The 288,358-nt window shown below is 38.9% G+C and overlaps 4 protein-coding genes across 11 annotated transcripts in view; 3 read left to right on the forward strand and 1 right to left on the reverse strand.

The window, feature by feature from the left end:
- The first annotated feature begins 3,105 nt into the window (after positions 1-3,105).
- RERG (RAS like estrogen regulated growth inhibitor) lies at positions 3,106-121,855 on the forward strand. The gene is made up of 5 exons (XM_047743021.1): positions 3,106-3,331; positions 6,744-6,907; positions 107,938-107,994; positions 117,496-117,569; positions 120,103-121,855. Exons 2-5 carry the CDS (start codon positions 6,847-6,849, stop codon positions 120,508-120,510), a joined length of 600 nt encoding a protein of 199 aa, XP_047598977.1. The 5' UTR covers positions 3,106-3,331; positions 6,744-6,846; the 3' UTR covers positions 120,511-121,855.
- Positions 121,856-225,262: 103,407 nt separating this feature from the next.
- Positions 225,263-285,818, reverse strand: PDE6H (phosphodiesterase 6H). 8 transcript variants are annotated; one of them, XM_047741878.1, is made up of 5 exons: positions 285,654-285,818; positions 284,463-284,585; positions 230,211-230,384; positions 228,893-228,933; positions 225,263-226,235 (listed from the first exon to the last, which is right to left on the reverse strand). In XM_047741878.1, exons 3-5 carry the CDS (start codon positions 230,342-230,344, stop codon positions 226,159-226,161), a joined length of 252 nt encoding a protein of 83 aa, XP_047597834.1. In that variant the 5' UTR covers positions 230,345-230,384; positions 284,463-284,585; positions 285,654-285,818; the 3' UTR covers positions 225,263-226,158. The 8 variants fall into 8 exon arrangements, with proteins under 8 accessions (XP_047597834.1, XP_047597836.1, XP_047597833.1 ...); XM_047741880.1 differs by having other exon boundaries at positions 284,463-285,021; positions 285,654-285,685; XM_047741877.1 differs by lacking the exons at positions 284,463-284,585; positions 285,654-285,818 and adding exons at positions 237,664-237,726; positions 242,465-242,726.
- Positions 248,043-268,432, forward strand: ARHGDIB (Rho GDP dissociation inhibitor beta). The gene is made up of 6 exons (XM_047741875.1): positions 248,043-248,189; positions 257,314-257,497; positions 258,146-258,229; positions 260,971-261,047; positions 265,157-265,220; positions 267,730-268,432. The coding sequence occupies exons 2-6, from the start codon at positions 257,320-257,322 to the stop codon at positions 267,927-267,929; spliced, it is 603 nt and encodes a 200-aa protein (XP_047597831.1). The 5' UTR covers positions 248,043-248,189; positions 257,314-257,319; the 3' UTR covers positions 267,930-268,432.
- The window catches only part of ERP27 (endoplasmic reticulum protein 27), a 22,910-nt gene continuing 3,069 nt past the window's right edge, over positions 268,518-288,358 (forward strand). Inside the window, exons 1-4 of the mRNA XM_047741874.1 lie at positions 268,518-269,527; positions 269,892-269,992; positions 271,695-271,832; positions 284,732-284,848. Coding sequence (XP_047597830.1) covers positions 269,434-269,527; positions 269,892-269,992; positions 271,695-271,832; positions 284,732-284,848 — 450 coding nt within the window. The 5' untranslated portion in view covers positions 268,518-269,433. The remainder of the gene's footprint in view (positions 269,528-269,891; positions 269,993-271,694; positions 271,833-284,731; positions 284,849-288,358) is intronic.

The following is a 288,358-nucleotide window of genomic DNA, read 5'->3' on the forward strand; positions in this document are numbered from 1 at the left end:
ACCCCGAGATCATGACCTGAGCCGAAGGCAGAGGCTTTAACCCACTGAGCCACCCAGGTGCCCCTGATGTTTAGATTTTAAAAATAAACAATATAAGAACTACAAAATATGTTACACAGGAAGAAAAAGAGGAAAAGATCATGTAAACCAAAGTAGGGTAATTACAAAATAAATTGAAAACGGGGAAAGGAAGGGATGGGTATTTTCAATTATATGATATAGCATCTATAAGACCTTCTTGAAAACCTTGCTTAATGAAGAAATGAAAGGACTAATCAAAATAAAAAGTAAGTAATAGAAAAATTATGGCAAAACAATTAAATAAATGTATCCCATTTAAATATAGAACTAAATTGAGATCACTCTGGGAATTAGAAATATAGAACAAAGGCAAATATTATATATCCTGACAATAAAAAAGTACAGAAATAAAAATATAGAAAGAAGGAAGTGGAAGTGAGAGACATAAGAGGACAGACAGCTAATTTCCTCCTTTATTTATTTATTTATTTATTTATTTTTAAGATTTTATTTATTTATTTGTCAGAGAGAGAGAGAGCGAGAGTGAGCACAAGCAGATAGAGTGGCAGGCAGAGGCAGAGGGAGAAGCAGGCTCCCTGTTGAGCAAGGAGTCCAATGTGGGACTCGATCCCAGGACGCTGGGATCATGACCTGAGCCGAAGGCAGCGGCTTAACCCACTGAGCCACCCAGGCGTCCCTATTTATTTATTTTTAATTTCCTTCTTCTTAAATGATAATGATATTGACTAAAACAAATAAATGGTTAAATATAAACCATATAAATATATAAATATGAAAAAAATAAAAATGAATATATGGTTAAGCATAATTAATTCAGATCTCATTCTGTGTAGTTTTAACCTCAGAACAATCTCAAACATAAAATAACTTGTGAGATAAGAAAGCATCTGAAGCCACCATTTAAGGGTGGCTTTAATTTCTTTATCTTCTGCTTTATTAAGTGTATTTTTAAATTAAAAATAGCACTTATTTATTTGTTAAAAAAGAACAGTAGCACTTAGCATAGCTGTAATGCTATTTGATCCATCTCTGTTCTCTTATGGTAACAATGAGGGTCCTCTCATAGAAAAGGCGGTTATTTCTGGATAGTGTGATTTTGGGGGTGATTTCCTATTTCTTTGTATTTTTTCTACTACTTATTTAATCTACAATAAGCATGATTACCATCTGCACACACACACACACACACACACACACACAATTCCAGTTTTTATTGTGTTTTGGGTTTATACTGACAATTCATTTACTAGTTAGATGTTAAATGTTTTAGCTTAAGCCAGGAGCCAGGCTAACGGACTTAAGTATGAGAAGACCTCTCCTTAGCAAGGAATATGGAGGATTTGTAAGTGCAAACTGTCCTCTGTCTTTCTTACTGATTCATGGAGCAAGAATCATAATGGGGAGTGGCTCCGTTTTTCTGCTTTTGAGACAAAGGAAACACTCCCATTGAATACAGGCATCACACCGAAGATACAACACAATGGGTTCAGGGTCCAGTTAGTTATTCATCTCTCTTGGTATAGTACATCAAGAACTGGAAACACGGAGGCAAGAGCTCCCCTAGTTGACAGAGGAGCGCTGACCTATATTGACTAAGTGGGAAAATGGTGAGAAACACTTTGCATAGACAAGATCCCAAAGAAATGCTTCAAAAAAGGCGTAGTTCGGGGACTTTTCAATTACTCCATTCAAGAAGGGTGGCAAAGTAGACATTTCAACTTAAGTCTGCAGAAATGCACACACACACACACACACACGCACACACAAATACACATATATACATACATGTTCAGGCATATAGAACTTGGGGCATATAGGGGAAGAATGTAACATGTTAGCCCTGAACAGAAATGCCACGAAATTCCATGTAATTGGGTTTCTATAAAATTCTATATAAGCTAGAGAGACAAGTCTTTCCACATCCCAGACATCATAAAAACTTCCTGTATGCCAAGATGATGAAATCTCTTTCTCAGCCTTCTTTACGAAACTTCAGGCCCATTATACATTCAATTTTTATCACTATTCTATTGCAAACTATGTAAGAGAAATCAAACATATCTGGTCACAACTTGTTCTTTCTTTTCATTCACTCAACACCTTGTCTCTTGAATATTCACGAGGCTCCAGGCACGCTGGTAGAGGCTGGAAATCCAGGGATACATACAATAGATCTCAACATTCAGGAAGTTCAGGTTTAAAGGAGAAGATGAAAGAAAAATGAGTACGATGCAACGTGATGACAGATAACAGGCTATAAGACCCCAAATTGGCTCATCTTATCCAGGTGTGGGTTGTGGGGTCAGCACTGGCCTTGGAAACTGCCTCCATGGTTACATCTCTCCCACCAAGTACTCCTGCAGTGGGTACTTTCTCATCTGTGAAAGGCTAATAATTATACTAGTGCTTACCCCAAGGGAGGGTGTAAATATCAAACGCGAGGAGAGATGAAAGCAGGTCGAGCACGGCATCAATATCAATCATTTTCGTTAGGTCTGGAGGACTGTGGAGTGTGACTTCTATTCGAACACTACAAAGACTGAGCATGTAAGGAGAAGACGAAGGCTTTGGAACTTTGTCAAATAGAGAGCTATACATTTCAGTCGAATTCAGTATTTATATCGCTCCTAGCATCTCTCAGCTTCCAATCCGGCCTGGATTTCATTCCAACCATTTACTAGCCTTGGACAAGTTATTTATCTCCTCTTTCAATTTCCTGTTGGGTAACATGGGGAGAATCAAAGGTACCTCAAGGGGATGTTGTGAGCATCATCAGAAGGAAGGAATGGGAAACCCCACGGAGCGATGCTTTCACACGCAAAGTTTTAACAGAGAGAGTCCTTCAGCGAGAACCTAGGGGCCAGGGACCAGCAGGGGAAAGGGAAGGCAGCCCTGGGGCAGCACGCGCGCGCGGAACGGATGCGTCTCCTCTCTCCCGGCGGGGAGGCGGTGTCGCGGGAGGAACCGGCCTCTGGCCCCAGTAGGGGGCGCCGACGCGCCGCACTGCAGCATCCTGGCGGCGGAGCGGCGGCCCCGGCCGGGCTGAGCTCCCGTCCTGCCGCAGTCCCTCCGCCGCTGGTCCTGGAGAGCGAGAGCGCGGAGACCCCGTTACCGGTCGGTCGGTCTTCGCAGCTGCTGCGGCGGCTCCCACGCGCGATCGCGGACCCGCGCCTCGGAAACGCAAGCCGCAGACTGGGCGGCGCGGCGTGGGAGGGCTTCGCGGTCCCGGGGGACCGATCCTGAACTTGCAGGGGACCGCGGCTCTCCGGGGCCTGGAGAGTGTGAACAGGTGAGTGTCACGCACGTGCCCAGGTGGCTCTTTCGGGACGACTTTCTGCAGACCCTTGAGAGCCCCTGAACGCTTGGCCTCTGGGTCGGTTCTCCTGGTCCCCGCGTCTTCCCACGGCGGCTGCGGGGTTCGCTGGGAGGGGATGTGAGCGCGGAGCGCAGGGCTTGACAGCGCCCTCGGAGCTGAGACTGAGAATGCCCTTTTTGACTTAGGCTGCGTTTCTCTCCAGGTTGAGAGCAAGTGACCTGCAGTCCACGATGGGCCTGTTGATCATTCTAGGATACCTGTTGCTTTTGGAGCTAAGCTATCACCAGGGTTCTTGCACGATTAACCTTGTCGCTGTGGGTGCTGCGTTGCAAGATGAGGGAGCGTTCCCGGTAGCCAGAAGAGGAGAACTTGATTTCGGAGCTAGGCAAGAGGCTCTCATTCCCATGGCCAGACTAGATGCTTTGCTTGCCTGAATGGCTGTGCTTTATTTTGATGATAAATACAGAAGTTAGAAAAACTGTTACCTTATAAAGATGCTTGCTTTTTTTTAACTCCCCAAAGAGGAAGTGGAAAGCAGGAATTTTGAAGTATAGTATTGGGAATTATGAATGAAATCTTTCTTTCAATAAATGTAAAAAAAAATCAGGTTATTGGTGTCTTAAATGTCACAGGTCTAACAGATCATAAGCTCCTGGAAGGTAGCCACTTTTGTCTGTGCTTAGCACAATTGTGGAATGATCAATGAATATATTAGTAATAACATAGTATGGAGGCCAGCTCCTTTTTTTCTTCTTTCTAAGCTTACTTTTAGTTCCTTTATGTTTAGGGGGGAAAAATCACTATGCCTTAAATCTCTTAAATATCTATGTGTGATTTTAGCTTTAGGGGTGATACAAGCTCAGAACTTTTTGTCTTAGTAAAGCACTGTCCACATAATAAGTAAATGGCAACTTCTAGACCCAGCCAGAATATTTCCATACAATAATATTAAAACAAATGTTTTTAGGTCCATGTTATGGAAGGTCTTGGATTATAAATTATTTTGAACATCAGAAATTGGCAAAAGGTCACTTATTACAATTTACACATTTATCTTTGTTTTATATCTTTGTCAAATGTAACATCACATTTTATATGTGAAAAACAAACTGTTGAAAGACGCATGTCAGTTTGTGTCTTCCTTTAAGTGATTTTTCTAAGCATAAGGTTGACAATAAGCATCTGTACCTTCATAAGTGAAAAAATTGCCCTACACAATTTCTCTTTCTTATGTGAAATTCCTATACCTCTAAGGCCATTTGGGAGTTAATGAAATATTTGACTTAACAAATGTTTTTTAAAAATCACATCTGATGACTACTTTCAGGAACTATAAATAAGATAGATAATTACTTAGGTTTTATGTGCATGGGAATGAACAATTTTGCATGAAGTAACAAACTGTTGTTTATACAAGCTCCAGACCCTTGCATGGTCTATGTTTCAAAGAAATGCTTGTCATTCTTATTTAGAATTTATGTAGTTATATATCTCCATATATTATGCTTTTGTGATGTTCTGAAATGAAGCACGGAACTTTAAACAAGGGCCTTTCCATAGTGAATACATGTAAAATGACAAATAAGGAAATTCTTTTATCTTGAGCCAAAAGTATGGGCCTGGACAAATTGCAGATGTTAAAGCTTCTGGTTTTCCAACTATAAATGATTACAGAGAAATTTTGTTGTTGTTGTTGTTGTTATTGGGGGTGAGGTAAACAATAGCGAATGTCAATGTTGACCTTTTTATCCTTCAGAGGAAGTTCTCACCCTTTGGAAATCAGCAAGTACAAAATTCGTTAGGTACAAGTTGATGGCTAAGATGCCTAATGAAGAAAACAATTACATGTTCACGTCTTTGTAGAAATCCTTTTTCAGCAGGATTTTTACTTTTTTCTTTCTGTTGAGACGCTCCTTTGAAAAGTTGTAGATGACAAAACATTGGCAGGAGCCGTTTACACATTTAGATAACAGATTCGTGTTGTAAAAATATCTTTGCAGACTGAAAAAAAAAAAGATGAAATGAATGAATCACTGATGTGATTAAGTTTAACAAGGATGAGAGTCAAGTCTTATATATAGGTTTCAAACACTAACTACAGAAGTTCAGAACGAGGGAGTCTGCAGTTCCTGTGAGAGTTGTGAGTCTTGCTGTGAGTACTTGTACAGCCACAATGCCAGCTAAACAAAGAATGGGGAGAATCTCAGTGAACCTTGGTGGGTGAGTTTGTCAGGCCCTATCTCAAGGAGTGAATGCAGTGGATGCCATGTTTTTAGTGATTAAGAGGCGAGTGCCAGCAAAGAGGGCTCCATGTGGTGAAGAGAGAAGGCGAGAGTCAAGAACAAACCAAGACAAAACAAAACCGTACAGCTCATGAGGAACAAGGGAAGATGCCAGGTCTCATTTTCTTAGGAAGTAGTAGCCTAGGATGGGGCCAAGGGTCCTAATAACTGTTAGGCTACTTGAAGGCTTCTGGCTGAACATAAATAAAAAGTTGAAGTAATGTCACCAGCTCTGACCTCAGGTATCTGAAAGTGGCCAATCAGACACAAGGTGTTGTCTGATCTCAAGGAAGGATTCTGGCCATGGCTGGAGGATTCCTTTGGTTAACCCAAGGCTGTTCCCAGCTTTACATATTCATGGTACTAAGAACCTAGGTGTCATTCCTAAAGCACTGCCCCTATATCACATATGCTTACATCGTATGCAATGTCATTTTCTAAGTGTTAGAGCAGTGTTGAGTGTTCAGGTTGTCATAGAAAAGGAATCCGAGGTTGAGTCATGGCATTTATCTTTTGTATACCAGGGGTGTTGTGCCCAGAAAAATATAAGGAGATAAAGTAGATATTGTATATCAATTCCTGGAACATGGATGTCTGTCAGATGTCTCAATCATGGGACCTAGTGTGAACTGAGCTAAAATTTAACCTTGAAGTGCAAATCCAATCATTACAGTAGGATGGATGAAGATGAATGTATATTATTCAGCCCTCAGGAAAAGAAAGACTTCTAAATGTGACTTTCCCCATCCCGTTTGTTGCGTATTGGGTATGTATAGACACATGGTAAATACACATATTCACACACTTCAACTATTTGTTATCCATTAGTGATCCAAAGACAATGCCTTCATAAAAAACACCTTAGGCAATGCTGTTGGGTATGAAAATGCATATGTTTTAGAACCAAAGAGATCTATGTTCAGGTCATGGATCTACCACTTATCAGTTGACTAGTTTGCAATAAATGACTATAACCCTTTCACGGGATTGCCGTGGAGGAAGATGATGATAAAGTGAGTTGTGGCTGGTAGGGAGAAGGTGCTTCACAAATATGAATTCCTTTCTCCAGTCACTTAGGAATTCCCAAATCTCTTTGGTTTCAGGACTGCAGATTTACAATGATATGGTGAATCCAAAGGCTGGAGCCAAAACGATTTTCTCAGCTCCTCAGTGTGCACGACAGTGAATTATCTACCAACACTCAGCATGGCTAAAAGTGCAGAGGTCAAGCTGGCAATATTTGGGAGAGCAGGTGTGGGCAAATCAGGTAAGTTTTTTTGTTGTAGTTGTAGGGGATGTGTGTGTGTGTTTCTTTGATACTGCCTCCTAGAATTAGACAGAAGGGTGGTTGGCATTTCTCGTAGTGTCATGTGTTGCTCTTTTAGATGAAGTCTCTCTCTTTATCTAGAACTTTCCTTTTGCATGACCAGTTTTATTTACGTTTCTGCTTATTGATGATGACAGGTCTGCTGATGATACACAAGGCAATGGATATATCATAGGTTTTGGTATTCTGAGGAAGGGTATAAAACAAACCTCCAAAGAAATCAGATTGTGGAAACGAAAAAAGTATTTACATTTTCTCTTGTTCCTCTTTACAAGATGCCAAGGGGCCAATTTTATATCTCATTCATCTTGACGTTTGCAGCACCCAGACCAATGTCACGCATGTTTGGTGCTTTAAAAAAAATGCCTGTTGAATGAATATATCCTTTCAAGAAACAGAATTGCATTATTACCCAACACTTCTAAAATTGGGGGGAGGGGTTGGGGAAAAGGTAAAATGCATGAGCTCCAGCAAGACAGCTCTTGCCAGCACCTCTGGAGTGAATTTAAATGATCTATTGTGGTATATACTAATTCAGAGACAATCTTTTTCATTCCTCACCTAAGAAAAGTCTTACATACCTTTAAGATTAAGGGGGAAAGGATGGATATGAAAATGTATCTAATCCAGTTTTGAAAAATGTATCTCAGACTTTATAACTAAAGAATAATGCTGAAGCCGATGTTGTTAAAATCTAAGGGCAACATGGCTTTTCAGACCACGTTGTCTCACTGTCTTCCTGGAGGAAAGAACCATAATTGACTTTGCACACAGGGTTCATGGTTCTCAGGAAAGGACTCACACAGATATCTAGTAGGAGCACCTTTGTAGAGGGAAACCCATTTGGGTCATCCAATGTAATAGGTAATCCACATAATCTTAAATAAACACACATGAGTAGCTTTTAATTCTGTGACCAACCACTCTTTCCTAACTAGCTCTCTGGTTTAAGTTCAGCAGTAAATCTTCCCTATTCTAAGCCTCTCTCTCTCTCTCTCTCTCTTTTTCTTTTCATTTTCTAAGAGTGCTCTTTTCTGCCATCACTCTTCCTTCTTATTGCTCATTCTTGCCTGTGGCAAAAACCAAGCAAAGAAAATAGATAGTTGGCAAGGCTTTAAACGTGCCAGGCTTCACAAGATTGAAGATAGTTGAACTCCTCCCCATCAATCTCCTCAGTGTTTCCCAATGGCATGAGAACCTAATTTCCATAGCTGGTGGAAGGATCTGGAGAATGAGAAAACTTGTTCCAGTGAGTGGAGGATGAAGGGAAGGGCATGTGTGGGAGACTGTGCTGCCAACAATAGCTTGTCTGAGTCCTTCGTGAGTGGAGGGTCTAGGCCTGGGGCTCCCTGTTGATTACTCATTCATTCAAACCTTAACATAGGCAGTCAAAGAAGAGAATTTTTAGAACTTTGATCATTCACCAAAATAAACTCCACATGGCTGGAAAAGTTAAGCATAAAAATTAAAATTTGGTTGAAGAACTACCTAGTTGTATTATAGCCATCCCTTTCCCATCTCTACTGTCTCTGTAAGCTCTGTACACCCTCTTTTCAAGGTTCATCTCTCAGTCTGACCTCTACCCAATTCTTTCATCTTCCCTTATGTTGGTTTGATGACTGCTTCAATTATTCCTCTCATGCTCTACCAACTGTTTTCCCATAAGGATTTCTTTGACCACTGTACCATCTTTTTCTTTTCTCCAGGCTTGTGGAATGTGGGCTGACTTACTATCTTACTATCTTAAGTTCTATCATACTATTTTACCTCTCATTCTCTTCCACTATAATCATGAGCCTGAAACTGCTTTTGCTCAGGTCACCACTGATCAATAACGAACAAATCTAATGCATATTTCCTAGTTCTGATCTTCTTAGGACTCCTTTTACCATTGAACACAACCACTCAGTCTTTCCTAAAATTCCTTCCCTCCCATGCTCTCATGACCTCATGAGCTTCTTGGCTTTCTTGCTACCTCTCCATTGCCCCACACCAGCTGCCTTCATGGGGGCTCTTCATCGACCTGCCTCTCAAAACCCAGGGCTCTCAGGGTCCTACATACCCATTTCATGTCTTCTCACTCCGTACATTCTCTCTAGGGGTGATGCCCAGAGCTGAAGATATACTTACACACACAATCCAAATTCCGCTAACCCTGGTTTATTTTATGTAAAATGCAGAAGTTGGACTTGTTCACTAAGGTCCTTTCTAAATGTAATGTCCTGTGATTCTTAATGCATGTTCTTTGGGCTGGCTTCTTTATCCACTTCACACACATGCTACCATTTGTATTTATTTTCATGTAGGTGAAAATGACAAGGATAGACAGCATGCCTTAAACAATTGCCTGTTTGTCTGTCATCGATACAGTGTTTTCCTATTTCAACATTAGACTGTCTCCCTGAGAACTGGTAACCACACCTCACGTTAAAGGTAGTACCTGTTTGACTGTTGCATGGGAGACAATTCTGAGACCTTTTCTCATAGTTCTGTGAAAACAACCACAGAGTCCTTCATATCCATCAACTTTGAAACCTGGCTATGGTTTCATATAGCAATGTTGAACTCATGTTTATTCTAATTCTTTATTAATATGGAAATATGATATCTCTGCCTAGTTATTACACCACATGCTTACTTTTCTGTCCTGTAGTCTGTATTAATCTTTTAAGTAATTTGGTTTTTTGTTTGTTTATTTGTTTTTAAGTCTGTAAAAAGTTATACCTGCTAGAATGTCACAGCAGCTCCTCATTTTCTCAAATGCCTCTTGACAGAAGGTCATTCCTGGGGAAGGCAGCTTGAGATCTGGGGAAGTTAGAAACAGAGGGTCTCTGATTGCACTGTTTCAGAGGCCTCTAGGCTTACCTGTATGATCTACTTTTCCCCACACTCACCACAAAAGTGGAACTGGGGATAAGCAAAACCCTGTTGTCCCCTTGCTAACAGAGAGCAGCGTAGTCTGGAGTTGAGAACAGGAGATCTGGGAGTGTCACTGTTAGGTTTGACATCCAGTTCTACAGTTTACTAGCTGCAGGAACATGGCAATTTTGGCAAGTTACCAAACTTCTCAAGTCCCTCAACTATAAAAAAGAATATAGGGGCACCTGTGTGGTTCAGTCAGTTAAGCCTCCAACTCTCAATTTCAGCTGAGGTCATGATCTCAGGATTGTGGGATTGAGCCCCCAATGGGCTCCATGGTCAGCACAGAATCTGCTTTTCCCTCTCCCTCTGCTTCACCCCCTACTTGCATGCTCATGCTCTCTCTCTCTCTCAAATAAATAAATAAATAAATAAATAAAGTCTTAAAAAAAAAAGGGTATAATAGTGCCTATCTCTAAGAGATGTTGTTAGGATCGAATGAGCTATTAGATGGAAATCCTTTAGAACAGCACCTGGCACAAAGTAAGTGCTCCAGTATTAGCTTATAATAATATAGATTTCTGAGGTATGCTCATTTTAATTAGTAAGTTTTCTAGTGAAAACATACAATAAAAGATACATTTACATTCAAGTGGACATTTGGGTTTTCATTACAACCAGAAAGTTTATAAGATAAAAATTCTATATTGCAACTCTGCATACCCTAAATGTATATACGTGTGCGTGCACACACACACACATGCACACACACACACACATACACCCTCTTTCCTTTTCTTTTGAAACCAAAGTCTGGGTAATGTCAATTACAGTTTGACTACTGGTGATCACAACAATACTTCTTGTGGCTCAAATCTTGGGAAAACAGCCAGAAATATGTTGGTGTGATCAATAAATTATCACCCTTAAATTTGAAAGTTCTTCTGGTATGTGGTGGACAGCTTCTTAAGCCCAGGTAATAGACAAGCCCTCTATATTTAAAACAGAATTTAACATTAACCAGAACTCTTTGGTTGACAGGTTGACCATAGAAGTGTCAGCACAGGCAGAATTTAATAATGTGTTATTTATAAAGGAACCCCAAAAGAACATGTGGTGTGTGTGTGTGTGTGTGTGTGTGTGTGTGCATGTATATGTGTATCAGTATTTACATGGTCTTTTGTGTTGGGAGGATTCTTTCCCTTTCTGCCTAATGTTACCTTGAAGTTCTGTCTTCAAGGGACCTTGGTTGCTGGCTCAGCGTGGTGAGCACTTTGGGGGATGCTGCAGACCACAGAGCCTGTATCCCATCCCATCCCATCTTCTCTTGCCCAACAGGGTAAACATTTCCCTTCCTGGCTGAGGGTAGAGCACTAATAACATGGCATACGGGACATAGATTTCCTTCCTTGTGTGTGTCAGCCTATAATTTGACAGACTCCGAGTGATTAAAGCACCACCACCTGCAATAAAACCTAGAATGCACACCCAATTTATTTAAATGCTTCCTGGCTTCATATTATTCAAATCTGTAGTAAGTGTGGGAGGAGTTGAGAAAGAAACCACTGAAATTTTAAATTTAGTTTCTCAGTTGACATTCTCGTTTTGGAATTGAAATATTGTGTGTCATAGCTAAATATATTTCTTGAAAGGGCTAGTCTCAAAGTTAATTGAGTTAATGCTATCCTCTAAATCAGAAGCTGGTTCATGCACTCATCCATGAAGTCTTAAGCTCATAGATTCAGATTTCTGGGCTACAAATTGGGGGCTAAACACAAACAAACTTGTGATATATTTTTCCTAGGCACAAAGAGAAGTAATTCAATTTCCCCTTCTTTTCCTTGCTTCCTTGTTCTTGTTTGCTTTTCTCCCTCTCTCTCTCTCAACTATAAAAAAGTTTGAAAAGCTTTTTTCATTTTATTTTTTAGTAGGACAGGGACAATTCTGATTTTAGATATGACTTTTCCAGTAAGTACCCAATACTGCTTTAACATATATGCGTGCTTTATGGCTGGGGTATGTTCATGAGATTTCACATACGTGGAATGAAAACAGCAATAACAACAGTTCCTTGGGTAGGTCAGTTTCCTTATGCTGCAGAACCAAACTTTGTATTTTATTGTATTTTAAAGATTTATTTATTTGAGAGAGAAAGAAAGAGCACCCACACACGAGGGAGGGAAAAAAGGAGAGGGAGAGAATCTCAAGCAGAATCCCCATTGACTGTGGAGCCCAATGTGGAGCTCGATCTCATGACCTTGAGACCATGACCCGAGCTGAAACCAAGAGTTGGTCATTCAACCAACTGAGCCATGCAGGTACCCCTCAGCCTTCATATCTTAGAACTTTTTCTCTATATGTAGCTATATGCCAGTTCATTCCCTTCATAGAGACTTAATGGTATAGTATGATGCTTTCTTGAACATTGTTTTCAAAGGACTTCTCTTTTTTTTTAAGATTTTATTTATTTATTTGACAGAGATCACAAGTGGGCAGAGGCAGGCGGGGGGTCGGGGGGAAGCAGGCTCCTCACTGACCAGAGAGCCCGATGTGGGGCTGAATCCCAGAACCCTGGGATCATGACCTGAGCCAAAGGCAGAGGATTTAACCCACTGAGCCACCCAGGTGCCCCTCAAAGGACTTCTAAAAGAAGATGACAGAGATCTAGGTGATTTGGAGTGTGTAAACATCTCATTATGATCATGTAATTATTTTGCATGCTTATCAACTTCACAAAATACATGCAAAATTTAATATTGCTCTGTCATATATCTATGTCTGATTATAAAAATGATACCCCCAGCCAGCTAGTAACTAAAATGGACTCATTGGAAGATGTAGCAAATTGATCTGTGACTTCAATAACCCGTAGGCTCCAGGTCCAGTTTGAAAACCACAAGTATAGGAAATGGCCTCAGCTGGGCATGTGACCACACACTGACAACAGTCCTGTACCACAGTTTTTACCTACTTACATTCTCAATCAGCTCTTCAAGTTCTTGGTCATTCTTGTTTTAAAATTATGTAACCTGAATGGTAAATTTTCTTTCACAATTTGTCTGTGTAAGAAGAGGAACAGTTGGTGTTTCAGGTGGTTCAGAACTTTCACACCTCCTGAGTTTAAGTGTGTGCATGTGTGTGTGTGTGTGTGCATTTCCTAGGTGGTTGTTGAATTTGAAGGATTACCAGAAATGAGGCCCATTGGTTCTTTGTATGCTTGGTGGTTAGAGGAATAACTGCTTTTTTTTTAAAAGACTGGGCAAATGGGAGGAAGTTGGCATTGAGACAAGTTTGGATGCGGCTAGAAAACTAGCTCTTTTCCTGTCATAAAATGCAATGATATGGTTACCTGTGGCTTTCAAGCATATATACTTTCTTTTACCTGTAAAGATAGAAAAGCCAAAAGAGACAAACAGCCTAACTGAGTCAATTTTCATTTATTTCTTCCATGAGGAACAAAAGGGTATTTTCAAATTGGTGGTGTATGCTTATGGATATGTGGAAAAGCCGTACCTCGGTGCAAGCTATAAGTCACACTGACGTTTATTGTATGCCCAGGAAGAAAAGCAAAGATGGAGAATGGTGAGGACTCAGAAAAAGGAAAGAAAAAGAAAAAAAGGAAAAGGAAAGGAAAAATTAAAATCAAAGTCAGTTCATTGGTGGGTAGTTAAACATTCTGTAGGTTGGCAATGACCAATTCTTAGACTTTTCTTAAGGAAAATATAGTTAGGGAGGAAACAATACTAGAAAACACAACAAAACAAAACCAAAACTTGTTTTTCAAAGCCAAAACAAATCTCTGTCCCTGCTTCTTTCTACTGAAATATATTATTAAAATTGGAGTGTCCCTTATTTTTAATTTATGGCCAATTTATTCATTGAAATAGTTTCCTGTAGTTAATTGTCAGTCATCACTTGGTTCCATTTTGATCTCAACTTGTTTTCTTGGCAACTGACAAGGCCTAACTTTAAGGAAAGGGAGTGAAGAAAATTGTAAATCATCCATGTAATTCCCCTTTTTATTCCTGGTATTTCTCCAACTTATGGGTTTGGGGAAATCAGCCAATTTTTCAAAGTGGTACTGTCCTTGAAGCCAAAATTCCAGTGCAAACGCATCTCTGTTGCTACAGCTGCCTTTGAAAATTGATGTGGTTTCAGAAAAACAGCCATAATTTCTTCCATCCCATTAAAAATGAAAGCAGTTATGTTATAAAGGCAAAGCAGTCTGAAAAGGTAATTTCAGCATTGAGTAAGCAAATATGTAAAGTTCCTCTACGTACCTACGAGAGAGAGAGAGGTCATTACAGACATCACCCAGCTTCTCGGTGCACAGCCAAGTCTAGGATCCTAGTTTATGACTCATGCAAGTTTGCTACTACATGTTTTCATTTTGTATCACCACATTCTTTTCCACATTATTTTGATCACCTTTTCTTAGGAAATGAGGTGCTCATTAGGATTTTAGGATATGAACCCTGTAAAACATGATGAGTTTTGTTTTTATGAGAAATTTCCAGTAATCAATAAACAACGAATACATAATCAAGCCCCCTGGGACTCCTGGACTCCTGGGTGTGTTGCCAATCAATATGGCTACGTATGAAATTCTCAGCAACCTGTGTATGTAAGTTCCCCTGTAATGTCGTATTTCAGTTCTTTTTTTTTAAGATTTTATTTATTTATTTGACAGACAGAGATCACAAGTAGGCAGAAAGGCAGGCAGAGAGAGAGGGGGAAGCAGGCTCCCCGCCGAGCAGGAAGCCCAGTGTGGGGCTCGATCCCAAGACCCTGAGATCATGACTTGAGCTGAAGGCAGAGGCTTTAACCCACTGAGCCACCCAGGCGCCCCTATTGTATTTCATTTCTTAACAGCATTGGATCAAGTGTAAGAAAACCAATGAATCATCTCCTCTGTAGAATAAATTTCTCATTGTTTTGTTTGTTTTTTTAAAGATTTATTTATTTATTTGAGAGAAAGAGAGGGAGGGAGAGAACACAGGAGTGGGAGAGGGAGAGGGAGAGGGAGAGAATCTCCACAGACTCTTCACTGAGTGCAGAGCTGGACATGGGGCTTGGTCTCAGACCTTGAGATCATGATCTCACAACCCTAAGATCATGACCTAAGCCGAAACCAAGAGTTAGACGCTTAACCCACTGCACCATCCAGGCACCCCAAATTTCTCCTTGCTATCAAAAGAACATTTTACACTCTATCCTATCAATATGATCTAATTATTATAATTTTTTTTAAAGCACTCAACTCTACTAACTGGAAGGATTGGGGTTAAAACTTTAGTTTCATCCCATTCATTTCTATTTTTATTCATCTGTCAAATGACACACATTTGCTGGCTGGCTAGCTTGCTTCTTATTTATTTATTTATTTATATAGCAATACAGGTAGGATGGGCTTTGAAGGTACTTTGAACAATTACAAGTGTGATATGAATTTAGTCTTTCTACTATGATGCTCTTGTTATCAAAGTCCATGTAGTTCTTCCTCTATGTTCCTTAACATTTCTGTTTGGACAAGCAATATGGTGAATTTGCTAGCTATCCATTGTGAAAGACCAGACGAACAGGCTCAGTCCAACAGTTGGCTGTTAGTCTTCCTCCACTCGGAACATAGCATTACAGACTATTCAGAGATGGCAGGTTTCTAAGCCTTGGGAGTTATCCCTTTCAAATAGGTGAAATGAATAAATATTGAGTTGGTTTTTTTCTTTAAGATTAGTGTGTAAGCTGTCTGGACAGGAGGAGAGTTTAGGAAAATAATTCACTCTTATGCATTATTGGAGAAGGAAGCATGACATGAAGAATTTTTTTTTGATGATCGAGTCTTACCCTTATTAAAAAATTCAAGTGTAAGACATGAAAATATTTTTGATAGAAAGGTTTCTCAAACATTATTTAATATATGTATCTATGTATTTCCCTATGATCTTAAAATATGTTTTCATTCAATTATTATTTCAACAAGTATCTGTTGACCATCATGTTTGTGTTCTAGAGTAGTTGCCTATGTTACAGGACTCAAGTACGTTCCAATAAGGGAGAAGAGCAGATATTTCTACTCATCATTATGTCCCCAGACCCTCACACAGTATTTCACACAGCCAGGATCCTCAATAAAACTATTACATTGAGTTAGACTCAGTGTGTTCTATACATGCTTTTTAATTTTATTAAAAGGCATATATTCTAATGGTCTCCTCATTATAACCAACATAGTTTCCTTGCCTACACTTGCATATCTCTAGTGATAGGAACTTAGCATGACTGGACGTAGACCATTCTGTCCTTGGACTGTCAGTCATTGTTCCAGAGAAGCAGAACCAACAGGATGAGGACACACACACACACACACACACACACAGTTTGTTTATTTATCTGTTTGTTTATTTATACTAGAAAGACTAAAATCTGTAGAGCAAGCTGGTAGGCCTGAAACTCGGGCAGAATTTTAATGTTGCAATCTTATGGCAGAATTTCTTTCACTCTGGAAACCTCAGTTTTTGCACCAAAGGTCTTCCAGTAATTGGTTGAGGCCCACCCACATTATTAAAGCTAATCTCCTTCACTTAAAGTCAACTGACTGCACATGTTATCCGCATCTACAGATTACCTGCACAGTTATTCCTACGGTAATGTTTGATTAAATAACTGGGCAATGCATTAGCCAGCCAAATTGGCACACAAAACTATCACAACAGCTCTTCCTGTGTGTTACTCTACCTTTGGAACCAGAGGTGGTTCATTAGCTTCTGCTCGTTGCTTTTAAGTTTACCCTCAGAGTTACACAGGACATTTTAAATGTCTCTTCCTATGGTAGTCCTTAACACATTTAAGATAGGGAGCATGCATGGACCCATGCTGAATTTTCTCTTCCACCGTCTAGTTACTCATAGTTACTTCATTTTCCCTGCAGAGAGTGTGATTTCTTGTCATGGCACCATCTTGGCTGTCTTATATGATCTGTGCGTTCTATGCACTGGGGGGCCTGGAAGTGAAAGCAGACATTTCAGAGCAGATCAGAGCACAGCTGTAAATCTATGAATATACCCTGCTTTTGCTAAGACATCCTGAGATCATTGTTGCTTTCCAGGGGACAATGGACGCAATGTTGGCTCATGGAGAGATTGCAAGTAAAGGTTTTTTTCATTGTTTTGTTTTGTTTTTTAATATATGCTGTTGTTATGTCAAATCTCCCCAAACCTATAGTTTGTAAATGCTTAATCCAGGTGTAGAAGTTTATTTTCATCCTCTTAAATACTGTTCTGTTAGATTCATCTATTCTTCTGGTCTATCCTGAGACGTTTGGATTTACTATATGTATCATCCTTCTCTATTTTCTGTCATCTAGAAGTCTGTTGGTTTTGGAACATTATGGGCCCTTGACACTCTTACTCAATCATAGAATTTTCCACTTTGGTATTATAAAGCTCATTGGAATGATTAAGAATCCCAGTGAGTTTTTTGGGTAATTTATAGCCAGTAAAGAAAAACAAAGGTCTTTGGCTCTAAGTGTGGGGACATTAATAGCATATCACATTACTTCTATGTTCATTAAATCAACTCTATTTAGATTTGCCTTAGAAAGAGTGAGCTGGGAGGACATTTTACAGTTATAATCCCTTGTTTAATATTTTATTTAACATTTCTTGTTTCTGTCTCACATTCTTACCTTAGGATTCAAGGTACATTGCTATATAAAGTACAGAACCGTAATCAGCTTTTATTGGTCCAAGTATCTATTCCGAAAAAGTTGTTTTTCAGGGGCACCTGGGTGACTCAGTCATTTAAGCATTCAACTCTTTTATTTATCTATTTATTTATTTATTTATTTATTTATTTTTTTTAAGCATCCAACTCTTGATTTCAGCTCAGATCATGAACTCAGGGGTCTTGAGATCAAACCCCACAAGGGCTCCATGCTTAGTGGGGAGTCTGCTTGAGATTCTCTCCATCACCCTTTCCCTTTGCCAAACTTGAGGGTGAGCACACACTTTCCCTCTTTCAAATAAATAAATAAAATAAATCTTTAAAAAAAGAAGGTTGCTTTTCAGACACTCTTCCAGGATTTGTATGTACAATTCTGTACTAAAATGGCTGAATTTATGTAATTTGAAACTGTTGCTTCAAATCCCAGCTGAGTTTGGTAAGATATTTTTCTTCCTTGGGTTATACCAGTAGCTAGCACACTTTAGCCTACCTCAGGATCACCTGGAGGGTTTGTTCAAATACAGGTTTCAGGACACCATCCCCAGAGGCTCCGGTTTAGGAGGTCTGTAGTAGAGTCAGAGAACTTGTATTTTTCACAAGGTCCCAGATGATGCTGATGCTGCTATTGTGGGGACCACATTTGGGGAACCACTGTGTTAAGTTTGCTAAGTACTCAATTTCCATTTGAAATAGGTGTTTTCAGCTTTGAGTCCACACACAACTCTCCAGCTACCTGTCAGAAACTGTGAGTGCCAACCACTGCCCTGAGTACTGGTGATACAGTGGTAAATAAAACAGATGGGATTTCTGCCCTCATGAGGCTAACATCCAAGTGGGAATGGATCAGTTGAGCCAGAAATACTCTATGGGGAAAAGCAAATGTGAGGTTTTTCTGAAGTTCCTTACAATTAGAATTTTTTACTCCCATAGCATGGTAAGTTTTGTTAAAAAAAAAAAAAAAGCATATGCCTCAACTGTGATATGTTGAGCTTTGTTTTTGAGATGAGATGTTGGGCAATAGTAAGGGTTGGTTTAGTTACACTGTAGTATTAAGTGTCTGGGAATTAAACATATAGCCTAAAACCATGGTTCTGAACTTTCTACCGAGAGAAAGTAAACAGACCACATAGGAGTTGAACCCATAACCGTGAACTTTTCATTGACACCAAGCTCTACTCCCTGTCAAGTTAAGGCAAATACAGAACCATATTAAAGTAAGGTAGTTTTCCTTTTGGAACAATGATTTGGAAAAATGATTTCAAATTGCTCTTTGACAGTGCCATTTATAAAACTTATGCAATGGTATGTAGAACTGTAGTATTGACAAAAGTTCATAAGTTTCCACTGTTTGGGGTAGAAAGATAACATCTTTTTCTCAGTGATGCATTTCCTGGTTTTTAAAAGTATTTCTAAAAGTTCTTTTTTGTTTTATGCCATTGGGCAGTAATTTAAGAGGTGAAGCCAAAATAAAAAAAAAAAAAGATTGAAAAATTGTGAATATTTATTTATTTAAAACAGTTTGACTTTTTTGTGTATTATGAACCCCATAAATTACAACTGAATCTAACAACTGAGCCAGCTCCCTAGTCATTTGGCAACATACGTTGAATTAGAGGTTTTAAAGGAAGACTCAACCACGCATGATAGTATGAGTAATGGTTATCTGTTCCAATGTCTGGGACATTTTTCCATTCAGATGTTTTTTTATCTTGAATTAATTTCTCTACCATGTTCCAAAAGAGGTGAAAACAAAAGCATAGCAACCATGCGTTTGAATCCTTGAGTCTCAAAAATTAACATGTGCTTTCTTATGTCTCCCACTTATCAATTTACAAATGTTTATGAAATTCCTCCTATGTTCCCAACTCTTCCACTCTCACCATCCTCCCATCAGTAATGTCAATATTTGTGGGGGAAGTCCAGAGAACCACATCATTGCCTTCATATTCAGGGACCTTGGTGTTTTGTTGGATATGTATGACTTACAATTAGAAATCAGTAAGAAATAGTCTGTGTTCCAGCAGGACGATTGACTTTTACAGTTTTTTTTTTTTTAATCTTGAAATATTAAAAAAAAAAATTGTCAGAGTTGCAAAATGGTACAGAGAGTTCTTATGTACCCATCACCTAGCTCTTCCCTGTGATAACATTTCACAAAACCACAATGACTTATCAAAACCGGGAAATTAACATGGACACAATGCCAATTGCAGGGCATGGATACATCTAAGCCACAGATCTTAGAATGATTTTTTTTTTTTTTTGGAAAGACAATTGGGGAGGGATGTAGAAGGAGATCCTCTGAGAAAGGATGGAGCTCTTCATGTGTTCTCAACTGGTGAATCTGATAAAGTACTTATTATCAAAAATTTATACATTAAGCTGTATGCAATTTAGCAATTTAAATCACACATAAGATGTTCTAACAGTTTAGTTCAGGCCATACATGCTAGAGGAATTGAGGAGAGGAAGAGAAATCAGTGAAAAATACTTCCGCGAGACCTTGAAAGAGGCAGCAACACTAGAATCCTGTAAGTTTGATGAGATTTTTATGGTGAGGAACAAAATGACTTCCCTCTCAGTTCTTATCTTTCAAAATTATGTTTTCCTCATACCAATCCACATATGTCATTGATGTTGGGAATTAGAAGGGGGGAAAGGACAAAAAAGTAAAAAAAGAAAGAGGAACTAAATAACAGGAAGGGAGAAGAGCTTTTGGAATTTTGCTGATCCAGTCCCAGGAAAGGTCCTTTTAAAGGTGCCCAGAGATAGCTCAGCAGTCATCATTCCCTTCAGTGTAAGAGCACAGGCTTGGAGCCCAAGAGATCAGGAGATCATTTACTCATTGTGTGTGTGTGGGGTCATCTTTCTTACTTTTGGGAAGCCCCAGTTTCCTCTTCAGTAAAATGCAACATTTGATAATCATCATCTTATAGGGGGGCTGTTGTGCATCCAAACCAAAGGAGCTCTAATAATAATCAGCAGTCGTAATACCTACCTAATGCTTATAGCATAGATGATAAGCCAACCACTGTTACAGGACACGACACACATGAACCCAAATAATCATCACAGTTACTCATAAATTTAGCCCTATTACTGTCCCTCTTTTGCAGACAGGGAGCTTGAGGTCCCAAAGAGTAAGTAATTTGCTCAGGGCCAACAGGTAGTGACTAGATGCTGGCAGAGCTTAATTCAAACCTAGGCAGTTTGCCTTCACTGGCTGTCCTTTTATCCACCAAACTGAAAGTTTTTAACAAAATGCCAAGCACAATACTAGAAATACCCAATGAGTGTTTTCTTCCCCTCTAGCCCTTTGTCTTTTCCTTGTGACTTGGGAACACTCATTTGGATCAATCAGTATCTGTGAAAAGTACTTTACTTCACTTGATCCATTACTAGAGGAAAAGGAGCAACTGAAACAGAGAAGACGGTGATTCCGTTACTAAGAGATCTTAAGGCCTTATAGTACATTTTTATTCTGCTCCATTTTTAAAATAATATTTCTATTCCAAATTCTGTCTATGATTTCATGCTGAAGCCCCTTATTTGGCTTTTGAGGCCTAGTAGTATGTGAAGGAGGTGCTCGGGGAGGAAGAAGGAAATTATAAAGAAAGACAGAAGAGCCTAACATTGAATATGTGAAAAATGTGAAGTGCGTTAAATATTCTCAGTGGAAAGGGAGGATACATTAATAAATTGACCTGGAGGAGCCCCAAAAGTAAACTCAGAAGTTTTTTAAAGACGTGAAAGTCCTAGCATGTCAACATTAAGGAAAATATATAGTCAAGTCAAAATTTTTAAATGATGTTTTGTGTTAAAAATATTGGATTGCAGAGATTTCCTCCATTATTTATCACAATAGGAGAGGGTTGTTTTTCTTCACTGAAATACAAGATGTTCTTACGAACCAAATAGCTGAAAGAATCAGGCTCCTACACAGGGCAAAATGCCAAAAGGCTTCAAACATTTTGTGAGGGCAGATTGGGTAGGATTGGATCCCATCAGATAACTCAAGATCCTTTATCTGCTATGAATAATTCATGATTAATTATTGCTGGAGACTTCTAGGTCAATAAATATTGTTGAAGTTTATGATGCTTCTTGTGAATGCAGAGGACCACTATCGTTTATTGTTGCCAATTATTTTTGATCCCATAACTGATTATTCAGAATTACATTGTGGTGGTGCTATTTTGGATGAATAATTGGCATGAACAGCTGTGATGTCAGAGTGGAAACTTTACATATAGTTTTTTTCAGGTCATTGTTTCAGATTCAGTAAAAAGGAGGTTTTGTTCAGTACGAACTAAGAAATCCCCAAACCAACCACCATGAGAAAACAGCTTTGGTAAATGTATTTTATTTAAGGTATCATGAAATAAGACTTCTAAAAACTATCTCTTATTTATGCAATGTTGCATTGTCATAGTTAATAAGTAAACACGTCTGTCTTATTTGACTCCCTTTAGAATATTCACCAGAGTCTCCCAAATTCCTTTGTTTGGCTGCTCAGTCAAGTTTATAGTATACACTGTTGATGGGTTCATTTCTGACACATTGTGGTTTGAATGACCCAAAATTTACTGTAATTTTATGATCGTGAAAGGGATTTGTTTTATTGAAGAGCAAATGCAAAAATAAAGAAAGCAGTTTTCAGGAAATATTAGGTTTATTTTAATCTTGGAGTATTTTTCTATAGAGATATATCAATAAAGGTGGAAACAAAACTGAATTCTAAAGATACGGGGCTAGCCATTCAGTTAAATTAGATAATTTTCAAATCTTCACTCTTACTTGATGCATGTGCTATGTATGTGTATGCGTGTGTGTGTGTGTGTCTTGACTAAGAGTTTTACTCCAAAAACTCCAAACCAAAACCCACTATGAAGAGTAGTATTTCCTAGGTTTGAAACATCAGGAAAATTCTGAGATATGAATGGGCTTAATATCTAGTCTCTGTTTAGTCTCATGTATAGCTTTTCCCTCTAGTCAAGAATATGGGAGTATAAGAAAAAAATGTGACTGCCTCTACTCTGGGATAGAGGGCTGCAGACAGAATGGAGAGGCTGAAGTGGAATGCTGTAGATATATGAGGATATACATACACAGAAACAAAACAAAATGAAAAACCCACTCATGGTCTTTTTGAATGCCATCACCAAATGGAAACATTTGACAAAATGTGTTAACTCTAGAAAGACTATCAGTAGTGTTATTTTAAAACATTCGCAGTGGGAAAAGACTACCATGTATTGCCACCCAGAGCCTCCTCCCCCAAAGCTGGTTTATATGAGGTAGTTAATGAGATTTGAGACTTTGGTGCTGGTGAGATTAATGGGAGCTTTGGGACCATGAATAAATATAATGGTCCATATAACCTAATCTCAAGAACCTGTCAGTATATTATCTTAATGGGCAAACAGGATTTTGCAAATAAGATTGAGGTTATGAACCTTGACATCAGGAGGTTATTCTAGATTGTCCAGGTGAACCTATCTTAATCCCATGAGTCCTAAAAATTGAAGAACCTTCCCAGGCTGAGGTCAAAGGCTGAGGCTGGAGGGAGATGTGACTAAGAAGGAATGGTCACAGACATGTGATTGTGTTGGCTTTAAGGACAGAGAAAGGGGACCATGGGCTAAAAAAAAAAAAAATCCGGGTGAACTCTGGGAGCTAGAGGAGTCAGGGAAATGGATTCTCTCTCCCACAGCCTCCAGAGAGGCCCCAATGACAGTCAGACCTCTCACCTATAAAAGTATAAGGTGGTAAATTTATGTTGTTGAGCAGTAAATGCCTAATAATTTGGATTCTTACGCATGCAAACTGAGGCTCCTAGAAGCTTTGGCTACGTACAGTGAGAGACTGCTGAGAATTAGTATATTCTACCCAGCATAAGTTCTCTGAGTCTGTGTCTAGATTTGCCCCCTTACCCTGAAGTTCAAAATAGCCCGTGAAACCTCAGGAATGGAGTCCAAGTAAGACTTGGTGGAGATGACGAAAATCCTGAAGAATCACAACTAGTCCATTTCCAAGTTCAGGGCATCACAGAGTGTGATCATTTGAATGAAGCATGGCCTGGGTGGACTAGAGTCCTACATCCCTCTTGGGAAAGAAGGGGCTGCCTTTGAGAACAGTACATGTAGGAGAGGAGGCTCTACCTACAGTAGTTCAAACCACATGCATATCTCAAGGGACACATCCTCACCAAGGGAGAAGACAGTGGAAGAAAGAAAAGGGAGAGCAGAGAAAATAGAGCCAGAGGTTGTGGGCTGAAGAGAATGAAAGCATTGGCTATGGGGTCCCAGGCCAAATAAAATCCTCGTGGACAAAGCAGCTTACGATTTTCAGGCATCTCGGTTATCTATGGGCCCTAGATAACCTGGGCTTTCTGAGGGCAGGCACCGAAGCAAAGCTCGCGGCAGATGATAGAAATCGGTTGCCCTGCTAACGGTTGCTCAGCCTCTGGGTCAGGCTAAATGGGGCCGAGTGTGAAGCAGCCTCTCCTTTCTCTCTGCACTGCCCTCCCTGCTGCTCACACCTGCTAAGGACAGTGTGCCTGGGTCCGGATGGTCAGGCATTTACACGGGGCGGGCTCACATTTCTAAGATGACTTAAATGAGCTTCAGGAGAACATTCTGTTGTCTAGCTCTGAGGTCGCATAAACAGTAAGTAATGAAAATAGCTTACTTCTAGAACACCAGGCGTTTGACAGAATACTTATAGCATCTCATTTAATGGCTCACCATTATACAGCAATTTCAGTCTTGTTATCATCTTTACCTTACTGATGAGTAAGACTCATGAGTAGACTCATCAGAGACTCTGAGAGGTTTAACAACCTGCCCAAAAGCAGAGATGGAGGGAATGGCAGAGCTGGGACTGGGTTCCCGGGAGCACTGACTGCAAGTGTTACCCCTCTTCAGGTTTAGGCCCTGCTCGGACTGTTCTAGAATAGGTCAATGTCAGCAATCCAGCCGTACCAGTCAGAGAACGCAACTATCTCCTGATGGTTTTACATTTAACTCTTGGTGATTTATGAGATTCTCATTGGCCTCCAAAAGAGGCTACGTTTTATGATACCTTGCTAATAACTATACTAATTCTACAGCTTGTAGCCAGACTTCTTGGACCCAAATCCTGGCTGCACCACTTCCTGGCTGCGGAAAGCAGGCATTTTTGTGTGTCACAAGCCGGGCAGTGGCCCCAGCGGCCAGACTAGTGTTTGCCACACCGTAGTGCTCCATACATACTTGCAGAACAAAAAATGCCTTGATCGTCACTGTAAGTATTGTGTAGACCAATCGATGAGCACGCTTAGAATGGTGCCTGGAGACTTGGTAATGCTCGGCAATGTTAGCAGTTCTTGTTCTGTGTGAGATTGAAGCCCTGGATCTTGTTTTAAGATTAGAACTTTTTCCCTTGCTCCTGGCCTTGCTTTCGCTTCTCTTCTTGTTCTCACCTTGGACTAGTCTGTTTCAGCGGCAGCAATTAAGAAAGATGATGCAGTATTTATAAAATATAAAGCATACAATGAAAGCTGAAGATGACACTTTCCTCTCCAGTACAGTGATGTAGAAAGTCCCTTTCTTTGAATGAAGTACTGACAGCAGCTGGGGAATCATCTCTTCTGCAGGGCTTTAAAAATGATGTCTCAGCCTGGAGAGGTGGCACGGGTTGTGTTTTCAGTGTAAACAAAATAGTCACCAATCACCAAAAGCAGCTTCTTCACTCATGTGTTTCCTCGAGTTAGGTCAGCATGTTTTGGGTGCAGGGTCCATAGTCTCGTAAGAAGAGGAGATCTGATTGACCTTTACACCAGGTTTAAAATCCAAGTGCAGTCTCTCCTATGAAGCCTGTGCTTCAGTTTGCGTCTGCTTGAGAAATACTTCCTCAGGGGAAAAGAACGATTAAGACAAGGTGTCATTTTCTAGCATGTCTCTGCCAGCCTTTGTAGCAAGCTGATCGTGTCAATTTTCTTCATCCAAGAAACCAGGGTCCCCTCTTGAGGCAGAAGAGCTGTGCCTGGGTAGAACAAAACATTTTTCTTTTTTCCATTAATAAAGAAAAACTTGGCATCCACACCCTGTCCCGGGATGGCTGTTGTGCCCATCCATCTCTATGCCTGTGCTGCTCTCTAACTTGACTAAAATGGATCCTGTCCCACAACTGTTGACTGCAGAGGGCTCACTGATGTAAATTGTGGAGGAATAGGCAGCTTCCCAGATTTTAAATGCCTTGAAGGGAGGAGAGAAGTCCTTGGCTCATATCCCTCAGGTAGTTAAAGGTCACACTTGGAGGGTGTTGCTTTGGGTGAAGCTTGCAGGCAACCCACTGAGCATGCTGGGTAGACAGCTCTGTCCCTTCCACATGCTTGTCCCTCCAGCTTATTTGAAGTATCTCAAGATACATAAAACACCAAACCATCTGACTGAGTGGCTCTCCACTGTAAGTTGTTCATACGTCCAACTGAAGTATGATTTGGTGACAGGAACCCAAGATGGTAAGCGAAGCTGCAAGCCTTCTTGGGAGGAGAATGGCGTGTTAATAGCGTATTTATCATCTGTGATGCAACTTCTAGGTATCTGCTTGCCTCTGTTTGGTGCCATATGGCAGCCAACGCTGATTTCCTCCCACCTTCCTGAACTGATTTTCTTTTGACCCCTGTTCAATTTGAGACAAATAAATGCTGATAGATTTAACTAAACCAACAGGTTAAAAAAAAAAAAAAAACAGCCAAACTTGTTGTGCGTTAAGAAAGTAAGTAGAGATTTTCCATGAGTGGTTTCAGAACCAGGAGACACAATCATCCCCAGAGCCGAGCAAAGGTCACCTACTTAGCAGGAAGAAAATGAGTGGGCAGAAAAGACTGAGAGATTAATAATGACCTGTGTCTCATGATCCAACTCTTCCTTTCTTAATTAGGGACCCTTGGCGTGTGGGGTAGTACCCCTTGTGTGTAGGGTGGAAAGGAGAGGTGAAGTGTTCTCATAGAATTTGTACCTCGATCCATCTCTACTGCGTTAGGCTAATCCTCAGCCATACTGGCCCTTACCCAGAGCCAGTCCTCTTGAAGGCAGTGTGGGAATCCCTGCCATCCTGCCACCATCTCTGGGTGGTCAATTAGAATCTATCTATCTGCAGTTACTGGTTCATTAGCCACAACTATAATGATGTTCAGGAGGGCTTTACCCAAGTCACTTTGCAAACATTAATTTAATATTCTCTGACTTTCTGGGGAGTACATTCAATCTTTGAATATTACAAGACAAAAATGAAAATGCTTAAGAAATAAAACAAAATCACTCTCAATTTCTGACGCATGTTGAAGGGCTGTACCTTTGACGTAAGTTACCCCATGCCATCTGACAACCTGGACATTGGTCTTGCCGAAATGGGAGATATTGAGATGGATGTGGAAATTGTACCTGGAGAACCTGACACTACCAGTAAGATTTTATTTATGAATTTCATCAAGTTCTCAGTGGTCAGACCATCAACCCAGTACTGTGCAGCAACCAGAGGGTGAAGCATGGACACAGCGAGAGGTCCTGCTGTGGTCAACCAGATTGCTTTTAACCAATAAAGCAAAATAGAACTCCTTTATTGGCAGCTGTAAACTGGACATCATGTTAAGCATTCCTGGAAGAGATGAGCTCCAGGCTTTTAAACAACACCAAGACTGTATATATAGTGCGTGAATCTGAGATAATGGAATGCTAGTAAAAGAGCGAAGCATTCCTAGTACAGATTTTACCGAATACCATCCTTTTTCAAAAACTCAGGCTTCTTCTTTTTTTTTTTTTTCTTAATTAAAAACATTCAGCCTAATAAAAGCTGTTTTCAAAAGCATAGGTTCTAAGGGGAGAACATATGTATTTTGAGACCTGAGGAGCAGCCCATACACGAGAGAGTAGAGAAAGAGTGCTTCCAAAGATAAGTTTCCAGTGACTTCTAAATGATCCTTTACGATCGTACTTTTAGATGGCTCTAGCCTTCGCTCCCTTAATAGCAGGCCTGGAATGTGCTGTTGAAGGAAGTCACTGTTTGTTGTTCAGAGTCCGGCCTGGGTCCTGTGAATGTGTGTCATGCGAGCAGAGATGTTCCACAGCTGCATTCTCTTTTTCACCCTAAAGCATATTATTTAGCATAATCCCCCCCGCAAAGTGCTCAAAACAGGGAAATGATCTTAAATCCTTGCACAGAGTTTGTGAGTCATTGTTTTGATTATTCTTGTAAAGGTAATTAATTTTTTTTTTTTTTTTCCTGCTGGCCAAGTGAAATCTCAAATTCAAATCCTTTTGGGGGGAGGGGTGGGAAAGTAGAGACTAAAAAGAAGCCGGGCGCTTTTCACTGATTCACTCCTTTTTGTAGTATAATAATAACCTGAATCCTTTGCCTCCCATTGAAATTTAGGAACCTGAGAATGCATGTGGGGAAAATAATAGCCAAGGGTTCTAAGGCAGCTTTCTCTCATTTGCAGTGATATTTATAATTTCTCTTGCTTACAATATCTTTTCTGTCCAAACCAGACTCAGAGTTAACAAGCCAGATTATCAGAAATGTCTTCCAGCTCTAAATTCGGCACACTTTCTACTCTATTGTATTGCCCTATGTCCATTATTATGTCATGGGCCCTTACAGGTTTCTAAAAGGATCATAGTAAGGGGAAACAGAAGAGAGAACTCCAGTGCAGGGAGTGTGGGAATGGATGTAGCGTTCAGACAGGCAGGTATAATTCTCTAATCAAAGGAACCAGGATTCCTTAGAGAAGTAGTCAGTTCTAGGTCTTGGAAAGGCAAAGGAAAGATGGGCCTGGGATATCTTGTGGTGTCAGAAAGTAAGGAAGTACTGACAAATAGAAGAGCTTGGAGGCATGTCTACCAACCTGAAAGGGCTCCCAGTGATGAGAGATGAAACCATTTGAGCAAAATAAATATGAACATAAATCCAATAATAGTATTGATTATAATCCAAGGCGAAAACATGGATATCCTTGAGTTTATATTGACAGAAGCAAACAAGTGCCTAAATAAATAAAAGAGGAAGAAATGATAAGCCTTCCTAATAAAGCAATCCCAATTAGTGAAGAATGAACAAGGAAATAGAACCCTTGAACACCATGGTAGGAATTGTTACAGTCAACCATGGATAGGTGTAGTGGGTAAAAGTTCAAGCAGAAACAAGGTATTTACATAATCTGAGTGTTTCACCCCTAAAATAAACATTTATTAATTATAAAGAGAACAGTGGCACCTAGGTGGCTCAGTTGGTTGAACATCCGGCTCTTGGTTTTGGCTCAGGTCATGATATAGGGGTCGTGGGATCGAGCCCCACAGCGGGATCTGCACTCAGCATGGAGTCAATTGAGTTTCTCTCCCTCTGCTCTTCCCCCTGCTCATATTTGCACCACATTCTCTCCCTCTCTCTCTCTCTCTCTCAGATAAATAAATATTTTAAAAATTTGTAAAGGAAACAATAGTAACTATACAGTGAAGAAACCTTACAGATACCACCTTCGCCAAGTCCTAAAGGTTAGCATCACTGGGAAGAAGGCATAATGCCATTGTGATCTGATGCCCTCAGAAGGGCACTTCATCTCAGGGACATTCTTTCTAGTAGCTCTAGTAACCTCATATCTGATCGTGGATCCACATCAGACAAGCCCACATTGAAGGACATTCTACAAAAGAGCTGGTCAGTAATCTTTAAAAGTGTCAAGGTCAAGGAAGACAAAGAAAGACTGAGGAACAGTCACAGATTCAAAGAGACTAAGGAGACATGACAATCCCATCCATAGCAGAGGATCTTGAATTATATCCTAGAAGGGGACAATAATGGGACATTATTGAAAAAAACTAGTACAACCCAAATAAAACCTGTAGTTTAGTTAATGGTATCATACCAATGTTTATTTCTTAGTTTTCATCATTGTGCTACGGTTACATAAGATATTAACATTACATGAATGTGGGTGAAGGGAACAGGGAACTCTCTGTACTATTCTTACAACTCTTCTAAGTCTAAAATTATCTCAGTGTTAAAAAGTCCTTGTGTACGTGATGTCTAGTTATCTCTCTATACTTTTCAATGCTAGAAAATAAATGTAAGGCATTCGAGACACTGGCAAGATAACTGCTCATCATAAAATGCGTCATTTGTTCATTCAACAACTCTCAGCAGGAACTAGGTCGAATCACTGTTCGTCTTAGGGATTTAGCAGGTAAGAAACCAGGTATATTCTGAAATAGCAACAAGTGCTGTGAAAGGGAAAGGGAAGTACATGGTTCTCTGGGGAAACAGAAGTAGCACTTAACATAGGCTTGGGGGATCCAAGATCATAGAACTAAAGATGAATACCAATTAGCAAGTCTGGATTGTTGGGGAGAGAGGAGGCAGGAGGGGCATCGGGATATGTTTCAGGCAGAGCAAGAATGGAGGCAAGAAAAAAGAGGACACTTTTGAAAAAGCAACAAACTTAGGTAACTTCAATGGATCATGGAGTTCCAGGGGGGCTAAAAAGATTAAGGAGAAACCAGAGTATGTTAAGAAGTTTTTTTTTTTTTTTAAAGATTTTATTTACTTATCTAACAGACAACTAGGCAGAGAGGCAGGCAGAGACAGAGAGAGGAGGAAGCAGGCTCCCCGCGGAGCAGAGAGCCCGCCGCAGGGCTCGATCCCAGGACCCAGGGATCATGACCTGAGCTGAAGGCAGAGGTTTTAACCCACTGAGCCACCCAGGTGCCCCTGTTAAGAAGTTTTTAACAAAAATGTGAGGGCCAGCCAATAAAGGGCTTTAGTTGGGGAGTGATGTTATCATATTTATATTTTAGAAAAATCACTCTGGCTTCGTGTGAAGAATAGATTATAGAGGGATGGGGCAGAGGCAAAGGTGGAGGAAGACCAACTGGGAAGCCTTTCTATCAGTCCCAGCAAGGCATGGCAATGACCTTGACACATGGTGAGCTTTATGGAAAAGTGGACAGATTTGAGAGATTTCAGGGAGGTCTGATGAACAGAAGTGAATGTTTCTTTGTGTGATGGTGGTGAGGGAGAGGGAGCACCTACGGTTTAAAGTGTTCAGTTCCCCATCTAGAATCTGTCAGTCATGTCTTAGTCTACACATAGATCCACGCTATCGTATATGGTAATGGCAACCTGCGATTCAAACATAATCATCTGGAGATTTATGATGATGCTTGTGTGGGTGTGGCAGACACACCTGGAGAGCACCTCTAATGAGTCATGTCCCTTTTCCGGGAGTTTGGGCAGAAACCATAACTTGTTGCTAACCAATAGAAAATGGCAAAAGTGGGATATCACTTCTGTGATGAAGTTACATTACGTACGACTCCGTCTCAGCCTACTGAAGTGAGAGACCCCTGGGTTGGCTCTGAAGGAGTAAGACACCATGTTGTGAGAGGGCTGCATGACAAAGAATGATGGGTAAACTCTAGGAGCTGATGGTGGCCCCTGGCTGATAGCCAACAACAACAACAAAAAAGAGCATCCATCCTACAAGTACCATGAACTGAATTCTGCCAGCAACCTGAAGAGGTGTGGAAGTGGACCTTGTTCAAGTCAAGCCTCTGATGAGACCACAATCCCAACAGATGCTGTAGTCTTTGTGAGACTTGTGACCCAAGAAACTATGAGATAATTAAGGGTGTTATGAGCCTCTAAATTTGTAGCAATTTGTTATGCAGTCACAGAAATGGAATCTATTTGCTCTGATGCCTTTGTCCTATTTTGTATTTTCTATCTTTAAATCTGTCCATTATTAGCATCTTAAATCAAAGGTCACTCTTCTTGTTTTTATTCTGTCCTTAGGTTTTCAGGTATTTAAGCCAAACTTTCTTTGGTTCTAGTATTGTAAGTGGGTTAATTTACAAACTAAGCAACACCTTACCACCTTTGGATCTCTCTAGAATGATGATGTGTACATACCCCATTATCAATGGCATTGGTTTTCAGGTATTTGAATATCCCAAAGGTGTTCTCTCTGTTTAAACCCTGAGGACCCACCATAGACCCCCGCTGGTTCCCTGTTCTCCTATGTCCCTTACTAAAGGCACTATGGACCAAAGGGGTATTTGGGGTTTTTTTTGTTGTTTTTTTTTTTTTTGTTTGTTTTGGTTTTTTTCTTATTTGACAGAGAGATCACAAGCAGGCAGAGAGGCAGGCAGAGAGAGAGGAGGAAGCGGGCTCCCCGAGAGAGCAGAGAGCCCGATGCGGGGCTCGATCCCAGGACTCGGAGACCATGACCTGAGCCGAAGGCAGCGGCTTAACCCACTGAGCCACCCAGGCGCCCCGTATTTGGGTTTTATTAAAGATATTATCATTAGCTTTAACTCTTATAGTTCTTTGAACCCCCTAATCTCATCCCTAACCTGGACTCTATGGAGTGTATCCTCAACTCCTCCCTGTCTTACTGTTGCTAAGAACATTAACATTTTAAGTTAATACCAAGAAATGGACAAATTCTTATGAAAATAATATATTTGAGGATGCACACTGCCTAAGAAATTATAAAAATTTCTTGATGTCGAGCTTCCTGGTTCGTATCCTTACTGAAATTCGTGATAACTAGAAGGTTTAGCTTTCTGCTTTTCCCATGAACTTCTGACAGAGGAATTCACCAAGCTCTCCACTTCTTAGTTCTCATTTTTGGTGCAGGTCTTGCAAATTCCCCCAGAAGCTCCTTCTTCCTGAAATTTTAGCTTTAGAATCATTTATTTAACCAATGTTTATTTACCACCTACTCGATACCAGCCACAGTCCAAGCTCTGGAAATACAGCAAGGAGCAATATAGTTAAAAACAATGGAATTTGCATTCTAAAGAGGAAGAGATTAATAAGAAAACAAATATTTACAATGGAAATTATGTCAAATGATGATGGCTGTAGTGGAAAAAAATAAAGATGGGACTAGAAATAGAGTTTTGAGCATTAGAATCTTAAAGAGTGATCAGAGAAGATTTCAATGAGATGTCATTTAAGCAAATATCTGTAGAAAGTAAGGGAGTGAGCCTTGTGGTTGATTATCTGAATAAAGAGCATTCCAGACAAAAGGAACAAAAAGTGCAAAGGACTATGTATGCAAGGACACTGAGGAGGGAGGTCAATTTAGTTGGAGAGGAAAGGAAAGAGGTCAGAGAGATTCTTGAAGGTAGTGAAACCATATAGGTTCTTATAGGCCGATGTAACGACTTTGACTCTTACTGCAATGAGATGGAAAGCCATTAGAATATTTTAAGCAGAGCAGTGATATGATGTGGTTTATATTTTAAGAGTACTACTCTAATTTTTATGTTAAGAATACAATAGGGTGTGTGTGCATTTAGGGCAGAGAGATTCGAAACAAGGGTGAGACGGAAAGAGTTAGGTGGCTATTTCAATAATTTGGGTTGGACAGTGCAAACAGAGAACATTTCCATCATCACAAAAAGTTCTATTTGACTTACCAGGAAGAGGGACAATGTAAGAAACTAATGTCAAGGAAACAAAGGCTCTCTCTCTCTCTTTACACTGAGAAGACATGGTGGTCTGGGGTGTTCTCTTAACTCCTGCCAGTGGTAAGTAGAAAACTGTGGAAGGGGTAATATGTCCTTCCTTCTCTATAACATTTATTCCTCTCTAATGATTATCATTTTGGCTGGAAAAGCTCTGTTAAGGAAGAACAAGTAAAATCTTGCTATTGATTATACATGCTAAATACAATATTACATGCTAAATACAATTTTAATACAATACTGGTAAAAACACACATTATGTGTATCCTTTATGTGTTACATACAATTATCTCATTTTTAAAAGATTTTATTTATTTATTTGACAGAGAGAGAGAGAGAGAGAACACAAGCAGAGGGAGCAGCAGGCAGAGGGAGAGGGAGAAAGCAGGCTCCCTGCTGAGCAGTAAGCCCTACTCAATCCCAGGATCCTGGGATCATGACCTGAGCCGAAGGCAGCGCTTAACCAACTGAGCCACCTACGGGGCCCTACAATTATCTAATTTTTATCTTCACACTAACATGTAAAATATATCTCCAGTACTTGGTAAAGCCAAAGTTTAGAGAAGATAAATTAGTGTAGGAATTAGTGTTGTGGTAGGAACGGGTCCCAAAGAACATTCCATTTTCATCAATACACTGTCTAATTTCTGGGCATTTCTTCATGCATGATGATCAAAGAACAACAATAATAGATTAGAAATCTTTGTACATGTGTTTGTGTAACTTCCTTATTATATCTGTAGAAACACTGTGACCTTTTCTAACTGACAGTGCTTACCCAAGCTTGGATCTTTGAGCAGAGTGTGCTTTCTCGTCCTTTGACGAAAACCTATTCTATTAGAGAAAGAAAGATAAACATCTCCTCACCAAGGAGACATTAAAGCTGACCATGTGAGAAAAAGAAAATACTGGTTGGTGGAAGTACATGAATTTTGGATTGGGTGGGGGTGGGAGGCACAAGTTATGGTCTTGACTTTGCCACTGATTAGCCTTGTGACCTTGGACAAGCAAGTAATCCATCTTTCTGGATATCTAGTCCACATCCTTAAAATAAGACTACTGCTTGCCTAAGAACCCATTCTAGCTCTGGAACTCTATGACCCAGCTTGTCATCCTCTAATTTACGCTGGTGGGAAGAAATTTTCTAGGTCCTGGTGTCTTCCGGATCTGTTTATTTCCTGAAAATGCAAAACAAAACATGATGTAATCCTATAAAAGAATAATAAAGGCTTACTTCATTGTAGTCCTAAGACAATTAAAAGGTCTCAGAGTATTTAGTTTTGCTATTTAAAATAGCCAAATGACCAAGAAGAAGCAGTAAATTTATTTGGCTTTAATTTGCATTTGTACCTGACATTGTCACACTTAAGAGCTAAAGGTGATAATAGTTGTCACTGATGTCTTAGCCAACTAGCAATGGTGCTAAGACCCCAGACCTAAGGAACTTTCTGGCTGCCAGTCAAATCAAGTTTAAATTTTGTATTACCATGTTAATATTTAGCATTTGGTTGTTCTGAATATTGTTTTTACTCTCCATACACTGTAAGCCTTGTTCTCCAAAAAGAAATCTGTGTTTTTCTTGGGGTTCATCGTGGCCTTAATACTACTTGACCTGAATGCCTGTTCTACCACCTTTTAAAAGCTCAATGTTTGTAACATCTATTCTTCTGCCCTTCTCACCTTTTCAAAAATTATCTTGATCCTAACTCGTGGTTTAGCCTGGGGTAATGGAGAAGTTTTTATCCATGGTTAAGAGACTTGAATAGTGAGAGAGAAACTAGATAGTCTAATTATCTCTGTAGGAATCTTAATTGAAACCAAACTATCCCCTGTGTTAATTTTTCTTTAATAGGAAAAAAAAAGGAGAAAACAAACTGAGCACCAAGGTCCTCCTCCATTTTCTGCTTAATAGCAGAGTTAACAAGAGGCTTTTCCTGGGTATTATTCATTCACTGGGATCATTTCGGCTGTCCCCAGGGCCATCGACTCTTCCCAGCTGCTCCATTAATCTCTGGGAAATCCCCAGTGCTGCAACTGTCACTGTATAATTAAATGCTTTGTTATTTTCTGCATGGTCCTGGACTTTGGCAGCTTATTTTCATTAATAGGAGGGCCTGTTCTTTGTCACTTGTCTCATATGTCTGTGAAGAAGTAGTCTCAAAGTGGTTTTTTTTTTAATTTCTTCTCTCTCTTTTTTTTTCAAATTTTATCTTAGAAAAAGAGTGAGTATGTGAGGGTGGGAGAGGACGGGCAGAGGAAGAGGGAGAGAGAGAATCTCATGTCTGCTCCACGCTCAGTACAGAGCCCGATGGGGGCGGATCGGGGGTGGGTGGGCTCGATCTCATGACCCTGAGATCATGACCTGAGTGGAAACCAAAGGTCGGACCCTCAACGAGTTGAGCCACCCACATGTTCCTTTCCTCCTTTTTCTGAATCAAGCAGCTCCCTCCTCTTTCTCCTTCTTTTTTTCCTTCTCTTCTTTTCTCCTCCTCTCTCCTCTTTCATCTCTCTGACTCAAAGCCAGATTCTCCCATATATCAGATGGCTATCGACTATTTTTTTAAATTTTCCTTCTGATGTCTTCTAATTCAGAAGAAGATATTAAATTTTAGAATTCAATATGCATTGCTTTTCATTTTTTTAGAAGATTTTATTTATTCATTTGACAGAGAGAGCACAAGCAGGGGGAGCAACAGAGGGGGAAGGAGGAACAGAATGCCTACGGAATGGAGAGCCCGATGTGGGGCTTGATCCCGGGACTCTGGGATCATGACCTGAGCCAAAGTCAGATGCTTAACTGACTAAGGCCCCAAGTGCTCCAACATGCAGTGCTTTTAAAGGTTTTTTTCCCACACAGGTTAAATCCTTGGCTTGAGCACACGGTCCAGCAAATACCCAGATGATATGGATTGCTATAAAAGCTGAATAGGGAAAAAAATAAAGAATTTAACTGTTTGGCATTGCCATCGTGGTAGTAATTTCTTAATTGTGATCATAAGGACCACACCTTGACAATACAGGAAGGTATTGAAAAATCATTAGATTTCTCCAGAGATCCCAACTTCAGAATTTTCCCTTGATGCCCTCCCTATTAATACTGAAAACAGATGCCATTGCTTTCACATAGATTGAGAGGTTCTTGGCCCTAAACGAGATGTCTTACCCTTGCAGAAAGTAGTGTCATCTAAGATCTCAAGCAGAATTAGGGGTTCTAAGAGCAGGTGGTCACAGAACTGAATTGCAGGCTCCCTAAGGAGCTTCCTTACCCATGCTTTGCATCTCTTGTCCATTCATTCTCAGCCTTCAATGCACATTAGAATTATGTGGGCAGGGGCACCTGGGTAGTGCAGTCAGTTGAGCATCTGACTCTTGGTTTTGACTCAGGTTATGATTGCTGGGTCATGGGATGAAGCCTTGCGTCAGGCTCTGTGCTCAACACAGACTCTGCTTAAGACTCCCTCTCCCTCTGCCTCTGCCCCACCCCCCCAAAACAAATAAAAATGAATTTTTAAAAAAAATTATGTGGGGGAGCTTTTAAAAATCTTGATGTATAGGTCACACCCAAGCCCAACATGAGAGGGAATTATTATGGGGGGAGATAATTAATTTAATAATCTAAAGAAGAAATAGATGATGAAATATAGCAAAAAGTTCTCATTTGAGGCCGTTATTACAGTTATGTATTTGGCATCTGCTTAGCTGTCTCACTTTTTCCTCAAAAGGGACAGTAGAGGGACACCTGGGTGGCTCAGTGGGTTAATCCTCTGCCTTCGGCTCAGGTCATGATCTCTGGGTCCAGGGATAGAGCCTTGCTCAACAAGGAGTCTGCTCCTCCTTCTCCCTCTGCCCCTACCCCACTCGTGCTCTCTTTCTCTCTTTTCTCTCAAATAAATAAAATCTTCTTCTTCTTTTTTTTTTTTTAAAGGGATAATGGTCCAGGAGCAGATGATGCTTAGCTTCTGGAGTCTGACTAAGTAAGAACTGACCACTGCTATTAAAACCTGAAACAACACTCTTGGCCTCTCTAGGCCTCAACTGTCTTGTTTACACATGAGAATAATTGTGTCTCATGCATACGTGTGCCATGAAGTTTAAATAAGAAAATACTTATAAGGCATGTAGACAATGCACGACTCTTGTTAAGAACCCAATCAACCATTCAGGTGTTGTGTAGCGTGATGACCCTTTTCCACACCTCACTTTTGTTTTTCTGCTTCCTCTACTCCCACAAACTCACCATGTCTGGGGCAGTAGTCACAATTATCTTCCACACACCCCTATTTTTATACAGGCTTTTCATTCTCACCACAAGAAGCTACCCGCCTGTGTTCGCTCAGCAAAGTAATATTTGTCCTTCAAGGATTAGCTCAGTTTCTACCTGTGAAGCATTCTTTACTTTACCTGATCAGACTGTCCTCCTGCACTTTGTACCCACCTTGACAAGGGGAAAGGTATGTTAATGGTTTGAAGCCCCATCTCTCTTCCCATTCAATCCTCTGTTTTTAAGCACACGAGTGAAATCTTTGGTTTCGTATCCCAGTGTCTAGAATAATACATGGAACAGAGTGGGTGTTTATAAATACTGTTTGAATGAATAAACAAATGTATCCTTTTAAAGTCTTTTTCACACACACACACAGAAGGTTGGAATTGCCCAAAACCCTGTCAGGAGTCAGAAAGGAGAGGAAGAGAGTGAGGAGAATTAGTCTTGCAAAGAAGGAGGTGACCTGGTAGGCAGAGCAAAGAAGCATGAAAGATGAAAAGGGGATCTTCGAATACCATTAACTTCTCAAGGAAAAGTGTTTTGATTGTATATTGAGAGTTCAAAATTAAATTCATTAAACTGAATTGAACTGTAGGCTTCCTGGGAAGCTTTCCTGCATGTAGCTTCCCTTATATGGCTCTCCACCTGTAGGTGCATATTGGAATTATCTGGAGCTTTTAAAATCTTAGAAAGAAACCTTGGGCCACATCCTAGCCCCAGGCACTAGCATTTTGTAGTTTCCCTAGAGTTTTCACTGAAAAGCCAAAGTTGAGAGCCATTGCCCATCCCATAAAACTTAGGTCAGCTCTTTGTTCACAATGACATCTCAGAATCTGTTCTCTGGTTGTTATAACTGAGTTGTCACTCATGAGCCAACTCCCTCATCATAGCTGAGAAGGAAAGTGAATTTCAGTGTTTTCCAAACACTGAATTCATCAGCCCTTCAAGTCTCCAAAACAGACAGAAGCGACTAATTTGTAGCTTCAGGAAATGAGTCATTGTTATTACTATTTTGTTGTTGTTGTTGTTGTATGTTCATCTTTACTGTCAAACTAATATATTACATTCTTGGAGCAGTAAGACAACTCCAAAGCTATTGTGACAGACGGAGAAAAATAGAGTAATAGCACCTCTGTTTCTGCCAGCTGACCATTCCGGTGTCCTCTCACCCTTCCCAAAGCGAACAGGAAATTCTCCACGTAGACAGTGGCTGTTCAGCATATAACAGCAGCTAGAACGTTCCCCCAAGCTGTTGCTCTGAACTTCATTGTTGGTTTAAAGTGTAGAATCGCACAGCATCCTATGGTAAAGGGAAGAATTCGTGAAGATCAAGATTTCTTTCACCCCTAAAAGCCCCCCCAAAAAAGTGTTTATTACACATTTGAAGGGGAAGGGTGAGAGGAGAGGAGGAGGAGGACTGTTTTTTTTTTTTTTTTAAGATTTTATTTATTTATTTGACAGAGAGAGATCACAAGTAGACAGAGAGGCAGGCAGAGAGAGAGAGAGAGAGAGGGAAGCAGGCTCCCTGCTGAGCAGAGAGCCCGATGCGGGACTCGATCCCAGGACCCTGAGATCATGACCTGAGCCGAAGGCAGCGGCTTAACCCACTGAGCCACCCAGGCGCCCAGGAGGACTGTTTTAAACTCTGACTTGCCTTACCATCTTGGAAGTCAAGAAATACTGACTTCCCACCAAACTTCAGAGCCTCTGGTTTCGTGTTGAAACGTGTAATGCCAATATGTTGCCGGTTGCTTTTGGAACACTTGCATGCCATGGAGAGAAACTGTTAAAAGCTCATCTTTCATCAGCATTCCTTGAGGGGGTGGAAAGGCTGTTCCTTATAGATTGGCACAGATGAATATCATTAAGCAGATTGCCTTCGCTGTGTTCAGAAGTGCATTACCATAGAAAAGGGAGTTTTGCTCTTTAATCTGCACAGATGTTTAATGTAGTAGCTTGTACCTTGTGTGCTTAAAACCCATGTATTGTAGGGGCGCCTGTGTGGCACAGTCCGTCTAGAATCCCACTGTTGGTTTCAGTTCAGGTCATGATTTCAGGGTCATGGGATTGAGCCCCGCATCGGGCTCCATGCTGGGCATGGAGGCTGTTTGGGATTCTCTCTCCTTTCTCTTCTGCCTCTCCCTCTTGAGCTCTATCTCTCTAAAAATAAATATTTTTTAAAAAACGCATATATTGTAAAGATAGATGCATCTTTATTAGTTTTCTATTGCTGCATAACAAATTACTAAAAATTTAATGACTTATCCCAGCTCTCAACTATTATCTCACAGTTTTCATGGGCCCGGAGGCAGACTGATTATAGGTGGATTCTCTGCTAACGGTCTCAGTTATGGTATCAGCCAGGTGCATCCTCATCTGAAGGCTTGACCAAGGAAAAAATCTGCTTCCAAACTTATTTAAGATTTAACAGAATTCATTTTCTTGCTGACAGACAGTGACCTCCCTCGGTTCTACAAGTGACCACAGTTCCTTGTCACATAACCTCCTCACAACATGACCACTTACTTCTTCAAAACTAGCAAGTAAATCTCTCTCATTCCAGTCTGGGTAACAGGATAGAATCATGGGAGTGACCTCCCATCACCTTCGCCTTCTTCTATTGGTTAGAAATGAGTCACGGTTTCCACACTCAGGAAGAGGTGTGAAGGGAGGGGTTTACAGAAAATTGTGACTCATTGCTATGACCCCACTGGATGTGTTCACCACCATATTCTAAGCAGGCATTTTACTGAAGTTGTTAATGTACTAGAATCAACTTGGTAAAGATGGCGTAGTGTAGAGTAAAAGAAAGAACCCTGGGATTATGTGCTCTGCACTTGTGTAGCTACATGGCTTTAGACTACTTGCTTCAATTTTGAGACTCAGTTGTATTTTCTGTAAAATGGGAACAACTAACATCTCCCCTGTGAGTTGTAAATATAAAGTTACATATGTGTCTGAAAGTTCAGGTAAGCTGTTCAGTAAATCTTAATTTCCGTTGAAAGCAATGATCAACAGAAATCATTTTAGTATGTCTATATCCTTTAAACCCAGGATCAGGTCATTGAGATTCAAGATCTCTTAGTTTAACTCAACTTCTTGAATTTTAGCAACGAATCTGGAAACAGTACTTTATAACTTATTTTCTCTAGCCGGTATGAACTGCTCTGGCAAGATCAGGCTCCAGCTGAAACCTCCAGGACTAGATTATATAGAAGGAAAAATGATCAGACAAATAAGAATATCCTAATAATAACTTTAGACATTTCCCCCTTCCTATGAAAGAGATGAAAGAGCCACATTTTTTTTTTTTTTGGAGAGATAATGAAGTTTCTAGAATCTCATTCCAGCCCATTCTATTCCTTTTTAGGGAATGTGTTTGAGGTTTGGGTTATCAAAGGACAGTTTTGGGAATATAGACCCGTATCTCAGAAACAAAGAAACTATAATGTGTTCTATATTCTAGTTGTTGAAACATCACAGAATTTAAGTTCAATTTATGTGTATTCTGGCAATTGTGGCAATCAACATAAGATCTAAATATTTTGGGAGGAATTAATATGTAAACAACCGTCAGGAAAAAACAAAAAATTGTAGGCCTAATGCTTCCCTAAGAGATTGTCTTCTTACGAATGTAGTAAATGCTGGAGAATCACATGGAGGTTATCTGTGTAGTGTTTAATCTGTGTTTGACAAATTACCAGAGCTTCTTTGCTGTCACGTTCCATCAGCATGTTATATAAGGTGAAGAACAAAATTACATGGAAAACAGAATGTCCTTCCTTATGCTTACCCCCACTCCTTCTCGTGGTCTTTCAAGTCATGGCATCTAAGAGAGACTTTCTAAGCGCCTCAGTTCATATTCCAAAAGAATTCCTAAGGGTTGGCCCTTTAAGAAGTAAGAATTACAGGAAAATCATACAGTCGCCCCGACACAGTCTCGGTGATACGCATTTTCCACAATTCTTCTCAGACTGCTTTTATGACACACTGTCTGTCATTATGATTTGCTGTCATTGGATGCTCTTAAATTCATCAGTTCAAACACACTCTGTTCCCACGTTTACAGCTTGTAATAATGATCTGGGTCTCTGTGAATTCCTGATAAATTAGGCCTGAATGATCACATAACTGGTATGGAGAAGGTTTTCTAGATTAAAAAAATTTCAAGCATTCTGGTTTACTATATCTCCACTAAACTTAAAAAATAAGTTTATATTCCTTTTTAGAAAAGATTTTACTTATTTATTTATTTGAGAGAGAGAGAGAGAGAGCATGAGCGGTGGGGAGGGGCAGTGGGAGGAGCAGACTCCCCACTGAGCAGGGAGCTGAAAGCTGGGCTCCATCCCAGGACCCTGAGATCATGACCTGAGTTGAGCCAAAGGCAGAAGCTCAACAGACTGAGATATCCAGGCGTCCTTATGTTCCTTTTTTAAAAAGAATCAAGCCACTAGTTTAGGAAGAGCAAATGACACATATTTGAGAATAAATAAGACCTGCTTCGTACAAAACTCCTCTTATATACAAAGGAATGTCTTTCCCTTTTTTTCTGACTAGGCCCATTTGGATTAACTCTGTATCACTACCATGCTCAGGTATTATTCACATGATATAAACCATAAAATGTAGACATTTTTAAAAGCTGAGATTAAAATGAATAGAGGGGCACCTGGGTGGCTCAGTGGGTTAAGCCTCTGCCTTTGGCTCAGGTCATGATCTCAGGGTCCTGGGATTGAGCCCCGCATCGGGCTTTCTGCTCAGCGGGGAGCCTGCTTCCCCCCTCTCTCTCTCTGCCTGCCTCTCTGCCTACTTGTGATCTCTCCCTGTGTTGAATAAATAAATAAAATCTTTAAGAAAAATAAATAAAATAAAATGAATAAAAACAGAGGTTGGAATATGTGCATCTTGCCTCCCTTTGGAGAGTACTGGTATGGATGAAAGATGAACTAAAAGGTGTTAACCTTCATGTTCTGACTCCTGAGTGTCATCGGATTTGACATGTGTGTCTTGCTTGCAGGATCTGGAGGGTGATATCAGGATAAAGTGGGTTTCCATAAATTCACATCACACATGTTACTTTTAGAAAAATTACTTGGCTTCCTGCAAAGACTTGATAGGAAGACAGAGATATTAAGTGTTAGCTTACAGGCTCCCCATTATACTCTTAGAGAAGCTGGAGAAATACATAGTTCTGATGAAACTGGGCATTATTCCCAGCTGGGTTTGTGGCGGGCTGAAATGTGTGAGTTGAGGGTTAATCCGGATGAGCTTTTGCTCTCTACACTATTCAAGGGCTTGTGTAAGAGCCATGCTTTTTATGGATTCAGGATAAACTATAATAAAATGATTTCTCTAAAATAATACATAAAAACCAGTTATTTGAAGAGAAGAATATATCTTAATAGCTTTCTAATTTTTGGACATCCCAGAATGACAGATTATAAAATAAATATGCTGTGCATAAAAGTTTACATAACACCAAGGAAAGTATTCTTTCTGGGTCAGAAACTGCACATCTGAACTAGAAGTTTGGATCAAATATGATATTTTATGCCTTCATTGGCTTTCTTTCACTAAAAATTAAGATAGATGCCTGTATTTTTTGGCTGCCAGAAAGAAAGACTTTTATTTATTGGTATATATTTCAGGAATGTGATGCAAATTTTTGAGTTGCAAAAATGGCGTGGAATGAATATACCATTACACATTTAAATTTGTAAACAAAATTATTTTTATTTGGCATTTACTTTTTCAAATTCTCAACTGAGTTGATTAAGTCTACTTCATCACAGATTATTATGCTCTCCTGCAAGTCTGAAGGTTATATGTTAAAACTTAACTGATATCCTGACGAAAAAGCAGTTTCTAAACCTTTAAAGATGATATGATAATGTTATTAGTCCATTGTGTATGATTACATAATATTATATATTCAGATTATTATCATTACATTCATTGAACTTCAGGTCCTCCATCCCATACCTCCCATCACTTTTTCATGATGCTTGGGCAAGCATCTCCCATTAATACCTTCTTAATGAGATAATGTCTATAAAATATTTTGAGATCATCAGGAAGTGAAAGATCATTATTATTAAATCAGAATATAGAGATGAACCGTCTATATCACTTGATGTTGGTGTCATCCTGGAATCAACACGTAGGAAAAAAGCACATGTTTTACAGTGTAGCAATTGGCTCATCCTTCCTAGAACTTATGTATCTTTAATGGCTATAGATGAAAAGAAGTAAGACATGTATTTTATGTGCTCTTATATCTTTGAGTCAATATTTGATTACTTTTAACCTCCAAAACTCTTACTAGCCATTGTGGTCCCATTCTGTTTAAGACGGGAGAGGAATTACTTGGTGTCCCTGGATAGTTCTTTTTGCAAGAGGCCAGAAAACCCTCCTCAAGTATAGTCTGCCAGTTATTTTATTCTTCTGAGATAAAATTGTCTCATCAACCATAATTTAATTCTTCAAAGTAAAAAAGAGAAAATGACTCCTGCCAATCATCATAATGACATTCTTCCAGAACTTACTCCGAATAGCAAAGCCATTCATCCACACTTTTTGCAATGACCTTACAGGGTGTTTTCCACCTAGCTGTGGGTGTGCCCGGGCTTCTCATTTTCTTCTCTGTTCTCCACTCTCTTCTCATTGATAGAACCTTAGAGGACTGCCCTAGTCGACTTCATAGTCATTTCCTTTCTTCCCCTGTGGGATGGAGAGCGGGTTCACCGGCCATAATAATAGAATCTAACACTTATCAAGCTCTCCTGATGTTTCAGGAATTGTTCTGGACATTTTACATATATTAATTAATTTCTTTTTGTATTACTTTCTTAACAACCCTATGAAAGAGGTAACTTTACCTCTGCTTGCAGATGGGGAAATTGGGGAGAAGAGGCTAAGTCAGTGGCACAGCCAGGATTCGAAACCTAGTGGGCCTGGCTACCAACAGCCTACACTGTGTTCTGACAAAAGCTGAAATTGCTTACTCTTTAAGTCTGCAAAGCCCAGCTATTAGCTGTCTTGACGAATGGGGTATCTGTGAACACAAACCAGGAAACAAACCCCATCCAGCTTTTGAATTGGGATATGGAATTTCATAAAAGTATTCTAGCTTAATACTTCACATATTGTTCGGATTATTAATATTTTTCAGGACGAAGAAGACTAGCTTCCTGGCTGTTGGGACTCGCTCAGGGCCTCCACTGTTCTGGGAGGGGCGAGGGCTTTATTTAGAATGCTCTGGACATGCTGGTTCTAAGTGAAACCAGTCTCAGATGCAGAAGGTGAACCAAAACCAGATTTCTAAAGCTATTGATGTCTCTGTTCGGTTTCTTCCCGGCTTAGAGATGTTTGCCAAGAAAACAAAATATAAGTGGAAAAACTGAATGGTCTGGATGCAATCGAATTGTGGTTATTAATCATTTGTATATGTATTAGAAGAATCGAGACTGAGAACATTTAAAGTATCTCCATAACTCATGGTCTGCTTAACAATGGGAAGCAACCTGGCTGTGTGGTCTTCTTTTCCTGTTGAGATAAAGAATACTAGAAAATTCTGCTTTCCACTCACAAAGTTGGGAGCCCCTGCTTCCATTCCTTAACATGTCAGAAGGGGAAACTTCATCCTCATGGAGTCAGGAGTGAGGCCTCTATCCTCTAAGTGAGGCTGATAGATCCCCTCAGAGAGTTCTTTATCAGTAGGGCAAGGAGTGGATGGTGGTTTCCAAGTACCTCGTTTGTAGCAGAGAGGTGAGCTCCCCTTCATTCCTACTGACTTCAGCCCGTGTGACTCCAGTCTCAAAGCTCAAGCCTCGAGTTAGAGGGTGCTATGGATGATTTATTGGATTTGCCTCAAGGGTGTGGGATTTTATGTTAGAACATTCTTGGCCACGGTTTTCAGAGCTACTGCTTGCAGGAAGCTTGGCTGTTGGGGCTGTGCAAAGGCCAGGCTCCTCCTCATGCCAGAGCCATAGCCAGTAGCTTAGGCCTTTCCACCCAGGGCCCCAGTTCTCCTACCTCTGAGGCTAGGAAAAGAAGGAGTGGTTTGAAGAAGGGTCCTGGTGGATGAATGGCCCCAGGGCACGGGCCCCCAGGACCTGGGAATGGGCCTTATGAGTTCATTTCACACTGGAAATAGGGCTACATCTTTATTTTTGATTTTATAATTTAAAAATTTGGGGATGCATGGGTGGCTCAGTCAGTTAAGTGTCCGTCTTCAGCTCAGGTCATGATCCCAGAGCCCTGGAATCGAGTCCCGCATCAGGCTCCCTGCTCAGCAGGAAGCCTGCTTTTCCCTCTCCCTCTGCCTGCCACTCCCTTTGCTTATGCTTTCTCTCTCTGTCAACTAAATAAATACATAAAATCTTTAAAAAGAACTTTATTAATTTCCTATGTCAGGCCTTTGCAGTAAAATTTCAAAGTCTCTATTGCTTATATAATAATAACCTTCTCTGTTTGAAAGGACTGTATTACATTCTATTTCTTGACTTACCAGCCAGAAAAAGTTCAACTCCTAGGTAAGGAATACTGTTATCCTAGCTTTCTTTCATTTTCTTCCACTGGAAACCTCCTGAGGTAGCATCCTGTATGTATGCATGTCATGACTCTTCCTCCTTCTCAAAACTGCTAAACTCAGCCCACCTGCTTTTCATCACTGCTTTGGCCTGGCCACGGACCCTGATCTCTGTGTCCAAGCTTGTGAAGTGCCATGCCACATGCTTCATGCGAAGTCCAGACACCATCACTTGAAGCTCCCGCTGTGCGACCGGGAAGCCGCCATAAAGCATGACTATAATGGGAGCTGCCCACACTATCCCTCAGGGTCTCATTTTGCTTTCTCTTAATTGGTAGTTTTCTCCATGAGAAGTAGTGAATCACCATGTTGTGGCTTTCGGGAACAGCAATTGGAATAAGAAACTATACACATTTTCTCACGCGTCTCTTAATGCCTTGATATTTTTGGATGTTACATGGCAGCGAGCAAATGTTTCCTAACAATTTTTTCTTTTTCTTTCTTTCTTTTTTTTTTTTTTTTTTGGACAAAGATGCAATCCAAGTATGGATGATAATGCATTTGGGGGAATAAACCAGATACTTCAGGAAATTTTGGTGGAAATTCAGAAAATCTATATTTTTCATTGCAGCAGTACAGGGCGGGAGGTTGCTTTTAAGCAGGAACAGAACTCTCATCCTCGTCTTGAATAGTGATTGATGGCAAAGACCTTAATGCAGTTCTATAGTTCCATTTAGATAGATAAAAGCAGTTTGAAGTCCTAGCTTTTAGCCTTTCTCCAAACTGCACTGGTTTTTGAGACCCTTTTATCTAAACTGCCTTTGAGATTGCAAAAGTTATGGCCGATCACGTAAGGAGAAAATCGCTTCTGTCTTTAGAAGCTTTTGTATTAATTAAAGGACAACAGAGGGTTTAACTCTGTTCCAGGATTGTTAAGAAGTGTCTCCCCTCACCCAACCTCCCGACACACATTCCTACTACCCACTCTTCCTCACCCACCACCCCACATAAGGACACATTCTCTGTTGCTCTTCCCCTTCCCTTCCCTTCTTTCTTTTACTTCTACATTTCTGATGTCTAAAATTTTCATTTAACTGGGATATGGGGAAACAGTTGTGATTTAGGCAACATATCATCTAGAGAAAGTAATAAATTATAATTTCAACACAAACTCTTGGTAATTAATTTGGAAACTTTTACTGTAGGTACTCACTTCTTGAAACTGAGATAAGAGTTATAGCTGAGCTTTAACACAGCTGTAACTCCAGAAAACAGTTATATCCTGATAGGGGAGATCTCTTCAAGGAAGCATTTTTTTTTTCTCACATGTCTAATGGATGGTCCTTTTATGGACTCTCCATGTAAATTGAGAAACTTGTCCTGGATGAATGTCTTTGAGGTTTATAGGAGTCCGACTTTACTTTCAATCCAGTCATTTAATTTATGTTTATGATTTGGTTTGATTCTCACAACAGGTTTTATTACCTGTCTTTTACAGATGAGGAAATTGGGGCTCAAATATAATAAATAACTTGCATAAGGCCACACAGTTAGTAAGAGATGGATCTGGAACTCAAACGTAGGCCTCCATGAATCCAAAGTATATTCTCTCCCCAGATAAAAGAGTGTTCTATAAAATTAATGGAAAAAAAGCCTGATGGATATTGTCTGTTTGTCTTCCTTGATAGTATATTGATTACTCTTGCTACTTTAATTTTGCAGAATTTCAATGAAGTCCATTCATTAGAGCCAATATCCCAGAATTTGTATTTTTGCTAGGGACCCAGAGAAACATATAATAGTAAATATTGCAGAAATCCCAATGATGTCATTTCAAGTGGGGTGAGGGTAGCATGCTTCAGCCAGAAGAATGACTGAAATGAATAATAAGAAAATAGACGTTTCTAGACAGCTTCGAGATACGCTTGAAGTTATTTCATTATAGAGTCATGTTCTTCTTAACACATAGCCAAAATGAGACTAGCAGAATATTACTCCATTATAGCACTTCTCTTTCCCCTTTCCTGCTCCACTTCAGCAATAAAAATATGAAATCTGTTCCTTCATTTATTCAGGGAAGGATTCAACCTATTTGGGAAAAAGGCTAGAGGGAGGTTTGGGGACTATAACATTGAGATGTCTAAGTTTATGCTTCCAACTCCATTGGTTTCATGTGCTCTGTGCTTCTGGTTAATGGCACAAGTAGTAAAGTGTAATTTCATGGTTATAAGCAACACAAATAATTTAATAGATGATACATGTTGAAATGAAAGAGATGAAATCAGAGAGATCCCAATTTTAGTCTCTCATTAGTCTCTCAATTTAGTCTCTTGCTTCTTCATTCCTCATGTCCTTCATAGGCTCCATCTTTCAAAAGCTTTTTTTTTTTTTTTTTTTTTTTTTGTCTTTGCCCTAGACTTTTAGGTAAAATCTAGATCTTTATAAGATAGAAAGTTGAGGACAAATGTTCCTATAAGCTGACTGCTTAGGTGTCTTCAATTCTAAAACATAGTGTGTTTGTGTGTATATGTGTGTGTGTTTTGCTGCTTTTTATGTTCAGACTTGAGGCCATTAAACTTATTAGAAAGAAATATACTTTGAAGTGTCCCATTAAGCAATGGTATGAATTTCAGGAGAAACTCATAAATAAGTCTGCTAAATTATAGAGGGAGAACTTTTCTGGGTGAGTTTTAAAGTTTTTAAGAAATTAGAAGTTATTATACCAAAAATATATTCTTAAACTTATTTGGAAATAAACAAAGGATTATGCATAACTGTGTATAATTTAGATATAGAAAAATTCAGGAAGGACATTTTCAATAAAATCAATGATATTCATACATATGATAACATTTTAATAAGATGTCATAAAGGTCTAATGGCCAAATAAATTTGTTTACCCTTTATGTATTCTTGTTTTTTAAGTGCGTGTGTGGTTAGCTAGTGGTAACGAGTTCTTTTATTGAAAGGTCAACATTAGAAAGGTATTATAAAGTAATGTATTTCCCAGTAGAAGATACCCTACACTATTCTAGTATTAAAATATATGTATATATACACATATATTATATATATATATTTATGTGTATATATATTTGTGTGTATATATATATATCTCCACAAAATAAAATACCAAGTAAAAATTTCTGTGCTCTGGTGTTTTTAAATTCATGATTATCCTTGTAGTTATTAAAGATGGATGGAACTTTTTCTCTCCATTGATTCTTAAAGAATTTATAGGCATCATGGCAGGCAGTTGGAAAACTGTGTTTCAGCAGACTAGCCTTCTAGCCATTTTCAAATTCCAATGTACCCGAGTTTCTGAATTCCAATACAGAAAAACTAACCTATCTGCATCTATCTCACAATTTTCATTACCCAATCTTACTTATATGAATCTGTGTAGATTCATGTACTCAAGCAGGTGTATACACTGATAAGCAACAGCAATATAAACATAATATCTATAACTGGGGAAATGAAAAAGTCCTATGTTCTGCAAAGGTCTGATTGGTGAAGGAATATGGTGTTTTGTTCTGGGTACTAATGGTAAGAAAAGCATAACTAAAATAGCAGGAATAGATAGGAGGGTCACTTAGGAGATTGAATATTTGATATAATGTGAGGAAATATGTATATGAAGAAGGAGCTGAAAAGAAATAGAAAAATTTATGTTTCTGCCACATGTCATAAATTCATGAATTTTGAGCTAAATATGTAGCCACCTAAATAAAATTGATGAAAATGGAGCTGAAGAATCATGTATAATGTATGAAAAATTCTAATCAATTTTCCTTTCCCTTTAAGAATAAATAATGGGGGGCACCTGGGTGGCTCAGTGGGTTAAGCCTCTGCCTTCAGCTCAGGTCCGGATCTCAGGGTCCTGGGATAGAGCCCCACTTTGGGCTCTCTGTTCAGCAGGGAGCCTGCTTCCCTTCCTCTCTCTCTGCCTGCCTTTCTGCCTGCTTGTGATCTCTGTCTGTCAAATAAATAATAATAAAAATCTTTAAAAAAAAGAATAAATAATGGTAGGAGACTTCTGGAATGGTACAATGAGGACCTCTGTAAATTTCCCTTTCCATAAAAACAATGAAAGTGACAGAATCACCAAAATCAACTTTTTAGATCATTGACAATTAACCAGTCCTGTAACAATCTAAAAAGAACTTATTCAGGGAAAACTGCTATACCTCACTGAGGACTATAGTGTTTGTGGCATTTTAACTTGATTTACTATTATCACTCTTTCCCCTCTGTAGTAGGGGAAACCAGCAGCCTCACAACCTGATAGCTGTGAAAAATGGCAGCCTTGCAGTCACTGGAGGGGCCGGCGGATCAGATTTGCAGCTCCACAAAAAGTTCCATCTGCAGAACATTGTCACTATTTGACTTATCTCACAGCCTCTGCAAAAGCCCATTCAAGGTGATGGTGTTATTTGATCTGACTCAGAACACCTGCTGGAGGAAAAGCCTATCTTTAGGGCATGTGTCAAAAAACATCAGTGGTGATTATTTAACATCACAGATAAATAAGAGCCTGGCCAGAAACTTAAAAGGAAGTTAAGGGAAATATGATGTCCATAGGGGGTTTTGAAAAGCTCTAGCATATTCCTGGGGACCCAGAAGGCTGCACTCATGCACAAAGCTGTATGCATGCTCAGGAAAGACCTGAGAAGTTTCCAGTCTCTCACCTCTGGCTGACCTTGAATCTTTGTGGAAGCAGAAAATAAAATCTAAGACAGAGTTATAAACTGACTACCAGAGCATTGAAATCATGCCCTAAAACATATACACAGCCTGACTGCAAAGATTTAGTTTTTCAAGACATTTAACGAAATCTCTGACCAAGCATTGGCTGATTAATAAGGTAACCAAACAGAGACTTTAGAAGTTACACACTACAAAGAAAATAAACTTTATAGGATTGGTCTAGAAAGTTACAAAACACACAGTACCACAACAACAATAAGAAGAGAATAATAATAAAAACAATAAAAACTTGGTTGGGAGGGGATGGTCTAATTGCCAAAGTTTCCACATTCTATTACTTAGAATGTCCAATTTTTAAGAAAAAAATTTTGAGACACACAAAAGAATAATAGAGTATCATTCATACACTGGAAAAGAAGCAGCTAATAGAAACTATCCCTGAGGGATCCGACTTACTAGACCAAGACTTTAAGTTAGATTTTAAAAATATGTTCAAAGAACTAAAGGAAAATAGCCCAAAAGAATTAAAGGAAAATATGACAATGAAAGTCACCAAATAGAGAATGTTGATAAAGAGATACAAATTATAAGTAAAGAACAAAATTAAAATTCTGGTTTTGAAGTTACAAGAACTAAAATTAAAAAGTCACTAGAAGGGCCCAATTGCAGATTTTATCTGGCCCCCCAAAAATAATAATAATAATTATTGGTGAACTTGAATATAGGGCAATTAATATTATACAGTATGAAGAACAGAAAGGAAAAAGAAAGAAGAAAAAGAAACGGCTTCATAGACCTCTGAGAACAATTAAGAATATCAATGTATGTATCATGGGAATCTCAGAATAGAAGAAAAAGGAAAATTATTTGAAGAGAATGACCAAAAATTACCAAAATTTGATTAAAAAAAAAAAAAACCATTAATCCACATATCCTCCCAAACTCAAAAACTCTGGTAGGATAAACACAAGAAGATCCATACCTACACATTAGCATAGTCAAACTTTCAAAAGACAAAGAGAGAATCTATAAAGATGCAGGAGAAGCATCCATCATATATAATGAATCCTCAGTAAGAGTGACAACTGACTTCTCTTCAAAAACAACAGAGACAAGAAGGCAGTAGGAAGATATGTCCAAAGTGCTTGAAAGACTCAACTGAGAGTTCAATATCCAGCAAAACTATGCTTCAAAAATGGGGAAATAAAAACAGAAACTTCTCAAAAAATGAAAAAATTTGTCTCTAACGTATCTGTCTTACAAAACACAGTAAAGGAAATCTTACAGGCAGAACTGAAAAGATGCAAGGGAGTACTTGACTCTGCATGACGGAATTAAAGAACATCAGTAAAGATAATCACATAGGTAAATATGAAAGGCAGTAGAAAAGTATTTTTTTTTAAAGATTTTATTTATTTATTTGACAGAGAGAAATCACAAGTAAGCAGAGAGGCAGGCAGAGAGAGAGGAGGAAGCAGGCTCCCTGCTGAGCAGAAAGCCCGATGTGGGGCTCGAACCCAGGACCTGGGATCATGACCTGAGCCGAAGGCAGCGGCTTAACCCACTGAGCCACCCAGGCGCCCCAGTATTTTTTTTTTAAATAAAAGGCATCTAGATCAGAAAAGAAGAAATAAAACAATCTTCATTGGCAGATGGCCTGATTATGTATATAGAAAATCCTAAATAATTCACAAAAATACCCATTAGAAATAAGAAGTTCATCAAGATTGGGGCTCCTGGGTGGCTCAGTCATTGGGCTTCTGCCTTTGGCTCAGGTCATGATCCCAGGGTCCTGGGATTGAGCCTAACATCAGACTCCCTGCTCAGTGGGAAGCCTGCTTCTTCCTTTCACACTCCCCTTGCTTGTGTTCCCTCTCTCTCTGTCAAATGAATAAATAAAATCTTTTAAAAAATGAGTTCATCAAGGCTTCAAGATAAAAAGTCAGTTTACAAAAATCTACTATGTTTTTATACATTAACAATTCTAAAATTAAACAAAGAAAACAATTACATTTACAATAACATAAAAAGAATAAAACTCTTAGGTATAAATTTCACAAAACAAGTGCCATACTTATGCATTGAAAACTGCAAAATGTTGCTGATAGAAATTAAAGATCATGGGGCACCTGGGTGGCTCAGTGGGTTAAGCCTCTGCCTTTGGCTCAGGTCATGATCCCCAGTTCCTGGGATGGAGCCCTGCATCCGGCTCTCTGCTCAGCAGGGAGCCTGCTTCCCCCTCTCTCTCTGCCTGCCTCTCTGCCTACTTGTGATCTCTGTCAAATAAGCAAATAAATAAATAAAATCTTTTAAAAAAAAGAAATTAAAGAACACTGAAGTTAGTGAAAAGACAGCTCATGTTCATGTATTGGAAGAATTTCTATTGCTTAGATGGCAAGATGGCTATACTCCACAAATTGTGCTATAGATTTGGTGCAATCCCCATTAAAATTTCATCTGGCCTTTTTGCCAACATTTATAAGCTGACCCTAAACTTATATGGAAATGTAGTCCAGAATAGCCAAAGAATCTTAAAGAAGACCAGAGTTGGAGACCATAGTAGGAAGATAAATTTCAAAACTTACTACAAAGCTACAATAATCAAAACAGTGTGCTACTGGCATAGTGTAATAGAATAATCAATATAATAGTATTCCGGAAGAATTAAATATTCTTTTAGTGTATAGTATATAGTATAGTCAATAGAATAGAATTAACAGCCCAACAATAAATCTATATGTATAGCTAAATGATTTTTACAGGAGTACCGAGACAATTCAGTGAAGAATGGATAAACAGCTTTTCTAACAAATGGTTCTGGGTCAACTGAATATCCACATGTAAAAGGATGAAGTGGAGCTTGTACTTCACACCATATGTAAAATCTAACTCAAATACATTATAGATCTAAATATAAAAGGCAAAACTCTAAACTCTTAGGAGAAGAACTAGGAGAAGATATTTGTGAATCTGGATTAGGCAATAGTTTCTTAGATATGAATGAAAACTTGTGACAAAAGAAAAAAATAGATAAATTGGACTTCATCGAAATTAAAAAGGACATTATCAAGAAAGTGAAAAATAACTCATAGAATGGGAGAAAGTCCATTCAAATCAAATATCTGATAAGGGACTTGTATCCAGAATTTATAAAGAAACTTTATGTTAAATGACAAGTATATGAATAATCCAATTTAAAAAGTAGAGAAAAGGAAACCCTTGTGAACTGTTGGTAGCAACATAAATTGGTGTAGCCATATAGAAAACAAAATGGAAATTCCTTGAAAAATTAAAAATAGAACTATGAGCAATTCTACTTTTGGATATTTATCTAAAGAAAATGAAAACACTAACTCAAAAAGATATACACACCCCTGTGTTCATTGCAGTATTACTTACAGTAGCCAAGATATGGAAGCAGCCTAAGTGTCCATGGATTGATGAATGGATACAGATGATGTGAGGTATAGATATATACCACATATGTATACATATGATGGAATATTACTCAGCCATAAAAAATAATGAAGTCTTGTCACTTGTAACAACATGGATGGACCTGGAGAGTATTATGCTAAGTGAAGTCAGTCAGACAGAGGAAGACAAATATCATCTGATTTCATTTATATGTGAAATCTAAAATACTGAACAAACAAACACAACAAAACAGAAACAGACTCACAGATGGAACAAACTGATGGTTGCCAGAAGCAAGGAACATGACGGGATAGGTAAAATAGGTGAAGCAGGTTCATAGTTAGAAATTTGCAGTTATGAAATAACTAAGTCACAGGGATGTAATGCACAGCATAGGGAATACAGTCAATAATATTGTAATAACTTTGTGTAGTGACAGATGGTAACTAGGCCTACAAGGTGATCATTTCATAACATAAAAATATCTAATCGCAATCTTGTACACATGAAAATAATATAATATTGTATGTCAATTACAAATCCATTTTGTTTGTTTGTTTATTTATTTATTTATTTATTTGACAGAGAAAGAGAGAGATCACAAGTAGGCAGGGAGGCAGGCAGAGAGAGAGGGGGAAGTAGGCTCCCTGTTGAGCAGAAAGCCCGATACAGGGCTCGATCTCAGAACCCTGGGATCATGACCTGAGCTGAAGGCAGAGGCTTAACCCACTGAGCCACCCAGGTGCCCCTGCAAATCCATTTTTAAAGTGGACAAAAGATTTGAATAGACATATCTCCACAGAAGATATATAATGAACAATAAACACAGAGAGAGATGATCAATATCATTAACCATTAGGAAAATGCTAATGAAAATCACGAGATAGTATTTTTCACCTACTTGGGATGGCTATAATAAAAAACACAAACTGTGATGAGTGTTGGCAAGGACGTGAGCAAATTAGGACCTTCAAACAAGTTGGTAGGAATGTAAATTGATGTAGCCCTTTTGGAAAAAAGTTGGCAGCTCCTCAAAATGTTAAATAAAAAGTTACTCTGTGACCAAGCAATTCCCCTTGTAGATATATACCCAATATAAAGAAAAGATAGGTCTACACTAAATCTGGTACCTGAATGTTTATAACAGCATTACTTACAATAGCCCCCAAAATGAAAACAACCCAAATGTTCATAAACCAATGAATGGGTAAACAAAATGGTATATTTATATGATGGAATATTTTCAGTAATAAAAAGGAATGAGTAGTCACACATGCTATAAAATAGATAAATTTTGAAAACATCATTTTAATTGAAAAAAGCCAATCACAAGAGATCACATATTATATGATACCATTTATGTGAAATTTCCACAATAGGTGAATATACAGATACAGAAAGATTAATGAATGGTTGCAGAGGGCTGGGATAGAAAGCAACTGCCAGTGGGTCTGGGGTTTCTTCTGGGTGATGAAAATGCTCTGAAATTAGATTATGTTGATGGTTGTAAACTCTGAACACACTAAAAACATCAATTTGTATGTGTTAAATTGATGAATGTTATTTTTTATCAGTTATATCTTTTTAATAGACCCATTTTTAAAAAGCTATAACATAGCTTAAAAAGAATAAACAAAAAGTAATAGGTCTAATACATCTTAAAATACCTTATTTCATGAAAACTAGAGGACTGCATATCATAATTCTATTAATTGTTAGATAATTTTTATTACTAGGATGTGTAACTGATAACCTCTATTGTTTTAGATAGGTTGCACTCTTAGAGTGTTTAATTTTTTCTTCCATGGAAATACATCACTTACAAAATACTCTTTTGTGTGACCTCAGAGAAACTGAATAATTTAATTTTATTGAAATTTCAAGGCCTTTTCTGGTTAACCTAAAACACATTTCAAAATAACTGGGTAGTGATATAAAATAAAAAGAAAGAATAATTGCCTTGTAGGTATTCCGTTATTTACTTTGACTCAGCACTGCTGATCACATTCTTACTAAAGTGAACTTGATTGTATTCCTGCCCCACTCAGAAACCTTCAGTGTCTTTTCTCTTCCAAGCTTCTCTGCCAACCACTCAGGATCTCCCACAGTTTAATTGCAATCCACAGGCCAGCCTTATGGGCTGCTCCTACATAAATGCTATAAATCAATCAAATTACTTGGTGCCTGAACTCACCTGGCAAGCATTCATTCATTCATTCATTTCACCAATCTTTAAAATATTTGTCCAATGACTACTGTGTATCATAAGTACTGTAAATTTAAGGTCTTTGTGTGTAGAGAGAAATCAGAAGGCCACAAGTTACAGTAGAAATTAGTCAGTTAGTCAACTCAAACATACGTGGCTAGGTCAAACACCAGCTCCAGTCACCAGCTCTGATGATAGCTCCCTAACTAGGTGGGTACACATGTCTCAAAGCAAGCCAGGGACATCACATCGTAGAGCTTTATATGCACAGAAAGTAAAAGAGAAAAGTAATATCTACTTCCCCTGGTTGTTATGGAAGTGATTTAGATTTTTAAAAAGTGGTTATTTAGGGTCATTTTCTCGTTAAGGAGCTAAAGTTGTCAGGAGGCCCAGTGGATGGGAAAAACAGGTGGCTTCAGAGAGAGCTGGGAATGTCATTTAGATCCAGAGTGTCTTAACACTGGAGAATTCCACAGGTTTCCTTATAATGTGGCTGTCCGTTGTATGTTCTGCAAAATATGTTCATTCAGAGCAGAGGTCTATGACCGAAAGTTCAACTAGAATCTAGCCTCCCGACCAGGATATTGTACTCAGGTTAGAAGCTACTGGCCCCTGCATGTTTGTAAGAAGCGCTTATTAGCAAGGATTCTGAAGACTACAACCCCAGAAAGTGTGTCTTTAAAAAAATTATGAATGTTTCTTTTTTAAAGTACACCTTCTTTTTTAGAGTAGTTTTAAGTTGACAATTAAGTTAACAATTAAGTTGAGTCGAACGCAGAGTTCCAATACAAATTCATCCCTATCAATATCCCACACCAGAGTGGTACCTTTGTTACTATGAATAAACCCACAGTAACGAATCATTGTCATCCAAGTCCATCATTTGCGTTGGCACTCCCTCTTACAATATTTATTTTAAAATAATTTAGAGCACTGATTTTATTTAAGTAAAATTGTATCTTTTGGTGAAAGTGGTCCTAAGTCTTACTATTATTAAAAGAGTTGAATTCAGTTGTGAATGCTAATTCTGTGAATGCCTATCCCACTTACTTTAAATTTGGTGAGTTTTATAATAATTAACAATACAAATACTTTGCCAGCTGGGTCTTCATATCTGTTTCCCCCAGAATTCCCTCACTGTAGATCCCTGATACACACAACATACACAAACACACACGTACGCACACACGCACACACACACATTTCTAAGTGGATGATGTGTTGATGGGTTCTCTCCTTGAATCGTTCGTGTTGTGTCTGGCCTCTCTTAAAGTTCCCACATCCTGCTCTCCATAAGAAGTGTTGGTAAATTATTAAAAGGGGAAGTTTACTATACTCCAGGAATTGGTGTCCCATGAATGCCTGGCTGGAACACATAGAAATAAGATTCTGTACACAATGGGGAGGGAGCCCTTTCTATCTAGAAGGAATGCTACAGATGTCCTTATGGGTTATCTCTCAGAGAGCCCATTGTGAGCTGAAACCATTTAAACCACACCATTTTAAATCTTACAGGTTTGGGGCCCCTGGGTGGCTCAGTCAGTTAAGTGTCTGCCTTTAGCTCAGGTCATGGGTCCTGGGATCAAGCCCCGCATCAGACTCCCTGTTCAGCAGGGGGCCTGCTTCTTCCTCTCCCTCTGCCTGCTGTCTGCCTACCTGTGCTCTCTCTCTCTCTCTCTGTCTCTCTCTCTGTGTCAAATAAATAAAGCTTAAAAAAAAAAAATAAACCTTACGGTTTAAGTTTGGGTTTATGGCTCATTTCACTGGCAAGCCGAAAGAACTCCTCATCTCTTAACTTATTTTCCTTCCTTGGGACCCCTTTGTTGTAAATTAAATCAACTGCCCCCAAGTCATGAAAACAATGTTATCATACAAAGAAGAAAGCTTTAGAGTATCAAAAAGCACACTCTTTATTTGGCTGTCCACCCTTCGTCCATCTAAGTATTCTCTATCTGCTACATATTACCTACATACCTATCTTTTTATTTATTTAAGTTTTGCTTGCCAGAAGAGAACCATCTTAGAGATGGGAAGACCTTGGACTTTCTGAGAGGGCTAGATTCTTCCTCTGTCCTTTGGAAAATGGATAATCTGCATCTTTGCTTCCAGTCTGTAAATTGGGAAATTAATGGTAACTGTACAGGGTTTTAAAAGTTAAGAGAGATCATGTATTTAGAAGTGACTTTATTATTTATTCCACAGTGAAGAAATGTTAGCATTATGGTGACGGTGAGTGGCGTGCAACCCCTCCCCCGTCTCGTCCATCCACAAGTAGGATCCAGCAGCAGAAGCTGGGGCTCAGGCTGGGAATGTGCACCAGGGCAAACTCACTGTCTATCACTGAGAATACACTGTGCCTCTTACTTGACACCAAGAAGAAGGAAACTTTGCTGATTTTCCAAAGCGCTCTCACTCATGTTATCTATTTTTTTTTTTTACTTGATCCTCAAAACAACCCTTTGAAGTAATCCTGGGGCATACGGGGCCCATTTTACAATTAAAAATGTGTGGGGAGTCAAGGGCTTCCTCCAGGTTCTGGAAGCAGTGAGCATTAAAGCTGGATGGGGGCTCTGAGTTTTCAGACTCAGACCCAGATGTGCTCCCACCATTCATGTGGAACCTGAGAATGGCACGTACATCTCAGGAAGTGTAACAACAAAGGTTAATTGATTAATTAGATGAGAAGCAAGCATAAGCCAAACTTGTAGGTGTCACGAAGGAAAAAACTGAGGTCTGAAATTGACCTTACCTTCTCTCAAGCCATAATTTCTACTTATTATTCAACTTTCAAAGGATGAATTTTAAATCCATGTTGCCAATCCGAAAGCCTTTTACCTTGATTTGGGCAGAGAACCCATTAAAACTTAATTCACTTTTCTAGTTAGGGGGAAGGGTTAAAGAAACTGACAAAAGAAACAAAAAAAGATGATTTTGTGTCTCTATAAAAACGTTAAAAAGAGAAGTCTACATGAAAAAGAATATCTATTTAGATGTAATTGATCCAACAAGATTACCTATTTTTAAAATTCATACTCATTTTTAAAAGCGCCTTATTCTATTACAGCTTCTATCCGAAACAACGCACAAGATGGCCAGTTTTGGAGGCACATTGAAAGGGTTGTTTTAGATACCAGGGCCGTGTATTGGCTCCTCCAGAATAGTGATTGCTCAGTGTGTGGTCCTCAGACCACGACCATCAGCATTACCTTGGGAATGCAAATTCTCAGGCTCCATCCCAGACCTACCACACTGGAAACTCTGCACGTGGGGTCCAGGAATCTATGTTACAAGACCTCCAAGTGATTCTGATGATTTTAAATTTTGAAAATGTCTGTTCCAGAAGAATCAGGGGTTGACTTGGCGGTGGGGTTCTCTCAATGCAAAGCCTTAATCCCTCCTGATTTCACTGTGGAACACATAGGAAATCCAGGCTAGGTCTATTCTCAGAGAAATCTTGGTGTGCTTCGTCCTCCTAGCAGCCCCAGTTGGGAAAGCCAACTCAGGCTGACCCACAGAAATCTTTACACATCCTAAACTAGGTAAGAAAATTTATCTTCTGCATCTGGTAGCAGGGTTAGGCAAGTCTTGCTTATACATTATTTCCTTAGTAAGATCTGCCTTACTTGCAAGACAGTATATTTTCATTGGTGTTTTGAACTTAGATAGTAAGGGATAATAGATATCTTAGGGATTTGGGTTAATAGAATCTTGGGGTCAGGAGGGTTCCTAAACGTCAGGGTCCAGCCCTTTGTCAGGCAGTATCGTGATTATTTACAACATCCTAAATAATAATGATGATGATGATAACAGCAAAGTCCTATATCTTTTATAATTTCATACATGGAAACTTACTGTAATTTCCAAATCAAATAACCTGTATATTTGGGAATGTGAGTATCACCACCATCATCATCAGGAAACTGAAGCTCAAAGAACCTGAGTCCCATAATTACATGGGAGAATTCAGACTGAAAAAAAATCACATTTTCCCATCCCTTTTACATCATACTTCCCTAGGATCAAGGAATTAGATTAAATTGGATGAATTGTACAAACATGATGTTTTATTTGTAAAAATTCTCTTTGCAAGACCACGACAGTGGATATTCCTTTTCAATATTTTTTGGACTGTAAGAAACCCTGGGATCACTAGCTCCGCCTCCTTGCTCCTCTGCCCTTGGAAGCCGCTTCCCTTCATTGCCTCTACTACACACCATTGCCCAGGCAGGCAGCTGGGCAATTCCTCAGGCTTTTGAGGGGTCAATAACAATAGAAATCATCTTTGGGATTCTTGCTCAAGTCTGAAATGATGGTGCTCATGAAGCTAAGTCCTTTAGCCTAAGCATACAGAAATGGACATCTTAAATTCTCTCTAGTAGTGGTAATGATTATACACCACCGACATATCCTGCCTATCCCAGCTCTCCTGGACCTCATGACTTACACTGAGGAGATGATCAGGGGAGGTCATTATAGTCCTGGAGCAGACTGTGATCCAAGCACCTCCTTGCTTTCGTCCTCCTATCTCTAAAAGAATGGGAGGGAGGGAGGGAGAGGCTAAAGCTCTAAGATCAGCAAATTCTGGCTTATGTCTGGGGGGTTGGAGGGGGGTTAGGTGAGGCTTGAAAGCAGAGCTGACTTTCAGAGAATCTAACAGCGTACTATGCGGAGAGTGATACCATTGTCGTTTTTATTTTTTAAACTTCTCAGATCTCCCTTGAACCAACTCCCGCGCACCACCGTCTCAGTTTAAGAAAAACACCCCACTCCCGAAAGCCTTCCCAGCACATCTGGGTAGGACTGTCATTGAAAGCCTCTCCAGTCACTTCCTGTTGCAAATGGAGGCAACTGGGGCACGGTAACTCTTACCACCCTCCACAACAACAAAATCATTGGCCCAAGAGTGGGCGGTGCATGAAATAAGGGACCCCAGGACCCCACGGCATGCATTCTACAAGATCCTTTAGGGAAGCCCAGAGTGTGTTTTCTAGAAGTACAGTTTATTATGTTGTTTGAATATGTTACTCTGAGCAACAGATGTTATTTTTGGAGTCTGAGCAACTTTATTTTAGTGAAAAAAAAATCTTTGGCAGAAGTTAAAAGATTGTTGGCTAGAAGAAGCGGTTGGTATACGGGGTTCCAATCGAGCCTCCTCAGTTGTACCGTAACGGTTTACACGCAGAGCCAGAAGTCAGTGATTTGCCGTCTTTGAGTGGCTGCCGCCCTGTTATGACTAATGTCACCAGGACTCTGCAGGGAAGCAAGGAGACATCCTTTCACCTTCAGCTTTAAAGTGCAGCAGGGAGAGGGGAAAATGGTCAAACAGCTGATGGAGTCCTCAGAATCCACTAGGGTTTCAGTACACTTCATTCCCCTGTTCATTTAGCTCGGAGGTGGTTCTAGAGAAGCAGCTGAAGCCTTCAAGAACAAGCACAGTCCTTTGCGCCTAGAGGATTATCTACAATTTGCTCTTAGATTTAAGTTTTTTGAGCAGTGAAGAGACCACTTCACTGGAAAACTTCACTAACGCTCTTTTAGATTTTCTCTGGGGGGGCAAAGGTCAAGTTTCTAAAGCAAATTTTGTTTTATTTCTATCGTATTCTCACACACCTTTGACTATTTTGTGCTAATTAACATCTTAGATGGGTGGCAAATTACTGAAGGAAAGTTAAAGAAGGAAAGCTCAATTTCACTGTTTGACAGTCCTGTGGCCCCCAAGGCTGGCAGCCTTCCGATGACGGCAGGTGCTGTTGACCCGATCAAGGAGGTCCAGTCCGGTGGGTGGGGACACGGAGTCTGCAGACACTCACTGGTGCCGTCGAAGGACGTCCCGCTGAGGGCTGCACTCAGTCCATTTTGGATCAGTATCCTGGTCCAGATTTGAGAGTTCAAGTTTGCGTGAATCCCTTGGAAGAGGGAATAAATAAGAGCTGCTTAGGGTCAGGGTCTCAGGAAGACACAGCAGGTTCGGAACAGACTCCTGTGGAGAGCTGGAGTCTAACTTCCTGATGGTCCGAACACTTTAAAGCTTGCCAACTAGACGGCGAGTTTGGAGTACTTCAGAAGCACCAGAGAGGAGGATGGACACATCCAGACCCCGCAGTCACTGAGGTCCTAAAGGCAAACTGGCCTCAGTCAGGATTGGCTCAGAGATCAGTGTAACAGCAAACTGCTGGGGTCACACTACATTAAATGTGCTGGATTCTGATCAACTACCTGGGTCATTTTGGATTTTTTTTCTGCTCTTTTCTGGCTCTTCTCTGTTTCAGAGGGAATTACATTTTCTAGGCTCCATTGCCCTTTGCTTTACCAGTATATTTGGCCAATGCAAGGCAGTGGCAGAAGATTGAAGGGTAGGAAGGAGGAAAACCACAATATTTGTCCCTCTTTCTCTCTCTGCTTCTTTTTGTGTCTCCTGTGGTAGCTTCTTTTCCTCTAGAGTTCTAATTACCTCAAGAAAAAAAAAATGCCCCTCCCTCCATGATCCCATCTCTTGCAAGCAGTCTCCACTGAATCCATCTCCCTCTGGAAGGTGCCAGACAACTAGGCCCTGATTAGCCGCCCCCTCCCATTGTCCTTTCAGCTCTAGTTAGCGTTATAACTTTCTGCTGTTGCGTCCTCATCTCCTAACTGGACTTCCAGTTCTTCCATCCTCTTGAATAACAGTTTCCCTCTATTTAACGCCCTCTGTGTGAAAGACCTAGAGTGGTATTACATTTTCCTGGCTAGACCCTATGACACACTCCCACTGTACAGATCTGAAATGGCATTAGAAACCATCTGACTATTAAATTACTTCCTTTCCCCATTCGAGATGCATGTCCTAGTCCCTGTTGAAAACAGTTCTTCTTTCTAGCTTGGTTCTTCACATCCATGTTGAATTTTAGTTCTTTTTTTTTTTTTTTTTAGGATTTTATTTATGTATTTGACAGAGAGATCACAAGTTGGCAGAGAGGCAGGCGGGGGTGGGTGGTTAGCAGGCTTCTGCCAAGCAGAGAACCTGATGCGGGGCTCTATCCCAGGACCCTGAGACCATGACCGGAGCCGAAGGCAGAGGCTTAACCCACTGAACCACCAGGCACCCCTGAATTTTAGTTCTTTTGGGTAACCTGTCCTCTTAACAAATCAGTGTAGTCATTAAAAAAATTAACTGGTGTCCTTTGAACACCAGTTCAAAGGCTATAATCTAGGAAAAAACGACCCTATGAGTCACAGAATGAAATTATAAACATCAGCCCTCATCCCATCTTCTTCCCTCCAGTCTGAGTCATCAACTTTTCCTATTATGCTATTCCTTTCTCATTTGTGAGTATCAGGCCACCTGGCAGGGGTAGTCTCTGCTCAGGTTTGTGTAGTGCTTCCGGCATTGCTGGCTCTCAGCAAAAGGAAAGTGTTGGTGATCTCCACCCACATCTGTCGTATTTCAACAGAGGGCAGAAAGGCCACGTCACCATGAAGCTGAAGGATCCTCATTAACACAACTAAAGGTCCCAGAACACATAATGCTTGTGTTGCTTCAGCGAAGTTTGTCGAAATTCTTAGCAAAAATTTAGGTTTACCTGAATATCTCTCTATATAGCTACTGATAATGGTAAGAATCTAAATTGTTCACAATACAAATATATATTACAGGATTTCAAGGTCTGGAACTACATTGTAAGGAGACCTGTGCCAGTCAGTAGTTATGTGGCCAGATGCAAGACTTTTCCTGATGGGTCCATTTTCACATTTGCAAAGTAAGGGAGTTTGACTAGATGATCTCTAAGAGCCTAGAAATATAAATGTATAACTGTAGGGTAAATTTACTTGTGCTATTTTCTATTCTTCATACTTTATTTTCCCTCCTTAAGAACATAAGAGATCTTCTTGAGCAAAGAGAGCAAAATCTTGCTTTTCTTTTCCCCACTCTGATACCCCTATCCATATTACCCCCCAGCACTTTGATCAGTGAAGCATGCCGAATTATCCCTTTGCCTAAAAAGCAGTGCTTTAGCAGATGGCTCTAAGAGTGGGAGAAAAGACTTTGGAGTCTGTGTTTTCAGTTTGTGTAGTTAACATTTGTATGCCCAAGCTACCCCCCTCCCCGCCCCGCTTTTGCTGGAGAATTAATTTGGTTTGTTGGAAGACTAGATCTCATGATTTTTTTCCCTTATTCTGATTGGTCCACTCCATGCTTTCTCCTGGTGGCAGTGCCCTTTCTGGGCTGTGTGCATGCCTGGGTCCACTTGGTGCCTAACAAGAGTAGGCAATCATTTCCACAATGAGATTTGAGTTCTGACCTCACACATTTCTCTTCCCGTTGCCCTACCATTGTCCTGTGTAAGGACTTTGAAAGCTTCATCAGACACTCATTTTGATGAAACAGTATCTCATCTTTCAAGTCTTAGTTTAGACAACACTTCATTAGGAAAGTTTTTCATCTCTACCCCTAGGATGGGTTAGCATATGTTTCTACAATCCTCTCTACTTTCTTTACCAAGAGTACAGAGACTGAAGCCAAAACTGGGTTTAACTTCTGCCTCTGCCAGGTAGTTACAATGTAAAAGTTTCTCACACTTCCCAAGACTTATTTTTGAAATGGGAATAACAACAGTATATACATCCATGTTTTGGGGCAGGATTTTTCATTGAAACACTTTGAACAGTACCCATAATTAGTAAGTACTCAACCATATGGTTTCTTGTTATTATTAGATTGTTATTGACATTACTGATTAATTATGTCCATTTCCAAAACTTAAGGTGATCTCTAATGTTCTCTTCAGTCTTATATGAGCAGTGACATATTACAATTTTCCTCCCTTGTGTAGGGCCAAGATCCAAAATGTCTTTCTTTCTTCAGACTCAAGAAGACTTGGCTAGAATTCTTTGTTGTTTCTTTTGTTTTGAGTCTGACCTACCCTTTTATCAAAAAATATAAGGAAATAGCTGAAATCTATTTGGCTAACTAAAATAAAGAAAACCAAAAATCCTGAAAAGCTAAATATAAATTTAAAAGGAATATATATATATGTATGTATGTGTATATATATATATATATATATATATATATATATATATATATATTTAAACCAATCATTAATCATTATTCTCCTTCCTGTAAAAGTAAAATGAATCATCTTTATGTAAGAACTAAAGATATTTTTGTACTAGCAGGGCAGCAAATTATGCAAAGGAGTGAAATACTGTCATGATTATGCTCAACAGATGATGGGACCTGTCAAAAGGGCACAGGACAGGAACTAGCTCAAGAGGACTCTCAGGGGCCAATACTGAGACAAAATCAATACTGACAGTAATGGATTACAACCCCTTGAATAAAATGAGAACACAGGAGTCCATGACAATATAAACAAAAACTTACAACAGAATATCAACTAGGAAGAGCAGAAGGAACAGCAGATTAAGAGAACTACCATCTGGGCAGTGTTACAGTCCTAATTGATTCAGGCACGTCGTTGGTGGTTGTGAAACTGATGGGTGACAGTTTGATGAGGATCATGGTATTTACATAGTCTCAGAGTATCTTGCCCAAATTATTTATTAATTGCAAATGGAAAAATAATGAATTTATAGTGGAGAAACCTGAAAATTGCCACCTTCATCTGGGGAATAAAGTTAGCATCACCAGTGATGAGACAAACCAACAGCCTGTGTCTCCTGGTATGATTTACTGGGAAGGACACAACGTCACTTCTCTGGCATTTCTGCCCCGAATGCACAAGCTAAATCTAATCATGAGGAAATATTGGACAAACCCAACTGAGGGACATTTTAGTCTGTCCCTCTTCCAAAACTGTATACTCTTCAGGATGCTTTGTGCTCTTCAAAAATGTCAAAGGAAGGTGCCTGGGTGGCTCAGTGGGTTAAAGCCTCTGCCTCCGGCTCGGGTCATGATCCCGGGGTCCTGGGATCGAGCCCCACATCAGGCTCTCAGGGAGCCTGCTTCCCCTCCTTCTCTCTCTGCCTGCCTCTCTGCCTGCTTGTGATCTCTGTCAAATAAATAGATAAAAATCTTTAAAAAAAAATGTCAAAGGCTTGGGATGCCTGGGTGGCTTAGTCAGTTAAGCCGCTGCCGTTGGCTCAGGTCATAATCCCAGGGTCTTGGGATTGAGCCCTGCATTGGGCTCCCTGCTTGGCAGGGAGCCTCCTTCTTTCTCTGCCTCTGCCGGCCACTCTGCCTGCTTGTGTACTCGCTCTCTCTCTCTCTGTCACATAAATAAATAAAATCTTTTTAAAAATTGTCAGAGGCTTGAAATATTTTTTTTTTTAAAAGAAGACTGAGGAAATATTACAGTTTAAGAGAGGAAAGATAGGGGCAACTAGATGGCACAATCAGTTGAGCATAGACTTTTTTTATTTTTAAAGATTTTATTTATTTTTTGACAGAGAGAGAGAGACAGTGAGAGAGGGAACACAAACAGGGGGAGTGGGAGAGGGAGAAGTAGGTTCCCCGCTGAACAGGGAGCTCTAAGCTCTGCCTGACAAGGGGGTTCAACGGGAGCTGGGGGCACTCAATCCCCTGAGCATACACTCTTGATTTCAGCTCAAGTCGTGATCTCAGGGTTGTGAGATCAAGCCCCGAGTTGGGCTCTGTAGTGGGCAGGAAGTCTTCTTGAGGATTTTCCAGCTACCTATGCCCCTCCCCCTGCTCATGCTCTCTCTCTCTCTCTCAAATAAATAAATAAATCTTAAAAGAAAAAGAAGACTGAGGAAAAATTACAGTTTAAAAGATAGTAAAGATATATGACAACTAAATGGAATGTTTGCTCCTGGATCAGATTCTGAACCACGGGGGAAAAAAAAAAGAATTGTAACATTATTGGGACAATTGAGGAAATTTGAGTATGAACTATGGGTTAGATAATACTGTATCAATGCTAAATTTTCTGATATTGGTAATTGTATTGACATATTATAAAATATCTTTATTATTAAGTATACATACTAAAATATTTCGAGGTAAGAATGCATAGAATCCCCAATTTATTCTCTAATGGCACAGAAAAATGTGAATATATATAGATTCCCTCTATGTGTAGCTATATAGTGAGATTTGTATATGTATCTATTTCTCTATCTATCATCCATTTGGTATTGAGAGAAGTGAGTGAAGGATAAAATAAATGGGGCAAAGTGTAAAAAATGAGTGGATCTCAATAAAGAGTATATGAGAGTTACTTATTCTATTTTCATAGATTTTTTCTAGGTTTGAATGTATATTCTCAAAAAAAATGACCAAAAAAATATGGGAAACCAAAATTCCCCTATCAGCAGACACAATTATCTGCATCTCACCAGGATAAGAAAGAAAATCCTAGCTTCCTGAAATAGGCAGTCAAAACTCTCATTTCCTAATCATCAGTTATCTTTGTGTCTGTGTGTTTTGGAGTGAGAGTTCTGTTTTGCTTTGTTTTTAATCTTTGCGTCTTTCATTATAAGGTGGGAACCAAAGGGGGTTAAAATGGGACACTCCTGGTAAGTTCAGCCCTATAATTTTAGGGACAGGATAGAGCTGATCAGCTTTAGTACCATATCGTCATGAAACAGGAATACAGTTGTTTCCCAAGAATGGCGATAAATTACATTCTTCAAGTCAGCCCCAACTGATGGGAATTTGTATGAAAAATTACTTGCTAGTTCTCAAGCTCCTTGCACGTCCCTCATGACATTTTGGCAAAGCAAAACTAGGGGTGGCTGGATTGTAAAATATTTCCCAAAAATCACAAAATATTTTAGAGCTGATACCAGACCTAAACTCTTATCTGCTGACTACACATAATTTTAAGCTATTCTGGGATGCCCTGAGTGTCTGTCTTATGCAATCTAAGGGGCCGCTTCCATTTCTTCCTGCCATTTTAAACCGAGGAGACTTCAGAGTCCAGAATGAAAACCAGAGCACACCCACCGAAGGGGAGAATATAGAGCAGGTCCAAGAAAAGAAGCTAAAAGAGAAGACAGGCTGAGATGTTTGACAGATCTGTGGCCAGGCCTCCTCTTCTCATTTCAAAACAGGCGAGGGATACTCTATGATTTTATCTCATTTAACCCCTTAATATTTTTGAGGTAGGCACTACTTTTATTTCCATTTAGCAGCTCAGATAACTAAAATTTAGAGAAGTAAAATGACTTGTCTAATGTGAGTGGCAGGGTTGAGGCTGGAAAGAACTTCAGCATAACTTCGGAATCTCACTAAGCTTGAACTATTCTGTTTTATGAACTGTAGCGATCAACACACTCTACTTTTTCTCCTGCAGACTCATAGCACAATGATAACCTCATCCACTCTTGCGTAATTTTTGCCTATTGTGATTTAGAGAGAAAGCACCATCAACTGTGATAGATTTTCTGACCCCAACAATTTCATTCACAAGCATTCCTCCCATCTCAAGGCCAGCAGCATTTGGGACCCACAGTGCTACTTGGGCTTGCTGTAAGATTTTGGAATGCTTTCTGAATCATCAGAGAGCTAGAGATTAAACAAACACTTGTTCAGAGTGGATAATCATAATACAACTGCTTGAAAACTGATGTGGTGGTGTCATTATTCATGTAAACTTCCTCATCAGGGTGAGTAGACCTCGACAGCGGTTTTTAACCTGAGGTCCAGACTCACCGAGCAGCCAGCAGATAGATTTCAGAGGGCCTGTGAACTTGGATGGGAGTACATTTCCTCTTAATTTCCACTCACTTTTAAATTTTATTTAAGTGGGGGTGCCTGGGTGGCTCAGTAGGTTAAAGCCTCTGCCTTCGGCTCAGGTGATGATCCTGGGGTCCTGGGATCGAGCCCCGCATTGCTTTCCCCTCTCTCTCTCTCTGCCTGCCTCTCTGCCTACTTGTGATATCTGTTAAATAAATAAATAAAATCTTTAAAAAGAATTTTATTTAAGTGAAATTTAGCACTGCCTTCCACTGTGAATGTCGCTATAAATCACAGTATTGTTAACAATTCCCGTGACTTTGTGATCAATAGAAATCACAGATATTTTCAATCCTATCACTTGTTGCTGATATTTCAAAATGTCATTTATATTCATAATTAATTTGGGATTATGGAGGCACCTGGCTGGCTCAGTCAGTAAAGTATGACACTGTTGATCTAGGGGTTGTGAGTTTGAGCCCCATATTGGTATAGAGATGACTTAAAAATAAAATCTTAAAAAAAAACCTTGACAAGACAGTATGGTACTGGCACAAAAACAGACACATAGATCAATGGAACAGAATAGAGAGCCCAGAAATAGACCCTCAACTCTATGGTCAACTAATCTTCAACAAAGCAGGAAAGAATATCCAATGGAAAAAGACAGCCTCTTCTACAAATGGTGTTGGGAAAATTGGACAGCCACATGCAGAAAAATGAAATTGGAGCATTTCCTCACATCACACATGAAAATAGACTCAAAATGGATGAAGGACCTCAATGTGAGAAAGGAATCCATCAAAATCCTTGAGGAGAACACAGGCAGCAACCTCTTCGACCTCAGCCACAGCAACATCTTCCTAGGAACATCATCAAAGGCAAGGGAAGCAAGGGCAAAATGAACTATTGGGATTTCATCAAGATCAAAAGCTTTTGCACAGCAAAGGAAACAGTTAACAAAACCAAAAGACAACTGACAGAATGGGAGAAGATATTTGCAAATGACATATCAGATAAAGGGCTTGTGTCCAAAATCTATAAAGAACTTAGCAAACTCAACACCCAAAGAACAAATAATCCAATCAAGAAATGGGCAGAAGACATGAACAGACATTTCTGCAAAGAAGACATCCAGATGGCCAACAGACACATGAAAATATGCTCCATATCACTCGGCATCAGGGAAATACAAATAAAAACCACAATGAGATACCACCTCACACCAGTCAGAATGGCTAAAATTAACAAGTCAGGAAATGACAGATGCTGGCGAGGATGCGGAGAAAGGGGAACCCTCCTACACTGTTGGTGGGAATGCAAGCTGGTGCAACCACTCTGGAAAACAGCATGGAGGTTCCTCAAAATGTTGAAAATAGAGCTACCCTATGACCCAGCAATTGCACTACTGGGTATTTATCCTAAAGATACAAACGTAGTGATCTGAAGGGGCACGTGCACCCGAATGTTTATAGCAGCAATGTCTACAATAGCCTAACTATGGAAAGAACCTAGATGTCCATCAACAGATGAATGGATAAAGAAGAGGTGGTTTATATACACAATGGAATACTATGCAGCCATCAAAAGAAATGAAATCTTGCCATTTGCAACGATGTGGATGGAACTAGAGGGTATTATGCTTAGCGAAATAAGTCAATCGGAGAAAGACAACTATCATATGATCTCCCTGATATGAGGAAGTGGAGATGCAACATGGGGGTTTTGGGGGTAGGAAAAGAATAAATGAAACAGGATGGGATCGGGAAGGAGACAAACCATAAGTGACTCTTAATCTCACAAAACAAACTGAGGGTTGCTGGGGGAAGGGGGGTCGAGAGAGAGGGGTGGGGTTATGGACATTGGGGAGGGTATGTGCTATGGTGAGTGCTGTGAAGTGTGTAAACCTGGCAATTCACAGACCTGTACCCCTGGGGATAAAAATACATTATATGTTTATAAAAAAATAAAATAATTTAATAAATTTTAAAAAAGAGAGAGAATGAAAAAAAAACAAACCTTGAGAGTGTGATAATTTTTAGGCAATTATTAAACTCATTACTAGTTCTTATTTAAAATGTTAACAAGAAAACATGTAATTGCTAGATCACAAATTTGTTTAAAAAACATTTGTATAATGGTATGTCAATATTTTTGAATATTTTAATAGTGGTATCACAACCTAGTTCATTTTATTTGTAATTATATGTCTTTTATTTTTTTTTAAAGATTTTACTTATTTATTTATTTATTTATTTATCAGAGACAGAGAGAGAGAGCACACCAGCAGGGGGAGCGGCAGGCAGAGGCAGAGGAGGAAGCGGCTCCCCACTGAGCAGGGAGCCCTATTTGCTTGCAGTGGGGGTGGGGCGGGGGTGGAGAATGGATCCCAGGACTCTGGGATCATGCCTGAGCAGATCATGACTGCTTAACTCACTGAGCCACACAGGCATCCCAATGTTACTTCCTGTATATTATTATTTGAGAATTGGCTTATAGCCAATGCCAGAATGGTACCTGGTACAAGAATGGTTAACAATTCTGCTCTGGAGCAGAAACCCTTTCATTCCTTTAGTGGGACTAACAACTGGCTGCTTTCAGAGTCCCCTGGGGCATTGCAGTGACCCACGCAGGAATAGAGAAAGGCTCTAAATGCTGGACAAGAGGGGCGCCTGGGTGGCTCAGTGGGTTAAAGCCTCTGCCTTCAGCTCGGGTCATGGTCCCAGGGTCCTGGGATCGAGCCCCGCGTCGGGCTCTCTGCTCAGCAGGGAGCCTGCTTCCTCCTCTCTCTCTCTGCCTGCCTCTCTGCCTACTTGTGATCTCTGTCTGTAAAATGAATAAATAAAATCTTTAAAAAAAAAAAATGCTGGACAAGATAATTGTTAGGTACTATTACGGATGTCTCAACCAGTACTTCCCGGTAAAAGGAAGCAGCAGCCCCCTCTCCCCTCCCTTGCCCCAAGCCCGTCCAGGACCAGAAGCCTGGGCAGTTCCTCTGCGCAGCCCCCTTGCTTGTTCTCCTTCCTGCTCTACTTTAATGAAAGCAGATCTTCTGACAGCAGCTCCATGGACCCCAGTGCTCTGGGGAGTTGGGCCTGTGTTAGCAGGCCACCGAGGTGGATTGGAGCCAAGGCTTTTGTGATTCTCTCCACCCTCATTTGCCTGTGAAAACACAGCCCAGAAGGACTATGCTGGAGGGTGGATGATTTTAGCTATATTTTTGCACTGCTGGAAAATGAAGTTGTCCTTTTATGTGTCATTTTCTCGAATTTCATTTTTTAAAAATCCTTTATTTTCCAACAGGCAGATCCTGGTCACACCTCCCCAGGTGGCACCAGGTGCATGCATATTTTTCTGATAGTTACAATGCATCATAGACCCTTACCGGAAAATGAAAGATGAAAAAACTTAATGGTGTTAGATTACTTTAGATATTCTATTATTATGCCTGCTTTCCTTTTTTTTTTTTTCCCTCTTTAGGTTTCCTTGTTTGGTCTTCCTCCCCCACCTGAACATCTCTTAGCTGAGTTTCTTATCACAACTTATCATTTTAGACATCTACTATTCCGTGTCTCTCCCCAGTCTCTCTGTGGAGCAAAGATCAAGAGAGTGTGGCACTAGCATGTATAACTTACATTTCAAAAAATGAAAATGTAATGATCCTATAATCTCATTTAAATTAGCTCCTCTAAAGCTTTTTCATCAAGTATCAGGACAGAGGCATTCTTGAAGCTTAATATATTTTAAAGCTTGTAATCGTAAAAATTCTGTTTGCCTAATGGTTCTTACGACATCATCTTCCCTAACACACAGAGGTGACATTTATAAGCATGATCGCTGAGCATGACTGGGGCAAATTTTCACCTACAGTGATTACCTCATTGGGTAGGAGTCCAAATGGAAGCCTTGCTGTATGCTCTTTGGTCATTGGTGGATATCATGGTGGCTTCTGGCTAATCCCAGTGTTTTGTTTTTGTGTTTAAATTCTGCTACATTCTTATTAATCAGACTACTCCAGCTATTTGGCCAAATTTTCCTGGAAGAAAACGAAATACAATCAAACTTTGATTCTCCTCTGATTGTTGAGGCCACTGCTTCCTTTATGGGGACTGATAATTAACATAGAATTCATTTAGTGTCCCCAGGCAGTAGGTGACTTTTCACAACAGATTTGCCCTTCTAATTGTGTCGGTCTGGCACATTTTAAAAGGAGCTGGCTTTATCTGGGTGGCAGTGTGATGTGGTTAGGACCGGATCAGGTGGCTGAATCTAAGGGCAGTCTGGACACAACGTCTGTGCTCTTTTTGATTGCCAAGAAGGCTGGGCAGCTCAGTGGGAGGCCCAGAGACAGAGATCAAGGATCCATGTCTATGTTTGTTTTCTGGAGCTGTCATGACAAAGAACCACGAACTGGATGGCTCAGATAGCAGAAGTATATGATCTGACCATCCTGGAGCATGGTAGTCTAAAAGCAGGCGTCCGAAGTAAACAGAGCTCTCTCTGAAGCTGTGAGGCAGCCTCTGTTCCAGGCCTGTCTCCTGCTGCTGCTGCTCTCAGGCACTCCCTGGCTTGTAGATGGTGTTTTCTGGTGTCTTCACCTCATCCTCCCTTTGCACATATCTCTGCATTCAAATCTCCTCTTTTAACAAGGATGTGGTCATGTTGGATAAGGGCCCACCCTAATGACCTCATCTTAATTTGATCATCCGAGGAGACCCTATCTCCAAATATGGTCACATTCAACGGCCCTGGGGGTTGGGACTTCAATATCAGTATTAATTCAATATCAATTCAACCCATTACAGTATCTATCTTTAAAAATCACGAGAGAAGATCATTACATATTCATAAAATGTGAATCACATAATTTGCCTTCAGCAACTTTATTTATTCCAGATGTCTCATTTAAATGATAGAATGCCAAAAGTAACGTACCATGAATGTTCTTTTTCTATAAATTATAAATGCTATCCAGTTACTCCTACATTTTCCATGGAGTGTGATTCTTCATTATTTCCTTCTAGGTCTTATTGGCTTCTTCCTGAATTTCATGGCTTTCCCTTCATTTATAAACACTAGATTCTGCCTCTTTTTTTATCGGTAGCATGCCTGGTGCCCTGTTATTTGGGAAATTTAATTCACTTTCATTTGTTTCAAATAGTAAAAGCCTATGCCCCTGGCTTACATTTTCCTCTGTTCAGAAGAGTAACCTTCACAGTGGTTGGCTGTGTTCTTTTCAAGTGGCAGACAATTATAATCAAGTCTACAATTAAGCATCCATCATAACTTCCCCTGTTCTTCCTTTCAAGAGAAACTGAAGAAGCCTTGGGTGACACTTGGGTCTCCAGAACGGATGGAAAAATACTGACCCAGAAAATTAATGTATAACAATCTTTTCCATTACTGAATTGTGGTGTTATTTTTTTTTTCTTAATCTCTGGACTAAGTGTAAATATGTGACTCACTCGAACTACCTCATTCTTAGGCCATAAATATGAGGAGTGATGACTTATAAGGAGGTCATGTTGATGTGTAGTGAGTAAATGCTTGTCTGCACATACTAATTTAACAAGAAAGTAGCATTTTCCTAAGTAGCATGACATGAGAAACAGCAGAGAATTCAATATAAGTAAAAAGTGATGATCATTTTGAAGAAAAGTTATTATGACAAAAGAATCTTTTTTTTCAATTAACAATAATGTAACTAAGTCGGGTTTTGCTTTTTTAAAGACTTTGTTTCTAAGTTTGTCAGAGAGAGAGAGAAAGCACAAGCAGGAGGAGTAGCAGGCAAAGGGAAAAAAGCAGGCTCCCTGCTGAGCAAAGAGCCCCACACAGGACTCGATCCCATGACCCTGGGATCATGACCTGAGCCAAAGGCAGACACTTAACCAACTGAGCCATCTAGGTGTCCCTGTATTAGGCTTTAATACCTAAAGACATGTATACTAGGTCTTGTTCCAATAAAAAAAATTTCAATTAAATTTCAAATGCTATGTGAAAATTAACTTTTAAAACATATTGTTCGTAGCAATTTTCAATTCCTAGTACATGGGATACCACATGGAGGTGTTTCAGCTGGATTGGTTCCCTCAACTCAAGGAGTCAGTGTCAAACTTTGCTCCTAGGGCACTGCCACATGACCTGAATTTTCAGGGGTACAAGCGGGACAGTGCCCTGTGTTCCCTCTTTTTAGAGCAAAACCCTACTCCAACCAGGATCAAGCAGGACAAAGTGAGGGTCTGAGTTTCCAAGAGGTGGCTTGCCTCAGAGTCTACTCTGTTATGGAAACAAAACACAATCCGCGATGGATAACAGTTTCAGAAAATATGAAAAGCCCACCTACTATGGTAGGGGGCTCAGAAATATCACCCAGTCTCTAAAGCAGGTGAACTGGTACATTTAAAAGTTTTCCGCGGCGCCTAAGTGGCTCAGTCTGTTAAGTGCTGACTCTTGATTTCAGCTCAGGCCATGATCCCGGGGGTGGGGGTGTGATCCCTGTGGCTCCTCTAGGCTCCACCCTCAGCGGAAGTCCACTTGAGGATTCTCTCCCTCTGCCCCTCCTCCCACTCGCCACCCCCCCCCCCCCTAAATAAATAAATAAATCTTAAAAAGGTTTTCCAAATCCATGTTCAGACAGCCAGTGATATTAAATAGAGGCATTCGTTTTTCATAATAATGAAATTTCTACTTCTGTGACTTTCCTGGTGCTGGTTTCTGTTTTCCTCTCTGCTTAGTCTAGTTGCACGTCTTTCTATACCCTTCCTCTGATTGCTTTCCAAAATGACTATGGCCAATATGTTCATCACTGAGCAATCGCGTTTAGCAGTGTAATGCCAAATACCGTAGATCTTCTCTATGCGATGGTTCATGGCTTGTCTCAGGTGCCCCCATAGTTTTCCAGATGCCCTTTATTTATCTCTGACCTGCAGGCAAGGAGGCAGTCTGGTACCTGATTGGTACCATCATGGTGACAAGCTCAGCATTTAGCTCCTGAGAGATACTCAACATTTATTGTAAAATTGCATTTTTACAATCAAATGGTTTCAGCCATGTAAGAGAGTCATAATGGTAAGGTTAACCCAGAGTCCATCGATCCCTTCATGAGGAAGAAAAACCTTACCTGATTTATGCAGGAAAAGCAAGCAGAATAGAAGTGGAATTCTGTTGACCTAATCATATTGGTTTTCTCTGGTCAGAACTGGGGAGGGGAGTGGGCTGTTCAACTTTTCCGGAGAAAGTTTTGTACGTACATACCGGTACTGCCCTCTAGTGGACGGTAGCTGTTCTCGCACCATTCAGTTCCTGGACATTCCGTTTGACCAGAAGGATTTATACATTTTGCTACCACTTCTTACTTTGTCCCCGCCATCTTGCATCAGTAGGGTTTTCTTTCATAGTGACTTGGGATGCCACCATCTACCACAGATGTCACTGGTGTGTGGTTTGTGAGAAATATTTAAGGTGAATTCAACTGAAGCGACTATCAATTTTTACCACCACCCTTCAGTCATCCAGTTGCCAATGTGGGTGCAATTTAACTGTTGCGTGCAAACCCTTGGCTTGGGTGTGTTTGTGTAAATGGTTCAAAGCCGTGGACTGTGTGTCTGGCAAGCTGCTTCCAAGAAACAAAGGAGAAATAGGCATGTTTTCCATTTAAAAGACATGTGGTTCTTATTGCCTTACAGAAATTGGTTTTTGTTTTCACTTCATTTTATTTTTAAAGTGAGTTTTCCACTGTGAAAGAAAGTGTGTTCATTATAGAGGGAAAGAAATCACCCACAGTCCCCACCAAAGCCAACACTGATTTTGGGTAGAGCCTACCAAGGTAGACTGCTTCCCTGGAGTGTCTCCTAAGGGAGCAGGTTCTAAGGCACCGAGGGCCAGCATGCCATTAACTTTCCGTGCAGCTGTTTTATGAAGTGCAGTGTTAACATTGCATTTATGTACTTTCATTTTCTGCCTCCAATTAGGTATGGCAATTGCATAATAATAATAATAGCAGCCATTTATTTAGTACAGATTTTCCAAACCCCACCCTCCAGTTGCCATTTGTCTCCTGGAAAACAACAATTTAGCTCACACTCAATTCTTCCCTATAACCTCCCACATCTCTGCCAGGATTTGTTCTCGTAATACTAATAACTGCCATTTAGTAGGTCCTTATTACACAAGATAATATACTGGGTAAGTATGTAGCCTGATTGCATTTTAATTCTGGCTTTTCCCCCTAATAGCTGTGTGTGATCTTGGATGAGTGATTTAAAGTCTGGGGCTTTGTCAAATAAAAGCCCTGCCCCACAGGATTTTTAGGAGAAAATTAAGTCCCTGTAACAGAACTGGGTACATGGGAAGTACCCTATAAATGTTAGCTGTTATTATTAATATTTTAATGACATATTAGACTTTATACCATGTCCTTTCTATTTTTCATGCCATCTGGCCCTCGCAACAGTCCTATGAGTTAGATAGTCTCATTCTTGTCTCATAGAAGGAAAATGAATCTGTGAACCTCAGAGACCCGTCCAAGTCACATGGCGAGTTACCCTGAAGGGCCAAAAGCTGGCCAAATCTGATGGTCCATAACGCCTGAGCTCTCCATCTATTTTTGGATGCGATGGGTTAATTATTAGTTAACTTCTTTGATTTTTTATTGATGGATAAGATACATCAAGAAAAATGCATGCAGAAAAGAAAAAGGTGCAAATCATAATTTTAAAGCTGCACACATTTTCACAAGTGGAAAACACCTGAAAAATCAGCGGGGCCACTTTCCCAGACCCTCAGAAGTCCCCCTTGTCCCCACCTGCAGTCACAACACCTCCAGCTGTCACCAGTGAGCCCATTTCTAACACATAGATGGTTTGCCTGTCTTTGAACCCTAGATACACAGAAGCAGACAGTATGACCCTTTTTGTGTCTGACTTCTTTCACTTAGCTTTATATTTGCAAGATTTATCCAGATTCATTCATTTTAATTTCCATACAGTGTTCCATTAGTGTTCTATTGAGTGTCGCATCACAACATATCTGTTTTACTCTGGGAAAATTGGGAGATTTCAAATGTGGGACTATTATGAATATTGTTGCAGTGATAATGCTTGTACATGACCTTTGGTGGACATACATATGCCTTTCCACTGGGTGAACACCAAGGAACCCAACTGCTGGGTCGGGGCATAAGCATATTGTTAGGTTTAATATGTTACTGCCATATAGTTTTCCAAAATAGCTGTACCAATTTACACTCCATAGAATTGCGTTTTAGCCAATATGAGGGAATTAGAGGCCATTTTTTAATTTTTAAAACACATTAGACCAAAAGACATAGTTTGATCTAAATCACTTTTGGATTTTAAAAATGAAATGTGGGGACACTTGGGTGGCTCAGTCAGTTAAGCATCGGCCTTCAGCTCAGGTCATGATTCCAGGGTCCTGGAATGGAGTTCCGCATTGGGTTCCCTGCTCCGCAAGGAGCCTGATTCTCCCTCTCCCTCTGCCTGTCACTCACCCTGCTTGTGCTTGCTCTCACTCTCACTCTCTCCCTCTGACAAATAAAGAAATAAAATCTTTTTAAAAAATGAAATCCAGGATGCCTGGGTGGATCAGTTGGTTAAGTGTCTGCCTTCGTCTCAGGTCACGATCCCAGGGTCCTGGGATTGAGCCCCACGTCAGGTTCCCTGCTGGGCAGGAAACCTGCTTCTCCCCCTGCCTCTGCCTGCTGCTCCCCCTACTTATGCTCTTTCTCTCTCTCTCCGTGTCAAATGAATAAATAAAATCTTTTAAAAAATGATATCCATTAATAATTATTAGCTCCCAAGAAGCACTTGAGTTTAAATTTACTTACACAATAGAAATGACTCATCTGTAACATAGTTAAATTCTCTATAACATGAATGAGTTATTAAGAAATCTAAATTTAAAAGGATAAAATTAAGAGTAAGCAAGGATGTGGTTATTTCTGGCAAAGTAATTCACGAACAGAATAGTCTGTTTGCTTGAGCTCTTGTAAGTTTTTTTCTGAGTCATTGTTCTGTAGTCATCAGAAACTGTGTGACCAACAAGTTGTTCAATATCAAGGATCTTGTCCTTATCTATTAGGGAGATTATGAGTCTTAAGGGTTTTCAAATCTTCATCAACAAATCCATTGCTCCAAAGAAATCTGAAGAGCAAAATGTCTGGCAGAGGAGCTGCTGTGAGAAACCTCCGATCTCCACATTCTCTGCCTTCTGCTCACTGCTCCTAGCAGCCCCCAAGAGCGTTCCTGGACCCAGGGAGCATGGCACGAGCATGAGAGCCTACATCCTGGATAATAAAATGTACTCCTCTCTGCCACTTCAGTAGCTGGTGGCAACTCCCAAAAATAGTATGTCAAGAAGGAAGGATTCTAAGAATATGGTGAAAACACAGACTACACCATGATCACTTAGAAATGTCTGTCACAGGCACTGGGAGGGTCTACAGGCCAGTCCCAGATACAATCTATATATATCCTTTCTTTGACATAGGTCATTTTCTGTGAACTCCAAATCTAGTATAAAGGTGATTGTCATGTTGGCACATCAAGCATCTGGCTAATTGTTTAGTACACATAGGCAAAACCCTGCCCTAGGAATTATCTTGGTACATATATCTGCTTGCATTTGGCCAATATATCTTTTGAGATAAATTACTACAAGTGGAATTCCCACCACTGGAGTTCAATCTCCATATTCTTTTATAGAATAGCACTCTGCCCCTCCAGTGTGTGGCATGTTGTTATTACTTAACAACTGTTTCCCATCAGAACTGCAGAGTCCTGGAGTTTCAGTTCTGTCTTGTGCTCCTGGGATTCATTCCAACCCTGATGATCTGATGATGATGACTGACAGTGCCTGACGCTATGTTGCTTTTTTCCACAGTAGGTGTGGATACAAACTTTTTACTTTAAATATAAGGGTGTGTGTATGTATGTATATAAATACATACATATATATGTGTGTATATATATATATATATATACACATATGTGTATATATACTCATATACATATGTATATGTAAATATAAGGATATATACATATATATACATATATATACATATGTATCCATATATATTCATATACATATGGATATGTGTGTATATATATAATATACTGAGCCACCCAGGCACCCTATATTTTTAATATTTTAATACATTAAATTTTCTCATTTTTTTTTAAAGCTAAGAATTAAGTACCAGAACTCAGCTTATATAAGGGAAGCCTGAGATGAAGTAATAAAAAATAAGAGAAAATTCTCTTGAATTTAAGAAAGACCGATACACACAGCTGTTTTTCTCAGTCACTATTAGGGACAACATTAACAGTTAGAGGACTGCTTATGAATTTAATGGAACTATTACCCAAATCATTAATGTTAGAGCACAGACCAAAATTTAGCACTAAATGGGCACACTAATAATGGAGCTGGAATATTGGAGTATTAGAAAAATCTCTAAATGCCTATGGAACAGGTAGTTTTAATTCAAAAGTGACCCTCTCTAATTCACTTCATGTTTCTTCACTGCCTTTGCCCTGGGCATCAACAGCTGGTTTATCCATTCATCTCACGTAAAACTTATTCATTAGTAATTAATACTCTTGGGGGTGTCTGAGTGGCTCAGTTGGTTGAGCGGCTGACTTCTTGATTTTGTCTCAGGTCATGATCTCAAGGTTGCGGGATTGAGCCCTGCGTCAAACTCTGCACTCAGCATGGAGTCTGCTTGAGATTCTCTCTCTCCCTCGGCCCCTCCCCCCACTCACGCATGTGAGTGTGCTCTCTCTCGCTCTCTCAAAATACATAAAATCTTAAAAAAATAATTAATACACTTAGATTATTTCTTACAAAGTGTCTTGTGCTGACATGGATAGAAATATTTTTCCAGGGTCCTTAAGTTTGATTCTTACAGTACTCAGCCCACATTCTTCCAGAAAACAGGAGTTTCACTAAAGCAGACTATTACTGGCATTCTTCATTATTTGCTGTTTGTTGTTGGTTTGTTTTTTATTTTTTTAAATTTCTGCATTCTTTATTCACCCTTTCTTGTTTTATTCCAGTTGGCATTTCCAGTGATCTTTTGGGAATCCTAACAGTCCCCACAATGGTCAGCCTGTTTAACCTTCTGCATGTTCTTTGACTTTATTACCTACAACTCACTTATAATTTATTTTGAATTTATTCTCCATATGTTTTTTTTCCCCCCATCTCAGTTCACATTATCTCAGAATGTATTACAATCACTCCCTAGGCTGTAAGTCTGCCTTCGACTTTTGCAGTGTTTTCTTGGATTTACGTAACCACACTCTCTGTGAGTGGAGATTCCAGATCCAAACACTCCTCCCTGTCATTCTGAGGAAATGTGATATACTTCACGTATGGGTTTGACATTTCATGTGCACAGATTACTGTTATCCATCAAGATTCACAGCAGTACTATCTGGTCCCTGAGATGGCATTTTTTATTCTATAGAAATGGTAGAAGGATTAACCCCAATTTTATAAACCTGCATTTTCCCAAGTAGAAAACAATTCACCAGTCTCTCTTTTCTTGCTCATCATCTTAATAAATGAATTTCTCATGATCTGCTTTCTACTGCATTCAGATTTTATCTGAGTCTGGGCTAATATTTTGTTTGGTGTTTAATGTTCCTAAGTAGTTCATCACATGTTGATAGATGTATCTGAGTCAGTGGACACAATTACAGGCTGTGTATGTATGTGCACTTTTTAAAAAGTTTGAGTTTGCCCCATCTTTTATCAATATAAGATGTTCATTTATGCCCTCGTGATTTTGAAAAATAAATATATCTGCATGATTGCAGTTAAAAAAATGATTCCCTTTTCCTCTATTTTTTTTAAAGATTTTATTTATTTATTTGACAGAGATCACAAGTAGGCAGAGAGGAAGGCAGAGAGAGAGGAGGAAGCAGGTTCCCCGCTGAGCAGAGAGCCCGATGTGGGACTCGATCCCAGGACCCTGGGATCATGACCTGAGCTGAAGGCAGAGGCTTTAACCCGCTGAGCCACCCAGGCGCCCCAACTTTTCCTCCATTTTTAAACTGGATTATTTCAGCCTAATTAACTAAAGATCATTCCCCTAAATATCCATTGTATTTACAAAGACAGTTTTAGTTAAAGAATGTTACAAAATGCTTTTTCTGCTTAAAGCAAATTTTACACTAGAAGTAACCTTCACTTTCAGATCCAGATTTTAATCTTTTTGATTTATAATATTAACTTAAGTTCACATAATTCTGTAAACTAAACCCAGAGAGTCTTTCTGGTCACAAACATAATTATAACTTTCATCCAGTGTTTACCAGGGAATAGTGAATTCATTTTGTTAAAATGAGATCTGGTATGAACCTTATCCAGGCTTAACTGAAGCAAACATAGCTTTTTCTTTCCTTCTTTCTTTCTTGTCTTTTCTGTTCCTTTCTTTTTCTTTTTTGTTAGGTTTCACTAAATTAGATTTACAAACTGGACACAATTAAAAGCTTTAGAACATCAAGGAAAAGGCAGCTTTGAGAGAGATGTAGATTTTTCTTTTAAGAATATTTGACTAAAACCCAAATAAAAAGAAAAGAAAACTGAAAAGGGGATGTTAGTATAGTATTTCTAAATTGATTTGCTTAAAGCTCATCTGCATGCTTTTGTACTGTTTGCCAATCCAATGCAAAGGCCAAATCGCTAAAGGTAAACAGGAGTTGGGAAGCTGCCTGCTCAGGGATTCAAGGATTAGCCTTTATTCCGCCCTGGACCTGCGGCTGTCAATCCAAATGGGGTCCCACCCTCTGTGCCTCCTAGAAACTGCTTCAATTAACACACACGTGGCTCTAATGCAAATCAAGAGTAGTATCGCCAGTCAGAGAAAGACAAATACCATATGATTTCACTCATATGTGGAATTAAGAAACAAAACAAATGAACAAACAAAAAAGCGAACTTAAACAGAGTGAATAAACTGGTGGTGTCTGGAAGGGAGGTGGGTGGGGGGAGGGGTGAAATCGGTGAAGGGGATTAAGGGTCCACTTACCTTATTTTTTTAAAGATTTTATTTATTTATTTTTGCGAGAGAGGAGAGAGAGAGAGAGAAAGCAGGAGCAGGGGGCCGGGGCAGAGGGAGAAGTAGACTCCCCACTGAGCCCGGAGCCCCAAGTGAGACTTGATCCAAGGAACCTGGGATCAAGAACTGAGCCAAAGGCAGTTGCTTAACTGACTGAGCCACCCAGGTGCCCCCAAGGGTACACATATCTTGATGGGCACTGAGTAATGTGTGGAACTGTTGAATCATTATTTTTAGACCTGAAACTAATAGATTACTGTATGCTAATTATGCTTCAGATTTTAAAAAGGGAATAAAAGAGTAATATTGTACCTTACCTGATGGTACAGGAGATAAAACAGCCTGACTCTTCAAGTTGGTGGTAAAGCAACTTTATATATATAAAGTATATATATATTATGACATACTGTATATTAAATATAAAAATATAATATAAAATATGCATAACATTCACTGTAATACAAGGAGCCTGGTACATTACAGCACCTGGTATGGGTCTCTCTTTACCCTTTATTTTGGAACATATAAAGTTTATTGAACACTTTTACATATAGTGTAGCATTTTATTTATTTTTTCTTAAAATTTTTTTTAAATTTGTTTATTTGACAGACAAAGATCACAAGTAGGCAGAAAGGCAGGCTGTGAGGGGGACTGCTCCCCACTGAGAAGAGAGCCCAATGTGGGACTCGATCCCAGGACTCTGGGATCATGACCTGAGCTGAAGGCAGAGGCTTAACCCACTGAGCCACCCAGGCGCCCCTAGCATGGCATTTTATAATCACAACAGTTTTGTAAGGTATATTTACTTGTCCTCGTTTTATAAATAAGGGCACCAGAGCCAGAAAGCATCATTACCTTGCTTGAAATTCTGGGGAAAGAACAGAGCTGGGATTCACGCCCAGTTCTTAACCAGTCCAAGTGCGGAGTGTTGTACTTGCCTCTATCACAGCTTCTCCCAAAGAGCTTGTAAACACGTTTCCTGTGTGACTGTGGGCTCATGTCGCTGGTATACATTTCTCTAAAATGACCTAATTTCAATCTTAAATCTTATTCTGTGTTCCGACATGAACCTAAAATAGCCAGTTTTATGTGAGTTTCATCTGAAAGTTGAGGCTTTCCTTAGTGGATTTTTGGTCCCCGGTAGGGTTTTGCTGCCCCCTCTTCACTCCCGGGGTTTCCATAGGAGATACGAAGGCTTATGCGAAGCCTGGAAGAAGCTCTTTCCCACCTGGGCCGGCAGATGTCTACTGGCCGGTGTACAGGCATCGGTATCCAGGAGTGGCCAGTCCTCTGTGTAGCTGCACCACTGATGAACTTGAGCACAGTTGCTGTTGAAATTGCTTTGTCAGGGGCACCTGGGTGGCTCAGTGGGTTAAAGCCTCTGCCTTTGGCTCAGGTCATGATCCCAGGGTCCCTCATTGGGCTCTCTGCTCAGCAGGGAGCCTGCTTCCCCCCCCTTCTCTCTCTCTGCCTGCCTCTCTGCCTACTTGTGATATGTGTCTGTCAAATAAATAAATAAAATCTTTAAAAAGAAAGAAAGAAAGAAAGAAATTGCTTTGTGTGACTGTTGCATGTGTCAGGCCCACTGGCTCTTGATGGCACACCCTGGGCACTTTCTGAGCCACGGAGCGAACTTTTGGAATGCCCTGGGTCCTGTTAGGACAGTGGTTCTGAGATTCTGTTTGAAATCCATCTGCTTGGTCAGCCCATGAGGTGCCCCTGCTTCCTGAGCCACGGGGCTCTGTGGGCCAGGGCGGGCTGTGGAGGAGAGGTTCCCCTTGTTCTAAATCCACTAAAGCTAACTGGAAATTCCTCTGCCCTTTTCTCCAACCCCAATCTCTGCCTCACCCTGAGAGGGAGGGGATATAAGTCTATATCAAAATTTTCATTTGCTTTTCTCTCTGCTTTTTTTCTCTTCATGTTGTGGAAACAGTGTTTATCTCAGGCATTGAGGATGGGGTGTTTGGGAGTTGTGGGTAGACCAGGTTCTGGCTGCAATCTAATTACTAATGCCAAGATCTTAGCTTCTGGGTGCTCAAGTCCAGGAATAAGTATCTGGGAAGAAAGAATGGGGGGAAAATTTTTCTACTAAAAAAAAATCCCCCCCACATACACTTACGTAAATACTTCCTCTCTTATCTTATAACTTTCTGTCATTTTGTTCTAGTCTTGTTGCTATAGCATTACACATTTAAACTATATTTGGTATACTGCTAAATAGTAGCTGAATATATCATTAAATTTGTGTGATTCACAATGTTATTTTCAAACAAAACGGTGGCTGATAAATGTTTAAAATGGGCACGTCACTGTGAATGGTTACGTGATTCAGAGCCATTCCATAAGAGCTTAACAGCCTAGATTTACTTCTCCATTTCCTCCCCTCTGCATGCTCTTGAGCCCACTCCAATCAAGCTGTCATTCATACCATTCCATCACCAACGATTTCCCACAGCGAAATCCAATTCATCCTCCTCTCACTTATTTTCAATTTTTGAAACGGTTGATCAATCCTTTTCTTCACAAAACACTTTCTTTGCATAGCTTCCAGGATTCTGAACTCTCCTGTTTTCCTCCTACTTACCTTTCTAGTCATCTTCATTGGTTTTTACCTCAGCAACCCACCTGCTAAAAAGGTTAGAGATGCCCCATCATTCAGGGAGCTCCTGTATCCATATTGTCTTCAGGTGACTTCATCCAGTCTTGTCTTTAAATACCTTTGTTGTTCTGACATAGATTCACATCTCTAGCTTGAATCTCTGCCCTCAGCTCCAGATTTTTACATCCCATTGGCTCCTAATGTTCCCCCATTGCATGTCTAAAAGCTATCACACTTCATGTGTTTGGAATTGACTCCTGATCTTTCCTCTACAATCTTTGCTACCTGTAGTCTTTCCTTTTCTGAGCAAATGGCAGTCCATGCCTCCAGTTTCTTAGACCACAAACCTTGGAGTCATCCTTCACTGCCTCTTTCTCTCTCACACTGCATCGCCAGTTCCAAAGCAAATCTGATTTTTCTTACCACGTCCTCTGCTCTTCCCTGGTCCAAATGCCATGATTTCGATGACCACCACCACCTCCTAGTTGCTTTCCCTCTCTTTCCCTTGCCCTAGCCCTCATAGTGATCAAATCACATCACTTCTTTCCTCATAATGGTCTGATGTTGCCCTGCCTCCAATCGACCTCTGTAAACTCACTTCCATGACTCTGCATGACCCCAACACCCTTTACTTAACTTACCCCCTCTCCTTCCACTCTCCCTTTTGTTCTCTCTGCCCAGTCACGGTGGCTGCCTCCTGTTACTTAACAAGTGCCTTTCTTCCTCAGGGCCTTTACAGGTGCTCTTCCTTCTGTCTGAAACATTCTTTCCCCAGATAGGTAGTTGGCTCACTCCATTACCCACTTTGGGTCTCTGCCAGGATGATATCTCACCAGTAAAGCCTTCCTTGATCACTCTTTTTTTTTTTTTTTAAAGATTTTATTTATTTATTTGTCAGAGAGAGCGAGGGAGAGAGAGCGAGCACAGGCAGACAGAATGGCAGGCAGAGGCAGAGGGAGAAGCAGGTTCCCCAACGAGCAAGGAGCCCGATGCGGGACTTGATCCCAGGACGCTGGGATCATGACCTGAGCCGAAGGCAGCTGCTTAACCAACTGAGCCACCCAGGCGTCCCCCTTGATCACTCTTTTTAAAATAGTACGCCAGTCCAGGCCCTCCACTCCCCCCTGCTTTACTTTTCTCCATTGTACTTATCTCCATATAACACACTATTTATTTACTTGTATTTTATTTAATATCTCCCTTTCTGTACTGGAATCTAAGGACCACAAAGCTTGTGGGATGAGACTTTGCTCTGTTTGTTTAAGTCTCTAGACCCTAAAGGAATGTGGCACATTGTGGTTGCTCCCTAAATATTGAATGAATTAATGAACAAGCAAACTCAGGCCAGTACTGTTACTCAGCAGCGAGCTCGATGACGTACACATAATAGTTATCAGTAAAAATATGTCCCATGGATGAATGAAATGGGTTAAACCTATGAGAATTTGCCTTGAACTTAGATCCTTAATTTATCTTTTCTATAGTTTTTGTCTTCTGAGATTTTCTGTGGAAGGAACATTAATTACTACTGAACTATCCTTTACTGGGTTTATGTACAAACCTGGTGCATATACAGGGTAAGTGCCTTTGGTAATAGCTACCAGCATGACTTTAATACACCATCTCGAGTGCCAGCACCAACAGAGCTTTAGAAAGCATGTGCTAAAGAAGATCATTGAACCAGATCCCTTGGATTTGAAATTAGGGTTCTGTGAGGTCACTTTGTTCTGCATCCAAATGTATTCCCTGCTATGGTGCAGATTGCTTTTTTATCCCACAAAGAAAAATGGGCTTGGAATAGCTAGAAGAGAGTTGGTTAAGTTGTGTGCTTCTGCCAATATATGCATTGAATTTGTGCCAATTATTTCAAAATGAACGGTAACAGATGACAATATAGTTTTAGAAAGTGTGTAAAACATATGCCAGTGAATTTTTAAGTGGTTTAACTTATCTAATTACAAGAACTAGTATTGCATTTTTCATTTTTTCCCCTCCCACTTGTCTTCTCTTCTCCTAGAACCCAAAATATTATTATTATTCAGAAAAATGTTAGAACAGTAAGAATGAAAAAGACTAATTGATAAATCACCACCTAGTAATCCCCAATTGAGACTCAAATCACACCACATGAGCCTTATCAACCATATATTCATCTTAGGATAATGTATATAATAAATAAATGAACATGACAATGATTTGGTGAGCTTTTATATTAATTTATTTCAGAACAAAGGAACAAAACAGATAAAGTGAAATCTTTTAGAAAATACTCCAGTGACGGACATGGAAACTTTACTCTATGTCTATAAATTTTTAGCTGTCAGATTTTAGTTTTGTCTGACAATTTACTCTTAGAGAAATTGCTAACAAGAGACTATGCTTGTGTCATTTGTGTTGAAAAGAAAATAATATCAGCAAACCGAGTCTGAAATGTAACTTTTCAATTTGAATACATCAATGGCTCTGGGACTATTAAGGCTAAGACATAACACATGTAAAGTTATGAGTCTATGAAAAAATTTGAACACACTCTTATTTATTAATGGAGAATAACCAAGAGTTTGTGATTATATATATAAAAATATCTGTCAACTAAATGCTCTTGTATAATATGTAAAGTTGGGTAAATATGAATAATTTGAAAAAGTTAGTAATTAACTAAATAATACTAATGATGGAATATTAAATACTTGTCAATTGAGTTATGTTTCCAGGCCTGTGGTGTTGATGTACATCGCTGAAATCTGTCTTTACATTGCACATTTAAAAATATGTGAATAATGCATTATTTTAAAATGCTAGAATAAAGATAATGCATGGCTGAGTTGGAAGAGTGAGAGAATAGTAAAGAGGCAGAAATAACAACAGGGTGAGGGAGTTCTGGACCTGCTTATGTAAAAAAGCTGGACAAACTTCTAATGTCAGCCCTGAAATGTAAAGAGGTTCTAAATCATCACTCCTATACTTAAAACAAGAAAAGAGCTAAACAAACGAAATCAATTACTTTTTTGGACCAGAAAAATGAAGCTTCTGGGCAATCCACCATATCCTAAAATCTGGAGAGAAGCAAATATTGAAAATCAAAGCCAAGTTTAGCTTACCTGGATAAAAACTAATGGAACCATGACTTGTTCTCTGTGAACTGTAGACAACACACAAGAATAGATTTAAAAATGTAAACAGAGATGGAAACCTTATGAAAGAATCAGAAGAATATGCTGGAAATGGGAAACTATGTAAAAGAAATGAATGCCTTTGATAGATTCATCAGTAGACTGGGCATAGCTGAGGAAAGAATCAGTAAACTTTAACATACATCAACGAAAATTTCCCAAATTGAAATGGGAAGAGAAAAACACAGAATATCTAAGAACTGTAGGATAATCCTAAAAGATATAAAATACATAAAGTTGGAATACCATAAGGAGTAGAAAGAGAATGGAGCAGAAGAAATATTTGAGATAAAGACTAAGAGTATTCCAAAACTAGGAGCAGACACCAAAACTATAGTTCCAAAAATCCCAGAGAACACCAAGCAGGGTGAATACCAAAAACGGTATATATAGGCATTTCATACTCAATCTTTAAAAAAAAAAAAAAAAGACAAAGAGAATATCTGGAAAGAAACTGGAATGGGGTGGGGGTCATCTTACCTGTAGAGGAGTAAGTGTAAGAAGTATACAATTGACTTCTCATCAGAAACCAAGCAAGAAGAGATTGTAATGAAATATTTAAAATATTGAAAGAAAAAAATCCCCACCAAATTGGAATTTTATATTACAAAGGATATAGAAATAGAAATTATCCTTCACAAGTGAAGAGGTGAAGATTTTCTCAAACAGAAACTGACAGAATTCATTACTAGCAAAGCTTCCCTACCTGAGAAATATTCAAAGAAGTTCTTTCTGAAGAAGAAAAATTATATAGATCAGAAACTCAGATTTACATAAAAAAGAAAAGCATTGCAGGAAGAATAAATGAAGGCAAAATAAAAATTTTTATATTTCTTATTCTTAATTGACCTAATAGATAACTATTGTTCAAAGTAATAATGGTAACAATGTATTGGTAATTCTTTTTTTTAAAATTTTTTATAAACATATAATATATTTTTATCCCCAGGGGCACAGGTCTGTGAATCACCAGGTTTACACACTTCACAGCACTCATGTATTGGTAATTCTAACATATGGATAAGGGAAATGAGTGACGTGATGCTATAAGAGATAAAAGAGAGATATTGGGAACATCCTGATACAAAGTAACTTACATTACCCGTGAAACAGTATAGTATCATTGTAAAGAGGACTCGGTCATAAATTTATATTGCAAACAGTAAAACAACCACTAAAAAGAAATTATTGATAAGCTAACAGAGGAGCAAAAATGGAATTGCATGAAGTGCTCAGTGAAACCCAGAGAAGCCAGAGAAAGAGGGGAGAAGAAAAAAGAAGCAATAATTACAACAGAGAATGATTAGAAACATGGTAGATATTAATCCAACTATTTAAATAGTCACTCTAAATGTGAATGATCTCCATACAGTGATTGAAAGAGATTGTCAGAGTGGATAAGAAAACCAAAACAAGGAGGTGTTGTCTACAAAAAAATGTATATACCACAACCAAGTGGAGTTTAGCCCAAGGATGCAAGGCTAGTTCAATATTCAAAAATCAATTCATGTATTCATCGTATCACATGAACAGGCAAGAGAAGAAAAGTGACATGACCATAATAATGGATGCCAAAAAAAGGCACTTGACAAAAATCTAACAGCGATTTATGATGAAGACTCTTAGAAACTAGGAATAGAGAGGAACTTTCTCAATTTGATAAAGAACAGCTGAAAAACCTATAGCTAAGGTTATAATTCATAGTGAGAAACTAGAAATTTCTCCACTAAGATCAGGAACAAGGATCAGATGACCCCTGATCCGCCACTCGTTTTCAACCTGCAGGTATAGAAAAACTGATCCTGAAGTTTACATAGAGAGGCGAAAGCCCTGGAAAAGCCAACGTAATATTGAAAGAGAGGAACAAAGTTGCAAGACCAAGAGTACCTGACTTCCCAAAATGTTCTATAAGCCGCAGTAATCAAGACCATGTGGTATTGGCAAAGGAAGAGACAAATAGATCTATGTAACAGAATAGAGATGCCAGAAATAGACCCACATAAATAATATCAAGTATCTTTGACAGAGGAGAAAAGGCAATGCAAGAGGCAAAGATAGTCTTTTCAACAAATGGCGCTCGAACAACCAGACATCCACATGCAAAAAATGAATCTTGACACAGACCTTATACTCTTCACAAAAATTAAGTCAAAATGGATCATAGACCTAAATACAAAATACAAAACTGTAAAAGTCATAGAAGATGATGCAAGAGAAAAATTAGGTGACGTGGGATAACGCAGTGACTTTTTTGATATACCACCAAAGGCATGATCCATAAAAGATATAACTGATAAACCGAACTTCTTCAAAATTAAAAACTTCTGCTCTAAGCAACACACTGTCAAGAGAATGAAAAGACAAGCCACAGACTGGGAGAAAATATTTGCAAAGGACAATCTGATGAAGAACAATTATCCAGAATATACAAAGAACTTTTAAAACTCAAAAATAAAAAATATAACTCAGTTTAAAAAAATGGATGAAAGATCTGAATAGATACCTTGCCAAAGAAGAGATACAAATGCCAAGTGAGTATATAAAAAGATGTTGCACATCATATATCATTACAGAATTGAAAATACAAACAACGAGTTACCATTACACATCTATTAAAATGGACAAAATCAAAACACTGACAACACCAAATGCTGATATGGATGTGGAGCAATAAGAGCTCTCATTTGCTTTTGATGGGAATGCAAAATTGCACAGCCACTCTAGAAGATGGCTTGATGGTTTCTTTCAAAATTAAACATACTCTTCCGATATAATCCAGGAGTCACACTCCTTAATATTTCCCCAGATGAATTAAAAACTTATGTCCATACAAAAAGCCACACATGAATGTTTATAGCCACTTTACTCACAACTGCAAAAATTTGGAACAATTATCAATTACCAATCTGTCCTTAAATAACTGAATGGATAAATAAACCACGCTACATTCAGACAATGGAATAGTATTGAGTACGAAAAAGAAGTGCTGTATGAAGCCATGAAAAGACACGATGAAACCATAAATGCATGTTACTAAGTGAAAAACACCATCTGAGAAGGCTGCGTATTATATGATTTCAACTACATACCATTCTGGAAAAAGGCAAAAGTACAGAGACAGGAAAAAAATTAGCGATCGCCAGGATTTTTGAGGGAGGAAGGGATAAATAAGCAAAACATCTAAAACTGATCTAAAAAATAATCTATTTCTTTAAAAAATGGACGAAATATCTGAACAGACACCTTACTAAAGAAGATATACAGATGGCAAAAAAAATCAAATAAAAAGATTATCAATATCATGTATCATTAGAGAATTGCAACAAACATACAAACCAACAACGAGAAAATAATGCACGCCTGTTTGAAAGACAAAAATTTTTTAAAAATCAAAACAAAATGGACAATATTAAATGCTTTCAAAAATAGGGAGCAACAGCAACTCTCATTCATTATTAGTGGAAATGCAGAATGATACAGCCACTTTGGAAAACATTTCGTAGTTTCTTATAAAGTTAAATATAATCTTATCATAATCCAGCAATTGTGTTCCTACTTATTTACCCAACTACCTGATACAAATGCCCTTGTATGGGGACACCTGGGTGGCTCAGTGGGTTAAAGCCTCTGCCTTCGGCTCAGGTCATGATCTCAGGGTCCTGGGATCGAGCCCCACATCGGGCTCTCTGCTCAGCAGGGAGCCTGCTTCCTCCTCTCTCTCTGCCTGCCTCTCTGCCTCCTTGTGATCTCTGTCTGTCAAATAAATAAATAAATATTAAAAAAAAAAAACAACAAATGCCCTCTTATGAATGGTTATAGCCAAAATGTAATTAAGATAATTGCCAAATATGGAAGCATCTAAGATGTTCTTTGATTGCTGACCTGATAAACCAACTGTGGTTTACAATGGATTACTCAGCAGTAAACAGAAATAAGTTCTTGGGCCAGGACACAAACATAGAAAAACCTTAAATATATATTGCTAAGTGAAAGAAGTCAGACTAAAAAAGGCCACATACTGTGTAACCCCAATTATGACTCAATACATTGACTAGTGGATAGGGGTGAAGGAGAAGCCGTGTGGTTTCACTTTTTCTTCTCTCTTAGTACTGGAATTTCTCCCCTCTTGGTCTTCCTGTCTCCAGCCTTGCCTGCATCCCCCTTGTTCATCTTGGCACTGAAACAGCAGTGCCCTTGATAAAACAAAAAGATGATCAGGGCATCTTTGTGTTTATAATCACTTAATGGCTTTCTATCATCATAAGCATAATTTGAAATTTCTTAGTTTGGCTTATCAGCTTTTCAGAACATGGGTACTTTTCTAGCCCAATCTCTCACAATAACTCTCTAGTTCTCCATACACGCTGTGACTTTTTAAGTTTCTATTTTTCTTGTTTTGTTTAATGAGGCTGTAAAGAGAGGATTGGTGTAAGGGCTGCAAATGGAGATGGCCTATTGCTAGAGGTAACCCCTTTGCGCTAGAGTAATAGGCACAGCCTATTAAACCTGTATGTGCCCACATAGGCAGGAAGAAAACTGAGTCTGGGGCAGAGGGCATGTAGGAGCAGAGTAAATGGTAAACTCCCCAGTTCTTAAAAAAGAAGGAGATTAAATGAGATATTCCTCTGCTTCTCTGGGATCCTTAGTGACTCTGAATCACTTTTATGCCCCAACAAAGTCTGAATGTTTTCAGTTGTCCATTTCTCACACGCTCTAACAAAATGAGCATACAAAAAATTCAGACATTAACACCATATATATTTCCTTTTTCAGAAAAAAAGTTAAAAAAATACAAATTTTATATCTAAATACCTTGAAAATTTAGAAAAATACACAATACAGTACAGGTAATTCTGTTTAAATATGATGCCTTGGTAAAAATATTATTTGTTTATTTATTTATTTTAAGATTTTATTTATTTGCAAAAGAGAGCACAAAGAGAGAGTGAGAGGGAGAAACAGACTCCCCACTGCAGATGTGGGTCTTGATCCTAGGACCCTGAGATCATGACCTGAGCTGAAGGCAGATGCTTAACCGACTGAGCCACTCAGGCACCCCTAAAATATTATTTTTAATAAAAAACATAATAAATTACAAATTATTAAGTTAAAAACTCTGGTTTGGAAAATTTAGTAATTTTCTTTCCTCCTTACTTTCTTTCTTTCTTAGAGAGAAGACACGTGAGTAGGGTTGGGGAGAGGTGGGGAGGGGCAAAGAGAGACAGAGAGAGAGAGAATCTTAAACAGGCTCCACCCCACTGCATAACCCAATGGGGCTCAATTCCCTGACCCTGAGATCATGACCTGAGCTGAAATCAAGAGTTGGATGCTTAATCCACCAAGCCATCTAGGCGCCCCTAGTAATTTAATTCTTAAGCATTACTTGTAATTAAAATGAATAATAATTTTCAACTTACATAAAACTGGCTTGAATTCTTGGGCACAGAATCCATAGCTCTAGGTTTATTAACCTTTATTCAAACAGAAAGATAAAGCCAAATCAGTTGGCTACCATATCCCAAGTTTAATTCCTCTTGTTTCTACTTTCAGTTTAAATTCAGGAAGAATTTATTGTTATTTAGTCATACAACTTATTTTTTAAATTTAAAATAAAACTTTTTAATTTTACATTCTTCATAAATATCCCCTAACCTCTGCTCCCTATCAAACATGTTAGGAATTATAAGTCATGGTTCTGCTATTTTTCCCATTCTCATTTGTCATCCTAAAACCCAGTTATCATATCAAATTAACCCTTACCTTACTAAGACTTGGAATGCACTGAAGCTAGACTTCCAGGCTAGGTTTTCAGAGACAAATGTTTGCCTCATAATTCTTGGAGAGTATACCATTTATCTTTAAGAAATTCCTTGTGAAGAGAACTGACATTTATTCCGTAACTCTCTCTCAGAGTGATATTTTTGTCAGAAAGCAGGACAAGTCAAAATTTTCAAGCTTAAACCTAATAACTTAAGAGCAACCCCTAGACACCCATCTGGAACTAATTTACATCTCATTTTAACTTGTGGTATTATAAAAGCACTCATTTTTATATTGCACTAATTTTAAATTTCCATTAAATTATTCCATTTCTATGTTTTCATTTGGCCTAAGGGTTTTTTGGTGTCAAATTATTTTGACCTTCATAGGGAGTAGAGCAAGGCAGGGAGGGGAGGTGAGAGTGGGAGATGGACTGCTTCAGAAACTACATTTATATGAACAAATTTCTGTCCCTTGCCTTGATCTGTCAACTTTTGTAGTTTAGCTAGAAATTTTGAAGAGCTGAGGTAGGAGAAATCATAGGAAACAAAAAAAGATGATCACGAGATGAGGCTGAACATAGGGTTTTGTGCTAAATCCTCTTTTCTTGCTTTAAACTACCTATGTGGGGCATCTTATCCATGCCCATTGCATTTAGAAATCACTACAGTGTCACTGTGGCAGAGATCATTTCCTCCAGCTTCAGAAGTATGACGTCACCCTCGTGATAGTGTCAAACAGTGTCTGGGACATGATAGATATTTAACGAATATTCAACGAATATATGTTGAATGTGATAGATGAGTAGATGAATGGAAGAATAGAGGATAGACGCATGGATGGATGGATGGATGGACAGATGGATGGACAGGTGGAACTTCTCTATCTGGATGTTCTCATTAATGTCTCATATTCAACATGTTCAAGCCTAACCTCACTTACTCTTTTTTTTTTTTCCTTACTTGTTCTTATATCATTTCCCCATTAAATTCTACCTCAAAGATTTCTCTGCCTTACTCTCTACAGCTGATCAATGAACAGTTTCTATAGATAACCAGTTCATATCGAGCCATCCCCCTACTCAGATGACTGTCTACTCATAGACTTCAGAGTAAAATCCAAGCTCTTCAAAGTGACATATGAGCACCTTCCTAGTCTGGTGTCCAAAGAACCTCACAAGCTACCCTCCCCATAGCTCCATCCTCACATCCCTCAACCTACCCTGAATCACATGTATTTCCAGACTAAACCAGGCTCTTCTATGTCTAGGCTTTTGAACATTCCTCTTGGAATGCTCCTCCTAAATTCGTGAACTTCAACTCACCCAAGATTTAGCTCTAATATGAAGTCATTTCTAATATCTTGCTTAGGGAATCCGCACAGTCTTGCTTTCTTTGGTGCCTAACACAGTGCTCAATAAATATTTATTGAGTAAATGGATGTGTGTAGAACTTACAGGGAAGTAGGGAGAAGCAAAAGAAGAGTCAAATGGATATGCATTTGAAAATTATTAAGTCTAGATATCCATATTTCTGAAATCTGAATTCTGTGTACCTGTCTTTACTCTGAGCCCCTCTCCTTAAGATCTGACATTTTAAATACAGTTTTTTGATATTTCTTTCTAGTCCATCTCCACAGTTCAGAAAGGGCTTTTACCCTTTACCACTATGGGTCCTGAGATTCCAAACTGCACAGTCTTGGTCTCAGCTGTCACTGACAGTTGTTAAGCCAAAACTTCAAAGAGTTGTCCTGGCCCCCACATAACATGACCCTACTAGACAAGGCTCAGGGCTGAGATCTCCATAGTTGACTTTGATTTTAGGCACAATGGCCCATGTTCCTTAGAAGAGGCTAGAGTAATCAGGAAAAGAGGGGGCTGCTAAAAAGAAGACTATGAACTTGAGGGTTGGTGGTTGAGGAAAGACCCAGGAACAAGGTATGAAGGACCAGAAGTATCGGACCCAGGAGGTGGGAGAATAGGGAGATTCAATTCATTTTTTCTTTTCTTTTCTTTTTTTTTTTTTTTGAGTCCTGATTTAACAGGAGGATGATAGAGGTCTAGGTGATAAAGGAAAGAAGGTGAAACTGACTTCCTCTTATATTTTAGGTAAATCTCTGGTTTGTTGTCTGTAAGATGGGACAGAAGCAGTTATAGGCTTGATGCTTTAAACATACTATGAGGATTTTTTCTGTTACATTTTTCTTCCAGAAAACACAAGGTTTTTTTTTTTTTCTTTTTTCCTTTTCTCTGAGGCACTAAAGTCAGGTGGACTCATCTGTGTCTGGTTTTCCTTCTTTTACCAACACATCATAAAAGGATTTAAATTAGAAAATTATTCTACCTGTGAATCTTTTTATTTTTCCTGAAACATGCAAAGCCACAGACTCTCATCTCCTCAAGAATAGAAACTTACTTTCTTTGCTGTTTCCTTCATTGCCTAAAATGGTTCCTGACATTCTGTTTTTTGTTGTTGTTGTTGTTGTTGAATGAACTTGCTAGTGTCTGAGGAAACCAGTAAGGAAATAGTTACTTATCACATTCTACTTTATGTCTATATCATTATATACTTCTTTTCTTCTTTGTTGCATCCTTAAGATCTGCTCAAGAGAAAAACAAAAATTTTATTTATATAAGAGGTTCTCTTTTGAAATTCATATTCTCTTTCTGTGTTGCCATGGTTTCTGGTCATGGATATTCCTCCACTAAGGATGAAGAAATTTAGTGATGAACAAAAAAAAATGTGCTTTTTCAAAGCATGCCTCTCCATAGAAGTATGCTTATCTGGAAAACAATGTCAACCATTCAGAATTATATTATGTCCATAGAAATAATAAAATATAGTGGTGTGTATTCAATATTGGACAGGTTTTTTTTTTTTCCAATATTCAAGGTTTAAAGTAAACAAAACTGGGTTTAATCTCAGTTCTGTCACTTCTCTGCTTTGTAAAATATACAAGTTTATTTACTTTTCAGTTCAGGTTTCTTACACGTAAAATAGAAGCATTAATTCTTACCTTTAAGAGTGTTTTGAGAAATGAATAAGCTTGTAGTCAGGATTCAATACAAACTCCCCTTCTGATATTAGCATTCCAAAATTCCCATTCATGTTTTTAGTTAATACATGACCTAATGTAACCTCCCTAATGAGCTTTTTGAAGAGTACACTTTTAATCCAGTGCTAATATCATTAATAAATGGAGTCTCCACAAATGTATTTTATTCTTCAATAAACTATCTCTACAAATATAAAGTATGATTCCCTCTATTTTTGTAAGTATGATTATTTTTACTTTTGTGAAGCTTTTTACCACTGCAGGGGTGGAGTTAAACCTAATTCTGCTATTAATATAAGATCAGGGATCGTGGTTCTTCTCTGGCGGAGAAGAGGAACGGGTGTCCCGCCCTTTTCAGTCGGTCCTGTTTGCAATGGACATGCGAACGAGGCATTGGACCTGAGAAGGGGTGTTATATATTCAATGGAAGTTACTTTAAAGAACACATATTTCTTAAATAATAAAGACACCCTAGAGTGCAGACCTGAGTACATTGGTAATATGGAAGCCAAATTATTTATCCAGTTTTTCATTGTTTTCATCTCTCAAATATTTACTGAGCACATGCACATGTATTGGGCAATGTGCCAGCCCCTGGAGATGAAGAGGACATGGCTTAATCTATAACTCCAGAATCTGTAAGACATACAGGAATGTAAATTAATATTTACAAGGCAATTGTCCCTGTTCTATAATAGAGAAGAAACAAATGACAATGTCATGGCCGAGAGGGAGTGATTCATGGCTTGGGAAGGCCAGGGAAGACTTTAAAAGGGAGGGGATGCTTCCCTACTTAACCACAGATAGAAATGCTCTGTGGTGAATAGTAACGCCATCTATGAGTCTGTTCCATTCTAAATATATCTTTCTTTTCCTCTTTCTTTGATTTAGTTCTATATTATTACTTAACACGCTGACTAGTTTTTAGCTTATTTGAACTTGCAAGGATGCAAAGTTTTAAAAAAAAAATGAGCCCAAAAGTATTTATGGAGCCCCCCAAAGAAGTTACAATCTCTGCACTCTATTTAAAATAATAGTAATAATAAACTGTAAAAGACACCTTAAAGAAACAGTGAACAACATTAATATGAGGAAGCAAAATTGTATCATGAGGAGGTCTACAGTGTCTTGTGTTTATGTCTTTATACACCCTGGATTACAGAATGAGAAGAATAGTGTTAGTGCTCCACATGGAGAAAAGAAAAGAAACTCATGAATGTTCAGAAGCTTATGTCTGCAGAGTCACTTTTTTCCTAGAGACATTACAGGGTATTAATTCTTTTCTTTTGTATTGAAAGCAGTGTTGTGACTACACAGTGTATATTCTTCAAAATGCACCCTATATATAAAATACATACAATTTTCACCCCCAGATTTTTCCAATGAAGAGTTTAGTAGCCTCAGGGGAGCATATCGGCATGACTCGTCAGCTGTCTGATGACAAATTCCTCTTCTGTAGAAAGAGGGGATTCTGCTGATTGAGTCAGGGTTGATGGGCACTGAAAGGGGGTCATGCATTTCAGGAAGAAATGTAAATAGTCTGAGCTTCAATGTCTTCACCGGCGTGCACAGATACATGTGCATAAGCATATGGATACACATTTATATCAACTCTGTGCTGTAGGGCAGTGAAGGGTAAAGACATGCAGTTGGCCCTTATCGATGTGGGGGTGAAGGACACCAACTTCCCACGCAGTTGAAAATCCACATATAACTTTTGACTCCCCCAAAACGTAAGCAATAGCTTAATGTTGACCAGAAGCCTTACCAATACCCTTAACAGTCCATTAATACACATTCTGTATGTTATGTAGTAGATACTATATTCTTACAATAAAGTAAGCTAGAGAAAATAGAAAAATCGTGAGGAAAAGAAAATACATTTATGGTACTGTACTGTATTTATTGAAAAAAATGTGCATATATTGGTGTGCCTGGGTGGCTCAATCAGTTAAGTGTCTGCCTTCAGTTCAGGTCATGATCTTGGGGTCCTGGGATCAAACCCCACATCGGGCTCAAACCCCACAGTGGGGAGCCTGCTTCTCCCTCTGCCTGCTGCTCCTCTTGTTTGTGCTCTTTCTCTCCCTGTCAAATAAATAAAATCTTTAAAAAAAGAAAGAAAGGAAAAGAACAGGAAAAGTGTGCATATAAATGGACCCACACAGTTCAAACCTATGTTGTTCAAGAATCAACTAACACCTGACCTAACCGTGCACACTCACTGAAGGAAGGTGGGTAGCAATACTAACAATACTGCATATATTTTTAAATGCTTTCCCACTCTAATTTTCATGATATTGCTTAAATTGATGTGTTTCATTACCTGAGAAAACAATTCTCAAGTGGTATGAAACTCTCTCATCCTTTTTTTTTTAATTATTTTTCAAATACTTTACTGGGACCTTTACCTATAGTTCATAAAATTCAAACTGAAAGCAATTTAGTGTTGATTTGGCCACCCATGTAGACTTGGGATGACATACCACTGCCTCCTGTTCTCAGCTGGCCAAGTAATCCCATTATAAGTCTAATGGGAAGGGGGAGAAGAAGAGGGGAAGGAGCTACTCGATCTCCTGGCTGTGGCCTGATTTTGAGAACTTTCACAGTTAAGGCACTGTGTACATTTATTATAATATCTTCACGTAATTTTCAAGCATTAAGAATTCTATTTAAACACTGAAAAATGCTGTAAAAGAAGAGAACAATGATTTGGATAACAAGCTGTAAGTATACTCATAACCCATAGTGGACTACGGTTGTGGCCGTTTTAGCCACGTTTGCCTTCTTTTTCTATAACACAAAAAGTTGTTTGTTTTTCACAGAATAATTCAAACTCTGGGACGTAATTGTTCTGAACTTAGCAGACTCTCAGTGGAAGGTCATTAAAGACATTAAATATCTCAAAGCTATCTAGTCTTACAACTTAAAAGTAACCATTTTTTTGAAGGTCCTGCTGGTTACAGAATAAAAACCATACACATCACTTAATACATATTTATAATAACTTTTCATTATGATACGAATGTGGGAGATAAAAAGCACCATCTTTGAGCATATATAAAACCAAGGGTGTGTTAAACAAGATATAGGCAGAATTCAAGAAGAAGTCAGGTGAAGAACAATGTTCTTTGGAGTGCCTGGTGGCTCAGTCCATTAAGTGTCTGCCCTCAGCTCACGTCATGATCCTGGGGTCCTGGGATCCAGTTCCACATTGGGCTCCCTGCTCAGTGGGGAGTCTACTTCTCTCTCCCCCTCTTTTCTTCCCCCCTGCTTGTGGCTCTCTGTCTCTCTCTCTCAAATAAATAAATAAAATCTTAAAAAAAAAAAAAACAGTGTTTTTTGAAGTACCCTTAATTGACACAGAAATTCTTTTCCTGTCCTAAAAAAATCTGAACTGGCCATTTGAAACACGGTTAGCTGGCTTTTTCCAGAACAATCAGTTGACCACAGTTCCATAAGCACATTATAATTTTCCCATGATAAATGCTCACTGTTACATGCTGCTGAGTTTGGGGATATATTTAATCAACAGCAATAGCTAATTGATACAGAAAGAAAGGAAGGGTTTCACAAAGGACATTATATTTGAACTAGATTTTGAAGGGTGATTAGGATTTTATTAGTTGGATAAGGACTTTCAAGGCGGCAGGGACAACACGATTAGATGCATGAAGAGATGAACATGCATGATATTAAGTAGTACAAGCAAACTGGAGGGCCGTTGTAAGCATCAGGAAGTGATTGAAATTCAGGTTGCAAAGGTATATGAGGATCAGGGGAAGCAAGGGAATCACTTTATATTATATAGCCATATATTATATATAATTATATATAATGTATATTATTATATTATATATAGTACTATATTATAACTATATATAGTACTATATTATAACTATATATAGTACTATATATATAGTCTGCTAATTATTATATATATTATGTTATATATGTACTATATATAATATATATTATAACTATATATGTACTATATATAGTCTAATATACTAATATATATTATATATAATATACTATATAATTACTATATATTAAAGATGAGAAAGCCTAAGTTTGAAGTGAACAGGTGATTGGAAACTGCTTTAAGTGATAGAGCATTCAATACACCTCAGTCAGGAAAGTTCCCTTCAGACAAAGGACTAGATTTTTATATTAAGGATACTTCTTTAACAGACCTGTAGAGAAGAACAATAATCACAAATATTTAGGAGGTCATACATGCTTAATGATCTACAAAACAATTGTATTGTAAACATTATTAATCAGGTTATTTCATAAACCATATAGGTGAAAAATAATGGCATCACAAGAACTGTTTTAAGACTATAAGCCTAAATAGTTTAACATTTGAAACTTCTGTCAGAACTTTCAAAAAGTTCTGAAAGTTCTGTCAGAACTATACTCTCCTGAGTATATTTAAAAAATTTTTAAGGCTAGCATGTGTGTTAGTTTTCATTTACCTTGAAAAATTCATTTCTTTCTAAAAGTTGATTTGCTATACAGATCATGTCCAATCAATTTTCATAAAATATTATTCTGATCATTAAAGTTGGTACTTTTGATGTTTTCCTCATCTTGATAAGGACATCAGAACTTATTTTGAATAACTAGCCCCAGACTTGTTAATTTTTTAAAATGGCATAACTATTTTAACATAGAAATGTTGCCTTTTAGCATTTGCTTATAAATGAAATATTATCCTATTGAATTATTACGTTGATGTCACTTTAAATAATATTTCCTTGGCTCAAACTCTACTTAGTGAATTTTCCATTTTGTTAGAAACCAGCTTTCATAGATAATCATGAAATTCAGTTCCAGTAATATAAAAAATAAACCACATATAATGAAGAGTTATTCAAGTAGGTAATGTATTGAGCAAAATGTTCTTCTCTAGATTAACTTTTAGACATGTTTGGCTTATTTAGTTTCAAGGTACTGGGAAGAAAATAAGATATTTCAGAAAGCAGAACTTGCTTGCAACCAATCAAATATGTCAGGCCTCAAAACTTCAGGGAAAACAAGATCATACATCAGAGTGCTAGCAAAAGTAAAGGTTACCAATACCACCAATTTACCTCAAAAGAAAAACCTTTGCTCAGGATAGTTAGGATGGAGAGGACAGGTGTTCAAGAGAAAATTAAATCAATGTTGCATTAACTAATTAAATAAATTACAGAAGTATAATTTGTAGAAGGCTTTTGAAATACCCATTAGATGGCATTTCAGAGTGTATATTTATATAACCTTTCAAGAAAAAGCTATGGAAACGTGGCATGGTTTTGTTATGAATTCTCTTGCCTTGTTTGTGTTGCTTCTTCTTTCAATGCCTGGTTATTATTATTTCACTGCCAAGAGAGTGAACTGGGACATGGATTGATGGATCTTTTCCATCCATTCAACAAGTATTTTGCAGTCTACTATGTGTCAGACACTGTTCTAGAAACTGGAAGACAGTGATAAATTAAACAAATGTAATGTCCTCACAGACATACATTCTAAAAAAAGAATCAAGTAAAATCATCATCATCATCATAATAAATAGAATTTCAGTTGTTATTATTATTAGTGGTGGTGGTGGTGTTGATTAACAGTAGTAGAAGTAGTGGACTGTGTGGCTAGGGGAGTGGCAGGAAATGACCTCATCCTCAGCTACACTCATTATTGTTCATTTTGCCTTAGGCACCCTGGCCTGCTTTTTGTTCCCTGACCATATCAAGCACACAGTCCTGCTTTAACGTGTTTGCTTGCATTGGCTATCCCCTCTCCTTCAAACACTGTCCCCCCAGGGATCTTCTCATCTGTTTCTTTTTTTTTTTTTTAAGATTTTATTTATTTATTTGACAGACAGAGATCACAAGTAGGCAGAGAGGCAGGCAGAGAGAGGAGGAAGCAGGCTCCAGGCCAAGCAGAGAACCCGATGCGGGGCTCGATCCCAGGACCCTGGGATCATGATCTGAGCCAAAGGCAGAGGCCTTAACCCACTGAGCTACCCAGGCGCCCCTTCTCATCTGTTTCTTATACCACCTTTCCAATGAGGATTATCCTGTCTTAAATAATAACTCTTACACCGTCATCCCCAATGCCAAATCCCCTTACCTTGTTCTTTTATCCTATAGCACTTACCGCCTCTAATGTATTATAGTTCTTATTTCTTATTTTTATTTTTTATCTGTCTCCTCCTAGGAGAATATAAGCTCTGTAAGGTCAGAGATCTTTGAATTGTTTACTGGATTATTGCAAACCCCTAAAACGGAACCTGATACCGAGTAGGCACTCAATAAATAGTTATTCAATGAGATGAGGTCAGGGAGAATTTGAGGAAAAGATGTGGCAGGAGATGGTTTAAGTTTTAGCAGAGACATTATCTGTGTGAAGAGTAGTTTGGGGGAGTTTTGAGGGTGCAGCTGAAGGAGGGACCCCACTGAGGAAGCAACTGTATTATCATTGACAGGTGAAATCATGTGATGTGAGTGGTAGTGGGGGAGGAGGGGAGACATGGCAAGATATATCCCCTATGAAACTTATAGCTCCTAATAAAATTATAATCAAATTTGTGGGTAAGTAATACTAAGGTTTTATGGTTCCATCAGTAAATGGTGAATGTCAGCAAGCACCTCAGACCCAGTGGAAATAATAGAGATTTAACAGATAACACTTCCACAGATGTAAGGTTATTTTCATTCTTTAGAATAATAATTTTAAGTTAAAATATTTTTGAAAATAAAAATATAGACAATGCATTTGTCTTTTCCATGAATAATCTGTGTGTGAGGAGATAAAAACGTGTCTTTTAAGAATAAACATAAGGGGGGCACCTGGGTGGCTCAGTGGGTTAAGCCTCTGCCTTTGGCTTAGGTCATGATCTCAGGGTTCTGGGATCGAGCCCCACATCGGGCTCTCTGCTCAGCGGGGAGCCTGCTTCCCCCTCTCTCTCTCTGCCTGCCTCTCTGCCTACTTGTGATCTCTGTCAAATAAATAAATAAAATCTTAAAAAAATATAAACATAAGGCATGTCAATTTTTCAATGTGGTTTTGATGTTTTTTTATTGCATTTGAAATAGACTGAATTTCAGGCGCCTGGGTGGCTCAGTCAGTTAAGTATCTGACTCTTGACTTCAGCTCAGGTCATGATCTCAGGGTCCTGGGATTGAGCCTCACATCAGACTCCCCACTCAGTGGGGAGACTTCTTGTCTCCTTCTCCCTCTGCTTGTGCTCTCTGTCTCAAATAAATAAATAAATCTTTAAAAAATAGATTGAATTAAAAAAATATGATCCTATTGTTAAAATAACCATCATAAAATAATGTGCAACTCTTAAAAAATATTAGAAATGTTTAGATTGATTTCATTGATAAAGCCTAGCAACATTGCCCCATTGGAAGGTAGCTCCCTGAACCTGAGCCAATAACCCATCAGTGAGCAGGAGCAACTTCTCAACAACAAACATGACATCTCAAAAGTCACCAGAATCCTGTTTATATTCATAGAACAGCTTCCTTAGAATCCAACCCCAGAGCTACTTTAATATGAGAAAAAATTCTAACAAGCTTATTAATATGGCTTATTGGTCTTTAGAAAAACAAAAGTAACAAAGGAGATTCCAGTGGGTTGGTTATTGGAGGTGGTCTTGGGTCCCAGTGACTGTGGCGAAAAGAGAAAGCTGAGGGTTCCTGGGTGGCTCAGTCAATTAAGCGTCTGTCTTCGGCTCAACTCATGGTCCTGGGGTCCTGGGATTGAGCCCCGGGTCACACTCCCTACTAACGAGGAGTCTGCTTCTCCCTCTCCTTCTGCCCCATCCCCCTTCTCATGCATGCACTCTCTCTCTCTCTCAAATAAATAAATTTTTAAAAAAAATCTGTAAAAAACAAAGAAGAGAAAACCATGGTATTTGAGGGAGGAAAAAAAGTATGTGTGTGTATGAATGTGTGTATTCAAAAGCTGAACTATTTAAAGCCCTAGCATTCCAGAATTGTGTTGCCTCGACCATTCTTACCGTGTAACTGCACAGGACGCTAATCCAGGTTGTTCACTAAGATTGGGACATTTTTAAATGATTCAGTGTTATTCCATACTCAGTTTGGAAGGGCAATCGAGTGTCAAATACATTTTAGAAAGATTTCTTTGAGAAATAATTGAACTTTAAATGGTCTTAGAGGGGCGCCTGGGTGGCTCAGTGGGTTAAGCCGCTGCCTTCGGCTCAAGTCATGATCTCAGGGTCCTGGGATCGAGTCCCGCATCGGGCTCTCTGCTCAGCAGGGAGCCTGCTTCCCTCTCTCTCTCTGCCTGCCTCTCTGTCTACTTGTGATCTCTCTCTGTCAAATAAATAAATAAAATCTTTAAAAAAAAAAAACTTTCTCTCCCTCCCTCTCTCAAATTAAAATCATTAGTTTAAAAAAAAATAAATGGTCTTAGAATTGGGTAAGTTCAAACTTCAGTTACGTGAAATTTTATGAATTTTACTACCTCATTGCTTAAGGATGTCTGGTAAGTGTATTTTTCAGGGTGAAACTTTTAGAGTTAAAACTACATTCTCTAACAATAGGTGAACTCTGAAAAAGGTCAGCAATTATGTTTACTAACATGCTAATTTAAAAACAGGAAAATATCTGTCTACTGCTTACTGCTTCTTACACGCAAAAAAAAAAAAATGCATTCTTGAGAGGGTGAGCAGTGACAGACTCTGAAAATTGCAGATAAAACCACAAGTACACTCACTGTGGGAAGTATTATAGGGTCAGTGGCCTTGCTACTTTAGGCACTGCAAATATTTTGGCTTCAATTCAGACTCACACTCTGTAATTAGAAAGAACATTGCTACTTCAGTCTCCAGCCAAGCCACATATGTTTGTGGTCTGTTTTATGAGGTTATCATTGCAATTTGCCTGTGATCTCTCCCATAAGACACTATGGTAGGGGTGATATACTTCTCTGTTGATCCTACAGTGGCAACAAAGGACAGACTAATAGCAACTTCCAACTAACTAGTTCTATTTCGTCAAGGAAGAAATAGCCTACTACATACAGGACATTTTGGTAAAAATAAAAATATTCTAATAATAGATATTTTAAAACTACAAAATACAATAGACATTGATTTTCTAGTTAGGGTCAGTGGGATCCCAGGAAGACCACAGGTCTTCAGAGTCCTCATTAGCGTGTTGAAACTATCTGCCAAAATATATGTATATACATTTTACCAGGGAAAAGAGTCCAAGCTTTTGTTCTATTTTCAAAGTGTCTGTGACATCCCTTTTCAAAAAAAATTTTTAAGGAGCTTAAGAACCACTGTTTTCAATACCTCTATAGGAAAATGTCAAGCATGTATCCCACTGGTTTTTAAGGACAATGGAGCCCATGCATTAGGCCAGTTCTCCTCCTGTCACCAGCTTCCAGTCAAGTATTATCTGGAGGGCCTGGCCTTAAATTAAGTTGAGAACAGTGGATAAATCACAGGCCTTGGAAACAGACTGCTTGAGCTCAAATCCTAACTTGGTCACAAACTAGGTAAGTGACTCAGTGAAATTTTTTGAGCAGTCAGAGCCTCAGTTTCCTTATCTGAAAAATGGGAACAATCATAGTATCTGCCTCATAGGGATGAAATAAGGGTTGAGAGGATCATGCAAGTAAAGTGTTTCCATGGTTCCAGACCCTACCTCTGACTGTACTATTTCATCAGTGTCACCTCTAATGAGCCTTAATGAGTCACTAATGAAATCTGTAAGTTTAAATATCTGGTGCTTTTTTAAAGATTTTATTCCTTTATTTAGAGAGAGACAGAGAGCGTGTGTGCATACACATGAGTAGGGGAGGGACAGAGGGAGAGAATCTCAAGCAGACTCTTCACTGAACGTGGAGCCCCATACGGGTCTTGATCTCACAACCCTGAGATCATGACCTGAGTGGAAATCAAGAGTCAGACACTTAACTGACTGAGCCACCCAGGCGCCCCTTAAACATCTGTTTCTCTGATAATACAAATTACCAGCTAGTGATCTTTCCATTGCAGATAAAAATCATTGTGTTTTCAATTCACTGTTGTTAGTCATCAGTATTCAATCTCTAGACACCTGTATTGTGATACTTTATATCTAAATTCATTGTTTTGCTAAAAATGTTATGAGTGAGCATTTTCACATTATGATGTCTTTCTTTGCTTGCTTGTTTTAACCCTGTAACTAAAGGAACAAATCAAACCCGTTCATTAATGCATCATTAAGACTTTGCGCCAATTTTTAGAACACCATATGAAATTGAAAAAAACTCTTGAACAAACATGAATAAATGCATTGGGTGTTTATATGCCAAGAAATGTAAGGCACTCTAGTTGTCTGGGCTACTTCTCTTTCTGTGCAAAGATAAGAACCACAAGAAATTAACAAATTTGTTTGAAATGTTGCTCTTTTTTTTTTTTTTCCACAGCTCTTGTAGTGAGATTCCTGACCAAACGATTCATCTGGGAATATGATCCCACTCTCGGTAGGTCAAATTTTATTTCCTCCTTTCCAGTGAGAGTTTATGAGCCAAAAGAGGCAATGACTTTTTCTGTTGCAACATTTTGAAGCACCTACCAGCTGTTTGGGAAGTATCTCATCAAATCAGGTAAAGAAGCCCTTCAAGAAGCTGGACATGTATCTCAGACTGTCTGTGCTTGGAACTGCACAGGATTTTCATACATAGAGGAAGACCAGAGCCAGGAAGGAAGTGGGTACAACACGATGCCCTCACGTCAGAAAAGGCAGCATCATTCTAGTGGGAGAAGGAGGACACAGTGGCCAAGGCTAACCTGGCGTGGAAAAAACTGGCACGCTGAGGGGAGTATCACAAGAAAATAAACCTTCCGAACACTGATTCAGGGAAAATATAAAAATAAACTCTATTTCTGTCCAAAGAATTTGATTAAAGTCTATTTAAAAAAGAAAAAAAGAGGGGTGCCTGGGTGGCTCAGTGGGTTAAGCCTCTGCGTTCGGCTCGGGTCATGATCCCAGGGTCCTGGGATTGAGCCCTGCATTGGGCTCTCTGCTCAGCAGGGAGCCTACTTCCTCCTCTCTCTCTGCCTGCCTCTCTGCCTGCTTGTGATCTCTGCCTGTCATATAAATAAATAAAATCTTATTTAAAAAAAGAAAAAAAGAGGCAACAAAAATTGGTGTCTGTAGAGCTTGAAAGCAGCATAATATTGTATGAAGCAATCGTCAGGTTTTTTAAGTAGTCAAAACGAGTGCTTATTAGATAGCTGCTTAGTCCTCATCCTCAAAACAGTGTCGACAATCCAAGGGTTCTAATTTAAGCTTCAGATTTTATTCCAAATTAATCCTTTGAGTTTTTGTTCTTTATGCTTCAGGGACCCCAGCTGGGTCTGTAAAGGGCAACAACTTTGAATCCAGAGGAGGCTGGAGAAACATACGTCCTTCGTTTCATTACTAGGCCCAGAGTCCAGGCTGAGCTGGCCTTACTCAGAAGAATGAAAAAGGCAAAGATTATTCCTTTTTTTTTTTTTTTTAATTTCATTCTGTTTGGTTTAGTTATGACTCCAAGCTTACATACTTCACGTTAAAAGGGAGATTTCTTCCCCTTTTTGCCTCCTTTCATTGCTTTTATTCATTCAGTCAACAAATACTCTTAAATGCCTCCTATGTGTCAGATCATTGCAGGTGCTGAGGATAAACCAACAGACAGAAAAAGTCTCTGGCTCTTTTGAGCTAACAGTTTAGTGAAGACAGGAGAAGAGTCAATAAACAAAGAGAGGTCAGATAATGATAAGTACTACAACAGTGGTGAATGCAGAGCGACCTTAGAGTTTATTTAATTTATAAATTTGTAATCTGGGACTTGTTTTTGTGAAAGTGCACACGGCAGATTCAACAGTGTTTCCAAATAGTTGCCAGACCGTCCTGCTATTATTTACGAAATAGTCCCCACTCTGCCCAGGCTACTGCCAAAGCTGTTTTTTGTTTGCTTGTTTGTTTGTTTTTAATACATTGAATCATTTACCCTCGGATATGGCTCTAGATTTGCCTTTTATATCCACCCCCAGTTCCACATTCTTCTGATAATGAGCTCTGTGGAAATTTTGACACAGAGTAGAGAAAGTCCTTTTTCTCTAACTTTCTGCACAGTTATCTTGGCTAGGATTTCTAGTTTATCCTTCCAGTCCAATTTTTAAGACTCTATCACAACATGACATGATTTTGATTGGAATTGCATTAAAACTACAAATTACTTTGAGAAGACTCACATCTTTACACTATTCAGTTTTTTTTTCAAATCTAATAACATGCCTCTACATTTATTAATCTTTACTTATTTGTTTTTGCTTTTATTTTTTTAAGGACTTTATTTATTTATTTGACAGAAAGAAAGAGAGAGATTACAAACAGGGGGAGGGCAGAGGGAGAGGGAGAAGCAGGCTCCCTGCTGAGCAGGGAGCTCTGTGTGAGGCTTGATCCCAGGACTCTAGGATCATGATCTAACTGAAGGCAGACACTCAACCAACTGAGCCACCTAGGCACCCCTGTTTTTGCTTTTAAATAGTTTTCAACATTAACAATTTTTTAACATTTTTAACATAGCCACAATCTAATCTTAAAATGATATATTTGGATCAAAAATACACCTGGTTTTAAAAAATCATTTGCTATCTATTATTTGCTTCACATAAATACTCTCCTCTTATATTTTTCATTACTTATCTAAGCTTTACAAAGTTCCTGAGAATCTTAATGCTTTATGGGAGTTCAGTAGAAAAATCCTGATTTTTACTTAGCAATCCCAGTATATCTCAACAAAATAAGAAGCTTATATAAAATGATCTATTTTTTTTTAACCTTTCTGAATGTGTTCAAGTAACCAGTGTTACTATTTTAAATCAGTTTTAGGTGAACCATTGTCATCGTCCCTTTTGTTTTATTCCTTCTGAAAAACAACTGCTGTTAATAGAAATCTGCCCGCATCAGTTATCTATAATACAGGCTTCCTTCACTAAGAACAATGAAAGTTTATTGAGTGACCTTGTACCGTACTGCTTAAAAAGGATTACTGCTGCTAAGCAACAAGAGCGCTGATCAGGTGTATGACTCACTTGCAGGTGAGGGTTTCATTAACTCACCCTGGAAACTGGTGTGTGTGTGTGTGTGTGTGTGTGTGTGCGCGCGTGTGTGTGCGCGCGTGCGCGCGCTGAAAGTCACCAATATTCTAGCCTACAGGAGTTCCCCATCTATTTGACTTAAGATGAATCAAGATTTCTGGGGCTTGACTTCATACTATCACAAAGTTTCAAAACCACCACTGAAAGGGAAAGCTCCCATTAAAAAGCTAAGTGGCATATTTGCAAAAGCCAGTCTTGAGTTCTGAATTCAGAGCCTTCCTCAAAAACATACTATAAAACTGTACGTTAATTATACTTCGATAAAAGATAGGAAGGGAAAAAATTTTCTTAATAGTTCAGTGCTGTCAACTTGTGACAGAGTTATTGCTCCTTGAGAAGCTGAAGACTATGAACACCATTTAATGTTTCAAAATTGGAGTATCTATATCTACCACTCTGAGGTAAATCTGTGAAGGAAGTTTGCTACCATGATAGTAAATGATTCTCAGACTCTTTGTTTGGTGGGTTTTGCTCTTTTTTTTTTTTTTTCATGGAGAAGAACTACCATTAGGGATGCAAGCACAGGCGAGAGAGAGGGTGAGAGGGAACAAAACCCACGGTCTGTTTGCACTTGTGTTTCATAGAAGAAGCAAATATTTTGCACATCCAAATGGTTTGAAGGAATTAGCTAAGAAAAAAACATTTAATTCTTTACACTGGGCAATTTTAGTTTTCCTTACATTTTTCTCATTTCACTATGGACCAGTGAAATGTTAGTCAGAGACCAGAGGTGGTGTCTGAGTAGCATTTGAAAACCAGAAGTGAAGCCTGTGAGGTTTAGGGCTCACACCATCTGAACAAGAAGCCCCCGATGGTGGTGAGGGTAACATTCTCATTGTAGAACAACAGGGTCCATGTTCTGATTAGATCCCCAAGAACTGAATCCCTGCTTCTGAGAGTCCTATTCCCCTTAGAGAGTGTTGATCATGGCAGAGAATAGGGACAAAGGCTTAGATGGTGCTAGTTGTGCGTCCGTGTGGAGGGGGGGGCATGCGCGTGCGCATGTGTGTGTGTGAGAGAGAGAAAGAGATGGATGTTTGGGGAAGAAGAGAGCGACCACATGTCAGCACTTACCACTACTACCACTATATTGGAAGCACCATACTCTGTGCTTGAATGGATAATGGAGTCTCTGCTTCATGAATAAAGATTCAGACAGGAACAAGGATAGGAACTGGGAGACAGATCCACTGGCACTTGGGGTTTTTGATTTGCTCTTCCTTCCTGCATAACAGTACCCTCTGTTTGGAAAGAAAGTCTTATACAAGAGAGAGACACACCCAGAATAAATTCTCTGAACTCGAAACTAAAGCAGAAGTGCTTAGCCAACTCATGGAACCAATCAATATCGGCACAGCAAGGAACATTGAGATCGTCCTTTGATGAATAAGGAAATAAGTCCAGCAAAGTAAATTTATTCACAATTATGTGGCTGGTTTGTGTTTAGACCAGTAATAGAACTCAAAGTCAGTACAATTTTCACGGTAGCATAAATCAGCATTACTAACTGCTGTTGTTACTGTACCGGCTAAATGTCCATATTAATATGTTGAAATTTGCAAAAAAGCTAAATCAATAAAAGGATTAACCATCTACAATATCCCTTTGAGCATCAACTTCTCTTAGCATATACAAAATCTACTACTACTTATAAAAGTATTACTGAATACAAGTTTTAAATCACGCATTCTCATACACAGTAAAATTCGGCATATTTTTATTTTTTTAAAGATTTTATTGATTTATTTGACAGAGTGAGAGTGAGAGCAGGAACACAAGCAGGGAGAGTGGGAGAAGGAGAGAAGCAGGCCTCCTGCGGAGCAGGGAGCTTGATGCGGGGCTCCATTCCAGGACCCTGGTATCGTGACCTGAGCCGAAGGGAGACACTTTAATGACTAAGCCACGTAGGCCTCCCAGTTCGAATTTTAAAATGTACCAAATTCCATCTTGAAATTAATATTGGTCTTATAGTGTATATTATTTTGTTTCATTTAGATATATGCCTTAAACAATCACCCCTCTTCCCTTTAAAAAGAAAAAAGAAAAAAAAAAAAAGACTCCGAATCTTCATTTCAGGTTAGTAAGAACAAACTAAAATATGTGTCCACTCTCCACACACATACACATTTTCTCTTATGTTTTGGAATGAATAGTAGAGTTTAATTCCAAAAAGTGCTTAGTACATTTTTTCAAATTAGCTTCGTTAAAGTTAGCACACGGAGGCACAACATTTTGCCTGTGTGGGCTATATATTTCCACTGTTGACGTGAAGATATGGGTTTCTAATGAGAGAGAAGAGGCTTAAAGAGAAAAAGCTCAAAATGGCATGAAAACAGTACTTGGCTTCGATGAAATCACTGCTGCTCCCCGCTGCTATGTCTGTGGCAGACATTCCCTCATTTCCTGCATTCCTTCATTTTTGTTTCAGTTAACAAACAACCAGAGAATCACACAACTTCATACAATTTTCATTATATTTTATTTCCCCCCTACTGTGGCCTTCTGTGGTTGAAATACATATCCTATTTATCATGGAAGCAACAGAGAAAAATGTCCTTGTCTGTGAGACAACTTTTGGTGTAAAGAGATGGAAGAGAGCCCAGAACTCTGTTTTCCAGGCCCCAGGGCTGATGCCAGCCCCTTTAAAAAGGAAGGTAGTGCAAAGGCCACCACAGAACGGGAATGGAAGAAACAGAAACGGCATAGATCCTAGCTGGCCTGCTGCTTCTGGGCCTCTCTCCTCCTCAGGCTGGAGGACTGAAGATGCAAAAAGAAATAATTGAGAGAACATTTAGAGGTATTTAGAGATAAGAAGTTGCTATACATCGTACTTTAGAGTGAAATTATACAAAATAATCATCTCCCCTTTCACATAAAGAGTAGGGGGATAGAATGTTCTAGAATTGAGAATCATTGTACATACCACAGACAGATTACCTATTCTAACAGAATGACAGTACTGCGAAAATATGTTTATTAAAATATATTGAACATAACTTCCTTTTTAAATTTTGCTGTTCAGAAAAGACTTCAGCCGTGCATCATGCCTGTGGCAATGATCGTGACACAGCTTATAGCAGGTAGAAGGCTAGGTTATGCTAGTTAGCTAAGCCTCCTTTCTGTAGTTTGTATTTTAGGTAGAAGATTATATTTGTAGCAGAGTAATAAAAAACTGTGGTAAAAAAAAGAACTGTAAAATAGTTGATGAGATGAAGAAATGAAAGAATAATGAACAGATAAATAAAAGGACCGACTTACTGGTCACCCTGTTGAGACAAACTTGCAGGTTTATTTGGATGGTTGGTTGGTTGCTTGGGGATTTGGGTAGTTTAGGTGTAAAGAATTAAGTGAATCATGTTAATCTATCCACAGTACCATTCGTGTGCTTATGAATCCTTTATATCATTTTTATTACATTTCTATTATTTTGCATACTTATTTCTTTTATATTATATATTTCTATTACTATTATCTATATTATTTATATGATTTCACTTTATTTTTCCTGCATGCCCCATTGTGACACCATTGGCCTCCTCTTTCCCATAGGTATATAATCTAATATGTTTGATTCTTAGCATAGTGGTATAAGCCCCATTCCAAAGTCAATCTTCCTTAGATCCAATGTCAACTCTACCACTTACCACTTACTCTGTCTGAGCTTCGGCAAGTTATTAAATGTTGTTGTGCCTCCATATCTTTGTGTAACAGGAGATAATACTAATATCTACTGCAGAGATATTTGTGAGGATTACTCATTATATGAGTAAAGCATTTAGAACAATTCTTGTTCAAATAGTAAGCAGTATATACTAGGTATTACATATTTTTTGAAAAGGGTGTTTTTCTGTGTATCCATAAACCTTAAACTTATATAAATTTCATTATGCTATAGATCTTCCTATAAAGGTAATCATGTGATGTTTTTTTCTTTAGCACTTTTTTCACATTCAGTGCTTTACTGTATTAAACTTCATTAATAGAAACAATATCCAAATTATAGAAAGAGCCCAAGTGTCTGACGAATGGATAAAGAGGTGGGGGGTATATATATGTAATGGAATATTACTCAGCCATAAATAAGAATGAAATCTTGCCATTTGCAATGATGTGGGTGGAGCTAGAAAGTATTATGCTAAACAAAATCAGTCATAGACAAATACCATATGATTTCACTCATAGGTGCAATTTAAGAAACAAAACAAATGATCATAAGGGGTTAAAAAAAAGAGAGGAAAACCAAGGAACAGACTCTTAACTATAGAGAACAAACTGATGGTTACCAGAGAGGAGGTGTGGGGGTTGGGGGATGGGGGAAATAGGTCATGGGTATTAAGGAGGGCACTTGTGGTGAGCACCAGGTACAAAACTAACTGGAATTTAAATAAAAATTTATAAAAATGCATTGATAGACTTTAAACGCTCTTTGTATTTCCGAAAAAACTTGAACTGATCGTGATGTACTTTTCTTTTTACACTAATTGAACTCAATTGGATAATATTTTATTTAGGATTTGTGTATCTACGTTCAAGAATAAAGTGAGCCTATAATTTTCTTGTCCTTTTCCTCTTACTATTCTTATACTACTTCGTATTAGAGTCACATAATGCCCCACAAAAGGAATTGGATGATTATCCTTTTTCTATTTTCTAGAACAACTTGTTTAATGTTAATAGAAATCTCCTTTAAAACCAATCAGATGCAGTTGCTTTTTATGATCAGAAGGGATCAACAACATCTAAGTTACTTACCAATTACTGACCGGGTTAAGTGTTCCAGTTCTCACTGCGCCTGTCCGTACATGTTTCAATATGAGAATTTATCAGGGTTTGAAATTTGTTGGTATATAGCTCATAATATTATTTTATTTTCATTTCATCAGAATATGTAGTTATTTCTTCTTTTATGCTAAATTGTGCTTGATTGCTCCTTCTTTTTTAATTTATGAGTCAGTATTGCCAGATTTTTTATCTCTACTCCCACCTTTTTTATTTTTAAATCCCTTCAAACCCCATGCTTTGGTTCTGTTAACCTTGTGTCATTCTTTCTTTTGTGGTTTTCTCTTTTACTTCTTACCTCGTATCTTTTTGGATTTATTCTATGTTCCTTTTCTGATTTGTTAATTTCAATACTTAAGTCACTTCTCCTTTTGCTTTCTTATGACGTCATTTTCGGGAGTAGGACACCTACATTAACTCACTCAAATCTGCCTCTTGTCTCTCCCCACCCTGCCCACCCCAATGTATTGGTATCATCGAGAATTATAATTCTCAATTGCTTTTGATGTGGTTTGATTGCTTTGTTTTACACCACTGGGATCTCCAGTCCAGTGTTGCTGGTGAGAAGTCTAATGTCAGTCTGAGTCATGTCCTTCTGTAGGTGATGTGCTTTGTTTTGTATGTCCTTTAAAATTTTTCTTTATCATTGATATCCCTAAATTTTGCTGTGATTATTTTATATATGGGATTTTCTTTGTGTGTCCTTTAAGTCTTTATTTTTTTTAAACAATGGTGCATCTTTTTTTTAAAAGATTTTATTTATTTATTTGACACAGAGAGAGAGAGAGCAAGAACAAGCAGGGGGAGTGGCAGACAGGGGAGAGGCAAGCTCCCTGCTGAGCAGGGAGTCCAGTGTGGGGCTCCATCCTGGGACCCTGGGATCATGACCTGAGCCAAAGGCAAACGCTTAACTAACTGAGCCACCCAGGCACCCACGTCCTTTTGAGCTGAACTGTTCCAAGACCTTTCATCCTGAAATGTCTGTTTTTTTACCCTCAAGTATTTTTAGCCCTTATGTACTTTATTGTCTTTGAAGCTCATTGTATAAGAGATAATAACATGTCCATTTCTATCATCCATCTCTCTTACATTTTACTTTTTACAGTTTTATTATCATGTACTTTATTACATGCCTTCTGGAAGAGCTCCTCAACCCGACCTTCATCAGCTCTGTCAATCATTTATTGAGCTTGGCATTTCAGCTGTTCTAGTTTTCATACAGAGCAGCGCCAGTTCGTATTTATTTTAATGTCTGGTTTCCATTTCATGTGGTGAAAGGCACACTCAGACCACGCAAAGTTCTTGCATCTACTGACTTCTCACCCCCATAGAGCTTGGGGACCACCCTGATATTAACCTACCAGCCTACAGCTGGTACTGAGCAGTTGTCATTTTTCTACCCTGAAGAGGGAACATGAGCAAGAGAACTCTGCTTTGTTTCCTCTCCCTCCATGTGCCCCAGCCCTCCTCTGCTTCCCACACAACCCCCAAACATGGGACCCAATGGCCTATGTGGCCTACCACCATGAGGGTCTCTCATAGCTTTATGTGGTCATTTTTTACATGGATGGCTATCCACCTCCTCTAATGTCTGATACAATTCCAGGGTTGAGGTCTTGAAGGAAATGAACGGCTCCTGTTTATATGTCATCTTGTCAGGGACAATCATTAGCAGTGACTTCCTGAAACTGGGTTCTAGGAGTATCAAGATACCATGCGTTTTGTGGGAAGCACTTTCTCAGTCTAGGATGTAGAGACCCTATTTTATACACCAGGAAGCTGGCCTCCTGGAAGAATAAAATGAGCAAAGAGACATAGAGATTCTCCCATGTTATGTCCTGAAAGTCTGTGGCTCCCACATGAGAACCCAGACTTCCAGGAGCTCAGAGAGTACAGAGATGGCACATTCTTGCCCGTCCATCCTCTCCTGCCTGGGATGCACATTCCTTTATGCGATACAAACAGACATACTTCTGTGACTACTTTGTCATTTAAAGATCAAATTAAATCATGCACTAATTTACTTTTTTACCTTCCTTCTTTGCTCATTCCCTCAGAATCAACCTACCGACACCAAGCAACCATTGATGATGAAGTTGTCACCATGGAGATATTAGATACTGCTGGTCAGGTGAATAAAGGGTTCAGTTAAAATGTTTTCTGGATCAAATAAAAATGAGATGTGTACATGCATACTATGAACAAAATTAAGACACTTTACTCCAATTAACTAATGATGCCTAAAGACTTTTCTCTTTAATTATCTAGTTATTTATATACTAACATATTTGAAAGAGCTTATGTGTGCATCCTTATATAAATTACTGGGTACTTCGGTGGGGTGGGGGGGATTGATAATACTGTAACATTGACATGACATCATTTAGAATTACCCACATGTATTTTGGGGAAATAGCAAGATATTAAGAGGTTCATGGTTAAGTATTCTGAAATGCTCTGATGGAGTTAAGCATTTCTTTTTACTGGGGAATTTCTCAGAGACTTACATGCCCATGTATAAGATGAATCTTTAAGAATCTCAGTATATATTATTTTCTAAACTTATATAACCCCAGAATCACTTTTTAGAATGCTGTATTATAAGAATCTTTCCTGTAATATTCTTTCCAGACATCAACACATCCTATTGAAAATTTGAACCACATAATTGTACAACAAACAATCCGTTACAAAGGAAACTAATATAAGTTTGCCCTGATGGCAGTCAGTTCTGAGATTACACATTGGTTTGTAGAGAGGCTGAGTTCTCAAGAATAAAATGATCACTAAGAATGAAAGTTAGGGATGTTATGCCCAAGTTTTCACGTCTGAGAGACCACCAAGGAGCCAAGCACCGATGCAATCACACGAGGGTTTATTTGACAAGCTTAACCTTGGGCCCAACTATACCTGACACAGCGGAGTAGGGACTTGGACCCGGAACCAGATTACAGTCAGAGTTTTTAAAGGCAGAGAAGGGGTGGACTCGGCAGTGGGTGAGGACAAAGGGGATTAGGGATGGCGTCTAAGTCTCTAAGGACTTTCGGAAGCAAGGTCTCCAGGACCTTGAGGGGCTAGCTATTGTTGGGAGAGAGGTTATTTATTACCAATAATAAAAATCTTCTCGTGAGACCCTTTAGATGTGTATCAGTGGGCTATATACTTGGGAATGATTCTCGACACTATCTTGGAGGTTTAGAGATAAATTTTCCTAAAGGAATTGTTAAAGTCGATTTAGAGGATTCAGGTCGGATCTGTCGGGGTAGGGGGTCGGTCAGGCTAGGATTGTCCTTAGCAAAACCTCAAGGTGAGGGCAGTTAAGTCCCCAGGGGAGAACCACTCTGTCTGTTTCAAGAGCTTGTCAGTAGGTGAGGAATTTTAATGATTTTCTTCTGCCTCTGTTTCCCACATCAGCTAAACTTGAGGTGGGATGGCCTTAATTTTCTCGGCCCACATTTCCCCCTGAGCAATTTTGACCCTTAAATCTTTAAGGTTGTTGAAGGTGGAAGGTCTCATCTTCTGTAAATTCTTCCTGCTGAGTAGGGGCGTAGAGTTGTCCCTACCTACTCAGGTCAACATTGATCAGTTAAGGAATGTGCAGGGGAGTTACGAAAGACGGAGGCAGCTGAATCCAGAGGTTAAAATCAGTCATTAAAGGAGAGAGAGACTGTTTAAAGTGCTAACCTGAGTAGGTCAGAACCCAAGAAATATTTTGTGATGATCTAGAACATCAAGGTGGCTTCACTTATGTCAGGGCTAGAATCAAGGTGGGTACAGCCTTGTTTTTCTTGGCCTCCACAAGGGAGCTGAAGGATTTCATGGTGCTCTATCAGTGACCTACGATCTGAAGAGGACTTTAAGCATTTAACCCAAGAAAGACACTTTTATTTCTCATCACCACCTCCTTCTTATATGTGCTTCCCCTGGCACCCAACCCTGATTCTAGAGAGGGGTGGCAGGGACTTGCATGCCTGCAAAGGTTATTTGAGCCCATGAAAGTGGTGCATTTTGAAATCTCGTGTGCAACTTTCCTAGGAAAGAATGATCACCTCTTTTGAAAATCACTTAAAATGAGTTTCTACCATTATTGGGACTTTATAATATTTGGGAGGTGTTTAGAAAAAAAAAAAAGCCCCTGGATTTGAGATTGACTCTCTCTACAGTTTTTCCCTGTTTTTCTGTCCCTGGTACCCAACTGTCTAGAATCTGAAGGCAAAAGAGATTAAATCAAAAATGAAATCAAAACCATTCACTAAGCTGTGCCTCTTAATCTGATCTCTAAAGGGTGTTGTGAGGTCTACTTGTTTGTTACCTACTCGCCAATTCTTTGTGATGAAAATCCTTGGAGGCAGTGTGCCCAGCTAAGATGATTTCTTTATACTTCTTGTAATTACGGATTTAATGATACAGCAAGAGGAAAATCAGAAGCAGAAAGTTAAAGGTCTATGCAGTTAGAACATTTTTAGTTCCCTGACATATCCTGCTATGAGTAAGTAATACTCCTATTCCAAACTGATTGAGAAAGGAAGCTTCTATAGGCAATCAAGAAATTTTAATGACACAAATATAAAGAATAGTAATTAAGGACTCATTATTGGCATGAAAAGCAATATACATTGTGATGACTTCCAACTCCCCAACTGCCATTGTTTCCTTGTCAACAGGAAGACACCATTCAGAAAGAGGGACACATGCGATGGGGGGAAGGCTTTGCGCTGGTCTATGACATTACTGACCGAGGAAGTTTTGAGGAAGTACTGCCCCTTAAGAACATCCTGGATGAGATAAAAAAGCCCAAGAATGTGACTCTTATCTTGGTCGGAAATAAAGCTGACTTGGACCACTCCAGACAGGTTAGTACTGAAGAAGGGGAGAAGCTGGCCACAGAATTGGCTTGTGCTTTTTATGAGTGTTCTGCCTGCACTGGAGAAGGGAACATCACCGAGATATTCTATGAGCTGTGTCGAGAGGTGCGTCGCAGGAGAATGGTCCAGGGCAAGACGAGGCGACGCAGTTCCACCACACATGTCAAGCAAGCCATTAATAAGATGCTCACCAAAATCAGTAGTTAAGTGGCTCTGTTCTTACAAAGGCCCAATGGAGGTAGGGGAGGTAATTGGAAACACTTTCTTGCCCTTCCCCCCCCTTCCCCTGCCCAAAGTAAAAGAAAATACTCCATTCCTTGTACTGACTCTGGGAAATGTCTGGGCTTCCCATTGTTCCCAGGTCCCCATATGTTGAGAAGTTATAGAGTGTTTTATGCAATTTTAGTGCAGACAATTTCCCCTTTTCCTGCTTGAATAAGATACACTCTATTGTAGTTTGAACCTGTAATCACCAGAGATTCTGAAATGGCTGGGTTCATATTAAGCTATTTTTAGGCATCCTCACCTTGCTTGAATAGGTTGAAGGCTTTTCTAAGGCATTTTGACATTCCATTCCTTGTCAAAGACTTCAAATGATCATCTTAAAAGTGGAAAGTAATAGAAAATACAGTAAAAATCTGGGAAGAGCCGCTGAGATACTGGAGCAGGGAGTAGAGCCCTAGTTCCTCTTTGAAATGAGGATTTTCTTAATTATCTCAAATTGTCTAGTTTTTCTTTAACTCTTATTTTGTTCTTAAATTCGAGCACATTTTCACAAAGTTTTCCACTGTAGTAGAGTTCCATTTCAATTTGAATGGGTTCTCAATGAGCTCTTGATCACTGTACTCTGATTCTTCTTCTGTGGCTTCAACAAGATTTCATTATAAGAGGCAGAAGGATCCTTCAATTCAAATCCTGCTAGGTCATTTCTCACCAAGCCCCGGGTAATGTAAAGACATTAAGAGACTTTTCACCAAACTCTGACTTCACTGAATGCTAACAGAGGATTTAGAATTGGAGATGTCTGATTCATTTCTCTGTCTCTCTGTTTATCATCTTAGCAGAAAGACAACAGTCCAAAAAACAGGAAAATTAAGAATGAAGCTAAATTTCCCTTCCATTGGGGAGCCAAGGCTCTAATGCCAGGCACAGTAAGAAAAATTAGTCTCTGATTCATTAAATTGTCTACATGACTTCTTCTATTATTTTGGGTAAATTAATTCACTTAGAATTTAGAAAAGAATGAGTGTTTGAAGTTCAGTATCCCTGAATAAATGTGTATAAAACAGATTCCTAGATTGTGAAAGTATAGTCTGCAACTGATTAAACTTCATGATTTTTTTTCCCCTATTATGCCCCCATATATCAAGATTTGGGCACTTTATTTTAGAAGAAAATATATATCTTTTACATATGTGTGTATTTATAAATGCATAGATATATGTATAAAAATTTGTAAGAGCTGGAAGCTTTAATTCACCAATGCATTTGGACTACTTGATGTAACTATTTTATGTGATAAAATAAAAAGCATAATTTTCACATTCTGTCACATTTGAGCAGTCTTTCTTGTGATGGCATGAAAAGTTTGTAATTTTAGGAGAAACTTGAGTAGATAATCAAATTGTAGAGTTGACAAAGCAGTGAATGTGATATAAAAAATGAGCTCTTATTCCTAATAACAGCTATTTCTGTAGCATGCTTAGGTGCTATTTTAGGCACTTCATGTATTATCTCATTGAATCCTCAAATACCCTACACAGGTGATATTGCTATGCTCACAATTGCAGGGATGAAGATATTGAGCTACAAGGAAAAATGACTGCATAGCTATTTAGTGGGTAGAGCCAGGATTTGAACCCAGAGAGGCAGTGAGATGTAGAGCTCATACTATATTAGTAGACTGACATATAGCTCTTGTTCTGGAACTGTGGGGATGAAGATACAGGAAGGAGAAAATTTAGGGAATATTTCCTTCATTTATGCTTTCATTCATTCATTTGGAGATATTTATATATAAGTTGAGCTTAACTTAAAACAACTTAGTACATTCGATAGTGTCTTAGCTGAACACTAAAAAATACATACAAATAACCCAGGAAAGAAAGATGGTGAAAGTATTCTAGCCAAAAGGAATAGCATGGAACCAAAATATGGAGACATGAAAGGTGATTGTGAATGCAGTAACTAAAAACAGTTGAGAGAGCCATTTATATCATTCTTCAGGATAAAAACAAAGCAAAACAAAAACAAAGACAAAACAAAAAACTGGAAGACAGAGCAGAGGGAAGGTATTAAAAGAAAGGAAAAAATAAGGAATCTGAAAGTAAGAAAAAAATGTCAAAAATTCATAATACTGCAAATTTAGGTAACTACATATTACAGGACCAAGTAGGTCACCTGGCTGTGATTCATTTTCAGTAATATCTAGACAGGGTTTGGAAGGGGAAAGCAGGGTAAAACTATTTTCTGAATATTGCCACCTTCCAGAATCACAGCCTCTTTTACTGTCTCATACTTCTACTTGCAGACAACTTCAGCCAATTCTTATAAAGAGCAAGCTCCTAAGGAAGCATAGTGAAAAACCTGGGCGCAGGTTTGGGTCAAACACTAAGGAAGGGAAATTCACAGTCAACAACACCAGCAACTTCCCTAGACGTATATGTACAAATCCAGACACGTTAAAAATTCAAAGAACCACGGGCATACGTGCCAACGGATAATTACAGAAGAACATGAGATTGCACAAATATAAATTAGTTATTCCTCTCATGCCCCAGGCTTCTCCACAAATGAAGGTTATAAATAAGTTGGCTTTTTTAATAGAATATTTTAATGATGGAAACCTGTGTGTTCTTGAATAATAATGGGTTGTTATCACCACACTACCACTACCAACATTTGCTGTTTGTAGTTGTTTTTCTTCCAAGATTCAAAAAACTTTATTTCCAAATACTGGGTTTGCATGCCTCACAGCGCTGGGGAGGAACCCATAACTCAGGATCTTTCTTTCAAATAACATGTGTAATACTTACCTGTACATGGACAAACAAAACAATTGATGTTCAAAGGATAGTGCCAAATAAGATTTCTTCTTAAACCAGCTTATGTCCACTTTGAGGATCATAAGGAAGTGGACAGTTCATTGGGCTAGATTTAATCAGAGTAATGTTGAATTGAGCTGTCCTGAGCTAAGAAGTTATTGGAGGATTCTGAGGGGGAAAAACGACATAAATATATTTTCTCCATAGATTTGAAATGCTATGGTTAGCATACATATATGTCTGCTTTTGAACTGTCCATTTCATTAGTCTATTTGTCTATTCATGCTCCAGAGGCATGATATTTAAAAATTGAGCCTGATAATATGTTAAAATAGCTCCTATTAGGTGATCAACATTAAGAACAAGTTTTTACAGACACATAGATCAATGGAACAGAATAGAGAGCCCAGAAATAGACCCTCAACTCTATGGTCAACTCATCTTCGACAAAGCAGGAAAGAATGTCCAATGGAAAAAAGACAGCCTCTTCAATAAATGGTGTTGGGAAAATTGGACAGCCACATGCAGAAAAATGAAATTGGATCATTTCCTTACACCACACACGAAAATAGACTCAAAATGGATGAAGGATCTCAATGTGAGAAAGGAATCCATCAAAATCCTTGAGGAGAACACAGGCAGCAACCTCTTCGACGTCAGCTGCAGCAACATCTTCCTAGGAACATCACCAAAGGCAAGGGAAGCAAGGGCAAAAATGAACTATTGGGATTTTATCAAGATCAAAAGCTTTTGCACAGCAAAGGAAACAGTGAACAAAACCAAAAGACAACTGACAGAATGGGAGAAGATATTTGCAAATGACATATCAGATAAAGGGCTAGTGTCCAAAATCTATAAAGAACTTAGCAAACTCAACACCCAAAGAACAAATAATCCAATCAAGAAATGGGCAGAGGACATGAACAGACATTTCTGCAAAGAAGACATCCAGATGGCCAACAGATACATGAAAAAGTGCTCCATATCACTCGGCATTAGGGAAATACAAATCAAAACCACAATGAGATATCACCTCACACCAGTCAGAATGGCTAAAATTAACAAGTCAGGAAATGACAGATGCTGGCGAGGATGCGGAGAAAGGGGAACCCTCCTACACTGTTGGTGGGAATGCAAGCTGGTGCAACCACTCTGGAAAACAGCATGGAGGTTCCTCAAAATGTTGAAAATAGAACTACCCTATGACCCAGCAATTGCACTGCTGGGTATTTACCTTAAAGATACAAACGTAGTGATCCGAAGGGGCACGTGCACCCGAATGTTTATAGCAGCAATGTCTACAATAGCCAAACTATGGAAAGAACCTAGATGTCCATCAACAGATGAATGGATAAAGAAGATGTGGTATATATACACAATGGAATACTATGCAGCCATCAAAAGAAATGAAATCTTGCCATTTGCGACGACGTGGATGGAACTAGAGGGTATCATGCTTAGCGAAATAAATCAATTGGAGAAAGACAACTATCATATGATCTCCTTGATATGAGGGAGAGGAGATGCAACATGGGGGGTTAAGGGGGTAGGAGAAGAATAAATGTAACAAGATGGGATTGGGAGGGAGACAAACCATAAGTGACTCTTAATCTCACAAAACAGAGGGTTGATGGGGGAAGGGGGGTTGGGAGAGGGGGGGTGGGGTTATGGATATTGGGGAGGGTATGTGCTATGGTGAGTGCTGTGAAATGTGTAAACCTGGCGATTCACAGACCTGTACCCCTGGGGATAAAAATATATGTTTATAAAAAATAAAATTAAAAAAAATAATAAATAAAAATAAAAATTAAAATTAAAATTAAAAAAAAAAAGGAAAAAAAAAAGAACAAGTTTTTAGGTTTGGGTATTACTATGCCTTGATACTATACAACTGTTGGTTCCAAAATGGAATTTGAAGGAAAATTTATTGGTTATGCTTGGAAACCAGTGCCCCTTTATTTCCAGCTTTATTGAGATGCAGTTGACATATAACATTGTACAAGTTTAAGGTATACAACACAATTGTGTGGTACATGTATGCATTGTGAAATAATTACCACAATAATGTTCATTAACATATTCATCACTTCACATAATTACCTTTTTTTTTTTTGTGGTGAAAGTATTCAAGATTTACTCTCTCAACAACTTTCAAGTATATAATACAGCATTGTTAAGATAGTCATCATGCTGAATATTAGATCCCCAGAGCTTACTCATCTTATAATTGGAAGTTTAGAGATTTTCACCAGCATCTCCCCATCTCCCCTAGCCCCCCCTATGATGAACATTATTCTATAATCTGTTTCTATGACTTTTTTTTTTAGTTTTCACATATAAGTGAGATCATATAACATATGTCTTCTCTATACGACTCATTTAGCCTAATGCCCTCAAAGTCCACCCATGTTGTCACAAAGGACAGGATTTCTTCCTTTTTTTCTAGCTAAATAATATTCAAATATGTATATGTATGTATCTATCTCACTTTTTAAAATAATCTATTTATGGATTGATGAACACTTGTTTCCACATCTTGGCTAATGTAAATAATGCTGCAATGAACATGGGGGTCCAGCTATCTCCTTGAGATAGTGAATTCATTTCCTTCTGATATATACACAGAAATAGGATTCCTGGATCATATGGTAGGTCTGTTTGAAATTTATTGAGGAAATTCCCTACTGTTTTCCTTATTGGTTGTATCAACTTACATTCCCACCAACACTGCGCTAGGGTTTCTTTCTCCACATCTTCACCAATACTTGTTGCCTCTTGTCTTTTGGACAATACCATTCCAACAGGTATGAGGTGATATCTCATTGTGGCTTTTATTTGCATTTCTGGTGATTAGTAATGTTGAGCATCTTTTCATGTACCTGTTGCCCATCTTCATGTTTTTTGGAAATTTTTCTATTCAGACTCTTTACGCATTTTTTATTTGGATTATTATTTTCATTTTATTTTTGCTATTGAGTTCTGTGAGTTCCTTATATATATATATTGGATGTTAACACTTTATCTAATGTATAGCTTGCAAATATTTTTTTCCCATTCTATAGGTTGCTTTTTCTTTCTGTTGTTTCTTTGGCTGTATAGAAGCTTTTTAGTTTCATGTAGTTCTACTTGTTTATTTTTGTTTTTGTTGCTTGTGCTTTTGATGTCATATCCAAAAATTCATTGCCAAGAGCAATGTCAAAGGGTTTTCTCTATGTTTTCCTCTAGAAGGTTAATGGTTTCAGGCCTTACATTTAAGTTTTTAATCCACTTCAAGTTATTTTTATGAGTGGTATAAAATAAGAGTTCGATTTCATTCTTTTGTGTGCGAATATCTAGTTTCTCCAATATTATTTATTTAAAAAATTTCTGCATTTAGGGCCATTTTATGATCTCTAGAGGCCCAAATTGGAATTTATCCTGCCTTTCCTTGTCAGCTCCCTGTGACACAGGTAAGAGGGAGCTTATGCCTAGTATTGGGTCCTTTCAGGACCTCCAGGTATGCAGGTGGGAGTGTCTCCAGCAGGGGCCCATGGACTAGCTGGGATGGGCTGGACCCCAGTTACAGGGCCACTTCAGAGTTTTCAGTCTGACCATATTCGGTGGGCTTTACCTCCAGGGGTTCCTAGACCATAGCTGAGAGGGGCTGGAGACTATTCACAGGGCATGTCAGGGTCCACAGTGGGCACTGAGGTCTGTATGTCTTTACCCAACACACAGGTGTCTGTGACTCCTCCTGGGTCCCTTAGCCTATATTGCGGATGATAGACTTTAAAACCAAAGGGGGCTATAACTGAGGTGTGTGGAGCCTGTTTCTGTGTAACTGTAGTTGGCAAATCAGCCACCTGGTTGTGAGCCTGTCTTCTCAAAATGGCCGTCCTCAGTCTTAGACTGAACTATGATTTCCGAATCTCCTACCCGGTTTTCAAAGTTCCCACAAAGGCACTTTGTCCATGGATAAATGCCAGATTATTGCAGGGAGGATACCTATGAAGGAGGTCTTATTCAGCCATCTTGCTGATGCCACTCCTAAACAAGTTAAGACTACTAGTTATTTGAAGCTGAGCTTCATTTTCATGACTGAATGAAGCAAGATTTACTTTGCCTCAGTAGGAATAGAATTTTATTTTTGGTGTTAAATTTATAGCATTCATTTTACCATGATGGAGTAACAGATACCAAATTTACCCTTACATATTAAACAAGTCAAAACAATCAGACAAAATATATAAAACAATGGTTTTCAGATTTTGAACAACAAGCATTATAGTGATCCCAGAGAGAAGGGAAAAAAATGAGGTAGACTGAAATCATGCCAACGTACTGCCAAATGGCAAGTTGCAGGAAGTAGTATATACCCAAACAGAGCCTGGCAGTCTCACTGAGTTGAGGAGACAAAAATCAGTTTGAAGAGGCCAAGCATTTCCCAGCAAACTAGGACTAGGGGAGAACTTCTTCACTCTGAAAAAACATAGCTTCAAACTTTTTGAAGCTGACATCATACTTAATGTTGAAAGAATGAAAGCTTTTCCCCAAGAAAGGGGACAAGGCAAGTATGCATATGCTCAGCATTATTCTATAGGTTCTAGATATTGCAATTAGGTGAGGGAATGGAGAAGTAAATAGTTTTCATTTCATAACATTTCATAACATGACCATTTGCATAGAAAATCCTAAGGTATCTTCAAATAAATGCAGAGATATGCCATGTCCGTGGGTTGGAAGACTCAATATTGTTAAGATGTTAGTTTTCTCTAATTTGATTTACAGATTGAACAAAATGTCAATCACAATTTTATTTTTTTAAGATTTTATTTATTTATTTGAGGAAGAGTGAATGAGAAAGAGAGTGTGAGCTGGAGAAGGGGCAGAGGGAGAGGGAGAAGTAGACTCACCCCTGAGCAGGGAGCCCGATGCAGGGCTTGATCCCAGGACCCTGGAATCATGACGTACACTTAAGGCAGATGCTTAACTGACTAAGCTCCCCAGGCACCTCACCAGTCACAATTTTAGCAGGCTATTTTGTAAGGTAGACAAGCTGATTCTAAAACTGATATTGAACCAATATCTAAAGACCTAGAATAATCAAAATGATTTTTGAAAAGAAGGAAAATGTTAAAGAACTTAAACTACCTGATTTTAAATGCTTATTATAAAGCTATACCCATCAAGATAACATATTATTATTGTAAGGATAGACATATAGATCTATGGAACAGAACAGATCGAGCAGAAGTAAACCACCCCGTAAGACTGATTGATTTTTGGCAAAAGTTACAAAGATAATTCAATTGAAAAAGAATATTGTTTTCAACAAATGATGCTAGAATAATGGCATATCTGTCTGCAAAATACATAAATAAACATTAACCCATACTTTGTATTATATAAAAAATTTAAATTCTAAATGGATCTTTAACCTAAATAAAAGAACTAACGCTATAAAACTTCCAGTAGAAAACATAGTAGAGGGGCACCTGGGTGGCTCAGTGGGTTAAGCCTCTGCCTTCGGCTCAGGTCATGATCTTGGGGTCCTGGGATCGACCCCCACATTGGGCTCTCTGCTCAACGGGGAGCCTGCTCCCCCCGCCCCCCCGCCTGCCTCTCTGCCTCCTTGTGAGCTCTCTTTGTGTCAAATAAATAAATAATAATAATTTTAAAAAGAAAGAAAACATAGAAGAAAATTTTTGTGGCTCTGATTTAGGCAAGGATCTCTTAGAGCACAAAAGCACAAATAAAAACAAAATTAAAAAGTTATTATTTTGAGAAACTTTAAGGAAATGCAACAGCAAGTCAGGTAAGAAGAAAAATATGGGAAATACATATCTCACCAACGATGTATATCCAGAATATATGAAGAACTCTCAGAACTCAATAATAAGACAGACATTCTGGTTAAAATATTGGTTAAAGGTTTTGAATAGATAATTCAGCAAAGAAGATATACAAATGGCAAACAATTGTATGAAAAGACGTTCAACATCATCAGACATTAGGGAAGTACAAGTTAAAGACACTCCATTACCTGTACACACCCACTAGAAAGGCTAGAATTTTTTAAAAAGACTGATGATACACATATTGGGGGGAATGTCTACATCCTGGAACTCTCATACATCATCAGTGGGGATGAACATGGTCCAGCCAATCTGGAGAACAGGCTGACAGTTATTATAAATTTCAACATGTACTTACTCAGCAATCCTTTCCTATGTCCCAAGATAAATAAAAATCTATGTCTACATAAAGACCTGTCTGCTAACATTTACAGCAGCATTATTCATAATTGCCCCCTCAAAAAAAAACCCCACAAGCTGGGCAACAAGTCCACTTTCTATCTGCGAGTGAATGAATACACAAACTGTGGTGTATCTACACTGTGAAATGCCATTCAACACTGACCACAGCAAACTACTGCATGACTCTCAAAGCATTATGCTGAGTAAAAGAAGCCAGACACAGGATACTGCATATGGTAATAGTGCATCTATACAAAATTCTAGAAAAGGAAAACAATAGTAAAAGCAGATCTGCGGTCACCAGAGTCTGAAGGTAACAGGAAGAGAGCACCGAGGGACTCAAGGGAACTTTCTGGGGTGATGGAAGTATGTTCTATTATAAATGTAACAGTAGTTATAGGACTTTATACACTTTCTAAAACTCATCAATTTGTAAATGTGGAATTGGTTAATTTTTTATATACAAATTATATCTCAAAAATTTAGAAAAAGAAACCTGTCTTTCATTTGGGAATTCAGCAAGTGGATCAAGTCAAAGAACACCCTCCTGAAGTTTATTTAAAACAAATGTTCAACATCTCAGAATAGGTTTTTAATTTACATCTTTTCCACTCCTAAGAAATGGTCAAGATTTTACTTTTAAAATAATGGTTTTGTTTAAATTCTACATACTCCTATGCCATTTCAGCCTCCTTGGCTGAATAACTCCAGTCAACAGAGGCCCATTGCACGTGAATGTCCCATTCTATTCTAGTGAATCAAAACATCATTTCATTTTTTTCCTTAGGAGCCTGTGAAGGAGTGTTTGGGCTTCCTGAGTTTGAGAGAGTGCATATGTGCATATGTCTGTCTCTTTCTGACATTTTTTATGAGAGAAGAAAATTATTTAGTTATTTTATGAAGGGGTAGTTTTAAGAATAAAAACCTCACTATTTAGTAACCTAGGGATGTGTTTGACAATACTTCTTGACACCCTTTAATGATTTATGAGATCCAATAATCATTGTCATAAAATACACATGTTCTGTCATTCTTCCCTTCTCCTCACTGTTTGGGAAAGCAAGGGACATACTGTGAGAAGCAAGGTATTGAAGTAAATCAAGGATATTGATTGCTTTTTTTCCCTGAGCTACTGAGTCAATCTATACTCTGGTAGTGTCCAACTTACATTTTTTGTTCCTAATGTTTGCTTGTAAATTGGCTTCTTGGAATGCTGGATGCAATTTCCCTGGAAAGCCAAGTTATAAATCATATTTAGGTTCCCCAGCTATTCCATAGCAGCCTGCTTAACCCATAACAGCACTTTTCTTGGTGAGAAATACATTAAACGTAACATTTCAAAAAGGAAAAATACCTTTCAGAATCCCTCACTTCTCCTGCTGCCTTCCCACACATTATGGTCCTCCTCTCCACCCCTCCCCACCATCTTGAACCTTTGACTATATACCTTCTTTGGGGAGTGGGGCAAATTAGGAATTCTTTAAAAAGGGTGATTGATAACGCAAGCACACCTAACTGGTAATATTTCAAATCACCTAGAAAAGTGAAAGAAAATAATTTATGTAGAAGAGGGGAAGGCTTTTTTAGAAAAGAAGCAAGCCTACAAAGAAGTAAGTACAATTTGTAAGGGATGAGCCTCTATAAACTGCTTGTAAACCCACAACAGACAAAAGGGGTTTAGGGATTATCTAATCCAATAGCATGTCCCATAGTAACTTTTTTGAGTCTATAGAATGCTACCAGTTATCATTTAAAAATAAGAGGATTGTTACAGATGAATTTGTGGATTCACATGAAAGAAGTAGCTTTCATTAACCCGGTGACTTAAAGTTGAGCTTTCATTAGGCTAACGAATCAGTAAGTGGGGCACAGCGTTGCTTAAACTCACTTGGCTATGGTGATATGCCTCACATGACTAATGAATTATACTTTTAGAAAATAATGTTTTAATCTTCAAACAACCTCTTCTATATTATTAAGGCTGTCCATGAGTAACAGGGAGAGTTCTACGATCTTCTGGAGGGTTCTTTTGTAGGATATGCTATCCCTTTAGAGCCGTGTGTCCAATAAAAATATAATGTGAGCCAAAACTTTTCTATTTTAAATATATTAGATCATTATTAATTGCCTAAATTTAAATTATTTAAATTTTTAGGTTCAAATTAAAAATTAAAAAAGAAATACATGGAATTTATTTGAATATGATTTATTCAATGCAATATTCCCAAGATATCTTTGCAACATATAATCAACATAAAAGTTATTAATTCATGAGAGATTTTACAAGATTTTGCAGTAAGTCTTTGAAGTCCAAAGTGTACTTTACACTTACAGCGTGCATTGATTTGGACCAACCATATTTAACATTAACATGTGGTTAGTGGCTATGGGAATGGATGGTAGAGCTTTAGAATACTTTAAGATCTGTTAAGTCCTTTTTTTTTTTTTAAGATTTTTTTATTTATCTATTTGACAGAGAGAAATCACAAGTAGGCAGAGAGGCAGACAGAGAGAGAGGAGGAAGCAGGCTCCCTGCTGAGCAGAAAGCCCGATGCGGGGCTCGAACCCAGGACCTGGGATCATGACCTGAGCTGAAGGCAGCGGCTTAACCCACTGAGCCACCCAGGCGCCCCAAGATCTGTTAAGTCTTAATCCTCCTTTATTTTGAACAAAGGCAGTCACTGAAAACTTGAGATTAGAATCCTGAAATTTTAGATGTGAGTGTGTTCTTAGAAATAATCTAATACAATCTTCTCAATTCTATAGCAAAGTCATGAAATAGTGATGAGATTGGAATACAGGTCTCTGGATGGCCTGGTGACGTTCTCTTGGCCCTTCATATATGATACTGTTTTCAAATGGAAACGTTAGGACTGAACTTATGAAGAGAATTGATAGCTTTCCTTTAAAAAACAATCACTAGAGGACAACCTCCAGAAAATTTAATATGTGATTTTTTAAATAAAAATTGCAAACATGTTTTCCAGACTTCAACTACTGCATAAAGTGATGCCACCTGCTTATTTTTAGTACCAAGCTAAAACAGAGCATATTTTGTATATTATAGAGCAACTCTTCTTATCTGTTGGTACATTTTCATTGTATGAAGCACATATAAGAAAGTCAGCTACCATAACAAAATTAGTAATATGCTAGTCCTCTATTTTTCTGTTGAGAAGGGGTATCCAGCTCTCATTTATCTGCTCAGCTTTTGTCTCTAAGCCTAGTTATATCACATGCAACTTGAATCTTAAAATTCATTTTGCTAATTTTTCTAGCCAACTCCTCCTATTGGACCTAGGGAAAAAACAGAAATATGAAAAAATTGGCAAAGTGAGATTTACTTATCTACACAACATTTACCAAACTATTTTTCTATGGAAAATTGAGACATTGCACATCCACATTGACTTTTCACAAAAAGCAGATTTCCAGTTTGCAAGCTTTGCTTTACTACTCTAATTCTAGTTAATAGTAAATAGTAAATAGAAATAGTAAAACTAATTCTAGTTAATATGCACTCAAGTCAACCAGAATACTAAGGGAAACATTTTACAGAAGAAAAGGAATACAATCAAAGGACAGGTGAGAACGAAGCAAGCAAAGCACTGTCCATCCAAGTATCTTCAGAACAATGACATAAAATGACACAGGACATTGGCTGCTGTGGTTCTCTTCCCAGCTGAAATTAATTAACAGTGAATCAGCATCCTATCTCCAGCTACCACCTTGGCCAGAAACAATCTGTTAAAATCACAGCTCAGAGTGGGGAACAGAAATTATGCTGAACAAATGTAGGAGTCTGATAAATGACCTGACCGTGATCATAAAGCATCATGAGCAATTAAAGCAGGTTTTAACTCCTCTCACCAACTGTAATTCCTGGGCGCCAGCCCACAAATGGTACTGAATTCTGCTTGGCCAAACACTAAGCTACACTCTGGACTGCCAAGCCGCCAGATGTTACTTCCATGTTGCGAATCATGTCCTTGTTAGAGTCAAGGGTAAAACCATTGGTGGGGGCAGGGGGGATCTGAACCCATAAGTAAATAGCCCTTTCTCCTCCATCTTTCTCCATCTTAGTCAAAACCTATTGGAGTACTAATGACAAAGCACCTTATTCCCTTTCTACACAGCTGGGAGGGACTGTAGGAATCCCTGGGGTATCATGAAACAACTGACCATTCTATCCCTTAGGGCAATGTTTCTCAAAATATAGCCCAAGGAACACTTTCAATAGAGTGATCTAGGAAGCTTGTTTAATATTTATATCCCAGACCCACCCTCGGCCTACTGAACTGGTATACATGGGAATATTGCCCAGAACTCTGCATTTTAGCAAGATTCCTAAGTGGTGATTGTATACATTAAAACAACCTCTTCTGTTGGGCCAAAGAGCACAGGAAACCAATATCAAATATATCTATTTTCTGAAGAATCTATGACTTTTATGGGGCAGGGAAGTATCTAAATTGTTATTGTTTCTTCCTACCCTGTAAAGGGATATGTCAAATCTTATTACTTTTCGGGAGCCAGGGTTGTCCAATGTTCTTAGAGTTACAACACCTTTGAAAAAAGCACCTGGTTAATTTGCATAGTTCTTAGAGATGGAATGAAGTTGAGTTTCTAATAAAGCCTCTCACCTCCAACTTTATAATAATACTTGTTTAACTGAAATAGTAAAGAGAACTCAGGCTAACATCACAAATCTGAATACCAAAGTCCCTATAATCATCTTGTTTTTATATCCAGAATAGAGAGTGTCTTAAAATAGCTTGCCATCAATTTATCAGTTTTCTTTAATGGGCAGTCCTCACTTAAATTGAGCAGAAATATATCCAAAAAATGGGGATAAAAAGATAAATATATTAATTTCTGATGCCTGTGAGGCAGCATCCCAACAGGTCAGCTCCTCTCAGTAGCCCATGAATGATTAAACTGCTAAACAACCTCAGTAATGTCAGAACCAGGACAAAGACTTCTGTAATATATCCTGTGGGGAGAGAAAGGAAGCACTCCAGAGCTTGTGAGGAGGTGTGGAGGCTGAATCCTGCCTGGACAAGATGGTGATTTGTGCTACAGCCTAAACTTATCAAAGGAAGAGTGAAAATTATTTAGCCCAGGTGTTGAGAAAAACATACTGAAATTATTACAAAAGCTACATGAAGCTTTTCCCATCTCCAGCATTCAGATTATTCCGCATCATTGGAAAGAATGGAGATTTAGGCACAAACAAGTCAAAGTCAAAATCTAGAAAGTGTTGACCATTTGGAAGGAGGCTTAGACTTAATACTTCTTAGTATGCAAGAAAGCAAAGGAAATTTATAACCACTTCACTGGGAATGAGAAGGAGCACTTTCTGGAAAAATGTCAAGAGAAATTATAGCAATCAAAGATAGTATATAGAAATTGATATCTATATTAAAGTTTACTTTAAAATCAGTAACATTATATGTATTCAATGTTAAATTGCTTGATTCCTGTGAACTTAATAAATACTTGTAAGTGTATTTGACCCTCTAGCCTTGTTTTTGTTAAACAAGGTCCATGAACTTTTCCAGGGCTAGTTCTGTTGTCGTGGGGATTTTTGGTAACTTGAGCCTAAGTGTTCAAGAAGCAGTGCAATACAGTGCAATATATTTTATTTTCTTCCTTCTCTTCAGAGTTTTCCATATAAATATTGCCTTTTATTTAACAAACTCATTTCTGTGGCACATAAGAAATACATGACCTGTATTAGTCAGTACATTTTTCGTCATAGCTGACAGAAACTATACAATCTGGCTTAAGGATAAGTGGGAAGGTCAAGGATAAGGGCTTCAGGCATGGATGGATCCAGGGAATTAAAACAAAATTAGGATATGGTCTCTCTTCATTCTCTGTCAAGAAAAATAAAACCAGCCATGGTCACCCCAGGGAAAAGAGGGCTGGAAAAAACCCTACAGACCTTGATTGTCCTGATGTGGATATTAAACCTATCCTTAAACCATTCACTGTGGTCAGTCAGTTGGGTACTCTAATTGCTCAAGACCATGTTTTTTTCTGACTCCTCTTGCGGGAGAAAAGACCAGCTCCATGCAGTGGAGCCTGATAACATGCAGTGCGATTCTAGTTCTAGGAGAATGGGGATCTACAACAGGGTATTTTTTGTTTGTTTGTTTTTGTTCTTTTTGTGTCTAAAACATTAAGGCAAACAAAACAGAGCTCCACATGAAACTGCTAATGTGTCAGTGGACATATTTCTCTCTGCTGCTCTCACCCAGAAGTAAAAGGGGGATCATTTCTGGCTAAAAAACATAGACTGGCTTGGTGTTTTCCTCTCATTGTGGCTGTTACCAGGTGGTAGTAAGAACTGTCAACTTTCCATTGCTTGCGGATGGGTTGGGGCACACTGATATTTCCTGACCTGGGAAGAGACACCCCAGAGATACTCAGATACTAGATCTGAGGTGGTTTCCTGCTACGAAACAGCCAAGGCCACCTCCCTATTAAAGTACTACAGAAAATATTCCTAAGGTTCTTCTTGTGATTCCTCTAACGAAAAGGAACTGCCTCAAGGACCCACTCCTGGATTGTTCCAGCTCATATCTCTTCTTCTTTTCCCACTATTTCGCCCCTAGAAAAAGAAGATCTTTTTTTAGATTCTCTGTGTGAATTTTGTCTGGTGCCTCATCATTAGCTCTTCCGTTATGTAATTTTTGAATCAGAGCCTCTGGTACTCTGTGTTTAGCTATCTGGATTCTCTGTATTAACAAAGTTACATAATTAGCAGCTTCCCCCCATTCTATCTTAAAATCACTTTTGGCTTATAATTCACAACATTCTGCCCACCCAGATGAACTATAAATTTCCTCTTTCTCCCATTCAGAAACATCTGACCTCTCTAAAATGTTTAGAATTTAAAACATACTCACAGACTTCTGCTTTATATTTGTTTTCATATATAGAGAACTCCATGTTCACAGACTAATATAGGACCTATGTGAAAATTCAGCTCTACATCTACAGTCATCCTTCTAGATGAAGTGTATTTTTTTACAGTTATTTGCACAACTGGAGAAATAGCCTGTTGTGATTATGCTGTATCTGAAACAGTATTTCTATATCCATCCCTGTATACCTTCAAGAGTTTATACTAAAGAGACAATCTCCAGAAAATGATATATATAAAAACTATGCATAAAAAGAAAGACTGAGGGGCACCTGGGTGGCTTAGCAGGTTAAGCATCTGACTCTTGATTTTGGCTCAGGTCATGATCTCAGGGCTGTGAGATCGAGCCCCACATTGGGTTCTGTGCTGGGAATGGAGCCTGCTTGAAATTCTCTCCCTCTCCCTCTGCCCTTCCCTTCTACTCTCACTCCCTCTCTCTCCTTCTCTCTCTCTCTCTAAGACTGAAATAAAATGCTAAAGTGCTTGTCTATTACTGGATTATGATGTTTTGGTGTTTGTCAAATAACCTGCCTATGTATAACTTTTAGGATAAGAAAAAGAAGCTACAAACTGTATTAAAAATAGTTATTACCCAATCTCAAATATTAATCTTAAATATCATCAGCTTAAATATCATCTTTTCAATGACCCTTTCACTGACCTTTCTCTTTTTCCTTCTTTGTAATCACAGATTACTTGGCTTATAATGATCATTTTTTAACTTGCATTGTGGTGATGTATGTTTTTGTCAGTTCCATGAACCAGATCATCAATCATTTAATTATAGAGTCATGCCTTGTTTTGATTTTGGCTTCCACAGCTCTGAGAACAAGATCTTTTAAAACCATGGTGCTCATTTGCAGTATATTATATTAAACCAAAGGCATAAGAACTACAATTAGTTTTCCTCACTTTCCTATAGCCTCTACCTCCTATATTAATGAACCTCTAAGGATCTTGCTAGGGACTTAAAAAAAATAAAACCAGCATCTGGTCCATAAATAAGAGACATCAGCTACCAGCTACCCAGACCCAAGATCAGTCTCTGGATGAAAACTGTCATTGTTTCCAGGAAAAGAGTTGGGGGAAATAAAGGACAATGTACAAGAATTAAAATTATAGCCCAAAGACTAAGCCAAAATTTAAAACTCAGGAGCATATAATCTGTGATCTTTGTCCAAGAAGAAAATGTCACTTTTTACTTGATGTGTCTGCATCCACTCAGTCACAGTCAGGGCTTGGTTCTGGTCCCTGATTCTGGCTGTGATGATGGAGCCAAAACCATCAGCTTAAAAATGTCCCTTGGTAAAGCCAGTTACTGGTTTCCATGAGACCCAAAATAAACCAGTTGTTAAGACTTTTTAGAATCCGAGGTTACCAAAATGATCTGTGGTCTTGCCTTGCCTAAAATATGACCTTACATGTGAACTCCAAGTAGCTGAATATGGATACAACAAACTCATGTTGCAGGGTCTGACCCCAGGCAGAATTCTAAATGAGCAGTTTGTCTTGTCTTCTCTTTCCCCACTCACAGCCACACCTTTCAGTCTCTCTCTTCCTCTCTCAATGTCTGCTGTTTTGTGATCCTAGCTTATAAAAATTTGCTGTATAGCAAATAGGCTCATCACAAAATCCCAATCTCAAAATAATAATTTCTTAGTGTATTTCTTAACATTTTAAAGTAAATACACAGTCCACAATCATTCAAAAGTGAAACAATAATATGTATTTAAATCCCCTTACTTCTTTTTACTCCTACAGTAACCCCTCTGGCACATTTCTGCTCAAATCCTCAAAAGAAAAACGAAAAAGCATCCCCATGCTTCCTCATCCCATCTGCCCATTTCTCCAGATTCTGCACTGTAAAAACTCAAAGGACAAACCTAAAAGTGAAAGACCTTTCTTTTTGTGGGCAATCAAGAGGAAAAAAGTGATAGAGGAACGCTGACCATCTTTGGTAGGCAGGAAAAGAGGAGATACCTGGAAAATGCTTCCACTTTTAAATTTGCTCACCATGTTTGGTTCCCATAAATGTCTATAGGTCTTCACATAGGAAAGAAAAAACTAACCTTTATTAATTGTTATCAATAGAAATTATTCTTCTTTCCCATTTTCTTCATAACAGCCATTTGGAAAGCTGAAGACAAAATATAGTAACAAAAGTTAAATATTGAGTGTTTCATTTATGCTAGACATTGTGATAAATGTATTCAATGCATTATTTAATATTGAAATCAGACCTCTAAGTTGGATATCATCACCACTTAACAGGTGAGGAAGAGAAGGTTTATATAAGGTAAAACTTTCCCAATGTCACTCAACTAGTAAATAATAGCAGACCAAGGGTTAAACCCTGATATCTTTGACCAGAAGGCCCAATTCTGAACTACTGTTTCCTGCTGTATGACTACACCAGATCAAAGGATAATATGTATTAGTTATCTCTTTATTTTCCATGCATCAAGCAGGTCTGGCTTCTACATGCCTATTGGAGAAGAGTAACAACAAAAAAATTCATCATGTGTACTCCCAAATTATATTATCAGTTTATTTTACACCAATATGTTCTGTCTTCAAGAATATTAGAATATGCTATTAATAATCTCAGTATCAAGTTTAGTATCTAATAGATAAGGACCATGTCTAGGTTTCAATTTTTTTTCCCCATTTTTGGCTAGAACAGTCAGAGAAAATTATGTCTTGTTGAGTTAAAAAAATGTGGTAGTCATTGTGGTACATATAGTAAGTATACTTATGTAGTAAGTACAGAACTTGAACCTGGAAGTTAAGAAAGAACTATATAAATATAAATATAAAACTATATAAAAAACTATAAAAATAAAAGGGAATCACTGAGGGAAAAGAAAAGAAAATATAAGAATTTTACCACAATATAAGGAGAATTTTGATGATCAGTCATTGTTTCTCATATGGCTATAGAATAAAAATAAGAAATCTTATTGATTGTAGTATTGTTACTCTCAAATAGGAAACCATGTATTAAATTTTTACAACCAACCTCTTAAGTTAAGGGCAGTGACAATAATTTATCCATCCAAGAATTGGCTCAGAGAAAATGTGTGCAAGGGTACTGTGGCCAGCACAATAATGGCCTCCATTATTGTGAACCAGTGAGTATGGCACCTTATGTGGCAAAGGACACGTGGCAGATGTGATTAAGTAGAGGACCTCAAAATGGGGAAATGATCCTGGATTGTCCAGGTAGGCCCAATCTAATCACATGGCTCCTTAAAAGCAGAAACTCTTTCCTGGCCAGTATCAGAGCAAGAGATGCGACAATGTTAGAAGTAAGGTCAGAGACATGTTGAGTCAACCCACCATCGTTGGCTTTGAGGATGGAGGAAGGGAACCATGAGCTAAGAAACTCAGGCAGCCACTAGAAGCTAGAAAGGACAAGAAAATGTATTCTCCCCTTGAGCCTCCAGGAAAGGAACACAACGTGCTGGCTTCTTGATTTTAGCCCAGTGACACCCACATCAGATTTGTGACCTCTAAAACTGTAAGATAATAAATTAGTGTTCTTTTAAACCACTAAGTTTACAGTAATTTGTTATTATAGCAATAGAAAATGAATAGAAGTATATAGTTAATAAGTGGCAGAGGGAGGACTAGAATCCTATTTTTGCTAATATTTGAGCACTGCTATCTATCAGTCACTATATTATCACTTTACATATTATTATAGCTATTCTGTAAAATAACATCTTAGATATCATTCATATTTTTCAGATCAGAAAGGTAAGACTTAGGATGGTTACCTTAGTCACCTGTATAACTACTAGTCAACAGAGCTACCTTTGCCATTGACAAATCCCATATGTTTCCAGCATCCCATTCTACCTTTGCAGCTCAGAGTTCTTGACCTATAACACAAGCTGACTTCGAGACTCGGCCTGTTATTAGCAAAACTATGAAGTTTATGAAGTGTATTCCAAACATTCCTGGGTGTGCAGTGCCCTTAAGCAGCCCAGAGATCCTCAGAAGTAGGACTTATAACCCACATATGCTGTTATGAGCTGAATTATGTCCCTTCCAAAATTCGTGTGTTGAAAATCTTAACCTCAGTACCTCAGTATGTGAATGTATTTAGAAGTGGAGACTTTTAAAGAGGTAATTAAGGTAAAATGAGGTTATTAGAGTGTGCTTTGATCAAATCTGAGTAGTGTTGTTAGGAGAAGAGGAGATTAAGACACAGACAATGACACAGAAGGATGACCATGTGAGGACAGAGCAAGAAGGATCATCTGCCAGCCCGGGAGAGAGGCCTCAGAAGAAATTGAACCTGAACACACCTCACTTGTGACTTCAAACCTCCAGAGCTGTAAAAGAAATTTCTGTTGTTTGTCTTCCAGTCTGTGGTATTTTGTTACGGCAGCCCTAACAAACTAATACACAGGCCCTCCCCAGAACAAGGCTTCACCCCCATCCCGCAGAGACAGATTTAGTTGGTCTGGGTGGAGCTTAGGCACCAGGTTTTTATTTGCTTATTTGTTTTAATGTAGATGACTTCTGTCTGTGCAGAATATAGAGCTAGTCCTTGATAGATGAATAAGATTTTAACAGATGGAGAATAATTTCCAATCACTCAGATATATTCACAAAATGTTCATTTGACCATATATAGGGCAACACTAGCTTTTTTAATAGTGGAAAACTTGCTTTACCTAGTTTCCATGCAAATGTTTCTACTGAGAAATTTTTATTATATCTGAACTATGGAAGATATTTACATAAAGTTTTGTTAGCTTAGATGTGGAGGGAACAGTTTGATTTCGGACTTTGATCCTATCTGGGTAAGCTTTCGGTCCACCTTATTTTTCTGGCTCCCTATTTCCTTCAATATTATACCCTTTACCTTTTCCTAAAAGTTCAGACAAAAAGGAATTCAGTGACAGATTTCTATGACTGTCCTAAAGTCATTGAACACAGCCTCAAAATTTACTACCTGGAATTTCGCAAGACACACTTTGTTTCCTTCAATAAGGAAACTTGGTATTTCTATTTCTTGCCTAAAATTCTACACATAGGAATCCCTTTCACAGTGAGAATCTCCTGAATGGTTTAAGAAAAGTAACTTTTAATGACAGTTGCACGCATGAAAAGTAATAGTTTCTACTCTAGCATAAGTAAATGGAAATAGAAAAATTACTCTTTGTGGATGCCTGGGTGGCTCAGTCAGTTAAGCATCGAACTCTTGGTTTTGCCTCAGGTCATGATCGCAGGGGTGTGGGATTGAGCCCCAAGTTGTGCTCTGCACTGAACATCTCAAGCAGAGATTCTGTCTCCCTGCCTCTCCCCCCGCTTGCTCTTGCATGTTCCCTCACTCTCACCACTGTTGTTCAACATAGTACTAGAAGTTCTAGCGACAGCAATCAGACAACAAAGAGAAATAAAAGGTATTCAAATTGGCAAAGAAGAAGTCAAACTCTCTCTCTTTGCAGATGACATGATACTCTATATGGAAAATCCAAACACTCCACCCCCAAACTACTAGAACTCATATAGCAATGCAGTAACGTGGCAGGATACAAGATCAATGCACAGAAATCAGTTGCTTTCTTATACACTAAAAATGAAAATATAGAAAGGGAAATTAGAGAATTGATTCCATTTACTATAGCACCAAGAACCATAGGATACCTGGGAATAAACCTAACCAAAGAGGTAAAGAATCTGTACTCGAGGAACTATAGAACACTCATGAAAGAAATTGAAGAAGACACAAAAAGATGGAAGACCATTCCATGCTCATGGATCAGAAGAATAAACATTGTTAAAATGTCTATACTGCCTAGAGCAATCTATACTTTCAATGCTATCCTGATCAAATTCCACCAGCATTTTTCAAAGAGCTGGAATAAACAATCCTAAAATTTGTATGGAAACAGAAGAGACCCCGAATTGCTAAGGAAATATTGAAAAAGAAAAACAGAACTGGGGACATCACTCTTTCTGATTTCAAGCTTTACTACAAAGCTGTGATCACCAAGACAGCATGGTACTGGCACAAAAACAGACACATAGACCAGTGGAACAGAGTAGAGAGACCAGATATGGACCCTCAACACTATGGTCAAATAATCTTTGACAAAGCAAGAAAAAATATCCAGTGAAAAAATGACAGTATCTTCAATAAATGGTGCTGGGAACATTGGACAGCTATGTGTAGAAGAATGAAACTCAACCATTCTCTTACACCATACACAAAGATAAACTTGAAATGGATAAAAGATCTCAATGTGAGGTAGAGGAGAATATAGGCAGTAAATCCTAGAAGAGAATATAGGCAGTAACCTCTTCAAAATCATTCACAGCAACTTCTTTCAAGATATGTTTCCAAAGGCACAGGAAACAAAAGTGAAAATGAACTTTTTGGACTTCATTGGGACTTCATCAAGAACAAAAGCTTCTGCACAGCAAAGGAAATAGTCAATAAAACAAAGAGGCAACCCATGGAATGGGAGAAGATATTCACAAAGGACACTACAGACAAAGGGCTGATATCCAAGATCTATAAAGAACTCCTCAAACTCAACATACACAAAACAGATAATCATGTGAAAAAATGGGCAGAAGACATGAACAGACCCTTCTCCAAAGAAGACATACAAATGGCTAACAGACACATGAAAAAATATTTGTCATCACTAGCCATCAGGGAGATTCAAATCAAAACCACACTGAGATACCACCTTACACCAGTTAGAATGGCCAAAATTAAGAAGACAGGAAACAACATGTGTTGGAGGGGATGTGGAGAAAGGGGAACACTCCCACACTGTTGGTGGGAATGCAGGTTGGCGCAGCCACTTTGGAAAACAGTGTGGAAATTCCTTAAGGAGATACCCTATGACCCTGCAATTGCACTACTGTGTATTTACTCCAAAGATAAAGATGTAGTGAAAAGAAGGGCCACCTGTACCCCAATGTTCATAGCAGCAATGGCCACAGTCGCCAAACTGTAGAAAGAGCCAAGATGCCTTTCAACAGATGAATGGATAAAGAAGATATGGTCCATATATACAATGGAGTATTATGCCTCCATCAGAAAGGATGAATACTCAACTTTTGTATCAACATGGACGGGACTGGAAGAGATTATTTTGAATGAAATAAGTCAAGCAGAAAGAGTCAATCATCATATGGTTTTACTTATTTGTGGAGCATAAGGAATAACATGGAGGACATGGGGAGATGGGAAGGAGAAAGGAGTTGGGGGAAATTGGAGGGGGAGACAAACCATGAGAGACTATGGACTCTGAAAAACAAACTGAAGATTTTGGAGGGGAGGAGGGTAGGGGTGGGGTGAGCCTGGTGGTGGGTATTATGGAGGGCATGTATTGCATGGAGCACTGGGTACAGTACATAAACAATGACTTTTAGAACACTAAAAAAAATTAAGTTAAATTTAAAAAATAAAAAATATCTTAAAAGAAAAAAAGAAAGAAAGAAAGATTACTCCACCTAGGAAGAGAAGATAAGAAAACTAGAAGCCGCCCCTCTGCTGATGCCAAGTTACTTGCATGGTCAAGGCTAACTAGCTATCTTCAGCCTGCCGGGAACATGGAGAGAAAAATTCCATCAGTTCCATGCCTCTCTCTGTTTTCAAATCTTCCTGAGGGGAAAGGGGTTTTTAAGATTTCCCAGCCTGTGTTTACGTACTCTTCAGTGGGGTAGGTAACCTGAAGGAAGACAATTCTGAAACTGATAGCTATTTGGAGTTTTCAGAATGGCTTTACTTAAAGCCAGTCCTATCAATCACAATTCCTTCTCATGTTCTCAGAGCATTAGTTACTTCGACCTCTTCCTCCCTTTGTCCCCATGGCCAGAATTTCTGGAGAACAACTTCATTTCATGTGGAGTGAAACGGCCCTTAAGTCTGCCTAACAGACTGGTAAATAAAAAGGAGATTCTGGACTGTGCCTGCCATTTGTTTAATTGCCCTGCCAACTGGGCAGCCGTTTGTTCTAGCAATTGGCATAAGTGCTGCCAAAGGGTTGACATTCGGCACAGAAGCACAGAGCACGGGTATTTTGCACACCATTTGTGGGCCCAAAGAGCAGGCAAATCCTGGTTTCTACCTCTTAAATGCCTCTAAAATTTTATAAGTCTTACGTTCTGCAGCACAACCATATATCCCGTTTATTATAAACCTACATTTATATAATTGCCTTGCATTTCTTTACTGAACTTTAAATTATTTTTGTTATATACTCTAGGGCCTAAGGCTGTACTAAGAACAAAGTTGGTGCTCAATATTTCATTTACTTGACAGCAGAAATGTGCTTGTCAGAATATAATTTTATGACAAATTTATGATGTCTATTGATAGTGGGAGGTAGTATCTGTGACTTGAATAGACAATGAGCAAAGTAGATAATAATAAATGTAAATAGATAATGAACAGCAGAGAGAAGGACGCTTTTATGAGGAAACTTTCTACTCTTCCATACATAATGGACCCTCTTAGCTGTAAATATCACCCATTACAAATCTTCCTTTTCCTGAATAATTTAAAAATATTTGCTAGAATTTATTTGAGCTATACACAGCAATAATAATAATTCAAAATATATTTAGTATGGATATTAAGTCATTTTTTCCAGGTATATAAACAATATAATTTCCAATCATCACTGACAAAATGACGGGTGTCACCAAGTTGTCCCATCTTGCGTTTCATGTCCGTTATGCCTTCAGTGTGTCTACTAAGGACTCTCTACGAATCAGAGGCTAATTATTTGCTGAAGTCAATGCCAATTGTTATCCCAATGTTATAGAAATTATAAGCACACAAGGAATCAGAAGATGTTTCAACTTACTTCTTTTTTTTTTTTTAAGATTTTATTTATTTATTTGACAGAGAGATCACAAGTAGATGGAGAGGCAGGCAGAGAGAGAGAGAGAGAGAGGGAAGCAGGCTCCCTGCTGAGCAGAGAGCCCGATGCGGGACTCGATCCCAGGACCCTGAGATCATGACCTGAGCCGAAGGCAGCGGCTTAACCCACTGAGCCACCCAGGCACCCTACAACTTACTTCTTTAATAAACACACAAGAATGTAGTTTTTGTGAGTAGGATTTATACTTGCTAGTAAATTAGATGGTAAGATGTTTACCATCCAAACTGAAACACTTGGGATAAAAAAAAGGAGCATTAGGGGCGCCTGGGTGGCTCAGTGGATTGAAGCCTCTGCCTTTGGCTCAGGTCGTGATCCCGGGGTCCTGGGATCGAGCCCCACATGGGGTTCCCTGCTCAGCAGGGAGCCTGCTTCCCACTCTCTCTCTGCCTGCCTCTCTGCCTACTTGTGATCTCTGTCAAATAAATAAATAAAGTCTTTTTTTTTTAAAAGGAGCATTAATAATAAGTTTGCCAAGGAAACAGACATAAACCAAGACTGGCTGAGGCAAAGTGTCCTCTATGATCATCCTACTCACAAATACACTTTTGCCATAATATCAAGGAAATGTACTTTGTATCTGAAAGTACATTATGGCTCTAAGAGTACCATGATTTTCACGAAAATTTTGCAGTCTGTTGCTGTCTGCATCATTTTCTTCTGCCTGCTGGAATCCAAACTTCACTTCAATATATAGAACTTACAAGGATGCAAAGCAGAAAACTCAAAATTAGAGCTAACATCAGATGTGATTCCTAGATGCTGCACGAGTCCCTTCTACAAGGCATGTGGTAGTTCACAGATAAACCATGCCAAACTTGCAATTCAATTCCTTTCAAAGCTCAGTCTATCCTATACAAACAACAGAGTGAGAAATATAATCAATTTTGTCTAGACAGTATCAATCAATGTCAACCATTGGAAAATGAACAGGCTTGGAGATTAATGGCAAGAAAATAAACTTGAAGTGTTCAAACTGACTGAATTACATATGTATCATCATATGGAGAAGCTCAAAATTAATGGTTTAGGCCTTGTTTACACCTTCAAATTATGTGACTATTATACATCTTCAAACCAATTTCTGCGTATGAAGAGCTGCAGAAAGGCATTCTGAGTCTAGAGAATTTGAATCTTTTTGGAAAGGGAATGGAATAAAAATATTTTTATCACACGTGGTTGATTTTCAAACATGAACCTTGTTTTATAGCAGAAGAAAAGATACTTAATTTGAAATGCTTTTGCTTTGAGAACGGGGGGAGGGAGGTAGTTATTTCATTCACTGTGGATGACTGTTCTAACCAAATCAAGGTATATAGGCACCAAGAGCTAAGGTGGCTCCTTGGGTACAGACAAAGAAGACCACTGATCCATTCTCCTGTGTAGTCTGTCCCCATGTGATATGGAAGGGGAGAGACTAGTCCTAGTCCAAATCAAATGCATTCAATATCTTTGTACTATTAAAGGTGTAAAAGATTGATCAAGGTCGAGTTCTGGTTTTCACTATTCTTATTTTTAGTGTGTCACTTCTACAGAGTCTGGCTGGTGATAGAATATTATAACAAAAGCTTCTGGGGTGAAAAAGTAACTGAATCACTAGGACTTAGTTAATGCTCTTCATATAAGGCTTATACACTTTCAATTCTCTAGCGAGTTTTCATTCTAGTAAAACTGGAAAGAGCTTGCAAAATATGAAAGTTATCATGCACCCTTCATAAAAGTACAAATAGACATGGTTTAGCACCCCTGAGTGGGTGGCAGAGTTAAGGAGGTACAGTGTGGGAACTGCTGCTTTGTTATGCTACAGGGCAGTGAAGGATATTTTAGGCATTTCAAGAACAAAGTGTTCTTGCAATGTTAGGTGTGAAGAGCACTCCGTATGTTTAAATCACCTCGATCAGTGGTTCAAAGTATGATCTCCAGATCATCATCAACATCTCCTGGGAACTTGTTAGAATTGCAAATGTCTTGGGTCCCACTCCATATCAACCGAATGAGAAACTATGTGGAGCTCCCAAAATGTTTTAACAAATCCTCCAGCTCATTCTGAAGCATGCTCAAATCTGAGAACTACTGATCTGGTTGTTTCCCAGAGTCTCTATGTTTGGCAACACATTTAGAATATTTCCTCCCTGGCCCTAATTTTTAAAAAAAATACTACAAAATCAAAATATATCTGATCATTTATGGCCCCAAACAGGTGAGAAAATAGCTTAAATTGATTAATTTATTCATTTCATTCATTCAAACTGACCAACTGTAAAATTCATCCTATAAAATCACTTGCCTGTTTCAGAGATGAGAGAAGAAGAAACAAAGAATGTATAAGGTATGATTCTATCCTTCAGGAGCTCAAATATACCAAGAAAGTAAGAAACTGCATTCAGCATTACTTAGAAAGTGGCACTTGGTAAACGTTTCTATTGTCTACTAATTAACTGAGACCCTTCCTGCCATCAGATCCAGGTAAAATGCTTCAAAATTCCTACAGCCCTTGGAAGTCTACAGCCTTTTCCCCAAGATTAACACAAACTGTTCTTGTGGGCACATCCATCTTCTGTTACTTGATCTTTCTCATCCTTACTCTTTTGTTCTCAATGTGAAACAGAATCTTCTTCAAATTCCAAAGGTCAAAGTAAAACAAAATACAAAACAGTCACCTAAATTACTAAGGAATACAGCCAGGTTCAACTGGAATTCTTTTTTTTTTTTTTGACAGAGATCACAAGTAGGCAGAGAGGCAGGCAGAGAGAGAGAGGGAAGCAGGCTCCTCGCAGAGCAGAGAGCCCGATGCGGGGCTCGATCCCAGGACCCTGAGATCATGACCCAAGCCGAAGGCAGAGGCTTTAACCCACTGAGCCACCCAGGCGCCCCTCAACTGGAATTCTAAGGGTGATAAATAATGGTTCTATACTGAAGGAAGGCAAACAAATTCCAGTCAGAGACAGGATTTTTTTGTGTCCCTATAAAGTCCTTATGGTTTCCCTCTGACTTTGTCCCTCACAACCAGCCCTCCAATCTCCTGATTCCTTACCTCAGTCTTATACCCCCTTTCTTTTTTCCAAAAGAAAAGGTCTCTGTTGCTTATCTTCTTGCTTGACACCATGCTTAGGAGTTCCATTTCTTGACCCTATGCAATATTTTATTTTTCTGTAAACAAATAAAACTCCTCTAAGAGATATATTTGTGTTAGATATTTGTAACAAAATATTCACCCCTAATAACCATAGAAATAACTCAAAATCTCATTGGTGACTAACAGAACAATTTGTACTTGAGATAGTAATAGGACTTTCAGTAGCACATGAATGATAAGCACTTACTCAAGAGAATTTTTAAACTGTGTCCAGAACACTGTAAAATCTATGTAGCTGAGTGGACCTGTCTTTATCTTTATAGAACTTGTGAACTAGTAAGTTCTTGAGGGGGAAGGATGTGGGAGGAAGAGGGATTCCCAAATGTTGAGTAAATTGCTCTCAATTTCCTATGAAATGACATCAGAAATGTTCATCCCAATACTATTTCAGTAATTCCATAACTCCAAAGAAATCAACATTTAAGGCATGACTCTGAAAGTTTAGAGTTGCAACTCTAGACCAGAAAGATCATTTGCTTAGTGGTTGAAGCCACAGGATTTGATTAGAACAACTAGGGAGAATAGAGAAAGAATATGTTCTGAGAACAGAAACTGTAAATATCTACAAGGTACATGAAATAAAGTAGTTAATAAATATTATCAGAAAAATAAATACAAAATAATACAAGGAGGAAAATATTAAGAATAGTGTGGTTGTTACTAATAAAAAGTGCTGCAGAGGTTAAGGAGATTTTGAAAGTTGAGATAAAGCAATTGTCTCAAATGAACTGAGTCATTGAACTTGCAAAAGATACTGTAGAGTGAAGAGGTTGAAAATCAAATTGGTAGGGCCAATGTGCTTAAAAACTCAAAGATCAAGTTTATACTATTTTGCCCATTCTTCCTTTCAACATTCTTGGGAGAGAAGGTGATCATCTAATTACCTAAAACACAAAGATAATGAACTTCACATGAAAAGGATTTTTTTGATAAAAACATTTTGAAAGAATTCATATTATCAAAAGGCAAGAGGGATTAGCTGGCACTGGGCTTATCATCTTGCTATGAATAGTTAAGAGTTAGAACATAAAAACAACTCTGCAAGCACTGAACAGCAGCTAGAGCAGAGCTCCAACCTTGAGAGAAAGAAAGAACACAAGGTGAACCTTGTGTTCTCCCTGGCTCTCATTGAGGGTATCTCCAAAGCTCAGTGCAGAGAAATAGAGTCCAAGCAAAGAGAAGTGGATCTTGCTAGCAAGAAGATACACGTCATTGTTTGGGGTTGCCAAGGCAGGTAAGATTTGAGGGTAAGGTCCTGGAGATGAGAACAATAATGTAAAAACTCTAAAAATCTGTGTTTGAAATTCCCTTCTGGTCATTGGTTGACCCCTAAAGTATGTATCCACAAAATTAGAGCAAAATTCTAAGAAGCACAGCAGAGAACACTGCATGGCTCTGAAGAGACAGAAGTTGGAGTTTGGGCTAAACCAATGTGCAGAAACATTGGCAAACCATCTAATCTTTGGGTTCCAAACCCAGAAAATGTCACACCTAGAAGTAGGTGCAAAACAAAACAGACCTGCTGTAACAAAGCTTAAAATCAAGTTTCCCTATGATCAGAGTTAACTGCCAATAATTTAACTGTCAGAACAAAACTCATGACTCTTTACAGAAAACATCATAGTGTAGAGCCTCATAATGTATCATTCAAATGTGATTAAGCAGGAAAAAGCTAATAAAAGAGATTTAAAACTTAATGAAACCCAGAGATGATTCACATGCAGAAGTTAGTATGTAACATAATTAAGGTGTAAAAAAAATAGAGGAAATGGACAAATTAGATTTAAAAGATGAAATGTTTAAATGCAGAATTAGAATTAAAAAAAAAAAAAACTTACTGGGCATTCTAGAACTGCAACTTTTAATACCTGAAATGTAACTGACGTGAAGAACTTGGGATAGGTTTAACAGTAGAGCAGCTCAGAAAACAAGATTGGTGAATGCAAAGGCCATTCAATAAGATATATCCACACTGAAGTACAGAAAAAGGATAGAAACAATAGAACATGCAGACCTCCTCTAGAAGTCTAATACCTTTCATTAGAGTTCCAAAAGGAGATACAAGAGAATGAGACAGAAGGAATATTTGAGAAATATTGGCAGAGAATTTCTCAAATCTAATGAGGGATATCAACATACAAACTCTAACTCACTGAACTCTTATATGGAACAAATACAAACAAAATCACACCTACACACTCTATAATCAATTGCTAAAAATCAAATACAAAAAGAAAACCTTAAAAGCAGAAATAGAGGCATAGCACTCTCAGAGGTCCTGGAAGAAGACTGACTTTACCCAACTTCTATTTCCTTCCTGCCTCTTCATGTGCTGGACAGACCAACACTTACCATTCTTTCATAAGCAAATAGTTCTCTGATTTTATTTGTCCTGCTACGCTCCCAATTTGAAAGATGTTGTCAAAGACAGATGGACAGAAAATGAATATTTCTGGACTAAAAAGTTTCAGTACAGATTACTGCAGGTTCCACAAAAGCAAATATCATATCTACTGTGCTCATAGAAATTTACCTAGGACCTGGGACAGTGTGTGCCACAGGGGAGTAATTCACTCAAACTTTGAATAAAGAATCAATGATAAAATATTGAAATCTAGGAATGCCCACGTGGCTCAGTCAGTTAAGCGTCTGCCTTCCACTCAGGTCCTAATCCCAGGGTCCTCTGATGGAGCCCCGTGTCAGGTCTCCCTGCTTCTCTCTCTCCCTCTGCCATTCCCTTTGCTTGTGCTCTCGCTCTCTCTCTCTCTCTGTCAAATAAGTCAATAAAATCTCTGGAAAATCTTTTTAAAAATATTTAAATTTATAGACCGTGGACCAAAAAATATGAACAAAAACTATACTATAAACCAGGAATATATTTTAAATTTTATTTAATGTTAAAAATATTAATTAAACATTATATAAACACTATCAAGCAATATTTATAAATACTATAAATCCATTCAGGAAGACTTATTTGATAAAGAAATCAAGAGTCCTAATAAGATTGTATCAAATATGGAAATTATTACTTTGTTTTTGGTACTTGCACATACTACAAAAATCAGTTTCTTAAAAATCAGGTTTTTATAATTTATTCTTTTAGACAATCAAATTTCAAGTGAGGCAAATTGTTTCCTAGATATCTTTCATACACTCAAAATTGCTTTAAAATCTCCTTTCATCTTAAGCCAAATCACTTGGCAAGGCACATTCTTTAAAGTTAAAATGAAAAATGCGAAGGGGAGAGGTAGAATGGAAAAATAATTTTAAATTGAAGTTCTACTCATGGTATTATAATGGCCTTTAATCTTGCCCTCAAGCAATAGGGTTTGAGAAAACATCACTAGAGAACATAATTTGGAAGCTTAATCTTAAAAGAATAGAGTTGAACACAAATGACATGAGTATCAGAGAAAAGAAGATATTTCACCATCTCATGCTAGTAGTATTTAGTAGCCATAGTGTCACTAGCAATCAGAGGGTCTCAGAGTAATTCCCATTATAGGCACTGAATTTGGAACTACTACAGAGAATACATTGGTCTAAATTTCTGAAGGTAAAGCTATAGCGTCCTCTTTCTTTTATTTATTTTAAAGATTTATTATTTTTTTAATTTTAGAGAGAAGAGGACATGCAAACAGGTGGAAGGGCAGAGGGAGAAAGAGAGAGAAACCTCAAGCAGTCTCCCTGCTGAGCACGAAGCCCCACGTGGGGCTCAATCCCAGGACCTTGAGATCATGACCTGAGTCAAAATCAACAGTTGGCCAGTTAACCTACCAAACCACCCAGGTGCCCCAAATGTAGTCTTTTAGAATCAGTCCAACATTCCTTTTTATTTAAAGCTAAGTCGGCATTCCTCCCCCAACAAGCTCTATAGTCAGTTTTTTTTTTTAAGTTGAAAACTTATGTTACAATAACTCATTGTTAGCTTTTGTGAGATTGCTTTTCTGATAATCTCAATTTATTCTACCAGATATTTCTGTTTGTCTTCTGTGAAGACACTTAAGATACCTCTGTGTACCTTAAGTGCCACAGGTATATACATAAGAAAATGAGTGGTGTGAAAGTTTAACTTTCTCACAATTTCATCGTTTTGATGTTCCCTCTGGACAAAAGTGTTATTTCTGGTAATTTATTTTATTTATAAATCTCTTACCATGTGTTATGTTGACCACAATGCCATATATGGTACAAAGATAAATGAGACAAATTTCTGCCCTCAGAGGTCAGAGCCTACTTGAAAGGAAAGATAAATTATAACATTTTCTCGGTATTGATGTAATGTCATGCTCTGATAGAAGCAATTTATACATAAAGGACCAGATCCACAGGGCAGGATGGGTGTGAGAGTGACTCAGAGCTTTGTGGCAGAGAATGCACACTGGGAGTGCATCTTGAAAGCCAAGCAAAAGTCAGATCAGTGTGGGTGTTTGGAGGATGAGAAGAGAGCAACTAGTTCAAGAAAGATCATACCAAAAAAATGTGCAGAATGAGAATGCAGACCATCCATCACATTGTATGTGTTGGGAGCAAATTATGGGACATACAGGTAAAGCTGGTTTGGCATAGAATTTTATCATTGTTAAGTATAAATAGTTATTCCTGAAATGATACATATCCCTAAGTCTACACTGGCCAACCAAAGTATAAGTCTAGTAAAATATGATTATAGCACGGTAAATTTCAATTAATAAAACTTTCAGATTCATTGGAAGTTTTTTCTCATCTATCTTCTTTTAAAAACCTGTGACAGAGTTTTTGTCCTCAAATTATGATAAATATTCCTTTTATCTAGTAACACCTTGTAACTACACCCCTTCCCAAAGGAAGAGGACTGCAAGTACCCTGTTCATTACAGTATATTGTGATACAGATATTAATGATTATAAATGTATAGAAGGAAGTATTTGCTATTACTATTTCTCTATAGTCATTAGGATTGTATCTCTTGAGAACCAAGGAGACATCAATTTCCTCTGTAGTTTTCCTGAGTGATAAGATATAGCTCCATTTGGGCCTGGCTAACAACAGAAGACTACACAACTTCCACAGACTCTCCCTGTGTCCCAAACCACTTTGTTCTAGGATCACATATGCATATTTGAATTTGACAGAAAGCTGTTTTATTACCAAACAGTGTGGGAGAAGATAAACACTGCTTTCTTGCAATAGAAAGAAACAGTACAACCTCTATCAGCCATTTAATTTTTTTTTTTTTTTTTTTAGTAGGCTCCACACCCAGCATAGAGGCCAACATGGATCTTGAAATGAGGATCCTGAGATCAAGTCCTGAGCTGAGACCAATGGTTGGACATTCAACAAATTGAGCCATCCAGGAGCCCCAACTATCAGCCATTTTTACTCATAATGTCCCTTCCATTCTCTATTTACTATTTACTCTATTTCATTCTCTATTTACTCATTAATCAGGTTAAAAAAAAACGTGCCGGAATAAATTAGTAATAGAAGGGCATTGGATAAGGTCAGGAGTGAGAGATATTTTATAACCTAAGATGATCAGTGAGGCATCTGGGCGGCCAGTCAGTTAAGCACCTGCCTTCCACTCAGGTCATGATTCTGGGTTCCTGCAATCAGCCCCACATCAGGCTCCCTGCTCAGTGGGGGGTCTGCTTCTCCCTCTCCCTCTGCACCACTCCCCTCCCCCCACACTTGTACTGTCTCTCTCGCTCTATCTCAAATAAATGAACAAAATCTTTTTAAAAAAAAATCCAACTTTTAATTTCAACTCAGATCATGACCTCAGGGTCTCAGGGTCCAGGGTTGAGACCCAAGTTAGGCTCTCCCTTAGCAGGGAGTCTGCTTGAGGATTCTCTCTCTCTCTCTCTCTCTCTCTCTCTCTCTCTGCTCTTCCTCCCACTCACTCTCATTCCCAAATAAATAAATTAAATTTAAAAAAAAAGATCTAGCACTATTTAATACTAGTCACCCCTGCTGGGGTTTAGGATAGTTTATTTCCTTTCTCTGTAAGTTCCTCTACCATAATCATGAGCTCCAAATGGAACCAGCTCTTAGTTACATTTTATATCCATAATTAAGTATATCTAACAGAGAAATGACAGTTACATTTTCAGAATTGGTAATTCTGAAAATTACCAGAGAAAGAAATCAAGAGTCCTAATTACCAAGAAGGTAATTCCTTCTGGTTTGAAGATTGTTGTTGTTTTAAACAAAATTAAGAAAGGAAGAGGATACATTTGAAGTCTAACATATTTAGCATTTTTATTCAAATGCTCTTATAATTTCTGAAGTTAGTTTTCATAAAGACGTAGGTACATTCAAATGATCACAGCTGTGCCAGAAGCATAATAGCATATCAGTGAAAATCAAAATATAAGATTAAATATCAGAAAGTATTTAATCAAAATCCTTAGTTTATAAGTGAGGACACCAAGACCAGAAAGGCTATGTGACATTCCTAAAGATGTCTAATGCTAGATGATTCCATAATCTAATCTTTGAGCTAGTTAGACTAACACTAGTTTACTAATAGTGGTTATTAGAAATAATATTTAGCACTGAATTTACTCTTTCATCATTTACTTTTTAATTCTTCTGAAAGATTCAATGACATACACAGACATTTTATAAAGGAGGAAATTAACAGACATAAAAAATAAATTTAAATTATATAAAGGCCATTATACCAAATGTTCCTCACTTCTTTTATAACCAATATCATCTGAATCAATTCTATTCCAACCATTCTTTCAGTGTTTACAAGAGTTATATTGCATTGTAGTATGTTTTGTTTTACTGAATTAATTTTACATCTTTCCCCAGAGGCTGAAAAATTCCAATAGCTTTCTTTAAGTATCTCACAGGACACCACTCAGGAGAGTAGAGGTAATCAAAATAATGTGGAAAATATTACATTTATCTCTTTTTTTAAAAAAATTATTTTTTCATATAAATACTTTTTACCATCAGAGCAAAAATGAATAGCTACTATAATCCTATCAAAAACTTAATTTGGGAGGGGAGTTCTTTTAGCAATAAGTACAATGTATCTGGCTGTTGCTAGCTGATTTGATAGAATTCATTTCAAGAAATATACAAAATCCTGTATGTGAGTGGTAGTAATGTCAGTATCAGACACTCATCAGCATGTTATAATTTTCATAGAAAAGAAACTTCAGTTTCCATTGTAGCAGTCAATTATATTTTATGAATCCTTGTGATACCAATAAAACCTATGATTCCACTCCTGAGAGTTCATTTAACAAAATTGAGTTTAATCAATCCAAAAAAAAATTAACTTTGATAACCAAGGAAACATAAAAACCAGTCTTTTCAAATAGGAAAATGAATACATGAATTTATAATTTTACTTAGCAATTCAAAATGAAAGGTCAAACCGTGTCCCTGGGCCAGCAAGTAGGAATGACTATTGTTAGACAGTAATTTAATAAGTGAATGAATGGGTAACTAATCTTGCAGTCATGGTAACTGATTTCTCTGTGACTGTACTGAAAACACATTCATCTAAGAAAGGAAAAGCTCTTATTTTATTCATACAGCCTGGTTCCCATACCAGAAAAAACTGAGGCATAAACAAGTTTTGCTGTTAATATTTTCAATATTCACTGTTAAGAAAACGATACCTAGGATGTCTAGCAATAGCAAACATTGGTTATATATGATATACTCTGGTTATTTTCATCAAAGTGGAAAATATGCATATATTCAATTGCAAAGTATAACATTTTTAAAGAAAGATCCCAAACTGTTTCTGAATCTGCTGATAGGAGAAGCAAATTTGTATGATAATGTGTCTATCTATAAACAAAGTCTTCTTGTTAGATTTAGAAAAGACAAAAGATGAAAGGTAGATTTGGACAGGAAGACAGTTCACATAGAAAGAGCAGTAATCTTCCCAAGTTTTAATGACATCTAAACATATATTTTTAAAGTATTTTATTATATATTAAGGTATATAATAGTTAAAAATATATCTTCCTAAATTAAATATATAAAGTATAAATATAATTTATATATAATTATATAAAATTTTATAAATATAATTTAATTATAAGTTAATTTTTATAATATATAAAATTATACAAATAAATTTATATGAACAAATATTTATATTAATACACACTCATATAGGTGTGTGTGTATACATATGTATATTTGCCAGTAACAAAGGTATGAACAGATAAATGATAGCAAAGAATGAAATTCTGAGGCTATAAAGTTAGTAGAAGGACACTAAATATATAACTTGGAAAAAATTTACAATCAGTTAGGGTTCATAATGGAGATTCAAGACAAGGGTCATGCTATGGATTCAAAGGCTTGCATCCTTTCCTCTTTTAAGTAAGTTTTAATGGAATGCTTGGTAGAAAAAATATTTTTTTGACCGAAAAATGATCTACTTCTTGGAGTAGTGGGGAAATATGAAGTTAAAAAAGAAGAAAAAATTGAAGATATTGAAAAATCTGGAAGGTCACAGGAATATTCCAGGCAAGAAGAAGAAATTTAGAATGCAGAAGTGGGAATGAAGATGCAAGAAAATTGAGAGTAAACAGTTTTCACATAGGAAGGACCCAAAACATCATGCTTATTTTTCAGATAATGAAACTGAGGTTTAAAAGGTTTCATAAGGGGCGCCTGGGTGGCTCAGTGGGTTAAGACTGCTGCCTTCGGCTCAGGTCATGATCCCAGGTCCTGGGTTCGAGCCCCACATCGGGCTTTCTGCTCAGCAGGGAGCCTGCTTCCTCCTCTCTCTCTGCCTGCCTCTCTGCTTACTTGTGATTTCTCTCTGTCAAATAAATAAATAAAATCTTTAAAAAAAAAAATAAATAAAAGGTTTCATAAGTTCCCCACAGTAATTTAGTTTAGTTCCAGAAAGGCCCACCATACAATCCTTGTTTGAATATGCTTTCAATAATATTGAGCAAAAGTTTCTTACCTTCTCAGTCCCTATGGCCCTACTTCTGGGGCAGGAAAGCAACTATATCCAGAAGCATTCTTTTCTACAAAAGGGCTTGGTCTAATTACAAAACTCAACTAAAAGCAAGAGTCTCATTGAAATGGAACTCTCCCCTCTGCCTACTTCAACCTAACAGGAGTAATAAAATTTAAAACTACAGAGATAATGCTTCTTTAAACAGGTTTACTCCAAAAGGAAACTATCAAAGTTTTTTAGTCAATTTTTTTTCTACTTGAAAGAAAAAGTGATATAATTCTATGAAATGAAATAAATAAGAATCCCTTAAAAACACAAGTTTTCCATATTCAAAGACACCTTGAGGGAAGATATGTAGGTCCTTCAGAATATAAGGAAAAAGAATTGTGCTAAGAAAATGCAGACAAACATGGGATCCAACTATAACACATGTACTCAAATTTTTTATCAACATTAGTTTGTGAATTGAGTAAATATGAGGCACATTTCATGGAACTTAAGGAAAAGCCAACAATCTGTCAAGTAACTAGAGTAACTAGAACAAAGGATGCTACTATGGAGATATATAGGAGGATACCTGACAGGGTAGTGGCTAAACTTTGCGGCACATCAGAATAATCAGGGGCTTGTTAAAGAAAAACACAGACAGATGGTCCCCAAACCCATAGTTTTTTGTTTGTTTGTTTTTAAATATTTTATTTATCCATTTGACAGAGATCACAAGTAGGCAGAGAGGCAGGCAGAGAGAGAGAGAGGAGGAAGCAGGCTCCCCGCTGAGCAGAGACACCCCCCCCCCCATGCGGTACTTGACCCCAGGACCCTGAGATCATGACCTGAGCCAAAGGCAGAGGCTTAAACCACTGAGCCACCCAGGTGCCCCAAACCCATAGTTTTTGATCTAATAGGTCTTGGATAAGGCTACTAAATTTTATTTCTAATAATTGCACCAAAGATCCTGATGCTACTTGTCTAAGACCTACACTTTGAGCACCATTGTTCTAGGGAAGCAAGAAAATTCTCCTAGATGTTTAAGCTTATTTTTTTAAAGATTTTATTTATTTATTTGACAGACAGAGATCACAAGTAGGCAGAGAGGCAGGCAGAGAGAGAGGAGGAAGCAGGCTCCCTGCCGAGCAGAGAGCCCAATGGGGGACTCAATCCCAGGATCCTGGGATCATGACCTGAGCCGAAGGCAGAGGCTTTAACCCACTGAGCCACCCTGGCGCCCCATAGATGTTTAAGCTTATTTATTAAAGAAGAAGGAGGAGAAGTTAAAGGAAGAGGTGGAATAGGAGAAGGATGAAAAGAAGTTTAAGTTTATTTAAGTTATGTGATGTGGGAAAGATAATTACAAAGTATGATTAAACATCTATTTTAACCTACTAATAGTTAATAGGAACAAAGTTCCTCCAAAAACAATCAATGATTAAAACTTCTCTTCTGGAGAGAGTCAATTATCATATGGTTTCACTTATTTGTGGAGCATAACAAATAGCATGGAGGACAAGGGGAGATGGAGAGGGGAGTTGAGGGAAATTGGAAGGGGAGGTGAACCATGAGAGACTATGGACTCTGAAAAACGATCTGGGAATTTTGAAGGGGTGGGGGGTGGGAGGTTGGGGCACCAGGTGGTGGGTATTGTGGAAGGCACAGATTGCATGGAGCACTGGGTGTGGTGCAAAAATAATGAATACTGTTATGCTGAAAAAATAAAAAAAATTAAAAAAAAAAAAAAAAAAAACTTCTCTTCTGCCCATTAAAGATAGCCACTTCTGCTCATGAGGAAGTAACTGGTACCTAACTGATGTTTCCAAGGTAAGCAATTGTAAGATAGGATCAAATATATGAGGAATCTATTTTCAGATGATGGACCACAGGATGCATAGGAATGTGATCCCTCAGAGAGGAAAATCGATGAGATGAGCCCAGCAATGACCATGACTTTTTGACTGGGGGTACTTTCCTGCCTGAGGTACATGCAAGGAAGACTTCAAGAAGGCTCCAATGGTCTCAATAAGCTGGTAAGGCAGAAATCAGACTTTGATGTTGCCACATTGGCTGAAATTTGTAAGGCAGGCTACCAGAGACAGCAGAACTGAAAGAAAGAGAGAAAGAAAGAAAGAAAGAAAGGAAGAAATCTTCATGACTCCTCTTAAGATTTTAGCCAAATACTAATATGCACATGCATACAACAATGATAAGTGAGATCGTCCAGGAAAGAGATGTTAGGAATTTAGAGATGAATGGAAATCCTAGAGCTATACAGTGAGACATAGTAATTCTGACCACCAGAATGGAGAAACCTCACCAGATACATATAGGGCTAAAGTGAAGGCTACTCAAGAAGCACACTTAAGCAGCTTAAAAGCAAACCTCAGAAAGATCAAGCTTATCTATCAGCAAATTAATTGCCTGCCAAAACAATATGAAGGGTGATAAATCCAGATACAACTACAGAGCATCCAGAATGTACAATATACAATAAAAAATTACTAGACATGTAAATGAGCAAAACGATGTGACCAAACATCAGGAGTACAAATATAAAAATATGTAGATATAAACAAAGAGATATAGCTAAATAGCCAATGGAGGAGTTAAGATGGGATAAAAAATGATTAATCTAAACCAGACAAGAAAGGAAGAACTGAGGGGGAAAAAACACAAAATGGTATTAAATCCCACCACACTGGGGGCACCTGAGTGGCTCAGTTGGTTGAACAACTGCCTTAGGCTCAGGTCATGATCCTAGGGTCCTGGGATAGAGCCTTGCATTGGGCTCCATGCTCAGCAGGAAGGCTGCTTCTCCCTCTCCCACTCCCCCGCTTGTGTTCTCTCTCTTGCTGTATCTCTCTCTGTCAAATAAATAAATAAAATCTTTTTTTAAAAATCCCACCACATTAATAATTATGTCATATGTATTATTGGAGAGTCTATGGAGAGTCTAAACTCTCCAACTAAAAAAGGAGAGATTGTCAGACTGAATCAAAAAGCAGGTCTCAACTAAGTGCTATCTCTAAGAAACACACTTAACATATAAAGACACTGACCGATTGAAAACAAATAGATGGAACAATGCACACTGAAAAGAGTCAGCATACTATTTCTGGAGAAGCTATATTAATAGCAGATGAAACAGATTGGCTTCAAGACAGAGAAATTTATTTAGTATTAATAAAAAGGTCAATTCAATAGAAGTCATAATAAATCATAAATTATAAATGTATGTGTGCCCAGTATAACAGAGCTTCAAAATACATGAAACAATACATTGATAGAATTAAAGGAAATCTACAAAAATAGTTTGATACCAACACCTCACTCTCAGCAATTGATAGAACAAGTAATTATATAAAACCGAGTGGTAACCAGAAAAATGATTTAAACACCATAACCAACTTGAACTAATTCATACTTATCACTATTACAACTGAATTTTATACATGCATATACTCTCTTTTTAAGATTTTATTTATTTGTCTATTTTAGAGAGAGAAAAAGAGACAGAGACAGAGAGAGAGCGAGCGAGCATGTGAGGGGGGAGGGGCAGAGGGAGAGAGAAAAGCAGACTCCATGTTGAGCATGGAGCCTAACGCAGGACTCAATGCTGCAACCCTGAGATCATGACCTGATCGAAACCAAGAGCTGGGTGCTTAACTGACTGAGCCACCCAGCCACCACTATATGTATATATTCTCTAAGTTCATATGAAATATTGACCAAGATGAACCATGATGACCAAGATCTATGTTGTACCATAGAACAAACTTCGATCAAATTTAAAGACTGATATCTCATGGAATACATTCTTTAAGCACAACAGAATTAAATTAGTTTCAATAAAGATAAGATCTCTCAATATTCTTTGGGCTTAATTTACTCACCTAGGAGGTAGAAGAAAAGAAATAAAAAGCTGAAATCAGTAAAATAAAAAGTAGACATACAATACAAAAATAAAAGCCAAATTGTTTCTTAGGAAAAACAATAAAATTGGAAAACCCCTACCAAGGGATTTTCAAGGGAGGGAGAGGGGAATAAGGGGGAGGGGAGAGTAAGGAAGAGGGTGGGAAGAAGGAAAGGAAAAGCAGGAGGGGAAGGAAAGATGAGAGGAGGAGAAAAGGAGAATGCCGGAGAAGAAATGAAGGGAAGGGGAGAGGGAGAAGAGAGGAATGGGAGGGAAGAGGAAGGGGGATAGAGAGAGTGAGAGAAAGAGAGGAAAGAGGAGGAGGAAGAGAAACAACAGGGGCAGAACAGAAGAAGGGATGGATGGAGAGACCACAATTTACCAAAACCATTAATGAAAGACACAATAGCAGCTACAGATGCCACAGATATTAAAAGGAGAATAAGGATGCACCATGGATAACTTTATGCTGATAAATTTAACAACTCAGACAAAATGGTTAGATTTCTTGAAAGACAAAACTTAATCAAAATTGAGAAAATATGAAATAAAAAATCTGAATAGACTTATTCCTACTAAGGTAACCATAATAACAAACAAACAAATTCTATGAAGAAAACACCCCACCTAGATGATTTCCCTAGTGAATTATATTAAATATTTAGGAAAGAAATAAAATGCCCTTCAGCAGAAGGAAGGAGGATGGAATACTGCCCAGATTGTTGAGGCCAGCATAATTCTGATACCAAAAGCCAGACAAAGATATAACAAAGAGGAGAAAACTGCAGACCAATGTGCGTCATGAACATACAGGCAAAAATCCTTAACAAATTTAGCATATTGAATTTGGCAATATGTAGAAAGAATAAAACATAATGGCCAAATAGTGTTTATCCTAAGAAGGCAAGTTGGCTTAACATTTGAAAATCACTGTAAGTCTGCCCAATGACAGGTTAAAGGAAAAGCCATAGGATTATCTCATCTAATAAGAAAACATTTGACAAAATTATGTGCCAGTCTTGATAAAAGTTCACAACAAATAGGAATAGAATGGAATTTCCTTACTCTGATAAGGCTATTTATTACAAAAGAAAAAGAAAAAGAAAAACTTGCAGTTTACTTAATGATGTAACACTGAACACTTTTTCCTTAACATCAGGAAAAAGGCAAGGATATCAGTTTTCAACATTTCTATTTAACAGTATAAAGAATATCTTACACAGTGCCACAGAGCAAGAAAAATACAAACTACATAAAAATTAGGAAAGCAAAGTCTTTATTTGCAGATAACATGACTGTTTATGTAAGAATATTTGAGGTCATTCATGAAACAACTAAGAAAATTATTAAATTCTCCATACAAAGTCAATATGCAAAATCTATTTCTATCTGTATACTTGCACCATACAATTAAAACATTTTAAAAACTTAAATTTAAAATTCTCTTCACAATAACATCAACACAAAATGCTTACCTATAAAATTAGCAAAATAGCTTAAGACCTGTATACTGAAAACTACAAAGCACTGCACAGAGAAATTAAAGATCTTGGTAAATGAAAGATATATTAAATTCATAGGTGAAACACTCAATATTGGTAAACTGTTAATGCTCACCAAATTGACATGTATATTAGAAAACAATCTAATTATAATTGTAGCAGGATTAACTAAAATTAATAAGCTATTTCTAAAATTTATTTTTTAAAAATTTTAAAAGATTTTATTTATTTATTTGACAGAGAGAGAGAGAGAGAGAGAGATCACAAGTAGGCAGAGAGGGAGGCAGAGCGAGAGGGGGAAGCAGGCTCTCTGCTGAGCAAAGAGCTCCATGTGGGGCTGGATCCCAGGACCCTGACATCATGACCTGAACTGAAGGCAGAGGCTTAACCCACTGAGGTTAAGAGGCACCCCAGCTATTTCTAAAATTTAAATGGAAATGCAAAGGACCTACATTCATCAAAATGATTTTGACAAAATCATTAAAAGACACCACCATATTTCAAAATTTCCTATTAACCTACAGTAAATAAGATGTGTGGTGCTGGCATATGGATTGGCAAATAGATTGATCAAACAGAAGACAAGGCCCAGAAATAAACATACTTACATAACTGACTTGAAAGATGATAAAACTATTCAGTAAGCCCAATAAACATCTTTTCAAGGAAAGATTCTGAAACAACTGGCTATCTGTATGGAAAATAATTCATCTCAATATTTATCTGAAAAATTAACACAAAATGGACATATGAAAATGCTAAACTTACATACTAAAACATAAAATCTAAGTGTATAAAAAATTTAGGAGAAAATATATCTTTGCAATGCAGGATAAGGCAAACACTTCTTAGACAATACAGAAAGCAATAACCACAAAAGAAAAAGTGTTACATTTCTGTTCATTAAGACAAACTTAGAAAAATAAATTGGCAAGCTGCCAACTTAGCATATTCACAAGACATATATCTGACAAAGGTGTATATCTAGAATATATAAAGAATGCCTACAACTCAATGACAAGACAATACTACTTTCAATTGGGGGGGAAGGGAACTGGAACACTTCACTAAGATAGATTCAAGAATGGCATATAAACACAAGAAAAAAGCTGAACACATTAACCAAGGGAATGGAAAATAAACCTCAATGAGATTCACTACATGCCCACTACAGTGGCCAAAATTTAGAAGACTGACAGACAACAGTAAGGATATGAAACAAATAGAATTGTCATAAGTATTGTTGGGAACACAAAATAGTACAAAATGATACCCATTGGGGAAAACCTTGGCAGTTTCTTTCATTCCCCATCATCTATCTTGTAACCTACCAATTCTCACAAGAAAGAAAAAGGAAAAGGAAAAGAAAAAGAAAGAAAGAAAATGGCTATCCACAAATTTATACACAAGTGCTTATATCAGTTTAACTTTAATAATAGCTAAATTTCAGAAATAACCCAGATACTCACCAATAAGGGAACAGATGAACAAATTGTGCTGTACTCAAGCAATGGAATAGTACTCAGCGATTAAAAGTAATAAAATACTTATGTATGCAACAAAGTGGATAAATTTCAGACAGTGTGCTCTGTGTTAGAATTAGCACACAAGAAAGTATCAGTTATGTGATTCTATTTATAGTTAGTATGTGTTAGGCAGGGCAATATGTACTGTGTAAGACGGATGAATCACAAACCTGTACCCCTGAAACAAATAATACATTATATATTAATAACTTAAAAAGGTAATTTAAAAAAAGTCTAGGCAAATCTATGGAAAGAAACCTATGGAAAGAAAAAAAATCACAACAGTGATTGCCTAAGTTGGTGGTTACATGGGAAAGTCAGGGAATGTTGGGGAAATGAAAAGACTCAATATCTTCTTTGGTGTGTTGGTCATACAGGTGAATGCATTTTTCAAAGTTCAAATTGTACACTTAATATCTGAACATTTCACTTAATATAAAATTTACCTTAAAAGCAACTAAAGTCATAGGTATAATCTGTGTGGTATCATATGTGAAAGAACCTTGCCCCATGATCTAGAAAAGCTGAGAGTGAGTCCAAACTCTACCTTGTGACGTTAGAAAATCATTTTAACTTCTCAGTGCTTCAAGTGCCTATTTTTAAAAAGACATCAATATCTACACTTTATTCAGTCAATCTTTAAGAACCTACTGCATGCCAGGGGCTTAATAAGTGATTCTACTCTTTCATAGCCTTATTATAAAGTTCAAACGAGAATATGAAAGTGATTTACAAATGGTAAGACAGTATACAAATGTTATGATTTGTTACTGGGTTAAGTAAGAGAAACCACCTCATAGGAAAGAAAAAAAAAAAAGATGTATTTAAGGTTTCAAGGTTTCAAGTTGGAGACACATCTTGTATATAGCAGACACTAATTTCTGCCTTTTTAACATGAAAGAACATGAGAGATCTTAGATGAATGAGAATATTTTAAAAAGCAAACTACACACAGCCTTTTTGGTTTATGATCACAGAAAGGACTCATTTGTGCAATTAAAGCCAGTTCCCAAGGGAAATAGCAAACCTAAAATCAAAAGCTTAAAGATCAAGAATTTAAATCCCTGAAGTAGAACAGTTGACCCAAAATGAACCAGAAGGAAAAGTTCTAAACAAAAAATAGAGGTAAACCCAGAATTACAATAGATCAGTTTTATTCTCATTTTAACTTTATTCCATATGTACAGTAAATTAAAATATGAAATTCTTTAAACAGGAATAATCAGAGATTTTTAAAAAATTGTTTAAAGTTAGAAAATGAATGGTTTAGATCTACAGGTCATAGAAGATAAATAGTCCATTACTTTGAAGTTTAAGTAGCTACTTCCGTTTAGCTCTGAAATTTAATTGGAATATCAACTAAGTATCTAAAATGCAAGAAACAAGCCCCACACAGTGCTAAAATGTCTTAACAAATTCTCCCAAATTTGGCTCTGTGAGATCTAAACTAAGTTTGTAAAATAGTTTCCTCACTCAAGTTAATTTAATAAACTTTATTTTAATGAAGACTCCTTTCCTTTTTCATTCCAATCCTAATAAATATCTTGAATAATTTCAATTAGACATAAGGCAGTGGTGGAGACAGAATTTATTTCAAAATGGAGAGTGGAATTATGGAGGTAGTAGCTCCCGTCCCTGGACTTTGTTTGCTTTTTTCTTATAGTAAATATTTCTAATGTAAATGCAGGTGATAAACCCAACAAGAAGGTACATTATTTGTATTTCTATACACTTAACTGATATTTAAATCTTGTTTTCTAAAAGGGTGGCAATGCCAGTCATGAGATATTCTATGAATTTAGGAAACCAAGAACCATTGAATAAAGATCCAACAGAAATGTCAGCCAACTTATTAAGTTAAAATAAGATAAACTATTAGAAGTTACCCAAAGTCAATGGGACAATACCTCCAATGAGTGTCTTACAGAGAAAGAGGTTCTGGAGAATTCCATTTGAATATTAAATATCCTTATATTGGCAATGTAACACATCTTACAAGCAAAATGGCTGACATAAATAGTTTGAGTCTTTTTATATATTTTCAGAATGATGATAAGGCATTGCTGTGTGTTCAGTCAATAAGGAAATACAGGTATAGGTTCTTCCTCCAAGACAAAACAAAACAAAGTTGCAACCATCCTAATGGCAAGAAGAGGTTCATAACACCCATGGAAATTCATAAGAGGTATTGCCTTGCCTTTGGGGCTAATTAAGACCCATTCATAGGGAATCAACCATTATTACTTTTGTTATGAATTTTGGAAATCTATTTCATTGGATGCATGGATAAAAGTAGGGGGTATATAGAATCATCATGATGGTGATAGTAAGTAGATTAAAGAAAATTTAGGACTCTATAACCTTAATAGTAGTATCTATTTTTTACTGATGGTCTACAACATGCTTACATTTCACATGCTTTATTTTCTTCCCTCCTTACACTAGTTCTCAAGGAATATTTTTATATCTCCATTTAAAGAAAAGAAATGGGCATTCAAACTTTAAGTAACTTGCCTAGAATGAGATAACTACTAAGGGCAGAGGGAAGATTTGAACCTAAGTCAGCCAAACTTCAAGACTCATGGTTTGTTGTGTTTTTTACCATATCCACAACTGAATTCAATTTTTTCACCTATCATGTTTATAGTCTACCCTTTTCCACCTCATAAACAATTCATTATCACAAAGTAAAGGTACCCCATGACACCTTAACCAGCTCCAATGGATTTGGTCATCTATGCATGGCAGTATTTTTCCAAGTGACTGATAGATCACATGTAGCCAGGTGACTGAAAAGCTCTTCTACCTGCATTTCAACATAATGATTCAAAATGTATATTGTCTTATCTTTCTAATCAAGGCAGCCTCAACTTAAGGTTGAAAAAGAGTCCTAAAATCCAAAAGAAGCTGGTTACTATTGAGATAAGACTAGTGAATACGTTGTAGACTATCAGGTACCAAAACACAGATGCTTTCCAAATGTTAAGTTGAAATAAGAAAAATTTAGTCTGTGGCCATTCTTAGTACAAGTGAGAATAAATGAAAATTAAATATTTTGAATAATGATACTTAGTTGGGTCAGTCTCCCGTAGCAAGACATGAGATAGGGCTCCAAGGGGGTTGCTGATACTTTGCTAATTTCCTTCTATATGGCTTTTATTTGGCAACAACAAGACATGGAAACAAACACATCACTTTTAAAGAAACAAAGAGATTGTTTAAACTTAAACAATGAGTAGTTAGTTACTCCATCCTTGTTTTCCATTAAGTGGATTTTTTTTTCATTTCAGCATCATGGACATTAAGAGTTAGATTATTTCTCAGAGGGACATATCCTGTCCTTGCTTATATTAAAATGGTTTTTGGTTCCAGCTAATATTCATTCATCCTCAGCAATCTTTGTGGTTCCATTTTCTTTTTTTTTTTTTTTAAATATTTATTTTATTTATTTATTTGACAGAGATCACAAGTCGGCGAGAGTCAGGCAGAGAGAGAGGAGGAAGCAGGCTCCTCACAGAGGAGAGAGCCCGATGTGGGGCTCGATCCCAGGACTCCAGGATCATGACCTGAGCCGAAGGCAGCAGCTTAATCCACTGAGCCACCCAGGCGCCCCCTGTGGTTCCATTTTCTAAAAGACGACCAACTATTACTTGTCCGATAACATAGGGAGGTCTATGCTCTTTCAAAGAATTTTAGAAATAAGTGAAAACAGGAAATCTTTAAGCAAAAGAATCATATGGGCAAAAATTAATTCTGGGCTCTGTCCCTTCTTTTCCCATCTTTCCTCTTACTCAACTGAAAGGTTCAAATATCCTGGCTGTTTACGTGTTTCTTAATCCTGCCTGCACAGGAAGCAATCTAACTTGCTTTTGTTTGCAAGTTGTCATTTTCCCAAAAATAATTAGTAAAGGAAGAGGCATTTAGAACAGGAGGCCAAAGGGGGATACTTTTTGGACAGAGGGAAAAGGTTGCTGGTGTCCTTCAAATCACACAGCATAAAAACATAACAGTGTGAGCCCAGCCCTGAACAAAAAGGAAAATTTCTACCATAATCCTAAACTTTGCAGCTTATGTTTGAATATTAGACATCTAACTACTTGGCTGACATTTAAACATATGGCTAACATATGCCAAATTTGTTTAAAGTTGTGTCCAAAAGTTCAAATGTGGAAGATTAAAAGTCCTTATTCATGTTTTCTTATTATATTCTCCTGAAGATAAATCAGTGCCAGCATGTTCCTGTGTGTGGCGGGGTGGGGGTGGGGCGGGGAGAAATGAAGGAAATTTAGGGAGGGGGAGACAATCCTTCTTTGTTTTTCCTCCTTCCTCAGCAAATGGGAAAATAAGGCAGAACACTGTAAGTCTTGCAGTAAAACAGGTCTTTGTGACCAGTAGAATATGTGTTTTCCATGATAGCTGAAGATAGAGCACAGTTTATCCAGAAGAATGTAAAACTACCCAAGTTCCATGAATGGGAGAATAGAATGGGGTGGATTTTAAAAATATATAAACAAATATGTAAAAGTGTGTCAGGTTCATTTAAAGTATTACAGTTATATTTAGCCTGTGTAGGAGCAAGTTTTCAGTGTAGAAAACATATTAGAAAACCAAAAATGTCACCTGAACTATAATTACATAATAGTTTGTGTTCCAACTTGTGCCTCACACTTTTTAAGAAGGCATGTATTAATTATTTAAATCTCTCAGAATAGCAAGAAGGTGGCTATTTATTATCACCTCCATTTCAGAGGAAATGATACAGATGCACTGAGAAACTAAATATTTTGACCAAGTCAGAATTGCGGAAAATGGTGGACCTAGGATTCAAACTAAGGCAACGTGGCTCCAGAATTCATAGCCTTAGCCATATCATATTGATGTTTTGGGCTGAAGAGGGCTGAACTGATCAATCCTGCTACTATTTCTTTGAGAGAGCAGGAAACAAGTTTCATCCTTAGAAATCTAAGGATTATTTTAAGTTCTTCCTATATCCTTTTATCCATCTACCCCCATGCAGTTATTAGGGGTAAAAAGATCTAAAGAACAAGATGCCACATGTAATGTATTACAAAAGAACTATATTTTATCAGCAAAGGGAAGTAGGCAGCCCCATATGAAATACAGAATGAGCTCTCCAGCATCATTAGAAGAACACACAAAAGTAGGTTGATGGAAGCAAACAGTGACTAGTGAAAATATGGTCCTCAGCCTTCTACCATTACCAGAAAAGGACAATTCCAGAAAACAGTATTAATTCATACTATAAACATTTAACAACAAAAATTAGAGGAGATATGCTCTTAAAGTATACTAAAGAAGCATCTTCAAAATGACTTCTGTGTCAATGAATAAGATTACATCGAAAGGGCAAGTACATTTATCAATGGATTTTTCTTAAAAGGGATCTGAAATTGAACACAAATCTTTCCTCCAACTGACATATCGACTTATTATTTGTGATGATATCTAACATTCCTGTGGCAATACCTTTGTTCCTGTCATTCCCATATGACAATAATCTTGCCAAAACATCTTCTTCAAGGCTTTTCCTTCAAGCCATTCCTTTCTCCTGAAGACTTATCAGACTATATGTCTTATCTTTGAAAATTGTGACATCGAATATTTATACTGCTATGTATATTGTCTGTATTTTATGTGTTACCTTGTTACCTAAAGAGTAAATTTATAAAGGCCCGATATTCTGACTGACTCAAACTGATATTATAAGCTTATGAAAAAGAGATACTCACATCTGTGATTTTATATCTTTATAATTGCTATGAAATATTTTAAAAGGTGACCGAAGTTAGAAAGATTGATTATAAGTTAATAGCTAGAGCCCCAGGTAATGACCTGTGGTGCCACCAAGTAGATTTGAATAATTTTACTAATCACAGGGACACATTGGTACTCTTGCCAAAATACATTTAAAATATTCTCAAGGGGAATTCACATCACTCCGTGTTACAGTTATTAACCTCACATTTACTTTTTAAATCAGCACAAGGAAGCTGCAATTAATACAACTTAATACATTAATAAAATCCAGGTAATTAAAAAATTAATACAACTTGCAATTAATACAACCTATCAGCCACTTCTTGCTGATTTTGCAGGCAACGATTGGAGTCATGAAGTTGGCCAACAGAGGCTCTGTGGAGACTTTCAAAGACTCTACCTCAAAGCACTGGCATGTGGCCATTACAGGTTTTGAGTTTCTTAAGCCACAATCCTCCCTCAGGGGCAGAGTCACAAATATTCGGCTCATTCCACAAGCAACAAGAATTTGTTAATTCTGCCAAGGCCCATGAGTTTTCACACCTGTAGTCAAATTAGTTTTGGTTTGTGTTCTACTATAAAGTAAAAATATTTGGGTAGCTTTCAATACCTTTAGCCAAGAAAACATTATTTAGGCTACTAGACTTAAACAGCAATGGCCTGAAGGGATTAAAAATGAGAAATGGGGGTAAGGCCAAAGACGGAGCATAGGTAGATCAGTGGAAAACCTTAGGACACAACATCTAAAATCAGTACCTAAAACCAATAACCCAGTGACACTTAATAGCATTAACACTTAACATCATGTGAAAAGCACTTAAAGATCATAAATGACCGTTCTCTAAATATTTTAAGCATTATATTGTGGGAAAAAAATTTCCTTCACTTTACAGTCAGGAAATAATACATCTAGAGTTACGGAAATAAACAAAATGATATTAGTGCCAGGATTCAAGCAAATGCTCAAAAAATGTTAAAACCCCTTTTAAGTCTTTCAGTGAGCAAATCCTTTTAATAGGGGCTAGAATTGACCTATCTTATTGGGTCTTCTACTCTGATGAAGGTCATCAATGTATCAACATGGAACTTTCAGGTGTTACTAGTTCAGATATTAGTCATCAAATATTCATCAACACCAAGATAACAGCTGACATTTTGTCAATTAGGACTGTGTTCTCAACCTTTAATTTATATGAATATGTTTAATTTTCAGAACAAAGCAGAAAGTATCCCCACTCTCAGGATGGAGAAATTGAGGCATGGATACATTAAGTAAACTTCTCAAGGTTACACATATATCAGGGCTAAGGCTTGAAGGCAGTGCAGTCTAACTCCAAAATGTTTGCTTTTTTAATTACCAGCCTATCCCTCCTCTGGTACTTGGAGGGCTGCAGGTAATAATCACAGTAAAATTTCATCCTTGACTTATAACTAAAGATAGTAGTAAAGCCAACTTTAGACATTCCCCTTTCTTAGAACAGCTGCAAATAACAATAATTTCAATAAAGATATAACACTGACATATAAACTTGAAAAACTATGTAGCAAATAAGTCTGAAAATAAAATAATGCTGTAATTCAAACTGACCAGTGTTCTAATCCTATTTTTCTTATCAGTCTTACCAGTGTGGGCTTGGGAAATGATTTTACCTTTAGCTTTTGATTCTTCAATAAGATGAAATTACGGCTATTATGGTAAGAATTAGACACCTGAGTCCATGCCCTTTACAGCTCCTGGAACACATAGAGTCTATAAATTAGTAGTGCCAGTTCTTCCATGAGGACACTAGGGTGAGGGAATGGGAGAAGAAAAATGAAGCCTTAATTAAAATAGCATTCTTATTACTGAGAAGCCATGTTCCTTGCCTGCTTCAGGTGAAGTAAGAGCACTTGTTGTTCAGCTTCTAATTTTATTTAGGTCTCAACCCTGCTGCATTTTAGAAATTCCAAGAACTTTGTAGAAACACTGATGCTAGGACCCCCAAGTCAGTCCAATTAAATCAAATCTCTGGTGAGCAGGGCCAAGCATCAAAATTTTTTAAAATGCCCCAGGAGACCGTAATTGAGGATCAAGCCCCACTTTACCACAGACCCTTCAGGTATGCCCAGGGAAGTTCCTGCAGATGTGCATGGCAGCCACAGGTACAGTGGCTCAAGTTATTTTTCTAGCTTTGCCAAAAAAGGAGTGGTAAGACTCACCCTCCCCATAAGAAAGAATAGGAACAAAGATATTATAGCTAGTGGAACTCAACATGTCAGCTTTATTTATGGTTAGTCAGGTGATCATTTCTCTCCTAAAGTGCAGTGTCCTTTGGTAAGACTGACTTCAACAACATGAAAGGCCATTTTTCCCCTAATCTCAAACTGAAGACATCAAAAATACACAGGGCTGGCTTGACTTACTGATCCAGGCTAACAAACTGGAATAGAGAAAGCAGAGACTTCATTGGCTCTTCCAGGTAAAGTCTTTATCTTTTTATTTTTCTCAAGGGCTCTAGAAGAACAAGATAAGTCAACTGCCTTTTTGACCCAGCAGTGTCATTTTCCTAGTTGTAAAGCAAAGTACTCTATAAACTAGTAAAAAGCCATGACCCGATAAATGCACAGACTCTCATTACTCATCCTCCATCTGAACAGGAGAACAAGGATGTGAGGTAGAGGTTAACACTCTCTTATTACCCAAGTGTGATGGAAAATTGAAATATCCTCCCTTCTGGGCCAAAATAGCAATGTAGTGTCATGCAGTGTCATTAAGATTTCACAAATTTTTGTACTGTCATAGCCAGCAGACTGTACAGCCAAGCATCTTGTCAACCAAGAGTGTGAATGGCCCTCTTGGCTGTCCTTCACAGGGCCATGCCATACCATGTTCAAGGTCCTGATACATTCTCCTGAAATTCATGAAATGGTCACTCAGAGGTTCCCCCAAGAATGATCTGATGTGGGTCAGAACAGAACATTAACTAAATCGAAGTTATGCTGTCTATACAAAAAGTCAACTTTTTTCTACGTCTCTTTTCCAAATTATGCTCAATATTTTAATCCATTATAACTCATGCAAGATTATAGGTGATACCCAATGACAGCATAAATATTATCTCTAAATGATACAATGTGATGAAAATTAATAACATATAGATCTTCCATGTATGAAGTTGCCAGAGAGAATTAAATTTTTAGATAGAATATCCTTCTTATGCATAAAAAGTCAAAGTTCAAAATCTGTTTTCTCTTTAGCTCAACACAGAGGACACTCATTTAATCTGGGTTTCTTCATCAGCTGTTGTGTCCTGTGCTGTCCCCTACTGGTGCCTCCCAAATTGTTATTTCTACTCTAAAATTGTTGTGTACCTCTTTTTCCAGTCCTACTGAAAATGATATAGGCTATTATATCACTGCCCTCATCTCCATTAAATTTATAACACACAATTTTGGCCCCCATGGCCAAATTCGTAGGAACAAAATTATTCCAGAACTCAAGACTACCCATACCTATGAAGGTGTACCAAGGCAAAAGCTTGATCTTATCTTGGAAAGAACGGGAGACAGGAAGTATAAGAGAAAAAAGGAAAAATATATCTTGCCTTCAGTGAATCAGGATGCCATTCATTCTCTGAACAGTAGTCTGAAGCTTGCAATCTGTGAGATGAAACTCATTTTCAAGAAATCTCCCAGTGGGAGGTAAATCGTCAAAATATACTTCCCCTATCTGAAGGAAAATATATATATATATATATATTTATCATATGCACTGCTTTATCACTTAGTCAGAGCATTTAAGACATTCCAGTCTCCATGAGCCTTCTTTTTGCCTTTTGATCCTACATATTTAAAAAGTCTTAATTTCCATTTTCCCTTTGAGCTCTATGTACTTAGCACTCTAGGCATGGAATTTGTATAAATTATTTCTCACGCAACCACTGGTGCTTCTTATAAGTAAATCTCCTCTCATCTTTAGCCTGCAGCTTCTCAAACACTGACTGCCCTTCTTTCTTTGCAGGCTTTTAATCTATTTCTGCCTCCCTGTAAGATCCCAAGGCATCCCAGCCCTCTGCTGTATGTTGCCTATGAATCCTGTCTTCTAGGAGCAGTTTCCCCATAGACCCCACATACATGCTAGCTGGAGAAATACTCTCAGCCAATTCTAGAAATGAAGTTGCTGGTGATGCTTCCAGAGCCCATGACTTCAGAGGTGCAATGAGGTTCAGTGCTTTCCCTCACCTTCTGAAGTTTCTAGATATATTAAAAAACTAAACAATTTAAAAAAGGGCCAATTGTTGACTCCAGGAGAAATTAAGAGTTATACAAAAAAATGTAATCATAACACACCAAGTGCCTCAGTGAACGATACGTGCATAGTTCTAATAAGCTAAACCTAACACTGATTTCACCAAAATATGTCCAATAAATACATTGGAATGATGGCAAAGCAGAGGTCATGAAAGCAGGGTATAACACAGAGGAGCAAATCACCTCCCCAAGCAGGAAGCCATCACAAAATAGCCTAACTTGAAATAAATCAAGAAATAGCCAATAAGCGTACTACTCAGAAATATGAAAGTAAATACTAGGAGCAGTAGCTAAGAATGCTGAAAAACAGTTTTCCCTGGGAAGTAGGACTCCGGACAAGAGGGTGGGTCATGGGACTGCTCTGTGCCTGTATGTGTGTATGATTTGAGCCCTTGGAACTACTTGAATTTCTAAACCACCTACAGGGACTAAAATGAAAATTGAAAGTTAGTGTGCAATATTATACATACCAAATTGAGGGGCCCCGTTTTTCTAATTTTTAAAAGATCTTATTCATTTATTTATTTGAGAGAGAGAGAGAGAATGAGTAGAGGGGAAGGATAGAGGGAGAGGGAGATGCAGACTCCCTGCTGAGCATGGAGCCCTATGTGGGGCTCAATTCCACGATTCCAGGATCCCAGGATCCCATGCCCCCAGGATCATGACCTGAGCCAAAGGCAGACACTTAACTGACTGAGCCACCCAGGCACACCTGACTTTTGTTTTTGTGGAGCCACATCACATCGTCACCTTAATACACAAGAAGTGGAGCAGGGAGGGTTTGATAGTTAAGACCACACCCCCCAAATATGTATATACTGTACATCTTAATTCTAAACAAAATAAGGACAGGCTGATTATTTGGCTTCCATCTCTCCCTCATTTTTTCTTCTCTGTTGTGTGTAATTCTTCTAATTCTTAAGCACAAGAAGCTACATACACTTTTCCACTTCCATGAAGCAAAGAAATAAAAGCTATCCTGAAAACCCTATACACTTTGAGGAAACTTTACTCGCTTGGGCTTCATAGTACCTTGAAGTTGGAAAGTATTGGGGCAGGGGGCAAGAAAAAGAGATGAAGACGGGTGGTTGAATGCTCCGTGGTGGAAGATGTTTCTGGATTTGAGCAAATGGAAAGCTAACATGCCATGTTTGGAGTAGAGACAGAGGCTCCACCTTTGGAAGAGCCAAAATGCCATATGCCAACCCAACTGATAAATCCTGCTGAGCCTGACAAGGACTTTTCACAAGCAAAAAATGTCTTCTTCAAACTTCTGTGTTCCACTTTAAACAAGAGAGGGGAATAAAAGACCATTTCCACCTCTGGATACAGGACATAACCTTGCACCTGTTTCGCAGACAACTTTGCTTTGTTGAAAATGCCCATGTTACCTGAACCACTGCCTTTAGCTGCAGGCTGATTCCACGCCCCATCCGTCCATATGACACCTCTGACTTCCATTTAATGTGCACAATTCTTACCCTTTATTGAATTCTTGTATCTATCCTTGAAGCTTTACTGATATTTATATGGTATTTTGCTGTGCCCTGGAATTGAAATTTAGATCAGGAGACTTGAAAAGAAGAAAAAGAAAGGATTAGAAAAATAAAACAGAAGAAAAGTCTAATTTTTGAATCTGAGTGCAGGGTTGAAAAGTAAATTCGTCATGTATTTCAGCATATAAGAAATTATTAGAAGGTGATAGCATGAAGCACCTGGGTGGCTCAGTCATTAAGTGTCTGCCTTTGGCTCAGGTCACGATTCCAGGGTCCTGGGATCAAGCCCTGCATTGGGCTCCCTGCTCAGCGGGAAGCCTGCTTCTTCCTCTCCCACTTCCCTTGCCTGTGTTCCCTCTTGCTCTGTCAAATAAATAAAAATCTTAAAAAAAAAATAAAAGAAGGGGATAGCCATCAAAAATGTTTTTGTGTCATTGAATGAATACTAGAAAAACTGTAACTTGCTTCAATCATAGATTGAATACATAACTATTTGTTGATTTCATTTTATCTTGAAACAATCCGACAAGGACCAAGCCTCATGGTAAGCTTGCCAACATTGTCTTTCTGCCTCCAGTTATCTGGTCTGTTGAGACCAGGTTTGGCCTCGTTTCCAGTGATAACTTCTGCCTGGAACATTGGCATTCCCCCGTGTTCTGCTGCCTCTTGGCAGCTGTCCCCTTCAAGCTCTCCCTGCATATATAAAATGCTAGTTATCTGAATATCTCCTAAGGATATTAATATAATTCTGTGCTTTATTCTACAATAAACATATAATACTTTCCAAAGAATAATGTAGTTTTTTGAAATTAACAATAAAGTATTCAATAAAGTTAAAGATTTGTTTCAGTTTTTAGTCCTTAAGTTATACATAGCTGAGGATTTATAATCACAGTACTAGGTTCTAAGATCAAGCAGAAAAAAAATCTCTTCTTTGTAAGGTTTTTCCACCAAATTAATATATGGTTATACTCATTTGTTGCTGTTGTTTTCAATTCTCAACAATACCAAAGGATTATTTTTCTTCATTATTTAACTACATTACTATGTAAGCTATTTACATAGTTCTGACTTCAGAACTCAGTGAGGGATCTCAAAGAATTCTTGCCTTAACTCTACATTTCCCTTCATTGTTTCCTTTTGCAAACATGTATGTTTTGCAAATTATATATATATCTTTTCCCTCTGTTTCTCTTTCTTATACAAAAAGCTAACCTCTATACATATTATTCTGTACTTTGGTGTTTTTTTCACTTAACGATATATTTTGGAGATGATTATAATGTATAGCGATCCCTCTAATACCTTTATTCATTTTTACCACTGCATAGTAGTCCATGGTGTGATTGTGATGGTTATTCAACCAGTTGCCTATTAATAACCATGCAAATTGTTTTGTTCTCTCATTATTACAAGTAATGCCACAATGAATAATTTTGTATATATGTCACTTTTTATTTTTGAAATTTACATTTGTGATAGATTTCCAAAAGTGAGAATCCTATGTCAAAGGAGAAACTTTAGTGGGAATTCCACTAACTGTGGTCAAACTCTCCTCTATAAGAGCTGCCCCATTTTGCATTTTCACTAACAAAGTGTGAGAGTGCCTGTCTTCCTGGATCCACACCAACAGAATATTCTGTGAAACCGATGGTAAGAAACAGTATGTCGCTATGGTTTCAATTTGCATTTCTCTTATGATGAGAAAGATAGAGCAACACTTTTTCATATTCATCATTCATCAGGGTCATTGTCATTCTTTTTTGAAAATTGTCTGCATTTTTGTCCATCTTTAAAATCAAGTTGTTTCTTATTGATATTTAGGATGTTGTTACATATTAGCGTTTTTAGCCAACAGTTTCTCCCCAGTGTGTCATTTGTCTTTTTTTGTTTGTTTGTTTTGCTACGAAGAAGTTTGTTTTTGTTTTAATATGACCAAATGTATCAACATTTATTGCTTCCAAATTTTAAGTCATAATTAGGAATTTTTTCCCTGTACCTTGTCAAAAAAAGGAATGCACATGTGATTTCTTCTAGACATTGTACAATTCCATTTGTATGGTGCTACTCTTTTTGGAATTTTTCTTAGTTTGTAACCTATAATCTGGATAGAATTTTGTCTTTTTCCAAATGGCTAGCCAGTTATCGCAAAACATTTTATTAAAAAGCCTGTCTTTCTGGGGCACCTGAGTAGCTCAGTTGGTTTAAGCATCTGCCTTGGGCTCAGGTCATGATCTCAGGGTCCTGGGATTGAGCCCTGCATTGGGCTCCCTGCTGAGCAAGGAGTCTGCTTTTCCTTCTCCTTTTCCCTTTGCCCCTCCCCACTGTTCCTTGCCAGAGCTTTTTTTAAATAAATAAATAAGATCTTTTTTTAAAAAGTCTGTCTTTCCATCCATGAATTTGAGTTTCCAAATTTATCATATACAGAATTACTATATTCATGGTCTATTTTTTTAAAATTTCTTTATCCTATTCCATTAGTTTTCTATGTATTCAAAATATCACACCCCCTTAATTATAGAGGCTTTATATTATGTTTTAGCATATAACAGAACTAGTCTCCCTCAAAGTATTTTTTAGGTATTCTGACTTATTTACTCTTCCAAATGAGTTTTTTAATCAATTCGTGTGATTTGAGAAAATAAAAACTCATTGGCATGTTATTAGAACTACATTAAATACATAAGTTAGAAAGAGCTGGCAACTAAGTGATATTAAATTTTAAACAGGAGCTTGATATATTTGTTTAAGTCAACTTTTATGTTTTTCAGTAATGTTTTAAAACTTTCTTCATGAAGAGATGATTTACTTTCTTTATTATGAGTATAGATGGATTCTTCTCCTTGATTATATTGTCTAACTGATTATTGTCTGTATATACAAAGGACAGGTAGATAGGTGTTATTTTTATATTCTACTTTAGTAAGTAGTAGTAGTTTTGTAGTAGTTTTTCTATTGATGTGGGATTTTCAGATATATATCATCTATAGATACAGTTAGTTTTACCTTTCCTTTTACAAATCTTATGTCTTCAATAATTTTTAACAGTCTAATTCTGTTAGTAATACTTCTGGTGCAATTTTAAATAGTAGCAAGGATATAGGAAATTCTGTTTTGTTTCTGACTTTAGGAGGAACCTGTGGGGTATTTAAAGCTCTCCTGTCAAATAAAATGCTGGCATCAGAGTGTGAATGTTATATTGTTTTATTCTTTCATCATTGATTTTATTTTAATCAGGAATAGGCATTGATGTTTGTCAAATGCATTTTCAGAATCTATGGAGATTACCAAATAATTCTTCTCCTAGAAATATCAATGTACAGTTTAGATTAGTGGAACCCATAATACTAAACCATCCTTGCATTGCTGAAATAAAATCTCTCTGAATCCAAAGTTAGTATATATTTAATTCTATGTGCTTTGTGATTTTATAAGTGATTATTTTGCATCAACATTTATAAGCAAAATTAATTATTCTTTTGTGAAGTTTTCATCTGATATTGGTCTTAGTGTTATATTTACATTACAAAAGAACTTGGAATTTTTTTCTCATGTACTGGAATAGCTTAAACAACACTGGGGCTATCTAGATTTTCATAGGTTGAGTAGATTTTCCCTATGAAATCATCTGGGCCAGTGATTTTATGTAGGGGAAGCTATTATACAACTTTCTGTATTATTTCAATAGAAATTTGTCTGCTTGGATCTGCTATATCAACTGCATTTTTAATAAAGTCTATTTTCCTAGAGACTTATTCATTTCATTAACACATTTATTTGTAAAAGTACATAGGGTCAGTTATATGATAACTTAAAATTATTTAACTTTGCTATTTGTTCCCTTTTGTCAACTTATTATTGTATTTGTATATCTGTGCCTACTTTTTTAACTGGACTAAAAAAATACTTTCCATTTTGTTGATAATTTCATAAATATGATATGTTCTTTATTCTGTCATTTTTGTTTTTTAACTCATTTTTTTGTTTTTATCAACCACGCCCTTCTGCTTGTGCAAAGTTAATGTTGATGTTCTTCCTCTAAGCTTATGAATTGGCGGTCTGGTTCACATATTTTCAATGAGCTATGGCTGTCTTCCACCCCAAGTCTTGCAAGAAATGTGCTCAGGAAATTGCTGTAAATTTGCAAATCTTACCTGTTGTATTTTCTATCTTTGAAGAGTTGATTCCCTTGACCCTACATTTGGTCACTTTCCAGGTCCTTCAAGTAGTTGTATTTTATTTAATATACAGATTTTACAAATGTCATCTTAGAAGAGTTCATTTGACCAAACTATTGTGCCAATGCCAAAAGCTAGAATATCTGCCTAGTTTATGGAAAAGAGATTGGGAAGACTAAAAATCAAAACAAAACTATTCTGTTTTCTTTATCATATCTCCCTAAATCTCACAGACTCTGAGTTAAGCAGAAGCAAAAGGAAGTAGGTATACTTCATGTAGTGTGATTTTCACAGGATTTTGAGAGCACATGTGAGATGATAATGGCTTGCTCTCAGGGAAATAAGATTGCCCTCTGAGCCTTAAAAAATAAAGTAAATTTACAATATATTAGAAAGTAAATAAACAAAGTTACCTTTCTGAGAATGAAGTGCCCTGCCATGAAAAAGAAATAACTAATATAGTAACATATTTAAGAAAAATCACATAGATGTGAAAGTCTTAAATAAAATAATAAGTTCCTATAATTGAACAGGTTTATTATTTAAATTTTAAAGTTTAAATCTTAAAATTTTATTGTGAACATTTTCAAACTTCTAGAAAAATAGAAGTAATACTAGGATCAGTCTCCTTCTACCTCAATGTTTCTTTATCTTTTTAATGCATGATGGTAATGTAGGGTTATAACTCAGAAATATGAGGAGGTAAATATAAAAAAAAAAAATCTCTCAAAGTAATTCACCACATTATAGACTTAAAAGAGAAAAATATCAAAAGATTTTCTAAAATAAAGCCTGCTGTAATGTTCAAGATCTATTAATAATAAAATTATTAGAAAATTATGATAGAAGAGAACTTCCTTAATCTTATTACTTTCTCCCAATCATTTTTAAATATATATCTAAAATATATTTATATATATTTTTATTTAAGTATGTATTTAAATATATATAAAAATTTTTGACAAACTTTATTCAAATTTAGGAGCCAGACAAGAGTCTTTGCCTTTTTACAAGTGATTCCTCAAAAAAGTAATGTAGGTCTTCCTAGTGAAAAAAGGCAAAAAAGAAAAACTTAATAACAAGAAGATATTATTTATTAATGATTTTATTTATTAATGATTTCATTTACAGTGAACCCCAAGAAAATTACTGTATAAACTATAAGACATATAAGAAGTTCAGAGTGTGAACTTCCTAAATAGAACTTATTCATAGAATTTACTTAATAAACCATATAGAAGAATTAGTACTAATCCTCTAGTCCAGTAATAAGCAAACATATAAAATATTTTACAAAATTTGCAACATTCCTAGTAATTAACAAAGAAAGCATAAGATGTTTATAGAGAAAATTTTTAATATTCTGTTAGAGGATATAAAAGAGTATGGATGTCTGTATGTGTATGGTTAACAGCAGTTCACTTCTAAAATTATTGATAAATTATACACTCCATGAAATTCTAATCAAAATCTCAGAAACTTCTGAAAGGAGGGACCTTCATAAATTAATTCAGAAGTTAATATTAGTTAATAAAAGATCCCTACATAGCTAATACATTTTGAAAAAAAGAAGAGCAAAGGTGTTTGTGCTTAAGCAACATTACAAAGACAAATATTCAAAATTGTGGGGTGCTAGAACAAGAACAAATAAATAGACCAGTAAAACAAGTGGAGAATTCATAAATGGATTTTTGTATACATGTAACTTTTATATGTATCTGAGAGATAACTGATAATGATGTGGTCAAATGTACATACTTATTTTTCCTCTATGGTTTGTACTTTTAGGATGTTAAGAAATAAATATATACATTTGACTACAACAAAACTGAAATATCTCTTCGATTAAGTACATCTTAGACAAAGCAAATGGTTAGAAGACAAACGGGGGAAAGTATTTGTAATTTTTAAAACTGACAAGCGTTAATACTGAGAATATGTAAGAAACTCCTAAGATGACCAAGAAAAAAATACCAAAATCCCAAAATAAAACTTAGGTACGTATATTTTTAATGAGCTAGAAAGCTCAATCAAAAGATTGAGGACACCAGAATGTTCACATAGCACTGCTTGTGGTAACAGAGTTGGAAATAATCTAACATGATCATCACTAGTGGAATGGCCAAGTCACATCTTATATATACATAGGATGGAACTGTTATTGTAGAAGTCAGAAGCCATAACTGGACTTCCTAACTTGTTGGTCATCAAGAACATAATGTTGTATGAAAAAACATAGGAAAAAGAATGCAACCGTAACTTTTATTTTACAGCATTAAATTTATATGTATATTAAACTGACAAAAATCACACCTCTTATTTTACAAAGATTAAAACATGTACGGAAGGTGGATTGGAAGAACAAATACTAAAGTGGGTGCTTACTGAGGAGATAAGGAAATGGAATTGAGCCTGGGGACTGGCAAATGAAAAAATAATAAACATCACAAAATAAACATGAAGTCTTGGAATGCTGACCATAATTAGCCTGAAACTGAGGAGTGTGATCAATTCTATTCTCCTAAAGGAAGAGAAAAATGCTAATCAGTGGGTTTTTAGGAAGAGAGGCTGTGGTGGTCAGCAATAACAGCAAAAAGTAAGAAACACTGACTTTATTATTCACTTTCCAGGGATGAGAACATCCTGAAAGACTGACTCAAATGTCCCACCCACCTTGCAGACTAGACTGGTACTCAGCAGGAATGCACCATTTTGGCAAGACTGCCTTGGTCTTGAGTGTAAATTAAGAATGTTGGTATTAAGGGTGCCTGGGTGGCTCAGTTGTTAAGCATCTGCCTTTGGCTCAGGTCATGATCCCAGGGTCCTGGGATGGAGCCTTATGTCGGGCTCCCTGCTGGGCGGACATGGGGTGGGAGTGGGGAGCCTGCTTCTCCCTCTCCCTCTCCCCCTGCTTGTGTTCCCTCTGTCCCTGTGTCTCTCTCTGTCAAATAAATAAATAAAATCTTTAAAAAAAGAAGAATGTTGATTTTAGTTAATTTTTTATAATACAATGTCTAAAGACACAAAGTTCAGGATGAGAACCTAGATCATGATAAATTCATCAAAAGGAGATTCCTTTTATGTTCCCTTATTTCAAAAATTTAGATGTTTGTTTGGATTTTTAAGAATGTTTCCTAGTCCCATTTCAATATTTATGAGGAATCTGAATTTGAATAGTTAAAAATGGAATTCCCCAATAAGTTTTCATTGTTGAGGGAATCTTCAAATTAACAACAACAACAACAAAAATTGTATTACCTGGATCACTGTTTGAAGTAATTCTAAATTGTTATAAGATGATAACCAAGTTGCCCTAGGAATGGATATATAAAACAAAACATGGCTCCCACCCTTACCTTCCAAAATATCTCATAAAAACAAGGCATGGTATTTAAAAATCATGTGCCTTCTTCCTTTTAATACCCTCTCAGAGTTGACATTTTAATTACACATTTCAACCATTTATTTTTTAGTCCTGCCAAGAAAAATTTATGTGGTTCTTTGCCATTTGAAATACTCACAAACTAAGGAGTCGCTGAGTTTGAAATCATCTTTCCCTTTTCCTAGAGAGAACCCCCTTGACCATGTGTGACTTGCCCTCTCAAAGAGAGGTAGAACCAAAGAACGTTCAACCCTTGTTATCTAAAGAGTATCTCCTGGGAAATACAGCACCTCAGTTCCCACCCCAGGTCTGTTGAATTAGAATATCCATTTTAGCTAAAGCCTGAGTGAATCACATGCACTTTAAAGTTTGAAAAACTCTGGTTTCCCCAAATCTGGGCAATCATCAAAATCACAGTAGAACACTTTGAAAACATTTAGTCTTGGATCTCGCCCATGGAAATTCTGATTCACTTAGTTTGGGGTGGGTCTAAATCTGTTTTTAAAACTTCCAAAGCTTGGTCAAATTCAGGAACCACTGTTGAAAATATTTTCATCAGTAGTGCCCAAAGATTAATTCCGCCAAGTGTACGTAGCTGGTTGCACACAGGAAATTGCTGTCCTCTAACATGAGAGATGCCAGTGAAACTCTGAGGCACCTAACAATGTATCCCTTGGAGGTAAATATTTTGTTCGACAGAAAACAAAATTGTAGCTAGGGATATGAAGTGATTTATTCAAAATCACATTGTTAGTTATTCTCAGACCAGGGAATTAACATAAACATCCTGCCCCAAAATAGAGGAATCTTTCCACTATACAAGAACTCTCCGGGCGCCTGGGTGGCTCAGTGGGTTAAGCCGCTGCCTTCGGCTCAGGTCATGATCTCAGGGTCCTGGGATCGAGTCCCGCATCGGGCTCTCTGCTCAGCAGGGAGCCTGCTTCCCTCTCTCTCTCACTCTCTGGATGCCTTTCTGTCTACTTGTGATCTCTGTCAAATAAATAAATAAAATCTTAAAAAAAAAAAAAAAAAGAACTCTCCTTCCCTACATCTTTTACAATCATGGAGCCTAGATTAAATTTTTTCTCTTACATTTAGCGGAGCCCTAATTGTGACTGCCCTCCAGCGGGGCAGGAGTGTGAGGAGGTGGGCAGAAGACCCCACAGTGAGTCTTCTCTGTTTCCTACTAAAGCTATAAAGTATACAATTTACTAAGCTCCACACTCTAAATTTGAATACTATTTTCAAAATTCATGGGGAAATAAAATCCCATAACGTCACCACCCTACCACAACTTCTATTGTTAGATTGTCCCTTCTAGGTTTTGTATTATATATATTATAAATGACATATATAACATATACATATTACATTATATGTATTTACCTAGTGATAAGTACTAAAGTTTGAGCTCCAAGAATGCCTCAAAATCTCCCTCACTCCAAAGCAGACTGTGGTGACCCCAAAATCACTGGATTCACACTGGTGCAGGAGGATAGCAGCAAAGGTGAGGAAAGGGAGTATGGAGCTCACAGAGAGAACTACCGGTTTTCAGGCAAAACTCAGATGCGGGGCGTGTCTTTCATCACAGTGACGTCAACATAATGTCTGCATAGACATTCTCCTTCTTCAGTCCTGCCAAATATTCTGTTTTATTTTGGTTTTAAAGGTCATTCGAAAGAGGTGATATTAGCATTGATTCTGATTAGTCTGCCATGTCCAGATTTTGAAAACTATGTAATTTTAACAAGAACTTGTCTTACTTGAATATTTCCTTGCCCCTTCAACAACCATCCTAATATTTTTCAGGAGAAAATGGGTTCAGAAAGTGGTTTTTAAACTGTTGGCAGAGAAAATTGTGTTGGTCTTGAGTCTCCCCCACCCAGCCATCCCACTTTTTCCAGAACAATTCAGATCTATATGTTTTATTTATGTTACATATCCATGTTAAAATTTAATAAACAGGTTTCTGTGATTTTTAAACATTTGGAGGATTGGTTCAACAATGAGGTTTGATGTAGTGTGTGTTAGTAAGGAGTAAGAGATAAGAAATACAGGGATGGGGTGTCTGTGTGGCTTAATGGATTAAGCCTCTGCCTTTGGCTCAGGTCATGATCTCAAGGTCCTGGGATCGAGCCCCGCATTGGGCTCTCTGCTCAGCAGGGAGCCTGCTTCTCCCCCATCTCTGCCTGCCTACTTGTGATCTCTCAAATAAATAAATAAAATCTTAAAAAAAAAAAAGAAGAAGAAATACAGGGATAATGGGTGGCTAAGAGAAGTGTCAAATGCCAGATATTTCTATGTGTTGCCATTCACAGTAACCAAAATTAGAGGCTGTCTGTATCACTACTTTTCCCAAGTTTAAAACCTGCAGATGTATTTTTTTCCCATGGGTGTTTTGCATTTTAAACTGTTTATTTCTTTTATTTGTTTTTTTTTAAGATTTTTATTTATTAGAGAGAGAGATCACAAGTAGGCAGAGAGGCAGGCAGAGAGAGAGAGGGAAGCAGGCTCCCCACTGAGCAGAGAGCCTGATGCCGGGCTCAATCCCAGGACCCTGAGATCATGACCTGAGCCGAAGGCAGAGGCTTAACCACTGAGCCACCCAGGTGCTCCTTAAACTGTTTATTCTAATTATAGAATTAAATAATTTGTTTCCTCATAAAATTTTTTAATTATCACCAAGCAAGAGAAAATGTATGGTAAGACTCTTTCCAGTATCCCAAAAATCACATTTCCTCACAGAAGTAAGACTGGCTGGGCCTGAGAGACAATCATGAAATCTGTTTGTCATAGATTCCAAATATCTGAAACTCTCTGATCCTAGTGAGAAGCAGAATTCTGGGAACTCAACAGAATTTTAGCAATCAATTCAAACATTATATAAAAGAAATAGTACATCACCACCAAATAACATTTATTCCACATACATATGCCGGTTCAATATTCAAAATTTAACCAACCTAGTTCACACAACAATCGCTAAAGAAGAGAAAATCGTAAGATATCAATTAACACAGAAAATTCAACACACATAATTCAACTTTCATTCATAATAAAAAAAAGCTCCCAGTATACCAGGAATGGAGGAGGACTTTTCTAATCTCAAAAAGATCATCTACAAATAACTTACAGCTAACATCATATTTAATAGTGAAAGAATGCTTCCCCATATGATCAGAAAGAAAGCCAGGGATATCCTTTCTCACAACTTTTATTTAACACAGACCTGGAAATTTTAGCCACTATCATAATTAGGCATGAAAAAGAAACAGAAGATGTATAAATTGGAAGGAAAGAAAATGACATCTATTTGCAAATGAAAATTCCAAAGAATCTACAAAACAAACCTACTAAGATAGTCTAGAGAGCACAAGCAGGGGGAGTGGCAGATGGAGAGGGAGAGGGAGAAGAAGAGGGAGAAGCAGGCTCCCTGCTGAGCAAGGAGCTGGGATGTGGCCCTTGGTCCCTGAGCTGAAGGCAGCTGCTTAACCAACTGAGCCACCCAGGCGTCCCAACTGTATTTTCTGTATATTGACAATGAACAAGTAGAAACTGGAATAAAGCATTTAGTACCATTTGTAATTGCTCAAAAGAAAGTGAAATAGATATAAATGTAACAAAATATAGTGAATCTGTAAAAATTATAAAACGCTATTTAAAAAAATCAGGCTTAAACACTTGGAGAGACTATGCCATGATTATGGATTGGAATATGCCACCTAGCAAATATATCAGTTCTTCCCAAATTTTTCTGTTTATCAAAATGCTACTAAAAATTTTAATTTCATGTAGACATAGACAAATTTATTCTAAAATTTATATGGGAAGGGAAAAAGTTCTAGGCCTTTATTTTTCAAAATAATTTTGAAAATTAAAAATAAAGTAGAGGAATCATTTTTCCTAATGTTCAGGCTTTCTGCATAGCTGAAATTATTGAGAGAGTATAGTACCAACAGAAGGATACAAAGATCACTAGAATAGAATAGAGAGCCCAGAAACTGACCTACACAAATATGTCCAATTAAATTTTGACAAATGAACAAGAACAATTCAATGCAGGAAAGATTGCTTTTTTAATAAACAGTGCTGGAACAATTGAGTATTCATTGGCAAACAAACAAACAAAAAACCTTGACCTCTATCTCACACATTATACAAAAATTAACTTATATAAAATTTAACTTATACATGAATGGGTTATGGACTTAATGTAAAACTATAAAATTTTTAGAAAAGAACATAGGATAAAACATTTGGGACTTTGGACTACTCAAAGTGTTCTTAGACTGGACACCAAAACACAATTCATAAGAGGAAAAAAATTGTTAAATTGGATCTAATCAAAAGAAAGAAATTTGACCTGCAAAATATCCTGTTAGAAGACAAAAAAAAAAAAATTATAGACTGGAAATATATTTGTTAAATCCTATACTTGACAGAGGCCCTATATTCAGAAGCATATGAAAATATGCTCTACATCACTAGCAAGCAGTGAAATAAACATTAAAACTACAATGAGATATCACCTATTGGAATGGCTACAGTGAAAAATGGTGACAACACCAAATGCTGGTGAAGATGCGAAGAAACTGGATCCCTTAAATTTTGCTGATGTGGCTAGGCAGTGATAAAGCCACTCCGGAAAACCATCTGGCAATTGAGGGGGGCCGGGGAGGGGATTGAACATGAAACTGCCAAAAAGCTCAACAGTTGTCTCCAAGGCTTTTATTTCGGAGAAGTTAAAACTTATGTTCACATATAAACCTATGCACAAATTGGTCATAGCAGCTTTATGCATAATAGGAGGAACTAGCAAAATTCTAGTGTCTTCCAACAGCTGAATGGTTAAACAAACTGCATTGCATTCATACCAAACTACTTAGAAATGAAAAGGAATGAACTACAGATACATGCAATTTGAATAAATTTCCAGAGAATTATGCTGATTAAAAAAGATCCAATTCCAATTGCTCTTAGATGTAATGCTAATTAATGTTAAATCACAAATAAACAGTATTTTAAATAGAAAAAAAAATCCAATTCCAAAAGGTTCATACTATATGATTACATTTGTATAATATTCTTAAAATGGCCAAACTGTAGAGATAGAAAACAGATCGGTGATTGCCAGGGGTTAAGAAAGTGGGAGGAGGGAGGTTAATTTCAACAAACCTTTCAACAAAGGTTAATTAAATTTTTAAAAAGAGGTCTTCTGATATGACCTCTGATGCTGAGAAAACGCAACCAATTACCACACTAGGCTTCTCCATCCAAGAATAAGAATTTTCTAAGCCTACTCTTTGAGTACTTCTCTCCCACTCTTGACCTTTGCTGGAGATACTGCGATGCAGACTGTCAGCACTCACCCACGCCCCGTATGATTGTATCATTGGAGTGAAAACCAACTAATTTCCAACTGGCTCTGGGTTTTCTCTACGGGCTGGAACCTGCATGAACCTGGCCTGAAGTGCTGAGGAATCAGTTTCCCCTTTGCACAATCTCTGCAGCCTCCCCAACCCTCATCCCTTGGAGGAGCTAACTAAAAAGGACATTTTCTTCATCAATTCCCAGGGAGTTCCTCACTAGAATTAAGATCCAGTAGCAAACAGTGGTAACTGGCTTTGATCATGCATCCTTTATTGGCTGGCTTCTCTTCCTTTTCTTGGTTTCCCACCTTCTGTTTTCTTCTTGAAAACACCACCTCCCAATCAAACTTCTTGCATTTAAATCCTTCTGTTTGGGTCTGTTTCGGAAAAACCCCCAAACCAGGCTCTTCCCTTCACAATTCTAGGAGTGAATGTTGGTGGGCTTGAGATGGTCTCCTTTCTCCTCTGGTTTCTGCACTTCTCACTTCTGCACTTACCTGGACCCTGAATGTGTGTGAGATCTGAGGTCCCACTCTTTTCTTCTACTTGCTTTGGATTATGAGCCATGAGTACCATAGCTGTCCAAGCATTCCCGGTCCCAGTACCGTTCTCACTCCTGGATTATTAGCTCCCTGAATTTAGCCAAGACAAAGAACTTCGCTGGGTCTTGTTTTTCTTTTTTTCTTGGATAAATAAGGATAACAGTACTTGCCTGAATGCTGTCACAAATTCGTCATGAGGATAAAATGTGAAAGTAGCTGGGAAAGAATAGAGCATAATGAAATGCAAAGTCAGAACATTTGCACCTTTGTTTTCACAGGGAGATTACTCTTTGAAATCCCACTGCCCTGGTGTGACAGGAAGGAGAGAGGCTCTGAGTCATCCATTTAACCTTCTCCTTTAAGGCTTTCTCTGCCTGCCACCAGCACCAAATGGCTTTTGTTAGCATTGTCAGTCTGGTTGAGTTCTATCTTGTTAGGAACATCAAGATATCCAATTCCCTTTTTCACAAATCCTGGTCCAACGTTCTTTCAGGTTCGGCCTGAGCCAGCAAAGGAGCTTTGGTTCTGTAAAAAGCACTTGTCTGTTCAGTTCGTTGTTTTGTGTGAATCTCTAACAAAGCCATCTGAGTTTTTTGCTTTTTTCCCTCTCCACAGTCATAACAAGGATATGTTCTTTTCCCTCTTTTTTTAAATGCAGAGAGATGGGGTTGCCCAAGGCAGAGAATACTTACCAGATACCCATTTTTTTCATGTAGCTTTCCTCCTGCTGTGGCTTTAATGTAGACATGAGGAAGCTAAAGCTCTCATATAATCTGGGTTTTAAATAACTGCAACAGAAGTCTCTCTCACACTCCTTGGCTAATGTGCTGCAGAGCTTCTGAAATGAAGGAAAACTTAAGGGTCAAGAAATGAGATATGTTTGGTGGGTCCAGTTTGAAGCTTTTTCCCAATTCCAAATCCTCTGTTTCTACATTCTCTTAGAATCAGTAGTACCTATAATACCAAAGAGGCTTTTACATTATACTCTTCTTTTATAGCTGCGAGCCTTCAACAAGAGATTTAACCGTGTGAGCCTTCCTCTGAAAAATGGGGCCAGTAATGATGGTACCTACCTCTTTGGCCAAATATTTAGTTCCTAGCTCCTAGTGGGCTTCCGGCAAATGTTCACTGCTCTTATCATTATCAGCATCATCGGTAATATTAATACTCTTTTTTCAAAAGTAGCTCTATGATCATTTAGGATTTTTTTTCTTAGAAGATGTGTAGCTGGTGACTAATACTTTTTCTTTCTTTAAATGGCAGATTACCCATTTGCTTCCAATGACATAGAAGTACTGGCTTGCTTGAGACTCTATCCCACTCCATAGAAAGGAAAAATTTTCACTGGTATCCTGAGAATCACCAGTTCTTCCCCTGTAATGCTTGGCACGAACAGTCAATGACCAGGGAAGGTGTCTGCCTGGGTTGCACTAATACCATGTTTACTTTAGTTTCTTAAGGTTTTCATGCTCACTACCATCAGGTGTGTGAAAAAGCAGACATAGATGGTAAATAAGATCATTACTTGTCTGTTTTCAAGCAACTACTTTTTAAATCTATAACTGATTTTATTTCTCTCATTAGAGGTAGTTTTAGGTTAATGGAAAAATTGAGCAGAAAGTAGAGAGTTCCCACATACTTGTGTACCATTAAAATAATGAAATAATAAAACAATAGTTATGAGCTACCTACAACTAAGACTCCATATGGCTAAGAAAAGTACATTCTTGGGCACCTGGGTGGCTCAGTTGGTTAAGCAGCTGCCTTCGGCTCGGGTCACGATCCCAGAGTTTCTGGATGGAGTCCCACATCAGGCTCCCAGCTCCACAGGAAGTCTGCTTCTCCCTTTGACCTTCTCCCCTCTCATGTTCTCTCTCTCACTCAAATAAGTAAAGTCTTTAAAAGAAAAAAGGAAAAAAGAAAAGTACATTCTCTTATTAAAAAGTACATTCTCTTATTAAAAAGTTTTTAAGGGCTTATTCCAGCCAAAGGAAATAGTAAGCAATGGCACAGAAGGGAAAGCAAGGATGATAGAGTCTCAAATTAAAGAGCAAGTTTGCTAAAGGATAGAAACAAAGATACTATAAATAAGAGAAGGTGCTTGAGAAGAGGACCAGGAGAGAACCCAAAAGACCCTGAGAAAGTCCTAAGAATCTAACAACACACGTAAGTCCTAAGATTTCCAGTGAAGTAGGGATCATGGAAGTTTGTCCATCCATTTTGTGGATATCCTTAACACAGAAGAAAGCATTCTTCTTATCAGGAATCATTCAGTGATAGGGAACCCACTAATTCTGAGGGTGCCCATGGCACTTTTCTATACACCTCTCCATCAAAAGCTACAATACTCTACTCTCTATACTAATCTAGTGATACATTTATTAAAATCCTAGAATTTGACAGACATCTAGGAAATATCTAATGCCAGTTTAGAGCACTTTTTTTTTTTTTCCCTTAAAACCTTGTAACATTCTCTAAGTCACCTTTGCCTTTGTGGTAACCAGCCATTCTATTCCTTGTATCATTAAACCATGGTTTCTTATTAACCACCCTCCAGGAGATGGCTACAGTAATAATGCTCACGTAGGTTAAGCTTCCTGGTTTGGGAAAATGAAAAGAGGGAGAAGTATAAAAGAGGAGGGTTAGAATCTGTCCCCACAGACCAAAAACAAAGGAAAAGCAGTCTGGCATCTCAGCTGCTACCTCCTACACTACTAGATTTTACTATAATTAAGCTCTCAGCTTCCAACTCAGTATGACTGTAGTTTCCAGCGGCATTTCAGATATAGAAAGCCTAAAACACATTTCCACATATTTTTATTTATAGCTTGGTTGACAGAAAGTTTGAAAATGAAAATGAAAATTTGAAATGGTGTCTAACTTTCTACATAAAGAGAAGGTGGGGATAATCCCATCACTGTGCATGTATCTATACTTCTCAATTCGGCCACACATGGTATATTCCAGTAAGAACTGGGTTAATCTCAGCTGATGTTGTTTTTCCTTTTGGCCTGGTACAAAAGTCTAGACTGCTGAGGGCAAACATGTTTAGTTATTTTTACTAGAGTTGAGCAAATAAACACTAAGTCTTGCTTAAAACTTGAGCTGATCCTTAATAGAACCTTTTAGGAAGTTCCAAAAGGTGTTGTTTTTTGACCTGGTGTTTTCACTTGTTCTCCTGTCTACTAGCCAATCCTAGTCTTAAAAAAAAATATATATATATACACACACACACACACACACACACATATACACATATATGTGTATATATATGCATACACACATATATATGTATGTATGTATATATAAATTTTTTTAAGAAAGATTTTATCTGCTCCCTGTATAAATGGGATATAAGTGAGGAAAAAAAAATCCATGCTTGTTCTGCATACAGAGTTACTGAAAATATCTATCTAAATTTTTGCTAGCAAGTATTCCCTCCACTATGGAATACAAAGAGTATGGATGTAGCATGATCTTATTACAAGATTTAAGATTTCCTTTTGGGGAAGACTTATACATGTACATCGAGATTAATAGAAATTCCTTTATATGGTAGATGCTAACAGTTGAATTTTACTCTCCAATCTACTCAGATTTAACTGTTCACTCTTGGATGCCCTCCGTAACTGCTCCCGAGCCAGGAGTCTGGGGGCAGGTTATGAAGCATGACCTTGGTTTTTACGAACCTACATGATTCTCCCATCGGATGGATTTGACTCCCTCTACCCACAGGTCCTCCACAGTTTTGAGTTACATGCTCTCAGCCTCCCAACTTATAGGTGAAGCACAGCTATGCAAAACTAATAATTCTTGACACTTTTGTAGGAAGCACAGTTACAAGACATGTTCTCATGTATTACCTTAACACAACACTGTGAGATAATCAGATCCAGAAACAGAGACACGTTTCAAAGATGAGGAAACTAAGCATAAAGCCGTGATCTAAAGACTAACAGGTGAGCAGAGTGGAGACCAGATTCTAGGTTTTCTGACTCTTCATTGTGGTTTTTGCCTTCTGGTTATCTGCGTAAGCCCCACAGGAGAAGGCATATTGCTCTCAATATTCTGTCTTCCTTTCAGTTGTCTTTCTTTCTGGCCCTCATCCTTGTCTTCTCCTCCTCCAGTCTGCTGTGGTTCTCTGGAAGTTTCCTCTGCCTCATAATAGCCAGTTCACTTTTACTGTGTGTAGCCACTTCCTACAGCTGCCTGAGCTGCTGGTTTCCTGAGCTCCAGAACATCTCATTCTCTCAGTTCTCTGCTAGGCTCTTAGAGTCAAGTCCCATGGAATGAATGAGAGATGAGAGTCCAGTGCAGTGGTTCTCAATCAGGGTGATTTTGCCCCACAGGGGAGCTTTAGCAGTGTCTGGAGATATTCTTGTGCCACTGGTTTCTAACTGGTAGACGCCAAGTGCTGCTAAACACCCTGCAATACACAGGCCAGCCCCCAAGACAAGGAACTACCTAGCCAAATGTTAATAGTGCCCCAAACACCAAGGTTGCAAAGCCTTGGCTTAGAGTGATAACACATCCCATCCCACCATGTCTATTACTAGCATTTACCCAGAAGAACTAGCTAATGTCAAGTCTTTTTATCACCATGGTGGTGGGAGAAGATAACAGGCTTCAGCAGAGGAGGTGGGGTGGTGGAAGGGGACAGTGGTGTTTTCAGTAAGGTCACAGAACTAATAACCTACTTAGACTGTGTTTACGGATAACTCTTGACACCATAAGGCCACATTAAGTTTGCAGGTTTGCTCTGTGACAACATAACAGAAACTTGCTGTGAAGGGGAAGAAGAAAAGCCAATGACCCGGGAGGTCTCTGTCTCAGAGACAATGAAGGTTTGTTATGATTATGCCCCACACTGGGCCTCCTGCTTCTGAAGGTGGGCTCTTGGCAAATGAGTCCCCAGGAACCTTGTGAGATGAGTATGTGATGGGCAATGCCTTGAGCCTTGAGAATTAAAGGACAAAAAATATCTTTAATGTAGGATCCCATGGTGAGGAACACATTACAGACCAATTACAGAGTTTGAGTGTGAGATCCACATTCTGCCCTTACTGGATCTATCAGAGCCATTGGTCATCTAATTCCATTCCATCTGTAGAATAAGACTTTAAAAAAATACATTAATTCTGGGACCTGTGCCATGCACGTTTCTAACCAACAGTGCAAAATTCCATTTCATCTCAAGGACAAAGAACAGTTCGCTCTCAGCTACAGCTTCCTTTCGTCCTCCTCTGACGTCAACTTTATTCTTGGTTCCTCCTCTCTAGCCTCACGTGGAACTAGCTTAAAGGACAGAGATGTCCTTTGACCCCACTGTCCCTCCACTTTCATGTTCATGACATACATTTACAATATTTGAGTGGGTGATCATCATTTAATTCTAACACATATTTTGAAAGAACATTTTATTTAAACGTTTTACTTTCCAAGTCCGACTCTCTCAATCTCAAGAATTTCTCCCTTCCCATTGAGCCCCTCTTTGTTATCTACTTTCAGGATCCCAGTCTGAAATTTGACACTTTTCTATGTTTTCTGCTTGACCACTTTCCAGCCTCAGCTGCTGACGTCCTTGATTTGTATCTAATTGCTTCTTTCTGTTTCTTATTGTTTCTTTCTGTATGTAACATTACAGATACCTCATTTCTTTTCCTTCCATGTGTGCTATAGGATTGGAGCTAGATGATAAAGTAAGTTCTAGTTGCCACTACATGTGGATAACTGCATTTATTTTGAACCTTTCCTCCTAATTAATGGTAACCCGCTAGTTACAGGCTAATTCGTCTACTGAGATAAATGGGCTTGAGCTCTATTAACGTTCCTACTTTCCACAATCAGTTTTGAGAAAAACTACATGCAGGGTGTGTGCTTTTATGTGTGTCACAAAAGAGAAAGTAGGAAATTATTTCTAGACCTTTAAAGGTGATAGAAGTTCTTTTTCTTAAATAAGATTCTGTCTGTGGGGCACCTGGGTGGCTCAGCTGGGTAAGTGTCCGACTCTTAATTTTGGCTCATGTCATGACCTCAGGGTTATGAGATCAGTCCCCACATCCAGCTCCACACTCAGTGCAAAGTCTGCTTGAGATTCTTTCTCCCTCTGACCCCCAATTTAAAAATTAATAAAATAAAAATAAAAATAAAAAAGATTCTGTCTGTGACATTGGCTAGTGTAGTGCATAACACATAACATAACACAACTTCCCCTGATTCTTCCATTCAAGATTCAAAGTACAAGGAGAATGCAAAGAAAAGAGGGATTTAGGACTGCATTAGTTTCAGTTCTCTATAGGAGTCTCTTCCGATGGTTGACCCTTATTTTTCCTCTGGCAAGGACAAATTTTTGTTCTGCTTAGAAAATTCTTTGCTGTCGGTAGTGGTAGGTATTTCAAAGAAGGAAGAAATGAAGGAAATGGAAAGAACTATGTGATAGAACATTTTCCTTGAGTTTTTCCCCTCCAAGTAGAAGAATGGGGGGATCATTTAGGATGAGAAAAATATGTGTTTTTACCTCTTTGAAGTAAACACCATATTATTTTGTCTTCCCACAGAGCCGTGTTAAATTTCTATAACCACTGAGTGTCAGGAAAGTATTATTATCTAGCTGTTTTTGTCCTAGAAATCTAATAAAAATACTCTGGGGGTGCCTGGGTGGCTCAGTGGGTTAAAGCCTCTGCCTTCGGCTCAGGTCATGATCCCAGGGTTCTGGGATCCAGCCCCTCATCAGGCTCTCTGCTCAGCAGGGAGCATGCTTCCCTTCCTCTCTCTGCCTGCCTCTCTGCCTACTTGTGATCTCTGTCAAATAAATAAATAAAATCTTTTTAAAAATACTCTGATAAGAATTTCATGTCACAATACATATTTTTCCCTTTATAATAAATAACTGTTCAGAGAGTTAAATGAATCCACTCCATGAAAGAGTACATGTGGCTTTAAACCTTTCCATGTGCTGCCCCCTAGTGAGCATTTGTTAAAAAGACAGCTCAGCCTGAACCCTGTCATGGGCACAAGCCCGGAGACCCCCTGTCAGGGACCAGATAGGGGGTGGCAGTGGCCAAGGTGGTGGCCTTGTACAGCAGAGATCAGGAGACACCAGAAATCCACCAAGGAGCCTGAGACAGAAGATCAGAGACATGAAATCCAAGGAGCAAATCTGGGTGTTCAATAACTACTCATCAGAGGCATCTCTGCACTGACATTTTGCGGACTAAGTCAGACCCAGGCCTCAGCCAGAGAGAGTCCAGTGATGACGTAGGTACTCTCTTGTGCAAACCAGGGACTGATGGGAGAAACTGAGAGGCAAAGAGCAAGAAGTTGGAATCCAGTTGGCAGTAAAATAAACAAACAATCCCCCTGAGATTCACATATGCAGTCAGAATCCTGTCTGAAAAAGCTACCTGAGTACTCAAATACTCCAACCGCCCCACCTTACCATCTCCTTGTGAGTGGAATCTTCTCACCTACTTCTAGTCTTCATACTTGCCCCACCTACACAAAAGAATTATTGCAGTAAAGATGGAATTTGTGCCATGTTGGGGGAAGGGTTGGATTTGGGTCCCGGCAGTTAGCAGACCCAACACTGGCATTCTGCCAAACATGAGTGTGGGTAAACTGAACCACAGCTTACAAAGGATGAGGAGTATGGAGGTTTGACCACCCCAATAAATACGAAATCTTTTGTTTCAGCATTCTGTGGTAGCCTACAGTCCCTTTCTTAAGTGTAGAATATAGGATTAACTTCTTTAAAAATATACAAAGGTAAAGTACATTTTAGAAGGCATCTTCTTATATATCAGCACCATTCCCTTTGACATTATTGTTATTATTATTCAAAACATATGAGCTATTATTTTTGAATACCTACTATGCCTTTTTTAAAAGTTTATTTATTTTTTTAGTAATCTCTAACACCCAACATGTGGCTCAAACTCACGACTCCATCATCAAGAGTCTCCTGCTCTTCCAACTGAGCCAGCCAGACGCCCCTACTGTGTCTTTCTTTGATCTTAATAATAACTAATCCTGGATGCACATTTAATTGTCCAAGAGATTGCTGCTAAGAGAGTTGCCCATGATTAGGAAACTGGTACATGGCATTACTGAGAATTAAATGTTTTGTCTGACACTAAAGACACTATGCTCTAGTTGCTTGCTTGCTTACTTTCTAACAATCATTTCCTTCTGAGACATACTTAATTCTGTTGCTCTTTGGAAGATAATTAGTAAAGTGGATGAATTAATCTGACCAAAACTAAGCCTCCTCTTCTCCTGAGTAACATGGGCACTTGTTACAATGGCTTTGGAGATGACATACGGACCCAATGAGGTCGTTGGACATTTCCAATCGGCCATAAAGGGAAACTGAAACTATGACAAAATAGTAGAAGCAGTAATTCTGGGCAGATAAAATCCTTACAATTCCTCTGAAAATAAACCAATATTTATATGGATGAGTAGACCTTCCCTCCTTCCTTCTTTTATTGAACCCATTGTACTGGATTGAATAGTGTCCCCCATAATTCACGTCCATCGGGGGCCTCAGAATGTGCCCTTATTTGGAAATAGGGCAAAAAAGAGGCATAATTAGTTAAGAGGAGGTCATCCTGGATTAGACTGACCCTTAGATCCAGTGACTGGCGTCTCTGTAAGAGAAGGAGAACAGGCACCTGGGTGGCACAGTTGGTTAAGCATCCATCCCACTCTTGATTCCAGCAGGTCAAGGTCTCAGGGTCGTGAGCTTGAGCCCCTTGGAGCCCTGCACTGTCTCCACTCTGAGTGTGAAGCCTGCTTAATATTCTCTCTCTCCCTCTCCCTCTGCCCTTCCCCACCAGCTCACACATGCTTGTGCATGCATGCTCTCCGTCTCTCTCTCTCCCTAAAATAAAAAAAGAGAGAGATAGAAAGCGAGAAGGGAGAAGGAGAGGGAGATTCAGACACGGAGACGTAGAGGAGACATAAGGAACAGAGACTGGAGAGAGGCAGCTACCCACCAGAAGCTCAGAAGAAAGAAGAAAGTTTTCCTCCCTCGCATCCTTCAGAGGGAGTGCAACCCTGCCAACACCTTGACTTTGGACTTCTGGCTTCCAGGATGAGAGAGAATAAATTTCCCATTTTGTGGCACTTTGCTATGACAGCCTTAGGAAACGAACCCACCCATGGTCACAAATTGGTTTATCCAGGCAGTTATCTCCTTGAACACTTGAAAAAAAAAAAAGCATAAAATCTGAAAGAATGAAATAGAAAATAAGGACGTTTCAGTGGCTGTCAAAAGCACAGGAGTGAGACATCCCAAGTGGCTCGAGGACCAATATGGCGATCTAGGAGCTGAAGAGACAGCAGACAAGATGGAGATGATGGGTCAAAAGTATGATATGGAGGTGGGACCACCTGCTGTTCACTTTCACCTAAGAGTTCAGGTTGATGACAGTCAGCCCTGCCCATGTCCTAAATCATTTAGGAAAATTAGCTTGCTTATTTTATGTAAATAAAGCCAAGTTTCCCAACAAAAACATTGAATGAACTTTGATTGTGGTATGCTCAGCCAAAACATACATTTTTAGATAAATGAGTGATTTTTCAAAATAAATAAACTTCAAAAACTGATATTCACATGAAGGCCTTCCTTAAGTCAACAGGCAATGTACGTTTATATTAGTTCTAGCCAGAAAACTCTTTCAAAACGGTATTTGTACAAACAGTTCTTTGCTTACGATTTCATAAAACCCTTAGTGAATACTTTTTGAGGCTCTTTAGAAAAACAAAGTTGGAGTTAAAGTTGATTGCTTTCTCAGAATAAGCAAGCGGGAGTCTTGGATGGAGTGTGGAAATCCCTTCTAGTCCCATTCATTACTAAGGAAAAAACAAAAAGACTTCGTAGTTTAATAAAAGGAGCCTTGTGCCGAGAGTCAGGAGACTTCATTTGAACTACAGCCCAGGCTCTGACATTCATTTACGTATGACTTGAAGGCAAATATGTCATCTCCTGATATCCCAAGTTCCAACTTAACTTTTTTGCTGTGTAACATTGGACAAGTTATAACAATGCTCCACCTCGGTTTTCTCATCTATTAAATAAGGCTGACATATTCTGGTGGAGTTACATTGACGATAAAATGAGTTCATATGTGTAAAGCACTAAGAACAATGCCTGGCACTGAGGACCTAATATTAGTAACCACAGTATTACACGGCTTCTCGCCCTTCTAAGCCCTAAGCTTCTTGAGACTGGGACTCCCATCTTATTCATCTTGGTACCTCTCAAAATACCTAGGAATATATCTTGCACACAGTAGCTGCTCAATAAATATTTGCTATTTAAACTTCAAGGACAAGGACTATACATTATCTAGCTCATTGGGGTTGAATTCATTAATTCTTTTTTTAACCCAGTTGTCTGGAAATAGAAAAGAGAGCATCTTTTGGGAAAACATCTGCGAGCAAAGCATTCCCGTGAGAAAATTCCTATCAGGTTGGAAAAATACTTGAACAAATCTTCTCCTGGTGACGGCAGAAGACTTTAGCTCTTCTAGGCACCAGTCTCTGCTCTCTTAGAACAGCCTGGAACATACTCACTGTCTGTTTTTCTCTAGATCCCCTTCTCTTCTTTCTACTTTCCCCTTCCCAGCCCATGCTTCAACCCAGCCTCTGTCCCATTCTGCTGGTGACCTCCTACTCCCAGGAGAACTAATAGTAAATTCTTTATTGCTTTGGCTTGTTGCTTTTAGCTCTGGAAATTGTGTGCGTTCGGGCAGTAATTATATTTCATGTGTAAATATTATCTCTAAGAGAAGAGCTAATAGCTTTTTTGTAATGCTATCTGTAATTCTGTAGCTGTTAAATTTATGTGTCAACCAGAATCTTGAAGTAAACAAAGTTTATAAATTGATTCCTGCAGAATGATGTAAGATCTTGCTAGACTCCACTACCGCTCAAATAAGAACAACTGAATTCGTCAGCTAAGCCAGCAGTGAAATTAAAGTACAACTGAACGTTCTCAGCAGTCTGAGAACTGTTAACAAATTAAAATAAAACCAAACAAGTGAGTGTCAGTTGCTTTGTAAAGAAGTCAGGTTACAAGTAAGTATGCAGCCTGGGAAACAGCCTTTAACCTTCATAGCAAAGAGTTCAAGAAGAATATCAATTACAGGGAGTACTACTGACCTCTCTATAGGGTCAGTAGATGGAAATCCTTCTGGAGAAGAGGTTAATATCCACTCTGGTGTCTTGGCTGTCAGGACAGTGTCATGGTGAGGACAGGATGGTAGCAGGATCCTGTCCTCACACAGGGCTCCTAAGGAAAACTGTGCAGTGGTCTTCTTGACGCTAAGAAGTATTAAATGTTAGCATACATCTGCATAAAATGATTAAATTCACTTTCTCTGGAGAGGTAGCATTATGTAATGATAAATTTGCGTAAGATCTGAGAACAGAACTTGATGGGTTTATATAAAAAACTGAGTTGGGGGACCCCTGGGTGTCTCAGTCAGTTGAATATCTGCCTTGGGCTCAGGTCATAATCTCAGGGTCCTGAGATAGAGTCCCTGTGACCCCAAGAGCACCACCCTCCACCCCTACAGGCCTCCACGCACACCAAGGAGTCGACTTGCCCCTCTGTTCCTGCCCCCACTCAAGCACACAGGCACCCGCTCTCTCTCTCTCCCCGTCTCTCTCAAATAAATAAATTCTTAAAAAAAACAGCAACATAGTTTGGCTATTGTAGACATTGCTGCTATAAACATTCGGGTGCACGTGCCCCTTCGGATCACTACGTTTATATCTTTAGGGTAAATACCCAGCAGTGCAATTGCAGGGTCATAGGGTAGCTCTATTTTCAACATTTTGAGGAACTTCCATGCTGTTTTCCAGAGTGGTTGCACCAGCTTGCATTCCCACCAACAGTGTAGGAGGGTTCCCCTTTCTCCGCATCCTCGCCAGCATCTGTCATTTCCTGACTTGTTAATTTTAGCCATTCTGACTGGTGTGAGGTGATATCTCATGGTGGTTTTGATTTGTATTTCCCTGATGCCAAGTGATATGGAGCACTTTTTCATGTGTCTGTTGGCCATCTGGATGTCTTCTTTGCAGAAATGTCTGTTCATGTCCTCTGCCCATTTCTTGATTGGATTATTTGTTCTTTGGGTGTAGAGTTTGCTAAGTTCTTTATAGATTTTGGACACTAGCCCTTTATCTGATATGTCATTTGCAAATATCTTCTCCCATTCTGTCAGTTGTCTTTTGGTTTTGTTCACTGTTTCCTTTGCTGTGCAAAAGCTTTTGATCTTGATAAAATCCCAAAAGTTCATTTTTGCCCTTGCTTCCCTTGCCTTTGGTGATGTTCCTAGGAAGATGTTGCTGCGGCTGAGGTCGAAGAGGTTGCTGCCTGTGTTCTCCTCGAGGATTTTGATGGATTCCTTTCTCACATTGAGATCCTTCATCCATTTTGAGTCTATTTTCGTGTGTGGTGTAAGGAAATGATCCAATTTCATTTTTCTGCATGTGGCTGTCCAATTTTCCCAACACCATTTATTGAAGAGGCTGTCTTTTTTCCATTGGACATTCTTTCCTGCTTTGTCGAAGGTGAGTTGACCATAGAGTTGAGGGTCCATTTCTGGGCTCTCTATTCTGTTCCATTGATCTATGTGTCTGTTTTCGTGCCAGTACCATGCTGTCTTGACGATGACAGCTTTGTAATAGAGCTTGAAGTCCGGAATTGTGATGCCACCAACTTTGGCTTTCTTTTTCAATATTCCTTTGGCTATTCGAGGTCTTTTCTGGTTCCATATAAATTTTAGGATTATTTGTTCCATTTCTTTGAAAAAAATGGAGGTTGGGGGCACCAGGTGGTGGGTATTGTAGAGGGCACGGATTGCATGGAGCACTGGGTGTGGTGCAAAAATAATGAATATTGTTATGCTGAAAAAAATAAAAAAATTAAAAAAACAAAACAAAAAACAACAACAACAACAACGAGTTGGGCAAGCTGTATCAGGTTTTTTGTTTTTTGTTTTTTGTTTTCCATTTGTAAAATGGGTTGTCACTGGGAACATTAACTGAGTTAATACAACTAAAGGACCTGGCAGGCTGTAAAAGACCAAAAAGTGTTTGCCATCACATATTACTATTGTTACTATTTAGAACTATTTTATTTACACTAATGATTAGGGTTATTCAATTTTGAATTATCACATTATTTAGAATTATTATTTAGCTCTCTCTTCACTTTTGCTATCTTAATTTTAGCTCAGGAACTGCCGAGCAGATGCCACCGATTTTACTGACCCGAAGAGGCATTCTGACAATCTTCTTTCTACGACAGCCCCAGACAGGATGATTCTAAGTAGCCCTGTCAGGAGGGAAAATCGCTTTAAAAACAAAAAAAAAAAAAAAGTAAAGGACCAAAAGAGAGTAAAAACAATTATAGTCCAAACAGAAAGATCATACAGTCATTGCTCCTTATCCATGATTTTGCTTTCCAGAATTTCAGTTAACTGCGGTCAGTCATGGTGCAGGAAGCAGATAAGCCTCCTTCTGAAGGTCACGAGTAGCCCAAGGCTGCCCCCACCGCCTCTGTCACTCACCTCACGTCATCTCATCACAGCAACCCTGGGGTCAGCTCACGGCATCACAAGAATGATGAGTACAGTAAGACATTTTGAAAGAGGCAGCACCTACATTCACATAATTTTTATCAGTATATTGTTATACTTGTTCTATTTATTTGTTATTGTTGTTAATCTCTTACTGTGCCTCAGTTATACATGAAGCTCTATCACAGTTGTGTATGTCTAGGAAAAAACCTCGTGTATCTAAGGTTCCGTACTCTCCACGGTTTTAGGCACCCAGTGGGGGTCTTGGCATGAATTCCCTGCAGATAAGTGGGGCCAAGAGCACAGAACACAGCATTTCAAAGTGGCCTCTTACTACTTCTAAGGGAACCGAGGTCCCTGGGAACCCTCTGTAGTCCTTGGGGGCCCTCTACTGTTGGAAGCAGAATGAATTTAGGTAGTTTTCCTCTCCTCCTCTGAGCTGGGGCTTCTGTTTTCATCTAGATGGATGCTTTTTCCTCAAGACTGGTTTCAGAGGGAATCATAATTCTCCCTGACCTTTTCCACTTTGTGCTATCTCCCCAAATTAACAAACAACACTTTTTTATCCAATGATTTTATTACTAATTACCATACAGTTAAAGAATGGTGCTAAAAAAATTTTTTAACAAAAAATAAAATCAGAAGCTACAGAGTTCCCAAAGTTCTTATGGATGTCTGGGATTTTGACTCTGAATGCCTTTCTTGGGTGGAGCACAGACCCCACTGTCCTCCAGTTCTTTCCTAAGTCTTAAAGATGGAATTTACTGAAATATCATCCATTAATAAGCTTTCACCAAATCCTTCTCTTTTTGAAAACTCTTCCAAATAGGAACAAAGAGGTAAATAAGTTGGATTAATTAAGGTCTTCTCAAGTGAGTGACTTATACTGCAGATGAATCCCAGGCATACATTTCTTCTTTGGGGCTATCTCCATGTTCCTCCACTTCTGTACATGGAAAGGTCACTGGGTGGAGCTAATTTATTTCATGAGTCAGTTTCCAGCCTTTACTCCAGTGGTTCTCAAATTTTAGTGTGTATCACAATGGCTTGGAGGGTTTGTTAAAGCCCAGATTACTGATCCTTGTTCTTAAAGTTTCATAGTCAACGGGACTTGGGACAGGGACCGAGAAGTTGCATTTCCAACCAGCTTCCGGGTGACACTGATTCTTCTGGAAGAACTCTAAGAACTTTTGACTTACGGTCCTTCTCTCCTGGTTTTCCTCTTCGGCCGAATGTGGAGTGTTTTTTCGTAGAATGAAGTCAGAATCAGAGACATGCCCTGATTATTAAAAAATTATTATACATATAAACTTATTAAATAATATTACATATAAAAATTTATTAAATAAATAAATCATGGTAATAAATAAATAAAGAGAAAGGAAGGGTGATCGGGGAGAAATCTAAACAAGACTGTATAGCTCTGTGGTCCATCGGGGTCTAAAGCCAACTTCGACACTCCATTTCCCAGCAATACATTAAGAGTTAAAAATATGCTCTTTGCTAAGCTAGTGTCACTTGGGTTTATGCCACTTGCCACAAAAAAAGACACAGCCAATATAATCTCAGTAAAATGCAGTGTCATAGAAATGTCCACTCGAAAACATTTCTCATTGTTCCTGTAGATAATCAGAGAAGTAATTTCTCCCCATCCCCTTAATCAGCTTTGTCACCAACAAATATCCATTAGCAACTTGACGAAGACTCCGTGTTTATTTATGGAGATCCGATGGTGGCTGAAGCAGATGGAAATTCTCCCAGGTGGATACAGGCGCAGAAGGCGAAGTCGAGCATATGTTTGGCAAGCCTAGCCTCATCCATCCATTTATTTAATAAATATTTGTTAAACCCCAATTCCGTGCTCCTCGCAATGCCAAGTGCTGGAATGAAAACAGTGAAAAAGACGTCTTCAGGCCCGTTACTCCTCAAGTTGGGGTGACAGAAACAGTCAGCCACAACAGAGCTGGATCATTGGTCTATGGGCATCCCACGGTACCCTCGGCTCCGGAGTGAGCTAACAGGGCCACGGGGCATCACGCATGCGCTCTGTCAGCCACTGCTCTGACTCAAGTTTTGGGCAGTGGTATGATGCCGCGGACTCTGTGAAGGCTCATAGATTTTAGTGCTTCATGGAACAGGCTTTGGGCTTTGGGTAGATTTGCATTTGAGGAACTGCCCCGCCATCTAGTAGTCTAGCAGTAGTCACCTGCTCTGAACAAATGTACGGCATGTGCGAGTCCCTATGGGGGCCCAACATGGATCCAGAACACCTGTTTGAAACCATCTCGCAAGCCATGCTGAATGCCGTGGACCCGGACTCAGTGTCGGGCATGGGCGTCATCGTGCACTTCATTGAGAAGGACAAAATCACCACCAGGACACTGAAGGCCCGCATGGACTAACCCTCTTTTTTTTTTTTTTTTTAATAAATAAATAGTTTTTCATACATTTTCTCTCTTGGTTCTCCACAAACCTGGCCGGAAAGATCAACACGGCATGAGCAAGGGCTTGACATTGAACAATTATCTTCTAAGCTTCAGTGTCTCTTATTTATAAATTGGGCTATTCAGTATTGCCTATTTTAGGTCATTTTGTGGTAAGAATTGCACCGTAGCATCAAACATATACCAAATATTCGTTCAATGTTTGCTAAAGAAAATACCCCCAAATTACATAATTTTAGAAGAACAGTAAAGGAGGCTGCCATCTTCTGCTGGAAAACTATTCACAGAGCAAATGTGAAACCTCAAGTTCTAAGGACCAACGTGATGTTAAAATTAAGGAAGGAATTTTTGAGTGATCAATAGCTTCAGATCTGAAACTCTGAGGGACATCCTTAGACCAATACAGATGCCATACAATTTATTGGAAAATGTAAGAAATGGCATAATATCTGCTTTTGAAATGGAAAAATAATGCAACTAAAAAAAGAAGTCGTGAGAGACATAAGTCCTTTGTGGTCTTCATTAATAAAACCTAGGGGAAAAGCCCCACGAGATGATATGCAAAGGCACACTATCTGTGATAGTGAAAGGAGGGAAAATAAAAAGGCACAATGGCAGATTTTAGACTTAGACTTGACCGAGGACTAGCTCCACCACTTTCTAGTTGTTGGGAATTAAATTCTGGGCTCAAGAATTGTGATAAATTCTGCCATCATAACATTTACAACACAGGTTTGTGGAGAACCAAGAGAGAAAATGTATGAAAAGTGCCTACAGTTACGCTTTGTATCGAAGAGGCACTCAGCAGAGGGAAGCCATAGAAATTGGAGAGAGAGAGAGAGAGGAATGCTTTATGCCCTCTCCACAGGTCAAGCCATTCTCTCTACGGATGGCTGGAACCTTCCCACTGCAAAAAAAGGTAAACATTTTGCAGAATACAAGGAAATGCTGTTATTAGCCACGTAAGGGGTTGCTGGACCTTAGGTGACAATTCTGAGGCACAAAGCCTACTGTGAGATGACACAGAATTTCAGCCTCTGTAGAAGGCATTTTCTGTCCCTATGCTGACCCCCATCCAGGGGTCCTATTGAGCTGTTCGGGAGCTGCTGTGACTCTGACCCAGCAGGAACTTATGGTTTCCTAGAATTGGCTTCTCAAATTCTATGTACCTGCATCCTTCTAGCCATGAACTGGCTCTAGCAGGAATGAGCAAGAGGTCTGTGGTGATTAGGCCCTTCTGAAAATCACTCCAATTATTCAATCTGAAAAAAAAAAAAAAAGAAAATTTTTTTTCACCGATCTGGGGTTAGGATTATGAACCCACAGGAAGTTCTTCTCCCCTCCTATATCGTGGAAATATATGACGATGATGTCAGAATTTATGGACCATTCGTAATTTTTTTTAATGGTGTACTTTTTTAAAAAGTTGCTCTTAAGAGTAAAATATATGTTGATCCAACTGAAATATGTTAAAATGGATAAATAGAATGATGGCATTTATATTGTGTACATGCTTCCATGTATTTTATGTAGTTAAATAACCATCATCAGAAAAATATTTTTGAATTAAAACAAATCCTGCAATTATAATTAAATTAAATTTTTAAAAGTTCTGCAAGTTTGTGGTTAATTGTTAGAGCTTTAAAATACAGAGTTTGTCAGGGCACCTGGGTGGCTTGGTTGCTGGTCGACTCCTGATTTGGGCTTGGGTTATGATCTCAGGGTCCTGGGACCAGTTGTGTCAGGCTCTGCACTCAGTGAGGAGTCTGCTTGTCACTCCCCTCCCCTCTCTGTGCCTCAACCACCCTCCCTTTCTCTCAAACAAAGAAAGTCTTTTAAAAAATAAATAAAATATAGAATTTGTAGAAACACGTGTAGCTTTAGGATAAATAACATAATCAATCTCTTTTTTGTCCATTAAAGTCCAGTGTAGGAAACTGGAAAACATACTAATTATTTAACAGACAGAAATAGTATAAATTAATTATAATCAATTAAGGAATTTCCTAAATAAATGTTAGAGGGTGGAAAGTGCAGAAAGGAGATATTGAGGTAGGGGATACAGAGAAAACTTCCAGAAGTTAGAACCACCGTAGGGAAAGTGCAGTAGAGGGGAGAACATAAGGATAGAGAAGGGGCCCTTGGAGCTCACCAGGCCTCTGCAGAGAAGGCACTGCTTGGCTGGTACTCACAGCTTTGCAGAGGTAGGGGGAGTGTAGAGCGACCTGGAGAAGGGAATGCAGCAGTGACTTCGACCGAGAGAGCAGCTGCAGCTGGGTGTGCAGTCCACAGGAACAGGAACTTCTCTTTCTCTCTCCTTCTATCTGCCCCAGGGCCTCATTCTCCAGGCAGCCCAAACTGTGTTTCCTAGCCTCTCAACCCGGCATCACAAAGCTGAGGATAGAAAGCTGGGTTTGGGATAGAGCCTAGCTTCATGAATCAACACAGTATCTTCTTAGCAACCTTTTCACGTAAACCGAGGCAGTCACAAATCACACCAAGGGCTTCAATAGGCACCTGAAGTTTGCAAACAAAGAACAGCATTGAGGGATGCCTGGTGGCTCAGGCGGTTAAGCGTCTGCCTTCAGCTCAGGTCATGATCCAGGGGTCTTGGGATCAGGTACCGCATTGGGCTCCTTGCTCAGTGGGGACTTCTTCATGTATTTATTCAACAAGAAGTATTTATTTGATGTCCATTTCTAGGCATTTTTCAAAGTTCTGGGATGGTTGTAACAGTGAGTAAGACAGACAGATTCCCTGTCCCCGGGGAGCTCAAGTTCTAACAGGGTAGACGGACAGCAAACAAACACATAACCAGTGGCCTTAGTGCTAGGACCATGGGGGAAAGGAGTCTTCAATCCACTTCCTTTTTGTTATGTGAGGAACACATGAAATATTTCATAAAAATAACTCATCGGGGGCGCCTGGGTGGCTCAGTGGTTAAAGCCTCTGCCTTCGGCTCAGGTCATGATCCCAGGGTCCTGGGATCGAGCCTCACATCGGGCTCTCTGCTCAGCAGGGAGCCTGCCTCCTCCTCCTCTCTCTCTCTGCCTGCCTCTCTGCCTACTTGTGATCTGTCTGTCAAATAAATAAAAATCTTAAAAAAAAAAATAACTCATCGCTCCAGTGCCCCTGGATTGGCATGTTACATTAACTTTCTCTCTCTCATAAGCGATCAAACCTGCTGAGTGGCTCATATGAAGCATTCTGGCTGACAACACGTCTCTGATCAAACAACAAGACCTAAGATTTGCTGCCTCCTGGAAAAAGTCAAAGACGCACACGCCAACTCAAGCCTGCACAGTGCGATGGTTGGACGCAGGGACACTCTCTTGGAGGATGTTTTAGTGCCCCACAAATACCCCCCAATGCCTGACATGATCCTTTCCAAGAGATTTAGTGAAGAGCTCTGGGCACAGCTTATGAAGGAGAATTAACACCCAGAGATGTTTCAGGAACTTTCTTTAAAGCTTTGGTGGCAAATCACCTGTTGGTAGCTTAGTGTACAGTGAGTTGCCTACCTAAAAGTACTGTAAAATGGTTATTCTAGCTCAGTTATATTTTTACTCTGGGCAAAATAAATATTACAGATGTTTTGTTTTGCTTCCTCTAGGCACCATGACTATGAAAATATGGAGAATATTACTCAAATCTGTGTGTGTGTGTGTGTGTGTGTGATGGTAGCTTATGTGAGGAAAAGTAAGATTCCAGTATACAGTTACTGGTCCTTAATTAATTTAAACTCTATAAAACATCTTCTGGTTATATATTCTGTTTATTTTTAAGAATTTTTAAGTTTATTTTTGTGAGAGAGAAAGAAAGAGAGAGAGCACAAACAAGAGGGAGAGGGAAAGGGAGAAGCAGGCTCCCCATGGAGCAGGGAGCCCAGGGACCTGGGATCATGACCTGAGCTGAAGGCAGACGCTTAACTGATTGAGCCACCCAGATGCCCCTATACTAACTATTTTAAATGCTATAAACATAAATTTTATTTCCAGAGGGATTAAAAAACTCTTCTCACCTTATTCCTTCTCACAGCTGACACTAACAACTATATTCTGACTCCTTTTCTGAGAATCTGGTAACACTAGCGCTCGATTTCCTATGGCCGTTCTTGAAGACGACCTCCAATGCGAGCACGCTGTCCTGGGACACAACCTCACAACCTCTAGTCCCGCTCAACCTGCTGCACCCAAGTCCATCACCTACTGGCCTCTGAAGACATTGAGTTTTACAGACTCTGTACTCTACTGAATACCTCAGAAGAGATATTAAACATCTTTAAGAACCTAAAAGGTATGGGTAATAGAATGAGGTCCTACAGGCCTCACGCAGTGTTGGGTATTAACCCATTGCTTTCTGACTGTGTAGAGAAGAGGCTAAGGAGCAGGAGTGTGGGGGTCATGTGAGGAGCTCAGGACAGTTACGTACCTGCGTTATGTACCTGCGTTATGGAAATATCAATGTCTGGAGAAGCCATCCAGTCATATTGACTGAATATCAGATCGAGGTGTGCATTCTTTAGCTGAAGGTTCATGAAACTCCTTCATGAATTTAAGGCAACTATTGAGAGAAGGAAGATACCGAAGGGAAAGAAGACATGGAGTGAAGAAAGAGAGAAAGAGGTTAAGAGCTCTTCAGGTCATAGAACGGGAAGAAAGGTAGAGAAAAGTATGTGTGTGCGTGCACGTGTATGTTTACCAGAAAACCTACGGCAAGCCCGTAGAGCTTAGACAGAATATTGTTTCCAAGGGCCTAAGCATCGGGTGTACAAGATGTTAGATCTACAGAACGTCTGAGATCCTATTTTAAAATGGATAAGAAGGAGCATCTGGGTAGCTTGGTCATTTAAGCGTCAACTCTTGATTTTGCTCAGGTCATGATCTCAGGGTCGTGGGATCAAGCCGTGTGTCACCCTCCAAGCTGGGCATGCAGCCTGCTTGAGATTCTCTCTGTCCCTGCCCCTCTGCCCCTCCCCCACCCAACTCGTTTTCTCTCTCACTCTCTCAAACAAGTAAAAATAATGGAATAAAATAAAATAAACAAAATAAAATAAAATGGATAAGAAAGCCAATGATTCCTTTGTCCCATAGGCCTAAATAATGGAAGAACTAAGGTGACAGGAGCCTCTATCTGATCCCTTTTCCCACTTATCTGTTTCTTTCCAGTGGACTGAGAGGTTTTTTTTTTTTTTTGTCTTTGTGTTTCCCGGACTTAAGACAGTGGCTGGCACACAACGCCTCCTCCCGGTGCCTTCCAACTTCAAGCTGATTTAGGTGTTCTCCCTTCAGTTCTAGTTTATCTGTCTCATCTGGAAGATCCCCGAGGGAAGACTCTGTGTGTTATTTACTGAACATTGAGCCTAGCGCCTGACTCAGAGTAATACATTTGTTGAATAGAGAAACAGACGAATATCAATCAATAGGTGATCTTGGCAAACAGCTGTGGGGAAAATCTGTAATAGGAAGCATTTATTTGTTCAGAGTATGACGCTGATTTTATGACGTAATCGGGCAGACCTCGATGACTGACTCCCCAAAAGCCATTCCCCGCCCCCTTCATCCTTATGGTCTCTTTGTACAAACCTGGGACTCTTTCTGGCCTCCTTTGCTTAGAGGTAACCATGTCATACAGTTCTGATCTCAAAGCAGGGGTGTGCTGGGGTGGGGACCAGAATAGGTGTTGTACTCTCTGGCTATTTTAGCCTCTTCTCCTATCTCCTTCATGTTCACTTGAACAGGGATGTGATGACTGGTGCTAAAACATCTTGTAGTATGAAAAAAAAAAAAAAAGGACCTGGAAACCCAGAGGTACCTCCTATGACATGTTTTAGCAACCGTGACATCTTTGAGCAATTGAATTGTCTCTAGCACCTACACACTTTTGATCTCCTTTCTCATGATTAAAAAAAAAGTGAAGGTTTAAAAAAAAAGGTTTAAACCAACAGATTTCCTGTTACTTGCAGCTAATCAATAAATCTCAGGTGTTCAAGTTACCCGATTCCAGAATATAGTTTCTCTGATAAGCATGTTGTGGGGATGGAGACTGTAAATGTACTCAGAGTAACTTGGATCTTAAAGAGTGAAGTGTTAGAAACCAACGTATATTTTTCCAGTGTTCTCTACAGTCTTCAGACGATTTCCCTTCTGGACACACACTAAGAATTAACCTATCCTGATGGAAAATTAAAAAAAAAAATAGATTTAGACATGTACTTCTCTGTTTTTCTGGAATAGATGCTGAAGTCCCTTATTAAGCTCCTTCCCACTGTAGAGAACGGTGGTTAAACTTAAACTTGGTGTGATTTCCTTCCCTTTCCTGTTTCCCAGTGGCCTTTGCATCTGTTTGATCAGCAAACAGTAAGTTTCACCCTTTCCAAAATCCACAGTCCCTCTGTATTTTCACGGTAAGACTGTCTTAGTAGGAAGTGCTTTAATACCTTGTTACAATGTTACAAAGCCAATTACAGTGGTGAAAACTTGAATCATTATATTTCTATCCACTAATATCTGTCTTTCAAAAACTAATGAATATTGATGATCTGTTCTTGCCACGCAGCCGCAGCAATCTGAGAGCTCCTAGATCTGAAATAGAATAAGTCAACCACTCTAAGCACTTCTCACTGTGATTCTTGAATAACAAGTTATAATCGTTGGAAGGAGGCTTAGAGAGCCTAACGTCTTTGTTTTACAAATGAGAAGACTGAAAGACCTAAAATGAAAGACCTAAAAACCTGTTTTTACGTCTGTGTTCATGCTTCTATTAACTGCATCTATTTATATAAACAGAAAGGGGAAAGGATTGCTTTCCCTGCTGTACCCATCCAGCGCCCAACACAACACCTTGCTTGCACACAAGGAGATGCTTAATTAGTGTTTACTGACTAAAGAAGCGATTCCACACATTCGATTGGGTTTTGCTTCATTCATTAGACCAGAACAGGGTGACCTTCGCTGGGTCCTCCGACTGTGCCTTGATCATTCCCATCTGCCCACCTTCCCTCCGACTGTGGTCCCACTCATGCCGGCTCATCTCCTCGCTCCTCTAGGGAGACGTCCATGCTGTCTCCAGTCTTCACAGCTCTCACTCTGGCTGAAAGAGCTTAAAAGACAATCGGCTTATTTCATACAATTTGGGACTTAATTATATAATCTCTCTCTCTCTTTTTTTTTTTTTGGATTCTTGTTTTCTTGGAAAGCTTTGTCCCTGCCATTACCACTTATATTCCTAGAAGGCAGCAACAAACTGCTATATTTTTATGTACCAAAGTGCATATCGTGTTTCAGAACACACAGAGGCCCTCAGCCTGTCCTTGGTTTATTAATTGGAAAGAACAGAGACTATTTCCCATTGTTTCTTTGGAAATCCTTACTCAGCAAAATAGAGGTGAAATAATTCCTCTGTCATGAAACCAATATCATAAACAAATGCAGGTCCAACCTGTGCCTTTAACCTGCTCTTACCTCCTCCTGAGCTTGGGGTGAGCACATCGCTGATGTATCAAAATGACTCACCAAAAAATAAGGGTGACCCGTCATTTCATGCTCTGTGCCTCAAGTTGTCCTTTTGTAAGATGAGGGCATGCAGTGAATAATGTAAAGTCTGTTGCACTTTTAACATTTCCTAAGAATATTTGTGCCCATTTATGCATTTGCCGACACTAGACTATGAAGTTAAATATCCACTAGATGGCAGTCCAGTTCTAGAAAGAGTGTGCTTTCTTTTTTAATTCTCTTCCTGGTAGAATTTCCAAAGCACAAACAACTAAGAGCAAGATTTTGAGGAAAGGCTCAATCAGGCCATAAATACTATTCAGAGACAGGCACACTCCCCGCATCACTTCCAGCATCACTAAACCTCTCCCATAGTGTGGAGCTACATTAGGGCAGGTCTTTGACAGCCTGAACGTTAACATAGTTTTCAAAATAACAATCCCCAAACTGTGTACCTCTGGTTTGGACTTCCACTCCCACTGTGGGAAATTCAATCTGCTGCTCACTACTGTAACCTCTCCAGTTACTTCTGAGATCTCTGGCAGGAGTTTCATCAGCCAAACCTCTTAGCACCTTCCCTTCTGCACCGGTCAGCCTTTTCTGCCAGAGAAACAGAATGAGTAGGTTAGAAACATAAGACATTTTTATTAAGAAATTGTTGTATGTGGTTGTGGCGGCTGGCTAGGCAAGCCTGAAATCTTAAGGCGGGCTGGGAACTCTGAAGCAGAAATTGGTGCTGTCGTCCACAGGCCGAACTCTCCTACAGGGAAACATCAGTTCTGCTCTCAAGGCTTGCAACTGACTAGATCAGGCTCACCCAGGTCCTGGTGGATAATCTCCTTTATTTTAATCGATCAAGTGTAGACCTTAATCACAATTACAGAGTTATCTGCCTAGCCTATTAGCTCACGTTTGATTGAATAACTAGGCACGATAGCCTTGCTCAGTTGGTACATAAAATCGGCCATCATGGTTTCTTCGCTATTTTCTCTTTTTCTTGCTCAGGCTTTTTTGGGGCAATGCTGGCTCCCAAAGATGCAGATGCTGCTGGTGTTGCTCTTGCATAGTGTTTCTAGAACACTCTGAACCACTGAAGGGACAGCTACCGAGGCTTTGAATATCCTCCTGCTCCGTTGTGTTCTCAGTGCTTCTCCCAGATTTCAGGGACACAGTCCCTGACTACAGCCTCTCTTGCCTGGGTTCCAGGACACTGGGTAACCTGGGTGGGAAGAACCCAGGATATAATCTGCTACAAGCACACCACCAGCCACTAGCTCTTTTCTTTGGAGTAAACTTGAGCCCCTTGGCTTTCTCGAACGTTCTCTTAGGATGGGTGAATAAAGGTCTAATTCTTGGCATGGCGTACAAGGCACATGGTCTGACTCCCGCTGCCTCTCCAGTCTTGTCTTGTAGTGTTTCTCCTGCATCCTCCCTATACTCCTCTTCTCACAGTCTTTGCTCAATTCCTTGAACTTCCAGGCTCACTCCTCCCTGGGCCTTGGAATGTGCTCTACCCTCTGCCTGGTATCTTTCTTTTCCCATATCTTTATACCCCATCATCTAGATGATGAGATTTTTCCTTCATATCTCACTTCAGTTGTCATTTCTTTGAGAATGTCTACCCTAGCTGCCTTACCTGGCTATTTCTCCATTAAATACACTTACAGTTTTACGCAGCACAGATGATCATAAACCGAGCCACAGTTGAAATTGTGTCTTTCTGTATGTCATCTTGTTTATTATATTTCTCCCCAACTAGAGTGTACGTGTCACAAAGGCAAGGATCATGTCTGGTTTTGTTCTTTATTATGTCTGCAGCACAGATTATGCCTGTGCAAGAGTACTTGGCACAAATGGGTGCTCAAAATATTTGAGAAATGATGGGGTGCCTGGATGGCACCGTTGGGTAGGCACCTGACTCTTGATTTTGGCTTAGGTCAGGATCAGGGGGTCTTGGGACCAAGCCATGCATTGGGCTCTGTGATCAATGTGGAGTCTGCTTGAGATTCCCTCTCTCCCTCTCTCTCTGTCCCTCCCCTCGCTCAGGCACGCAGTCTCTCTCTAAAGTAAATAAATCTTTAAATGAATGGTTAATGAATAAATCATTAGCTTTTGTATCCCTTTCAAGACCTAACAGAGTGTATTAATTTCCTACTGTAAAACTATAACAAGCCAATTAGGGCGGCTATAGCAAAGTATCACAAACAGGATAACTTATTGGGAATCTTTTCTTTCACAATTCTGAAGTCTCATATCTGAAATGAAGGTACTGGCTAGGCCGTTCTCCCTGCAAAGCCTCCAGGGAAGGATCTTTCCTTATCTAATCCAGTTTCTGATAGTACCAGGTGTCTCTTGGTCTATGGCAGCCTACCTTCAATCTCCATCTTCGTCTCCACATGGCCATCCTCCCTGTGTGTCAGTGTCTGTGACCAAAATTCCCTTTTCTTATAAGGACAGTGGTCATGTTGGGCTATGGGCCCACCTTACTTCAATATTATCTCATCTTATTTTGATTACATCTACAAAGACCCTATTTTCAAGTAAGGTCACATTCAGAGGTACTGGGAATTAGGACTCTCACTTATCTTTTGGGGGAATAAAATTCAACCCATAACACACAGTTTTAAAAAATAGTTGATAATGAAAATGTTCATTAAACTTATGTAAATGTCTCCAGATTTCAAGCAGAAATGTCATCACATCATTAAATATGTTCTTTTTTTTTTTAAGATTTATTTATTTATTTTAGAGAGAGCAAGAGCACAAGGGGAGGAGAGGCAGAGGGAGAGAACCTCAAGCCAACTCCCCGCTGAGCCCAGAGCCCGATGTGGGCCTTGATCCCACAACTCTGAGATCAACACCTGAACTGAAATCAGCAGTCGGTTGCTCAGCCACCTGAACCACCCAGGTTCCCCACATAACTGAGTATGTTCTAACTGAGGCCATATATATCTTATTCCCAGAATACCTCCAAACTACCAGGGAACTGGTCATTTATACTTGAATGTTCAATGTAGTTTAAGTCTCTTTTCATCCTGTACAAATAGTAGGTGTAATGAAAAGAACTTTTCAATTTGTCTTTTAACTCCAGCATCTCAATCAGAGTTCTGCTATTTTAACTGTGCTAGATTTACTCTCCTATAGTGTCATGTGCTACTAACAACGCACGTCTTGTGTTGCTATTCTCAGGACTAAAAGGAGGTAATCTAAGTCATCAGATACATAGGAAATGTTATATAAATATCCATTTCTTCTTTCATGTGTATGACAATTTTCTATTGCCTCATCTGAACACACACACACACACACACACACACACACACGGGTATTATAGGTACAGTATATGTACATGTGCTTATACAGTGTGTATATAAATATATACATTTGCTCTGTCCATGTTTGCTATGAAGAACATGGGAAAATCCATAACAGGAACTAACCCATCTAGCCAGGAGTTATCAGCTCCCAGGTCTTCACTCAAAACCCACCCTTAGCTTTTCTGTGATTCTAGTGGACATTATTCACTGTCTCTGGACATCAGATGTAAGATGAGACATCCCACTTCAAAGGGCAGATCTGTAGGACTACATAATTAAAAATGAGAATAATTGAGCATCAAGGCTCAGACACTTAAGTGGGAGACAAAATTGGCCACCACAATGTTTTCTTAAGAATGTTTGAGAGTATTAGTAAAAATGTTGACCAATAGATACATAAAGGCCAAAACCAGAAATTTGGTGAATTAACTCCACAATTAATTATACCCAATGCCCTTCTCTCCACCTCAGATGGAATATTAAATAGAGTTAAAAATAGAGCTAATAATAGAGCCAAAAACAAAAGCTAACGTTCTCTAAAACATTGTGGTCTTTAATAGAAAACAAAATGTTCATTTACTCTACGGAGGTGTTTAAAAAGCATAGATCAATAGAATTCTGCTAAGCCAGTGAAGGATATGCAAGCAAGGTGCTAGTAGATATGCCTTTAATTGAAATTTCTCAAGAAGTTTCTTGATTTTTAGGAAGAGAGAGAGTGTATGTAGAAATTTCAGCTGAATTTACAACATTGATCCTACAGACATCTAGGTCAGCATAGTATTTTGCCATTTTTGCCAAGTGCCCTCTCATTGATACAAGGTGAACGTGAAAGAGACTGCCTAAGATAGGAATGTTAGGGCCAGAGTATTTTAGTTCATTATTTATTCATTAATTCAACAAATATTTATCGAATGCTTACTGTCTGTCTGACTTCATGCCAGTCACTGAGAACACCGCTGAGAATAATACTTCAAGGTCACTGTTCTCACAGAGTTTACGTGCTAAATTCTGGGGGAAAAGACACTACAGCTGCGGTCTAAAGGATGAGCTGGGGGCAGGGGCGAGAACCAAAGGATTATTTGAAGGTTGTTGTAATAATTCATCCAGAAGATGATGGAAATGAAGAGCAATAGCATATTCACCCAAATTACTACTCTTCCTAACTTCACTTCTCACCCCCTCTATACACATAACATCCCCCAGTACTCGTATAGCTGATGACTCCCTTCGGTGTGATCTCCTATCGAACTTTGTCCCTGTGCTAAGCGATAAGCACCTTAAGAGCAAGAGATTCATAATAATAATAACAAAGACAGTAACAATCATACTGTGATCACTGAACATTTACTACGAGCTCAATGCTACACTCTTATCTCATATGACCTTCAAAAAACCACTCGCATCAAATATCAAATATCCCATCAAAAAAACACTCCCATCAAATGCAATTTTCTCTGCTTTAGAGATGAGAAAATGCATTTGGAGAAGCAACCCATTTATCTCTGTGGTTCCAGAGCTTTGGGTCTGACCCATAATAAGTCTTCAAAATTGTCGAGAAACAGGTTTATTGGATTGATAGAACCAAAGCATACTATTTGCTTCTGCTTCCGGTTCTGATTCCTACCGTCCTTGCTTGTATCTTACAACCTTCCACCGTGACATCATTGAGATCAAAAACGTTATCTCAAGTTGAGAGGATTGGAAAATAGAAAGATATATACATATATAGAGAGAGATAGATATATAGATATATAGATACAGATATATTCTTTTGGCAAACGTCATCTCATTTTCAAAAAATAACTTAGTCTACTCAAGTTCAGCACTTTTTTTGGTCCAACATTTTGTAAACAGACATAATACCTTTCAAGAAATAATAAAGGAAGTCCTTCATGTGAGAACAAAAGGACCCTAAACAGCCACACAAAAGCATAAGAAAATATAAAGCTTATTGGTAATATAAATATATAGACAAAGAATATTGTAATATTGTAATGGGGTTTGTTAATCACTTTTTTAAAAAGACTTTATTTATTTGAGGAGAGGGAGATCACAAGCAGGAGAAGGGTAGAGGGAAAAGCAGACTCCTCACTGAGCAGGGAGCTCCATGTGGACTCGATCCTGGGACCCTGGCATCATGAGGATCATGACCTGAGCCAAAGACAGATGCTTACCGCTTACGCAACTGAGCCACCCAGGTGACCTATGTTAACCACCTTCATTCTAGTTTAGAAGTTAAAAGACAAAAGCAGAAAGAAACTATAACTATAAAAATATATTCAAGGATCCATAATATAAAAAGATGTAATTTGTGACATCAATAACATAGAAAAGAAGAGCAAAAGTGTAGAGTATTTGTACACCATTGAAATTGTTATCAGCTTAAAATGCATTGTTATCATGATAAGATGTGTTATGAAAATAACATAGTAACTAGAAAAAAATTACCTATAGATGATGGGCAGAAGAAAATGAGAAAGGAATCAAAGCATATGACTATGTAAAATCAATGAAATACAAATGAAAACAGCAAGAAAGGAAGATAGGAGCAAAAAAGATACAAGACAGACAAAAAACATTTAATAAAAAGCAATAGTAAGTCCTTCCTTATCAATAATGAAAGTGGATTGACTTCTCCAGCCTAAAGACATAGAGTGACTGAATGGGAAAAAAAAATTAAAATATCCTATGTTCATAGATTAGAAAATTTAATATTGTTAAAAGGTATGTAGTATGCAAAGCAACCTATAAATTCAATGCAATCTTTATGAAAATCTCAATAGTCTTTTTGACAGAAATATAAAAAATAACCCCAAATTCATAAAGAATCACAAAAGTCCCCAAATAACCAAAATGATCTTGAAAAAGGGCAAAGCTGGAGACCCCAGACTTCCTGATTTGAAAACACATTTCAAAGCCACAATTATCAAAACAGTTTGGTATTGGCATAACCACAGACATATAGATCAATGGAACAGACTAAAATGTAAAAAAGTAAACCCATACATATACAGTCAAATGATCAATAAGGGTGTCATGCTTCACAATGGGGAAAAGACAGTCTCTTCAAAAAACACAAATGAGATTACTTCATACCTGTTAGGATAACCATTAAAAAAAAAGCAACCAAGTAAAAAAAAAAACAAAAACAAAAAAACAGACCCAGAAAATCAGTGTTGGCAAGATTGTAGAGAAATTGGAAGCCTCGTGCACTTTTGTTGGAATGTAAAATGGTCCATCTGCTATGGAAAACCCTATGGCAGTTCCTCAAAAAATAAAAAAAGAAAATGGACCTATCACTGGATCCAGCAATTCCACATCTGGGTATATATCCCAAACATTTGAATCAGGATCTCAAAGAGATATTTGCACCCCCATGTTTATTTGCAGCATTATTTACAATAGCTAGAAGGTAGAAACAAGCTAAATGTCCATTGATAGATGAATGAAGAAAACAGAGCAGATACATCCAATGAAATATTATTCAGCCATGAAAAAGAAGACAATATTGTCATATGCTACAACATGGATGAAATTTGAGGATATTATGCTAAGTCAAATATGTCGGTCACAGAAAGACAAATACTGCATGATTCCATTTAATTTAAATAGAATGGAGGTTGCCAGGGGCTGGGGAGAATAAGAAGTTGTTAGTTAATAAGTATAGTTTCAGTCATACAAGGTGAGATGTTTCTAAGAATCTGCTGTACAACATTGTGTTTATAGTTAACAATATTGTACACAAAAATTTAAGAGGGTAAATTTCACGTTTTTTTTTTAACCGCAATAAACAATAATTCCGAGATAATTTTTAGGAGGGTTCATGTGCAGGATGAGAGTGGAAGGAGCTAGACAAGCTGATTTTTAAATTATAAATGAAAAAATAAATATACAATAATATACAGAAAATATATGACAGAGAATCATAATGAGACAATGAGTTTTGTCAGATCTTACAACATAGTCTGAAGCTGGTATCTGTTTAAAAATGGACAGATCAGTGTAAAATGACAGAAATAAAGCCACTGCGATGAACGTAGAGATTCAATAAAGTAGTGGGAACACAGATTATGAAATAAATAAATTCTCTTGGGATATATGGCTCTTTACCTGGGAAAAATATGCTCTGCAACAATAACTTTCAAATGAATCCAAGATTTAAAAGAAAGAAGTGAAAGAAAAATTGGGAAAAATGTAAAAGCTTTTTTTTTTTTTTCAAATTTGGAATGGGAAAAACCCAAGTAAAACAAAAATACACAGAAGTCATTAAAATTTATAAATATGACTACATAAAATCTAAAACATCTACATGATAAAAAATAATATAAATGAACATAAAAAACTAAGAAACCAAATAGGAAAAGAAAATTACTACACATAAAAAACAAATATTTCCTTTCAGACAGATAGAGAGATTGACAGTTAGATAGAGATGAGTATCTTACAGTTCAGTACAAAGATCAAACATCTTATCAGAAAATAGGCAAAGCATATAAGAAGACAATTCATAAAGATATAAAATTGATTTTTTCATAAAAGTGATTTTTAAACATGAAAACCTGCTCAATCTCAGGCAAAATAAAAATTTAGTAATATTATACATAGACAAGAGTGTTAGGAAAAGTGTGTGTATATAGATAGGTAGATGGATAGATAGATAGATAGATTATATATATATATATATATATAGTACATGAAAATGTACAGACATGGGGCAATCCCCAGCATAAGAAGGTGATCAAACGGGGCGCCTGGGTGGCTCAGTGTGTTAAAGGCTCTGCCTTTGGCTCAGGTCATGATCTCAGGGTCCTGGGATCAAGCCCCGCATCAGGCTCTCTGCTCAGTGGGGAGCCTGCTTCCCCCTCTCCTCCTGCCTGCCTCCCTGCCTACTTGTGATCACTGTCTGTCAAATAAATAAAAAACTCTTTAAAAAAAAAAAAAAGGTGACCAAGCAGGTATGGAAGTGACTACAGTACGTGATTGTCATGCAAAGGGAAAGATGCATGCACGTAAGATCGTCTCTGGCAGTATTCACACCAGACTAGTAACTAGGGATTGCCTGAGAATGGGCGGGAGACAGAGGGCAGTGGGTAAAAATGAGATTTACCTTGTTCCCGTGTATATTCTTTTAATGTTTATCTCAGGCACGAATAAGCATGCACTTAATACACATAAATACCCATGGAGTACAACAACTGAAACGGGTCAGTGAATGGGGACAAATTCAGAACCAGCTTCATGGATTTACAAGTTTTCCGATAGAAATGGTTTTCCAAGTGTCCGTGAGGTGCTCCTTCATTACAGCAGGTGGTAGTATTATACTTGAAAAGACCTGGGGACTCAGTGCCTTAGGTCTTCTGGCCAGAAAGAGAATGGTTTGTTCATGGTTGAAATGTGCCCAGGTCTATTACTTGGTTTCTAGAATTTTATACTGCAAGGGACCCTCGCTTCCTTTGGTATTTAGTCCAATATCTTTGCTCTATTTTCGAACACTGAGCCCAAGATGTCCAGCGGATCGTAGGCAGCACAGCCGGGCAGAACTCACCCCTCCTGATTGTTTGGCTGTAAGGGCATGGTGAAACTGATGTGGATTTATGTTTTAGGTTTACAATTCTTGTTTTAAACTCCAGTTTCCATCAGTCTGACTCTGCCCTTAAAAAGTAAGAGGAGAGTCAAATAACTCATTTGGAGTTGCAGAAAGCATTATGCTAGTTTATACAAGCACGCAATTTTGGTGGCCTATGCCTTTCCCTCTGGCCTCTTCTAAAATATAAGTCCTTTTCTGTTTCTCTCTTTAAAACAATGCAGGGTTATATTTGCTCAGTTGTCATAATATTAGTTGTTGTGTTGATCAGTCTCGACTGATTTTCCTCTTATGCAGAATCTTAGTCTAACTGATTATCTTTCTCTATGTGTGTTTTCCCCTCACTTCTTTAGTTGTTGAGAAAATACTTTCCTTCCTTTCCTCAGTTTATGGTGATTCTTGTTTTTCTCATTGTGCAAAGGGAAAAAATAGAGGCAAACTGCATAGTTCGAATTGTTTAATAATAGCTGCATTTGTTTATCTGCAGTGGGGCACTCTGGAGGAGGATTTTCTCCTTACACATGATTTTCTGCTTGGATGGTAATGCTCCTAAGCTCTAGAATTAGGGTTGGTGCCTATGTCACCAGCACTACCAACCCCAACTTCTATCCAATAATGTGAACAAATAGAAAAGGGGTGGAGAATGAAGGAGGGACACTGTCTCCCCTGCTGGGACAAAGCTCTCTCCCTCCCCTCGTCCCCCCTACTTCAGTCAAAGGAGGAAGATGAAGACAGGGAGAGACATAGGCTACAGAGGAAGGGTGACCACCACTCAAGACAATGGCAAGAGGTTCACCTAGGAGCCATGGTGCCTGTTTGGCCCTACGTTTTTTGGAACTGCTTCAGTCTAACACTTACATTCCAAACTCTCTGACATTCTGTGCAATTTGAGAAGCATTTAAACTGGGTTAGGTCTGAAGTCGTGAGGCATGTCTATTCTATCAATCTAAGAGTCGGGACACCCAAATGTTAGTTTTTGTTCTCACATCAATTGCATACGTTATGAGGGGCACATGGACCCTATGTCAGCACCCAGACCCACCCATCGGTCTAGGTGGCAACGGGAATTCTCTAATTCCTAATGTTCCCAAAGTAGCCTGAGACCACATCTGTGTTTTCAAACAGACACAACTTTAAAAGAATACCCTGGAGCCCCCTCTTGAAAATAAAAGATTTGAGATCTCACCCCTGCAGAATTTTATTCAGAAAATCTGGAATGGAAACAAATTCTGTGTTTTTCCCAAGAAATTCTCAGTGGTTATTATCATCAAGTAAGTGTCAGAACATTTCCACAAATTCTCCAAACCCTTAAATACTATAACTTCCTCTTGTGATTGTTCTCTTTTGTCTATTGTGTTCTCCTATCTGACATTGCCCTTCCTTTACCTTCGCAGGTTTCACACATACCCAGGCTTATTTCCCAACTCCAACTAACAATCGCCGGTGGACAAATGACATCTGCTCTTGCTTACTGTGCCCCGCTGGATAGTCCCCATTTGTCCCTTCGCTCCCCATTTTGGATAGTCCCCATTTGTCCCCACTCTCCACCCTTCTCCACCTGATCCCTGCTGTTGGAAATGAACTGTAGACCACATCAATGGGCTCCTTTGTCTTCTGACTTCCAACTGAGTTTATCCAATGGGAGGCATCAACAGGAGAGTAGAGAATGGGAGAAGAATAACACTGAGTTGTCAATGAGCCTCTTCCCCACCCCCTTCTGATGACTCACAGGATCACTGTGGGTTGATCACTGTGATCACCGTGGCCCTTCTGGGGGCCTTTCTTATAGAGAAGACCTACTGGGATTCCAGTCAGGTGTAAGGTTGGAAGCGTTGTAGCCCCAACAGTGTGGCTAGCCCCGTGTTACTGTCCTACCTTTTATAGATACACTTTAACCTTTCCCAGGATTTTTTTAGCTTATTCTTTTTTTTTTTTTTTTTTTTTTTTTTTTTTTTTTTTTAAGTAAGCTCTACACCCAATGTGGGGCTTGAACTTAAGACCCAAAGCCAAGGGTCACATGTTCTACTGACTGAGCCAGTGAGTCACCCCTACCCCAAGCCTTTTTAAATAGTCCCTTTGTTTAAACTTCTTCAGTTACTCTGAGTGTGGCATCTCTGCTGCCAGGACTTTGATGGGGACCATGATTTGCCTTTATCTCTTTCCTAGGTGCCATTTATATAAGAAGGGCTTTCTTGTTTCTTATTAGAAATAATAGAAATGGTAGATGTAGAATTAGAAATGGAAAGAATAGGATTCTGGGATTTGAATGGCTTTCAATTTATCTGTTCCAGAGTACTGCCAAATGCCAGAATACTTCATAAAATATATCTACTTCATCCTGATCATTACAACTTCTCAAATATTTGCTGGCAATGATCATTTCCCCCCTCTAGGCTAAATATTATCCATTCCTTCAACAGTTCTTCATGTAGCAGGGTTTCTAGATCCTTCTCCAGCCTGGCCATTGAGTATGTTTCTCTGGGTGCATCTTAAAATGTTTAGAGAAACATTTGCAGAGTAAGCCAAATGTGGACCAGAGTCTCACCTAGCTGGACAAGAACCAGGACCTCCATCACCAAGAGGCATATGGTAATGAAAGAGGGCAGCCCGGGGCCCTGGCTATCAAATGGAACCGTCACCAGGTAGAAAACAGGGACATGGGCAGAGGCTGGAGTCCCTCCTGGAGAGGGAGGCACACATCCAGGCTACACTTCCTGCACGTCACGGTTCTATTCTTGAATTTATACTTTATTTTTTCTTCTGTACTTTTTCTTTTCTACTAAGGGGTGGGGGTGGGGGACAGAAATGGAACTCTAGTCAGGCCAAGAATTAAAAAAAAAAAAAATAGGAGTGCTTTAAATTCCCATGGTCTGGAAGGCCACAGTATCCTTTCCCCACACTAATCTAGATGCCTTCCTTAGGCTTCTAGTCTTCTGGCTAGAGGTCAGTAGGTCATTTGTGCAAAACGGTGTGGAGCCTGTAGCACAAGACATTTTCTTGAGTGTGAGCTCCTTGAATTCTTTTACTTAGACTCTGCAGCACAAGACATTTTCTTGAGTGTGAGCTCCTTGAATTCTCTTACTTAGACTCTGCAGGCCTCAATACCATAGAATTATCACCACCTCAAACCTTATATTATCTGATTCAGGCAACCTAGAGGATCCAAAGGGAGAAAACTTTGTCCCAAATTACAGAGAAACTTACTGGTCAAGTCAGGATTGGAACCCAGATCTCTTTCCTCTCTATAATCCCGCCTCTCCTTTCAGTTAATTTACTCCATTCTTTCACCACAGATTACAAAAGTGAAGTGAAGAAATTAATACAGCCGGTACCCAAAGCATCCAAGTAAGACAGAGGCAGGCTTTGAATTGCACAATTGCCTTGAAAGTATTGGGGAAAGATAGCTATGTGCACATTACATTTGACACAACCTCAACGGTGAAGCAACCCATCATTTTATCTAGAGGATTCAACCACCTATCCTTTGCATCTAAGTCTAAACTTTCTAGCATCTAAATCTTTTCAATCAGCTGAGCCAAGGCAGGGAGAGGAAGGCTCACATTATCAGATTCCTGAGTTTGAATCTCCAGTCTTCCATCAAACATAAGGCTGTCCAATTTGTACAAGCTGCTTAGGACCTCAGAGATGACCCAGTTCCATAAAATTAAGACCCAGAACGTGCACAATTTACAAAGTTACAAAGCAGAATCAGGGTTTGACTCTTCTCCCACACTCTTTCATATGCCCTGTGCTTGTTTCCTGGAGGACCGCCCTTCTTTGTTTAATTGACTCTCAGAACAGGGTATCAGATATTTGCATACAGCATTTATACTACAACCGCATCATCAGATTCAAGGTCAGTATGTCCTTTATTAAATGAAAAGGGGAAGGGAGTGACATAAATGTTATCTTTAAAAGCTGCTACTAACTGCAGGGAATGCCTTCAAATAGATTTGAAGGACTTCGCAAATAAACAACATTTAGAGAACTATCAATGAATTCTAAGCAGCTGATAAGAAAAGGTGGTCAAGTTTGAAATGACTGAGCAAGTCAATCTGCATCCACTATTCTGAGCTGAACTATATGGCAGGAGAGGGTCTGACGCTGAGAGCTCTTCGCAGCAATTTAGGGGAAATGACTGTGTCAGCGGAAGAAACCACTTCCTAACAGCTGAATTTCAAGACTCTGGCAGATCAATAGGGCAAAAGGAATCAAAACTACAGCAGCTGCTGTTGAGAATGGCAGAACCTCTGGTGCCTCAGATGATCCCAAACTGAGCAAGCTCATGCAGTTCCAAGTGGCTGAACGCCTCCCAGGGACAAATCACCGTGATGTCTGCAAGAGAAGACAAGGAAGAAGAGCTTGTAAGCCAGCCTCACTGCCCCCGACCCCCAGAGCCTCAAGAAGCCTTCTTGTGCTCCAGAAGACATCCTTTGGCCGGAAACACCTCAATCCTCTCTCCCATTCGTTGTCTCAGTAACCAGAAAGTTACCTCTAATGGCCCTTAGCCCAGGAAGGATTAGATTGACAGCCTAATTAATCCCTTGCACAGTTCTGATGCCCCCCCACCCCAGGTAGGTATCTCCATTGGTTTCATTCTGTAGCTCTTTGGAGAGATGACCCAAGGCTTTTGACTGGAGCTAGCCTGAGGGGGTGCAGGTCACCGATCAAACAGGGTCTCCTCAAAGCACAACAACTATGGAAAGAACACAAGTGGAATTCTAGTCAGGCCAAGGGTTAAAATGAGAAATAGAAGCACTTTAAATTCCCATGATCTGGAAATCCAGGGCCTTCGTACTCCCTGCCCATTCAGATGCATTCCTTGGGCTTCTCTGACTCACTCTAGTTCCTTTAGATTTTGAAATGCCTAATATATCCAGTTGCATACTGAGAAGTAATCTCAAGGCATCTACTAATCCAATTTTTTGCTTCAGGCAATAAAATGCTATTATCCCTGAATTATGGAGAAGCTGACTGGAACCCAAAGAGATTAAATACCTACAAAAAAAAAAAAAAAAATCAGAGTAATAGAGATGGGATTAAAACCAAGCCAAAGATCTCAGATTTCCCCTCAGTATAAAGCTCTTTCTAGTGTTCCAAATACGTTGGCAGAGTTAAGCATATCCTCCAGAGCCCAAAGGAAATCTGCTGGTCTTAAATATGTCTGGCCAAAATACAGAAGCAGTTGATTTAAGAGAATAGCAAATGAGATTTAGAAAATAGCTGGAAAATGTATTTGAGCTCCCAGGAGTGACATTTGACTGTAAAAAGCAAATACACTGAGAATTGCCTGGTAAGGACACTGATTACTAATCACACCATTTATCAAAAGTGTATTGGATGAGTTAAAAATACCTTCACTCAAAAACCTGCACAATGGGGCACATGGGTGGCTCCGTCGGTTAAGCATCTGCCTTCAGCCCAGGTCTTGGGATGGAGTCCCACATCAGGCTCTCTGCTCATTGGGAAGTCTACTTCTCCCTCTCCTCATCGCCCCCCCCTTATGGTCTCTCACTTGCTATCTCTCTCAAAAAAAAAATAAATAAATAAAAATCTTTTTTAAAAAAACCCTTCACAGTGGTGTTTATAGCAGAATTATTCATAATTGCGAAAATTTGGAAACAACAAAATGTCTATTTTTTTAAAAGATTTTATTTATTTATTCGACAGACAGAGATCACAAGTAGGCAGAGAGGCAGGCAGAGAGAGAGGGAGAAGCAGGCTCCCTGCTAAGCAGAGAGCCCGATGTGGGGCTCGATCCCAGGATGCTAACTAAGATCATGACCTGAGCCGAAGGCAGAGGCTTTAACCCACTGAGCCACCCAGGTGCCCCAAAAATATGTCTTTTAATAGGATAAGCAAATTGTGATACAGCCATAGAATGAAATATTATTCTGTGGTTAAAAAAAAAAGAAGAAGAACTATCCAGCCATATAGGACATGGAGGAACCTTAAATGAATAAATATTGCTAAGTGAAAGAAGCCAGGCTACAGAATTTATATACTGTATACTTCTAACCATATGACAATCTGGAAAAGGCAAAACTTTTGAGAGTAAAATGATTTGTGGTTGTCAAGAGTTTGTGGAGGGTGGGAGAAGGGATGAGCAGGTAGAACACGGGGGATTTTTAGGGCCTCTATTCTGTATGTACCTGTAGTTATGGATGCACAACACTGTGCATTTGTCAAAACTGGACAACACAAAGAATGAATCCTAATATAAGCTATGAATGCTCACTAATAATAGTGCTTCCAACACCAGCTCATCATTCACAACAAATGTACCACACCAATGCAAAACGCTGATAATAGGGGAAGCTATGTACAGGCGTATGCAGGAGCTCTACACTTCCTGCTTAAGGTCTCTGCAAACTCAAAATGGCTCTAAAAAATAAATTTTAGTATTTTTAAAGGGAAGATCCAGTCATTTTCATTCATTATCCAACAAATCCAATTTTTCTAGCCAACTGAAAAATCTTGGATTGGGTACATTCAGTGTGTAGGCCCTGTTCTGGGTGCCAGAGCATATGTAAAAAGAGGAAGGTGGTTAGGGAGTGCTTTGTCTGGTAGTGTGAAAAAGTTCTCCAGGCTCCTCCCTTGCTTCCAATACCTCACTCTGTGGCCTCCTACTGTCACTTCATTCCTCTTTGTCTCAGATTTTTCTTTTGAAGAAATGATGAAGTTGGGATAGACAAACCCTGAGAATCTTTCTACCATTAAAGTCTACAACTTGATGTCCTCAAGCATTGAGGAAGCATGTAAAGAACAAGAGGATTTAGTATCTTTGGACCTTAGCTTAATTTCTATTAGAGTTTTTGCCTCAGGGCACATGTGTATTTACTGAGGAGATTAAACTAACCCCCACACTTCTATGTCTTCAAGGATCTGCTTGCTGCCTTAGCTATTTCTTGTAATTTTTCACTGCCCTTTGAGGCCTAAAGAATGGATAGTGGTGAAATTCCAAGTGAAAGTCCATGTCTTGGGAGGCTCACCTGTTCCTAGCCCCTCCATGCCTGGAATGTCATCTCCAAACCTATAGAAAAAAAAAGAAAAATTAGCTGACATCAGAGTGAAAGGATCCTAAAATGTCTCCTACTGACAACTTCCTGACTAAGGGGGCAGAAAGAGGTTTAAGTTTTTGTCTTTGAGAAATATTTTATTTGCATTGACCTAGGGAAAAGACAAAGTGACTCAGGCTGGTTTCAGACAGTGTGTCTCTGTGGTGAGATTTGCCCCTCATAAAAATTTAGCCTAAGACAACTGAAAGCTAACTAGAACTATCCTTGGGGAAATTTAGTCAAGCTCCACTTTTAAAAATAGAAAATAGAATGGAGGCTCCTGGGTGACTCAGTAGGTTGGGTTTCTGCCTTTAGCTCAGGTCATGAGCCCAAAGTTCTGGGATGGAGCCTCACATCAGGCTGCCAGCTCAGTGGGGAGCCTGCTTCTCCTCCTTCTGCTGCTTTCCCTGCTTGTGCTCTCTTGAGCTCTCTGTCAAATAAATAAATAAATAAAATCTTAAAAGGAAGGAAGGAAGGAAGGAAGGAAGGAAGGAAGGAAGGAAGGAAGGAAGAAATTGGAATGAAAACACAGTATGAAAGACATTAAAATGATTAATTCATCTATTTGGTTAGCTATACAAAAGCATTTATCAAGCATTTACTATGTGACAGGCATTGTATTAAACATAGAGAATTAAGAAAAAAAATGAATTTTCTCTGAGGAACTTCAATCTCAGAGAACAGATGTAAATAAATAAATGTAATGTAAGGCAATACAGGTTATCACAGCTGAATGTATGAAATGCAAACATGGAAGTCATGATCACATTTGTCTAAGAGAGTCAGTAATGGCTTCAAAAGAGAAATTAACATATGAATATATGTTAAAGAATAAATTGGATTTTGCCAAGAAGAGAAAGAGAAAAATAAAGAATTGAAGACTTAACCTTTGAAGCCATAAAAATAAACTCTGCATTCTGGAAATGGCCTGTGTTTTAGTATTCCAAATTAAACCATAGGGTGTACTGGTGAAGAGGAGTGGTCAAGAAAAGTCTGGAAGGTCAAGTCAAAGGTTGCTATGACCATCTCCATTTGTCGTTTTAAATGTCACCACAGACCTGGTGGGTGAGAGAGAAAGCATTCCAGGGCTAAAAATTAACTGATTCCATAAAGACTGTGGTAGAGAGGAAAATAGAAGATGGGGTAGAAATCTTTCTAAGTCTATTTAATATTGGGAGCATTAGTTTCTCAAAACCAAAGCAGGATTGTGGGGGGAAAAAAAAGAAAGTCTTCTTTTTCATTTTGGTCTTACCCTTTAACACCTTTCTTAGGAGGCTTGCTCTTGAATTGGCGAGTCTGTCTCTGCTTAAACTTGGGGGGCCCCTTGCGTGGGGTAGTGGGACCCTGGTTTGAAGCTGGAGGAGCCAAAGTAGTGTTGTCGCTCATTCTGATGTTGTTGGGTGTCTGATGGTTCTCTTTCAGGTTCCTTAGATGGTGAGAGGGAAAAAAAAAAAAAAGATTCTCAGGGTACAGGGACCATTGCTTCTTAGACCCTCACTGGAAAAGTCAGAAAAGCTCAGGACTTTGTCTTGACACAAAAGGGAAGAATCAATCATCTTTTAAAGAGATTTTCAAGAAAATATGGTATAAATCAATCACTCAATGTAGTGGAATGCAGACTGACAACAGATAGATTACAAATGAAAAATCTAGATAGATGTGTTGTTTCAATAAATTATCACAAGCTTTCCATGTGAATCTATTATGATAAGTACTTCCCATTTTGTGATCATCATCTGTGAACACAGGAAAATGGACTGAATGCTATCTATAGTCTTTACAGCACTGATATGTTCTTTAAGTTTTATATATTTTTCCACCCTACTACACAATAACCTGACTCTTAATGTTTATTGCCTCACATTTTATGGGCTTTCTATTTTACAGTACCTTACACTGTTTAAGCCTTGTGTAATCAAGATACTCCTCTCCTAGTTCTGGGAGATAACAGGGAGAGCTCTGAACCAGGGACACTAACACCCATGTAGTATGAGATACATCCCAGTACACACACACACGAGAAAATCAATGGAGGATGATTCAGTAGTAGGTTTATGCTTTAACTCCATATTCAGACATGAGGTTCTTTAATCACCCATTTCTCTGAAATATTCAACATTTTCTCCTATCCAAATCATGGACTTATCCAATATAATTTTCACAGACTGATTTTAGCCAAAGAAATGTACATTGTCATTCTTCAAGTACAAATAGGGATGTATTAACAAGATAAATTTTAAAAGTAAATATGCTAAGCTAAAGGATGACTTTTCTTCTTTCTCCTTTCTATCACAAAAGTTGATAATACTTCTCCTAGGAAGGAAGAGTCTAAAAAACTCCAAAGAACTTCTAAGTACCCCTAATCTCTTACCCTGAGCCAAACACTTCCATGCTCTGCTACATGGAAGATTTATTTATTTATATAATCTATAAATTATAGACTCTATGCTAATATTCTTAGCTTCAACTCTCCCTGACCATCTTTGGCCCATGCTAATCATCTTCCTCTTTCTCCACCACACTGAACATTCCTCAAATTTTATATTGTATGACTTCAAGTTCATCAGCTTTTTCTTATTACTTTCAAAATCAGTTTAAATTATTATCCTGGCCTAAGAGACATTTTTTCCTTATCTTCTTTTCCACAATTACTATTTTCACTTTCTCCTGCTAGTTCTCAACTTTTTCCATAGAAACGCATTAACTAATCTGTGAGTGGGTACCAGGGATGCCAAACCTGGCCAGGTTTACTTGCTTATGCCACGGATCTTGTCTTATTTCCCCACTGGAATGTGCTCCAGTGAGCTTCTTTTTCCATTTTTGTTCATTTCTGTCAAAACCTAGAACAGTGTCTGGCACATAGCAGGTGTGCTGTATATATTTGTCTAATCGTTGAATAAATAAATGGAAACATTGAACTACTACTTTAAACTTTGGGTGATGAGAGCCAGAGCCTGTGATTTCTCCACCAAACCATAAAGAAGGCATCAGTTGGTCTTCACTTCACAAAGCTCTCAGTGGCTTTAGGAAATGGGCTGCCTTTTCGCCTGTTCACTGAACCCAGTTCTTGTGCTGTGGACCCTCTCTCGCCCTGGTAAACAGGCAAAGTTTTTGTCTCTTCCAAGTGTGGTTGGGACCATGGAAACTACTACTAGGCAACCAAGAGTAGCATTGTTCTCTGAGTTTATACCAGTAGCTGACACATCCCAGCTCTGACAAAGCCACAGAGGAAAACTAGAGAATTTCTCTCCAATAAAGATTTTTGGACTTCTCAATTCTTTCAAAATAGTAAGAAAGCCCAAATTTTCCTTCTCTCATCTGGGGAGTTTACTAGGATTAGGATTACTGTATTTAACAAATAAGAATGCACAACACCCAGTTAAATTAGAATTTCAGATAAATAACAAATGGGGTTTTTATTATAAGTATATTCTAAATAGTTCATGGTACATACTTATAAAAGAAAAATTATTTGTTATTTATCTGAAATTCTAATTTTACTGGATGTATTCTACTTTGATCTAGCAGTTCTATCTAAGATTCCACTGTGTCAGATTCAGAGTTTATAATATGAGGGTTTAAGGTAAACTAATCAGTCATATTACCCTTTGGGGGCAATGCAATGTAAAGACTATGTGTTTTAGATTCAAATAGACATAGTTTCAATTCCCTGCTCCATAAAAACTGTCTATGTGACCTCAGATAAATTGCATAACTTGTCTGGACCTCATTCCATCTATAAAATTAATCAAATATACCTTCTTCTTAGAGCTATGGAGAAAAGTAAAAGGCATAATGTAAATAAGTGTTTGGTGCAAAGTGCTCAAAAAAATAATAACTATGTAATAGACCTTCTAGGAAGCCAGCAAACAAATCTGTGATTGGGACACAGGTTCACCTGCCCTCCCTATACACTTTCTCCTGGGCGAACGGTTGAAGAGCCCTTGTCACATACCAGAGAAATGACTGTCATCAGCACTTGTTGGGTCGTCTTCTGTATCCCTCCAACACCCTATTAATTTATGACTGGTCTTGAAATTCTGCCGTAAGCTTGGATTCCCTTGACATCCCCAAAAGCAGCCCCAAAGAACTTAAAAATCACACTTGACTTCCATCTTTCCTTGATTATACTTCCCCTTTTCTCTTGTAAATTTCTTTTGCATATTTATATATGTAATTTTGAAGTCACAGGCTCAGATGGCATTCCCATTCCTCTCTAGGTATGATGCATTATACAATGGTATTCTCTTCTGAAAGCCTTATAGAACAGTTGCCTCGTTCATCCCTGGATCCTCCTGATCCTCAGGGTTTGCACCATGGGTAAAAACTTTGTATTTATTATGCATTTCATGTATAATATTTCATTTTTTAGTAGATAGGACATTCTAACTCGTAGAGTGTTTCTGTCATGGATGTGCCCTCCAGTTCTCCCTGTAAAACCATTTGGGAGGAAGAGAGCAAATATGACCCTTCCCTGCCTTGGAAGTTAGTCTTGTCCATGCCGCATATCACCAGAGGCTAAACTTATCCTGGCCATGCTTTCCTAGGAATTAAAAGAGCATCCCCTGGCTAAATAATCCTCCATCCAGTGTCAGACTTACTTTCAGCTGTAGGAAGAAGATGTTTCACATTTTTGTCTTCCAAAAGTGTCAAGAAATTCATTCATTCCTTTGTGAGATGGAATGGCTTTCTATTTTTAAAGCAGTGTCAGCTTTAAAGTCAAAAAGTCTTCCCTTTTTGAAGAGTAAAAACTGTTGTTCTGCAGAAGGAAGTGGATTCAGCAGAACAGTACGTCAAAGCACAGTTTTGTAGGGAATCAGGATTAGTGTCACCTTGGATGCAAGGCAGCAGAGTTCAGAGTAAGAAGCTATGGAGGATGATCACCCATAAACCCCAGCTAAGGCAGAGCAGTATCAGAAGGTCCGGAGTCAGGATCTCTGATGCTGCTATCATCACCCCCAGTCTCCCTTTCTTGGCAAAGATATAGGCAAATAGACAATGCTATTGTTGGGGGGCTAAGAGAAGGGGTGAGGAGGAGATAGGTGCAGGAGTGGTCTCCCTGCACTGATGGGGTTGGGCCAATAAATATCACCAGGGTCCTGCTGAGGCAGAGAAAATCTAATAATCTGGAGATCCAAGGAAGACCCTAACCAAAGCCATGAAAGGGAAAAAAAAAAAAAAAGTCCACAAGTACCTTCATTCAGATCAGAACAAACAAACACTTTGGCCTCAGAGCGAGAAGGCTAAGCCACCCACAGAGCACTGGGGTCATTCTGGCTGCCTCTTGACTCTCTTTATCCTTATCCTCACACTCTCATGTCCCCCCTCTTGTATTTTGGTCTCTTTCAAGGACACCCTGGGAGTAAAGAGCTGTTTGCTCTGTGGTCACTTAGTGACCCAGATCCCTCCTTTCCCAGAAAATTGGGAGCCACAATAAAGAAGGAGTCAGTGTGGGGTTCTTTCAAAATGAGTTGAGTAATCAAGTTTTGCAGCAACCTCTCAGTAATCAAGTTTCACTTATTAGCTGGCTGCATGACATTATAAGGCAATTTGGATGTGTTTCCTTCATGTTTTCTCCCAGTTTCATTCCCAGCCCCAGCCCAGGCCTGCTGGTTCCATTTCTTTATTTTAGAGCCAGATCAACCCTCCACCACCCACAAAGCCTTTCAATTAAAACCTACTTAAACACCAGAAGTTGAGAAATACTCACAGAGTTGAATGTTGCTCCCATAAACCGCCCAGTTGCCTTCTTCAAGGCAGATGAGTAAAGGATCTATGCCTCCTGATTTATCTCCCTGTAATACCCACATGCCTCGTAATCCCACTGTTAGGAGCTTAGAGCACCAACCCAGGTACAAAGAAGTTCGAAGAATAAAGGGTGAGACTGGGACAGGCTTAGGAGGTTTCTGACAACTGAAATACTCTCACAGAACTGACTTGGGCGCTCTCCTGTCAATCAGTAGGTGTTGAAACTACAAATGCACACAACGTGCTGATATCCAGGGGCATATTCTTAGTTTGTGATTCGCAATCTCTAGTCTTCCTCCATTCCCACCAGTGTCCTTGTTGTCTCCCATTCCATCCCGTTCCCTGACACACACACCCCTCCAGTCATAAGTCAATCCCCACCACACAAGCATCATGTCATAATTCTTATGGGAATCTAGATAACTGGAAAGAGGAAATAAAATCATAGTGTCCCGTGCTGCAGTGGGGACACTGGGATGCTGATTGTGTGAGCAATGACATTGAAAAGTATACGATATCTCTCCCTAATAAGTTCTGGATATATTTCCTCAGTAAGATAGAACCACAAATCAAAAATGACACAAAATTCAGTGGTACTTGACAGAGAAAGAGCCCAACTTATAGCTGATAACTATTAACTGATGGCATTTATTTGAAAATTGATTGCTGAATCTTACATATCAAAGGCCTCAGAGTACAGGGCTCAGGCTACAATTCAATTCATTGGTACCCTTGGCTGCAGTCTTTCAATTACGTTGAGCCACTAGTATTAATTTGTACATCACTTTATATAGACCTTGGTCCATAGGCTGGCATCATGAAGTTCTTTTGAGAAATTTGTCATAGAGAAATAAAGTGATTTACTCCAGACTGTGTATAAAGTTAGTAGTGAGCCAGGATCAAGGCCTAAATCTGGAAACACCTTGCATATTCTGCTATCTTTCTATTATATTATAGCAAAGCAGAATAGACCGAGATGCACATGTTGCTGGTCTCTCTCGTGCTTTGCCAGTGAATTGTAATGTACTCTCCCTAAATTGTTACTTGTTAGAGAATTGCACTCCATAAGGTTATAGAGGAAGAAGGTCAATTTATCCTTCCCAGGCAAGGATAGATTCTTAACTGACAGCCCCAAGCAGATTACATGGGCAGCTAAAAAGCTTATGGGTTTTTTTTTTTAATGAAAAAATAATAATAACCTTGCTCTTCACCAAAATTAGAGGAATTTTGAAGCAGCAAATGCAGTGCAGAGCCAGTAGAATATTTAGTGTCTGGATGAGTCTTTCCATTCCCCCTCTGGTCTCCATTATGATTCAGACCTCCTCTACTCGTAGAAGGCACATAGATATTGAGATTCTTATCTGTGAAACCCTCACCCATTCTCTATTTCTTTGCTGAAGGACTACAATTCATATAGGCAGTGAGAAGAACAATAAGCCAAATGTTCTAGAGTGTTGCTACTCAAAGTGTACAAGCGTCCATACCACCCGAGCGTTTGTTAGAAATACGGGACCTCAGGGCCTGCTCCAGACTTACTGAACCAGAAGCTGCATTTTAATAAGGTTTCAAGGTGATTTGTTTGCACAGTACTGTTGTAGACCCATGTGTAGGCTTGATCTCATCACATCTCTGCTATGTGACAAGAGTGCCACCTCCTCCAGTCTCAGCTTCTTCATGTCATATACCATAATGTGCCAAGGTTCTCAATTTTTTCCATCCCAACACACTTGAGAAAGATAAACCACATTGATTAGTAAAAGGATTTCTAACCAGTGATTCTCACTGTTAGAGGAAGGAGGAGGGTGTTGTACCATGACACTTCTTTCCCAGGGAAAGCCAGAAGAATGGAATATGAGGAATGAGATGTACAACCAAGTATATAGTTGGAAAAACTCTTCTAAAGTGATTTTAGGGGCACCTGGGTGGCTCAGAGGGTTAAGCCTCTGCCTTTGGCTCAGGTCATGATCTCAGGGTTCTGGGATCAAGCCCTACATCAGGTTCTCCGCTCAGCAGGGAACCTGTTTCCCTCTCTCTCTGTGCCTGCCTCTCTGCCTACTTGTGATCTCTCTCTCTGTCAAATAAATAAATAAAAACTTAAAAAAAAATAAAGTGATTCTAATTTAGCTCTCAAGGATTTATGATTAGAAAATCCTCTAATTGCTTTAATGACTTAAAAATTTATTTTCCATCCAGTTTTGGACCAAGATGGAGTAGATATGTTTCTCCCCATTCCTGTGCTAAGTACAGCTAAAATTCCTAAATATTATATATAGAACAAACATAAGAGTATTTTAAAAGGTCAAGAGAAGAAGAGAGACCAAATAGGGAATTTAGTGCTCTAGGACCAATGTGGCAGTAAATTCCTTGAGCTCTCTTTTAGTTTTGTACATCCTGAACTAGTGGGAAGAGAGGCAGCAACACAGAAACACAAGCAGGAACAGATAAAAAAAAAAAAAAATCGGGCCCCTGGGTGGCTCAGTGGGTTAAGCCGCTGCCTTCAGATTGGTCATGATCTCAGGGTCCTGGGATCGAGCCCCACATTGGGCTCTCTGCTCAGTGGGGAGCCTGCTGCCCCCCCCCGCCCCCCGCCTGCCTCTCTGCCTACTTGTGATCTCTGTCTGTCAAATAAATAAATACAATCTTTAAAAAAAAAAAAAACTCTCAAAAAGCCTACTCTTTGTAGACAAATGACCAGAAAAGATGTAATCTAGTAAGACAGAAAAAAATTAGACAAAAATCACCCTAAGCCATGGGGAAAAATCCAACCTCTTGTTGGGGTAAAAAAGGCCAGTTTCAACCCCATCAGCACAGGTTGAGCATTGAGACTTCCATCCAGGCCCAGCTATAATTAGGTAACCCTACCCCACCCCCACTTAAGTAGTATCAGAGAAGGCCATATAGGGATCTTAGACTTTCAACTCCAACCAGTGCTAACGAGGCACCCTCTTCCTTCTTACCAGAATGGTGTCAGAGGAAGCCAAGTGGGGAATTTTCACCACTATTCAGCAATAACAAGGTACCTAAAGAAGAACAAAATGAACATTTTAGACTAATACAATAACAAACACAAAAATTCAATGAATGGGCTTGACAACAGAAAGAAGAAAAAAAAAAAAAGAATCAGTGAACCTGAAACTAGAACAATAGAAAGCACCCCATCTGATCAAAAGAGAAAAAAATAAATAGAAAAGGAGGAGGAGGAGGCAGAAAAGGAGAAGAAGGAGAAGAAGAAGATGATGATGACGATGACAACAAATAACAACAGTCACCCGAGACCTTGGAAACTAAAAGATCTAACATTCATGTCATCAGAGTTCCAAGAGAGGAGAAAAGGATGTGGCTAAAATGTACTTGAAAAAATAGGCTGAAAATTTCCTAAATTTGATGGAAGACAAAAGCCTATGGAATCAAGAAGCTATCAAACCCCAATGGGACAAACCCAAAGAAATCTATGCCAAAGCACATCATAATCAAGTGACAAAACTAATGACAAAACAAATTTTGAAAGCAATTTAAAAATATATATATATACTACCTTACCTAGAGGTGAAGAAATGGAATGATGGAGGATTTTTCATCAGAAACCATGGGGCCAGAAGAAAGTAGCACAACATTTTTTAAGTCCTGATAAAAATAGAACTGTCACCTCTGTGAATTTATCCTTCAGGAGCGAAGGGAAATGAAGACATCCTAATAAAGAAAGACTAAGACAATCTATCACCAAAAAACCTACACTAAAAGAATGACAAAGGAAGTTCTTAAAACAGAAAGGAAATGATAATTTTTAAATCCAAAAAAAGAGGAAGTGTGGGATATAAGGGGATGTGTGGAAGACAGGAAACTCAACCACATTCGGTAGGTTTGTGGAGACCTAAACATTGTTCAAGACACTGTGGAATTCTAGAGATCTGGTCAGTTTGCATCTTCAGGGACTGTACCCATTGTTCTCTGTTCCAAGTGGTTGTTCTTTCTGTTTCTCTACTACTCCTGCTGCCACTGAGTCTTAGAGGATTTAAGTAGCCAGGCTAACCACCAAGAAGTACACACTGCCTCTGGGAGACAGAAGAGTTCTACCAGCTTACTTAATTGGTGACTTGCTAGCCTCTTCAGGGCTGACTTTTGATCAGCTATCTATCTCTGATCGTACAACCAGGTAGTGGAGTCACATGGCTCTGAACGAGGTGATTGATGATCAAGAAATTCCTGTGGATGACCTTTGGTTGCCCTGGACACTCCAAGATTTCAGAGGCATACGAAATAAAGCCAGCAGAAACATTGCTGGGAAAAGAAAAAGAATTATTGGTATATGTGATGACATCAATAAATATTAGGAAGCACATTTTACTAAGTGAAAGAATCCAGAGTTGAAAGGTCTAATGGTATCTGATTTAATTAGTGACATTCCAAAAAGGAAAAACTATGAGGTTGGAGAACTAATCGGTGGTGGCCAGGGATTGAGAGAAGTCGACTGCTTGTAAAGGGACAAGGCAAGGGATTTTAAAGGGTGGTGGAATTATTTGGTATCATGATTGTAGTGGGGGATCTGTAACTCCAAGGATTTTTATTGTATGCAAATTTAAGAACGAAATATCATAAAAATGCTTCTAAAAATTATGTTTCATAGTTCTATAATCCTTGGTTCTTGATACTTTCTGACAGATGGGAAAGTATTATTAATCACATACAGAGAGTTAAAGGGCAGGCACTAAGTAATTAGAAAGTAATCAAAATTTTAGCTGTCCTATAAGCTCCTTACACAAGCACTAATCTCTAATCCTTCTTTAGTGCTTCTTAAAATACCTTTGAGTAGGAAGACACACATCAGAGACACATTTCCTCTACGTTCAGATTCTCCTAGACCAGGATTTTCACTCTGATGAATACACAGTGGACCCCAGAGAGGAACCCCCTAAATGTGAAGAAGGAAGGTACAAGGCTCTCCCCCATCTTCTTCTAATATCCAATAATATTTATGCCTTTTCCAGAACATTGTTAATCTTGAAAAAAATAACTTATTAATTAAAAATACAATACTTCCTTTCAGAAAATAGGGAAGTGGGAACAGTCCTAAATTCATTTCATTAAGCCAGTTTTACCCTCACAAAATATTTTAACACTAAAACCAAAGACAATAAAAAGGAAAAATACTGATCAATCTCTCATAAATTTAGATGTAAAAATCCTTTTTTTTTTTAAAGATTTTCTTTATTTGACAGAGAGAGACAGCAAGAGAGGGAACACAGGCAGCGGGGAATGGGAGAGGAAGAAACAGGCTTCCCACTGAACAGGCAGCCTGATGCAGGGACCCTGAGATCATGACCGGAGCCAAAGGCAGAGGCTTAACAACTGAGCCACTCAGGTGTCCCTAGATGTAAAAATCCTTATCCTTAATGAAATAATAGCAAATCAAATACAGGAATGTGCAAAAATAATAATGCACCATGATCAAGTGAGATTAATTCCATGTATGCAAGACTATTTAAAGCCTAATCAACTAACATAATGCACTATATCAACAGCCTAAACAAGAAAAATCATATAACCATATCAATTGATATAGAAATGCACAGAAAATGCATTTTGCAAAAACCAGTGCCCATTTATGATAACTCTCAGCAAACTAGAAATAAAACTGAACTCAAAAAAAAATCTTCAAAATAAGCCAGCCAACCAAATAAATTAAAAAAACCCTACAGTTTACTTCATACTTAATTGTAAAAGACAATGCTTTTTCTCTAAGGTCAGGGACAAGTCAAGGATGTGTGCTCTCATCAGTCTTATTCAACATGGTACTGAAAGTTCTGGCCAATGCAATCAGGCATGAAGAAAATAGAAAGCATATAATTTGGAAATGAGAAATGAAGCCACTTCTATTTACAGATGACATGATTATCTACATAAAAAACCTTAAGGAATCTTCATTTTAAAACTATACTATAACTAATAACTGAGTTCAGCAAGGTTGAAGTATATTAGACTAATACAGAAAAATCAATTGCATTTGTACATTAACAATGAATAAATGAAAACTAAAACTTAAAAAGTAACATCATTCACAATTGCTCTAAAGAAAATGAAATACTTAAGTGTAAATCTAACAAAGCATGCACAAGACTTGTATGATTAAAAACTACAAATTCTAATTTTCTAAAAACATTTTATGATTTTATTTATTTATTTGACAGAGAGAGAGAGACATCACAAGTAGGCAGAGAGGCAGGCAGGGAAAGAGGGGGAAGCAGGCTCCCTGCTGAGCAGAGAGCCCGGTGTAGGTCTCGATCCCAGGACCCTGGGATCATGACCTGAGCCAAAGGCAGAGACTTAACCCACTGAGCCACCCAGGTGCCCCTAAAAACATTTTTAAAAGAGAGAGTGAGTAAGCACGAGCGGGGAGAGCAGCAGGCAAAGTAAGAAGCAGGCTCCCCATTGAGCAAGGAGCCTGATTCGGGACTCAATCCCAGAACCCTGGGATCATGACCTGAGCTGAAGGCAGACACTTAACTGATAGCCACCCAGGTGCCCTACAAAATCTAATTTAAAAGAAATCAAAACAGACCTAAATAGTTGAAAAAACACACCATGCTTATGGATTAGAACACTCAACATAGTAAAGATACCAATTCTCACTAAATTGATCCATGTTTATTACAATTCCTATCAAAATTCCAGCAAGGTTTTCTGTAGACATAGAAAAGTTTATTCTAAAATGCATGGCCAAAACAAATATTGAAAAAGAAAAAAGTAGGGTGAGAGGGAATCACTCTTCCTAATGTTAATTAAAGCTTACTACATAGCTATGGTAATCAAAACAGTGTGGTATGGACTGAGTAATAGACACACAGATCAGTGAAACAAAGTAAAGAACCCAAGTGTAGGTCCATAAAATATGCCCAGTTAACTTGTGACAAAGGTGCAAAAGCAATGAACTGGAAGGGGGACAGCCTGTTTGACAAATGGTGCTGGAGAATGAACATCTAAATCCTGGACAAATGAGGCTGAGCATTGACATTTTGTCCATGGACATCAGAAATAAAACAAAACAAAACAAAACAAAAAAAAGTGAATCTCACACCTCACACTTTATGTACATAAATTCCACACCTAACTGCCACACATTGTATGAAAACTAGCTTAATGTGTATCACAGACTTAAAGATGCAAAGTAAATCTATAAAGATTTAGGGGAAAAAAACTAGGAGAAAATCTTCAGGGCCTAAGTCCTTCAGGACAAGCAAAGATGTCTTAGACTTGCCAGCAAAATTACTTGACAGGGAAATCTGATATATATGACCTCATCAAAATTAAAACTTTCACTCTGAAAAACCCTGTTAAGAGAATAAAGAGAACAATAATATGCTGGGAGCAAATATTTGCAAATTACACACCCAACAAGGGATTTGCCTCTAGAATATACAAAGAACTCTCAAAATTCAATATTCAAAAGGCAAACATGCCAGTTAGAAAATGGGCCAAAAATACAAGTAAACATTTCACTGTAAGAGAATATACAGATGGCAATAAGGACATAAATAGATGTTTTCCATAATCCTCCATTAGGGAAACACAAATTAAAGCCACAATGAGGAAATGAATCAAGTATGGCTCTCTGGGAGGAGAGCATTCCTGTAGAGACAACACCTGCTGAAATGGGAACCTACTTCTCCTGTAAGGATTAGCAGGGGACAGAGAACAAAAGAGAAGGGAGAGGAGTCTGGAGTGGTTCGAGGGGCACCAGTTATCGAATAACATAAAAATTACCTCAAAATTTGGCAGCTTATAAAAGTAAACATCCGTTATATCCCACGGTTTCTGAGGGTCTGTTCAGGAGTAGTGAAGCTGGGTGGTTCCTGGTCCGTCTTTCATGAGGCGACAGCCAGGCTGCTGGGACTGGTGGGAGGGTTCACTTCTTACATAGCTCACTCGCACAGCTGTTAGCAGAAATCCTCATTTCTCACCATGTAGACCATGCTGCATTGTCAACTCATACGTCACTTTAGTGTCCCTATGACATGACACCTAGCTTTCCTCAGAACCGCTGATCCAAGAGATCAAGAGAGAAGGCATGATTCTTTTATAATCTCAGAACTGACATAGCATCACTTCTGCCGTGCTCTATTGGTCCCACAGACCAAGCCTGATACAATCTGATCAGGGTTGATAGCAGGATCACTGGGGCCATCTTAGAGGTTGATTACCATAATAAGCCCACCTGCAGACCATGGCAAATGCTTCCATTTTATTGTAGATGGGTAAAAAGGTCCCTAGAAGTTTCAGATGGAAGGAATGTTCTGGTCACGAGTGTGCTTCTTACTCTGGCTACTCTGAGGAGAATAAAGCATGAAGCTATTACAAAAGTGGAAAACATTCAGAGACTGTTCTAAAAGTATCTGAAGGCATGGTGAGGGTAGGGCTAGGCTGCTAGCAGAGGAGAAGGTGAGAAGTAATCAACAGGTTATATTTGAAAGTAGAGCTTGCACAAGATGGGATTTTCCTAGATGTCAGCAACTTCTCTTTTTATACTCTCTTGGGGTGGTCTCATCCATTTATGTGGTTTAAGACAGTGTTTCTCAAACGTCACAACTTACCTGCAGAGTGTTTTAAAGCAGATTCCTGACTCCAGCCCTAGAGATTCTGATAGCATGGGTCTGGCGCTGTCCTGATAATTTGCATTTCTAACAAATTCCTGTGTGAATTCCATCTGCGGAGCCACAGACCACACTTTGGGAAACCTGGTTGAAACTACTATCCATAACCCGATGAATCAGTAGTTTAGAGTTGAAATTCAGGATTATATATCTTTCTGTCAAAAATCACCTCCTAGAAATGGCATGATTGTTTTCAAACTCAACATGTCCAAACTCGAGTCATAACCTCCCCTGAGACATCTGTCTTTTCTTTCGTATTTTCCAAATCAGTTAGTGATACCACCACGGATCCTGTCATTCTTGCAGAAATCTGTTAAGTCCTCCCTCCTCCCCGTCCTCATCCTTCACATCCCTCCAATCACCAAGTCATGCCAACTTCACCTGAGTATTTTTTAGAGCTGACCCCCTCTGTCTATCCCTACTATGAATGCTGCTCTAGTTCAGGCCGAACAGGCTGCAAACTGATTTTGTTCCCATCAAACCCATCAACACAGCTACCAGAGTAAACTATAGAGTAAAACACAAAACTCTTCATGTATCTCCTTTACTTTCAATGGCTCTCCATCGCTGACAGGATCAAGATCAAGTTCCTTATTTGCATAGCATGAGAAGTCTGCTGTAATGAGGACCCTGTGCCTATCCTGCGCAGACACATTTATTATCCTCATCTAATATTCACTTTGAAGTCCAGCAACCTCGAGCTGCTCCTTTATAATTCCCTGCACACACCACACCATTGTAGGACGCCATGCCTTCACTCATGGTTTCCCTTTCCTCAAATGCATTCTCCTCCACCTCCAACCCTTCCCATGTCAAGTAACCAACTTTCTACTCTCCTTTGTAGATTTAAAAGTTGGAATCGCTTCCTCCAAGAAGCCTTTCTTGATGTCCTTACTAACTTCTCTTGATACCTCCCGTACATTGCTTTTCCTAAGCACACACCAAAAATTTAATTTGTTTATTTCTGTCTTCCTCATTACATTGGTAGCAACATGAGGTCTAGGACTGTGCCTTAGAAGTGGGTTTATCTCTGACCTTGTGCACAGGTCCTGGAATATAGCTGGGTGAGAATTCTTAAGGGCTTGTTGAATTTGCAAATGAACCTTTATGCCAAGACCATGAACCCCGTCAGAGTGTAGTTCAATATGTCATATATATATGTATATATATGTAAATGTATACATATTTACAGATTATGTAATTATTGTAATTGTAAAAAAAATGTACTATTACATATTACATATATTTACATATTACATATAAATATTTACATATATACATATACATGACATATTGAACTACATTTATCATATATATATGATGTAGATTCCTTTCTTATATATGACACAGAAAAATTGGTCTCAGTGACTCCTATGGATAATGACCATACTCATATTCCATTCTTTCTTCCCCAAGGCAACCTACTAACCAGAGGAAAGAGATGGAATGGGGGTGCAGAATGTAGTCATTTCTATCTTATTTAGACAGATACATATCTACTCGAGAACTTTCCTCAATTTCTTGCATTATTCAGCCAAGTATCATGCTAGCTGCTCCAAGGAATACAAGACAAATAAGACACGGCCCTTTCCTCACACATTTTACATTTGGATGGAGAAATAACTCTACTATTCAGAAAATAATCACATAACACAAAGCAGTGCCTACTAAAGCCCTAAATTATATTGTACAAGTAGCGCACGCTCTAGCTCAGAAAAAATATAACACGCTTGTCCTGGATCAATGCTGGAAAGAAGAAGAAGGTAGGTGCCTGGGTGGCTCATTTGGCTAAGCATCTCTTTTTGGCTCAGGACATGATCCCAGGGTCCTGGGATGGAGCCCTGCATCAGGCTCCCTGCTCTGCAAGGAGCCTGCTTCTCCCTCTCACTCTGCCTGCTGCTCTCCCTGCCTGTGCTTGCTCTCTCCCTGTAAAATAAATAAAATCTTAAAAAAGAAGAAGAAGGTAATATATAAGGTATATATTTGAGTATGGTAGGTATGGTATTTGAGATGTGTGTAGGCTGATTGAGAGCACTTAGATGAAAATGACTCGCTCTTAGTCAATTTCATATGTGGTCTGCAGTAATAAGCATCAGAATGTCCTGTGGAATTGATGATGGTGATGATTTTCTTAGCCTCGAGCATTTACTGAGTATTGAGCACCCTGCTGGACACTTTCTCATACATCATTTCCAACCCTTCCAGTGATGCTGAAGGTTGATGTGCCTCTTTTACAGATGGGCAAACTGAGGCTCCAAGAAAAAGAACCATGGCCCAGGGATACACTGATAGGAAGACACAGAGCCAGGACATCTGTCTAACTGTAGCTCCCCACTCCCCACGCCCAGCCTGCTTTTGGTGCCCGGTGGACACATTTCATAATGGACAGCTTTCAGGGTGGAAAGTCTTCTCTGAGAGTTTGTTGTCTCAACTTGGAGCCTCAAAGAAATACATCTGTGCAAAAAGGGGAAGTGTTAACAGTCGGCCCCAGTCTTTTCTCACTTTTTGAGGTTCATGGTAAAGGCACCGCCCCATGGAAGAGTTGTCCAGAATTTACCTTTCAGTCATATGCTTGTAACAACAAAGAAAAACTGGAAAATATTTCAAAGTTTTGATGATTGTTCCGGAAACTCTCACGTAGGTTTCCAAGTTCTGTTGATTTCATTTGGCAGCACAGGACTAAGGTCCTTGGAGTAAGAGCTTCCTTGCTGCCGTGACAGGCATTGTCCTGCATCTGAAGAAGCTTAAATATGGGGAAGGGAGTCTGGGTACATAACACATCTTTGTTATGTAAGCAGAGTGTCTCCCCTCATGGGTCTCTTCAAAGAGTCTCTTCATCTGTTTCCTCTGCTGATAAATACAGGTGCACAGTGAATAGTGATGGAGGAAAAATGAGAAATGGGAATTTCGGGGCGTCCCTGCTCTGACTGTGATGTCAGGAAGTACTTTAGGAAAACATGGTAGTTGTCCTCCAACTTATGAAAAGCCCATGACTGTATCATCAAGAAGAGACTTTCAATGAGCATTTCTTAATCCTTTCGAGGTCATGGACTCCTTTGCTGGAAGTTATGAATGCTCTCTCCTCTCCCAATAAATACACACATACTGCACACATATCTAGTGATGTTACAGACACTTTCCTTCCAATGTCCGTGCCCAATGCAGTGCATTGAGAAAAATTGTGGAGACACGTTGGGCTTGACAGAAGAAAAAAAAAAAAAAAGCCTTGTTTGACGAGTGACATCTTCCCTAATAGCATGGGAAATGGGGAGTGGAATGTGGACTATGAATCTACCATTCCCAATTTTCAAATCCTCTTTGTTCTAAATAATTTATTTTTACCTATGTTATTTTTTCATTGTCCCCCCTAGAACGTAACTGCCACAAGAGAGCAGAGAGTTTTGTAGTCTACTGCTGTTTCTCTGGCGCCTAGAACAGTAGCTGAAAAAATAAAGGTGCTCCGCGAATGTTATTGAGAGAAGAAATGCATCCCCTCTTGGGAGCACCAGGTTACAAAATTTACTCTCTCCCATGTGAATTAGTGTTTGCTTTGATTTAAAATGTGGCCAGATGCGTTCAAGGGCTATCTTCTATCTTAGCCTTTTAGGAAATTTACAAACGAAGTCTGTATTGGGTTTTCAGGACTTTTGCTAAATTTAATTATATACTGTTTTCTTTTTTTTTAATTTGCCTAGATTCATCTCTTTTCTCCCACCAAATAACCATCCTCTCGGCTGTTTCAGTTCCCATGACTAAAGATGTATTTGGTGGCATCAGTTTACGAAATAAAGGGAACAAGACGCAGCACATTCAAATGACAGCAAAATAAATGTCATTTCTCCAACTATATTTGCTTGGTCAGCTCTACACATATCGAAACAATGTAAATACGAAATATGGACGTGTTCGTATAAATAAGCTTTTTTTTTTTATTGACAGCAGCTATGGAGTGTATGAAATCAATGTGGCTGCACTACTTAAGAACTGCTTGTTCCTTTAAAGGGTTTAAATATGGCCCCTGCAACTTGTTCCCATTTAAATGACTTCACAAACCATTTCCCTAAATAGGGTACGAAGTCGGTTTTCGTACTTGTTAAATTACCACAAATTCTGTGTTACAAGACTGAATTAATGAAGTCTTAAGCTATTTTGTACTCCTCATTCCTAGGTTTAATCAAAAACAGTGCTTTACTTCTTTTTTAATTAAAAAAATAGTGAAAACTACAAGTAACATTTGATTGTGCTGCAATGCAAAGCTACATTTTGAAATTATAACCAACAAAACTCCAAAAAACCTGTTTGAGGGCCAAGTATATGCAGTTAACATTTATAATTCCTTAGCGCTCTGCATTGGCTGCCAGCAAACTTTCAAGATATCTGGCCGATAAGAAAGCTGGCAGAGACCACACAGGAACAGAAGTCAGTGATACGAAGTAAAGCTCATGCGAATTTACTGCTGCTGGTTTTCGGCTACTTGCCTCAGTTAAGCTATGCACTGCAACGACTTAATTTGTTTCAACATATCTGCACAATGATCCTCAGTGCTCAGAGGCTATGGCCTCGATGCCCTTGCACAAGCACTCACGCATATCCACATTCACACTCACACGGGCAGTCATGCTCACACCTGTGCCATTACTTGACAAGAACAGTGTTCAGTTGACTGATCAAGAGATACGCAGTGCAAAGGAACAGGATTTGAGACAGCCCAGGGTTTCCTCTTCTAGTAGGTTTAAAACATTTTTTTTCCTCACTAACTTCCTTCCTGTTCTAACTGCCAGAACTCAGAAGTCAGAGTGAGAGACAGAGGCACCCCAGAGAGCCGTGAGCCACTGAATGTAAGTTGAAATACCTCGGGGTGAGGGAGGCTATAGGTGGGCACAGCAAATGCAGGCGATCTCTCAACCAGGCGACGACCCTCTCCAGTTTATTTTTTTAGATTATCTTTGAAACCGATAAGAAAGTACTAAGGAGGCGGTAAGAGCAGTTTGCAGAGAAGGGGAAGTCAGAGCAGGGAATCTTAGCAATGACTCAGGGGAGAGAGCTCAGCGAAGGAGGGGAGGGCGCGCCCTGCAGCAGCCCGGGGGATGAGATCCTGAGTGTGTGGGAAAAGGGCCATGAGTGTAACTCCTGAGGAGTGCCCGGAGGGGTTTCCTACAAGGTAGGGGTGGGCATCCAGCCAAGTTCAGAAGCGAAAAGACTGTGGACCCAAACTGGTGTGGAACATGCTAGTAGATGAAGGGTTGCTGCTGGGGTGGAGATATGTGGTTTCCTGTTTTTAAGTAGATGTAAAAAGACTGATTGAAAGGAAAAAAAGATAAAGACTCAAAGCTGTCAAACATTAAACTGTTTTCCCCTAAAGAATTTTTCTGGTGATATAAGAGAAATGCATAATGAAAGCCTTCCTTTGAGTACTATGGGATTTAACAATCAAAGGGGAGGTAATGGTAGAACATGTTGTTATTTACTCATTTGTCACAGTGGAATCAATTTCTATCACTAACAAAAACCACTTATTAAATTCCTACAGTCAGGGGCACCTGAGTGGCTCAGTCAGTTAAGCATCTGCCTTTGGCTTGGGTCACGATCCCCGGGTCCTGGGATCGAGTCCCGAGCCTGCTTCTCCCTCTGCCTGCTGCTCCCCTTTGCTTGTGCTTTTTCTCTCGTTCTGTCTCTGTCTCTCCCTCTCTGGCAAAATAAATAAATATCTTAAATATAAATAATAATCTATATATGTAAATTCCTGCAGTCAGATGGGCAGAAAGTTCATTCCTGTTATTGCTAAAAAAAAAATCTTTACATCCAAGAGGACTAAAAGCAGAGAAGGCACCAAATAATTTATTAAGAGATAGGTTCTACAAAAATCCAATTAGCCCCTCTAGGATATCTAAACCGTGAGCCTTCAAATTGTGAAGGACTGAATTTGGCGACCATTAGAAGTGCCTTAGGCATGATCTGAAATTCTTCCCTTCAGAGGCGGCCCCAGTCAGCATGTTTTATGAACCTAGTCTGTTATTACACTCTAGACTTAGTTAGGGTTACTTGTGGCCTGGGTCTGATCAACCCATGGCTGTTCTTCCATGCACGGTCCAGGAAGGCAGACTGCTCTCCCAGAGAGATCTGCCCCATAGTCACCCTTTCACATGGAGAGTCACCAAAATCTGCATTAGTGTGTTGGAGCCTCCCTGCAGGAATGCTCAAGCAAGGGAAATCCAGAGTTCGGTGCCCAGGCAGACATCGCAGATCTTTGCCATCGCTTTGTTTTGTTAAATGTTCAAGAAAACATCCCTCCCAAATCCAAATGTGACACAAGCGTAGTAATAAGATCATCTTACTCTTTTGTGAGATGGGCAGAGAGTTCTGAGAGAAGAGTTCCTTCTCCATTCAGGATGCTCAGACCTGGCACGTGTGGAATCGCCGTGCTCCAGCTGAACCAAAGCTAATGGACACATTTGGGCACATTCCAGGGATGGGGGTTTAGTCCTTGCTTGTTTGGGAGAGCATGAATTTGTCCCTAGGGAAGTAGGCTGGGAGCACCATGGAGGTTCTGTTGTCAGTGGAAGGTCACCACAGCGAAGTCATTCTGACGGGAAGATCAGCCCAGGCCAATTTATGGGAGCACAATATAGCACAAATTTCAGCTAGCAGCCCCAGGGACTAGAAACAAAGCAGATAAAGAAAAAGAACCGACATCCATTGAGTACCTTCTCTATGTCAAGCCTGGTGGTAGAAACTTTCCAATTTGAATCCTGAGAGGACAGTAAGGCTCAGAAGTGTTCAAATATTTGACTAAAGTCACCAAAAAAAGAAAAAAAAAAAAAAAAAAAAGAACCAACAGCTGCAATGCCTTAGAAGGACATTTTAAGAAATGTCCCGGGGGGGCGGATTTTCTCTAATGCCACATTCTGGGCGTCCTTATTCAAAGGCAGTGTTATGCTGTCCGGGGCCCTGGATGAGAGGCCATGCCCAGGGGTGGCTCTCATGTTGAGCCTAATACTTCAACGTTTATCCCTTTAGTAAGCACTTCCCCAATCACTCTGGGCCATGTCACACTCTGGTGTCCACAGCCAGAGCTAATTCAAATTCACCTGAGCTTTCTTCTCAGCACCCATGGTTATAGATGGTGTCTTTACCCCTTTCCATGCTGAATGTAAAACTTCTGTGACTGTCTCAAGTTATGGCAGTCTAGTCTTTTGCTTAATAATGGCGTCCTTGCTGCAGTTTTCATCGAGGATTATTTAAAATAAGTATTTGTGAAAATACCCAGCGTGGTTAACTTCACAGGGCAGACACCCAGCAAGGTTGAATGGGGCCACCGAGTTCTCTCTCCTTTTGCATAGAAATCTGGGTTAGAAGAGTATACTGTGAGTGTGCCGGGAAGAAAGAATGTCTCGTTGCTCCCACCCAGGGAAATGTTGAAGAATTCTGCTTCTAGTCATGTGTATCGTTCTCAGGATTGATTTTAATGTCTATTTTATCTAACAAGACACCATCCTCTCAGGCACCGAGTTGGTTCTCCTCACTCAGCTTTGCTCTTTCAGATGGTCTTCACAGAGCTAACAGGGTAGAGAGCAGCCCTGAGGAGCCCAGGAGGCACCAACCCTCCATGTTGCTAAGGAATACTGAGAAACCACAGAGGACTCCAGAACCAAGACAGCTTCTGGTGTCCCAAGGGATCAACTTGGAGTCCTAGATAAGCCCAGTAACCAGGCAGGCAGCAAAGCAGACCCAAATCCTTGACTGGCTCTGACATACTTCAGGGATGGTCCAGCTCTAAATGGCCCGCTATCTAGAGCTGCAGCCCCAGGTTTAGTGAAAGTGGGACATATCCTTGTCAGCAGGGAGAGGACATGACAGGGTGACAGAGAATACTAATGCTTGCATTAGCACTTCTCTGATGGAAATCCCCCTACTTCTAGTACTTCCATATTTTGCTGTCCCTTTGTTATCTCCACCTCTTCTCTCTCATATTCATGACCTGTGCATCTAGAAGCATCATCTAGCAACTTTGGAACACGAGATCGGTCTCCACATAATTTTGCTCCAGAGCCAAAGGATATTCTCTCCATTGGCTGCGCCTGTTGTCTTTTGTCATTTCTCATCATTCACGGAGTCAACTCTGGCTTCAATTAGGAAAGGGAGCAATAAATAGAATCTAAAATTAAGTTGTTCATGAGGAAGCTTTTTAAAGAAACATAATAGTGATATTCCCATTTTAAGCTTGATTCAGTTAATAAACAGTTCTCGCAATTCCCAGAACTTCTCGTGTCTTCTGTACTCCTCAAAGAAACAAAATCTATTTTTAAGATGGAAGGAGTGGACATTGTCAACACTGCAGCACCAAGGGAAAGCATTCGGTGCCCAGGGAGCCAGTTACCTCACTTCACAGAAGCTGTGCGACAGGACAGACCATCCCACAGGGCAGGAAGCAGAGGAAGAGAACGTGTAGTTTAGTGAACATCTGTTATTGGCCAGGATCGTCTGAAAACTTTTCATGTGTTTCCTCCAACTCTTCAACTCCATGAAGAGAGATCATTATTTCCACACTACTGGTGGAAAATCTGGGGCTCGGCAAGGCTGATCATTTGCTTAGTTAGGTCCTGTAATAAGGCAAAGCTGAACCACATTGTGAATCTCTGGCCCGCCAGACTCCAAGTCCAGATCCTAGTAGGCCTTGAAAATCACCTTTCTTTGAAGTAGCCAGGTAATCTGTTTCATCTAAACTCAAGGGTTTCACCTTTTCTTGCCCTCCGCTTCTTTGGAACTGCATCACTGAACCAGACAAGGGTGCTCTATCCTGAGATTGGTGCAAATTCTTAAGTTCGGTATCTTGAACATTTCACTGGATTTGCAAGCAAAACCACCATTTTGTGCTATGGCATAGTCATGCCACGAGTAACTCGTCCTAATTTAATGTGGCATTTTAATTGAGCCTGAGAGGATTAAGTTCCTATCTCAGCACACCTCCTGCTTACACTGCCTGCCTGCCTAGCAAACAGGAGGGTGCGAGGGGTTCACTGTGAAAATTCATCTGTGGAGGCATCCGTGAAGCAGGAGATAAAGATAATGAGTAGTAAGCACACACACACACACACACACACACGCAACCAATATGTACTTTGGGTCTTGATGGAGTGCACACTAACCTTGTTCAACACATAATTCTTGAGTCTCCATTTCACTTTTACTGTGTCAAAAAACCAATGTCAAAATAACCTCCAAGCAAACAAAACACCTCTGCTTTTTGTGGAACAGTGGGTGAGCTGCAGAGGAAGGTGAGAAAAGGCCAGCTAGAATGTTCTGCATAGATGAACTGGGTTCTCCCCAACCCCACCTCCACTTCCTCTTTTCTTTTCTCATTTCAGAGGCTTCTTTAAATAAAGGAGCATTCGAGTCATTCAATTAGGAAGAGGCATCAGAGGTCCTTCTAAGGCAATGATTTCATTTTACAGAGGACAAAACTGGAGCGCAGAGAGGTTCAGGGACTTGTGCAAGAGTACACGGGACAGAGTGGCCCTGAAACCCTCTCTATGTGATGCCTCACTGCCTCGCTAAAGCCTGCAGAGTCTTGCAAAGAAGCACATTTCCTACTGCCTGTGCACTCTTAGGATAGATTCCCAAGATGACTAATGGGTTCTATAATTTCATTTTTACTTCTTACTTAAGACAGCTGGAGCAACAGAGCATAGCACCTGCAAGCCAAACAAGATGGCGGAGACGGCAATTCTGCCCCTTACACAATAGGTCTTCTTCCGCAAGCTTCTCATCTGAGCTTCAGTTTACTAACCTGTAGAAGAGCATATGACCATGCCCGCCCCCGAGGCTGTAGTGAGGAGTGATGAGCTAGTCCTCAGGACAGCATTTAGCGTTATGTATGATAACTATTATAATTATCATCATCAATAACAAAGCCGGTTGTTCTTTGGATGATACTCGAAGGTAGTTGTGGAATTTCCATAAAATGCCCATTCTCCCTCTCCTAGGCATATCCCACTGTAAAATGAGGGGATAAAGAGAGAAGACTGATATGTATGGTCAGGATATACATAGTTTACATGTATATTTATATATTCACATGTATAACACACACATAGTTTGGGAAATCATTATCAAACTCCATAAGCCATGATGGCTGAGGCATTGGCAGAATCCATGGTTCCTCAGAGATGAACTGTGAAATTTAAAATGCTGTTTCTTTTGGGACTTCAGACAAATTTGAGATAATGAAACAGAGATTGGGTAATTCTCTTCTGTACACAAGTGAAATAAGGTAATCGAATGTGTGCAACTCAGCTGACGCATGCCCGCAGGGCAGAATGAATCTACAGATGGAGAACTTAGAAAGGGAAAGCACCTAGAGGTGGTCTGCTCCAACCCCCAAACCTCAAGAGAAGGAGAATAAGCACCACAGTCGGTAAACCAGTTGCTCAGGGTGTGACAGCTGACTAGTAGCCAAGCCAGAATCAACACTTGTGCATGGTGAGAACTAGTTCAATGAAGAGATAATTATCCAAAATCAGGTAGATTGACCTCAGAACACTTTCCCTCAAGAGCTGTGCCCTATGCACCTTTGCTCCTCTGCCAGGCTGGGTGTTCATATTCTCTCGGATACAGATGTTACCTGATATCTCCTGCTTTTTCATATCCAGCATTTGGGGTTTGATAAACATGATCCTTGGCTGGAAGCTAGTTTGGGTCACTGATGCCTCCAGGCCTCCAAAAGAAGAAAGCTTCCACTGTAACAGTCAACTCTCTGCTTCATGTTTCCAAGAAGTCACAGTTTCAAGGTCATGTTTCTAATCTTGGACTCTAGTAAAGTCTATGAGCCTCTGGATTGCATGTAGCATCTCATGGGCATATTCTTTTTTTCCTTTTATGAGGATTGTGACTTTCACCAGATCTTTAAAAAGATGTGTAATTTCCAAAAAGATTAAGAATCATCAGTCAAACCATGGTGGTTGTCCATCCCACAGCTCCTTCTCCACTTTGGAGAGTAACTTAAATACCAGTAAGTGGTAAAGCGCTGAGCCTTATAAAGAGTAGGTTCTCACCAAATATTGTGCTTTAAAGAAGCTTTCCTTGAGAATTGCTTTTCCAGTTCCTTATTTGTTGCATTACTATATTTTCATCTTTTTCTAATCTGCTTTCCAGATTGAGCTGGTTTGGGGTCATTTGGCTTCATATCATTTTTTCATATGCTATATATTTAAATCAAATTATTTTAATGTGGTCCTGAATTTCCTTCTCTTTACTGCAATAATTTTATATAGAATCTCATGTTATCTTCTGCTTTTACCTGTCTTTTAAATAAACTTACATTTCATTTGTATGAACCAATTATTGTATATCTGTTTCTAATGAATCAAGGAAATTTAGAATTGACAGAAGTCTCAGAATTACTAATAAGCATATCAAGATCTAGATGACTGATAAATTGACTTGCCAATGATCCCACAGATGTTGTTGAATCCTGTCTTAGATCATGTCTTTGTCTTTTTCTCTACCTTTTTCTCCCTCTCTCTCTCTCACTATCCTTTCAAAATTGAGATTTCATGGTGCAGAATAACAATTTCCTGCAGGTTATGGAAATCACCTTGAACTAAGTAATGGGTGGGTGTGATGTTATCTTCTGATGGTCAGACTTCAAGCAGATGACTTGTTAGAACCAAGCGATATATTCCAGAGAGTCCTAAGAGGGTCAAGACATCCTCATGTATAAATAGGTTTCCTGATGATCTGTTCACACATATTTTTGAAGATTTTATTTATTTATTTGAGAGAGAAGTGGGAGGAGGAAGAGAGCAGGAGGGAGAGAGACAAGAAGATTCTGCACTGAGCGTGGAGCCAGACGTAAGGCTCAATCCCAGGATCCTGACATCATAATCTGAGCCAAAACCAAGAGTCAGACACTTAACTGACTGAGTCACTCAAGCATCCCTGTCCACTCTGGGTATCTGGTCAGATTCCTGGGTGTCACCAAAGGAGAACCTCTCTCTTCTGACTAATCTCATCTGGCTGCTCTTCATCTGTCCCTTAATGATTGTCCTCAAGCTACCCACAACCCACTGCATTCTTCATTATTTCTTCATTATTTTTCCAACCAGTTCATTCACTCTCCCTGAGTGTTGTTTGGAATATGAGTTGAGCTGGTCATGATGTTTATTATGCTGTTCTTGAGAGGCTCAGTTATGAATGGCGTTGAGTTTTCTGCTGAGACAAGAGTTGCCATAGGAACAAACCTGCATGCTTCCTTCCTACACAGGAAGTGGACCTGGGCATTGCAATGCTATTTGCAGACTTGATCAAGCTCATGGTGTTTGGCTTGTTATTTTGTTAGAAGAGGATTGATGAGCCAAGAGATATCATTTCTTTTTACTCTCTGTTTTTTCCTTCTTTTTCTGTTAAAATTGTTTTTGTTTCACTTTACTTCCAAATTATTTTTCTTTCTGATGCCAGTGATGGAGACTTTGAAACTCAAAACCACAGCTGATTTTGGCCAGAGATAGCTTCACTCCCTGGGGGACTTGACAGAGGTTTGCAGAGTCACTGAAGATGAGATGTGCTAGATATTGTCTAGAGTTGTGCCACTTAGGAACAATGTAGTCTTTAACCAAAGGCAGGGAGGACACTCTTGAGGGAGGACTACAGGAAATCAGGAAATTATCTCCTTGCCCAAATACCTCCCATGTTTCCCCAAATAGTTCCATTGCTACAAGCCACAGTCCTGAAATTCTTTCAGTAGAGACTCCTTCCTCTTTATTAAGACACTGCAACTCATCCAGCTATGATAATTTGGGCATTTCTCTTAACCTCTGAGTTTCAGTTTTCTCGATGATTCCATAATGGGTTGGAATATCTCACCTCTATGGTTTCTTTCTGCTCTGAAAAGCTCTGACTATACATGGCCTAAAATGAGTAATTTTTAAACCCATTATTCAGTCACTAACAATTAAGTGTGAATCATTTTATTAGAATCTCCCCTCAATATTTTAACACATAGCAAGTAAATGTAGATAATGAGAGAAGACGACAGACTCCAGGGTATGCCAGGGTGAGGACTTAGAGCATAAAATCACTAGTCTTCTGGCAGGGAGAGGGAGATACCAAAAGGGAAAGGGACCAGAAAAGGGAGATCAGTGATAGATAAAAGTAAAATAAGGACAGGTTAACCCTTCCCATTTTGTCTGAAGGAATTTAAAGAGTCTTTTGTTATTTTTTATGTCATCTCAAAGGAACAGAAGATCTTTAGATACAGAGATAAATAAGCCAAACCATGAGGGTTTATAAAATGCCTAAACTATTCAGTTATGGGAGATTCAAGAGAAGCACAGAACCTAGTGCCTGCTGCCCTCAGGGAGTTATTAGCAGTGTTGGATGGGAACCGTTCAGACACCTCAGGCAGGTATCATGGCAGTCTACAGCATTGCATGACTTACCTTTGAAGTATCTCAGGAGTTTAGGGGAAAGATTCAATTAATGGGAAGAAGCCATCCATTTCTTTGGTTACATGTGTTTTGAAACCATCACAACAGGGATGGTACAATGCTAAGAACTTGGACACTAGAGGAATGGCTGGATTTAGAGGAGTGTAGTTATTCCTATAATTGTTTGAACTGGGGCTATCTGTTCATTATTTGGGACTTTTTGTGTTATGTTGTTTCATTTGTACATTATTCATAAATGAGCTATTTCTTTCTGGTCCATTTATTCAGTGAATAAGAGATAATTGGCCACAGTTCAGAGAAATTCAGGAAGGTCAGAGAAAAGACTAACGGCATTATATGCTTATTGCATGAAAAATAAAGAGATTAAACTAGGAAAAAATATCCTGGAAAATCACTGACAATTACAGAAGCCTATTATGGCCAGGATGGTGCTACCAGCAGCCCCACAAACCTTTTTCATATCCACTGACTTTTGGCTAATGGACTATCATCCTCTCTCTCTCTCTCTCTGAAATAGATCAAAATGACTGAAAAGGATGCAGAAACACACCTGGAGGAGGATGTCGATGAGCTGGACAGCAAGCTCAATTATAAGCCTCCACCTCAGAAGTCCCTGAAAGAACTACAGGAGATGGACAAAGATGACGAAAGTCTAATCAAGTATAAGAAAACACTCCTGGGGGATGGCCCTGTGGTGGCAGGTGTGTGGAGGGGCATGGGGGGCAGGTGGAAGGCATACATTTCAGCAACTCAGGAGCAGGTGCAGAAGAAAGACTACCCAGTGGTTGCCAGGGCTAAGCAAGTGAGGCACAATCTCTATATGCTGCGTAAAGTTACAGACCATAGGATGAAGTCTTTTTTGGAGATACAGCACAAGTCAGCATGGCAATAGGCAAAAATTACATATGGGGATGATTTAGAAAGAACCCCAGACTCCCACTTAGAATTGTATTCTCTCCATGCTCTCACATTTTCTCTTCTTCTTCTTTCTCTTCCTCACTCCTCCCTTGCCTACCCATTCATCTCTTCCACAGACACAACAACGGAATAAGATAGAGAGGGGCAGTGCTCATCGAGCAGAGGAACTTGACCATAGCCACCCAGGAAATGTTTGCTGTTGATAACAAGGCGGACCTCCAAGTCCCGGAAGCAGAACTAGCACCACTCTAATTTATAAGGCCGTCGAGACCAGCATGGGGAACCTGCCACTTCCCTTTCTATTTCCACTCCAGACAGAGATACCACTTTTCTTCTTATGTTCCCGCTCTCCCACTTAAAATGTCCACATGAGAAGACACTGTACACACGTGTCTCTTCCCTAGGCTTACATTCTTTTTTGAATCCTGCAGACCCAACAGCCCCCAATGTCACGGTCACCCGGCTTACCCTGGTTTGTGAGAGCGCCCCAGGACCCATCACCATGGACCTCACTGGTAAGTGGACACAACTGTTCTGTTCCAAGGGGCCTAGTGATATCATGGGGAAAACTTAGTCTCTGCCCCTCTCCTGGCAAAAGGAAGCACTAGTAAGGGGAATCCCAGATACAAAATGCTGAGACCAGTTCACAAATCATTGCTCTCAGGGTACACAGTATTTACGACACCCGATGAAAAGCCCACTCTCTGTCTTTAACTGAAGATGGTGCAGTCATAAGTAGTGGGTCTATTTACTTGTATCATCATATTTACCTCTGATTTTTATCTCCATGCAGCAACAGGGGAGTTATTATTCATGTAAAATGACTTGATGGAAATATTACAAAGCAAGTTGTATACTTCTGAAATGTAATATTTATACATTTTAAACTTCAGAGAATATTGATCTTATATCAACTAGAGAAATTCCATGAAGGCAAGAAGCCATCTAAAAATCTTTTAATTAGTGCTGGGAATTCTACTATTAAATACATACTAGTTTAAAGCTCTGATTCTTGTAGAAGGGACTTCCCCCACTAAAAATGTACAAATTAAGATGTTATTTCCTGGGGCACCTGGGTGGCTCAGTCGGTTAAGCGTTTGCCTTCATCTCAGGTCATGATCCCGGAGTCCTGGGATTGAGCCTTGCGTGGGGCTTCCTGCTTCCCGGGAGCATGCTTCTCCCTCCCTTCCACTCCCCCTGTTTGTACTCTTTCTCTCTGCACCCCCCCAAAAATTTATTTCCTTTCCCCTTATTGTGACAATGGTCAAGTCCTTTCCTGACACTTGAATATTGAGGAGAGAGAGCTGAGAAGGTGGGTATTATAGGGGAAATCTGCATCTGAGAGGAATGAGGAAAAGGGCCGCAGAGTCAAGAGGTTGGAGGCATCCAAGGCAGCTCTTCAGGGGAAAAAAAATGATTCCTGGATTCAAAAGGTGGACTCATGAGACAGAGTAAATGTGACTCCAGAAGGGTAGGCTCAGCAGCTAGGTGATTCCCCTCTCACGGGGCACATCCACTCTTTACCTTATATGGCTTTATTTGTCTGAAGGAGGAAATCAGAGGCTGAGAAGACACACTTCCCCTTCAACTGAAATTATTACAGCAGACACAAATTCACCTACCCCCACATTCTAGCATCTCTCTAGGAGAATACCTCTCTCTCTCTCTCTCTCTCTCTCTCACCAGGACTCAGGCCTCTTCCTGTGTGAAATTGTGTAACACTAGCAGGTACAACCGTTAATTTGTGAGATGAGGTCTAAATTAGCGCTCAGGAAATCTAAGGGCCTGACCACATTGCAGGGAAAACTCAGTCTCCTTCACTTTCCTACCATCAGGATGCCCAAATTTGGTTTTCTGTCACCAAGAAGTTCCTGAGGTGAATCCCAGCATGAACACACACACACACACACACACACACACACACACATAATACACATATAGTTTGTGTAGAAAATATATAGTATATATTATAAGTGTATAATATACATACATATATTATGTACATATACACACATATATAGTGTGTATATGTACATAAATATACATTATATATACATATAATAAACCTACAATTATATACAAAATATATATTATATACATATAGTATACATACGTACTACATACATAGTGTGTGCATGTATATATATATATATACACACACAGAATATATGTGTATATAATACACATAATATATAGTGTATATAAAAATATATGGTATATTATATACATACTATATACACATAGTGCATGTGTAGATATATAGATAGAGATATAGTTCACACACATATATATGGCATGAAGCACATGCACAGAGCATACAAAACACACACACATGCACAGACACACACACATATACGTTCACCCCAGAGTGTCAGATGATACAGGATCACACTGGGAGAAGAACAGAGAGTGATTACGTCTCTAACCAGAATACAAGAATTAGAGTCATATCCTGGTTGATGGAGCTACTGTTAGCAGAAAAGCCTAAAGCTTTTATCACTTAAGAGACTTTCCTTAAGAAAAATAATATGAGATTACATATGCAAATGTAAAGTACAAAAGTGAATATATATTCAGAATGGTAAAAGGGAGCCAAAACAGGTAAATTTTTTAAAGCTAGGAAATGCCACAAACATCACCAAATCTACAAGAACAAATAGCTAGTGCTCTTACTTATTTTTCTTATTTATTGAGGGGTAGGGACACATTCTTTAATCATCTTTTTGTTTGGCCATATATGTCATATCATTTTCAACAGAGAAAATAGAAAGGTAATTCAGATTTTCCTCTAGGATGGCTGATTAAAACTTGTTTTTATTATTGACAATTTGAAAAGACATTGTCAGGGCAGCTGGTTGAGCATGCACCCCTCAGACATGATTTCAGTCATGATTTCAAGCCCATGCTGGGCATGGAAACTACCTTAAAAAAAAAAAAAGACATTGTCATGCATAACTCGTTGCTGATAATACCTTGTATATTTTAGGGCTGTCATCAAATTTGGGGGAGAAAGTGCTATCCCAGTTTTTTTCATATATACCTGTAAGATTTCAGGCATTGCAAGTGCATGTGTGTGTGAGTCTGTGTGTATGTGTGCGTGTGTGCGTGCGTGTAAACTCTGATATTCTTTGAATTAAGGGCCATGTGGACCACGTTATTCTGACAGGCGCAGCAAACAGCTCTGGAGTTTAAACTCCCATCATCTCCTTGTGTTTCTCCTGAGGAGAATAAACTCTTTCTAAATCTACTTATACAGGAGATCTTGAAGCTCTCAAAAAAGAAACTTTTGTGCTAAAGGAGGGTGTTGAGTACAGAGTCAAAATTCACTTCAAAGTAAGTATCTTGCCACGTATGTTTTTATAAAGTCTGCATTCTTCCTATAATCAGAGAAAGAAAAAATCAAATGTCTTGCATTATCATGTTGTCACAGTTTTTGTTTCTTTTTTTTCTCTGGATCTCGACAGTCCTCTCCCCAACTCTGAGCTCTATCTTTTGAGGCCCACCCCTGCTTCATGCCTTTTCCCTACCAGGACCCTCTCCTGAACTCCCCGTTGATCACTTAGCCAACAGAAACCCTCTTTCTACGAACTCTGAAAGCTCCCAACCATAAGCACGCCCTGCTTTATATTGTACCATTTTTGCCATTTCTTCCTTGTACCACCCAAGTACCCTGAGAAAGGGGAAGATTATATTCTCTTCTTTCCAACATTTTACACAAAACTTTGTGATATTTTGTGAATATGTATTGAGAAATTAACACAGGAATGAATTGATTAATAGTAAGAAATAGAACAATTAGAGCCTCAGTTCTAACTGCTCGGTGAGGATATACATCCAGAGAGAGTGGGCCATGGTAAATAATGGGGAATTACAATTATAGTTTTGGAAAGAGCAAGACTAAACAGGAGATAAATTGACATATAATGAATACACACATACCCCAGTGAACGGCCAAAAGCAAAAAGAAAAATAATCTTAGCTGAAACCAAGTAAGTCAGAAATGTACTGTTTGCTCTTAATTACCTGTATTTGCCTTGGTTGCCCTTCTCAGCCATATCCTTCAGGGTGCTTCAGGGCCACCAAGGAAGACCCCATCTGCCCTCTGTGTCTGAACACTGGGCTCTTCTTTGCCCCTGGTGCAGGGTTGATTGAGGATCTAGGAACAATCACTATATATCACACATAAATATGCCTCAAAATAATTTCATTCTGAAAATTTTTATTGATGCCTACTCTGTAATACATACTGAGCTATGCTTCACTTGCTTGTTTTCTATATATTTATTATTGAAGCACCTGCGAGTTTGATATTGCATCCAAATATGCCTAGAATTATATGCAAGGCATTGTATCCAAATAAGCTTAGAATGCATTACGCATTAGCTGAATTTTTAATTATTAATGCTACTACCTTAATTTATCATTTTGGTAAGCCAGTTTGTACCAAATGAAACAGAAGAGGTTAATTTTGATGGGAATAAGATCAGAAGGAAATGTCTGGGGCATGGGCTTCAGCTATGGGTGGGAAGGCCGAAGAGAATGTAGTGGTCGGTATTACATATCAGGGTGATGGAGGAGGGGCACAGAAAGGGGTTTTCAAGTCCCATCTGCTGCAGAGGCTTAGCATTTTCTCACACAAGAGAAAAACCACTCTCTCTGTGTAACCCACACAAAGTTTAACCAACCTGTCCCAGCATGGAGCTACCATTAGCAGAAACACCAACCCAAAACTGGAAATAACTGAGAAGCAATTTAAATCTTTAGTGACATCTGTTGAAAAACACCCAAGAAGGTTTGTTTTAATAACCACAGGAACACATCCTAAAATCCTCTTGCATCATCTCTCTCTTAACTGTGCTCCGTGTTCTTCTCTTTCTCCGCCCCCCCTCCTCCAAAAACTTCATGGTTCTCTCCAAAACCTGGCCTGGGATGTTCACCTTTCTGGTTTGTACACCTTTTCCTTCTGCCTCCCAAGGAAATGTAATATCTTTGACTTCCACAGGCTTTTTCCTCCTGGGATGAGGGGAAGCAATGGGGAGGGACTTGCAGATGGAAGAAAAGAATATTCATATTTTTCTCTTACCCATCTCAAATACATTTATATTAAATGAACCCTCAGGGCACCTGGGTGGCTCAATAGGTTAAGTATCCAACTCTTGATTTCAGCTCAGATCAGGGTCTCAGTGTCCTATGATCAAGCCCCATGTCAGATTCCAGGCTGGGCATGGAGCCTGCTTAAGATTCTCTCCCTCTGATACCACCTTAAACCAGTTAGAATGGCAAAAGTTGACAAGGCAAGAAACAACAAGTGTTGAAGAGGTGGAGAAAATGGAAACCTCTTACACTGTTGATGGGAGTGCAAGGTGGTACAGCCACTTTGGAAAACAGTGTGGAGGTTCCTCGAAAAGTTAAAAATAGAACTCCCCTATGACCCAGTGATTGCCCTACTGGGTATTTACCCCAAAGATACAGATGTAGTGAAAAGAAGGGCCACATGGACCCCAATGTTCATAACAGCAATGTTCACAATAGCCAAACTGTGGAAAGAGACAAGATGCCCTTCAACAGACAAATGGATAAAGATGTGGTCCATATGCATTTGGAATATTACTCAGCCATCACAAAGGATGAATACCCAACTTTTGTATCAACATGGACGAGACTGGAGGAGATTATGCTGAGTGAAATAAGTCAAGCAGAGAAAGTCAATTATCATATGGTTTCACTTATTTGTGGAACATAAGGAATAGCATGGAGGTCATCAGGAAAAGGAAGGAAAAAATGAAGGGGGGGAATCAGAGGGGGAGATGAATCATGAGAGACTGTGGAGTCTGGGAAACAAACTGAGGGTTTTAGAAGGGAGGCGGGTGAGGGGATGGGTATTAAGGAGGGTATGGATTGCATAGAGCACTGGGTGTTACACACAAACAATGTATCATAGAAAAATACATCAAAAACTAACGATGGACTGTATGGTGACTAACATAACATAATTAAAAAAAAAAGATTCTTTCCCTCTCCCTCTGCCCCTCCCAATTCTATAAATAAATAAATAAATAAATAAATAAATAAATCCCTCTATGCAACAGCAGAAAAACAGCAGACTCTGATTTGAAGTCCTTATCGCTGAGTAGCAATCACCATTCCCGTTTTTCAGACTTTTTGCTACCAGACCACATCTCCCATAAGGCCCAAAGGAAGATCTTAGAGACTTCTAGAAAAATGCATTCACTTTTTTTCTATAGGCATGAGCCACATCTGGCAGATGCAAGAGGATTTTAGGATGTGTTCTGACACCCAAAAAGTTTGGGTGTCATTTTTAGCACCATTTCTTCAATGAAGCTATTTTCATTCTGCTTTTGAAAGATTCGTACCATAGATTCTGTGGAGTGACAGTCTCAAACCTAAGCTAGCCGTGCTCACTGCTGTGCCGCTTTATCACCAACGCCACGAAATATAGCACTGATAAATCGGTTTAATTACTCTGTCCAAGACAAAAAGGCAGCCATAATTACCATGGGGAGAAATTATTTAAAGATGTTTTCATTCTTCATCTTGGCGAACAATTCACCAGGCTCCCCACCTACTGACACAATGTCCACTTTGTTTGTATAAACGCGAGCACTGTATAAAATTAATGGACAACCAGTTCAGTCCTAGGTACAATGAATCATGGAAAAACAAAGTGCTTTGGCTGTGTATATTTTCATCCTGCTTTAGTGACCTTTCTTTGAAAGGCTTGGGGAAGTGGTGACATCTCAGAAAACATCTGTAAAGAACAGCCATCCAAAATGCTTGCCAGACACAAGTGGATTTCACCCATTATTTATTTGCAGGGAGGATGCTTCTGTGGGGCAGAAACTCTTCATCTTTAGACTCCAATCTCAGCAACATTAGGGGCACAACCCTCCTCTAGACATGATTTTCCATTACAGCTTTGCTCCTTGTTGTTTGTTTTTCATGCTAGGTGGATCATTTCTGAGGTTAGGGCTTTTGGACACTCACAGAACATTTTCCATTGGTACCTTTGTAGCTTTTCCTAAGACAAGGACGGTGTTCTGGCCAGTAGTATTGGGAAGAGGAGGCTCAAGATCATTCTTTGGACCTTTAGAGGAAGGAGAATTGTAATGAAGAATATCGAGACAGTGTTTAATTAAGCACCCCCTTTCCCCCCTAGCAAACAGCACAGTATTCAATGATTAAATCGATGATTAATTCGTCGATTTAATCATTGGTTGGCAATGTTGACTCTTGGGACCTCCTCTCTCCAATCTCTGTTTCGCTGTCCACACTAAATGATAATAGTAACACTTACTCTGAACTAAATCTTAACCTTCTTTCATCCTCAAAGAAGACTCAGCTAGATAGGATAAGCATGAAAGAAAAGGGAGAAATGAGAGACCGTTTTTAATCTGAATTGCTTGGATCCTTCCCACCTACAGGTGAACAGGGATATTGTGTCGGGTCTGAAATATGTTCAGCATACCTACCGGACTGGGGTGAAAGGTAAGGGACCCATACTTCACACTGTCCCAAACTCTGTCCCCCACTGATACTTAAAATTCTTCTTTTTAACAATTTTAGTCACAGACTCATTTAAGAACCTGACAAAAAGCTTTGGATTCTCCCCCTAGGAAACAGCACACATATACTTCTGTCTAGACACTAATGCCAAGTCCTACATTCAGAGATCTAGTTTACACTGGGTCAACCACTAACTTTTAGCCTTAGGCCTCTGTGATTTATTATTCACAAAGGGGAAGAGTAACCAAGATAAATTTGGATAAAAATGAAGACTATTAAAAAAACTCTCAAAAGTTAAAAAAAAAAGTAGTTCAGAGGTATAAACCTAAGGGTCAGCAAAATCCAAGACTGGAAGTTTCTATGGTTCTATACAGTGGTGTGTGTGTTTTTTGGGAATTAGAGTTGGAAGTAGCATGTGGGCAGGTGTGGAGTGAGGATGGGGGAGCAAGGGGCTTTTAATTTTTAAAATTTTTAATTTTTTAAAATTTTTAAATTTTTAAAACAAAGAAACAGAATTCTTTCTAGAATTAAGAAAAACTATCACAGAGACATAACACAGCATTATCTGGTCTTTAGTTGCCCTTGACAAGTTGTACCTAAACTGTATGTGCCTTGGGGAACTGCCTTAAGTTTCCTTCCGATGCTACGGGCAGGGTGAAATGAAACTTGGAAAGGTGATGGAAGTACTGGTACATTTCCCATTGACCTTGGGGGCTCTCTTCTTCCAGGGTTGGGAAACAGTAAGGCATAGGTCAGTTCCCCGAAATTAATAAAGGGTTTGAGGGGATATTGTTGGACAAATCTGCATGACTTGGGCAACCACTCAATTACTCAAATCCCACAGAAGGTTGTTGACCTGTAAGATCCTAACCTGTCTTTCCAGGACCAAGTCTCATTGAAAAAACAGTTCAGTTTCCTGTTTTCCTTTGGGTATAGAGATTATGTTGCCTCACTTAGTCAAGAGGATAATGATATGTCTGTAGCTGTTCCTCCAAACTTACAATATTTAACAGCCAACTACACATTGCCTGCCTGCCTCTCCTCCTGCCTACCTTTAGTTATACTTTCTAATGCCCTCTGTTTCTTAATATATGTCCCAGTTATTCACCTATTAATAACTTTGGTTGGCTATTTCCAACATTTGTCCCAGTTTTTCACCTTTTTTTTAACCAAATTATTGATTTTCCCTTTCTATGCAATTCTTCCATCCATGATTTCTGTTCATTCTGATCACCGGCTGTTACCCGACCTCCGCAACGGATATGTTCATAGAATGATAGTTTATAGGTAGGAAGTCCTTAACATTCATTATATAGAGAAAGAAACAGAGGCCCAGAAATGTCATATTGATGTAAGTGGTTGCAGAGATGAGACCAGAACTCGGGTCTCAATTAATGAGGGATTTTTTAACAAGATTTTTATTTATTTAACAGAGAGAGAGAGAGGAAACAAAAGCAGGGAGAGTGGGAGAGAGGGAAGTAGGCTTCCTGCTGAGCTGGGAGCCCAACATGGACCTGGATCCCAGAACCCTGGGATCATGACCTGAGCGAAAGACAAAAGCCTAACGACTGAGCCACCCAGGTGCCCATAATGAGGAATTTTTTTTTTTTTAAAGATTTTATCCATTTACCTGACAGACAGAGATCACAAGTAGGCAGAGAGGCAGGCAGAGAGAGAGAAGGAAGCAGGCTCCCCGCTGAGCAGAGAACCCAATGCGGGGCTCGATCCCAGGACCCTGGGATCATGACCCGAGCCGAAAGCAGAGGCTTTAACCCACTGAGCCACCCAGGCGCCCCAATGAGGAATTTTTTAATGGTATAACCTGCTATAGCTCCATAAAAGAAGAGTCTTGATCTCCATAGACTTAAGGTGCTAATTTCCCGACTCTCCTGATAGCAACAGCTGTGAGGCTTCCTAAAAGCACTGATTCTTGGGGCACCTGGTGGCCCAGTTGGTGAAGCTCCTGCTTTTAGCTCACGTCATGATCCCTGGGGTCCTGGGATGGAGCCCCTGTATTGAGCTCCCTGCTCAGCGAGGAGTCTCATCTCCCTCTCCCCCCACCCTCCCGTTGCTTATGCTCTTTCTTGCTCACACTCTGTCTCTCAAATAAATAAATAAAATCGTAAATAAATAAATAACAAAATAAAATAAAAACACTGATTCTTGACACTGCCCATAGCAGATTACTGATCCATAGTTTCTGAGAGCGAAACTGTATTATTAAAAGGCACGCCAATAAAATACACACACACACACACACACGTGTGTGTGTATATATATACATATATACATATATATATATATATATTTTTTTTTTTTTTAAAGGCAAAAAAAAAAAAAAAATGCCCAGGTAAATCTGTTGTTTAGCCCGGTTTGGAAACTATGGCTTTTGGTTTTGGTCACTGTAGGCTGTGCTCCAAATTTTCCAGTTTTCTGTGTTTGCTTTTCCTCTGTCAGACGCTTACCCTAATGAACTTGTCTTTCTTCCTAGTGGACAAAGCAACATTTATGGTTGGCAGCTACGGGCCTCGGCCAGAGGAGTATGAGTTCCTGACTCCAACTGAGGAGGCTCCCAAGGGCATGCTGGCCCGAGGCACTTACCACAACAAGTCCTTCTTCACCGACGATGACAAGCACGACCACCTTACCTGGGAGTGGAACCTGTCCATTAAGAAGGAGTGGACAGAATGAGCACATCCACCCATCCCTTTCCCTACCTTGCCATCCAGAAGTACCCTCTCAGTCACGTTCACCACCCTGGCCCTCCTCCCTGTTCACAGCTGGATCCCTTCCCCAATGCACCCCACATTCTATTACCAACACATCTTATCCTGCAATGTCTCTCAAAGTGTTCCCTAGCACAAGAAGCTTAAAACCCAGGCTTTAATCCCGCCCATTCCTTCTGGGCCCCCATTAAGGCCAGTTCTTCAAAATTCTTCATTTCAATACCTAGTCATTTAATATTTCCTTCTACGTTTCCCATGGGAGCAGCTGGAGGCCAGGAAATAGGCAAACCATCATTAACAGTCCTTTTGCCTTGGGTTACAGTAGCTCATTCCCACCCCTGGATTCTTCTGTGGTTGCTGCTGGCTCAGTGAAGGTCCCTAATCACGTTCCCCACCACTGGAGGTTCTTCTTTTTCTGGGAGACTGTAAACAGCACAAGAGAGTAAATAAAACAATTATATGATCTGACTGAGACCCTCATTTCCCTGCTTTCTTCCTTCGAACAAATATGATAACTAAATTGTTTACCTTTGTGAGTTTCCTCAGAGGGCATGTGGGCTGGACACAGGAGAAAAGGTATTTACATCACTGGGAACAGTTTGGTCTCCCTGTTCCAGTGCGATGAGCAGCGGATATTCAGAATATGAGTAGTAGAAATCTTGAGTTATTTCACCTTGTAATAGTTCAACATGGAACTTTCTCCCGAGCTTGAGACCTCTGTAACCCAAGGCCTACGGAAATCCCATCTTGGATATCCAAGGGCACCTGTGAGCCAAATCAGACACCACCTTTTTACTGCTTATGATTTTTCAGCATAATCCCATCACCTAAAGAATAAGGTCCTATACTTATTATATAATGCCCCTTACAATCTGGCCTAAATTCAATTACTAATAATTCTCTCACACATTACGTTTTCATCTCCGTTTTTGGCTCTTTATACAAAACTCTCAGTCCACCTTTGTTGTCTGACAACAGCCTATTTATAGAGGACTTTGCTTACACATCCGCTGTAGGAAGAAAACCTTCACTAAACCCCACCACTGTCCTAAATGTCCTTAAGTCTGTATTCTCATAGTATCCTATGGGTTTCTCAATTTTTCAGTCACATCTTGTTTTATATTTAAATGATCCACTTGTCCATCTCTCACACTAACAGTCTAAGCTGGGAAAGGCTGGATTGGATCATACTTACCTTTGTATCCCTAGTGCTTAGATCAATGCCTGCAAATATTTTTTTTTTTTTTTTTAAATCCGTATGAACAGACTCCACTTTCTTCTGGTTGGTTATGTTCTGAGATCCTGTCACAGAACTTGGTCTTTTATCTCAAAAGTTGAAGGTTCCCATAGAGCCAGCTGCACAGTTCCCAGAGCACTAACACCACAGCCAATTACCAGGAGTGGGCTGCCCTGAGTTGGTCTCCCAAAAGACAAAGTCCCAGGCTTGAAGAAGGAGCAGGAAAAGAACAATGGAAGCTGACCAACCCAGACTCCTATTTCTATTATTTCTTTTCACATGGCGACTGTCCCCAGAAGTTGCTGCAGACGTTCAGGAATCATCAGGTAAAAGAAAAGCACTTGGGTGACCATATGGTGAAAATGTTGTTAGGGGAAGGGAAGGGAACATGGGAGTGCCCTGGGTCCTTTTGCTCCAAACAAAGAACATTTCTAGGAAATGGAAAATGGATAAAGATCTGTGTTGCCCAGTGGAGAAAAAAGAAATCTAGAGTTGTCCTTCAGAGAGAAACCATAAGGTGGGGTCACCCTCCATATGTTAGTAAAACAATAAGGCTTTGGGATAATGGCAGTGCCCCTAGAGACCGTCATCTTTTTGGCCTTGGTATAGAGAGAAAAAGTAGAGATGCCCTCAGCACTTAGAACTCCTCCTCTCCCACACCTTCTGCTTCTCTCTCTCTTCCCTCTCTAGATGGTTCTGCTGCTTCTCAGAAACCCGTGTCACTCACAGATGTCCCAGCAACCATGGAATTCATTGCTGCTGCTGAGGTGGCCATCATTGGTTTCTTCCAGGTTTGTCCAGATACCCTGTTTCTGTTCCCATAAAGAACCAGGAGCTTCCTGGCCCAGAGCAGCCATAACAGTCACCTGCTGGCCAGATGATCCTGCACTAGAAGTCAAGGGGTACAGAGTCTGTACCTCTCAATCAAGACCTCTCAATTTCAAGACATTCCCCGCCTCTGAATTATGTCTTTCTCATACTTGCTTCAGGAGTTCTGAGGCTCCTCATTATAGGAGTGCTCTGAATCTTAAATCCTGTATCGGGACTGCTGAGGCAGGAATCAGAGTAAATCCAGCTTCTATCATCAGGCCACACAGTAGCCAATGGTTAATCTCTGTCTAAAACCTTACCAAATAGGGAGTCCCTCATCCTTCTATCTCTCTGTTTGTTCTGAAATGTTGAGAAAGGATGACCTTTTGAATATTGAAGTCGTTAGCCACCATCTTCCAGATTGGCTGCCTGGCTAATGAAAGCAGCCATACATGAAAGGGCATCACTCCGGCATTTTTATCTTGCTTTGAAGGTAACATCTGGTTATTCTCATTGATCAAGCCCCTGCTCTTATTGCAGACCTTCTTATCCATTTCCATTAATTAGTTACAACACGCCATCACCCTGGCAATTCTGGGTACACGACCGGAAATGGCTGCAATGACATGCAGGTGGGGAGGAAGGTGGGGAGCCCATTTCTTAGCAATGAGAAATCCGAGCTGGAGACCGCAACAGCCACCCTCGGGAAGGCAATGAAAGTGGGAGTGGAGGAATTTGCAATAACTTAAGCAGCCACCAGATGCCATTGGTCATTTGATCCATGAGTAATTCCATGCTAACGAGAATTAAAAGCGGGGGGCTAGATTAGCACTTGTTCATAGCCTCGAATGAACTCCATACACCATCTCCAAGGAGCAAGATACCAACTCCCTCTGCTTGACCCCAGAGGCAAGGCTAGTCAGTGTCTTCTTTTTTGCACTTCCCCTCCTTAAGGCCATAAAGATGTCAGGAAAGGATATTCTCCCTCCTGTTCATTGCCTGGAGCTGCTCTGGGCAAAGGTCCTCTGACAGCAGGGAAAATGATGCCAGCTTGTCATGGAAGGGCTGGAATCCTTACTCAGATGTGGCTTCCCTGCTCCCTCCTGCAGGCCTTTCTAGAGTTGGAACAACACAGGAACAGTATCTTCATGGGCACTATCTCAGGCTTAATGCAGGGAAAGATGACCATTCTTCCACATCCCACACAAACCTTTGTTAATAAAACTTCTAGGCTTCCATTTTAATTTCCTTTATGCTTTTTTCCCCCCTTTTTGGCCCTTTGACAGCACCTATTTCTATTTTTGCATTTCTTCTTTCCTCCACAAATTGTTTCCAAAACTTTTGCCTCCTCGGGTGGTCAATGACAATGTAGGAAAACTCTGCAGGCCTGTATGATTTGTGGGTCCCTCTCTGCTAATAAACTACAAGCTTTATGATAAGGCCAGACAGGAGTTTCAAGCTGAGCTATAGTTTTGTAGCTACCTATTAGCCCACTCAGCCTGGGAAATTCAACAATCCCACTGTGAATTGAGCCTGCAGTCTTGGAGGTAAGTGCTGTTTCACCTGATACGAAATCAAGTCTATGATTTTTTTTTTTTTAATAAGAGTGAGCACATTTATTCTCTATTTCTCTCCTCTCCAACATAATCCCTGTGGGTTTTTTTTTTTTCTTCTTGTTCTTAGGATTTAGAAATACCAGCAGTGTCCCTATTCCATAGTATGGTGCAAAACTTCCAAGACGTGTCCTTTGGAATCAGCACCGATTCTGAAGTTCTGGCCCACTACAACATCACCGGGAACACCATTTCCCTCTTTCGCATGGTAAGTTGGGTGGGCTGCTGGAGGCTTCTTCCTGTTTTTCCTTAGGTTATGGATTCATGAACTTGTGAGCCTAGAAAGGGCTCTTTGCCTTTAACACTAATGAGGGTGCCAGGGACCAAGGAGTCAGGGACAACAATGACAAAAATGGCGGCTCCACTGAAGTTTCCCAAACAGGTGCTGTCATGAGGTGGAAGGAGGACTAGACTGATTGTCAAGGGGTAGGATTGCAACATGGTTTTGTCACTGACCAGCCAAGTGACTTGCACAAGTCACTTGACATTTTTTAGCTTCAATTCCTTCATCTGTAAAATAAAATAGTTTGACCGTGTCATCTCTAAGGTCATCTTGAGATCCAAAATTTTATATTTTTATATCCTTGGGAGTTCACATACATTTACCAAACATGTATTGAACAACCACTGTGCCCTCTGCAAGATACTGAAAATAAAACATGTTAAATATGTTCTCTGTTCTCATATGTCTTAAAATATAGTTGAGAATGTAAACATAGTTTACAAGTATCTACAATGCAAAGTCGTTAAAAGGATAAATGAAATGTAGGGATTCTGGCAAAAAATAAAAATGATGAAGGAGAAAACTGAACTGGGATTTAAAGGAAAGATAAAATTTGGACAAAATAGAGGAGAATTCGTGTCCAAGGTGGGAATAACATCAAACTTAGGAAACAGTGATCAAGCCAGTTTGACTGGATCTCAGGGTAAGTGTTTAGAGAAAATAAATATAAGAAGTTTGATTAAAACCATATTATAGAGAAATGTGAATACCAGGTTAGTGGGTTTACATTTAACTTGGTTGGCACTGTAAAGCCTTTAAAGCCTTTAGATCCGGGAGTAACATGAACAGGAATGTGTTTTACCAAGATGATTTTGGCAGTGATGGCTAGGATGGATTGTTAAGCAAAAACACAAGAGTAGAGAGGACTTTTGTTAGGTTGACAAAATCAACCATGTACTAAAGGTTGGAGCAGAGGGGGTCTGCAGTAGAGTGGGGACAAAAGAAAGTGAAGAAAAGGAGGACCTGGGTGGCTTAGTTGGTTAAGCTCCTGCCTTAGCCTCAGGTAATGATCTCGGGTTCCTGGGTTCCTGGGATCAAGTCCCACATCAGGCTTCCTGCTCAGTGGGAAGTCAGCTTCTCCCTCCCGCTCTGTCCCTACTCCCTCCCCTCCTCCTTCTCCTCCCTTTATTCCCTCCTCCTTCCTCTTCTTCCTCCTCCCTCCTGCTCATGAATGCACAAGCATGCTCACATACTCTCTCTCTCTCTCAAATAAATAAATAATTTTTATTTATTTTATTTATATTTATTTAATTTATAAAAATAAAATAAAATAAATAAATAAAATAATTTTTAAAAAATTTAAAAAAAGAAAGTGTAAAAAAAAAAAAAGAAGGCAGGTCCTTCTAATGGTTAAACATGAAATTTCTGGATAGGAGGCAAAGTTTAAAGCCAGAGTATGTAGGAATAGTGAGAGCATATACAAAAATAGGGCATTAGTTAGTTGTAAAATGTGTATTATTGGTGGAATATTAAGATAAAGATGTATATAATCTACTGGAAATGCAAAATTGGGACAAAAGATAAAGTTATCAAGATCTCTGTACAGTCCTTTCCCTTCTAGCTTCCATCTTATATATTTCAATTCTCATCCAAATCTCTTTTAAATGTATTTTATATTCAGTGCCTCCAATTTTCTTCAAGCTCTTAAATACCCTGCTATCTGATCTATGCCCCACACTCCATTAAAACTGCTTTGTTCCAGGTCAGCATGGTCTCTATATTTCCAAACCCAATGAACACTTTAAGTCTTATCTAGGTAAACGTCTCTGCCATATTTGACATTGTTGACTCTCTAACATTCTTTCTTTCCTTAACTCCTAGGAGCCTACTTCTGGTATTCTTCTTTTCTTAGTCTCCTTGAGACCTCTGCCTCCATGTACACTGCTTCCTAACCCCAGTGCTCTCCCCAGTCTGGATTATAGAATTCGTGTTCCATAGAAGCCCGAACTATTTTGTTTACTACTTCAATGACAACCTTAAAAAAGTGTCGGTCATGCAACAGGTGACCATTGTTTGTTGAGTGAATCAATGAATGAATGAATGTATTTTCCTTAGGTAATACAATTCTTTTTGTTTGACTATTATGTGTCTGCTGAGGATCTGAAATGTTTTATCTCTAGACTGGAACCTCTCTCATGATTCAAATGCTTGCTGTATATAACTATTTGGGATATTTTCTTTCAGCGTTACAGCCCTAACATGTTCAAAACTGAATTTATCATCTGCACCTGAGTTACGCTCTTTCCTTTAAAATACTTTTATTGAATGGCTATGTTCATTTGGTTTAATTTTTGCCAGCTGTACCTCAAATCTAATTGAAACTATATTCCCCTTCACTCTTTCTACTTCATTCCTCTTTAGGCTCCTAGCATCTTTGGCATAAACCATTTCAATAGCTTCTTAATTATCTCCCTTTGCTACTTCGTATCCAATTTCTAGATTGGTATCACAAAGATGTATTTAAAATGCAAAGTGGATCACAACACTCCCTTCCTAAAAACTCTTCAATATTCTCCATTTCTTACAGAATAAAGCCAAGATATTTAATGGTACATATAGTCTTTTATGACCTGGCCACTACCTGCTTCTCTAGTCCCTTTTCTAGCACATCCCGTGGTTGGTTTTACCCTACCAGAGTGTGATGATACAATTCCATGACTTCACACAGGCCCCTGCGTAGCATGCCACCACCCTGAATGCCACCACCCGAGTCACTTAGCTTCCAGCGGCAAACTCCTCAGATCCCGGTGAGTCAGCTGAGGCATTGCATCCTTCACGAAGCTTCTGTGGAATCTTCAAATCAGCCTACCTATGCCTCTATATTTCCGTATCTCTATTTACATTTACCACTTTATAGAGCATGTTACGTTTCTCCGTGTCTGTCTCACCTAACAGTGACATTAGACCATGAGCTATCCAAGGGCAGGGACCACGACTTACTCACATTCATATTCCAAAGCTCCACAATATGCCTCTGGTCATATAGACACTCAGAAGGCTTGAGAAACTGAGTCACCTCCCAAAGTCCATCTGAGTCCCTAATCCTTTGCCCACCTGGACGGTAGCTGCAGGTTGTTCTTTCCACCATTGTGAAATAGGATTAAACCAAGCTCTTTGGTGAAAAGCTTTGGTAAGGCAGGTATGGAAGGTTAGACTAATGCCTTTCATGTGACTGCTGAACCCCTGGGAGTAAACCTTCCATAGGAAAATGCTAATCAGCTACATGTCCACAAGTTCTTCTTTTCCCAGTTTGTTGTTTATAAATCTCACAAAGGCCTGATACAAAAGTCTTAGTACTAAAAAAAATTTTTTAATTAAAAAATTTAAATGAATAAATAAAGAAGTCTTCATGCTACCAAGATACACAAGTGGGGAAGAGAAACCAGTATGGTTGCTTCCAATGTCTCTACCGGCTTTTCGATCTCTAATGGGTGCATTAGCCTGACTTTCAGTGTATTCTTTATAAAGGCCTGTTGATGACTTCCCAGGGCTGTTACAGGTCTTTAGCAACAGTTTTTTGTTTACCACTAGTGTCGAACCTACTCTGAATGAACTCCTGGGAACCCTGTGGATGAGATCATTGATGTACCATACCAAAACCAAACACACTGGCTCCTGCCCTATTCCCTTGGCTTGGTCTGGGAGAGGTTCAACCTATGCCATGCCAGCTTTTAGATAAACGTATCTTTCTCAGTTTACACTTTCAAAACTTTAGTCCGTATTCTAACAGAATTATTATTTAGGAGTTTCGGATGACTTTTTCTTTTTCTTTTCTTTTTTTCAAGGAACATCAACCAAAACTATTTTTTAAATTGAGAAATGTGAGCCTGTTGCGAGTATCTTCATCTTAAATGTACAGTCCCTTCTGTATGTTTTGTTTCTTTGTTTTTAAAAAAAAATTTTTAAGATTTTATTTATTTATTTGACAGACAGAGATCACAAGTAGGCAGAGAGGCAGGCAGAGAGAGAGGGGGAAGCAGGCTCCCTGCTGAGCAGAGAGCCCGATCCCAGGACCCTGGGATCATGACCTGAGCAGAAGGCAGAGGCTTTAACCCACTGAGTCACCCAGGCTCCCTGTTACTTTGTTTTTAGTGCCTAACTTATGATAGCACTGTGCTAGGTTTTTCAGTGTTCTATCATTTAATTCTCAGAAGAATCCAATGAAATAATTATTATTATTCCTGCATTATCAGTAAGGACACTAAAGATCCGTATTCTGTATTCTCACAACTATGGAATAAACCGACGTCTGATTCATACCCAGCTTTGCTGTCTCCAAAACATGCCATTTCTATGATACTGTAGTGACTTTCTGAAGTACTTAAGCCTGACAAAAATCTTTCTTTTTACTCCTAGATTCTATCAGGCTCATTCTCCAGCCTATTTATTTAAACCTTCTCCTAAACCATTTCTCTATCTCCCCTGGAACTACTTAAACCCTAGGGTTATTTCTCAGGATTTAATCTGGACATTACATATTTTGGCAAAGAAATCTCAGGATGTAGACAGAGAATTTTCTCTTTTTTTTTAAGATTTTATTTATTTAATTGACAGACAGAGATCACAGTAGGCAGAAAGGCAGGCAGAGAAAGAGGGAGAAGCAGGCTCCCTGCTGAGCAGAGAGCCTGATGTGGGGCTCGATCCCAGGACCCTGGGATCATGACCTGAGCTGAAGGCAGAGGCTTTAACCCACTGAGCCACCCAGGTGCCCCGAGAATTTTCAATTGTAAGAACATATTTAGAGATAAGCTGGAATCACAATAAGTGGAAAAACAGTAAGACTGTAATGAGTTGACATGACTGGATGTTTTGAACTGTTAGAGCCGGGGCGCCTGGGTGGCTCAGTGGGTTGAGCCTCTGCCTTCAGCTCAGGTCGTGATCTGAGAGTCCTGGGATTGAGCCCCACATTGGGCTCTCCGCTTGGTGGGGATCCTGCTTGCCCCTCTCTCTCTGCCTGCCTCTCTGCCTACTTGTGATCCCTCTCTGTCAAATAAATAAATAAAAACTTAAAAAAAAAAAAGAAAGAAAGAAATGTTAGAGCAATACGAAGCCAGCAAATGCTATATTGGTGGAACACATCACCCTCCAGAAATAGTGCGGGCCAACTATATAAATGGGATCAGAAAGAATTTAAGTCAATGAAACAATAATAAGTTGTGTATGACAACCTGTTTGGTGTGTATGACAGCTTGTCTTTTGTGAGTGTGACTGCAGGCAGACCCTCTACCCTGACAGCACCCTCATTGTTGCCTTAATGGAGATGTAATCCTGGGTTGAATAAACCATGAGCCTGTTCTAAAATGGAATCTCAGATATTATTTGAATGTTTATCCTGCTTTGGGTTTCCTCAATCACCTCTATTTTAAGAAATATAATTAGCCTAACTTTGACCCAGTGGGATAGTAATGGAAACACAGTGAAGGCATTCTTTCATTCCTTGGACAGTTATGTGCTGGATTCCTATTATAAGAAATGCACCTTGCCAACAAAGAGAATCAAAAGGAACTAGTGCATAAAAATAAGCTAATAAATGTAAGAAGTGATATCTATCAAATTATTAAGTATTTTTTCTCAAGTATATGTATTACCAAATATATGGTGAGCTAAGCAGTTTGTAAAAACAAACCCAGGAACATGAGGGTATTTGTCTCACAAATGATTTCTCAGTGCTATTCAAGACATATAATATTATAACTGTGGTGTAAACTAAGATGACTTTAATACATTTTATGAAAAACTGGGTTCTTAATTAGAGAAATACATAGGAATTCAGAGGAATATTGCTGAAGTACCAATGAACAGGAAAAACTAATCTGTTGTAATGATACAGTGTCTAAAACATTTAAAATAGCCCACTTCAAATACTCTTGGGAAGATTCAAAATTATATTTTAAGGTGGCAACCCCTCTGGTATACTTTTTCTGTTTTTCTTCTGGTGCCTCTTTTCTTGGGGAGAGAAAGAATATGATATCTCAAGTAAAATTCTTTCCAAAAACTGGATAAATATGTAAAAAAAATTTTTCCCCAGCTCTTGGTTTCAGGGTCAGATTTTCTGTCCAGTGCATTATACAAATAATTCCCTTTACAGAAGGGAGATTTCCTGTTCAAATGTTGTTTCCAGGAACCCTACACATGAATGTTCCAGAGTTTATTAGTTTAAGACATGGTGAACTAATCCGCCATGTTTCATTACAAGAAGCACTACAAACTGGAGAGACTTCAGAAGACTGGTTTTTATTAAAACTCTTCGCTACTTAGAGAATGTTATCACCCCTTAACATCCTTGGCCTCCAATATACTGCATTCCTGAAGTCCAGAAACACCTGGAGCAGCGGGCACTTCCTGTTCTCCCTGTTCTGGGAAATGGTGAGGGACTGCCTGGAAAAGAGCAGAGAGGGAGGGGCTCCTGGCCACAGCACAGCTCGGTTAGCTGAGACGCAGCCACTAGGCCTGCAAGTTCCTAGACAAATAATCAGGAAATATTTAGACACATGAAATATTAAAAAGGCTCCGGCTGGGATTATAATAATGATGATTTTGATGTTTGCAATTAGCAAAACCTTAAGTGTGAAGGAGACATGCCAGCTGGCAAAGCAGCAGCAAAGAGACTGCTCATTCTCTTTCTCTCCTGACTCTTACTGACTTGAAGAGGAGGATGGGAAGGGAGGGGTTGGGCAAAGACCACACAAGAAGACTTTTCTCTTATTTGCAATTTCTGCCCCAAGCCTTCTACTCAGAACTTTGTGAATATTAAAACAATTAAATATACGAAGGGAGTTCACATTTTGTTTAAGATTTTATTTATTTGGCAGAGAGAGAGAGAGAGATCACAAGTAGGCAAGCAGAGCGGGGGGGGGAAGCAGGCTCCATGCTGGGCTCTATCCCAGGACCCTGAGATGATGACCTGAGCCCGAGGCAGAGGCTTAACCCACTGAGCCATCCAGGCACCCCAGGAGTTCACATTTTAAAATATCCCATGATTTTGATGATTTTTTTTCAAAATTCTTATTTTGAAATACATTTTTTGCACCTCAACATTTATTTGTTTTATAACTTTGAATTGAGAAGAACAGTCATAAAGTAATTACTCTTTTTTAAGATTTTATTTATTTATTTGAGAGAGAGTGAGAGAAAGAGAGTACGAGCAGGGTGAGGGGCAGAGGAAGAGGGAAAAGCAGACTTCCCCCTGAGTAGGGAGCCTGATGGGGGACTCCATCTCTGAACTCTGGGACAATGACCCGACCCAAAGGCAGAGGCTTAACTGACAGGTGTCCCAAAATAAAGTGATAAAATTGCTATTTGAGTGGGGGTGCCTGGGTAGCTCAGTTGGTTAAATAACTGCCTTCAGCTCCAGTCATGATCCCAGAGTCCCAGGATCAAGTCCCGCATAGGACTCCCAGCTTCTTGGGGAGTCTGCTTCTCCCTTTGACCTTCTCCCCTCTCAAATAATTCATTTACAAATGTATTTTAAGAGAATGACTGGGTATATCAAGAATTAGTATTGTTAACCATAGAGTGCACTGGGCTTCTTAAAGGTGCATATTGCTTTTAACTAACCTGGTGGGAGACCACCTTGAACAAAAGAAGAGAAAAATAGGCAATGGGAATCATCTTGGGAATGACAATAATGAACAATATCAGATTCCTACAATTTAGTGATTTCAATTTATCTATGCCTGGATTCCCTCCTGCATAAACTATAATGAGACTTACCTCTGACTTTGCTGGGTAGACTGGGAGAAAGTATCTTGGGGCCAAAAGGATGGTTCTAAGGGAAGATCAGATTGGGTAGGACCTATACTAGATAGCAGATCTAAGGGAAAGGGGTTGAGATGTCCAAGTGTTGGTAGCCCAGTGATCTCAAACTATTTTAGGCAACAGAACCATTCAGGAGCTAACATTTGTAGGCATAGTTGCTATGGGTGATAAAAGCATTATCTTGTGCCTTTATGGGCCTGAGTCGATTGGAGGAGGGGAATGGAAAACTCTGGAACAATGATGGACAATATGAAGTCCTATGTTTTAATATATCTGAATATGGTGGAAAGGTAGCTCTAAAATGCAAATATGGGATAATGGACTAGGTAACTAGGTAACCCTTCCACCAAAACCAATTTATTTTAAAAGCCAGGCAAGTGGCAAAGGAGGGCGGGTGGGTTTGGAGAACTAGCAAAAGAGAGAGAAATGTCTAGAGTAAGATTTAGAAAAGATGAAAACCCAAAAAGAAAGTCCTGCATTGGGACTGTTTTTTGTCTGGGGGGCTTTTCCTACCAATTCTTGAAGCAATGAAGAGGCTAAGACATTTATTAATTTTTTGAGATCTTCAAAGAGCCAGAAAAGTAAATAGTGAAATCCAGAGCCCAGAAATGAAGTAGGAGGTAGATTTGGTAAAACACCCTTTGCCTCACTTTGGACCCTAGAGAGCAGTACCCTAAGGATAAGGATGTACCATAAGTAAATCAGCTCTTGCAAGGTCTGCAATGGATTTAAATCATCTCAGTCCCTGAAATTGGATTAAGATGACCATATATGAATATATAAATTATAAATACCCATGCATACATGCATATATGCAGACACACATATACCTCTACACATACATAATTATACATGTATCATACAATCTACCCTTAACCATGCTATAGTATAATAGCTGAAAGTCAAAGAAAAAGAGAAAAATTTGAAATCAGAGAAGAAATTGCCCTGAGAGTAATCTCAAAGGGTAATACTAAATTTCACAGATAACTTCTCGGTGGAAAGAAAGGAATGCTACATATAAAGAATTATATCTTGCAAAAACTGAAAGAAAGTAACTGTCAACTTAGAATTCTACCTCCAGCAAAAATAGCCTTCAAAAATAAAGCTGGAATGATAATATTTTAAGCAACCAAACTGAAAAACTATGCCACCCAACAGATCTTACTCATACTAAAAGTCATTCTCTGGGCAGAGGGCAAAACATCCCCGATGGAAGCTCAAAAGTGCAGAAAGAAGTGACGAGAAACTGAAATATAAGAATGTGTGTGAGTGCAAATATATACTGACTATATAACAATAATAATAACATCTTGTGAGATTTAGAATTAAAATGTGCAATAATAATCACCAGTAAGTCTTCAGTGTGGAATCAGGGAATGGAGCTGGAAGGAGGAAACCTGTATTAGAATGTTCTAATGTCTGCATTGTCCAAAAGGAGACAAAATTGCCAGTTAAAGTTAGATTCGGATACCTAAAGAACGCATGTTATATACTGTATGCTGGTGAACCTCGAGAGTGACTCTGGCATGTGTATCTTCTAAGCCAACAGAGGAAAAGAAGGAATAATATAAAGTGCTCAATCAATTCAAAGTAGTCCAGAAATGAAAGAAAGTGGGATTTGGAACAGGCAGAACCAATAGGAAATGCTGATGGAATTAAATGTATGAGTGAGTATATAAATACAATGCAATCAAAAGGCAAAGAAGACTGGATTAAAAAATACAACTCTGCACTTTTTACAAAGGACAGATCATTTTTAAACACAGGAACACATTTAAAATATCTAGGTTAGCTTAAAAATAAAGGGATAAACCCTATGATCCAGCAATCGCACTACTAGGTATTTACACAAAAGATGCAAAAGTACAGACTCAAAGGGGTACATGCATTTCAGTGTCTGTAGCAACATTATCAACAATAGCCAAACTATGGAGTGAGCCCAAGTGTCCATGGACTGATAAATGGGTAAAGAAGAGGTGGTATATATGTATATATATATCACAATGTGCTATTACTCAGTCATCAAAAAGACTGAAATCTTGCCATTTGCAATGATGTGGTTGGAGCCAAAGTGTATTATACTAAGTGAAATAAGTCAGTCAGAGAAAGACAATACCATATAATTTCACTCATATGTGGAATGTAAGAAACAAGACAGATGAACATATGGGAAGGGGAGGTGGGGGGAGAGAGAGAAACAAACCATATGAGACTTTTAATGATAGAGAACAAACTGAGGGTTGATGGAGGGACATAGGTGGGAGATGGGCTAAATGGATGATTGGGATTAAGAAGGGCATTTGTGATGAGCCCTGGGGTATTAAATGTAAATGATGAATCACTAAATTCTACTTCTGATATCCAATATTACACCGTATATTGACTAACTAGAATTTAAATAAAAATTTTTAAAAAAATAAATTCCTACCTAAATAAAAAAAAAAAAAGTGAAAGAATAGAGCTATCCCATGCAAATACTTCCAAAAGAAAGCTGATTTAACATAATAATGTCAGACAAAGTAGTCTTTTAGGCAACAAGAGATAAAGAACGATGTTTTATAATGAAACATATATTTCAGTTTGGCCAGAAGATGTAACAATTCTAAATTTGCATTCATCTAATACATGGCCTGAGAATATGTAAGCAGAAACTGACAGAATTATTTTTTTTAAATGGTTAAATTCACAATCAAAATGGGAGATTTTAATACTACTCTCTTGATAGAATAAACTAGCTAAACATATCAGTAAGAATACAGAATAATTCGGATTACAAAATTAACCAAGTGAGCTGCTAGTATATACAGAATAGTGTATTTGAAAGCTGCAGAATATACATAATTTTAAGGACATGTATAACATATAAAGAAGTTGCAAACTATATAAATAAAATGTAGAAATTAATAACAAGATTAAATTAAGAAACATACTTCTAAATAGCCAATAGTTTAGAGAAGTAAGAATAGGAATTGAAAAACATTTTGAACTGAATGATAAGAAATCTACACATAAAATTAATGGATGCATTTATAGCCCTGTAAGGGGGAAATGTGTAGATTTTAATGTATAGTTTAGAAAAGGAAGATGATAAAATCAAGGCTCTAAGCATCCATTTTATAGTGAGAAAAATGAGTTCCAGGTGGATTGCCTATCCATTGTGAAAGATAAAATAGTAATGTTTCTAAGAGAAAATATAAGAATATATTCATGACCCTGGTGTAGTCTAAGATTTTTAAATAAAACAAAACAAAAACACACACCAGCTATAAGGGAAGTGATTGATAGCTTCAACTACATTGAAACTACCTTCTGTTTCTGAGCAATAACATAAATTCCCAGTGAGGAAAGATAATGCAATATAGAAGTAACAAAGGGCCGTATATAAAATATATTTTTTAAAAAATCTTCAAACCAGCAAGAAAAAGAGAGACACTAAATAGAAAAAATAGGCAAGTGATTTGTATAGACACTTCATAAAAGAGAATATACAAGTGGTTACCCAGGGAAATACAATTAAAACCACAATAAGAGACACCTGAGTGGCTCAGTCAGTTAAGTGTCTGCTTTTGGCTCAGGTCATGATCCCAAGGGTCCTGGAATCGAGCCCCTGAGCCCCTGCTCAGTCAGGAGTCTGCTTCTCCCTCTGTTTCTGCCCCTTCTCCCCACTCATGCTTGCTTTCTCTTGCTTGCTCTCTCTCTCTCAAATAAATAAATAAAATCTTTAAAAAACACACACACAATAAGACACCACCCCATATTGACCAAAATGAATACAATTAGAAAAGCTGATTATAGCAAATGTTGGCAAGGTTGTGGAGCCATGGGAGCTTTCAAGCAATACAGATGCAAGCATAAATCATTATCTACTTGAGAAAACAGTTTGGCATTTTTGGTTAGTTGAAAATACGAATGCCCTCTAATCAAAAATCCCAGTCCAAAGTGTATGGTCAACAGATATTTACCATGAACAAGAGTGTTCACTGAAGCATTATTTCAATAATCAGAAACTGAAAACAGCCTAAATATCCATCAGTAGTAAATGAATAAATAAATATTGCATATTTATACAATGGAACATTAAATAGTAAGGAAAATGAACGAATTTCAGATGCATGCAGACAGACAGATGACTCCTAAACAAAATGTTAAACAAAGAAATGAGGTACACATACCAAAAACACACTGTTTGTCTCCACTTACATAAATTTTAATAAAAAAAACTGAACCATAGGATCAAAAGATGCATCTTTAAGTGGCAAAGCTATAAGGGGAGGATTGAAAATGGTTCCCATAAAAGTCAAGAAATGGTCATGTTTGGCAAAAAAAGAGAGAGAGAGAGCAGATTATGGTTTAGAAGGGAAGACAGAGGGCCTCAGGGATTCTGGCAATATTCTATTTCTTTACCCAAGTGGTGGTCCCACATTGTTTGCCCTATAATGATTTTTACAACCTGATTTTTTTATATTTTCCATTTTGTGTTTTTTTCTATATGTGTGTATTATTTCATATTAAAAGGATACATGCATACATACCTCTATGCATACATACATAAAATCTGATTATGCAAGCGGATCCTCTTGCCTTCCGGTTAGACTTTAATCTATTTACCTCAGCTTCAAGGCCGGAAGTTTACCCCAGCCTACCCCACTAACCTTGTCTCTCTCCTACTCACACTTAACATCTACTGTTACAGTCACAGCAAACTAACTGCAGCTTCCAGAACATGGCAGCTCACATCTTTCTGCCTTTTGCAAATACTGTTTTTTAATTTACTATTCTCTCCCCATCCTCACTCACCTGACTTTTCAAGAGTTGCTTCTTCCTGGAAGTTTTCTTCTCTTCCTGTAGGTGATATATGGGCCTGCAATTCCCCTGTGATGACATTTCTGTTCACTTCTTTGATTCCCACAGGACAGTGTTCTTTGAAAGCAGAGAATATTTCGTATGTACCTTTATGACTTTTGAGCCTTAAGTCAGTGCCTGACGTGTGGTAGATGGTCCAGAAATATTTACCAACGAATGAATAAAAACAACAGTGACAATTTTATCCTTTCTGTGTTACCCAGGTGGATAACAAAAAACTGGATTTAGAGAGCAAAGACATTGAAAGCATTGATGCCACCAAATTAAGCCGTTTCATTGAGATCAACAGCCTCCACTTGGTGACAGAGTACAACCCTGTGGTAAGCAATAGCACTTGTCTCCAGACCCTTAAGTTCCTGTGTCAGAGAGGGTACTTGTCTCCATAGCAGAGATCCCTTCCTCCAGGAGTTCTAATCATTTGACCAGTAACTGCCATTATTGTCGTTTATGGTGCTATCCTTACTACTACCCTTTATGCTTGACAGAGTTGTCCCTATTCAAAAAAGAAAGAAATGGGGTTAAAAAACTTTAATACCCATCAGGGGATGCCTGGATGCCTCACTTGGTTGGATATCCGGGTCTTGGTTTCCGCTGAGATTGTGATCTCATGGGTTATGGGATTGAGCCCCCATCTTGCTCTGAGCTCAGCATGGAGTCTGCTTGGGATTCTCTCTCCCTCCCACATGCGCTTTCTCTCTCTCTCTCTGTCAAATAGGCAAATAAGTCTTTTGGAAGGAAGGAAGGAAGGAAGGAAGGAAGGAAGGAAGGAAGGATAGAAGAAAGGAAGGGAGGACGGACCCTTAAATACCCATCAGATGACTAGTAAGAAAGAGAGCCAGAATGCAAAGTCAAGATGACGGATTCAAAAACTTCTGAGTTTTGCTGCCTGGGAGGGCTCACTAAAGGCAACTCATCCAAGCAATCCTCTAGAACACACTTTTCAACAAAATCGCAATCTCTGCTGAAGGTCCACGTTTTTCCAAAAGCATTCAAGACCAATACGTTGGTAAAATACAATGAAAGTAAATTAATAGACAAAATATTAAAAAATAAGGCCCAGTGATCACATATTTGGATGTCACAGCAATGTAACATTCTATAAAAACTTTTAAAACCTTCCCCTACCTACTAGTGGACCAGTAACTGACAGCTCCCGGCCTGGTACCTCCTGCGCATGCCTAGACCCTCCCCGTGGTTGACTTTCCCTCTAGGTTTGTCTTCTTCCGGTGTTGCGCGCTGCATGCAAACCGGGCGAAGGTGAGGATCCGTCTGTTCTGATCATCTTCTGCTCTTCTAACGCTCTACAGCCTCTACAGGTACCTTCTATGCCCGGTCTTTTACATTCCCTGAGGCAGATAGTAAAGTGATAGAATATTAATTTCCACTGACTTCCTCAGTTCAGAAATGCTGTATGTTCTCTACTAACACGACTTGAGAATGCACGTCTTGAGTTTTAGAACTCCCAAAGCCATTTCACACCCATTTTCTCATTTAATCTTCATGTTGCCATCTTGAGGTGGGAGAGAGAAAACGATTATGCCCGTTTTATAGAGGAGCACATTTAAGATCCAAGTGACGTGTCTGGGATCCCATAGTAAGCAGGAAAGGCACTGTGGAAGGCAGGAAGTTTAGCTGACACATTAGTTTCTATTGTCTATTTCCATTTTCCAGGAGAAGAAAACAGGGTTCAGAAAAGTGGCCTAACTTCCTCAGGGCCGTATGACTAGCTGTTCAAACTTCAGACACAGCCCTTTGCACTTGTCCCTGCTTTTTTTTATGACTCGTTTGTCTGACTGAATCCTGTGGTTTTTCCTTTGCCCCACACAGCCTTCAATAGGAAACACCCCTTTTCCTGTTGACTAAATTCCTGTCCACCTCTCACACCACATTTGTCTTCATGGAGTGGTGACTCCATTTCCACTTTTGCTAAGATTCCAAACACATGCACCCCAGGGGTGTTGGCAGCAATAATCAAACAGTAATTTTTCTCCTAGACTGTCATCTTTCTCATGATTATGTCTGTAGAGGTCAGAATTCCTGGGTTTCTGGCCCCAGGGTCCTGGAGTTCTGTACACAAATGAAGGTAGGGGCGAGGACTGGCCTTCCTGAGCTCTTAAGACTGGGCTGTCTCATCTCTTACAAAATACTGACACTGTTTTTACAATCCACATTAGTAGTGAAGGCAAATCACATCAAGAAGAAATTAGATAAGAATTTCTTTAGAGAAGCAAGTCCAACTTTTACTGTGACTTTTTCATTTCCCAAAAATGATATTTTTCTCATTTGGATACCTGCCCCCACTACTATAGCTATTTCTTACCTGCTGATGATGCAGAGGTTTGCACAGTGACAACGATGGGGCAGAATTCATGACCATGTATTAAGCTGGCTCTATGTTATTTTTTTAAAGATTTATTTATAAATTTGGTTGGAGGGGGTGGGGCAGGGGCAGAGAGAGAGAGAAAGAGTCTTAAGCAGACACTGCACTAATCATGGAGCCCAATGCAGGGCTTGATCTCACAATCCTGAGATCACAATGTGAGTTAAAACAAAGAGTCAAAAACTCAACTGACTGAGTCCCCCAGGCACCCCCACCCCCAGCTGTATACTTTGAATGCATACACTCAATACTTGGTTTCAGGGTGAAAAATTAGACTGTGTCTATTAAGATTAAATTACTCACTTCTGATTAAAAATTCAATTTAATTTAATTTAAAAATTTAAATTAAATTAAATTAAAATTAAATGTCTTCTGCTAAGACAGCTGTACGTTTTGACTCCTTAGCTTTGATTTCTTGAATTCCCAAAAATATCCTCCATCTCTGCCATGGGAGGACAGATGCATACCTTACATTTTAGTAGCAGGACTTAGTAAAACAAGAGATGGCTGTTTAACATCCAGTCTCCCAAATTTAAAATCTAAGAACTGGCTTTGAACTCCAGGAGAAACTTTTGGGAAAGAACTCATTGAACTCTCCTTGCCTACAGGTTGGCCAATAGAGCTGGATCACTACAGAGCAGCGTGTAGCTTCCAGAAGCCTACCTAGCTGCTGCCTTTCCCATCATTCTGGAACTCTGCCTTGACAGTTCATTAATCTTCGGCACTCTCCCTCTTCCCGTACACATGCCAGTTTTACAGCAGCACTTTCTGCATTTAGGAGGGAGAAGTGGGGAGGGATGGGATTTGTTTAAAACAGAGACACATGGAACAAGCCAGTGCCATTGTTTCACGCTCTCTCCTCTCCTCATCCTGGCGTACAGCTGTCCTGCTCCCCTTCATCACCAACAACTTCACAGGAAATCACCCTCTCTCATCAGCAAATAAAGGGCCAATGCTTCCAGTCTCCTGAAAGGCTTATCTTTTTGCCAAGGTTTGAGGTAGATGGCTTCCAGTGGAGTCAGTTTAGATGGGGTGTTGCAATGAGCTATATGCATAAGGCATATCCTGATGGTCGAGAGCCTGGACTCTGGAGCCAGACTGCCTGGTGTGACTCCCAGTCTGCCACTTATGTGACTGGGAGAGTTTGTGCCTCAATTTCCTCATTGATAAACCTGAAACTTTGAGGATTCCATTAGTTATATATAAAGACCCAGAAAAAGTGCCCAGCACTTGATAAGCATTCAAAGGTGTATGTGACTGCTCTTGGAACAGGAAGAGGGACTGATAAAAGTAACCGAAGTGGGACATGGTGTATTCATTGTCCATTGATGTATAACAGATTGCCTCCAATGTATCAGCTTAGAACGTAAAAATTGATTCTCTCCCACAGTTTCCGTTGGTTAGCAATTTGGGAGTGGCTAGGTTAGGGGCTTCTGATCTTGAGGCTCCT

This window comes from Lutra lutra, chromosome 8, assembly GCF_902655055.1.
Source record: "Lutra lutra chromosome 8, mLutLut1.2, whole genome shotgun sequence".
In the NCBI taxonomy this organism is placed as follows: domain Eukaryota; kingdom Metazoa; phylum Chordata; class Mammalia; order Carnivora; family Mustelidae; genus Lutra; species Lutra lutra.

Coding starts and splice junctions, on each gene's coding strand:
- RERG (XM_047743021.1), top strand. CDS start 6,847: ATGGCTAAAAGTGCAGAGGTCAAGCTGGCAATATTTGGGAGAGCAGGT. Junction 6,908..107,937: donor AGCAGGTGTGGGCAAATCAG/GTAAGTTTTTTT, acceptor TTTTTTCCACAG/CTCTTGTAGTGAGATTCCTG. Junction 117,570..120,102: donor TATTAGATACTGCTGGTCAG/GTGAATAAAGGG, acceptor CCTTGTCAACAG/GAAGACACCATTCAGAAAGA.
- PDE6H (XM_047741876.1), bottom strand. CDS start 242,496: ATGTTTACTTTTATAAGCTGCCAAATTTTGAG. Junction 228,934..230,210: donor CCTAAGAAAGGTGTTAAAGG/GTAAGACCAAAA, acceptor TTTTTTCTATAG/GTTTGGAGATGACATTCCAG. Junction 226,236..228,892: donor CATGGAGGGGCTAGGAACAG/GTGAGCCTCCCA, acceptor CTTCTCTTGCAG/ACATCACGGTGATTTGTCCC.
- ARHGDIB (XM_047741875.1), top strand. CDS start 257,320: ATGACTGAAAAGGATGCAGAAACACACCTGGAGGAGGATGTCGATGAG. Junction 257,498..258,145: donor GGATGGCCCTGTGGTGGCAG/GTGTGTGGAGGG, acceptor TGAATCCTGCAG/ACCCAACAGCCCCCAATGTC. Junction 265,221..267,729: donor CTACCGGACTGGGGTGAAAG/GTAAGGGACCCA, acceptor CTTTCTTCCTAG/TGGACAAAGCAACATTTATG.